The 283,527-nt window shown below is 45.5% G+C and overlaps 10 protein-coding genes, 1 long non-coding RNA gene, 2 other non-coding genes and 2 pseudogenes across 33 annotated transcripts; 7 read left to right on the plus strand and 8 right to left on the minus strand.

The window, feature by feature from the left end:
- Window positions 1-26,421: 26,421 nt before the first annotated feature.
- LOC141425169 (U6 spliceosomal RNA) lies at window positions 26,422-26,529 on the minus strand. Its single transcript, XR_012450261.1, has one exon. It is a non-coding gene; the product is annotated as a U6 spliceosomal RNA (small nuclear RNA).
- Window positions 26,530-38,672: 12,143 nt separating this feature from the next.
- On the minus strand, window positions 38,673-38,745 carry Trnav-aac (transfer RNA valine (anticodon AAC)). The gene has a single exon. It is a non-coding gene; the product is annotated as a tRNA-Val (tRNA).
- Window positions 38,746-46,521: 7,776 nt separating this feature from the next.
- Window positions 46,522-61,215, plus strand: Srsf10 (serine and arginine rich splicing factor 10). 8 transcript variants are annotated; one of them, XM_020155801.2, is made up of 7 exons: window positions 46,522-46,722; window positions 48,557-48,661; window positions 52,325-52,428; window positions 53,183-53,345; window positions 53,667-53,720; window positions 53,854-53,955; window positions 57,189-61,215. In XM_020155801.2, the coding sequence occupies exons 1-7, from the start codon at window positions 46,658-46,660 to the stop codon at window positions 57,247-57,249; spliced, it is 654 nt and encodes a 217-aa protein (XP_020011390.1). In that variant the 5' UTR covers window positions 46,522-46,657; the 3' UTR covers window positions 57,250-61,215. The 8 variants fall into 8 exon arrangements, with proteins under 8 accessions (XP_020011390.1, XP_020011372.1, XP_073937089.1 ...); XM_020155783.2 differs by lacking the exon at window positions 53,854-53,955 and having other exon boundaries at window positions 53,670-53,720; XM_074080988.1 differs by lacking the exons at window positions 53,854-53,955; window positions 57,189-61,215 and adding an exon at window positions 56,956-57,182.
- Window positions 60,825-63,853, minus strand: Pnrc2 (proline rich nuclear receptor coactivator 2). Its single transcript, XM_020155752.2, has 3 exons — window positions 63,679-63,853; window positions 62,993-63,198; window positions 60,825-62,761 (listed from the first exon to the last, which is right to left on the minus strand). The coding sequence occupies exon 3, from the start codon at window positions 62,741-62,743 to the stop codon at window positions 62,321-62,323; it is 423 nt and encodes a 140-aa protein (XP_020011341.1). The 5' UTR covers window positions 62,744-62,761; window positions 62,993-63,198; window positions 63,679-63,853; the 3' UTR covers window positions 60,825-62,320.
- Window positions 63,854-71,040: 7,187 nt separating this feature from the next.
- LOC109678531 (mediator of RNA polymerase II transcription subunit 28 pseudogene) lies at window positions 71,041-71,855 on the minus strand (annotated as a pseudogene).
- Window positions 71,856-80,764: 8,909 nt separating this feature from the next.
- Window positions 80,765-81,524, plus strand: LOC109678015 (mediator of RNA polymerase II transcription subunit 28 pseudogene; annotated as a pseudogene).
- Window positions 81,525-89,477: 7,953 nt separating this feature from the next.
- On the plus strand, window positions 89,478-112,593 carry Cnr2 (cannabinoid receptor 2). Of its 10 annotated transcripts, XM_074080993.1 has the most exons (5): window positions 89,506-89,764; window positions 89,848-89,874; window positions 92,023-92,137; window positions 97,294-97,397; window positions 107,494-112,593. In XM_074080993.1, the coding sequence occupies exon 5, from the start codon at window positions 107,539-107,541 to the stop codon at window positions 108,604-108,606; it is 1,068 nt and encodes a 355-aa protein (XP_073937094.1). In that variant the 5' UTR covers window positions 89,506-89,764; window positions 89,848-89,874; window positions 92,023-92,137; window positions 97,294-97,397; window positions 107,494-107,538; the 3' UTR covers window positions 108,607-112,593. The 10 variants fall into 10 exon arrangements, 9 of the variants coding, with proteins under 9 accessions (XP_073937094.1, XP_073937091.1, XP_020011245.1 ...); XM_074080990.1 differs by lacking the exon at window positions 97,294-97,397 and having other exon boundaries at window positions 90,318-92,137; XM_020155656.2 differs by lacking the exon at window positions 97,294-97,397 and having other exon boundaries at window positions 91,916-92,137.
- Window positions 112,594-114,846: 2,253 nt separating this feature from the next.
- On the plus strand, window positions 114,847-131,274 carry Fuca1 (alpha-L-fucosidase 1). Its single transcript, XM_020155551.2, has 8 exons — window positions 114,847-115,245; window positions 117,099-117,233; window positions 120,670-120,807; window positions 122,556-122,661; window positions 127,423-127,623; window positions 129,068-129,258; window positions 130,762-130,861; window positions 131,044-131,274. The coding sequence occupies exons 1-8, from the start codon at window positions 114,872-114,874 to the stop codon at window positions 131,182-131,184; spliced, it is 1,386 nt and encodes a 461-aa protein (XP_020011140.1). The 5' UTR covers window positions 114,847-114,871; the 3' UTR covers window positions 131,185-131,274.
- Window positions 131,275-141,772: 10,498 nt separating this feature from the next.
- On the plus strand, window positions 141,773-161,838 carry Hmgcl (3-hydroxy-3-methylglutaryl-CoA lyase). Its single transcript, XM_020155485.2, has 9 exons — window positions 141,773-141,922; window positions 145,500-145,583; window positions 147,000-147,107; window positions 147,753-147,848; window positions 150,304-150,452; window positions 153,154-153,217; window positions 154,649-154,837; window positions 160,054-160,179; window positions 161,266-161,838. The coding sequence occupies exons 1-9, from the start codon at window positions 141,863-141,865 to the stop codon at window positions 161,365-161,367; spliced, it is 978 nt and encodes a 325-aa protein (XP_020011074.2). The 5' UTR covers window positions 141,773-141,862; the 3' UTR covers window positions 161,368-161,838.
- Window positions 161,839-162,520: 682 nt separating this feature from the next.
- Window positions 162,521-167,025, plus strand: Gale (UDP-galactose-4-epimerase). Of its 4 annotated transcripts, none has more exons than XM_074080995.1 (11): window positions 162,521-162,633; window positions 164,402-164,532; window positions 164,621-164,736; window positions 164,817-164,930; window positions 165,194-165,370; window positions 165,646-165,759; window positions 165,851-165,917; window positions 166,005-166,090; window positions 166,198-166,275; window positions 166,423-166,537; window positions 166,637-167,025. In XM_074080995.1, exons 2-11 carry the CDS (start codon window positions 164,412-164,414, stop codon window positions 166,693-166,695), a joined length of 1,047 nt encoding a protein of 348 aa, XP_073937096.1. In that variant the 5' UTR covers window positions 162,521-162,633; window positions 164,402-164,411; the 3' UTR covers window positions 166,696-167,025. The 4 variants fall into 4 exon arrangements, with proteins under 4 accessions (XP_073937096.1, XP_020011009.1, XP_073937097.1 ...); XM_020155420.2 differs by having other exon boundaries at window positions 162,551-162,633; window positions 164,407-164,532; XM_074080996.1 differs by lacking the exon at window positions 162,521-162,633 and adding an exon at window positions 162,681-162,931.
- A 54-nt stretch (window positions 167,026-167,079) lies between these two features.
- On the minus strand, window positions 167,080-171,341 carry Lypla2 (lysophospholipase 2). Its single transcript, XM_020155379.2, has 10 exons — window positions 171,182-171,341; window positions 169,699-169,804; window positions 169,416-169,447; window positions 169,255-169,320; window positions 168,776-168,823; window positions 168,623-168,693; window positions 168,434-168,507; window positions 168,260-168,361; window positions 168,000-168,173; window positions 167,080-167,922 (listed from the first exon to the last, which is right to left on the minus strand). Exons 1-10 carry the CDS (start codon window positions 171,301-171,303, stop codon window positions 167,872-167,874), a joined length of 846 nt encoding a protein of 281 aa, XP_020010968.1. The 5' UTR covers window positions 171,304-171,341; the 3' UTR covers window positions 167,080-167,871.
- Window positions 171,342-173,884: 2,543 nt separating this feature from the next.
- Pithd1 (PITH domain containing 1) lies at window positions 173,885-183,091 on the minus strand. The gene is made up of 6 exons (XM_020155312.2): window positions 182,784-183,091; window positions 182,075-182,118; window positions 181,616-181,693; window positions 176,522-176,626; window positions 175,608-175,716; window positions 173,885-174,812 (listed from the first exon to the last, which is right to left on the minus strand). Exons 1-6 carry the CDS (start codon window positions 182,979-182,981, stop codon window positions 174,711-174,713), a joined length of 636 nt encoding a protein of 211 aa, XP_020010901.1. The 5' UTR covers window positions 182,982-183,091; the 3' UTR covers window positions 173,885-174,710.
- A 40-nt stretch (window positions 183,092-183,131) lies between these two features.
- Window positions 183,132-207,999, plus strand: LOC141425010 (uncharacterized). Its single transcript, XR_012450068.1, has 3 exons — window positions 183,132-183,721; window positions 184,304-184,418; window positions 206,379-207,999. It is a non-coding gene; the product is annotated as an uncharacterized lncRNA (long non-coding RNA).
- On the minus strand, window positions 192,210-208,374 carry Eloa (elongin A). 2 transcript variants are annotated; one of them, XM_020155250.2, is made up of 12 exons: window positions 208,217-208,250; window positions 203,006-203,062; window positions 202,082-202,128; window positions 201,870-201,976; window positions 200,357-201,551; window positions 199,858-199,972; window positions 198,634-198,789; window positions 198,439-198,536; window positions 197,404-197,584; window positions 196,785-196,896; window positions 196,091-196,266; window positions 192,210-194,686 (listed from the first exon to the last, which is right to left on the minus strand). In XM_020155250.2, the coding sequence occupies exons 5-12, from the start codon at window positions 201,467-201,469 to the stop codon at window positions 194,625-194,627; spliced, it is 2,013 nt and encodes a 670-aa protein (XP_020010839.1). In that variant the 5' UTR covers window positions 201,470-201,551; window positions 201,870-201,976; window positions 202,082-202,128; window positions 203,006-203,062; window positions 208,217-208,250; the 3' UTR covers window positions 192,210-194,624. The 2 variants fall into 2 exon arrangements, with proteins under 2 accessions (XP_020010839.1, XP_020010757.1); XM_020155168.2 differs by lacking the exon at window positions 202,082-202,128 and having other exon boundaries at window positions 208,217-208,374.
- A 29,233-nt stretch (window positions 208,375-237,607) lies between these two features.
- Window positions 237,608-241,937, minus strand: Rpl11 (ribosomal protein L11). Its single transcript, XM_020154002.2, has 6 exons — window positions 241,845-241,937; window positions 240,931-241,081; window positions 239,935-240,041; window positions 239,277-239,408; window positions 238,082-238,192; window positions 237,608-237,683 (listed from the first exon to the last, which is right to left on the minus strand). The coding sequence occupies exons 1-6, from the start codon at window positions 241,848-241,850 to the stop codon at window positions 237,654-237,656; spliced, it is 537 nt and encodes a 178-aa protein (XP_020009591.1). The 5' UTR covers window positions 241,851-241,937; the 3' UTR covers window positions 237,608-237,653.
- Between the last annotated feature and the right edge of the window lie 41,590 nt (window positions 241,938-283,527).

A 283,527-nucleotide genomic window follows, 5' to 3' on the forward strand; every position in this document is an offset into this window, starting at 1 on the left:
TAAATTTTTCACAATTTATTATTCTGTCCAACTTGGTATTCGAGCATTCAGTTCTGCCTGAGTCTTCATTTCCCTATAGGGTCTCCATTGTATGTGGGAAAAAAGAAATTGTCTCATGTCAATTTAATTTGCAAGTCCAGTCAGAGGCCTTACCCTAAAGGGGTAGAGATAAAGTTTTTGACTCCCTTAGAGAAGCAAATAACAGAATTATTTCCATAGCAGGAGTCTTAAGTTTGGAAAGATGGATATAGTTATATATACTTTGTAGATGCAGGGAAAAATCTGGAAGGTCACATAAGCTACTGAATAGCAGATGGAAAGGGAAGAACAATACTTTTCATATCTTTGAATGTTTACAAATGTGCATTGTATTTATAAAACAATTCAGTGAGCACTTGGCTCTATACCAAGTGCTGTACTGGGCATAGGATCCAACACAGAGACTGACATTGTCCCTGCCCTTGGAAAGCTCCCAATCTAACAGAGTGACAGGCATGAAAAGACCACACACATGATGCACCAGCTGAGACAGCCACCTGAACAGGGGAAAGGAAAGGAAAAGTAGAAAATTCTAGAAGCAGGGCAGGGAACAAGCAGGTCGGGGGCATACTGAGGAATTTCACAAAGGAAACTTGCAAAATATAAATGACATAATGTATCTGAGAGTGGGAGCAGAAGGAATAGCACTGCCCCTCTTTGGGCCTTAGCTGCTTGCCTTCTACGACGAAGGAATTGAGTAAAATTATCTCAAGGGTCACTTCCAGTTCTAAAATTGGAGGTCACTATATACCTTCTCTCATGTTTGTCACACAGTGAAAATTACAAAACTACCACCAGGTCCAAGGGAGCAGAACCTAGACACAGACTATAAATCAGGACTCGGGGGTGTGACTTCCTTAAGCAGATGTCTGCAATCTGAGAAAGTTGTTGATTCAAAATAGAGCTACCTGTGTCAACCCTGGGGAAATGGAGCCGGGGAAGGCCATGAAGGAGGGCTCTTGTGCAAGATTTGCCTGATGGCAGAAGCAACTGTTAAGAGTTTTTACCCCCAAACTGTGTTCTTTTTCCCTCTTAGAATTGTGGAACCAGCAACAAGACTCAGCAGCAATTGAACAATAAAGGAAATTTTTATTCTTGGCCAAGAATAGAAGTGGGAAATAAACTCCAAATCCACTTCTAACCCTTGGGGGTTGGGGGGCTATAGACACAGAGTGAAAGAAATGAGGGGAGGAGTGTATGTTTTCTAGAAAAGGGTCAAGATTTTCCTGGAATTTGGGTGTCATTTTTGGCTCCTTTTATGGTTATTTTGGGTCCATCACCATGGCAATTGTCAACTATCATGGCTCCAGCATGAAGATAAATTATAATGAAGTTAGAGGTTGTCTGGCAGCCATCTTAGCCAACCAGTTATAGTTAGACCAGGACTTGAAAAGGGACTTCTACCCTACAGGCATTCTGTCCTCCAAGATAAACAGGACTAGGGCAGGGTAGAAATTCAGGTTGGTCACCTAACTAGTTCCAGGGTGATAAATACCACCTTTCTTATTTTCACTCCTCATGCTTGCCCGGTGTTGAAGGGTGAAGGTCTAGCTTATGTAACTTCTTCAGGCTGAACTTATTCAAGGAGACTTAGTTATCATTAAGTGACCCCATGAGAGGAATGAAAATGTTTCCTAGCTAATCTTAAATAGGTTTGGTTATTACCTGGTCATAGGCCTAGCTGATAATACTCATGAGTAACTCTCATTTGTAACTATATGGCCTCTAGTTATTTACTTAAAAATGAGACTAGAGTGTTGAAGATGCGTGGCTTAAAGAGCACTTCTGAAGGACAGCCTTTACAGGCAAAAATCAAGTACTGTGTGGTAGGTCCTCTTTGACCATGTTCAAATATCACTGCCAAAGATGGCGGCCATTTAACCAGTGTGATGGAGTTGGGATGCCTTTTCTAAAAGCCTACAGGCTCCTTTTGCATTTATATGAAAACCATGAGTGTGTTGTAGACCCACTATTATTTCTGGACAATATAACCTTAAAAGAAACCAGATATCTAATCCTAGTAACAGAGGGCAGAGCATAGAAAGGAAGCCAGCCTACAGAAAGTCAAATGAAGATATCTATGCTTCCATGTGTCCACTGGGTCATTAAACATCACTGGCCTACATCCTGGGATGTGGTTTCTACTTTGTAGACCTAAGGACCTTAGCAGTGATTGGTTCAATAATCCAACTGTATGAAGCCAGAGGTAGACAATAGGAAGTCAGTTTATACAATGAAGGTGACAACATTCAGTAGTTAGAATGTTTATATTGGCTTTTTTACCCTGTAAGGAGACCTACACAAGAGGTCAAATCTTAATCAGAGGAATGTTTGAATGTATATCAAAATAACATAAAGGCAGTAAGGCTGAAGGATACATTCCTGGAGGAGCTAGTGGGACTGAGAATCTGGATTTTATCATGGCTAAAAAAGCTTTTGCTTTTTTACTGCTGACCAACACTGTACCCTGCCTCAAAGTCCATCTCACTTTGTACCCCTTTGCTCTGATCCTCTATGAATTCTTGAAGTCAAACAGCAATCACATTTCTTGAAATTCTAAGTGAAGGGTAAGAGAGTGGACCAGAGAACTCACTATACTGACAATCACGTTTCCAGTCAGTACATAGGTTTAATTTTTTTGTTTGTTTTTGTTTCTTTTTTCGTGGGACTGGGGTTTGAACTTAGGGCTTTGCACTGCAAAGCAGGTGTTCTACTGCTTGAGCCACACCTTCAGCCCATTTTGCTGTGATTATTTTGGAGGTAAGGGATCTCTCAACTATTTGCCTGGGCTGACTTCAAACCTTGATCCTCCTGATCTCAGCTTCCCAAATAGCTTGGATTACAAGCATGAACCACTGTAGCCCTGAATCAAATAGGTTTATTAACGTAAGTGAGAGTCTTACTACCTCCTATCACTTGCTTTCAGTGATAGTGATGGGAATCACATTAGACCCAGAGTGCTTGGTGGGCACTGAAGGCACAAGAAGTCCCAGCCCAATGGTGGCCAAGTCACCCTCTAGCAAGCTGGCTGCACTCTCTGCAGGTAAGGATGTTGTAGGTGTAGCTAGAGACTGCTGGAACTCGTCAGCTCTTATCCCTGAACACTGTGGCCACTGGTACCTTTCCTTGAGTACATCCCACAGCAGAGGCACAGTGCCCAGAGTCTCTGTTTCGATCCAGTTTAGCTCTCTCCCTGTTCCCTTTTCGTCAATGAAAGCCCTAGGAGTTCCACTATTCTTTTTACTCTGCTTTTTTTTGCTATCGATTACTCCATCCTTGAGGGAGAGGAAGATTCTTCTTTCCCCAAGATGACCTATGGAGTGGAAAGAGCAGAAAGAAACTAATTGTCTTAATTCAGATAACTAAACAAGAATAATAGGACGTGATGCTGAAGCTTTCTACACCTGCCAGATGCTCAAAATAGCAATAATTTACAACAAAAGTGACCCCGGTGTGAAGTAGAAAGTGACTAGACAGATGTCCTTATAGAAGTCATGGTATGTAAGGTTTTGGAGGCCGTGCAAGTTCATGGTCTGGCACAGTCTTATCTGATTGTTATTGCATGTATGGCTCTAGTTATCTGTGAGTGACACCATTTTGATTTGTGGAGTCTTGAGTTTGCATAATGCTGGTCCTATCTCAAGTTCCATTTAAAGAGACCACTGTATCCCGCTTTAAATTGTCCTTGTACGACTTTTCTTTTTCTTCCACCTCCATAGTAGCACATTTGTCGTTGGTTAACGTTCCCTGCTGGATGCTCAAGACCAAGTATGTGACCTCTAAATCAACCAAAAAAAAAATCAACCTTTTTCCTTCCTATAGTTAAGGTCAACCAAGACTCCACAGTTCTTTTAGATATTTAAGAGAGACATTTTTGCTCCTTTAATCTTTATCCTCTACTAGTTGTGCCATCTGGCAAGAGGGCTTATCCCTGAAGACTAAGTGTTCCTTGGTTTTTCTCTGGGCACTCTCTCTTCCAGTGCCCCTCCTTATTTGCATGTACACTGGTTAGAGCCCAAACACGAGGGTCTCCGCGGCCTCTCTAATCCAGAGGGTGGGTGACTTACCAGAGTTGTTCCACAGCACCCACTGACCCTGAATGCCCGGCTAACCTTGCAGAACAAGGCAAAATATTGCCTATCCTCTTATACCTTCCATCCCCCTTGGCTTTGGTCTCCAAGTCTTGGTTGTTGAACACCCATAAGGCCATTTCCACCAGTCTTGAAGTGGAGTACTGTGTTTTAATTCTAACTTTTGTAATTTTCTGTAGTTATGGAGGGTGCTTCAGGATACAAAATGAGACTAGGGAACAGTTGCCCTTCCACTGAGTTCCATTCCTTTCTAAAACCATTTTATTACTTTCTCAAACCTTTCAAAGTTTGTGCAAACCCTTAATTCCATAGTATATCTCTCTTTCTATTTTGGGATCACAGTAATTTTTAGGAAACCAAAGGATAGCTTTAGACCTCTTGTAAGTTTAGGGGACCATAGGAGTAACCACAGTGTTACCGGAAAACTGATCCCCTGGCCTTTTAAAAGGCAGTTCAGAGGTTCAGCTTGACCGTGTGACCAGATGCATACTCACAGTGGCCCCTGACCTTCATTCTTCAAGTGTCTGATGCCACTTCTCTGAAGTTGTATATCTTGGTTGACAGGTTTACTGCTCTGACGATCAAAGAGAGTTAAGGGGTAGAAGACTGCCTGGTTTAATTGCAAAGCAAAGGGGTTAACCTTGGACTCTCCAGCATGTAGACAAAGAGGGAAAAGCTGTCAGTTTAATTAACAAGCAGACTAAACTGGCCAGCACACAAACTGGCTACACCAAAAGATCTTCCCTTTTATGGTTCCAGTTACACAAGTAGACTGATTACCTGGTGGACAGGTGCATCTCATCTGCACAGTAACAAAATGCTACGGTCAAAGCAAACATACACCAGGCCTGCCCAAATGGTGGGGGAGTTTCCCCCTGAATGGCACTGAATATAAAAAGCCAAAACTCCAAACATTTCATCCACCACGTTCTATGAGGTCCAGATAATACATATGGTGTAAAGGTGAGCAATTGTTGGTTACCTGCATGTATTAAATCCACATACTCTTAACTCTTCAAACTTTTGAATAACAATTAGACAAAACTCAGACACAGCATAGTTACCCTTGGATGAATATACATCTCTAGCTACAGACAGACTGTTACATACAGTATAATAGCCTACAGTAATATTTGTCTGTTTAACAAGAGTTATGAAGTCACCATTTAAAGACTTTAAAAGAGATACTCACACAGCCAGGTGCCAGTGGTTCACACCTGTAATCCTAGCTACTTAGGAGGCTGAGATCAAAAGGATCATAGTTCAAAGCCAGCCTGGGCAAAACGTTTGCCAGATCCCACCTCAACAGAAAAACAAAGGTAAGCATGGTGTATGCACCTGTCATCCCAGCTACAGCAGGAAGTGTAAAACAGGAAGACTGAGGTCCAAAGGAGACCTTATCTCAAAAAAAGCCAGAGGAAAAATGGCTGGACATATGGCTCAAGCACTAGAAGCCTGCCTAGCAAACATGAAGTTCAAAGAAAACCTAGACTACATAATGAGTTCAAGGTCAGCCTGGGCTACATAGTGCCCTCCCCTCAAAAAAAGACTTAGTTTTCTAGGCTCAGTGGTGACTCCAAGGGCTCAAGTGATAGAGTACTCGTCTAGCACACAGGAGGCCCTGATTTCAATCCCAAGACTTGCTTCCCTAAGTAATGAAAACCATATAGCAAAAAGCACAAGAAATTATCTTGGTAAAATACAAAATCTTTCTTCTTTAAACTTCATCTTTATAAATGTTACGAAGTGTAGATAAATATTTTAGGACAACCTTGTTGCTTTAGATATAGGGAATTAGATTTTGGTTTTATTTCAGTACATTAAATTTTGATCTCAGGACTGGGGGGATAGCTGTAAGCAAGCTGTACTTGCCTAGAATGTGCAAGGCCGTGGGTTTGTTCACCAGAACCATAAGGAAAAAAATAGAAGCTTAGAAAACCTTTTAAATGCCAGGTGTGGTATAACTTTTTTAATTATAGCAACTGATGTATCAGTACTTATAAGTGACTCAGATATTTTATCTCTACATGTATTTATAAACATCTCTTTATATTTACCTAATTTAGTTCTAATTTAGCAATTATTTCTAAATTACCCAGGAAACCCAAGATATCAGGCAAGCATAGTCAATACATGAAATCATTTATTTGCCAAATAAAAACCCTAAAAATTTCTGTACTCAAAACCTAGAAATCAATGAACATTGTATCAGAAACATCTAACAGAGAAATATCATCCTAATCAACTAGCAGCCTAAGCAAAAACATGTTAACCATTTTAGACATCTTTACTCTTACCTTGCCAACAATTTTTTTTTATTTTAATTTTTTTATTATTCATATGTGCATACAAGGCTTGGGTCATTTCTCCCCCTGCCCCCACCCCCTCCCTTACCACCCACTCTGCCCCCTCCCTCTCCCCGCCACCACCTCAATACCTGGCAGAAACTATTTTGCCCTTATCTCTAATTTTGTTGTAGAGAGAGTATAAGCCATAATAGGAAGGAACAAGGGTTTTTGCTGGTTGAGATAAGGATAGCTATACAGGGCATTGACTCACATTGATTTCCTGTGCGTGTGTGTTACCTTCTAGGTTAATTCTTCTTGGTCTAACCTTTTCTCTAGTTCCTGGTCCCCTTCTCCTATTGGCCTCAGTTGCTTTTAAGGTATCTGCTTTAGTTTCTCTGCGTTGAGGGCAACAAATGCTAGCTAATTTTTTAGGTGTCTCACACCCTCACACCTCCCTTGTGTGCTCTCGCTTTTATCATGTGCTCAAAGTCCAATCGCCTTGTGTTTGCCCTTGATCTAATGTCCACATATGAGGGAGAACATATGATTTTTGGTCTTTTGGGCCAGGATAACCTCACTCAGAATGATGTTCTCCAATTGCATCCATTTACCAGCGAATGATAACATTTCGTTCTTCTTCATGGCTGCATAAAATTCCATTGTGTATAGATACCACATTTTCTTTTTTTTTTTCCTTTTTCTTTTATTATTCATATGTGCATACAAGGCTTGGTTCATTTCTCCCCCCTGCCCCCACCCCCTCCCTTACCACCCACTCTGCCTCCTCCCTCTCCCCCCACTCAATACCCAGCAGAAACTATTTTGCCCTTATTTCTAATTTTGTTGTAGAGAGAATATAAGCAATAACAGGAAGGAACAAGGGTTTTTGCTGGTTGAGATAAGGATAGCTATACAGGGCATTGACTCACATTGATTTCCTGTGCGTGGGTGTTACCTTCTAGGTTAATTCTTTTTGATCTCACCTTTTCTCTAGTACCTGTTCCCCTTTTCCTATTGGCCTCAGTTGCTTTTAAGGTATCTGCTTTAGTTTCTCTGCGTTAAGGGCAACAAATGCTAGCTAGTTTTTTAGGTGTCTTACCTATCCTCACCCATCCCTTGTGTGCTCTCGCTTTTATCATGAGCTCAAAGTCCAATCCCATTGTTGTGTTTGCCCTTGACCTAATGTCCACATATGAGGGAGAACATACGATTTTTGGTCTTTTGGGCCAGGCTAACCTCACTCAGAATGATGTTCTCCAATTCCATCCATTTACCAGCAAATGATAACATTTCGTTCTTCTTCATGGCTACATAAAATTCCATTATGTATAGATACCACATTTTCTTGATCCATTCGTCAGTGGTGGGACATCTTGGCTGTTTCCATAACTTGGCTATTGTGAATAGTGCCGCAATAAACATGGGTGTGCAGGTGCCTCTGGAGTAACCTGTGTCACAGTCTTTTGGGTATATCCCCAAGAGTGGTATTGCTGGATCAAATGGTAGATCTAGCTTTTTAAGTAGCCTCCAAATTTTTTTCCAGAGTGGTTGTACTAGTCTACATTCCCACCAACAGTGTAAGAGGGTTCCTTTTTCCCCACATCCTCGCCAACACCTGTTGTTGGTGGTGTTGCTGATGATGGCTATTCTAACAGGGGTGAGGTAGAATCTTAGTGTGGTTTTAATATGCATTTCCATTATTGCTAGAGATGGTGTTTTTTGGCCATTTGAATTTCTTCTTTTGAGAAAGTTCTGTTTAGTTTACTTGCCCATTTCTTTATTGGTTCATTAGTTTTGGGAGAATTTTGTTTTTTAAGTTCCCTATATATTCTGGTTATCAGTCCTTTGTCTGATGTGTAGCTGGCAAATATTTTCTCCCACTCTGTGGGTGTTCTCTTCAGTTTAGAGACCATTTCTTTTGATGAGCAGAAGCTTTTTAGTTTTATAAGGTCCCATTTATCTATGCTATCTCTTAGTTGCTGTGCTGCTGGGGTTTCGTTGAGAAAGTTCTTACCTATACCTACTAACTCCAGAGTATTTCCTATCCTGTATCAACTTTAGAGTTTGTGGTCTGATATTAAGATCCTTGATCCTTTTTGAGTTAATGTTGGTATAGGGTGATATACATGGATCTAGTTTCAGTTTTTGCAGACTGCTAACCAGTTTTCCCAGCAGTTTTTGTTGAAGAGGCTGCTATTTCTCCATCATATATTTTTAGCTCCTTTGTCAAAGACAAGTTGGTTATAGTTTTGTGGCTTCATATCTGGGTCCTCTATTCTGTTCCACTGGTCTTCATGTCTGTTTTTGTGCCAGTACCATGCTGTTTTTATTGTTACTGCTTTGTAATATAGTTTGAAGTCAGGTATCGTGATACCTCCTGCATTGTTCTTTTGACTGAGTATTGCCTTGGCTATTCGTGGCTACTTGTGTTTCCATATAAATTTAACAGTAGATTTTTCAATGTCTTTAATGAATGTCATTGGAATTTTGATGGGAATTGCATTAAACATGTAGATTACTTTTGGGAGTATGGACATTTTTACTATGCTGATTCTACCAATCCATGAGCATGGGAGATCTCTCCACTTTCTATAGTCTTCCTCAATCTCTTTCTTCAGAAGTTTATAGTTTTCCTTGTAGAGGTCGTTCACTTCTTTTGTTAGGTTTACACCTAGGTATTTGATTTTTTTTGAGGCTATTGTAAATGGAATTGTTTTCATATATTCTTTTTCAGTTTGTTCATTGTTAGTGTATAGAAATGCTCATGATTTTTCTATGTTGATTTTATATCCTGCTACCTTGCTGTAGCTATTGATGATGTCTAGAAGCTTCTGAGTAGAGTTTTTTGGGTCTTTAAGGTATAGGATCATGTCATCTGCAAATAGGGATATTTTGACAGTTTCTTTACCTATTTGTATTCCTTTTATTCCTTCTTCTTGCCTAATTGCTCTGGCTAGGAATTCCAGTACTATGTTGAACAGGAGTGGAGATAGTGAGCATCCTTGTCTAGTTCCTGATTTTAGAGGAACCTGGCTATAGGTTTGTCATATATAGCTTTTATATTATATTATATAATATATATAATTATATTATATTATATTTTTTCCTTCTATTCCTAGTTTTCTTAGAGCTTTTATCATGAAATGGTGTTGGATCTTATCAAAGGCTTTTTCTGCATCTATTGAGATGATCAAGTGGTTTTTGTCTTTTCTTCTGTTAATGTGGTTTATTACATTTATTGATTTTCATATGTTGAGCCACCCCTGCATCCCTGGGATGAAGCCTACTTGGTCATGGTGAATAATCTTTTTGATGTGTTATTGAATTCGGTTTGCCATTATTTTGTTGAGGATTTTTGCATCAATGTTCATTAAGGAGATTGGCCTATAGTTCTCCTTTTTGGAGGTGTCTTTGCCTGGTTTTGGGATAAGTGTAATACTGGCTTCATAAAATGTGTTGGGCAGTTTTCCTTCCCTTTCTATTTCGTGGAACAGTTTAAGGAGGGTTGGTATCAGCTCTTCTTTAAAGGTCTGATAGAATTCAGCAGAGAATCCATCAGGTCCTGGACTTTTCTTTTTGGGGAGACTCTTGATTGCTGCTTCAAGTTCATTTTGTGTTATAGATCTATTCAGGTGATTAATTTCCTCTTGGTTCAGTTTTGGATGATCATATGTATCTAGAAATCTGCCCATTTCTTTAAGATTTTCAAATTTATTTGAATATAGGTTCTCGAAGTAGTCTCTGATGATTTCCTGGACTTCCATGGTGTTTATTTTTATCTCCCCTTTTGCATTCCTGATTCTACTAATTTGGGTTTTTTCTCTCCTCATTTTAGTCAAGTTTTCCAGGGGTCTGTCGATCTTGTTTATTTTTTTGAAGAACCAACTTTTTGTTTCATTAATTCTTTGTATGGTTTTTTTGGTTTCTATTTCATGATTTCAGCTCTTATTTTTATGATTTCTCTCCTATTTGTTTTGGGATTTGCTTGTTCTTGTTTTTCTAGGAGTTTGAGATGTATCATTAGGTCATTGATTTGGGATCTTTCAGTCTTTTTTAATATATACACTCATTTGCCAACAAATTTAAATTACCTTTTTTGTCAGGCTGGCAGAGTAAGTGACTCAAATGGTAGAGAGCCTGCCTAGTAAGCATGAAGCCCTAAGTTCAAACCCCAGTACCATTAAAAAAAAAAAAACCCAAAGAAACATTTTTGTCAAAGATTTACTTAAATCATGTGAACTAAAAGGCATTTTAGGCTAATGTAACAGGGTTTTTTGTCTGTTTATTTTAGCAGCCCTAGGGTTTGAACTCAGGGTGTCATGCTTGCTAGGCAGGTACTCTTACCACTTGAGCCACTCTGCCAGCTCCTGTAATGAGTTTTAAATGGTCAATTAAAATGTCAGAAAGTGCCAGGTCACAGTGGCTCAAGTCTATAACCTCAGCTATTCCAGAGGTGGAGTTTGAGAGGTTCCTGGCCTGAGGTAGGCCTGGCAAAAATCCTAAGATCCTACCTGAAAAATAACCTAAAGCAAAAAGGGATAGGAGTGTGGCTCAAGTGATAGAGTACTGGCCTCGCAAGTGCAAGGCCCTGAGTTTAAACTCCAGTACCATCCAAAAAAATAATAAGTAAAAAGAAAATGTTAGAAAGTCATACTTGGGAAACTAGGCATATCCTTTACGCTAACTTGATTGCTAAACAGATGTAGCCCTTCAATGAGTAGGGCAAAGACTTCGTATACCCAGCTAACCTGAGAAAGCCTCCCTTGAGCTTGCTGAAGCTTTTCCTTCCTGTTTTATCAGATCAGAACCAGACCTCCCAACAAATGTGAGAACCTATAAGGTCAGGTGGCCTGGCAAATCAAGGGGCCTCCTGCCATAGGACACAAAAAAGAATATCTTCAGCACTAGTGAGTCAGGCTAGGAAAGTTCGGGACTCAGAGGAGATAGGTGATTTAATTTTGGATGTGTGTGTAGGTTGCCCATGCCTGGTCCAGGGACAGCTCGGACAGCCCTCACCAGCCCTCACCTGGCCTGGGGACCTCCCTGCCCCTCCCCACTTACTGATTATTGGATGGGAATCACCTGTTCCTCCCTTCCCATAGGTTAGCATAAGTTTTAAAAGCACCTGGAGAAGAGAAGCACACTGTCTCTCTCTGCTTCCCGACCTCCACCTGTATTCCCCTTTATTAACTTTTAATAAACTCCATTTATACCCACGTGTTCTGCCATGGATTCTTCCCTGTGGCACACAAAGAATTTGGAAGTCTCCTGATCTCAGACTGCACAGGTGACACTAACACTAGTGTCTACTGTGGGCTGTTACAGCACGGATGCCAGCTCAACAACACCCTCTGCCCCCTTTCTTATATCAGAAAGGGGTTAAGTGAAGAGCCCTAGAATCTGAGAACTGGGTGGACAGGGTTCTGGGAAGGAAATGACAGGAGAGAAAGTTCTTAGATGAAAAGTTGAAAGGGTATGTTGGTAAGCATGACAACAAGGCACATATATCACCAAGCCAGACCCCATGCTGGGAAAGTCTCAGGAACATCTTCACAAGGCCACCAGCTCCCAGGTCCCTGACAAGAGCCCCAGATTTGTAGCAAAACTCAAAACTCAGGTGGGTGGGAAAGGGAAAAGGTGAGAAGGATCTAAATGAGAACAGGTGAGACCATGGTCTGATCAGAAGTTTACGGGCACAGACAAGCAGAATGCTGCTTTTTGCACACCTAATTATCATAGGAAATAGACTACTCCCAGGAGCAAACAGGTGAAAAAAAAAAAACCCAGACCCAAAATTTGCTGGCACCCCACTTAGGACCCTTCCCCACCTCACGTGGGAGCTTTGTCCTTTCTCTTAATAAACTTCTTGTCTGTATCTCACCCTCCGTTGCCTGTGAATTGCATGCATCACACTCACAAGACAGAAAAATTCCTCAGCGTGAATCTGGAACTTTCTGCTGCTAAGCTAAGAGACCTGTGACCCTAGCCTGCATGGCAGGTTCTGATCTCACAAGAAGATTCTGATTTCATTTGTATCCACAAGAAATGGTTCTCTGATAGGGGAGCATGGTTATTTTGGAGCTGGAGTCTCAAGAACTATTTGCCTAGGCTGGCCTCACATTTCTATCCTCCTAATCTCAGCCCCCCAAGTAACTAAGATGACAGGCATGAGCCACTGGCTAGAAGCAACTTTTGCTAAAAGCACTGCCTCTTCACTTGAGCCTGCAAATGCTGTGAGTCCATTGTGCATCTGTCCCCTTTGTTCTGAGCCATTGTGTTTTGCTTTCACCTTGGATTCTGGAACACACAGCTTATGGATAACTTCTTGTGACAACAGTGAAAACAACCCCTTGGGCAATAATGACTGTCTTATCATGAGCAGGCCCCGCCTGGCCACCCTGAAATAAAGAGCAACAGCCACACCTTTGACCACACTTTGATGGGGACTATTTTGTAATTAAGCATATCTCTTACTCTCTGCCCCAATTCTTCATCTATTTAAACCTAAGGCTCACATGTGTACCCCAAAGATGGACTGAAATGCTCTCCTCCCATGCGTGGCTAGTGTGTTAGTAAATCTCCTTTCTCTGACCTTCACCATGACTCTTCTCCTTAATTGGTGTAATGGACCGAGTGGCCCACTCTACACGTTGGAGCCCCTGCAGTTGGACCTCTGGTCTAGCACTCTAATTGCAATGCCACATCCTATTTGAGTCACTCAATCGGTTGCCAGTTTTTGATCCCACACTGAGTCCTCTTTCCCTTTCGTAATCATGGGTCCAAGCACTAATTGAGCAGGGGAGAAATCCTTCAATGACTGGGACAGAATCCCAGCACTCTGGAGGCTGAAGCAGGAAGACTGTGAGCTCAAGGCCAGCCTAGGTTACATAACAAGACCCTGCCTCAAAAAAAAAAAAAAAAAGACAGAAATTAGGAGGATCATGGTTCGAAGCTAGCCCCAGGCAAATAGTTCACAAGACCCTATCTCAAAAATAATCATTGTGGCTCAAGTGGTAGAATGCCTGCCTAGCAATCATGAAGTCTGAGTTCAAACCCCAATACCGCCAAAAAAACCAACCAAACAAACTAGTAACAGAATCACAAGAATGGCTGCATACAGTGCATACAGTGTACTGTATACGGGCCACGTGTAGTCACCTGGCAGTGTCTCACAAGCACAACCCAATAAAAGAGCCTGCTGTGACTTTTAGGATTGAGAGTTTTTCATAGTGATTGCCCGAACTTGATGGCACTTTGGGGCTTTTCTTTTTCCAGCAAAGCTCTAACAGTTCCTTTATTCTGTGGACACACGCTAGGCCATCTCATCTATCCATGTGTCTCCCATGAAACCCATTTTCTTGTTTTATTCCCAAATAAAATTTCCTTTGTTATAGAGTCTTTTCTATATTTGTCTTGGTTGCTGACAAGGCAAATGTCAGTGTCTTACCCTAGCATCCAAAGAAAGGGCCTAAAAGCCCAGCAGTGAGATAGGAAAGGACACCAGAGTCAGGAGTCCAAATCCAGATCTGGCTGTGTGATCTTGAGCAAATCAATTATTCCGTGTATGTGCACCCACGTTTGTGCATGTGTGTGCATGTGCGTGCATTACCAGCACTGCCCTGGAGCTTACCCAATGGGTCCAGCTATCCCTCTCTCATGAGTAGCAGTGCTGTTGCCCAGCATCCTCCATAATAATTAAAATACTTTTTTTTTTGGTGATACTGGAGTTTGAACTCAAGACCTCACACTTGCTAGGCAGGCACTCTACCATTTGAGCCACTCCACCAGCCCATTTAAAATACTTTCCATCTCAAAACCTGAAGGAAGAACACTCGCCTCCCCAAACCTTTGTGAAGACTCAGTGAGATGTGTATCTCAACTGAAGAGTGGCCAAACAAGCCACTGCAGAAACATGCCACTTTAACATAGGGTCATTGTGAGCTGAGGGCCATTTAGAAGTGGCAGATGCCAAAAAGCTCTCCACCCTCCCACATTTGCCTGAATGCAGGACATAAACTTACGAAAACTGTCCCTCCTCCCCTCTCAATCCAAAAGGCCAAAGGTAATCACAACTCCAGAGTCTTATCAACCCAGATATGACGCCAGGGAAGAACTTTTGAACAAATCTTACTAAATAACCCCCACCTTCCATTAGTTTCCACATGTAGTTACCTTCCTATAGTTTGCCACCCTGGAAAGCATAAGAGTCCTTATGCTTTGTCTTGTCTCTTTGTCTTGTGTTTTTCTTTTGTTAAGATGCTTACCTAAGGGCTTGAGGGGAGGGGGATTGACAAAAGTGGTAGAGCATCTGCCTAGCAAGCCAAAGCCCTGAGTTCAAACCCAAGTAACACCAAAAAACAAAGAAACAAAAGATGCTACCTACACCCAAGTCCTAAGGTTTGAGTTACTCCTCTTCAAGGGCTCCTGTGGCTATGCCCAGTGCACAGACTAAGAAGCTTACTGGGTTTTCTCTTGTAACTTTTTTTTTTTGGTGGTACTGGGATTTGAACTCAGGACCTCACACTTGCTAGATGGGTGCTCTACCACTTGACCATGCCTCCAGCTCTTTGTGCTCTGATTATCTTGGAGATGGGGTCTTGCTTTTTGCCCAGGCCAGTCTGGACTGCAATCCTATTTTATGCTTCCCACTGTAGCTGGGATGACAGCACTTGCTACCACAGCCAGCTCTTCACATTCACATGGGGTCTTGTGACCTTTTTGGACGGGCTGGCCTGAAACCACGATCCCTATGATCTCAGCCTCCCAAATATTAGCCTACATTTTGTTAATTTACAGGATTTCTTCCTCCTTTGCAAAACCACCCTCAGAATAGATACTGCTAACGATGTATTCCTCTTCCATCTTTCTTCCTCCTTGCTAAAGTGGATATACGGCAGTGAAAAATGGGACAGATAAGGCAGCCGCCCTAAAAAGACCTCTTGATGACTTTGAGTTGATATTTTTGGCCCTGTGATCCTAAGCCCCTCCCATAGCTTCCTTAAGGTCCCATAATTCCCCTTAGCCTCAGCCATCTCTTTGCACTAAGCATGGCTCCTTGTGACTACCTCCCCACCCAACTCTTACCCCACCTGTTCCCTCTGCTACCAGTAGGAGTGCATGGACTTTCCCAAACAGGCAGGCAAGTTACTGGTCACTGGTGGAAGACTCCGCTCTCCCTGTTGCCTGGACATTGTAGCTCCACTGCCTCAAAACCCAACTGCACCAGTGCTGCCTCAGAACATGCTGTTGGCAGTTCGTAATGACGACCTGGCCATTCTATTCTCGGTATTACCCATGAGAAATGAAAGTATGTGTTCACACAAAGACATGTATCAATGCACAACTTTACGTGTATAAAGGACCAAATTACAACCTTTTATTTATTTATTTATTTTTGGTGACATTGGGATGTGAACTCAAGCCTCACGTTTACTAGGCAGGCACTCTTATCACTTGAGCCACTCCACCAGCCCTTTATTTGTGTTGGGTATTTTTCAAGATAGGGTCTTGCAACCTATATTCCGGGGGCTGGCTTCAAATCGCAATCCTCTTGATCTCTGCCTCCTGAGTAGCTAGGATTATAGGTATGAGCCACCGGTGTCTGGCTACAACCATTTATTTTAAAAATCATAATTGACTTTATTTTCAACTCTAGAACCAGGGAACATTTCATTTCACAAAGTAGAATGAGTATTTCAATGTCCCAAGCAGAAGGGATTGGTTTTATACACAGAAAGAGGTAGGTAAAGCAGAAACAAAGAACAAAAATCAAATTGATCATTTCAAAGCTACTTTCTGGGACTGATATAGTGGCTCAAGTGGTAGAGCACCTGTCTAGCAAGCTTGAGGCCCTGAGTTCAAACCTCAGTACCACCAAAAAAATTTTAAAGTTTCTTTGTAGGGAAGGAGAGGGAGACTTTTAACATTTATAATAACCAAAAACTGGAAATAACCCAAACGTCTGTCAATAAGAGAAGGCAAGGAGGGACACAAACATGATCACTCACTCCATACAGTGTATCCAGCAATAAAAAGGGACAAACTACTGATATAGGCAGCCACACAGATAAACCTCAAAATCATGATGTCAATCAAAAGAATCCCACCACAAAAGTGTACATACTGGGTGATTCATTTATATGAGCTTCTAGAAAAAGTAAAACTGATCTACGGTGACAGATGGTACATCAAGGACTGCCTAAGAATGAAGTAGGGGAAAGAACTGTAAATTGGCAAGGATAATTTAGGGGGCATGGAAAAGTTAGATATCTTGACAGCTATGGTCACTACCCATGTCATACATTGTCAAAATTGATCAAACCATGCACTTAAGATGGGTGTGGAGGGCTTGTGGAGTGGCTCAAGTGGTAGAGTGCCTGTCTAGCAAGCGTGACACCCTGAGTTCAAACCCTAGTATCCCCCCCAAAAAAAGATGGGTGTGTTTTATTGTATGCATACCTCAGGGAAGTTGAACTTTTAAAAATTGTTGTTTTTTTTTTTTTTTGCTGGGTATGGTAGTACACACCTGTAATCCCAGAACTAAGGAAGTGGAGGGAGGAGAATCCTGAGTTTGAGGCTACTTTGAACTACATAGCGAGACCCTGTCTCAAAAAAAAAAAAAAAGTCACACACAAACGTTCTGTTTTAGCAGGCTGTCTAATGCAAGCTCTAAATTTAATAACTAGAATGTAACCACTGCAAAAAAGCTCTGTAAAAACCATCTTCAGTCCTAACGGGGGGGAGCTCCTTGGAGCACCTCCCCAGAAGTCTTTCCCTACCCACTATGCTGTTAGTGCAAATTCAAAGATTGAGAGAAAGAGTAGGGTTCCGATCTCCTTCACCACGCCAGAGTTCATCTTCCTGCTGGCCGCCAGCAGGCGAGAACTATTTCAGGCCCAAGGACAACATCCTTGAAAAGTTCTCTGGAAAGAGTGGAGAGATCACCATGACAACCTGTCCCAGACCCAGCCTGGTAGGGTTGCAAGGCACATAAATAAAGCCACTGGAATGTGGTGTAGGGCTCAGAGTGAGGTGACTAGAAAAGTTGCCAAGTTTCCATGAAAACCAGTACCATGAGGTCTCAGTCCCTGGAAGGTGTCAGTAGGGAAAGTGGGTCCCCACAGGCCTGGTCCCCACTCCTAGACAAACACATGTGCACGCACAGAAGCACACACACACACTCCCTGCTTGCAGGACAAGTAGCACTGCTTCTTGAAAAGGAGGCTCCGGCTGGGGGTGTAGCTTGGTGGCAGAACTTGCCTAGCATGCACGAGACCCTGGATTCCATCCCCAATATCCCCCCGCCAAAAAAAAAAAAGATTGAGAGAGACTTGGGAGAACTGCTGCACTAGTTCCAAAGCCAGCCCTTATATGATTCCTGGTAAACCCCAGAAGTTTCTTAAGTTATCTACAAAGAGCCCTCTCTCCCCTGCTCCAGGTCTTTGCTCCAAGGTCATGTTCTGCAGGAGACCTTCCCCGATCACCTTAACCCAAATCGCAGCCTCCCCTTCATTCCACACCCCTGCCCTCTTCATTTTTCTCCTACACACTCTGTTCTGCTTCTTCATCTTGTTTACTGCCCAAGGCTGAGATTTTGTCTGTTTCGTTGTGTTCTACCTCCATCCAGTTCCTAGGACAGTGCCTGCACATAGCAGGTACACATGGAAGGCAGGGACTTCTCTGAACATCAGTTTTCTCACCAGGAAAATGGGATAAGTCTACCCCATGGGTTCACATGAGGATTAAAGGAGATGCTGTGGCTTAAGTGGCCAGCCCTTGGCAGGGATCCTAGTGTCTTCTCCCCTTAGAGGCTTCCCCTAGGGAGTTGGAATCAGGGACAGGCCCCTCGTCACCACCCTTCAGCACCCTGATCCACATTTTTTAACTGGTACGGGTGGCTCATGCCTGTAATCCTAGCTACTAGGGAAGCAGAGATCAGGAGGATGGAGGTTCAAGGTCAGCCCAGACAAATAGTTCATGAGACCCTATCTTGAAAACATCCAATGCTAAAAAGGGCTAGCAGAGTGGCTCAGGTGGGAGAGCACCTGCCTAGCAAGCATGAGGCCCAGTACTGAAAAAAAAGAAAAAGAAAAGAATAGCTTTCATGGTATCTTGTCTTCTACCTGGTAGAAGGTCTCACTGACCCCTGGCAAAACCACTGCATGTTAATAACAACAAAATCAGAAATTCAGTCCACGGAGAATTTTCCCATCTCTAAATATTTGTTAGGATGCTGAGTAAATGAACTTTTTCATAATAGAAAAGCAAGGTCTACAAAAATGTAAAGATTTGAACAAGGAGGAAATGTTTAACCTGTGAAGGGAGAACATGGGTGTTTCTTGCATCTTTAGTAGGTGGTGTGTTTGCACCTGGTATGTCTATGTCATTTCATTCTGAGACCCTAAGAAACTGAGGCTGAGGGGTGGGAAGACAGTGAGGAGGAATGGCCCAAACAATGTATGCACATATGAATGAATAAATAAATAAATAGAAAGAAAGAAAGTAAGGCTGAGGGATTTGGGGACCAGCCTGGGTCTCACAGCAGTGAGTCATGGGACAGAGGATGCTATAATTTGGATTTGACTGTCTCCCAAAGGTCCACTTGTTAAAGGCTTGGTCTCTAGGGTGGCACTCTTGGAAGGTGGCAGAATCTTTTTTTTTTTTTTGTGGTATTGGGGCTTGAACTCAGGGCTTTCACCTTGAGCCACTCCACCAGCCCTTTTTGGGTTGGGTACTTTTAAGATAGGGTCTCGGGAACTATTTGCCTGAGCTGGCTTTGAATCAAAATCTTCCTGATCTCTGCCTCCTAAGTAGCTAGGATTACAGGCATGAGCCACCAGTGCCAGCTGTGGTGGACCTTTAAAGACGTGGAGGCCTAATGGGAGATCCTTAGGGTATGAAAGGAGCTATGGGACCTTGGTCTCTTCTTCTTCCTGTTTTGCTTCCTGGCCATGAGGTGAACAGTTCAGCTCTGCCTCACACTCTGCTATGACATGCTGCCAAAGAACCAAAGCAATGGGGCCAACGGGTCAGGGACTGGAACCTCAAAAACCTCAAATCTCTCTTCTTCATAAGTTGATTATCTCAGGTACTTGTTATAGTGAGGGATAGCTAACTAACACAGAGGAGAAGACAATGGAAGGACCCAGCCCTCTGTTCCCCTCTATTAATGCATTGAGCACCTGAAATGGGATGGTCACTGCTGAGCACTATTGTCACTGTGTTGAAGAAGACACAGCCCCTGCCCTTGGGGAGTTGCAGACTAGGCAGACAGACAAGCACGCATCCTAGGAAAAGGGATCTCTGTGTTCTGATAGGGTAAGAGCCCGGCGTTCCCCTAGCTTTTGGAATTGAGGACGGCTTAGGAGAAAGGACATCTATGGGAATTAAAACCTGAGGTTGGATGGGAGGAGCACTGGGGAATTGAAATCTCTGAAAGTAACAGAAAAGTCTGGTAGAAACCAAGGCTGGGAAGGCACAGGAGGCTTTGGGCATTGGGTGAGGGAGTCAGAATTTGTCCTTAGAGTCCTGAGAAGCCACGGGAGGAAGAGGATCTTTAGAAAGCTCATTCTGGCTGCTATGTGGAGGATGAAAGGGAGGGAACAGCACGAGAAGCCAGGGTGGAGGCTCTTGCAGCAAAATGGGAGCCTAGCAGCCTTGAGTAGAGGACGGGTAGACTGGAGGGCTCAGTGGTGTCCTAGGGCTGCAGTACCAAGTGCCAAAGCTGGGCAGCTCACATCAACAGCAGTGCATTCTCTCACAGTTCCTCCAAAGTCAAGGTGCTAGCAGGGCCACACTCCCCAAGGCTCTTAGGACCCTTCCTTCTCTCTTCTTAGCCTCTGGTGTGGCACCATCCTCGCCATTCCTTGACTTGGAGCCACCTCACTCCAGGGTCTGCCTCTGCCGTCCCATGGCGTTCTCCCTGTGTCTTCACATCGTCTTCTGAAAGGACACCGGGCATGCTGGATTATTGGCCCGCCCTACTCCACCATTGCTGTCTTAGCCCGTTCAGGCTGCCATAACAAACAACGCAGATTTAATGGCTTCAGTCTTGATCCCGCGGACAGGAAGATCAAGATCAAGGAGCCAACAGACTTGGTGTCTGGCGAGGGCCCAACTTCTCACAGGCAGCACTCCCCGAACCTCAGATGATGAAAGGGGCCTCTTTCACAGGGGCACTAATCCAAGCCAGGAGTGGTGGCCCTTGCCTATAATCCCAGCTCTTGGGAGGCTGAGGAAGGGTCTTGAATTTGAGGCCAGCCTGGGCTACACAGAAAGACCCTGTCTGAAAAAAAAGCACTAATTCTGTTCATAAGAGCTCCACTCTTATTACCCAATCCAAAAGCACCCCCTTCTAAAATCATCACTGTGGTGATTAGAATTTTAACATATAAGTAGGAGGAAAATATAAATATTCAGACTATAGTAATGACCTCATCTTAATTAATTACATCTGCAAAGACCCTATTTCCAACTAATATCACATTGTGAAGTACTGGGAATTAGGACTTTAACATATAAGTCAGAGGCCACAATTCACCTCACACCAGAGAAAGATTTAAGAAATGGAACCAAAAAGACTGGAGATTGATTATGTATTGAGGAGAAGGACATAAAAAAGACAGAAGTCGCCCAGGTACTCAGGATGCAGAGATCAGCCCTGGGAAAATAGTTCTGGAGACCCTATCTCAAAAAAAACCCTTCACAGAAAAGGACTTGGAGGAGTAGCTCAAGGTGAAGGCCCTGAGTTCAAGCCCCAGGAACTCAAAAAAAAAAAAGACAGAAGTCAACATTCCCAGAAACTCTAGCCCGATATATCACCTGGCCACCAAGGCTGGCAAGGACGCTGGGAAAGGCATTACCTTACTCCTTTTAGTTGTGATCCAACTTCTGGGAAGATGCTGGTCAAACACACTGACCGGGGAACACAGGAAAGAGAGAGTGATGAGCTCCACTTTGGATGTGTACCAGTTTAGGAAGTGTTCAACTACAAAAACAAAAAGCCTAAGGCTAGCTTCAGCACAGGGGTTTGATTTTTGCCACATAACAGTAAGTTCAAGTTAGGCCATCCACAGCCTGTATTATTGGACTGTGAGGTTATCAAGAAGCCCTGCTGTTTCTGTCTTTGCAGGTGCCAGCTGTTAGGACTGACTTGTTGTCCCACCAAAATTCATGTGCATTCAGTACTTTAGGATGTGACTGAAGGGTGGCAGGACATGCCACCCCAAAATATGCCATTTTGGGCTAAAGATACTTGGTTGGACTGCAAGAGTGACTCAAGTGGTAGAGCGCTTGCCTAGCGAGCACAAGACCCTGAATTCAACCCAAGTACCGGCAAAAAAAGAAAGAAAAAAAAAAGCTGGCTGCAGGTGTCTCCCAGCTGTAATCCTGGGTACTTAGGAGGATAAGCTCAGGAGGGTCATGGTCTAGGGCCAGCCCAGACAAATAATTCATGAGACCCCATCTCTCAAATAACTAGACCCAAATAGACTGGAGGTGTAGCTCAAGCAGTAGGAGTACCTGCTTTGCAAGTGTAAAGCCCTGAGTACAAACCCATCCCACCAAAAAAACAAAAATTAGTCAACAGCAGGAGCTAAAGGGGTGCTCTGACCTCCCTTTTCTTTCTGAAAACAGGAGATGAAATTCCCACAAACGCCTCTTTGTTCAAGCCAGTGTATAAGTACTTAGACCATGCCACTTTTGGGGGTCTCCATTTTCCTGTGAGGTTCCCATGTTCCTGGAAAAATCTAAATGCTTTTTTCCCATGAATCTATTTTATATCGACTTAATATTGCAACAAACTCTTTTCAAGGTCCTGCCCTTGGTTGGACTCAATGTTCCAGTAGAACTTGGTGTTTAGTTGCGCAGGCCATGAGGTAACTTGAAATGGAAGTTGGGAACATTATAGTTAACTCGAGCACATTGGATTCCTCGGAGAGGAATGTGACAATCTAGTGCCCATAAATCTGAGTGAATGGCAGAACCAGGCTGGACTATGTAGTGCAAAATGGGCAACAAATCCCAAATAGCCAATAGCTGGTTGGTGGGTAGCACCTGCGACATCAAAAGTCCTATTTTTCTCTCCAGGAACTTCACGCATGGCACAGGGATACATTATTCAATTTCCAGCAGGGATCATATAGATGGTGTTTTAGGTTGGATTGTATCACCTTAAGATTCACGCCTTGAGCTGGGCACTGGTGCCTCACACCTGTAATCCTAGCTACTCAGGAGGCAGAGATCAGGAGGAGCAAAGTTTGAAGCCAGCCTTGGCAAATAGTTTGTGGGACCCTATCTCAAAAGACCCTATCACAAAAATAGGGCTGAAAGAGGCAGGGTGGCTCAAGTGGTAGAGTGCTGCCTAGAAGTATGAAGTCCTGATCAAACCCCAGTGCCGCCAAAAAAATAAAAATTTTAAAACTGAGGGGGTCCCAGGTGATGCAAGGTCCGAGGTATGGCCATGGTGGTGTGTATCTTCAGTGGAGCAGAGATGAAGGTCATGGAGTTGAGCAGGGCAAAGAACTGATGGGCTAGATGAAGGCCAGGTTGCCTGTACAGAGACTGAACTCACAGGACAGCTCAGTGCCAGGGGCTGAGTATAGCAACAATAACACTAATCACAATCACGAGTGTTTACTGAGGCTCACTCCTGGCCACTTCAGGGTTGAGTGGTCCTGTGTGATTTATCCTACTTAATCCTCTTCCTCTTCCTCCAGCTCGCAATTTAAATGGCACCTCCACCCTGACCTTCTCCTCACATCCTCAAATGCTTCACAGAGCATCTATCGATGTGGAATTATTTTATTCCATATACTTTTTAGTTGAATGAGTGTTGAATGCTAGTAACCCTCTCCAAGGCAGTCACTGTTCTTATCCATTTTTACATCTAGAAAATCTAAGTCCAGAGACTCATTTGCCCAAGAGCTCATAGGTAGTAAATGGCATACCCAAGACTGGAACCCAAGAATCCCTGACTCCAAAGCCCATGGTCTTAATGATAACATCTCCAAAAACTTTCAGAGAATGAGAAGAGGAAGCAGGCAGTGGGAAGAGGGCAGGACAGAGAGGGGCATATCTTGGTCCCTAACAGAGTTGTAGTAGAAATGGTTCAGATATGGCTCTGAAGAGAAGGGCTCCCGACCCCCGTTATTTGAGAGGCAGGAAATAGAGCATCCTCCCAAAGGAGCTGTAGAGAAAACTCTCAGAGGAGGTCTGGGTGTGTGTCAGGCAAGGAGGAAGAGGGATTCTTCCATGAAAAGCACACAATTACAGAGGAGCTGGCACCTGGTGAGGCTTCTGGAAGGATCTGGAGGATCAGGAAGAAGCATCACCAAGGAGAATTCATAGGAGGGCATAATGTGATAATATTGTCCAGGTAATGTGAAGGCATATATTTTGATCATCAGACCTGTTGGGGCGAACAAAAGGGAAGCCATGTTAGGACCGGACCCCTACCCTACTCTTGCAGGCAGCTTACTGGAACCACCCCACCACTTTCTGGAAGGACCACACCTAGCCTCAAGGGAATGACAAACTCTCGCCTCACCTCGTAGAGAGTCTAAGCTGGCTGAGCATCCATCTCCTGTAGCTTCCCCTAGCAATTGTCAATTCTGGAAAAATCTCCCCACCCAGCTAAACTGCCCCTCCAGACCCCTGCTCTATATCTACTCCCAAGGGTGTAAGTGGCAGTGGGGTTCCGGCTTTGGTTAGATACTCCTCTCTGCAGGGCTTCTTCCCAAATAAGCCCTGTGCTGGCATTTGAGCTGTCTTCCCACCTATCTATCCCGTGCCTCTTTCTGTCTAACGAAACCAAGGATAAAAAAGTTGTAAGGCAAAGCATGTTCAACTGGCCACAGACCTTCCCAAGAATCTGTCCTGGCAGAGTGCAGAAGAAATTCAGAACATTCTTAAGAAATCAGTCTTGTCCTAAGTCTCATCCAGGTAAAATGACCAGTGATAGTTTTACTTAGTCCCCAGGTCTCTGTTAGCAGTTGAACAACAGAGGGAGAGAGGAAGAGAGAATGGGCACAACTCAGGGCTTCAGGAACATGTCAGGAAAATGCCCTAAGGATTTGCTTCTAATGGAATCATATAGCACAACAGGGGTCAGCCTGCAAGTCCCTGACAAAAGGAACCATGCATCAGCTCTGAAACTCCAGGATCTAACAGATTCCCAACACACACCAGAATGTACTCATTAAATGCTTAGTGATAAATAAATGAATAAATGATATATACTGCTTTTTACTATTTGTGATAGCACTTAGCACAGTCATATAGCAACATGGAATATTCCAGAGCATTCAGTTTCAAGGTTGAGTTTGCCTTACTACTGGACTCCTCCTCCCCAAACATCCTGAAATACAGCTATTTCTTATTCACGGAAATTCTGAAGTTCTCTGATGAAGTTATATCTTATATTGAAGAGTCTGCAGACTGTTTGACCTTGGCTGAGTAGAACATCATGGTTGTAAAAAGATGAAACATAGGTAAACAGCCAAACTTATCTTGGGCTTCTGTTAGCCCCTTTTATAGTCACTTGCTATCAACCTCAGTATCTCATCTAACACCCCCGAACTGCTGTACTGTGTCACTAAGCTTGACACACCTGTTCTCCACCAATCTGAAAGCTAAAACTGTGATAAAGAAGACATTACATCCTATCAATTTCCCCACCTGTTGTAGCCCATCTACCTGATGGTCCCACCAATGTATCTTATAAACACATTGATTCATGTCTTTCTCTTCTGTGATTATGAAAGTTCATGGAATCTTTTCCATGGTGGATCATGCCATTCAAGGTGTCATGAATCCAAGTTCCTGGACCATGCTCACTCATATTTGGCTCAGAATAAACTATTTTTTTGTTTCCTCGAAGCAGAGTTTGGTTTTTTTCAAGTTGACACTTATCACAGTGAAAGTAACTAAGAGATCACAAGTGAATACACTTATTGTCAGGAGGAAAATGAAGACTGTTTCCATAATGGTAAAGTATTCAAGATAAACTGACATTTTCACTGAAAACCCTCATTATTTGGAGTGTTGGATTTGGAACTCAGCCTGCAACTACTCTAGACTGCATTCCCCAAGGGGCTCAGTGCAACACTAGCCCTTCTGTTTTACACAGTGAAGCAAATGCTATGAACAGTGCAGACCTTAAGGAAAGGTAATAAACAAAGCCAGTAACAGCAGTAGTGAAAAGTTGCCACCTAAATTATACAATCAGTACCAATAGTTTTATCATTGCTGTGACCAAATACCTGACAGAAGCAACTAAGGGAGGAAAGACTTAGTCTGCCCGTGGTTTCATTGCAGGGAGGGCATGGCCGAGGACAGGCAGCAGAGTAAAGCTGGCCCTGGGGGCCAGGGTAGAAAAAACCCCCAGGGACATTCCCCAAGTGACCTTCTCCGTCCAGCCAGCTCCACCTTGCACAGTTCCACTGACTCCCAATAGTCTATGCAAATTGTGACTCCGTCTTTGGATTCAACCATTGATTGATGATTCATGATCTAATTGTTTCTGGAAACGCCCTCACAGACACACCCAGAGTGTTCTTCACTGATCTGCTAGGTGCTTCTCAACCCAATCAAGCTGGCAGTTGGGGTTAATCATCACAATTACCAATGTCAACGAAATATTAAAGACATGGTAAAATGTTTTTGAAGGAATACATTCCTTCAAAAAACTCTCAATAGAAAATTATGTAAAGCCATGCACCAGTGGCTCACACCTGTATTCCTAGCTACTCAGGAGGCAGAGATCAGGAGGATCACCTTTCGAAGCCAGCCTGGGCAACTAATTCGAGAGACCCTATCTCAAAAAATCCTTCACAAAAAAAGGACTGGTGAAGGCCCTGAGTTCAAACACCAGTACCACGAAAAAATAAATAAATAAAATTATATAAAAAGCATATTCTTGGTTTGAGGGTGTGGCTCAAGTGGCAGAGTACCTGCCTAGCAAGCACAAAGCCCTGAGTTCAAACCCCAGTACTGCCCCCACCTCCAAAAAAGCATATTTTTTCACGAATTTTCATGTCATCCTTGCATGGGGGGCCATGCGAATCTTCTCTGTATTGTTTCAATTTTAGTATATGTGCTGCTGAATCGAGCACAAAAGCATATTTTTAAATGTTTATCATTTTTTTCAGCACTGGGGTTGAACCAGTGCCTCACATGTGCTAAGCAAGCACTCTACTGCCGAGCCACACACCCAGCCCAAAAAGTATATATTTTAAGTTAACAAAACATGTCCAAAACCTCAATCCTAAAAACTCCAACAGCACTTTGCTAGCAGAAAAAGGGAAAAAAAAAAAAAAAGAATGCTCAGTAAAGACAGAGATATACTAAACTCATAGACTGGGACACTCAGTATTGTTAGGGTGTTTCAGTTACCTCTAAAACCACAAATGCCCATGGTCAATAACTCATTGTTAGAATGCTGGCTTACATTTTCCAATATTAACATCTGAAAAGTGCAAGCATTTTACTAGACACTCTGTTGAACTTGGTTGATTTCAGGGTGGGCTTAACAAGAACGCTATTTCTGAATATGCAAAGGAGATCACAAGAGTATGGAGTGTGGGTGAAATGAGGGACCATCCCAGCAGTGAGCAAACTCTTGGACTCCTCTTAGCTATAACAGTCTGAGATAAAGCCTTGGTTCAAGAGATAAAAGCAATATATGAAACACCTCTCAAGACAATTAACGAAGTCATCTCTAGGGCAGGATATCATCAATTATCTCACATGTAAAATGAGATTAATTCTTGTCCTCCTGGATGATAGGGCTGGATAAGGTTAGATCTTTAGATCACTAGAAAATAAGTAATTCACAGAAAATCACTCAGGGTACTCATGCCTGGCCTGAGGAGTCAGGTTTAAGATGGGGACTCAGCAAGGGAGGCTGCAAAGAAATGTCCAGGAGGCTGGGAAAAAAAACCTGTGATGTCCTAGAAGCCAAGCAAAGAAAGCGTAGATGATACTCATTTAAAAAGGAGACAGAAAGAGAGAGACAGAGAGAGAGACAGACAGAGAGAGAGAGAGACAGAGAGAGAGAAGGAAGGAGAAGGAAGGAAGGAAAGAAGGAAGGAAGGGAGGAGATGGAAGGAAGGAAGGAAAGAAGGAAGGAAGGAAGGAAAGGAGGAAGGAAGGAAGGAAGGAAGGAAGGAAGGAAGGAAGGAAGGAAGGAAAGGGAAGGAGGAAGGAAGGGAGGAAGGAGGAAGGGAGGAAGGAAGGAAGGAAAGGGAAGGAGGAAGGAAGGGAGGAAGGAAGGAAGGAAAGGGAAGGAGGAAGGAAGGGAGGAAGGAAGGGAGGGAGGAAGGAAGGAAGGAAAGGGAAGGAGGAAGGAGGAAGGAGGAAGGAAGGAAGGAAAGGGAAGGAAGAAGGAAGGAAGGAAGGAAGGAGGGAAGGAAAGCCAGGATCCAATCCAGAAAGGAAAACTGCTGTAGGTATTTCAAACAGCAGAGATTAATAACGGACCCGGCTATGAGAGTGTTAGAAGGGATGGAGGAGCACAAGAGAGGAGTTAAGATTATTCAAACATCAGTAACTAATGGAAACCACTGTGACCTCAGGACAGAGGAGCAAAGCTATTCCCTCAGCTCAGAGGCACAGTGGTTGGAGTCCAGATGTCTGAGCAGGAACCTAGGAGTTTACACTTGTCCCTGCAGCCACCACTCAGCTCCATTGCTATCACTGTCCCCAGGGTCAATGCTGTCACTGTCATTCACCTCTTCTGCTAAAGATGCCACCAGAAAGCAGAGGCAGAAAGAACGCCAGTTCTCTCCTTCTGTTTCCTGGAAACATGCCAATGCCCTCCAGCAGCAGAGCCTAACCAGGGGCCAGCTAGCCAGCCAGGAAGCACAGTCGTCCTCTGTTGCACAGCGGAGTGAAAGGCAGGCGGGGCGAGCGAAGCACGGGAATGACTCACGCAGCATCACTTCAGGCACCAGCATCCCTCATTGTTCTTCTAACCTATACTTCACCTTCACATGGCAACTATAACAACTCCATGCTTTCCTACCTAAGAACAGGCAATAAACTCCCACAATGACCCATTTTCTCCTAAAAAAGTGGAATATAGACTCATTTCTGAGGTGGGGGTGGAGCTCAGTGGTAAAGCATGTGATTTAGCATGCATGAGGCCTTGGGTTCAGTCCCCAGCACTGCAAAAAAAATTAAAATTACAAAAAAGAAAGTAGAAGCTGGACACTGGTGGCTCATGCCTATAATCCTAGCTACTCTGGAGGCAGAGGTCAGGAGGCTCACAGTTCAAAGCCAGCCCCAGGCAAATAGTTTACAAGACCCTATCTCGAGCAAAACAAAAAAAAAGTCTGATGTAGTGACTCAAGAGGTGGAGCAACTCCCTAAAAAGCATGAGGCCCTGAGTTCAAACTCCAGTACTGCTGGTAAAAAAAAAGAAGAAGAAGAAGAAAGTAGACTCCTTCTCTTTATTTGTCACTGGGTAATATTAAGTCCTCTTTTAGCTCAATCACAATCCCATCTGGATATTCCGTAACACAAAGACTAAACCAGAGCCAAGCGCTGGTGGCTCACACCTGTAATCCTAGCTACTATGGAGGCAGAGATCACGAAGATCGAAGTTCAAAGACAGCCCAGACAAAATAGGTCACAAGACTGTATCTCGGAGTTCAAACCCCAGTACAGCAAAAAAAAAAAAAAAAAAAAAAAAAAAGAAGAAATGATTAAAGTAGAGGATTGGGTACAGTGGCTCACACTTGTAATCCCAGCTATTTGGAAGGCAGAGATCAGGAGGGTTTCACTTGGAAGCCAGCCTGAGCAAAAAGTTAACCTAACTCTTGTCTCAACAACAAGCTGGACATTGGTGACGCAGGAGGCAAGGTAGGATTAAAATCTAAGGATGCCTTAGGCAGAATCTAGAGACCCTATCTGAAATACAACCCAAAGCAAAAAGGGTTGGAGCCATGCTCAAATGGTGAAGTACTTTGTTGCAAGGCCCCAAGTTCAAATGACAGTACTGAAAAAGAAAAGATTAAATTAGACTTAGGTACCAGCACTGCCTTCATTTTGTAATATTCTCCCTCATCTCATGAACCTTTCATGACTCCCCATTAGTTTCAAAGTCAAAACTCCCACTATTGTTTGGATGAGGGTCCTTCAAGGGCCCATTAAAGTCTTGATCCCCAGTCTGTAGGGTTCTTGAAAAGTGGTGGAACCTTTAAGAAGTTGGGCCTAATTGGAAATTAGGCCGTTGGGGAGCATGCCCTTGAAGGGACTATTGGGACCAGTTTACTTCCTGACCACCATAAGGTGAGCAGCTTCCTCTGCCACATGCTCCTGCTGTGACATACTACGCACTACAGGCCCAAAGGCTACACGGCCACTTACCGTGCACTGAAACCTGTGAAATGGTCAGCTGAAATAAACCTTTCCTCTTTGTAAGTTGATTATCTCATGTATTTTGATACAGTGACAAAAAGTGACTAACACAACCCCATGACTTGGGACTTAAGGACCTACCAAGCCAGAGCAAACTTCCTTTCTTGACTTCTAAGGCCAAAATTACCTCAATGCATATTTCCTTTCCCAGACACACCTTGTATATTTCTCCCTCTTGGTCTTTGAGCTTGTCATTTTCTCTAACCCAAATGCACTCCCCATCCCTTCTTCTATTTCACTTGTTCTTTTTTTTTTTTTTTTTTTTTTGGTACTGGAGTTTGAACTCTGGGCCCCCCTTTTTGTGTTTTTGTTTTTTTTTTTTTTGAGATAGAGTCTCACAAACTATTTGCCTGGGCTGGCTTCAAACTTCCATCCTCCTGATCTCTGTCTCCTGAGTAGCTAGGATTATAAGCGTGAGCCACCAGCGTCCAGTCGCCTATTCCACTTCTTATGCTCCAAATATACCCACTGTCTAAGGCTTGGCTCAGGTTCAACTCCACAAAGCCTTCTAACAGCACCAGCCCTCGGGGACCAACGAGGCTGCCCGGGGTTTGCTTTTTCCTGGCTTCCCCACAGCACATTGGAACATAATGTCTCCCACGTATCCATTTACTGGTATCCGGCTATGGAAACAGTGAAAATGAATTGGCGATCTACAGCTGGCTATTAATTTGAAGTCCAACATCAGCTTTCTGTGGGCTCCCATAGTGCCTCCCAGGCTCGGTTTGATTCTGAATTATAACTTGAAGCAGTATTCACTTCACCAGCACAAACGTCAAAGGAGTTCAGCTGGCCTCCAGACACACTGCTCTCTGATTACTCTCAGGCCAGCAACCTGGCTGAGGTTTTTAGTAAACCATGCAGCATGTCAGCCAATAGCAAGACAGAAACAAACAAAATGCTTTCAAGGTGCTGTTCAGAGAAAAGGTTGTTCTCCCAGTGAACACTTGCAAAGACCCAGAACTAGACACATTTCTGCCTAGGCATCCCGGGATGGTTCCTGACAAAAGTTAGAAGAAGCAAATTAGGTGCAAATCGTCTTTCTGGATTTGGTTTACATAGCAGGCCTGGAGTTTGTGTCCCAGAAAGGCAGCAACAACAACAAAAACAACTAAAACCAAGTTCATAAATAAAAAGGGCAATTTGCAAAGATTCTACAGCATCTTTGGTCCCTGTCTTGTGCTGAGCATACTACATTAATGAGCCGGGTGCTGGTGGCTCATGCCTGTAACCCTAGCTACTCAGAAGATCAGGAGATCATGGTTCAAAGCCAGCCCAGGCAAACAGTTTGTGAGACCCTAATTCTCAAAAATACCTAACACAAAACAGGGCTGGTGGAGTGGCTCAAGTGGTAGAGCACCTGCCTAGCAAGCATGAGGTCCTGAGTTCAAACCCCAAACCCCAGTACCATCAAACAAAAAGAAAGTCAGTTCTGGATAATTTCTGTCCTGATGTTGTCACCAACTGTAACGTGCTTACCTTTCTGTGGACCTCACTGTTATGATTTGTCAAATACGGATGACATTTTGGGACCATGTTAGAATATTATAGTACCATCAAGTCCCATGGCCACAAGCATTTAATTATTTGCATTCTCTCTTTTCAGTTTATTAATTATTTGTTGCCTCAACTAAACACCTGGGCCACTCTTGGGGCCATTTCAGGTCCCTGCTCTGTGGCTCCAGTTCTGCTGTCTAGGTCTGAAAAAGGGACATGTTATTGATGATGGCTAGACCAGGCCCACACCCTACTTAGCTGCAAGGGATGCTGGGAATACAAGTGTTGGCTCTATGGTATCTATACACAAAGAGGGGAATTCCCCCAAATAGTCTTGAGGAGGAAAAAGAATGACAAATGTCTTTACACTGTAACCTGTGGCTATTCAAGAAACTTCTTACTCACTTGTAGCATCACCTTGCTTAACTGAAAATAAGGACACCAACATTCAGTTTGCACAGTGAGAGCTCAGGGGACAAGGGTGACCCTAGGCCACCCAGCCTCCCTGTCTCACAGGATGGGTAAAGTGGATACAGTTGGCTCACTGTATCTGTGGATTCCACATCAGTGGATTCAACCAGGTACAGATGGAAAATAGAAAAAGTTTGCATCTGTCCTGAGCGTGTATAGGCTTTTTGTGTAATTATTCCCTAAACAATACAGTGTAATGATTATTTACACAGCATTGTATTAGGTATTATAAGTAATCTACAATGATTCAAAGTATATGGAGGATATGTGTAGGTTATAAGCAAGAACTATGTCATTTTATCTGAGGGAATTGGACAGCTGCAGGTTTTGGTATCCACAGGTCCTCCATTCCCCCTGGAGACCAGGGGGACAACTGCACTGGTCTCCCAGGAAAGAGACAAGATGGTCATAGGGAGCATGAACAGAGATGATGACACTTGGATCATCCAAGGCCAATGATGAAGTGCCCAGCACAAGTGGGAAAGAGGGGGCAGGGACATAGCTCAGTGGGAAAGGGCTTGCATAGTATGCATGAGGCCCCAGGTTCCATCCCAGGACCACAAAAAAAAATTTAAAAAGAAAGAAAAGGTACAACACAGAAGCCACTCCTTTCCAACAGCTATCACCAGGCAAAGAAAAAAGAGTCAGACTTAAAGAGAAAAGAGAAGGAAAACCATGTCCGAAGCAAGACACTGTTCACAGAGCCAGGAGAGGGAGGAGAGTGAAAACCTAGGATGGTCCTAACACAGAGGTCATTTCATCTCAATCATAATTGAATGGCAGGACTGGGGGTGTGGCTCAGGTGGTAGAGCACTCGCCTAGCATGCACAAGGCCCTAAGTTCAAACCCCAGTACCATAATAAAGAAAAACCTAGGAAGCCAAGCAGGATGACACAAACCTGTAGTCCAAGTTACAGGAGGACTGTGTGAGCCCAGGAGTTTGAGGCCAGCCTGGGCAATATAGAAGAACCTGTGGGGATCGGAGTAGGAGAAGCCTTTCTACTCAATATTCTGCACAGCCCCAGCCACAGAAGAAGGTGAGAGTCAGCTGCAGAGCAGCTACTGTTCCTAAGATGTTTACGTTCAAAGAAGCAGGAATGCAGGTTTCTGCTGTTACAATGTCACGCCCTTCCCCGAGAACTGTTGCTCCACCTCGTTTACCACTGGATATAAAAGACTTGCTGAAGAAAGACGCAAGGCTTTTTGATGGGGTTTTTTTTGGCTGAAAGGAAAAGAATTGCTGAAGGAGAATTGCTAAAGGGGAATTGCTAAAAAGGGGTTGATAGAATTGGTTGGCAGCTTGCAAGGGAACTGCCACTGAATGACGTGGCCACTATTGTTTAAAAGAAGCAACAAGGCTGTGTGTGTCTCCACCCACGAGCCCAATGCACCTGGCCCCAACTTTCTGCATGTCTGTCTACCTATCCTTTGTCCTTTCTGCATCCCCCGTGGCCCTCAGTTATGCCCAGTTAGGTTCAGTATTATCAGGAGTGAGAAAAAGTTCACTTCAAGATCCCATCTCAAAAAAGGAAAACAACGAAGAAAAACAGCTTACACAAGATATGAATGCAAAGTACATGCCAAAAAATATATTTGCTATGAATATAACTAGTATAGAGTTATCTTTACCATATAAAGAAATCTTTACAATCCTAAAAGAAAACATTTACAGCCCAATGGAAAATGAGCAAAAGAAGAAATAGAAATGCTTAAAAACATATGAAAAAGCTTCATATTCATAAGCAATCAGACATTTTTTTTTTTACAGTACTGGGGTTTAAACTCAGGGCTTCACATTTGCAGGCACTCTACCACTTGAGCCACTCTGCCAGCCCTCTTTTATGCTGGCTATTTTCCAGATAGTTCTCACAATAGGGTCTCAGGAACCATTGGTCTTAGCTTTGAACCAAGATCCTCCTAATCTCTGCCTCCTGAGTAGCTAGGATTACAGGTATGAGACACTGGGCCAACTCAAATAAACATGTTTTTAAGAAATAAAAACTTTAACCTTTTTTTTTTTGGAAGTACTGAGGTTTGAACTCAGGGCCTAACACTTGCTAGGCAGGCACTCTACAACTTGAGTTATTCCAGCAGCTCTTTTTTGTATTGGGTTTTTTTTCTTTCTCTGTGTATGATATGCTTCATTTTATTTTTTTTAACAATTTGGTTTTGAGGAGGGTTTTGGGGGGTTGGGGCTTTCTGGTTTTTTTAAATTTTTAATCATATTATTGTACTGGGGTACATTGTGACATTTACAAAGCTGCTTACAACATATCTTAGTGAAATTCACCCCCTCCATCATTCTCTCTTATCTCCCTCCTCCCATTCTTAGAATAGTTTCAACACTGTTTTGAGACTATTTCAAAACATTTTTGAGACAGGTTCTTACAAACTATTTGCCCAGGTTGGACTTTGAACTGCAATCCTCCTGATCTCTACCTTCAGAGTACAGAGTACTAGGATTACAGGTGTGAGCCACCAGCACCCAGCTTAATCTATTTCTTCAAAGGCAACTTTTTTTCTTCTTTTCCTGCAGTACTAGTGCCCCTTACATGCTAAGCAAGCGTTCTACCAGTGAGCTGCATCCCAAGCCCGGCAACTGCTTTTTAAGGTAATATCCAGAGTTGGTGAGGATGGCTGCCATGACTTGGGAAAACTCCTAGGTCTTCTTAGATGTCACCTCCCTTCTTGAACAAGGCAGAATCAGGTGTTCCTCATTGTGTTTCCATGTCACTTAAATAAAGTAAATTTTATTGTCATTGGCTGTCTTCATTCCTGTGTCACTCAGGTTGGCTTTCCAACCCGAGAGCTGTGGCTTGTTCTTGGGAATATTCCCAGTGACTACATGGTACCGGCACAGAGCATAAATGCCACACGTTTACTGATGGAGAAATTGGTGAAACTTTTCCAAAAGTTTAAAATGCATCAAGCCCTTAAAACTGTTCATATTCTTCCAAGCACAGTAGTGCACACCTCTAGGCCCAGCTACTCAGAAGGCTGAGATAGGAGAATCACTTTTACCCAGGAGTTAGAGGCCTGGGCAACATAACAATACCTTGTCTCAAAAAATAACAACAAAAATATAAAACCCATTCTCAGTATGGAAGCCATAGAAATAGGCTGCCACCCAGATTTAGCCTGAGTCCCTGGGATAGACTCCCACTTAACAGTCTGAGCCAGCTACTGCTAAGTGTCAAGAACAAAAATCAGTGCTGACCTCCACTCCCACACTATTGTTCATCACCAGTCACAACTGGCCCTGATCAGCAGGCAGACGTGGAGTTAGTGTTCTGTAGTATGTGTGATCCTTGACGGCTCACACAGTGCTTCTTAATATCTTCAGCCCCTATAAGATGATGGACAAAGACGGCAACCCTGGCCTGAGAAGGGGAAGGGAGGCAAAACTTTTCTCTCATAGGTTCTCCAGCTGGGGCTCAGAGTTAAATTAACATGCGACAGATAAACAGGGTAAGGCACAGAGAGTTTTACATGTACATAGGAGCCCCCACAGGAAGTAGATAAGCCCAAGTACTTCCATACACGGTTGAATTAAGAGTAGCAATTGTAGAAATATAACTAAAATATATGGGGAGGCTAAAGAAAGGGAAAAGCTATTTTTAACAAGATCTGTTTGTATGGATTTCTCCTAGTGTAGGCAGGGTGGCTTCTCCTGCTTTGAGGGGAAATGGGGGGGGTCACAGTGTCCCTCCTGCACCTGCTGCTTTTCAAGTGCCTTTAGCTCAAAATAAGCCTCACACAAAAGTAGCAGATTTTAGGGTGCAATGTTGTGCTACTCTTTGACAGCACGGTGACCAGGAGCTCTGAGTGCTACCAGGCAAACCATCAAGATCTACAGAAGTGACAGGTGATGGAGAAAACAGAGGCTGAATACCAAATGTAACCAATTGCAAGTGCAGGAGCTTTGGCTCGTCCACAGTCCCCACCTCCACCCCAAGAGAGACTCCTGGCACCCATGGACGAGCTGTTCCCCAATCACATGGAGATATGAATCTGGACAGCACAAGGCGTACAGTCACCCTACCACGGCATGTGAGGTTGGCTGACAGCATTGGCTGCAGCACTTTCAGGATCTACTGCAGCATCTGACAAGGCCATGCTCTTGTCAGGCAGCCCCGGCCCAATAATGAGCATGGGAGCCTGGCCTCTCCTGCCCAGTCTAGGACTCCTCCCTTGGCGACATTTGTTGAGGGCTTCCTTTGAGCAGGCAAAACTTTCTCAGAGCTGTAGCAAAACATGAGGCTCTTTCCCCTCTCCTTTCACAGGGTCACATCGGTACTGAAGCTCTTCCCTGCCCTGGCCTGTCTCCTTTCCCATTTATATTCCACGGGCATTAACCTCAGTAAGTCTCTTGTGTTTCTGGCTCTATCTTGGCATTTACTTCTCAGAAGACTTACCATATGACCTAGCAATTTTATTTCTAGATATTTACCCCTGTGAAAGGAAAACATTTGTCCACAAAAAGACTGATGGTGTCCAGCTGGGCGCTGGTGGCTCATGCCTTTAATCCTAGATACTTGGGAGGCTGAGATCAGGAGGATCATGGTTTGAGGCCAGCCTGGGAAAATACTTTGAGAGGTACTCATCTCTAAAATAACCAAAGCAAAATGGACTGGAGGTGTGGCTCACGTGGTAGAGCATCTATTTTGCAAGTTCGAAGTCCTGACTTCAAACCCCAGTACCACCAAAAAACAAAACAAAACAAAAAAATTGATGTCCCAGCTCAAGCAGTCCAGATAGGCAAAGTTCTCCCTCACCAAGTCGTTTTATTCTATTCAAAGCTTCATCTGATTGGATGAGATTTCCCTTACCTTAGGGAGGAGAATCACCTGTACTCCAACAGGTTCAAGTGTTAATCTACTCCAAAAACACCCTCAAAGACGGCCAGACTATGGTTTCACCAAATGTCTGGGCACCCAAGGCCCAATCAAGTTCATACATGTTATTATCTATCACACCATACAAGGGGAAAACACTCGGTAACCGAAAGGAACAAATTGCTGGGCACCAGTGGCTCACGCTTGTAATCCTAGCTACTCAAGGAGGCAGAGATCAGGAGGATCACGGTTGGAAGCCAGCCTGGGCAAATAGTTCGAGACCCTATCTTGAAAAAACCGTTCACAAAAATAGGGCTGGTGGAGTGGCTCAAGGTGAAGGCCCTGAGTTCAAGCTCTAGTGCCACAAAAAAAAAGAGGAACAAATTACGAAGATATACAAATCCATAGATCAAATCTTACAAACGTGTCAAGCAAGAGAAGCCAGACTCAAGAGTAAACATACTATAAGATTCTATATATGTGAAATGCAAAGAAAGATAAACATACAATAAAAGACAGATTTGTGGTTGCCTGGGGCCAAGGGTAGATGGGAAATTGAGTGCGAAGGAGCACAAAGAGACATTCTAAGGTAATAAGGATGTTCTATATAATTTTTGTGATGGCTCTTAACCTAGGTGACTCAAAACTCATTGACAAGCATGCTTAAAATGTGCGCATATTATTATATACAATCTATAGTTCAGTAAACTTAAATCTTGAAATATTTAAAATTTTTTCACAGTACTGAAGATTGAACACAGGGCCTTGCATTTGCTAGGCAAGTACTCAGCCACTGGACCCTCCCCCAGTCCCTTTGCTTTCAGTTTGTTTTTCAGGTAGGGTCTCGTGTTTTTTCCCTGGCCAGCCTGGCTTAGAGATCCTACCCTTCACCTGAGTAGCTGGGATGACAGGTGTGCCCCACCATGCCTGGCCTGAAATATCTAATTTGAGCTAAACTCAGCTTCACAAAGTAAATAAGGGGCTTCACAATTTTCTTCAAAGAAGTTGTAGTTTGAAGACAATATTAATATGCAAGTCCAGAAACTGAGTGCCAATTTTCTCAGAACAAGCTGTCCCACTCAGTGGCTATGGGACTGAGCTGTATCTTTCCCCTTCCTGGAGCTCAATTTTCTTGCCTACAAAGGGTAGAGGGAAAAAACAAGATTGGTAGTATTTTGAGGCAGAGAAGGTTCAAAACAGAGGAATTAAACCCTCCAAGCATGGCCTTATACATTTGGTTTTTGATGAGAATTTATATAAACAATTTCTATGGCTTTAAAAAAAAATGTCTGAAGTCCACATGCTGTCTGTGATCAAAAGACTCCCAAATTCTTTGTATCCCGCAGGAAGAATCCATGGCAAGACATGTGGGTGTAAATGGAGTTTATTAAAAGTTAGGGAAGGGAATACAAAGGGACCATGGCAGGGACCAAATGGAATCTGGAAGCTGATGGCGGGGAGGGGAGAGGGAGAGAGAGGGAGGGAGAGAGAGAGGGAGAGGGAGAGAGAGGGAGAGGGAGAGAGTCCTTCCCTGGTGCTTTTAAAACCTATGCTAACCCATGGGAAAGGGGTAAGTGGGGGGCGGGGGAAGGGGGGCTCCCAGGCCAGGTGCGGGCGGTCCCTGAGCCAGACCATGGTTAATCCCAGATGTAACATTTTTCTATGAGTCCCAAACCTTGGCTAATTCCAGCCTGCCTCCAGGAGCCAGAAGACCTCTAAAGTTACCCCCTGCAGGCTCTTCACTTCCCATTCTCTTTTGTTACACAGTACCAATTGTCTACAATTTGACCTTGATCACCAGACCACTAAGAACAGCAGCCTTGGCAATTCTAGAAACTCTTTTTTCAGACACATCCTCCAAAGACTCCTTGGTAAACTATGGCTCGCCTGTCCACTTTTCTAGGGAGATGTTGTTTGTCTTGTACTTGATCAGACTAGGTGACTCAACTTTGGTTCTAACTCATAAGAGCAGCCATTATTAAAGATGGGAGATATCACTGCATGTTTTTTTGTTTGTTTGTTTCGTTTTGTTTTGGCAGTACTGAGGCTTGAACTCAGGGCCTCATGCTTGTTAGGCAGGCACTCTACCACTTGAGCCATTCCACCTGTACCAGCTCACTGCATGTTTTATTTTGGTGGTATTGGGGTTTGAACTCAGTACCTCACGCTTGCTAGGCAGGCACTCTACCCTTTGAAGCACTCCACCAGCCCTGTTTTGCGTGTGTTTTTTCGAGATAGGGTCTGTAAGGAAATATAGGCCCCAAAACGACCACGTGGAGAGGAGTGATCTGGCCAAGAGATTCTTTATTGCTGGGTGGGAGAGGGAGAGAGCAGAGAGAGCAGAGAGAGGGAGAGAGGGGCAGGGGCTTAAATACCCCTCAGTGGGACTCAGCATGATCTGATTGGTTAGGATCTTATGGTTCATGCTGATTGGAGGTTGGGGCAGAAGGAGGATTCAAGCTAGACTTGAGGCAGGACTGTGACCCTGGGAGGCAGGACCATGACCCTGGAAAACAGAAGCTTAAGGGTGCAATAAGAACTGAAACCTATCGGCACCATTATTGCTAACAGGGTCTCATGAACTATTTGCCCGGGGCTGACTTTGAACCTCCATCTTCCTGATCTCTGCCTCCTGAGTAGCTAGGATTACAGGTGTGAGCCACCAGGGCCTAGCTTTCATTGCACATTTTTAATGCTCATGGAAATGATTCAGAAGAGTAAAGTAAGGAACACAGCGCCCAGGGGAGGAGTTGGCCTGAGGTAAGAACCCTCCCCTTCCCTCCTTTCACAGTGCAGGAAAAGGAACTGCAGAGGAACTGCAGAGGAAATGGGCTCCCATCCTGATGATGATGAAGTGGGTAACAGGAAGGGGAGCAAGTCTATTCTTTTGTTTCTGTTTTCTTAAGGCAATTAGTTGAGAATGAGGACGGTACAGAGGGTGTTGGAAGTTTGAGGATAGAAAGAAATGAAAATCAAAACTTGAGCCAGAACCCAGTGGGTCACATCTGTAATCCTAGCTTCTCAGGAGGCAGAGATCAAGAGGATCGTGGTTCGAAGCCAGCCCTGAGCAAATAGACAAATAGTTCGAGACAATATTTCGTTAAAAAATCCATCACAAAAAAAGGGCTGGTGAAGGGTTCAAGTGGTAGGAGTGCCTGCCTAGCAAGCCTGAGGCCCTGAGTTCAAACCCCATACCACCAGAAAAAAAAAAAAAAAAAGAAAGAAAAAGAAAGATAGCAAGCCTGGGAAACAGGTAGAATTGCCAGGCTGCACAGAGCACTCTCTTGGTATTTGTGATCATGAATGTAAAGTAAGAGACCCCTTTGTAAGGTGTTCGATCTTCTCCAGCTCATTTGCAATTGCTGGGGTACTGGCAGACAGCAACCAAAGTGTGTAAAAGAGATTGAGGTCCTGCAGGTTAGTACAAATGCAGGGAGTGGAAGCTCTTGAGTGGAAGACATCAACTAAGAAGTGGTGATGGACCTTGCAGTCTAACCTGGATACACAGCAAGCATTTGAGTTTGACTTTCCACTTGTTACCTGCTCGTGCTGCAGATGAAAAGAGAAAGCCAAGAAGCTTTTTTTTTTTTTTTTTTTGTGGACTGGGGTTTGATCTCAGGGCTTTGCACTTGCAAAGAAGCACTTTATTGCTTGACCCACACCTCCAGGCCATTTTGCTCTGGTTATTTTGGATAGTCTCTAAAACTATTCACCCATACAGGCCTCAAACTGTGATCCTCCCAGCCTCAGCCTCCCAAGGAGTATGAGCCGAGCCACAGGCACCCAGCTGAAGTTTGGTTTTTTGTGTTTGTTTACTTGTGTGTTTTTTTTCGAACAGTCTCTGACTACGGGCCCAGTGACACACATAAAACTAGCAGATGTCTTTAAGCAAACTGACAGTAGTCCTTTGTACTTGACTTCTTGTTACCCTCTGGAATTAGTAATTGATGGGCAGCTTGGCTGTTACAAAACTAACCTGAATAAAATTGACAAGTGAGTTATGAACTCAGTACAACTACATTGAAGTTCTGCTTACAACTACACTTTGTAGGCATAAGAATGCCTTGAAAACACAGGAACTGTCTTTTCTTTGCTTGTTGGAGTTATACTACCTATCCTATAATAGTGAAGATTAAATAAGATAATGCAGATATCATTATCATTAATGGCATGTCATTAATTCTTTTGTTTTTGTTTTTGTTTTTCTGCAGTACTGGGGTTTGAACTCAAGGCCTACACTTCAAGTCATTTCACCAGCCCTTTTTCTGTGTGCTGGGTATTTTCAAAATAGGGTCTTACAAACTATTTGCCCAGGCTGGCTTAGAACCTCAATCCTCCTGATCTCTACCTCCTGAGTGCTAGGATTACATGTGTGTGTGTCACCAACACCCAGTATGTCATTAGTTTTTGTTCAAGGTTATCTTTTATCATTATCACCACCATTTCTGCACAAGTCAATTATGCTAATTCATGAAGTGTACAGTTTTAGTGTAACCACAAAATTCTTCTTGTCTCTGCTTTTTCTTTTTGGTTATTTTTGTTTGCTTGTTTTTAGGGTAATAGTGGTTCACCTCCATTGAGAATAAGTCATGAGGCTCTGTTCTGGCCAAGAAAATGTAAGCAGGAATTGTTGGATTGGGCTTAACAAAAGTTCCTTAGATATAACCAATGTACCTTTCATACTTCATCATTTCCTTTTCTTCTCTGGGTTGTAAATATGATGCTGGCAGCTCCAGCAGCTATCTTGTGACCACAGGGCAACCTGAGTATAGAAGCCAGTACTGGACATAATGAACAAGAAAAAGGAGCCTGGTTGGATCCTGGACAGTGATGCTATACCAGAGCTGCTATACCAATCCCGAACACTTATTTCTGACTTCTGATTATGTAGAAATAAATAAGTGAATGAAATTCTTAAATTTATTTAGACCACTCTGTAAATCTCAGTTTTCTCATTTATAAAATGATTTTTCTTTTTTTGGCAGTACTAGGGTTTGAACTCAGGGCCTCATGCTTACTAGGCAGGCCCTCTACCACTTGAGCCACTCCGCCAGCCCTCTTTTGTAAAATGGAAAGAGGAACAGTAAGTTGCTTAGAGGTTTGGTGTGAGGATTAAATGGGTTGATATAATAGCTTTTAAAAAATAACTGAAGGGCCAGGCACAGTGGTACGTACCTGTAGTTCCAGCTACTTGGGAAGACTAAGGCAGAGGGTCACTTCAGCCAGCCTAGACAACAAAGCGAGTGGCTGCTGGTGGGGGTGGGGATTATTAGCTGGAGCCTGTACATAGGTAAGCTGATATTTGCATAGACAGGTATGTCCCCAAAAGCACCATAAACAGTGTCTACAGGAGACCACTGAGCCCTCAGCGTGAGGAACTCGGCTCACTGCCAGCTCACTAGGGCGAGACACGTGTAGAAAACACCAGACATGTCTCAGTAAACAAAGTAAATAACATGCTTTTTGTTGGTTGGTTGCCCACAAAGACAGAATTAAACAATTGATCTAAATTAAACAACTGTACCAGTAAAATTCCTGCTGCATCAAGTCAAGGCTTTGGTTCTGCTTCCAGAGACCTCATAATCCCACCGATGTGACACATGGAATTCAACTCTGCAGTCTCCTTCCAGCAAACAGCAGTGCAGCTTGCTGAGTACGGTGTCTGAGCCTTCACCCACAAACCAAGACAGAGTTGTCTCAGGGTTCAGGAAATCTAGGTGCCCATGCTGTATTTGGGGCTTCTCCGTGCGGTTCTGAGAACAATACCCACACCTCATCTTCCTATAAGTTCTGGGATCCTAAAGCACAAAAGGCCAAAGGGGCACTTTGTGCGTGAGGCAGAGAGCAATTCCAGTGAGGAAACATTTGTATCTTACCTGGTCCTATTATTTCTCAAAGCATTACGAGTAACGATTACACTTGCTAGCATTTAGAGCTGGCTTCATGGGCATGCTACTGAAGCAGTGGTTCAGGCCCAAGTTCAGAGGGTCTTACACTTACTTAGTATTCTATTGACATCTTGAAATTCTTTTTTTTTTTTTAATGTTGGAATGAATGGACCCCACAGCCTCACACATGCTAAGCAGGAGCTCTACCACCACTGAGCTGCACCCCAGTCATGGAAATTCTTTTTTTTTAAACTCAGGGTTTTGAACTCAGGGCTTACACCTTGAGTCATTCCACCAGCCCTTTTGTGTGTATGTGTTGAGATTTTTCAAGGTAGGATCTCACAAACCTCGATCCTCTTGATCTCTGCCTCCTGAGTAGCTAGGATTACAGGCATGAGCCATGGGTGCCTGGCCATGAAAATTCTTAATAAATTTTGAGCAAGGCCCTTGCATTTTCATTTTGTTCCATCCCCACACACTATGTAACCAGTAAGTCCTCTTTGCGTTCATACGGTATCTATGCTGCATCAGACTGTTGTAAACCTTCACCCTGTTACCAGGTTTTAGGGTAAAAGCCTCCAGCTTTTGGAAGCCCCAATACCCTAGGCTTGGCCATTGTCCCAATATATCAATAAAAGAGATGAGTAGTGGTGATAGGCAGAGAAAGGAGATTTAACCAATGTGACCACATTGAGAAGAACAGATAAAGAGGTTCAGTGACCCAAGCCCGTCTTCAAGGAGCTAACAGGAACTTCAGTATTTTATAGAAAACAAACAAAGGAAGGGGTTAGGGTATGCTTAGCTGATGGAGCAGAGAATCTTGGTCAGGCCAGAAGTCTGAGTGATCATTATCTCAGTTCTGATTCTGCAAGGGGTTCTGGAGAAGTTGTTATTGTTGTTATCACTTGAGGGGAAGCAATCTGGTTCCCATGATATGATAACTTCTGCTCTTCATGCAGCCACATCATCACAGATAATGGCCCTCATTTTGGGAGTAATCGTCCTGCAAGGCTTGCTGTTACTTGGGAATAGTTCCAGTCCCTGTCTTAAAGATATTTATCCATCAGTCCTATCACTCCTGGAATCTAAAAGAAGGAAAAAGTTGAAGAGGTAAATATAGAGTCAAAGAGGGACAAAGTGCAGTTAGTCAAGCCAGTGACTTATCTCCTTCAACTGCATTAAATCTGAGTGCTTGGAGTACCACCAGACTGTATAAGAAATTACATTGCTTAAGGTACTTTGTGTGAGTGTTTTCTTGTCGCTAACAAATATGTAACTGAGAGTGGCAGAAAAGTCACTTGCTCAGCAAGGCCTTCCCAGACAACCCTCTGTTTTAGATTAAAAATAAAAATAGGCAGCATCAATAACAAACCTATGAAATTGCTGTTTCACTTCACAAATCAGCAACTACTTGTTTTCTGTTACTCCCTCTGGAGACATGAGCTCCATGTTTTGTTTTGTTTTGTTTTGCGGTACTAAGGCTTGAATTCAGGGCCTTCACCTTGGACCCACTCCACCAACCCTATTTTTGTGAAGAGTTTTTCGAGATAGGGTCTCTCGAACTATTTGCCCAGGCTGCCTTCAAACGCCAATCCTCCTGATCTCTGCCTCCTGAGTAGCTGGAAATACAGACTTGTGCCACCGGTGCCTGGTGCTCCACGTTGTTTATCACTGAATTTCCAGAATCTAGCACAAACTCTAATACATAATAGAAAATCAATAAATGGATTTTTATTTGTTTTATTTATTTATTTATTTTTGGTGGTACTGGGGTTTGAACTCAGGGCCTCATGCTGCTAGGCAGGTGCTCTTACCACTTGGGCCACTCCACCAGCCCTCAATAAATGTTTTAATAAACTAAACTTCTAGGTAAACATAAATGTAGAAACAAATCCTAGCTACTCAGGAGCATCAGGGTTCAAAGCCGAGATCCTATATTGGAAAAACCCATCTCTCTCTCTCTCTCTCTCTCTCTCTCTCACACACACACACACACACACACACACACACACACACACACACAAAGGCTGGTGGAGTAGCTCAAGGTGTAGGCCCTGAGTTCAAGCCCCCCCCAAAATGTAGAGAGTAGGTCAGCCACAGAGCACTCAACTCTCATTGTGTGGGGGGTGGGCATAGCATTTAGGGTTCTTCTAATTCCATGCTGGGTGTGAAAATGGTCTGTCCATAGAAGCCCTGATTTAGAAGAAAGACCATCTTCCCAGCACATATCCTGGAGCTTCTATTTCATCGTTCCTATAAATTGTGCCACTGCTGTGAGCAAGGTGGAGACAGATTGAGAATTTTTCTCTTCCCAGTTTTGGCCAAAGCTGTAAATAAATAAACTTTTTCATTTCTCTCTATATAGTTCATGTTATTTTGTTTAAATGCAGGCGAGCATTTGGATCTAGAGCCAGGCCTGTGGCCAGGAGCTCTTGTAACATCACCACCTGTATCAAGTTGCTTAATTGCTGTGGATGCTGACTGATGAACAAATAATGCTTTTATGGCCTTTGCATAAAATAAAAGCTCATTTAGTTAAACAGTACTTGAGTGCCTGCTATCTGCTTGGCCCTGTGGATATGAGGCAGGCATTCTAACAGGAGCTCATCATCTCTAACACAGCAGGCAATGAATGGATCTCAAGGGGTCCCCAAGGTGAAAACTATATCAAACATTATTTAACTGGCCTGGGAACTAGAATGCTTTCAAAAATTGTCCTTTGCACCTGCAGTTCCCTATAGTAAATACCCTATTGTGAAAATGGCCCACCTCCAAAGTCCTGGCTCCTGGCACTGTGAGAAAGCCTGATTGCCCAGTTCTGGTAACTGGGACCCACAGCTAAATCTCCATATGCATGTCTCCTGGCTTCTGCTTCATCTTTTCTGTAACTTGTAGCATTGCTATGCATAAGGCAGTGACAGATTAGGAATATCCCTCTCCCCGGTTTTGACCAAAATTGTAAATAAATTCATTTCTCCATATGTTATCTTATTTTATCTTAATGTGGGTCACGTTCAGACCCAGAGCCAGAACTCACGGTCCAGGGACTCTGGTAATAATTTCCTTTTTTCATGCACATCCTCTCCGCCGTAGAGTGGAGTTTTCCAAAGGCTTGACAGGATGCTTGATGAAGTATGGTGGAATATGTGTTTGTGCCTTGTCTTAAAAGTTTTCTCCATTTTAAAGTTCAAAGTCAGTACACAGTTAATAGATATAACCCATATTCAAAGGTGGTGTGTGTGTGTAGCTCTTTGGTAAAGCGCTTACTTAGCATGCATAAGGCCCTGGTTTCCATTCCCAGCATGGTAAAACACCAAACACCACCTCTTTTAGGGCTTCTATAACCTGTTAATCTGTAAGTGTAAAAGGGTTCTGAGACCAAAAATTTAAGAACCACTGCAATACAGGAACTGCATAGCTAGGAAGCCATTAGCAGCAAATACACTTTTAAACCTAGCAGACACTAAAATGTGACGTTTGGTCCCGGCCCTTCATCAGGAAGAAGACAGAGAAGTGGGCAGCGGAAAGAGGCGTAGGGAGTGTGCCCGCGCCCTGGGAACAGTATCGAGGGACAGGCCCAGCTTTCTGCACAACTCCTTCCCTTTCACACTCAGCTGAAACTCTCCAGTCTTCTCTTGCCTGGGCATCACTTAGACCAGACAGGGAATTGTAGAACAGTCCCTCTGGGTTTTAATGCTAAAAAACCAGGCTACTTAGTAACAACTGTAAAGGTCGGCGTAGGGGTTAAAACATCCGCTTGCTGATCTGGGCTAGAAGGAGGGTGGATCGCAAGGCAGAAGAGCGGGAAAATGAAGCGCGAAAGAAAGAAAGAGCAGACGGGGGGAGGGGAAGAGGGCCGTGCAGGAAACCAATGAACGGGACCTACGCTGCCGCGCGCGCTCCCCCTCTCAGGGTGCGCAGGCGCGCGACTGGTGATCTCGCGGGAAAAGCCGTTGCCGGTGTTGTACGGAGGAGGAGGGGGGCATTGGAGGCGGGAGTGAAGTCTCGCGAGAGGAGGCAGTTGCCGTAGCGGAGCCCTCTGGCTGTGTGCGTCTGAGAAGCCGCCGCCGGGAGTCGCGGACGGTTTGCTGAGCCCGTTAGTGCCCCTGGCCGAAACTCACGGTGCCGTCATGTCCCGCTACCTGCGTCCCCCCAACACGTCTCTGTTCGTCAGGAACGTAGCCGACGACACCAGGTAGGGACAGGGCATGTTCTCTGGGCCTGCACGGGGAGGCCGCGGGCGCACGGAGAGGAGTGAGCGGCGCCGGGCCGGGGGAGGGGCGGGGCGAAGATGGCGGGTCCCGCGCCGGAGCCAGGCCGCGCCGCGGGTCTCGGCTGCTGCGCGGGAGCCAGGGCGGCGCCCGAGTCGAGCTGGGCCGGGCCGAGTCGGGCCCGCCGCGGGCGGGTTTTCGCGGCCTTCTTCCCTGCGTCCTCGTGGCGCAGCTAGACGTCCGCTCCCCATTGATCTCAATCCACGTTCTGCATGCAGCGTGCACGCCCCCTCGCCCTGAAAATTTTTTTCCAGTTAAAAGAAAATAGATATTGCAGTGAAATAATGGGACTGAGGGAGAGGAAGGTGCAAAAGCGTTTGCTACCCGGTTTTCCTTTTTTGGCCGTTATATTAATGATGTGTAATCCGTTGGAGATAGGGGGTGGGGAGGATTGTTGAGATTTGAGAAATTAAAGATTTTTCCTGATAAATGGAGGTGTTCTTCCCATTTCCCTGAAATTCTGGCTATCCTTTGAGAAAGGCGGGTAGAGGAAGTCGCTTCCATTAGGACGTTGGTAGCTGAATTAGGTTAATTGAGACCATACCTTTAAATAGGCTTTGTTTTCAGCAGTTCCCTTACTTCGAATTGCTTTCACAATTTTTACAAGGTCTCACATGATGAGGCTTCACATTTCACATATCGGCAAACAAAAAAAATCAGGAGTGTTTTGTTTTTGGTTAGCTTTGTGTTTTACTTTCTTCGGTCCTAGCATTAAGTAAAAGAAAAGGCAATAGTAATCTGTTCAGCGTCTGGAAAAATTTCTTCTTTGTCATGTTGATACTTAAGGAGTTAGACATATTTGTGGTTTTAACTTTTCAGACCTTATCTACCTAGTATTTTCTGACCCTGTCGGCACAATATTGAGGTAAAAATACTGGTAAACTCAGAGTGGTAGAGTTTGTTTGATGCTATGGAAAAAATGCAATCTAATGCTGCTGTACCTTTAATGAAAAATGAAGGCTGGTTTTTTAAAATTATTCCCATATATAATTATACCTTACATATGTAAAATGGTATTAGAAACTGCATTTTTTGTTGTTTGTTGAGACAGGGTCTAGCTATATTTCCCAAGCTGGCCTTGAACTTGCAATTCTGCTTCAGCCTCCAAAGTGCTGGGTGCTGGGATTGCAAGCATTCAATCTTCCAGGTTCTAGGAGTCTACCTTTCCTTGGTCAGAAAGATGTATTACTATTTTATATTTCTCTGTATAGTTTACATATTTTTTGTTTTTACTTTATTTTGGTGGTGGTACTGGGGTTTAAACTCAGCTTCATGCTTGTTCGGCAGGCACTCTACCACTTGAGCCCCTCTGCCAGCCTATTTTTGTATTGAATATTTTTGAGATAGGGTCTGGAAAACTGTTTCCCTGGGCTGGCTTCGAACCCTTTGATCTCTGGCGGGGATTGCAGGAGTGATCAGCGCCCAGCTTTTTCTGTGTTCTTAGTTGGTTGTGATAATGTAGAGATTTAGATAGCTCCTCAGTTTCAGGTCAACCATGACAGGAATACAGCGGGAACCATGGGTCACACTGTTATTAATCACAGTTCCTTTCATTGTTTAAGATCTTACCAAGAAATAATTATTGCATATAAAGAAACTCTTTGGGGTTTAGGGGTGTGGCTCAAAGGTAGAGCACCTGCCTAGCAAGTGCAAGGCCCCAAATTCTCAAACCCCAGTACCGCAAATGAAAGAAAAGAAAAATCTCTTAATTTTAAGAGTCTGAACCTAGAAATTTGAATTCTTACTATGACGTTTTAGGTCTGAAGATTTACGGCGTGAATTTGGTCGTTATGGTCCTATAGTTGATGTGTATGTTCCACTTGATTTCTACACTCGACGTCCAAGAGGATTTGCTTATGTTCAATATCCTTTCTTCAGATGGCTGATTAGTGAGGGGTGTTGAAGTTTGAATTTCAAGTTTATGTAAGTGGTAACATCTAAGAAGTAGTTTGTTTTTGTCCTCTAACAAATGTCTATGTCTTCAAATTTTTGAAAATTAATTCTGACTCACATTGCTCTATTTCTTAAAGTTAATCCAAAAATGGTTAAATATTTAAATTTTCATCCATGCTGCTGAAACTCAAATCAATGATTATAATATGTGATTTAAATTTGAATGCACTCTGGTTGCTACTACCTTAAATGTAAGTCAAATTAAAAGTTAATATGTTCTTGTGCTTAGCAATTAAAGTTTAGTATTCTTGTTTGTTAATTTGAATCACTTAATCAAAAACAAATTGTATAACAATGAGGTAAACTTCTTTAATATTGTCCCCTAATTTGCTGTCCTCTGTTGTTACCTCAGAATGTAAAGCTGTACAGTTATGGAGACCCCAAAGAGAAAGCATGAAAGAACCTTTAGAGTAGAGTTCAACACTTAAGGCAAGTAGACAAGCCAAAGACCTCTTAAGGATCAGGCTTGAAGAGAAGGGAGAGTTTGGGAAAAGAAAAAATAAAGAAAAGCTGGAAGAAGGACAAGCCTAATGGGAGACAAAGCCTCGCTTTATCTACAGAGGGGGAAAAGGTTGTTTTTCAAAGTTAAAGATAAAGCCATCTGTCATATTTGGCCAAGCATCTCATGACAAGTCCTTCTGACAAGCACTAAAAGAGTTAAAGGTCAAGATGAAGTTGAATGATGGCCAAGATTAAAGGAGTCATACCTGATGTATCCTACAGAATAACTATTTTCCTTTTTTTTTTTTTCTTTTTCTTTTTTTCTTTTTTTTTTTTAATGTTTTGTTAAGCAGTTAATTTTCAAAATTATTCTGGTTTGGTCTAGTGACAAAACCTGTAACTTGATAATGTGTGGGCCTTTGATGTTGTGATTGTGGTCTTGTATAAATGCACTTTTAAAAGTATAACAGGATCTAACACTGTTAAGCTTAAATTCGGCATATTTAAGTTTTGGTGATCAGAGGCTCTTTGGAGTAGTATGAGGTTCTGGTGTCAAGTCACAGAACCCTATTTAAAAGGGAGACAGGTGCATGTACTGGGGACTACTTAGAAACAGTTCTAGTAGTCTTGTGGTGTCAGATCCATTAGAAATACTGTGAAAAGATAGATTTTTAAATGGCTGCTGGGAAGACACACAAACTCCTCTAATTTCTGGAGTTTAGCTCTGTGAAGTCTGCTGGCCCTGCATTGCTTTAGCACATGATCAGTTGGCCCTGGATGGACTGCAGAAGGCCTTCTCCTTGGTGTAGGTACCCAATTAAGATCTATGGAAAATTGATCCTTGACCCAGGGTTTCAGGTGACTTTCTAACTTCAGTGAGACCATCTCTCTGCAGAAAAACAAAGATTTGAGCTGTGATCTTGAGACCAGGAAAAATTCTTACTGCTTAAATTCAGTAAGTCTCTTGCAGCTTTGAAGTTGTGAAGTCCTAGTGAGACTTGGCAGGGAAAGGCCAAAAGCTACTCATGCAGAGCCAGTGATCATGGACAGCTTTGGGAATTAGTTGCAAAAGACATACAGAGAGGATAATAGCTGTATCTGTCTTGTAAATAAAGATAGTGATGCATTCTGGCTTACAAAGTTCATTTGATTTTTTTTTTTTTTAACCTCGTTTGGGGTGGCAGGTGCACAGGGTTAGCAGTAGTTTGACTCAAGAGTGTGTGATATTTGAGAGACAAAGTTATGCAAAGAAATGCAAAGAAGAAAGATAACTGCTGATACATGTTCAGTAAGTCTTTTATTATGGTCTTAGAAATAGTTAAAAAAAAAGAAGTAATAGGCTTTTCAGTTTCATTTTTGGAAAAGCTGAAGTACAAATTTCTCCATGACTGGTATCAGTGTTACTCTTGGCTGCTCTTATTCCTGCTAACTCTTCTACCTGACTCTACCCAGTTAGCCTTCGCTTCCTAGCCCCGGCTTAACAGGTGATGTGTAGGACCTCTCTATCAGCCCAGGATTCTATTTTTTGTGGATAGCATCAGAGGATGCTCTGTTCTTGTTAATAATCTTTATAGTTTCTGGCTGAAGGTGTGGCTCAAGTGGTAGAGCACCTGCCTCCTAACTAAGTGCCCGAGTTCAAATCCCAACAATGCCAAAATTAAAAGACCTCTTTATAGTTCGTGATGTAAATCCTTTTTTAAATTTTTGTATTGTCCCTTAGAATAACAACAAAAAAAAAAACTCTTCATTAGGTTATAGCCTAAGTGCAATTTACCTCAAGTTAACCTTCAATAATAGTATTTAAATATTTAAACACTCCATCCTTTCATGTTGAAAGCCCAGATTTAAGACTTGGAAAAACCTCTGCTTCCATTTAATCTACACATAATGGTCTCAGGAAGAGAGGTGGAAACCTGCTATAGTCCTTAATTCCTTTCAGGACAAAAGTATAGCCAGGCTGAGTTAGACTACTGGGTCTCTGCAGGGGGGGAGCCCTAATAATCAGTCTTAAAAGGAATGTATCCCTGCAGGGATGTTTTCTAAATCTGATCTCCAAATCTGTACTCTTAGTTCTCAAATTTACATATGAAAAAGATATGGACAGGCTAGAATAATGATATTTAGGATAGAATGAAAATTCATACCAAAACTTAACCTAGCTCTCTTTAAACCCTTTTATATCAAACACTGCTTTGTGTGTGGTGTACTTGGCTTCCCCTTAGAATGGGGCTTTAGAAAAGGACTGTGTTTGAACAGAATAACTGTAAACCTTGCAGTCCTTATAGTACTATTGCTGACATGAGCAGAGAGGACACAGCAGCTTAGCGTCTCAAAATCAAATACCAGCCATTTCTGCTTACCACTGGTAACTGTTATCTTGAAATTCTCAGGTTGGAAACCAGTCCAAGACCCACTTCTTTGCAGGAATCTGTATATTTAGTATTGAAGTTAGTTTAGGGCTTTATGTGTAGGAGTCGTGAAAATGGTTTATTTTGATAGCATGCTTGTATAGTCTGCATGGATATAATATGCATTTGGTATAATATTGAATATTGCTTTATCTGTCTTCATACCCACAAGTAGCTAGCATGCCTGTCTTCCCTGCATAGGGCAAGGAAGACAACTACATAAAACAATAGTTACTAGCTATATCTGAAAAAAAAATTTGAAATTAATACTTTCGTCTTTTGTAAGGTAAGGCATATTTTGCTTGCTTACACAAGAACTATTGGCGTTCTCTTTTTTCATTTAAAACATGACAACAGTATTTGGTTTTATTTTAAGAAATTACTGTTTTAGTGCCCGACATAGAATCAACCAATTTTTTTCTTTTCTGTCTTGTTTTATAAAGTTAATTCTCAAAACTTGGGGGAGATTTTTAGTAGGATAACTTGGTGGTTCAGCTATAACAAATCTTACCTACAACATGTTTTCACGTGTGTTTTCTAAAATGTATGCCTTAGGAAATCACAAATTAGGCTTTATTATTAATGGCTGAATCAACCAAGTAGTAAGTAGGGTCTGGTTGACTTTCTAGAACAATTCTTGGAGATTGTGAACTGTTCAGACTTACCAACTGAACTTTCATTATCAAAGTTTATAAAACTTCCCAAGCCCCTTAACATTTAGCACATTTGAGGATGTTCGTGATGCTGAAGATGCTTTACATAATTTGGACAGAAAATGGATTTGTGGACGTCAGATTGAGATACAGTTTGCACAGGGGGATCGAAAAAGTAAGTACTTTCATGCCTAATTTTTAGACAAATGTTTTGAGAGTTCTTCCTCAGAAGTACACAGTTTATACATCTCTACAAGACTAAAAAGGTTCCTGTTATGTAACCTGGGGTGAGGTACTGAAAGAGAGAAATTAAAACAGCTGCTGAAGAAAGAGCATGTAGGTAGACACAAACTTGGTAATTCTCTAGTTCTTGAAATGGGTATTGGGTTCCTGGGTGTTTTTATATTACTGCATTTTGGTGCTACACATTTGTTCATACACCAAATTTAGAATTTCATATACTTCAGTGGTATAAATTCCTATAGTCAAAAGTAGTGGCAGATGTTAGTCAAGAAGCTACATTGTGGGCTGAAGGGGTAGCTCAAGCAATAGAGTTCTTGCCTAGCAAGTACAAGGCCCTGAGTTCAAACCCAAGTACCGCAAAAAAAAAAAAAAAAAAAAAAAGGAATCAAAGAAGCTAAATTGTGAGGCGGCATTGAAAAAACAGTTGGGAATGTTAGTTTAGTCTCCCAATACGCATCCTAGGAAATAATCATTTCTAAGATTAATATTCCATGACCTTGACCTCATCCAAGGAAGGAAGATTAATCACATTCTAGGTCTGCATCTCACACCAAAACTGGACACCTCTCTAAAACAGATTCTAAAATACTTTATTTTCCTTTGTATAAGAGAAAGGGATATTAGAGTGTTTTCTTATAATTTGAAGTTTTTTGTTTCTAAGTATTTCTCTTCTATATATTTCTTAGCACCAAACCAAATGAAAGCCAAGGAAGGGAGGAATGTGTATAGCTCTTCACGCTATGATGATTATGACAGATACAGACGTTCTAGAAGCCGAAGTTACGAAAGGAGGCGATCAAGAAGTCGGTCTTTTGATTACAACTATAGAAGATCTTATAGTCCTAGAAAGTAAGTGTGATATACAATGACCTGTTTTTTGTTTTTAACTGGGCAGGTGTGGTGGTGTATGCCTGTAGTCCCAACCATTCAGACATCTGAGTTGGGAGGACTACATGAGTCCAGGAGTTTGAGGCTAGCCTGGGCAATACAGACCCAGTCTCAAAAAAGATGTGTTTGTTAGCATTTAATTTTTTTACCTTTTTGTTTACTTTTACTTATATATGTTCAGTGCTTCACTGAGATCAAAAATATTTTATTGTTTCATTTAAAGAGTTTTAAGACTCTTTATAGACATTTGTCACTGTTTGCTTTTTCTGATATGCTTTTTAGCAGTAGACCGACTGGAAGACCACGGCGTAGCAGAAGCCATTCCGACAATGATAGGTAAATAACTTTGCTTTGAAAAAGACTTGTATGTTTTTCAATTTCAGAGTGAACTTTTGCTCTAAAAATAACAAATTTGATTAATATAGAATCTAATTTTTACTCTAATTGTATCTCTCCTCTGTTTTGAAAGATTCAAACACCGAAATCGATCTTTTTCAAGATCTAAATCCAATTCAAGATCACGGTCCAAGTCCCAGCCCAAGAAAGAAATGAAGGCTAAATCACGGTCTAGGTCTGCATCTCACACCAAAACTAGAGGCACCTCTAAAACAGATTCCAAAACACATTATAAGTCTGGCTCAAGATATGAAAAGGAATCAAGGAAAAAAGAACCACCTAGATCCAAATCTCAGTCAAGATCACAGTCTAGGTCTAGGTCAAAATCTAGATCAAGGTCTTGGACTAGTCCTAAGTCCAGTGGCCACTGATAGTATAAACTATGATACTTTCTAGGCATGTATCATTCATTTACTCATAGTTTGGTATACTTAAATTATCAGGAATACAATGTTGCAATGATGCGTAAAAACACTTGTTAGTTTTCCCTGTACCAGGCAATGGTTATATTAAAATGATATGCTGTTGAGAAGCCACTCTTAAGAGTCCAGTTTGTTTAATGTTATGGGCAGCTACCAATTTGTGGTGTCTCTGTATATTTTTGTAAAGATTCTCATTTTTTATGCTTGAATTATCTGGTGAAAAGATGTTGGTTGACCATAATTTGCAACATTGTCTTATTAAAGATAAATTTTCATATTTGATAGAACTGTTAACCTAGAAATGTAGCTTGCTGATAAGATAGAATGATACAAAAGTGAGGTTGTAGCCACATTACCACACTTACTGCTCAGACACATGTAGGTTCAGGGTGGACCTCTATGTCTTGTCAAGATAACTAGGCCCATGATAACAGTTTATTTATGATGCAGTGTGGACTAGTTCTTTTCTTAACCCCACTGTCTTGGGGAATGATGCCAACTGGGTTAGGTAGCATTCTGAGGAAGAGTGAGTACTTTACTGAAACATGGAGCCTTCACTACTTTTTTTTTCTGTTCTAAGATTTGGAATATAAAAACATCAGAAAAACTCCCCTTAAAACTTGAACATGTCAGTGATGACGGAAATAATTTTAAGGGGAAAAGAATGTTCTTACATAAAGTTACTCTAAAATTTAAGGAGCATTGTTGACCATTGTTACTTAGTTTTCTTGCTGTTAGAAGCATTAGTAAATTGTTCCAAAATAGATTTTGTGTTTGTGCATAGTGTAAAAAAATGAATTTTGATGCTTACAGCACTTGGCATGTGCATTTGTATCAAAATTTGCCTACCTCTTTTTGAGGGGGGCTTGCTCTTTACACCTCAGTTTATTTAATGTGAGGCAAATTGAAAGATAACACTCCCATCCTTGATGATTCTGTGGTGCCATGAAATTTAAAGTAATTTTGGATAAAGGATTAGTTTTAAGCAAGAGCCACATCTCTTAGTTTTTGATTATCAACGTAGTACCGTAGTACTTGACTAAAAACGAGGAAGTAATACCCTTAATTATAATTTCTAGTATTTCTCAGAACGTTCGGGAGGTAATAAAAAGTGACTTGAAATGTCCAGTCTCATTTCAGAATAAAAAGGCAGCATCTTTAAAAATCTCAGACTGCTTGGAGATATAAGTAAGAAATACTATGGGAAAATGATTCCTTTTAGAGGATTACTTTTTTTTTTTTAATTTTGATTTTAGAAGTCTAGGCCTTGCCTGTAAAGAACAAAGATGGTTTTTAATACTGTTTGTGGAATGTGTTTAAAGGATCGATTCTAGAACCTTTGTATATTTGATAGTGTTTCTAACTTTCATTTCTTTACTGTTTGCAGTTAATGTTCATGTTCTGCTATGCAATCATTTATATGCACGTTTCTTTAATTTTTTTAGATTTTCCTGGATGTATAGTTTAAACAACAAAGTCTATTTAAAACTGTAGCAGTAGTTTGCAGTTCTAGCAAAGAGGAAAGTTGTGGGGTTAAACTTTGTATTTTCTTTCTTATAGAAGCTTCTAAAAAGGTATTTTTATATGTTCTTTTTAACAAATATTGTGTACGACCTTTAAGACATCAATGTTTGGATCAAAACAAGACCCAGCTTATTTTCTGCTTGCTGTAAATTAAGCAAACATGCTATAATAAAAACAAAATGAAGGAAATAATGATTAACTGGAATTATTATAGTATTGAATATGAGTCTAAAATAACAATGGAAATAATCCCTTATAGATTTAGGAATATTTTTAATCAATGTTGCATTAGGCACAACTAACTTTGGAAATGATACAACCTGCCAGAAATCTCCATCTTTTACATAGTACTTAGTTCCTTATGTCAAAGTTATTTCACAATTCCTCATTTAGCCTCTCTTCAGAGGTTTTTCAGTAGTGTTAAGATACATTAAATCGAAATTTGAGCCAGCTAATTACAAATTTATACTTTTCATTATTAGATGAGTCAGTAATTCTGCTCGCCCCCTTCCTAAACAACATACATTTGAAATTCTTTTTCATTGAATCCAGGTGAGCATTTATTAAGTGACGATGACCACTTTGGGGGAGTGGTTGAGGCCCTCTGTAAATTCTAGCTATTTCATAGTTAACAGTTATAGCTGATTAGTTTACAATGTGCCAGACACTGTTCAAGCGGCTGTGTTGTTGACTCATTTGTTCTTCACAAAACCCTGTAAGGATGATGCTTCATTTTTAGCCCCTTACCACAGATAAGAAAACTGAGGCACCAAAGGGGGGACTGTAAATCGTATAGCCAAGATTTGAACCTAGATATGGTCCTTAGATTTTTTTTAATGGATTATAATTTGAGAGTAGATTGAGGAGATAGCCCAGTGAAATTGTTCTCAGTCTCTGTAGAACTAGAAGGCCTAATGTTTTTGTTTTTACTTTGTCAGTTTATTTTTAGCTCTCAGACTTGAGAAGCTTATATATTGTTTCTAAAAATGATGTAGCTTCACAAGGACTAGTTGAACTCATGGTGGTAAGGATCCTACTGATACTTGGTGAGGATCTCTGTACTGTGTTTTAAGGTAATTTTAGATTTGAGTTTCACAATTTAGAATGTACTGTGTGTCTGGCACTGGGCTCTATTCTACAGAGTAGTCATGTCGACATTCAAGTGAAGGCTGACACTTTGCCTCTCTTTTTACTTAAGCTCACTCTGCATTTTTTTTTTTTTTTTAAAGCCAAGTAAGCAAGAAGAAAAGTAAGAGATAAATGCTTCAGTGAGAAAGGACAGGTGCTACATAGAGTTTGAGCTGTTAAGTTACAGCCTAGGGGAAAGACCTGGGAACTACTGTACTATTCTCTTGACAATTTGGCCCAGTAAGCTGCTACATCCAGTCAACTAACAAAATCCTGTATACCACAGAGAAGAATAAAGAAAACCAAACTGACAAACATCCTTCTTTTATTTAAGACCAAACTGCAGCTGGAATACCCAGTACAGTTCTGCTTACTACACTTCAAGAAAGATCTGAAAGCGGAAAAAGAACCAAAGAAGGGCAGTTCAAGCGACCAAAGGGTGGGTGGAAGGTGCTGCAGTATGAATACTGTACGAATATTTTGACTCTGGTCTGAAAAGATAAAAGAATTATCGAAAACTACATGGAATAATTGAAGTCCCTTCACGTTTGAAAGTAAGCATTTTAGGACAAATAAAAGGAAATTCAACTTTGTACTTGTGGAAACTAATCCCTAAATATGAACAGGTTTATACTGATTCATGGGTAATATCCATGATAAATTATTGGAAACTAATAGGATATGTGAGTATTAAGGAAGACAGCCATAGTTTCTTACGGTGCCTCTATTGGTCTGTCTGAAATTGGAGAAGGTATGGTCCAATATAAACTTTCTTGGTTATCTCTTAAAAGTCAGTTCCACTTATGCTATTATTGGCAAGTCTTGCCTTGTTATTCCGGTGCCAGTATTCTCTGCTTAATTGTTTGCTTTGTTGGCATCTGAGTTTATTTGCTCGTATACCACATGCAGTTTACATGAACCACTCTCTTTCCCAGGTAAATTCCAGTTATACTTGACACCCAGCTGAGAGGTCCATCTCTTTTCACCTCTTTCCTAGTCAGTATATTCAGAAAATATTTATTGAGCCCTTACTGTGGGCAAAACATTTCACTGGATAATTGGGGAGAAGAATAGATGAGTCCATTATTCAGTAAATGTGTATTGAGCACAATCTAGTGAATCATTATAATGTGGCCTCGTTCTGTTTAGGGTGTAATTTTACACTGCTCATATCCTAATGTAATTATAAAACCCAGTATACTATCAAAGATACTTTATGGTTATTTGCCATCTAAAAGTATTCAGTATTTGTTTGCATCCCATTAATACAAATAATGAAAAAGTTATTTAATCTGTAATAAACTGATTTATTGTGCAGTGACTGTATGATAGAGTTGTATTAAATTGTTAACTCTGCCTCAAACACGTTAGAAAAGAATCCCCCAAATAAATATTTAACTTTGCGTTAGATATAAAGGAGACACCCTGGGTGCTATACTTAGATTATTTTGAGGCAGACAGCTGTTACCCAACTGATTTAGTATATTCTGTAATTGAGAAAATGTTCACCAAATTATACTTCATAGTGATTTACATGTACGTCTTATAGGGGGCATATTCTGTATAGTGAATAAATAACTTTTATAGTGTCACAAAATGTTTTGGATTCCTTAGTTCCTTATTAGGATATGAAGTTTATCATATATTGATTCAATCACATTTTATTTTTGTTGTATTTTTGCCACATACTTAAAGCTTTATGTAAAGGAATTCATCTAAAAATCTGGAAATGATGTGTAAATCTTTGATTCATAATTTTGAAAATGTAGAATGCACATAACTGAAGGGAGTTGCAAAATGGAGGTACTTGTATCTGTTTAAAAAAGCTTTTGACCTGCCCAAGATCACACAAGTGGCAGATACCAGATTAGAAACTACATTTTGGCTTGATTTTTTTTTTTTTTTTTTTTTAACCAAGTTGGGAAACGCTTTTAGAAGCTTTATTTTCAAGGAGATAATAAAAATTGATATAATGGAATCTAGAGTTTAGAGCAAAGATTATAGATTTAATTACAAAATGTATCTTATACTTTTATATAATCATTAGCATTGAATTGATGGTTCTTGCAGGTAGAGGTGTGGTTTTGTGTATTTTTAAGAACAGTATCTGTGTGGTTCAGAGATGGTTCGTCCTCTATCTCCCTTCTGCATTTCTGTTTGAATTGAGGTTAACATGTTCCAGAGAGGAGAATTAAGTTGCATATTTGGATGAGATTTTTTTAATGGTGAATAGTGTTTTGATTTTATTTTTGCTGGAAAATACTTTGTTCATTTATAAGTACAGTAACAATACTTAACAGTTCTAAAAGTTTTAAATGTGGTAAATCAGAAAGGGCCCATGTGGTTTTGGCAGCTGTTCAGTTACAATGAATTGTTAGTCTAGCTGTGGTTGTTTCCATGTATATTGAAGGCTGTTAATATTACTAAGCACTTAATGTGCCAAGCCAAATGCTTTTCAGAAACTCCTACTTAAATCTTAAAAACACTTCTGGGAAATGGGTATTCTTCCATTTGACAGATGAGAAAGTTGTCCTTTATGGAATACTTGCCTTGAGAAAGGCTTTTTTCATGCACTATTTCATTCCTCACTACTTTGTAACATAATGGGTTGCTTTTCTGGATGAGAAAGAGATTGTGTAACCCAAGATCTTTCAGGCAGTTGTGGCTCACAAACTAATTCCAGCCTGGCTTTCCAAATTTCAACTAGAGATTTTTGTAATGCATTTTGACCATGTTCCTGTTTACAAAGTCCTAAGATATTTTGACATGGGAAAGCTGGGATTTGAGCAATAGTCAGGAATCTGGTGGATCATAAAGGTTTTAGGAGTCCCAGAACTGCTAAGTTCTCAATTTTTATAGTGATGGCTTGATAAATAGGTGGTAGTAAGGATCCTTTTTGTCTTCAGCTGTTGACATCTAGAAGACATTTTGCTAGTCATTATGGAAAATGACTCCTGTTGGGTCTTTTCCTTTGCCTCTTCCTCTAACAAACAGTGTTGGTTATTATAATGTTTGTGTATTTGTAAAGCCATTTCATCCTTGTTACAAGAATGGACTTTTTTGGAATAAAAAATGAGGCATGTAAATTCATTGATAATTGACAGTAGTTTGTAAAGAAGTAAAAGGCCTTTGTAATCTAGTTTTCTGCAGATCACATTTCTTTGAATGCTGAGAGTGAAATAATAAACTGGTCTAGGAGACAAAAAAAAAAAATCTTGGTTTTCTTCAGATTTTGCTCTTTCAGATGTAACTACCCCAGTGGACTTTTTGTACCTCATCTGTGTAAGAGGCCTTAGAGATGTATTCCATCTCTGTTTAAAACGGACAGCACAACTTTTACTGGGAAAAGCTTGCAGCTTACCCAAAATCTCTCTTGGGTCCATTCTGTTGGCCATTCCCGTCTGTCTTTCCCCCAAACCCCCACATTCTTGCTAAGGAAGGCTCACAGTATGGCTGCTGTTTGTGTATTTCTAAAGTAGCCCTACACAATAGGTTGTATCTACCATTTTTTGATCCCTTCATCACTTTCTGAAGGATTATCACAACTTTATTAATGTCTTTCTGAGGTATGAGATGCCCATATGATCACTGACCAAATACTCAGGTTGCCCTTACAAATCCCTTTTCTACTTTCAGCGTCCATTCTCTGAACATTTACCAGTTTGCTTGTCAGTACCAAACTAGAAATAGTACAGGTCAGTGGGAGTTCAAATACTAGTATGTAGGAGAATTAATTCTAGTCAAATTACAGTACAGAAAAGAATGTGGCTATATATATATATATAAACTGTTAACACTGAAGGGAAAGAAGAGTTCTACATCATCCTTAATTACAGCTGTCAAACTAATCAAATAGCAGATTAGTAGCCTCTTTTCCAGCCAACAGTCCTAGCACATTTAAGTTAATTATGTACATTCTAAGAATAAAGATGAGGCAGTCATAACAGTTATTTAAATAAAAACAATCCTCTTGGGAAAAAATTTTTTTAATTTTCATATTTCAAATTCAAATCATATACATTATTTGTCCTTTAGGATATTCATTATTTGACTTGGGTAATACTAATTCAGCTGAATTTATTTGGTGAAATAGAACTTAGCTGTCTTGCTTATAAATACCAAAAAAAAAAAATGTGCCAAATTAGAGAAGATACTAGCTATTAGGATTTTTAAATTGACGCACATTTTTCTGACTTGCTGGATTAACTGTTTGGTGTTTACCCCTCAAGTTGGTAAAAACATGCTTTGAGGTGTCAATGCAAGAAACTACATCTGATGCATAAATGGTCCCCCTGGGTTGCACTTAGTCCTGACCAAAAAAAAAAAAGTCACTGGCCTGGCACCAAACATAGTTACAAGAACTGGTGAAAGCCAAAATGAATCTTTGGGTTTAAAGATGGGGGTTGTGGGAATGATCTTGTACTGCATTTACATCTCTTTAAAATAGGAAATGTTTTAGCAGCTTAACCTTTTTAGTTATAATAGAAGCATATTACACTTTACTTTGAAATAGTTTACAACCAAATCATTTATAACATACATACACTGGCACTTTAGCACAAGGGCAAACTTTAAATACAATTAGGGACCTTTAAAATTAGGCCATAGTATAAAAAGTCCATGGTCATACATTCTGCAAATTCATTTACTAAAATAGTCTATTTCTGTAAGATAAAGGCCAAGAAAACTTTACATATGCTACAAGTTTACTATATGTATTTACATGGCTCTTTCTTCCTTAGGAACTTAAAACCTTCACATTGTACAACTCCATACTTGCAAACTTTGCAGGGACGAATGAGGCCAGATCACTGTCAGTGCGATAATACAGGAATGTTCTTTGAAAGCTATTGAGTGATCTTTTAATACTATTTCTGAGGGAAAAAGTTTTGGTACTTCTGTTGACAGATGCCTAGTCACTGCATTTAAGAAAACAGGACCACTGGGTATTCTGTGCCTCATTCTAGTAAGCCCCAAATGCCCATTACACATTCACAACCACACAGTTTTGTAAAATGCAGTTAAGAAAAATTCACATTTTCTTCTGGCAGTGCATTAGGTGTTGGCATGTTACTGGTTTGGGTGTCCTTAAATTTTAAAATGTTCAACCCCTAGTTTTCAATCCTTGTATGTTTTAGCTAGATGATTATAACCTGATTGACTGAAAGTAAATGTACTGACCAACGCCATGAATCTTAAATTATTCCCCCCAATAGACAAAAGAAAAAGCTGATTCCTTTACCATTCCCCAAATCTAAACTTCAGGTGTCTCAAGTTATTCAGTTAACTACCAAGTACAATTACTTAGTTAGGTTGCACTGATACTATCACAGTGCACACAGCACATAAAACAAATGATACAGTCTGATTATATTTTTACATTACCAATTTTACAGATTAATTCTCTAGTGAATGTTTCAGACTAAATGACCACCATTTGTAAACATAACTAAATTTAAACATTAGTTACTTGACTTGTACTTTAAGTAAGGTTTTAAGTTGAAATGTCATTATTTCCTTATCTGAAGGATTAAAGGAATCGGGAACCCAGTGGCTTGGTGGTTTGGGAAGAACACTTGGTGATGGTGGCTCACTAAATTTGGCTCCAGCATAATTCTGATTGGCTTGAGATTTAAAAAGCAAGCTAGGACTTGATAAGTTAGAGTTCCAATTTGGACTACTTGGAAAATTTTTGTTCTTCCCCCCATTTTGCATGGCCTGCCATGCAGCTGCTGCTGAGTTATAACCGTGTCCTCTTTCTTTTTTCTTATGAACAATCTTCATCTGGGAATTCTGATCCAAGGTCTTCTGTCTATTAAGCTGTTGTTGGTTCTTACTAACATTTCTAGATTGAGGGGTTGGAATGTTATACCTCTCTCCACCACCCATCTTCAGCTTCTTTGTCACCTGTAAGTAAATGCAAACAAATGTTGAGTAAAATTCCATTAAGAAACTCAAAAATTAAGCTTCTGCAGCTCCAACTTCTATCGTCAGAAATCTTGGGGAAGACTTAGGTCAATGTTCAGTCGCTTTAACTCAAAAAGCTAAAGCAAGCCTATATTTATTACCTAAGAAAAATGGAGCTCACCCAGAAATCTGAGTGTAAACGTTCCCCCGGTATGATGTGAGGTTCTGTACCTTTCAGTCTGCTTTTCAGATTGCAGGATTTCCACTTCCCGTCCTCTTCCTTGCTGCCAAGCCCAGGATAACAGGCGTTGCTTTCTGACGGATCCCTTCCTTTGTCTCAATTCAGAAGTTTTCATGGGCCAATCTGCAGGGTTCAGCCTAGGAGCTGAGGCCAACATCTGAGTGTCCTCAGCACGTACGTTTGAGAGAAGTCCTAGCTAGAAAAGTAAAAATGCCTTCTTAACTCTGCAACACCGCGGGAAGGAGCGACCCTGTAGACCTGCGACAGATGAGGGGTCCCGACATGGCTCGCTTTGACCTCACGACTGCCGTCCTAAGGAGTCCTCGCGGGACTCGAGGGTTTGGGAGGGGTATCTGCAAGTCCCACAAGTTTTGTTTTTTATCTGGAGGCGACAGCGTTTGTAGCCATCCCGGGAAGTCCCTGGGACTGACGCGAGTCTTCCCCCGGGGGCTTTCCCACGCCCGGCGCCCGCCGCCCAGCCTGAACTAGCACGCGACCGGATCCAGCCTCTCCCCCACGCGAGCCCCAAGTCTCGCCACCTCCGCCAGGGCCTGGCTGCGGGCGGGTCCTGCCCTGCCCACCCCCGCGAGCCCGGCTCCCCGGCTCGCCTCGCCGCCTTCCCCCACAATGGGGAACGCAGCGCCAACATGGCCGCGTCTGCCGTGCCGCCACTCACCGACTTCGAGCTCGGACTGCGGCAGCGGCTCCCTTTTCGACGTCGAAGCCTCCCTCCCTTTCCAGGGAGAGACGAGGCACGAAACAAACACAGCCCGCGAGCACCGACTAGCTAGCTGCTGACCACCTTGGCGTCTCCGAACCGACCTCCTCCTGCCTCTACCAACAAAATGGAGGTGGCGGCGAGCGCAGAAGCGGGGCCGGGGGCTCCGCGTCCAATCAGAACGCGGCGGCGCGGAGCGCGGCCAATGAGAGGCGGGCCGCCGCCTGTTGCTGGGGCAGCCCGGGGGCCAGGGCGGGGAGGTTGTTGTTGCCGAGGGTTTGAAATCCTGCGGGAGGAGCATGACGGGAAAAACTGCCCAGGCCGCAGTGACCTTCCTGTGAGGATCCGGGCCGCTGCCCACCCAGACCCTCGGCTGGCTCCGGACTCTCCCTGGAAACGCGGCCGGCAGCCCCCGGCGCCCGCGGAGGCGGAGGCGGAAGGCGAGGCCCGGGGCGACTCCGCCCGGGGCGTGGTTCCCGCTCGGCCCTGCAGCTCGCGCCCGTCGTCCCGGGGACTCCCACCGCGGGACTGCACGCGGGTTCCCAAGTTAGGTTCATGGATGGCGTTGCGGATTTTCACGGGTGGATCATTCTCAAAACTTTGGGGGTCGGCGTCGGCCCCTGCCCGCCTGCCCCGCCCCCCTCATTCCGTTCCCAGTGCGTTCACGTCCACGAAGCCGGTGGTGCCCCCTGTGCCACACCCCGAAGGAGGCCGCCGTCCCCACTCTGCGGCCTGTGCGCTGACCGGTCACCGCTGCCCCGGCCACAGCGCCGCCGCCATCCCGCCACGAAAAGGCAACTTTGTAGCCAGTGTAACCCGAAGTGAATGTTTAAAAGTGAGCGCTAGTTCCTGTGAAAGTGAGTAGCGAGTAATTCTGGAGCAAGCAGTCCAAGATGAATTTCATCGCTTTTTTTTCTTTCTCCCTCGCTTTCTGAAGACCGAGTGTCACTGTGGAACTCACTATGTAGCCCAGGTTCCCACCAATCCTCCTGCTTTGCCTTCCTGAATACTGGATTACAGGCATGTGCTATCACACCAGGCATGAATGTCACCACTTTTTACTCAATCCGTGAGTTTCTCTGTATGTGTATAACTGTAGTTAGACAGATGATACAAACTTTATAGCATTTATATATACTAACCTTTTATAAACCTCACCCTCACCAGATACGGTGGCATGAGTCTGTAATCGCAGCATTTGCGAGGCTGAGACAGGAGTTCTGAACTAGCCTGGGCTACACATGGAGACTCTGGCTCAACACAAAAACACTTCAGTAGCTCCAAATAGTAGCACAGAATAAAATCTAAACTCAAAACATTTAAAAAATTGCTTAAGGCCACTGGCAACCAGAATTAGTTTATTACTTCTGTCATCCTCTGAATCTTACCTGATAAACATAATGTAGACTTATTTTCTGCTCCCTGGCCTTTGCTAGATTGTTTTGCTTACATCATTTCATTAATCTCCACAGCAATTTTAAGGGCTACTTTGATCTCCATTGTTCAGATGGAGAATCTGGGGCTCAGACATTGTAAAGCAGAATGCCACGCCAAAATTCCAGACATTGCAGTGTCTGTGTCTGCATCATCTTTGTATGTCCTCTCTCTCCTCCCCACTCCCCAGCATCTTTTGCGCACAGCAGACACAGTGTGCATGAGCCTCCGTTCCCAGTGAACCAGGTTCTCTGCCACAAGGTCAGGGTCAGACTGTCCTCAGGAGTGCTGTTGGGGCTTTTGCCATCTCTCTCTCTCTCTCTCCCCCAGCACCCACTCTCTTTAGCTCCAGCCTCATTAATGTTTACCAAGTACCCACCACGGATCAGAACTGGAGAGCTAGTGTTAAAAACAGCACCATCTTCAGGACATGTCCCATGATGGTCTTTAAAATTAGTTCCACCAACACCTTCCAATTAGTGAGTGGTTCTCAGTTCAAATAGGAAACTGTGCAAACAGCTGTCAGGATGGAGATATCCTGAGGGCCAAAGGAATAATAAATACATGGATGTTTAGTACAAAACATTTATTTAGCAAAAATTTGTCTGGTGCCTACTTTGTGTGAGCCCTCTGCTAAGCCCTGAGGTTTAAAAAGTGGAAGAGGCTCTATCCAGGTTCTAAAGGAGGTCAAAAGCTGTTCCATTGCTATTTATCAGAGAAGGAAACTGATGTCTGGGAAGATATATTTCCTGTATTCTTTCCCAAGACTCAAAAACAACAACAACAACAAAGCCCAGTGCTGGTGGCTCACCTTGTAATCCTAGCTGTTCCCGGGCAAATAATTCAGCGAGACCCTATCTCAAAAAAACCCATCATAAAAAAGGGCTGGTGGAGTGGCTCAAGGTGTAGGCCCTGAGTTCAAACCCTAGTTCCGCAAAAAAAAAAAAAAGAATCCAACTTCTTAGGAATTAGAAGTTAATTTACTAATGCTAAGGAAGTACAGGCTATGGACATTGTGTTTGGACCCCCTGTGGAATAGAGGGAACTCAACCAGATGTGGTGGTACACACCTGTAATCTCAGTAGTCAGGAGGTAGAGGCAGGAGGATTATAAATTCAAGGCCAGCCTGGGCTACATAGTGAGACCCCCGTCTTTTAAAAAAAAGAAAGAACTCCTTCACTCACTGATATTTTGCCCAGAAGGATCTGCTTTGAATGATGTATCAAAATCATCAAAACTATGAACTAAACATTACTTAGTTAATCTGTAAATTTAAGTAGGACAGAAAGGTGTTTCTAAAAGCCCAGCTTTGGAGGGCAGACAAGTGACACACAGAGACTTACTGTTATTTTAGACACCTGAGGACCAAAGGGACAGTGCAATCACTCAGGTTTGCCATACCTTTGCAACAAGTCTAAGACTAATCAGATTCCTGGCAGGGCCATTTCCTCCTTGGTGTGTCTTTTTCAAAACAAAGACTGCTTTGTGGTTCTTTTTTTCCTCAAGTTCATCTGTGAGTCCTGAGTGCCAAGTTCAGATGCCTACAGGTCTGCCAGCTGATGACTTACTTCAGTTAGAAGCAGCAAATTCTTGGAAGCTGCTGAAAGAGTAAAGTGGAGCACCTGCCCTGTGTTTGCTTCAGGAGTTGAATCTTGTTGTCAAACAGGTATCAAAGCACACACTGCTCCCCACACAGTGAGTTTGTTTCCTGGAGAAGGATCTGGAGCTGTTCTCACATGTTCCCACATACCAGAGAAGTTACTAATCCAATCTCAGCATGACAGTCCTTTCCGTCCACTTACCACATTGGAGTGTAGGAAGTCAGTGAGAAACTCCCATACCCCCTGTGACTGACCCAGGGATCCAACCTTTAAGACTGTCAAAGGATTCACCCCAGAATCAGAATCCTCTGGATGGGCGCATCGAGGGGATTGCAATCCAGCTGATTCCCATGTCTCACTATAAGTTTTCCTCAGGACAGTCACCTGGTGTGGAGCAGTCTGTGAAGGTGTTCCCCTGTTTCTATATAATTCTAAAACCAAACAACAACACAGTGAGAAACTAGCACCTGCACACCAGAGTTAGATTAGCTTTAGACAGTCATCACATAGTGGATTCCCAGCCTCTGCCAGCTGTCTCCTTGTTAGTCTGTTGGTCCCAGCTGTTTTGTCTCCTGACCCCTCCTGAATCTAAGCATCCAGTCCTTTAGGGCAGAAGCTGGGAGATGGTGGGCGGCAACCCTGAGAAGAATGACCAAGGAGGCTGATGTGGGGCTGGGCGGATGGATACTCTGTGGCATAGAGAATGAAACATCATCAGTTTTCATCAATTTCTGCACACCAAAAAACAAAAGGCTGAGTCTGGTAACTGGCTTCATAGAAGAAATCTGAAACACCAGGAAAAAAAAAAAACTATAGGTGCCATCTACCCATGTGAAAGACTATGATAAAATCAGTCTCCCAAGTATTTATACCCATGGCATGAAAGAGACTATTTCCCCAGCACATAAATATTGGGACCGGGACTGAGGATGTGGCTCAGTGGTAGAACACTTGCCTCGCATGCATAAGGCCTGGGTTCCATCCCCAATACCACAAACATATATATGTTAGAAAGAAAAGAATGGGAGGCACTAAAGAGAATCTAGTAAAATATGAAACCACATTCCCACACAGGTTTGCTCTGCACACAAATGTTTGCTTTATTACTTTCCACTTTGTATTGTAATAGCTCCTACCTTTCCCCCCCTACAGTGCTGGGGTTAGAACCCAGGGCCTTGTATAGTCTAGGCAAGCACTCTGCCACTGAGTTATGCCCCCTAGCCCTGGTCCTAGCATTTTTGGCATATTCTAAGCCTATACCATCAAAGTGCTTTCCTGTTCATTATTTCATTCTGTCCTAGCAGCAGCTCCACAGACAGGCATGATTGCCATTCTGTAAGTGAGGAAACAGGCTGGGAGAGACTTGCTCAAGTCTACAGCTAAGTTTTTTGGTTTTGGGGTTTTTTTGGGGGGGGTAGAACTGGGGTTTGAACTCAGGATTTCATGGTTACAAAGTAGACACTCTACCACTTGAGCTACACCACCAGTCTATTTTGCTTTGGTTATTTTGGAGATGGGGGGTCTCACAAACTATTTGCCTGGGCTGGCCTCGAACCATGATCCTTTTCATGTGAGCCTCCCAAGTAGCTAGGATTACAAGCATGAGCCACTGGTACCTGACTCAAAGATTTTTTTTAATTAATTAATTTATTTAATTCGGCACTACTGGGGTTTAAATGGAGGGCTTCACATTTTATGTAGCTCTCACTATGTAGCTCAGGCTGGCCTCAAACTCAAGATCCTTCTGCCTCATTCTCCTGATTGCTGGTATTACAGGTATGTACCACCATGCCCAGCAAGATTTTGTATTTTAAAGTTTCACTGTTAGATAATTAAAATCTTTACTATGGAAAAAGGCAGATAAAAATATATACCATTTAGTCAACATCTAACTTCTCAGACATAACCATTGTTAACATTTTTTTCTGCATGTGCTGGAGGTGGAACCTGGGGCCTCACACCTGCTAGGCACACACTCTACCAGCAAGCTCCATGTCCAGCCCCTCTGCTACTGTTTTGAAGTTATGTTCTTCCAGTCTTTTCTCTGTACTGAGAAGTGGAATGAGGAGTACTGAGACCACGGTTCCAAAGCCGGCCCAAGTCAACGCTTAGCTCTGTTGTTTTCTAGCAAGTGACAGACTTTGGGCTGGTGTTCAAATCCTCTGTGCTTTACTTCCCCATCTGTGAAATGGGGACAATAACAATACCTAACATTCAGTAGCATCTAGTGTAGGACTAAGTGAGCAACATTTTTGATGTATGTGGAATGATGCCTGGCACGTAGACAACTCTAAATTACTCAGTGCTTTTTCTTTTTTCATCTCTTTACAAAAAATGGTAATAATGTGCTTTTTTTTTTTTTTTGTGACAGGGTCTCCCTGTGTAGTCCAGCCTGGCCTGGAATTCAATTCTCCTGCCTCAGCCTCTTGAGTGCTGGGGTTACAGGCATGCGCCACCATGCCTGGCCAGTGTAAGTATGCTTTTGTTTCCTTCTTTTACTTTTTAAACTCAGTATAAGGCAAGCATGGAGACACACACCTGTAATCCCAGCCCTTGGGAGGCTGAGGCAGGAGGATCACAAGTTCAAGGCCAGCCTGGGCTACAGATGGAGACCCTATCTCCAAAAAAAACCCACCAAACTCTCAACATACTACATGTTGTGACCTTGTTTCCATGTATATATGCATATATACATGGTTGTTAACAAAATTTTATTTTTTAAATTTTTTTCAACATTGAAAAATTGTTATTTGACAAATAACTTTTGAATTCAAATTGATGCCAATAACCTGCATATATGCTAATTTAAAACATCGTCACTAAGCACCATGGAGAACAGCTTCCAATCTTTTCACCAAGAGCACCTCTGTTTATTAAAGACTGCCCAAAACATAACCAGTTTGTTTAGTTTTTTAAATCAAGAACTCTAAAGCTGCCAATCACAGCTTCTAATTAGCATGAGACAATCAGGCTAAAACCCCATAATGTAAGTAAAAACAACTTTTAAAAGCTTTGTTTAACTTATACATTCTAATTGATGGAATTTGTTGGCCTCAGGCTTGTAATCATAGTTCCATGGAGCCAAATATATATATGCAAGCACACAAACAGAAATGAGCAATAAGTATCATGCGTAAAAGAGACACAATATGGTTTTGGATGCTCAAGGGGAACAAGGCCTAATTCTCACAGGTGTACAATGCGGCAAGGCTACAGAGACAGATATAAATCACTGACACACAAAGGGTGGCAGACAAGTCCTGTGCCCCTAGGACATGGTGGAAAGAGCATTCAGAGGCTTCATGGACCCAGTAGCATCCAGACCACACCAAGTGAATGTCACTGTGTGTGAGGATGAGCTTCAAGGCTGGAGGGAACACAGGCCAAGACACTGAGCCACAGACTACTGAACTGTGGAGCGTTTGTTTTGGGTAATCTAGGAAGAGACTAGTATAAAACAGGGCAAGGAAAACCTCATCCTACAAAGGGCAAAGACGTTCCCCATGCAGAAGCTCCACACATTCTCTGGAGGTTAAGTAGCTGAGGACCACTCTGCAGGTAGCTCCCCGCCGCCCCCCCCAAACCCTGAGGCTCTTGGAATCAAACCCATAGGCAAGAACCTTCCTTAAAGAAAACTGTCTCTACTCCAAAAAAGTGAGGCAAAACATCACAAGCAAACAAAACTGAGCGACAGTCGGAGTAAGCTTTAACCCCTGGTACTTCACCAGTGCTCCAAATGTCCTGTCACCGGGTTGGCTCATTCCTTACACTGACTCAGTATATCAAGCTCCTAATACATTCCCCTTCAAAATGAGGAAAGAAGACACAGAATACAAACATCCCAAACAAAAGCCAACACCAATTTAAAGGTCCTTCTATAGCATTAGTATGCTAATCTAGTATATTTTACCCCTTTTCTGACCCACTTACAAACTATCTGCTCTCTTGCTCTGCAAGCATTACATTGTTGCATTACACTCCTCTTCTTGGAGTAGTTCAAAGTCTGGAAACAGCAAATTTGCATATTTTTCTACTCTACCATTGATGGGCAATTATAAGTTTTATAATCAAATTCTTTTCCCCCTGATTACCCTTAGATTATAACAAAGTAACAAATTGAAACAAAAAGAAATGAAGTCCTGCAAAAATAAATTTAAAATCAAGTAAAAACAAAACATTTAAAACAGAACGTGTATCTTCACATTAACAGTCTAAACTTTACACAAGACAAAACACTTGGTTTATGAAACCCATAGGCCTCTTAAAAAGTATTGAAGATGTCAGCGGGTGGGAGTCTGAGGTAAGAGGATCTAGAGTTCAAGTTCAGCCTGGGCTACATAGCAAGACACTGTCTCACAAAAAAAGAAATTAATAGCGCATAAAAATAGGGAGAAAAATTCTAGGTGGGAACACAAAACTAAGCTCAACTCATTCACCAACAGAGTTCTTCCAAATACCGTGTCCATAAGGAGGGATGTTGGAAAAATGGTCTGCACGGGGCTGCCTTGCAGTCCAGACCAACAGCCCTTAGGTCTGCTTCAGAGGAGCAGGGATAATGGTGGACACCTGCTGGAGGTGGGCCAGGGAGCCCTGAGGGATGTCACTGGCCCTTTGTGCAGCACGGAGATGTCCTCCAGCACCTGTCAGAGTATCTTTCTCCAGCAACTCTTTCTGAGACATCCTCTTTGATAACCTTCTCTGATCTCTGAACAGAGAACTGCAATCTTTTTTTGTGGGAAAAAAATTCTGTTTTGCAATATCCAGAAACTTCCGGATACGCTGACTAACACTGGTTGGAATTTCTTCCTGATCAGTGCCATTGACACAGCCCCCACTCATCAGAGAAGCAGGGCAGGCCTCAAATGATGACTCCAGTTCATCTGCTAAGGTACTGCTAGAACTTCTCAGAGCATTAGGCGCTGCTTGAAGAAGCGAGGCCTGGCCAGGGAGTCCTGGCAGGGATGGTGGGGGCCCTGGTGGCTCCCCAGAGAACATGCCATTCAGTGCAGCCACCATGTCTGGAATGGACAAATAGAATTTTATGTTGCAACCATCTCATAATTTTACTATCCTCTACTGTTTCCAGTTTCTTGCTATTGTATGCTGAACTGAATATCCTTGTAGATAAATCTTCCTTAAATACAATTTCTTGAGATGAAAATACTAGGCCACATGGTAAAGCTTTTTTTTTTTTTTTTTTGCAATACTGAGGTTTGAACTCAGGGCCCACACCTTGAGCCACTCCACCAGTGTTTTTTTGTGATGGGTTTTTTTAAAGTTAGGGTCTCGAACTATTTCCCAGGCTGGCTTCAAACCATGATCCTCCTGATCTCTGCCTCCTGAGTAGCTAGGATTACAGGCATGAGCCACCAGTGCCCAGCCCATAGTAAGGCTTTTAATACATATTACCAAACATTCCGGAAATGATGTCTTCATAAAGGTGCCCACCATCAGGGCACAAGTGAAGTCCCAGCTTCCAGCTTTGAGAATGCTCTTCTCCCTCCTTGTTATTTATGGCTGCTTCTCTGACATTGGATCTGTAAGCAGAGATGGTGAATTTATTTGGAAAGGAAATAGTTGGAAGAATTTTATAAAGTTTTGAAGACCACATGTTATCTATGGCCCTCTCACAAACTATGTGTCTGGGGCAACTCTTCGTTAAGGAGAACATGGAGCTAATCAGGCTCCTTTCCATCACACTTGACAGCTTCCATGGCTGTCAGTTTGGTGGGGAATTTTCCATGGACTCAAGCAGTCCAATGTTTGTTCTCTGGCTCATTGCTTGGGTTGGGAAGAGACTATGAGTCAAGCTTCCCTGGCCCAAGAGCCTGTATTTTGCCATAGCAGGAATTTTAAAAAGCCAGAGTGACATACTTTTAACAGATGACTAAATGCTTGGCCTAGTTGGCACCATGCTATGACTTCTCTTGGGAATAGCAAGCAACAAGGGAGTCACCATTAGCCAACAACTCCTATGGCATGAGGAATTTAAATAACTTGCCCAAGGATGGTCTGATCTCTCTAGCATGCTCTCTCTCTCTCTTTCTCTCTGTTTTTGTTTGTTTTTGGCAGTACTGGAGTTTGAACTCAGGGCCTACACCTTGAGCCACTCCATCAGATCTTTTTTTGTGTGTAGGTTTTTGCAACATAGGGTCTCACAAACTATTTGCCCAGGCTGGCTTTGAACCTTGATCCTCCTGATCTCTGCCTCCTGAGTAGCTAGGATTAAAGGCATGAGCCACCAGCACCCGGCTCTGTCTGTGTTTGTTGTTGTTTTATTTTGTTTTGTTTCAGACAGGGTCTCATTATATAGCCTAAACTGCCTCAAACTCAAGATTCTCCTGCCCCAGCCTCCCCAGTGCTCCCCATACATGTACCTCCATCCCCACTTAAATTTTTGCAGTACTAGAATTTATACTAGGGGCTTTACCCTTGCTGGGCAGATGCTCTACCACTTGAGCCACACCTCCAGTGGCTCTGCTTATTTTGGAGATAGGGTCACATGTTTGCTCAGGTCCAGTCTGGACCGTGATCTTCCTAGTTTAAGCTTCCCACCATCACTGGGGTAACAGGTATGCATCACCATGCCCATCTTTTTTCCACTGAGATGGTGTCTTGCAAGCTTTTTTGCCCAGGTTGGCCTAGAACCTTGATCCTCCTAATCTCAGCTGCCTTCGTGGCTTGGGATGACAGACACCTAGCTCCTGTTTGATCTCTCAATTCCAGTTCACCATCTTCCTAATGGTACTTGTTTTGTTATAAATATTACTTATGTAATTCAGAACTGTGATCTTTTGTATGTAGCAAATGTACTATAATTAGATAATAACATAAGAATTGAGCACTTCACTATCACTACAAGCACCTGTACTAAGCAGTTTATATGTGTTATCTAATTTAATTCGCACCACAATCCTGCTAAAGTCAGTATTATCATCCCCATTAACAGATGACAAGAGTTGGGTCACGCCTGTAATCCTAGCTACTCAGGAGGCAGAGATCAGGAGGATCAAGGTTCAAAGTCAGTCCTGGCAAATAGTTCAAAAGACCCTATCTTGAAAAAACCCTTCACAAAAAGGACTGGTGGCAGGGGGGAGAAATGACCCAAGCATTGTATGTACATATGAATAATTAAAAATAAATAAATAAATAAATAAATAAATAAATAAGGACTGGTGGAGTGGCTCAAGGTGTAGGCCCTGAGTTCAAAACCTCAGTACTAAAAAAAAAAAAAAAATGACAAGGACTGAAGGTGTGGCTCAAGCAGGAGAGTGCCTGCCTAGCAAACTCATAGGCTTGAAGCCCTGAGTTCAAGTCCAAGTACCACCAAAAAAAATTATAGCTTATTCTAGAAGGAGGTCACACCCACCTGGTTCCAGGCTATCATCAGTCTAGGAAACTTGCCTATCAGAAAGTACATATAGATCCCCGTACATGGTATATTTTCAAAATGAAAAATTGCCCACAAGGGCAGCCCTGCGATGACCTATTTACTGCAAGTTATATACAGCTGCGAGGCAGAAGCTGACGGATATCCCTCCTGCAAAGAGGCTGCAGCCACAGAGGCTGGAGGAAGAAGAAGGAAGGCCGGCACATTCAGCTTAATGAGGTGCAGTTTTGATTCTTAGGGCTGGACCATCTTAATTATGGAATTGAAACTCGGCTTAAAATTTAAACTGATCACAGAATTCAGTTGCCCCAAAGAAAGAATGAGAATGGAAATAACAAGTATACCACAGATGTCAACCAACCAGCCACTGCACTAATCACAATTTGAAAATCAGTAGGGTCATCTGGAGGATAGTCCCCAAATGTCAGTATCCCTCTCCCTCCCCCAGGTTTTCATCCAGTGACCGGACATGAATTTTCCAGGTTACCTGGGTGTGGTGGTACACACCTGTAATTCCAGCACTCAGAAGGCTGACACAGGAGAATCAGGAGCTCAAAGCCAGAATAGGCAATTTAGTAAGACCCTGTCTGAAGATAAAAATAAAAAAGGGCTGGGGATGTAGCTCAGTAGTGGAGCTCTTGTCTGATGTGCACTGATGTAGAGCTGGACAGGAAGGTAGAAAACCTGATGGCTGAGAACCATGGTGTGGCCTTGATAAAGAGTTGCATACTGGATTGCTAACATTAAAAGAATGGTTTGCGGCATACAACAGGGTCTTGTTGACCTGCAGCCCCTGGAACCCACAGAAAATAACAGCCCCAATCTTACCATCAAAAGCCAACCCCCTGCCTGGCTTGTGGGAGGAGCTGATGACACAGAGCCACTTTTCCAGGACTGGCCACCCCCATGTCCACAGACCCCCAAAAATCACAAGTCTTGGAATCCCAGAGCAGCGCTCCCTGTTGTCTGCCCCCCTCCTGTTGAGATGCTTTTGCTCTGCTTCCAATTCACTTTTTAATAAACCTGCCCCAACCCTCATCAGCGCAGCCTCAGCCCTGCCTGAGCTCAGTGTCCTAAGAAACCTCTTGCTTCTCCTACTTGCTTGTCTTGGTAAAATATTTTACCAACCCATGACACCAAAAATCCATGACATGATGAGGCCCTGGGTTCAATCCCCAGTACCACACAAAAAAGGAAAAAAAAGAAACTGAGACTTGGGTAGCATAGCTGGTAAACAACAGAGCCAGGATTCAAGACCTTCTTCATTGGCTTCCTGAGTGCTGGAATTACAGGTGTACACCACCATGCTCACCTGAATAAATATTACCTGAGAAGAAAAGGAGGGGGAAAGGGAAACTGTGGACCAATATACCTTATGAGCATAGATGCAAAGAGGCTAAACAAAGTACTAACAACTGAATTCATCAGCATAATATCAAGAGGACTAAGCACATAATCAAATGGGATTTTTTTCCCGAAATGCAAAGATAGTCAATATATGAAAATCAATCACTGTAATGCACATTAACGGAAAGAAGGGAAAAAAAAAACATATAGCCGAGCACCTGAAGCTCACACTTGTAATCCTAGTTACTCTGGAGGTAGAGAGCAGAGGATCTCAGTTCAAAGACAGCCCCTGCAAATCGTTTGTGAGACCTTATCTTGAAAAAACCCATCACAAAAAAGGGCTGACTTTTTTTGAGAAGTGGCTCAAGGTGTAGGCTCTGAGTTCAAATCCCAGTATCGGGAAAAAAAAACAGAAAGAAAAATCACAGAGTTAATCGATGCAGAAAAGGCATTTGACAAAATTTGATATCTTTTCATGATTTAAAAAAAAAAAAACACTCAACAAACTAAGAGTAGAAACTACCTCTATGGACTGGAGGTGTGGCTCAAGTGGCAAAGTGCTTACTTTGGAAGTGTGAAGCCCTGGGTTTGATCCCCAGCACCACACTTAAAAAAAAAAGAAAGAAAGAATGAAACTACCTCAACATAATGAAAGCCATATGTGGCAATGCACACAGCAAGTATCGTAGTCAATGATGAAAGACTGAAAACTTTCCTCTTGATGCCTGGCCTGGAACAAAGTGAGATGCCACTTTTCCTGTAATGGGTCATTGCCCCCTGCTCCCCCCACCCTCCCTTTTGCCTTTGACCCTCCCTAATCTTTTTGTCCAAGAGAAGCTCTTCCCTAAATGCGGGGGTCCCAGTCCATTTCGCTCCTCCCACCAGAAGAGGACACTCTGTCCTTTTCCTGATGCTGTGGATCTGCTCACGTCTCATCACACCAGGACCTTCCATTCCCCAAAGCCTTTGCTCTGCCCCACTCAGCATGAAGCAGCCAGAGCGGAGACATTGCCCTGAATCCATGGACATAGAGAAGGATTGATGGATGAAGTGTGGCCATGCAGACAGGCGCCATATTTATACTGTAATGTGAAGGAATAGAAAAAAATACCTGGAACAACAAACTCACTAAGTAGGTTATTTTGAAGAAAGAGAATTGGGATGAACTGGGGACTTTAGTTTTTGCCTTCCCTTCCCAGCCTTCTCCCCCACACCAATCTATTATTTACTTTGCTTACCTCCTAACCTCCCCACTCTTTTTTTTTTTATTTTTTTGGCAGCACTGGGGTTTGAACTCAAGGCAGGCAGGCGCTCTAACACTTGAGACACTCCCCCAGCCTGTCCCCTACTCTTCTAACCATTCACCCTTATCACATGGTTGCCTTCCTCACACCTCCTCTCTTCAGTTCATGTGAGCTGGCTTACAGAAAAGTAATGCATTCATCTGAAAAGAAAAGGCAGGCCAGCCCAGGAGGTCAGGATCTGGGTGAGTTTCAAAGAAGAGGAGAAAGAATGGCAGTGGGAATTTCCCACCCGTTGTCTCGTTCTAACCGCTCTGTGTCCATAGAACCCCAGCACACCGCGTGAGACCCTGACACACAGATTTGAGTTTCCTTCAAACCCAGCCAGAGGTCTTCCTGAGAAAGAAGAGGGATGAGGACGTAGCTCAAGTGGTAGAGCACGTGCCTAATGTGCAGAGCCCTAGATTCAATCCCCAAGAAAGGCAAGAAAAAGGAGATGGAGGAGGGGAAAAAAAGGTAAATTTTAGCTGGAGGAATGGGTTCAAGCAATAAGAACTCCTGCCCAGCAAGTGTGAAGCTCTGAGTTCAAACCCCAGTTGTCACCAAAAAAAGGAAAAAAAGAGGAGGAGAGCATCAAAGTTAGAGGAGGAGGAGGAGGAGGAGAAGGAGTGCAAAATTAGAGGTCTCCCATGTCCAGATTTCAAAACTTAATACAAAGATAGAGTAATCAAAACACTATGGAGCCAGGCATGGTGGTGCACATCTATAATCCCAGCTACAAGGGAGGCACATGGAGGTAGATCCCACTCTGAGGCCAGTCTAGACAAAACAAGATCCTATCTGAAAAAATAAAGCAAAAAGGATTAGAGACATGTTTTGGCTCAAGTGGTAGAGCACCTGTCTAGTAAGTGCGACCCTGAGCTCAAACCCCAGTACCACCACCAAAAAAAAAGTCAATAACAACAAAAAGATCCTAAGACTCCTACAGGAGGGTCCTGTACTGCGTATAACTTGTCTCACACAGAATAATGTCCTCAAGGTTCATCCTCACTGTATGGCAGGATCTCTTCCTCTTTAAGACTGAATAATATTCCATCACATGTCTATGCTGCATTTTGTTCATCCACTCATCTGTTGGTAGGTACTTGGGTTGTTTCCACTTTGGGCTATTGTGAGTGGTGTTGCCATGAGCATCTGTGTGTGTGTATCTGTTTGATCCCTGCTGTCAGTTCTATTGAGGTAGCATTGATGGTAATTCTATGTGTAACTTTTTTCAGGAGCTGCTATGCTCTTTTTCACAATGGAGAAACTACTTTGCCTCCAGCAAAGCACAAGGGATCCAGTTTCCCCCGTCCTCACCAGCACTTGCTGATGTTCTGTAATAGCCATCCTCCGGAGTGTGCAGTGCTACCTCACTGTGGTTTTGACCAGCACCTCCCTAGTGAGCAGTGAGGTCCAACATTTTGTTAGAAAAATGGCTACTCAATCTTTTGTCTTCCCCGCCCAGAAGACACATCACAACGGGCAAGCCTCTTACCATCTTTGGGGCCACTTCCTCTTTCGTAAACTGGAGCTAATGATGCCCCCTACCTCTCTGGGTGGTCATGTGGATTTAGGTGGAGTGGTCCATGTTAAGGGTTCGCGTCCCCTCTGCCTGGGTCATACTACACATTCAGTGTTAGCAGCTTACCATCCAGGAAGCCCAGGTGTCACTGGTCAAACAGCTAGGAAGTGGCAAGGCAGGGCTTGATGCCACAACTCCTGACTCCAAGTCCAGTGCTCTGTGCTCAGCAGGCACTCACTACTCAGGAGGCAGAGATCAGGAGGACTGTGGTCCTAAACCAGCCCAGGCAAATAGTTTGCAAGACAAAAAAAAGGGCTGGTGGAATGGCTCAAGAAGTAGGCCCTGAGTTCAAACCCCAATACCATAAAAGAGGGAGAGAGAGAGAGGTGGACAGGCGCCAGTGGCTCATACCTGTCATAATCCTAGCTACTTGGGAGGCTTAGATTAGGAGGATCATGGTTCAAGGCTAGCCAGGGCAAAATAATTAGGGTGAAATGGGCCGGGGTGTGGCTCAAGCAGTAGAGTGCCTGCTTTGTAAGTACAAAGCCCTGAGTTCAAACCCTAGTCCCACCAGAGAGAGAGAAAAAGATCCCCCAGGGTTTGGATAGCATCTATGGACAAACTCTAATGGAGGGGAGGGTTATTCATGGTTGGTGGTGGGAGGAGAGAGTATTACAAGAATGGATCAGGATTTTCCTGGAATAGGGTTAACGCCTCTTTTCTGTCCTTGCATAGGATTTTTGGGTGTGTTGTAATGGCAGATGTGTGATGGAAGCAGCCAATTTCACAAGGCCAATGCTTTGGCAGTGTCATTGTAGTGAAGTAAAGGACAGTTAGTGGTCATCTTGACCAGCCATGTGGCCGCAGCTGTTTTTGGGAGGGTCTTTTTTTTGACTGAATGACCTATTTGACAGGCTGTCTTGCTGTAATACAGCTGCGGAATAGCTGGGAGCTGAAAGTGCTCCATCCTCCATCTACCACCAGCAACCATCTGAAAGATTGCACGTCAAACACTCCAGCCCACCTGAGCCTTCCAAAACTTGAGGGATGTTAAAATGATCATTGTTACTTTAAAACCACTGAGTTTGGGGGCGATGTATTACGCAGTTGATGTAAGCTAGGTAGGCACAGGAGAAAGGAGCAAACTGGATGGTGTCTGGAGCTGTGTTCCAACCCTGCTCGGCATTTGTGGAGTGACTATTATGTGGCAAACATTAAACTTGGCCCTTTTATAGACTATTTCTCCCAATCCTGAAGTTAACATATCACTCCCATGTGTAATAAGTAAGGAAACCAGGCTGGGCTGTAGCACAGTGGCAGAGCACTTGCCTAGCATGAGCAAGGCCTTGGGTTCCATTCCCACCACCAGGAAGAAAAAAGAAAAAAAAGTGGCTCACCCCTATAATCCCAGCTACTCAGGAAGTGGAAAACGGGGAAAAGTTCTCAAGACCCTACCTCAATAAAAGCTGGGTGTGTACTTGTCATCCCAGCTATGCATAATAAGGCTGGCAGAGTGGCTCAGGTGGTAAAGTGCCTGCCTAGCAAGCATGAGACCTTGAGTTCAAACCCTAGTACCACCAAAAACAAACAAACAAAAAAACCCACCTATGCGGAACAGGATTGAATTGCAGTCCAGGCCAGCAGCAGCAAAAACACAAGACTCTATTAAGGCAAAAAAAAAAAAAAAAAAAAAAACTGAACCAGAAAGGGCTGGAGGTGTGGCTCAAATGATAGAGGAGTGCTTGCTGACTAAGTGTGAGGCCCTGAGTTCAAACCCCAGTACTGCCAAAAAAAAAAAAAGTGAGGAAACAGAGGCTCAGAGGAAACAGAGCAGCGCTCAAAGTCACACAGAAGAATGGAGACGTCATGATTTGAACCCATGCCTGCCCATTCAAGATACTGTGCCCATTCCTTAAGCAATCGCCACTTCCAGAATCAATGAAATCTGGCAGCCTCTAGGGCCTTTGGGTCTGCACCTTGGTGAAACCTTCTGTCCTTCACTCTTCCCCATGATGGTCAGTGACTGGAGAAAGGAATGAGGAAGATGCTCTCTGGGACCAGTGGGGAAACACCACCAAGTCCAATGCCAGCTAGGGGACTTCTGCTTGTGGCCCCAGAGGTTCGGGCAACATCTCCTTACCGTGAGACTCCACCTATTCACACATGACAAACAGGATGTGTTTTGGTGCCAGCTCCAAGCAGTTGACAGTGTCAGCCTGGAGTACTGCCCAGAGGAGGACTGTAAGAAGCATCTGGACTGAGCAGGGCTAAGGGGCTTGAGGCTGCCATGAGCACACTAGGAGTGCCAGCCTCTACCCTGGTCCTGTGATCACATCTCTTTTCCTGTGAGAGGGCCCCAAGGTGCAGGAACCATGAGGGCAAGAGTTTGTCTGTCTTATTCACTGCTCTATTCCCAGCCCCCAACACAGTGCCCTGCAGCATTAGGATTTCAGTAAATACTTGTTGAATGAGAGTCCAGACATGGCAACTCAACTGGGTAACGTTCTCCAGGCAGCCACCCAGGCCCCCACTACCCCTGCCAGGACTCCTGTGCCAGGCCTCACTTCTGCAAGAAGCACCTAGAAGTTGGCACCAGTGGCTCACACCTGTAATCCTAGCTACTCAGGAGGCAGAAATCAGGAGGATCGTGGTTCGAAACCAGCCCAGGCAAATAGTTCTTGAGACCCTATCTTGAAAAACCCCAATACAAAATAGTGCTGGTGAACTGGCTCAAGTGATAGAGCGCCTGCCTAGCAAGTCTAGCAAGCATGAGGTCCTGAGTTCAATTCTCAGTACTTCCAAAAGAAACAAAAAAAGAGATGCACCCAGAAGTTCTAGCAGTACCTTGGTGGATGAATTGGAGTCATCGTACGAAGCTTGTCTTGTGAGTGGGGGCTATGTCAATGGCACTGATCAGGAAGAAATTTGAACTGGTGTTGGTCAGCGTATCCAGAAGTTTCTGGACGTTGCAAGACAATGTTTTTTCCTCCGAAAAAGATTGCAGTTGTCTGTGCAGAGACCAAAGCAAGTTATCAAAGAGGATGTCTCAAAAAGTTGCAACTGAAACACACTCTGATCCAGACACACCTGATGAAGCTGACGCGTTGGCAGCAGGTGCTGGAGGACATCTCCGTGCTGCACAAAGGGCCAGTGACATCCCTCAGGGCTCCCTGGCCCACCTCCAGCAGGTGTCTACCATTATCCCTGCTCCTCTGAAGCAGACCTAAGGGCTGTTGGTCTGGACTGCAAGGCAGCCCCGTGCAGACCATTTTTCCAACATCCCTGCTTATGAACATGGCATCTGGAAGAGCTCTGCTGGTGAATGAGTTAAGCTTAGTTTTGTGTTCCCACCTAGAATTTTCCCCCTATTTTATGACTTTCTTTTTTTCCTTTTTTGTTCCTTCCTTCCTTCCTTCCTTCCTTTCTTTCTTCTTTCCTTCCTTCCCTCCCTCCCTCCTTCGTACTCCCTCTTTCTTTCTTTCTTTCTTCTCCTCCTCCCCCTCCTCCCCCTCCTCCTCCTCCCTCCTCCTCCTCCCCCTCCCCTCCTCCTCCTTCTTCTCTTCTTCCCCCTCCTCCTCTCCCTCCTCCTTCTTCTCCTTTTCATTTTTTTTTTTTTTGTAAGACAGGGTCTCACTATGTATCCCAGGCTGGCCTCAAACTCTCATCTTCCTGCCTCAGTCTTCTGAGTGCTGACTTCTTGGGTACTTTATAAAATGCCTATACCTTTGAGAAACCAAGAAAGTTTTTTGTCTTTAACAAAGTTTACTGTTAGTGTGAAGACACAAATACTTTCTTTGGGTTTTTGTAATCATTTGTTTTGGTTTTGCTTGTTTTAAAATTTTTATTTTTGCATGACTTCATCTCTTTGTGTTTCCACTTGTTGGATTAGGTCGTTAGGATGTGAGGGGTTGTGATAGCCTGAGGATGAGGGGAAAGGAGCTTGGTTGTAGACCTTTAAACTACTCATTCATGGTGGTGTAAAGAAATCTGTGAATGTGCTCTTTCCAGACTTTGGACTACCTCAAGAAGATGAATTGAAGGTGACAGTGGACTTGCTTCCAGGGCAACACAGAGGAGGGTGTTTGGTAAGTGGGTCAGAAAAGAGGTGACATAAGCAAGGTTAGTGTAGTAATGCTACAAGAAGACCCTTAAGCTGATGCTTGCTTTTACTGGGGCAAGTTCCTATTTTCTGTGGTGTTTACTCACATTTGGGGCTGTGCTAGGAGCAGACTACACTGGTACACTCTGCACTCACGGGTCAGTGCAAGGAACCAGCCAACCCTGTACCAGTTGTGAGACAGCTGGGACACCGGCTAGGTACAGGGTTTAAAGCTTCCTCTGATTGTCTTTTGTAGTTCTGAATTTTGTTTGCTTGTGATGTTTTGCCTCACTTTTTTGGAGTAGAGACAGTTTTCTTTAAGGAAGGTTCTTGCCTATGGGTTTGATTCCAAGAGCCTCAGGGTTTGGGGGGGGCGGCGGGGAGCTACCTGCAGAGTGGTCCTCAGCTACTTAACCTCCAGAGAATGTGTGGAGCTTCTGCATGGGGAACGTCTTTGCCCTTTGTAGGATGAGGTTTTCCTTGCCCTGTTTTATACTAGTCTCTTCCTAGATTACCCAAAACAAACGCTCCACAGTTCAGTAGTCTGTGGCTCAGTGTCTTGGCCTGTGTTCCCTCCAGCCTTGAAGCTCATCCTCACACACAGTGACATTCACTTGGTGTGGTCTGGATGCTACTGGGTCCATGAAGCCTCTGAATGCTCTTTCCACCATGTCCTAGGGGCACAGGACTTGTCTGCCACCCTTTGTGTGTCAGTGATTTATATCTGTCTCTGTAGCCTTGCCGCATTGTACACCTGTGAGAATTAGGCCTTGTTCCCCTTGAGCATCCAAAACCATATTGTGTCTCTTTTACGCATGATACTTATTGCTCATTTCTGTTTGTGTGCTTGCGTATATATATTTGGCTCCATGGAACTATGATTACAAGCCTGAGGCCAACAAATTCCATCAATTAAAATGTATAAGTTAAACAAAGCTTTTAAAAGTTGTTTTTACTTACATTATGGGGTTTTAGCCTGATTGTCTCATGCTAATTAGAAGCTGTGATTGGCAACTTTAGAGTTCTTGGTTAAAAATCTTAAATAAAACTGATGACCTCTTGAGCAGTCTTTCAATACTAAAGATGTTCTTGGTGGAAAAAAAGTATTTGTTGACTGAATGGTTGGGGATGTAGCTCAGTGGTAGAGCACTTGCCTACCACACTCTGGCTTAAGTCCCCAGCACCACAAAAAGAAATTTATGGAGTGAATAGGAGAGTTTAGAGGTGAAATGGATTTACTCTGGGATTTCCTAGGCCTGGGTTTAGATAACAAACAACAAGCTCTGCCACTCGTTGGCTGGATAACATTGGCTAAGTTTCATTACTTAATCCTAAGGCTCATCTACTTCACTCATTCATCCATGCATTTATTTATTCATTGGACAAATTTTAGTTGAGTGCTTGGTCTGTGCCAAACACTGTTCAAGGCCCCTAGGTATGTAGAAGGGTCCAAGGCAAATGTAGATCCCCACTCTCATGGAGTTTGTATTTAGGAAGGAGAAATGAGCAAGTAAGTGAACTATGTAGTGGAAATTGGGTGGAGATAAGTGCTTTGGAGGAGCACAGAGTGTCTGTGGAACAGAAAATTCTGGGGTGCCGTGGGAGGAGACCTGCCTCCTGGCCTATAGGACCATGTGAACACTGGAGCCCAGGGCAGGGGATGGTGGGCCCATCTTACCAAAGCTCCTGGAGCTCCTCTTACAAACTTCATGTTGTATTTCCATATGTAAAATAATATGGATATATAATCCTTCTTATGAAGTGTCCTGAGGATTGAGTGAGAAAATATTTGTAAAAGGTTTAACTATATGTACACAGTGAGGGCTCAATATATGAAGGTTGTTATTATTTATTTTCCTTTTATTTATTTATTAGACATTTACCAACTATTGATATGCAACAAAGAGCCAGTTTCTGAGACAAGAGTTGAATGACGTCATGAGACAGTTCAGCCCATGCTTTACCTTTCCAACTGTATAGCAGGCATGTCAAGGGCAGGGTCACACCTGATGCAGCCCCACGCAGAAAGTCAGAGTGCTGATATCATGGGAGAAGAATCTAAGGCTCAGACTCTATAAAACAGTGGTGTGAGGGGGGGCATGGGAAAAGAATGGAAGGTGTGAGCTTGCTCAAAGTACACCTTATGGAGGGAATTATCACAAAAACACCCTTGTATTATTAATGTATGCTAATTCAAAAATATAATTTAAAAAATGGTAGCATGAGCTGGGCCCTCACTCCTGTAGTCCCAGCTACACCCAGGCAAAATCATAAGACCTGAAAAATAACTAAAGCAAAAAGGCACTGGTAGAGTCCCTGCCTAGCAGGTGCAAGGCTCTGTCACCAGCACCCAGCTGTACTGCAGTTTTTCTTTCTTTCTTTCTTTCTTTCTTTCTTTTTTTTTTTTTTGATGGTACATGCTTGATACAGGTGCTCTACCACTTGAGCCGCACCACCAGCCCTGTACTGTAGGTTTTTAAAGGCAAAATATAGCAATAGCCTCGTGAAACCCTGTCAGCCCCCAGTCTTAACAGACACATTTTGCTTTTATTTTCCCGTTAATCCAGGTGCTAACATCCACACTCAGACAGGCTTCTTTACAGGTCCATGGCCCAGACATGACCAGGACTGCTTTCCTGTGGCCTGATAGGGAAAACACATCTCCCTCCCAGGAATCCCCTCGCCAACCGGTTCCTAAACACGGCTGCACAGCGCCAAGTCCTCCAGCAGATGGCAGTGTCTCACAGTGCCAGCGCGCGAGGCTGACTGTGACCGAGGTACCAGCTCCCATAACCTCACCTGCAAATGGGCCACGGGGAGCAAGGGGACACACTTCCTGTGTGGGCCCCGTAAACTCTGCCAGTGGACCCTGGGGACTTGCAGGTCCTTGAACACTCTCATCAACCATCAGCCCCTCCCACCGAGGTGCACCCAAGGACCCGCGGCACCAGCCTCACCCGGGAGCTTGCGAGAGGTGCAGATGCTCGGACCTGAGGACGCTGAATCGGAATCTGGGCGTGGGGACAGCAATCATGTAATGCAAACCCTCTGGGTGATTGACGTGTGTGTGTGGGTGTGTGTTGGGGGGGCACGTTTTAGAAGCACCTCATATCTTCAACTTCCTCATTCTAGAAATGCAGAAATTGTCACCAGAAGACAAAAGAAGTGACTGTGGCACAAGATCAATTCAGATTTCTGGTATTCAGGCTATCTTGAATAGCCTCCTCACTCTCTTCCTCCATTCATTCCCTCACTCACGCATGCATCCAGCCACCGGCACACCCTGGGCTGCAGTGGGGAACAGGTCACCCTGCTTCACCATAGTGGTCCTTCCTGAAGGTCAGTGGTCTAGAATTCAAGATTTTGGAAGCATCTAGGTATAGATCTGGTCCAGTTCACCCCGATGCCTCCAGTTGCAAAGCTTCTGTGACTTCTACAGAAATTGGACAGAGGGGCTGCATGGAGCCCCTCCCCAACTCTGGTCTTCTTTGTTCTCTTTCTTGGCTCCACTGGCTCCCTGTCCCATTCCTCACTGTCAATTCCTTGCTCTTGGGAGAGGTGCAAGAGCTGAGGCTGTCACCTTGGCCTCTCCCAAAGGGTCTCATTATCAAATTAAATTGGGTTTGCACAGAAGGGCCAGTGGGGTTTAGACCAAGTTTTCTTAGTCTCGGCTTATTAATATTGTGAGCTGGACAATTCCCCGTTGCAGTGGCTCCTGCAAACTGTAGGATGTTTAACATCATTCTCACTCTCTGTCCTCCAGATGTCAGTAAAACCCCCTTTCCAGGCTGTGGCCACCAAAAATGTCTCCAGCCATCCATGGACCTCTGGATAGGGTTGCCAGATAAAATATAAAATACCTAGGCAACTTTCTATTTCAGACAAACAACAAATAACTTTTTCCCTTTTTGCAGTGCTGAGAATGGAACCCAGGGCCTTGCTCTGCTAGGCAAGCGCTCTACCACTGAGTCACACCTCCAACCCCAAATAACATTTTAGAATGTGTATGTCTTAAATACTTTTACTTGCAGAATTTGGCAGCTCTACCTTGGGGGCAAAATCTCCTTCCTAGAGAAGGCCTGGCCCAAAGCTATCCCTCCATAATGAGACGATCTGTGTGGTAATTGTAAGCCAGACCAGGAGGCAAGATCCTATCATACGGTAGGACCTGAGAGGTGCTCAGTAAGTGTGTTATGGGGTAGTGGTGTGAGGAGACTTTGAACTATAGCAGGACCACTATCTGAGTATTTGCCAGGACTGTATATTAGAAATACACTTCCTAACAAACGTAAACTGAAAATGATGTTGATTTCTTCCTCAAAGCATTTTTATTAGCATATGTTAGTTGTACAGGGAGGAGTCATTGTGACATTTCTGAATTTGCTTACATTGTGCATTGGGTAGGTTCACCCCCACCAGCTCTCCCTCATCCCCCTCCTCTTAACTTAAAATGATTCAAAAGGTTTCATTGTTCTAGTTCATATATGTATATAAAGTACCTTGACCAGATTCACCTTCCTTTTATCCCCTACATTCACCCCACTTCCCACAAATACCCCCACACGGTACCTATTTTACAGACACATCCTTCATTTTAAGTTCCAAAGTCAATATTCAAAGAGGTTTCTTGATGTAGCTGACAACTTTCAGTGCATATCACTATGTCCTCTACCTGCACAGAGAAAGGTACTTTGATGTTGCTGACTATCACTCCCTTTTCCTTTCCCTCTCCCCCGAGTTCCATGGAACAGTCCCACTGTTGCAAACTTGTTCTATATATAAATGCATATATAATAATGGTTTCTTTTTGTTTTGCAGTACTGGGGTTTGAACTCAGGGCCTACACCTTGAGCAACTCCATCAGCCCCTTTCTGTGATGAGTTTTTTTGAGCTAAGATCTCTCAAACTATGCCTGGGACTCCTTCAAATCATGACCCTCTTGATTTCAGCTTCCTGAATAGTTATGATTACAGGCATGAGTCACTGGCACCCAGCTAATTATGTTTTTGAGGATATGTTTATTATCTTTTAGATCTATTTTCCACATATGAGATAAAGCATGCAGCTTTTGTCTTTCTAAACCTGGCTTGGTTCACTTAACATGATGTCTTCCAATTCCATCCATTTATCTGCAAACAACATAATTTCATTCTTCTTTATGGCTGAGTAGTACTCCATTGTGTATCTATACCACAATTTCTTTTTTTTTTTTCCCCTTTCTCTCCTCCCTACCACATTTTCTTAATCCATTCATCAAGTGTAGGGCATCTGGGCTGTTTTCATAGCTTGGCTACTGTAAATAGTGCTGGAATAAACATGGGTATGCAAGCATCTCTGTTGTATCCTGACTTATATTCCTTCGGGTATGTGCCCAGGAGAGGTATGACTGGATTGTGTGGCAGTTTGATTTTTAGTTTTTTAAGAACTCTCCATACTGCTTTCCATAATGGTTGCACTAATTTGCATTCCCACCAACAGCACATAAGGGTTCCTGTTTTGCCACATCCTTGCTAGCATTTGTTGTTTGTGTTTCTTGAAGATGTTTTGATTTGCATTTTTTTTTTCAGTACTGGGGCTTGAAGGTTTGAACTCAGGGCCTACACTTTGAGCCACTTCACCAGCCCTTTTTTATGATGGATTTTTCAAGATGGGGTCTCCCAAAGTATTTGCCCAGGCTGGCTTAGAACCTCAATCCTCTGACCTCTGCCTCCTGAGTAGCTAGGATTACAGGCGTGAGCCTCCGGCATCCAGTTTTATTTGCATTTCTTTTACGGCCAAGGAAGCTGAACACTTCTTCATATATTTATTGGCTGTTTGCACCTCTTCCTTTGAAATTGCCTACTCAATTCATGTACCCATTTCTACATTAGGTTGTTGACCCTTCGGGAGTACACTGGGGTTTTTTTTATTTGTTTGTTTTTGTAGCACTGGGGTTTGAACTTGGGGCCTTACACTTGCTAGACGGCCACTCTACCACTTGAGCCACTCTGCCAGCCTGACAGTTTTTTTTAGCTCCCTGTAGATTCTGGGTATTAGTCCCTTGTTAGATGAATAGCTAGCAAAGATTTTCTCCCATTCAGTAATGGCCTGGTGGCTGTTTCCTTTCCTTTGCAGGTTTTTAGTTGCATGCAGTCCCATTTGTCAGTCCTTCCTCATAATCGGCTGAGCCATTGGAGCCAGTTAGGAAGTCATTGCCTTTGTCTATGTGTTCCAGTGTATCCCCTGTTCTTTCCTGAAGTAGTTTCAAAGTTTTAGGCCTTATATTAAGGTCTTTGATCCACTGTTATTGATTTTTGGTTTTGGTTTTGGTTTTTGGTGCTGAAAATAGAACCCAGGGCCTCATGCAAGCTAGCTCAACCACTGAGCTGCCTTTCCAGTCCTTTCTCCCATAGCATTTTTGTTGTTGTTATTTTTGTTTGTTGTTGAGACAGTCTCACTATGTAACCCAGACTGGCCTCAAACCCATCATCTCCTCCTGCCTCGATCTCTCAATTCCTCCTAGAATTGCAGGCAGGGCACCACCATGCCTGGCTCTCGCATAGCACTTTTGTAAGGTTTGACTTTGTGCCCTACATTCTAAAATTAGAAGGTATCACATAAAAGAGAGGAGTCAGTATCTCTTGGACAATGCAGCACATCTTCCAACAGGGACCGCTTGGCTGGAGCTGACAGGTGCCTGCCCACGCTCTTTGGCTGGTCCTGCAGCTGGGTCCCTATTCCCCACAGTCCCAACCATTCCCTATGGCCCCACACCAGGCCCCGGCACTCACTGTCATCTGCCTGGAACCTGTGGGCACTTGCCTAGGGAAGGAGGTGCTGGAGTGGAAAGAATGTCCTTTTAGATGATATATGAAAGGCTGGGGCATGGTCCTCATTTTGTAAGATGAAACTAAGCGTGGGCTGGGGGCCTGGCTGCAGTGGTAGAGCACCTGCCTAGCAAGTGCAAGGTCTTGGGTTCAAACCCCAGCACCACCAAAAAAAAAAAACGAAAGAAAGAAAAAAGAAACTAAGCTTTAGAGAGGTTATATGAATTGTTCAACATCATAACATCTAGCTGGATTAGAACCCAAGTCCCTTGAGTTCAGGAGCCTCAACCCATGCCCCACCCTGTTCAGAGTTCCTGGTGAGAAAGAACTCAACCAAAGGGTACAATCACTGTGGCACCAGGGACCCAGAGGGGAAGTGGTGACAGGGACGGAAGGCCAGACCTCACACTCACTCATCTGTGAGAAAGTATAAAAGCAAGAGAAAGCTGGCTGGGGCCGCGGTTCCGCAGGACTTCCGAGCAGGACCCAGGCCGGATCTTGGGAGTGGACACAAAACAGCTGGGACAAGACCCTGTCTGGGGCAGGCCACTGACAAACAACCGTGAGTAGCATTTTTCTTATGTTAGTTTAATCTTCTTCCTCATTTCAGAAAACCTGCATTCTTACTTTATTCCTGCCCTCCAGGTACCTAAGAAGCTGGGTGAGCCTGTGGTGAGCAGGGGATGGACATTACAGGAAGATGCTTCCTGTGGTGGTGGGGGTGGGAGTCCTGGGGATGCTCAGGGCTGGGGGGTGCTCCTCCTGAGACAGGACCAAACGTCTGGATGTGCCTTTCATTTCATCATAGCGATAAAAAACCACACACAGTGTGTGCCAGGCACAGCTCTAACACCTATCGTGGCTTAATTAATCCTTACAACTCATATTCCATGCCCACTTAATAGAGGCGGGACTGTGACTTACCTGAAGTTCCTGGGATGTCACTGAGAGCGTTGGCCTGAGCCTAGGCACTCTGGCTTCACAGTCCACCCTTTAGCCATCAGCCTGTCCTGCCTTCTGAAGTAGCAGATGGTAGGCCAAGAAAGGACCTCAAAAGGCCAGGGCTGGCAGAGGTCTTGGGGATCACCTCAGGAGTCTGTGCCCCCATTTTGCAGGAAAAAGTGAGGCACAACAAAATACAGCTTGCCTGGATGAGGCGGCCAGAGAGAGGTCAGATGCATACTGGACCCAGCAGCTCAGTCTCCACTTCCGCTTCCATAGAGGTTCCACTTTGGAAAAGTGATTTTTCATGTTATGCCATGTGTGTGCCCCAGGTCAGGGCCCAGGTCGAATCCTGCCTAACTCTGCCATCCCTGGTAACTGCAGCTTCTGGCAAATCACCCCACTTCTCTCCCTATGGCCTCCCTCTTCTGAGCAACACAGGGTGAGAACATCACTCTCAGGCTTGTGGGTCCCAGTTAGGTGATGCTGACAGGGGATGGGTACCTGTGCTGGACTCTGTGAATAACTGTGGTGGAACCCTTGACCTTCACCCCATCTGCCATTGCTGTGGATTAGAGATGAAAGTGAAGCACTGCTGGCTGTCCCTAAAATGGGTGGCTAGTAGAGAGACCTTGGGGCCCAGGTCAGGATGGAGGCAGAAGAGGACCAGGGAGGATTCAGAGAGTTCCAGGGAGGCAGCCCCAGCCCCAGCTCTGTAACCACTGTGCGGCTCCAGGAAGGAAGCTCCCTAAACCTCACCCTGCCCCCGGGCCCCAGCACCCCAATATGGATCTCCACCAGCAGTGCCATTCCTTACCCTTTAGCCAGTTAAGGCGGGCGAATGGCAGCCTGGCTCAGCCCAGCAGAGCTCTCCAGCGACAGTCTTTCCCCTTCCCTCTCATCTGCTTGTGTCCCTTGCTCTCACTGCAAGCCGTCTATGGGCATAACCCTAAGCCCTCATCCTACAGGGCCAGTGGGAAACTGAGTCTCAGCTTCCCTCCCTGCTATCCCTTCTCCCAACATACGGCATTGACCCTTGGAGTGACACCAGAGTTTAAGAGTGAGGGAGGGACACCTGGTCCGTCTTACAATGGGCACCCACTCACCTAAGTGCTTGATGCCAGATTGTCACTCTCTGGCTTGCCTGGGTTCCCAGATTCTTTGCCAAGACACAGCACAGAGCTTTGTGTGCAACCTTCAGCGTGTGCCACTCAGCAACTTCCCCTGGAAGTTCTTCCCCCTTCCCCAGGGAGCAGAGCCCAGGTCCCCAACACATGGCCGTAGACATGATCACTCTCCAGTCTTGGGCCAATCTCTCCTCTTTCATTGACTTTGATGGCAAAGGCTCTCCAGTCCCCCCCTGCTCTTTGCCCACCTGGCACCACCAGCTTGGCACAGATTCTCACCAAGGACAGGAAGAAGGGTTATTTTCAAGTAGCTTCTGCTTTCACCCCAACCCCTTCAAAAAGTCCCTAAGGTGGAGGTGGGAGACATGAGGGTTCCCTGAAGGGAAATAGGTGGCCCTATCTTGTAGATAGGAAGACCAGGCCTCAGCAGCGGGGACTGCACAGTGTCACATGAGCAAGGAAGAGTGGAGCCAGCATGAGTGGGGTGCAGCTCTTGGGGCCCCAGGACTTACCAACACTGACTCACACGGAAGACCCATGTCTCCCTCCCCAATTAGACAGGTTATCTTGAGCCAGTCATCCCACTTCCTGAACCTCAGTCCTACAAATGAGGCTATAATCCCATTCCCAACCTGCCTCAAAAGGGGCTTGCTTTTTCCTTTTACCAGTGACAGAGCATTTGCCACACGCAGTGCTGTGTGACCTCCCCTGTCAACATTCACAGCAACCTCTCACCACCCACGCTTGTCAGGTGAGAAACTGAAGCTCACACAAGCTTGAACCTCATCCAAGTTCAGGCAAGCAGCAAAGTCAAGCTCACATCCAGATGGGCTGGAAGCAGACCCTGCCGTGGGATGGAACAGCAGGTGAGCAGGTGCAGAAAGCACCTCATGGGTGCTGAGGTGCAATTTAGGCTCAAGGAATTGTCACCACTGGTGTCTTTACTGTGGCACTTGCAGAGTGCCTCATACCTGAGAGCCTTTGTGAGGGGCGTGGCTGGCTTTGGCTACCCTAACAAACAATCCAGTCATTTTCTGTGTCTGAGGTTCCAACCTCTGGCCTCCAGGGAATCCTTGTTTCCACAATTATCTGTCAACCTTCCCTCCCTGTGCTTGGGGCTGTCACCTATCTTTTTCCATTGTCACCCTGATCCTTCAAAGGCATTTCTTTCCATCTCAAGTTAGGAATGAGGAAGCTGAGGTCTAGGGAATGACCACCTTACCAAGGCCAAAGAGCTAGAAAACAGTGGGTCCCTGGCACAGCCAGGGCATGCAGCCCCCACCTCTGCTGGTGGATGACCCCGGGAGTGGCCCTTCCATGATGGAGTTCCAAGCCAGGCACCAATGGTTTACACCTGTAATCCCAGCTACTCAGGAGACAGAGGTCAGGAGGACCTCAGTTCAAAGCCAGTCAGGGCAAATAGTCCTCAAGACTCTATCTCAAAAAACCCACCACAAAAAAGGACTGATGGAGTGGCTCAAGGGGTAGACCCTGAATTCAGCTTCAATACCACAAAAAAGAAAGCAAGAGAGAGAGAAGAAGAAAGAAAGAAAGAAAGAGAGAAAGAAAGAAAGAAAGAAAGAAAGAAAGAAAGAAAGAAAGAAAGAAAGAAAGAAAAAAAGAAAAAAGATGGGGTCCCAGCAATCTTCCAAAAAGAGATAAAACTGCTCCCTTTTCCTTGTTTCCTGGGGAGAGAAAGGACCCACAAAGCATGCCCCCACCTCACACAGTAAAGATGCCAAATGCCAAAGAAAGAAAATGACAGACAGGACAGGTGGACGGATAGATCAGAGGGGAGAAGACTGTGGTGGCAGCAGAGCCAAGGGAAGAGAAGGCTGCTGGGACCCCAGGCAAACAGGAAGGTGTTGGTTAGATGTGCCTAGGACTGGCTTCATAGGATGGGCTTCTGTGAGCTTTTTGGCTTTTCCTCCTCTCCCCAACTTTCTTCCACTGCCCAGAGGGGAGGCCTCGGATCTTCTACTGCACGGTGAACCAGAGGTGACCCCTCCCATTAAAACTCCTGCTGCCCTTCTCTAGGTAGCTCCCCTGTCCCCCAAGGGGTTGTGGCCACCCCACAGTTCCTCTTTGAGAACCACAGCTGCTTTCATGGTGTTGCCACTCTCAAAATTCAGTGAGTGGCCAGGCATGGTGGTGCACGCCTGCATTCCCAGCTACTCAGGAGGCAGAGATCAGGAAAATGGAGGTTAGATGCTAGCCCAGGAAAAAAGTGAGCAAGACTCCATCTCAACCAATAAGGTGGGTGTGGTAGTACAAGTGCATAATCCCAGCATGTGAAGGATCTCGAGTTGCACTACATAGTAAGATCCTGTCTCAAACACACACACATTCAATGAGCTCGTGGGCATAGTGGCACATACTTGTAATCTCAGCATGAGGGAGGTGGAAGCAGGCAAAGCAAGCTGAAGGCCAGCCTGGGCTACATAGTGAGTTCCAGGCCAAAACCCAAAAAATAAAAAATGAGAAAAATCAATGAGTCTGACCTCAGTGTCTCCCTGTGGCTCTGTTTGGGTCCTGGGTGATAAGGTGACCATGAAAGCAGACAGATGGGAATCTGCTGAGAATAGGCAATGTTTCAGATCAAAAACCTGGCCAGGTGCCAGTGGCTCACATCTTAATTATAGCTCAGGAGGCAGAAATCAGGAAGATCAAGATTCGAAGCCAGCCCCGGGAAAGTAATTCAAGAGACCCTATCCCAAAAAAACAACCATCACAAAAAAGGGCTGGTGGAGTGGCTCAAGGTGTAGGTACCGCAAAAACAAAAAACAAAAAACAAAAAAACTGGTTTTAGATAAAGTTTGATGTAGGAAGAATGGCCTCCAAAGGGGGAGGATGCAGAAAGATGGAAGACAGACACAGGATTGCACATTTATTAGGAAATTTCAGAAAGAAACATGTCTTAAGTGGCAGCAAGACAGGAGGGTCCCCACACCCCAAGGTAGGAGGGGTTTGTGTGGTCAGCTGCACATATCAAAGTGCCTGACCTTTCTCAAAAAATAGTAATGTGCCCATCATCAATTAAGAAACTGGGTGCCAGTGACCAGCACAAAATGCTCCACTCACTGTCTTAGAGACTTTATCTGTGGGATGTGAGCTGGGTGCCAAGGTCACCTGACCGGCAAAACGGCTGTGGTCACATCAAGCTGGGTCCAACAAGGGCACAGCACAAAATGCTTTGCTAGCTTTTTCAAGTCTCCCTCCCCTGAGCAGTCTTTTATTTTTTATTTTATTTATTTATTTATTTACTTATTTATTTGCAGTACTGGTGCTTGACCTCAGGGTCTACACCTTGAGCCACTCCACCAACCCTTTTTTGTGATGGGTTTTTTGGAGAAAGGATCTCACGAACTATTTGCCTGGAGCTGGCTTCGAACCTTGAGCCTCCTGATCCTTGTCTCCTGAGTAGCTAAGATTACAGGTGTGAGCCACGGGTGCCCCAGCTCTCTGGCCAGTCTTAATATATATTTGGGCTAGGTGTGGTCGCCTGTAATTCCAGCAAATGGCAGACTGATGCAGGTGGATGGCAAGTTCCAGGCCAGCCTGGACCTTCATCCTCCTGTTTGTGCCTACCTGTAGCTGGGATGACAGGTGCACACCACCACATCTAGCTTATTGGTCGAGATGGGGTCTTGGTAACTTTTTGCCCAGGCTGGACTCAAACCTCAATCCTCCTGATCTTGGTTTCCAAGTAGCTGTGGTTATAGGCTTGAGCCACTGCATCCAGCCTCTTTAATTTATATTCTTGATGAGCCAATGACTGAAGACAGGAAGTATAAGAAGCTCTGATATTAAAAATTCAAGAAAATAAGAAAAAGGAAAATGTTAACTCCCTTGCAAATTTCCCTCAAGATTCATTGTTGTATTTATCTTATCAAAATTTTTATATAGTATATGAGGAAGATTCAAGTACTTCACAAAATTTCCAGGAGTGGAAAAAAAGAAAATAGCATGTCTTTTTTCTTTTCCTGTATTGAGCATAAAGGCAACAAGCCCTTGCCCAGCGTATGAAGAAAGGTGCAGGCAGTTAGGGACCTGTTTTATCTCACCATGTGACAAACATAAAATTCTTTTTTAAAAGATATAAACTGACAGTTTCAGCACCAAATGCAAAAAAAAAAAAAAATTAAGCCCTCAGGTTATGAAAGAGATTTCTGTCCTCTTGTTCCCTTCCAGTCCACTTTAATCTACAGTTGGTCCCTGATAAAAACATCACCTTAAAATTTTGGGCAACCATTAAAGGAGGCCAGGGGTGGTGGCTAATACCTGGGAGGCAGAGATGGGAAGGATAGCAAGTTGAGGCCAGGGCAGGCAAAAAGTTTGCAAGATCTGATCTTAAGCCAAAAAAAAAAAGCTGGTGACCAGCTACATGGAATGCAGAAACAGGAAGATCACAGTCCAGGCTGGCCAGGGCGTAAAGTCAATATCCTGTAAAAAAAATAAAGCAAAAAGAGCTGTGGCTCAAGTGGTAGAGTGCCTGGTAGCAAGCACAAGGCCTGAGTTCAAACCCCAGTACCACCAAAAATGAAAACAATGACACAAAAGAATTTACACTACCCCTGACACATATGGCACTTGTGAAGTGGAGAGAAGCCAAAATTTGCTTTTGTATATCATACATATTATTCAAAGGTTTGAAATGAATGTTAAGGAAAATTTCTAAATAGTGAGCTTATTAAGCCAGATGCTGGTGGCTCACTCCTGTAATCCTAGCTACTCGGGAGGCAGAGATCAGGAGGATTGAGGTTTGAAGACAGCCTGGGCAAATAGTTAATGAGACCCTATCTTTGAAATCCTATGTTGAAAAATCCATCACAAAAATAGGGCTGGTGGAATAGCTCAAGGGGTAGGCCCTGAGTTCAAACCCCAGCACTGAAAAAAAAAATGTGCTTTATTGAAAATACTACATCAGCCTCTGTCTAGCTGTGTCTGTGTCCCTGTCCAGATTTTGTGTCTTTAGCCTGATGACAGCCCCTTTGCTGGTGCCAGGTTCCCCAACTAGGAACAGGATGGGGCCATAGGATTCCCCTCGCCACTTGTGTGGAATATGAGTTACTGTGCAAAGAACACAGAATGGTGCCTGGCACGCAGTACCCAGTAAGCACTCATTTGATTTACTCCCTACTCTTATCACAATCCCCAGGGTGCTTCATGACTGGTTTCCCTGGTTCCATATGTCACTTCCCCACAACCCTCCTTTGTTGGGGGAACCAGCCTGAATTGTACCCATGCATCAATGCTACCACCCTAAAATAAACAGAACCATGACTAGGGCAGGCCCCACCCTGCGGGATCTGGCCACACCAGGAAGGGGCAGAGCAGCCTGGAGGGAAACCGGAGATGGTGAAAAAGTACACTCAGTGCTTAACCCTGCCCTGCTCCTGATGTAACAAGAGGCCATCATTAAAAGACCTAGTCCTAGTCAGGCTTCTCCTGTCCTCCTGTCCTCCTGTCCTCCTGGTTATGATGTCTTGTTGGTGTCCAAGTTTCCTTTCCTACTGAGAGCACTTCGTAGATAGAAGAGCAGCCACTCAGGATATGATTTTCACAATGACCCCCAAATATCACACACATTACACACACACACACACACACACACACACACACACACACACACACACAGAGACCCTAGCCCAGCACCGGTGGATCATTTCTGTGGTCCCAGCTACCTGGGAGGCTAAGATTGGGAGGATTAAGATTTGAGGCCAGCCTGGGCAAACAGTTCATGAGACCCCCCCATCTCCAAAATAACCAGAGCAAAATGGACTGGAGTCATGGCTCAAATGGTAGAGCACCTGGTTTATAAGCTTGAAGTCCTGAGTTCAAACTCCAGTTCCACCAAAAAAAAAAAAAAAAAAAAGCCCTGCCAAGAGGCTAGAGGTCCCCAGGACAAACTGGTGGGAGCCAGGGGAACAGCCAGAATGCAGAACAGTGAGACAACGCAGACCTGGCCTCTGCCCTTTGGTTTGACCTTGGACAAGTCACTTCATCTCTCTTTGTAAAACAGATGATGACTACAGTAACACCCTTTCTGACAGCTGTGAGGACTGACTGAGTTGACACGCCCTGCCCCGACCCCACTGTTCTCCCTCCTGCACTGGTGCAGGGCAGGTAAGGCCTCATCTTAGTCTCCTTCCACTGCCAAGTGGAATAAGCCAAGTGTGTAGTGTGCACCTGTAATCACAGCTATGTGGAGGCCATGGGTAGGAGGACCATGCTGTGAGCTCCAAGCAAAAACTCCCTACATGAAAAGTAACTAAAGCAAGAAATGGCTGGGGGGAGTGACTCAGGTGGTAGAGTAACTGCCTAGCAAGTGTGAAGTCCTGAGTTCAAATCCCAGTACCACCAAAAAAATGTTATTTCTATTAACATGTAATAGGCTTATTAAGCATGTGTATAAAACCCCCTGCTTTATTTCTGAATACAGCAAATATGAATAGTATAATCTACATCAAAAGTTCTACAAAGCCAGGCACCATGGCTCGTTATTCAGGAGGCAGAGATCAGGAGGATCAAGGTTCAAAGCCAGCCCCAGCAAATAGTTCGAGAGACCCTATTTTGAAAAACCAATCACAAAAAAGGGCTGGTGGAGTGGCTCAAGGTGAAGGCCCTGAATTCAAGCTTCAGGATTGCAAAAAAAAAAAAAAGTTCTGAAAAACTCTGTCATCAGAGTTTCAGGGCAAAAGCCCCTGCTCTAAGAGACCTAACAGCCTAGACTTGGCACCATCCTAATGCACAAACTAAACAGAGGGGAGTGGTGATGGGCAGTGGAAGGAGATTTGCTCAGGTGGCTATGTCAGGAGGCACAGGTAAAGGGGTTCAGTGACACTAAGTCCGTCCTCAAGAGGCTTATAGGAACTTTGAGACTTTACAGGAAATGGAGGTAGAGGAGGGAGTTGGAGTCTGTGTGGCTGACAGAGCAGGTGATCCTGGGCAGGCCGGGTTTGGATCACCTTATCTCAGCTCTGGTTTTATGAGGATTCCAGAGTTCTCACTGCTGCCCAGGGTAGTTCTGTCATTTATCATAAAGATGTTTATCAATGAGTGCCTCCAGGACTTCAGGAATCCAAGGTGACTGCAGGGGAGAGAGAGACTCAGGAGGAAAAAGCTAAAGGGATAAAATTAGAGCCAGAGAGGGAAAGACTGGAATTAGTTAGGTCAGAGACTGGTGTCCTCTGGGCCTGGGGAACTTTAATGTTTTTTGGTGGGACTGGGGTTTGAACTCAGGGTTTTGTGCTTACAAAGCAGGTGTTCTACCACTTAAGCCACACCCCTAATCACACCTCTAGTCCATTTTGCTCTGATTATTTTAGAGATGGGGTCTCTAGAGTTATTTGCCCAGGCTGGACTCAAACCTCAATCCTCTGAAATCAGTCTCCCAAGTAGCTAGGTTTATAGGTGCGAGCCACTAGTGCTCAGCCTGCTTTTTCATTATTTTTTCTTTTGTTGTTAGTTTGCTTTGTGTGTGTGTGTGCATGTGTGTGTGTGTTTGAGACAGTATCACTATGTAACCCAGGCTGACCTCAGACTCACAGTCCTCCTGCCTCACCCTCCCAAGTGCTGGGATTACGGATGTGCTGACTTTCTCACCCTGCTCTCGTGCAAGCTGACCCACACTGTCTCCAGCCCTGTGGTTAACTGCATCACTTCCATGTTGGGCAGGCCTTTGAGGTCCCACTGGAAAGCCTGAATGAGAAGGGGATTATTTGGCCTGAGGTCACCAGGCCATCAGTTCTATGCAGAACTGGAACAAGAAAGCGGGTGTCTGTCCCCTCGGTCCAGCGCTCTTGTCATGGTGGCAAAGCCTGCAGGTGCTGACTTCTTCACCCCGGGTGGTTCACAGCTCATCAGCCTTTGTGGCTTAGTCTTAGCTTCCTGCTGGTCCATCTCTCAAACTCCTGACTGGGAGGAGAGGCTCCTTCTGCCTTCCAGCCCACCCTGCTCTCCGGCCTCCCACCTCCCTCTTTCGCCCTCCCTGTACCAGCCCAAGGGCTCAGCAGAGATTACATCGTCACTCATTCCTCAGCCGCCAGCAAAGAATTTGAGAGATGTACAGGCTGTACCTTTTAGTTAAGACACAGTTACTCCTCACGCCTCGCCACCCGTGAGACAGGTACCATTTGTTATTCCAAGTCACAGATGAGGAAAAGAGCTGAGCAAGTGAGTGGCGTTGCCTGAGGGCGCAAAGCCCAGAGGGCTGACTGGTAAAGACTCAGGGCAGGAAAGTCAGGCCAGGGATGGTAGCAGTGGGGTCATGAGGAGCAAGACGGCAAGAAGGAGAGAAAGAGAGAGAAAGGGGATTTATTTTCCCCCCAGGAATAACAACCATGATTGTGCCCATGGTCAGGGCAGTACTATGCACTTGACCTGTCCCTTTTCCAGTGTGGCCTTGTCATAACATAAGGTCGGGCTGCTGTTTGCTGTGGGTTTTTGCATCTTTTTTTTTTTGGCAGCACTGGGGTTTAAACTCAGGGCCTCAAGCTTGCTCTTTACCACTTGAGCCACTCCACCAGCCATTTTTTTTTTTGGGATTTTGTTTGTTTAGTTTGTTTTTGTTTTTGTTTTTGAGATAGGGTCTCAAGAACTATTTGCACCAGCTGGCTTTGAACTATGATCCTTCTGATCTCTGCCTGCTGAGTAGCTAGGATTATAGGCGTGAACCACCAGTGCCTGGCTGCTCAATTACTTTTAATACTTTTTAAAATTAGCACATCCAGAATGCAGGTGGTTGATTTCTCCATTCACAGATGAAAGCACTGAAGCTCAGAGAGTCTGAGTTATTTGCCCCAGGTCACACAGCCTGTCCATGGCAGAGCTGAGCTTTGAGCCCAGTGATGTTCCATTCTGAAATCGAAGGTCCAAAGAGAAGGAAGGAGTTCAAATGGCAGTGGTGACCCCATCAAAGCCTGGGGGGAGGGGCAGTAATGGGGGGTGAGCAGACACCCGGCTTGGGATTGTGTCACCCCACAGGCAGGCTGCTAGGGACTAAGCTTCTTTGATAACCAATAGACACTTGTGAAAGGAATTACAGAGCAGACCTTACTAATGAAGCTCTGCTCCAATTCTATCAATTACAACTTCTCTCCTAAGAGGGCAAAAGGAGGTTACATTAAGAATTAGAGCAGTCAGCTGGGCATGGTGGTACACACTGTAATCTCAGCTTTTCAGGAGGTAGAGGCAGGAGGATCACAAGTTTGAGGCCAGCCTGGGCTACATAGTGAAACCCTATCTCAAAAAAAATAAAAATAAAAATGGAGATCTGAAGTCTGTTTGTGTTTTCCTACTAGGCATTTGTCCATTCATTCACTCAACAAAGCAATTTTGAAGTGTAAGTGATTGTTTCATGCCAGGCTTCCTGCCAGCTCAGGTGCCAGGGTCCCCAGGAGGACCCTGTCTCTCACCTGGGAGAGTTTCTGGGCCTTCCAGCAGGGGACAGCTTTTAAGTTCCCTCCCCACAGTGCCTTCCCACCTCCCTGCCAGATGCATTTGAGGAGTGAATGGCCTGGTGGTCATGCCTATGCCCACGCCGTAGCTCGCACCCTGGAATCCTAGCTACATGGGAGGTTGAAATCATGAGGATTGAGGTTTGAGGCCAGCCTGGTTCAAGAGACCCCCACCCCCATCTCCAAAATAACCAGAGCAAAATGGACAGGAGGTGTAGCTCAAGTGGTAGAGCGCCTGCTTTACAAGCACAAAGTCCTGAGTACAAATCCCAGTACAGAAAAAAAAAGGGGTGAGCCTAGACAGTTACCAACCTTCAAGTTCACATCCTTCTCTAGAGCTCTGCTGGGTGCCCACGTCTTTCAGCAAGTTTGACCTCCAGCCAGAAGCACTTTGGTGAGAGGGGCAGTAAGGCTTAGTGGGAACCAGGACAAGGACTCAGTCTGCCACGCAGAGTTCTATCATCATGGGGCTGCTTGGCTCAGCTCTGGTCCCATTCCAAAGGACTCACCGAGGGCCCAGCATTGTGCAAGGGGCCTTCACTTGCAGACAAAGATTCTTCTCTCAAAATTGGAAGCTCACAGCCAGGATGCAAGATGCCTAGAGGATGCAAATAATACATGTGGACAGTGGTCCATGCAGTCAGACCCAGAGTTTCATCCAACTGGAGGGGAGATCAGAGAAGCCTTCCTGAAGGAGAAGGCTTTTTTTTTTTTGGTGGTTCTGTGGATCAAACCCAAGGCCTCATGCAAACTAGGCAAGCACTCTACCATTAAGCTCAGCCTGAGGATGTGGCTTTTAATATAGAAAAAGATATCAAAATAGATGGGAATTTGGACAAAAGAACACAGCCTACAATCTAAACCTCCAGAAAAATTTGTTGCACCTATAATCAAGGAAGGGCCACCAAGAGGCCATCAGGAGAAGAAAAGTGTGGCCCACTGCCATGGTTTAGTAAATGTCTAACGTTAATATGCTTGACCACATGACACGGGTAGTATTTCTCCCAGTTTACAGATGAATGAAATGGAAGCTCAGAGAAGGCAATAACTTGCAAAAGGTCACACAGCCCATAAGTTGCAGAGCTGAATTTGAATCTAGGCTGCTCTGGTTTCAAAACCTATGACACTGAAATCCAACATGCTGAGTTTCCTGGAGGAATGACCCATCAACCCACCTGCTCTGAATATGAGAAAGGGCCAGAGGAGAGAAGTGACCTGCCCAAAGTCACTCAGTGGCAGGACAAGGACTAGCTCCCAGGCCTCCCCACCCCCAGTCAGGGATAAAAACAATTTGGCTACAGGGGGAGTGGCTTAGTATGCAAGAGGCCCCGGGTTCCATCCCTGGCAGACGCAAAAAACACAGAAGCTGGTGGCATCAAATTTCAGCTTCCCACTGCAAATGCAGTGACCTCAGGGAGAGGGTCCCTCTCCCCACTTCCAGCTCCTGGGGAACTCTACCCAGCAGGGGTTGGGGGTGGGCAACTACAGGGGCCTGGCCTCTTTCACTTCACACTTTCACTTTGGGCCAGAAAACCCCGACACACCTTTTCCTGAGAGTTATGAATCACAGCCTCAGGGTCCTGCCCAGCTGCACGGGCCACTGTCTAGAAAGGGGGCAGTGATTTCCAGGCCTTGGCACTTTGGGGAGGTGAGGAGAGCACTTGATTGGTTAGCATCAGATCACAGAACACTTTTGCATGTATCAGTAGTCCTCTTTTGTTCTTTTTTTTTAGGAGGGAGGGCTGGGGTTTGAACTTAGGGCTTTGAGCTTTCAAAGCAGGCACTCTACTGCTTGTACCACACTTCCAGTCCATTTTGATCTGGTTAGTTTGGAGATGGGATTCTCATTAACTATTTCCCCTGGCTGGCCTCAAACCTCAATCCTCCCAATTTCAGCCTCCCAAGTAGCTAAGATTACAGACATGAGCCACAGGTGCCCAGCTCATCAACGGGTCATAATAAGTAAAATGGCAATGAGGTGCTGATTAAAAGGATGAATCCTTTTCCCTGAAGAGATGTGCAGACAGGCAGTCTTACATACACCTTGAAAGATCAAAACTGGGTCAGAGCCCACCCACAGGCAGGATTCAAAACTATAGAGTCTGCAGCCCATTTGGCCTCCCCAAGGAGAACGAGCCAGTGGTGTCATTGCACTTCACAGATGAGAAAGCCAAAGGGACTTGCATGCAGTCACATGACAAGGGTGGCAGAGATGGGACCAGACCAACCACTCATGAGACAACCACTGAGTCTCACTAGGCTGGGCATCAGACCCAGGCCTCACCCAGGTGCTCTGACTCTAAACCCCATTGCTGTCTGCAGATGGACAGAAAGCCAGCTTCCCTGTCACTCTGTGCATCTGGTCAGATGTCATCTCGTTAGGATCCTGGTCCAAATGCCTGCATTTCTGGCCTTCCTCACTTTAGACAGTAACTGTGTTGGACCTGAGTGAGACACAAACGCCAGTCACTGTCACTCACAGTGTCCCTCGTCTAGGCTAACCTTGCAGAGGGTAAGCCATTCCCAAATGGAAGGGACAGTTTTCCAAGGGAAGGGAGCAGAAGGGGCTAGGGGGTGTCTTACCTCAGCTACCTGAGATGGAAGCTTCCAGAGGTGACAGCGTGGGGCTGTGGGAGCTGAGAAAGGCTTGCACTGTCTGTCACCTACTCGTGACCAGCTTTGAGAGCTGGCTGCTATCCTGTTGCCTCTGTCCAGGTATGATGTTGACCACTCAGAAGAGGGCATCTGTCTTAGGGAAATGCCCCTTTGCAGCCTCCCTGGGGTGGGTCCCTCTCTATGTCTAGAGCACAAGAGTTTTGTCCTGTATCTCAGGAGACGTGAATGCAGGTCTAGTTTTACCGTTAATTTGCTGATGATCTTGGCAGGGTTACACGCCTACTCTGGCTGCTCAGTGGTAAAATGATGAATTGGGTGAGGAGAGAGGCTTTCTGTCTGTTCCTCAGAGCCTGCCGGTTTCTTGGAGGAAAGTGGGGCCCTGTTTTATGAACAGCAGTGCTGTCAATTATGGAAAGGTCTACTCTCTTAAAAATCCAAAATCTGGAATGGGTGCCAGTGGCTCACACCTGTAATCCTAGCTACTCAGAAGGCAGCGATCAAGAGGATCTCAGTTCAAAGCTAGACTCAGGCAAATAGTTCACAAGACCCTATCTCAAAAAAAACCCATCACAAAAAAGAGCTGGTGGAATGACTCAAGGTGTAGGCCCTGTTCAAGCCCCAATATTGCAAAAAAAAAAAATCTAAAATCTGGAGGTGTGGCTCAAGTGATAGAGCACCTGCTTAGCAAAGGCAAAGTTCTGAGTTCAAATCCCAGTCCCGCAAAAAAGAAATCTAAGTTCTGCTGAATTATAAGAAGTCTCGCCATTTATTGAGTTCTTATGACATGCCAGGCATTGTTTTCCCTCAGAGGGGCTGGGGATCAAATCCAGTGTCTCGCGAATGCTAGGCAAGCATTCTACCACTGAGTTACATCCCCACTGTAATTCTTACATGGTAGAGTTGTGTGGGTAAAATTAGGTTAAGGCTGGGAGCAGTATTTTGTAGAACTTAACTTGCATAAAACATTACTTAGTATAATTACTGATGTGGTGGAGGACAGATGGGTGTAGAACCTGGACTAGTTGCTCTACGGGCAAAGCAAGGTTGGGAGGGTCGTGGGAGATGGCAGTTTTGCAGGCTGGGGAAAGGCTTCACTAGGCAGAAGAAGGTCAAGAAGGAAGGTGAGCTAGGCAAAGGACCATGTGACAAAGGCCCAGCAGCAGAAGGCAAAACTCAGAACTCCTGGGCAGCGGGAGCTGCCTGGGGCTCCAAGAACTGCAGGCAGCACAGCACCGGTCCAGGCCACCAACAGGACAAAATGTCAGATATTCTTTTGCCAATCCAATTGCAGTGAAACTTGCATTTCTGTGTCTACTGTGGAGGCAGATCACCCTTTCAAAGGATGGTCCATTTCTCTTTCTTATTTGTGGTTTCTCTCCTTTTTTCTTAAGTAACTTTGCCTGAGGATATCTGTTTTATTAATTTTCCAAAGGATTAGCTTTGGTCCTTGTCAGTTCTTCCTTCCCTCTATTGTTTTCCCAAGTCATTGATTTCTGCTCTTATTATTTCTTTATTTCATATATAAATAGTCTTGCTCTGTAGCCCAGGCTGGTCTTGAACTCTCAATCCTCCTACTTCCTTCTACTGAGTGCTGGGATTACAAACCTGCACCACCATGCCTGGTTTTCTCTTACTATTTGCTCTGATTATTTCTACTTTCTGCTGTCCTTGGATTTATGGTGGTGGTGTTTTTCTAATATCCTGAGTTGGGTAGTTGGTTCATTGGACTTTTTTCCTTTCTACTGTGAACATTTAGAGCTCTGAGTTTTCCTCCCCATCACTGAAGTCTATCCCCCAAATTTTATTGTGTTGTAACTTCATATCATTCAATTCTATGACTTTATGATTTTTAACTCAGGATTTATTTAGAAGTACATTTTTATGGCTTTGTACCTGCAAATTTGTTAGTCATATTTTTAAAGTTCTTGCTTTCTAAATAAGTTGCATCTGGTCAGAACATGATTTGTATATTACAAATATATTTTGCTTTTTTTTTTTTTGGCGGTACTGGAGTTTGAACTCAGGGCCATGCACAGGGACAGGCACTCTTCCAGCCCTTATTACTCTGGTTATTTGGAAATAGGGTCTCACTCTTTCAGTCTTTGTCCAGGCTGGTCTGGACTGGGATCTTCTTATTTTATACTTCCTGCCGTAGCTGGAATGGCAGGTGCACATCACCACACCCAGCTTTTTTCTATTGAGATGGGGTCTCACAAACTTTTTTGCCTGGGTTGGCCTAGAACCACTATCCTGATCTCAAACCTCCTGTGTAGCTTCGGATGAAAGGTATATGCCACCAGTGACCATTTACTGGTTGAGATGGGGGGGGGGGTCTCAAGAACTTTTTGCTCTGGCTGGCCTCAAACCATAATCCTCCAGATCTCAGTCTCTCAAGTAGCTAGAATTTCAGGTGTGAGCTACCAGTGCCAGGCTATTAGGGATTATTATTATTATTATTGATATTTATGTTTCACCTAGCACTTAGTCTGTTTTGGTAAGAGTCCACATTTGCTTCAAAAAATGTGTATTCGCCAATGATTTGGTGCTGAAAACCATATATGACTTTTATATCAAGCCCATTAGCTGCATATTCATATACTGTACATCCTTACTAATTAATTTGTGTATGAAGCTGGGCCTAGTGGTACACACCTGTAATTCCAGCACTCAAAAGCTGAAGCAGGATGATTCAGAATTTGAGGCCAGTTAGGCTATAATAGCAAGTTCAAGGCCAGTTAGGGCTACAAAGAGAGACCTTGCTTTATAAAAAAAAAAAAATGTTATCTACTGGAACAGGTGCCAGTGGCTCATGCCTGTAATCCTAACTATTCAGGAGGCAGAGATCAGGAGGATCACGGTTCAAGGCAAGCCCAGGCAAATAGTTCTCAAGACTCCCATCTCCAAAATAACCAGAGCAAAATGGACTGGAGGTGTGGCTCAGTGGTAGATGGTCTGCTTTGCAAGTGCAAAGCCCCGAGTTCAAACCCCAGTCCCACCAAAAAAAAAAAAAAAAAAAAACTCCAGCATTTGGACCAGCATGATGGTACATGTGTGTAATCCCACTTGCTGTCTCCTTGTGGAGATAAGAGGGACAAGATTCAAGGCCCTCCTGGGCAAAACTTTCAAAAACTTTGAGAAAAGTTTCTTTTCTGAAAAAGGAAAAAAGACTAGAGCATGGCCTAGCAAGTAGCTGGCCTTAAGTTCAATCCCCAGTCCCACCAATAAATAAATAAATGAATTAAAAATCACTCATTCTAGACCTCCCTTTTTGAGACAACCCACTTTCAGTCTACTGAAAGTGTATGCCTTTCCTTTACTATCATTTTCACTGGAAAAAATAAAAGACAAAACAAAAACAAAGCTAAAAACCCAGATTCCTTTTCTTCTCAGTTTTTTCTCTTGGTTTTTGTTCTTTAGGGGTTTCCCTTACTTACAAAAGACATCTTAGGATTTGTCTTTTGGGGGAAAAAACACCAAAAATCTTGCGAGTTAACCTGGTATTGTGGTGCACAGCTGTAATCTCAGCACTCAGGAGGCTGAGGCAGTAGGATCACAAGTTTGAAACCAGTGTAGGTAACATAGAGTGACCCTGTCTTGAAAAATGAAGAAGAAGAAAAACAGCTTATGGGTCACTTCCACTTGTTGCATTCTGATGACTGGTTCCCCCTTGGAGAGCAAACTAAAGGGCAACTCAATCTAATTTTTGTGTGTGTGTGTGTGGAACTGGAACTTGAACTCAGGGCGCAGGTGATTTACTGCTTGAGCCATACCTCCAGTTCATTTTGCTCTGTTTTTTGTTTGTTTGTTTGGGACAGTACTGGGATTTGAACTCAGGGCTTTGCACTTGCTAGGCAGGTGCTCTACCACTTGAGTCACTCTGCCAGCCTCAACTAGCCTCAAACCGTTATCCTCCTTGCTCTGATTATTTTGGAGATGGAGTCTCTTGAAGTATTTGCCTGGGCTGGGCTCAATCTACAATTCCCCCAGTCTCTGCCTCCCAAGAAGCTAGGATCACATGCATGAGCCACCCAGCCTGGCTTAAATTGATTTTTCAACATGGAATCCCTCTGCACAGGGGAAAATTGGAATTGAGTCAGTTCTCAGGTGAGGTCATTACTGCGTGCATTGAAACTGTCTTCTTATTGCAGCAAAGCCTTTTGAGCCAGGCAGGCAGAAGCCAAAGGGCTCACCCCATGGAGGGATGCCGAGGGATGGAGACAGCCAACGGCTCTGAGGTTGCTTTCAACCCCATGAAGCAGTACATGATCCTGAGTGGTCCTGAGAGGGTCGCTGTTGCAGTGCTGTGCACCCTGCTGGGCCTGCTGAGTGCCCTGGAGAACTTGGCCGTGCTCTTCCTGATCATGTCCTCCCGCCGGCTCCGCAGAAAGCCCTCATACCTCTTCATCGGCAGCTTGGCAACAGCTGACTTCCTGGCCAGTGTGGTCTTTGCCGGCAACTTCATCAATTTCCATGTCTTCCAGGGCGTGGATTCCAAGTATGTCTTCCTGCTGAAGATTGGCAGCGTGACCGTGGTCTTCACAGCCTCTGTGGGCAGCCTGCTGCTGACCGCTATTGACCGCTACCTCTGCCTGTGCTACCCACCTACATACAAAGTTCTCCTCACCCGAGGGAGGGCCCTGGTGGCCTTGGGTGTCATGTGGGTCCTCTCGGCAGTGGTCTCCTACCTACCACTCATGGGATGGACTTGCTGTCCCAGTCCCTGCTCTGAGCTTTTCCCACTGATCCCCACTAGCTACCTGCTGGGCTGGCTGCTGTTCATTGCCATCCTCTTCTCTGGCATCATCTACACCTATGGGCACGTCCTCTGGAAGGCCCATCAGCACGTAGCCAGCTTGGCTGAGCACCAGGATAGTCAGGTGCCAGGAGTGGCTCGGATGAGGCTAGATGTGAGGTTGGCCAAGACCCTGGGGCTGGTGCTGACTGTGCTGTTCATATGCTGGTTCCCTGCACTGGCTCTCATGGCCCACAGCCTGGTCACCACACTGAGTAACCAGATCAAAGAGGCCTTTGCCTTCTGCTCCATGCTGTGCCTTGTCAACTCCATGGTCAATCCTGTCATCTACGCCCTGAGGAGTGGGGAGATCCGCTCCTCCGCTCATCATTGCCTGGACCACTGGAGGAAGCACCTGCAAGGCCTTGGGTCTGAGGGAAAAGAAGAAGCCCCAAAGTCCTCTGTCACTGAAACGGAGGCTGATGCACAAGTTACCCCAGGGCCGGGTAACAAAGGCTTGGACTGCTGATAACACCTCTTTCCCAACTGTAAACAACCCAAGTCAGACATCAGTTTGCTCTCCAAAGGAGAGTGAGGAGGACCAGTCCCAGGGGACTGGACACTGACCCCTTTTTGCTGAGGAGGGCTGAGACTCATTCCTGGAGGGTATGTGGCCATGCCGGCCTGCAGATCCTGGCCCAAAGTCCAGGGTCTGGGCCCAGCTCAGGTGCAGCAGGGCAGGAAAACCTTCCTGACCAGTAGCTTAGTGCCTGTGTCCTCCAGAGACCACAGAAGCCGGAGGGGCCTTCAGGGCTGGCAGTGAGGGACTCAGGGGAGACCCAGGAAGAAGAGGGACTGCTCTCCTGGGAGTTCTGGGTACCCTGGCCAGTGCCTTCTTGGCCTGCGGCTTATCGGTTTCCATGGCTTCCAAGACATGGATTCCTGGGATATCTTCCTGCTGAGGATTAGCCATGTGACTGTGACTAGTCAGTTCTTGCTCCTGCTCAATTAGCAGGGCCTTCTTGGTTATGGAGCTATAAGAGGCCCCACTTGACTTCAGGGTCACCCTTGTCCCAGAACAGTGGTGTGATGGAGATGGAGGGCATTGACCCACCTCTTCCAGCGATAAATGACAAGTCTTCAGTTTGGGGCATGTGATTGTTTAAGTCAGAATCCTTCTGACCCTCACTTCTGTGAAGGAGTCAGTGACCCAGCCACGGTGACCTCTGAGGTCCCTGGGAAGCCCAGAGGAGCCTGGAGATGACTGCTTAGAAAATTGTGCTGACCCTGTGGTGTCCTGCTGAGTGGTGCTACCAGGACCAACCAGTGTCCCAGTCTGTAGAAAAAAAGAAGACATTTGCAAAGACTAGACATTCACTCTAAGTCCCCAGAGTGTTCCTAGTCCCCCTCCCTCCAGTTCAGCCCCTTTGCTTCCTCTGCACCTGTAACACATTGCTGAATAACCAGGAGGAGGGGAAAGTCCCTGCCATGTCCCAGGCGCAGGGTGGGCTGACATTCCTCAGTCCATCGTCCATTAGCCCAGCAGAGCACAGCCCCATAAGACCAAAGATCCCAGAATGCCTGAATTTTACATCTTGGGGGTGCTAGGTTCCCATCAGACCAGGAGGCAAGAGAAAGTGTTCGTGGCGTGCAGATTGCAGATAGCTGCTAGCACCAGCATTGGAAACCGCAGATGCAATAAAGGATACTGATTAAACATGTCTTCATTCTATATTATCAAGACAAAGCGCCCCCTGTCCATTTACCCTTCCATCGGCTCTGTGCGTGGTCCTGGATAGCCAGCCATAAAGGAGACTCCACCCGGTCTCATGGGCCTTGCAGTCTACACTCGGATAAGAAGAGAGAGTTAGTAAGTAAATAAAGAAGAGACTTCCAGGTGTATACTGAAGGAGACAGGCAAAGTCATGTACTACGGATCCACAGAGACAATTTTATTTTTTTATTTTTTATTTTTTTAAATTTTTTTGGCGGTACTAGGGTTTGAACTCAGGGCCTCACACTTGTTAGACAGGTGCTTTACCACTTGAGCCACTCCACCAGTCCAGCCATGAACACTTCTCTTTTTCTTCTGTTTTTGCAGAGCTGGAACTTAAATCCAGGGCCTCAAGCATACTAGGAAAGTATTCTACCACTGAGCTACATCCCAGGCCCCACAGAGACAACTTTAGGCAGAATAGACCTACTATGTGCTTTAGGCATACGTGCTGTGACTTTTTTTTTTTTTTTAGTGGTGGAGGGGATTAAACTCACAGCCTCATGCATACTAGGCAAGTGCTGTATCATTGAGCTACACGGCCAGCACAGCCGAGTGCTTTTCAATGCCTTGCTTCACTTAGTCTTCACAGTAAGCTGAAGAGAAGGTCTTGGTACCTGCATTTTATAGATGATGAAACTTCAAACAGGAAAAATCACTTGCCTGAGGTCATAGGGCTAATAATTATAGTTGTCCCTTTGTACCCAAGGGGGAATTAACTCCAGTACTCCTCCCCTTCCTATAGATATCAATCTTCTCAGAGTTGCATGCCGATGGCTCGCTCCTGTAATCCTAGCTACTCAGGAGACAGAAATCAGGAGGATCATGGTTTGAAGCCAGCCTGGACAAACAGTTTGAGAGACCCTATCTCAAAAAAAAACCCATCACAAAAAAATGATGGTAGAGTGTCTCAAGGTGTAGGCCCTGAGTTCAAACCCCAGTAATATATATATATATATACACACACATATATATGTATATGTATTTTTATATATATATAAGATTCAAGTCCCATATATCTAAAGGTGCAGTATTTGCATAGAGCCCACACAATCTTCCCTTAAACTTACATCATCTCTGGATTACTTACAGTACAATGCAAATGCTAAGTCAGTAGTCCTGCTGTATTGTGCAGGGAAAAAGGACAAGAGAAAAGTCTACATACAACCAGTACTGCTGCAATTTTTTGAGGAATCCTTTTGACCTGTGTTTGGCTGTATCCATGCATGTGGAACTGGAGGTCACATAGGCTGACTGCCAGAGTTGGGATTTCTGACCTGGTTCTATTTGTCTCCAAAGCCTGTCCACTAACCGCTCACCTCCCAGCCAAGTTCTGCTTGAATTTTGTATTCTGTAACATCAGATTGCTTCAACCTTAATTCCGTTTCTCAACATACTTATTTCATGCCAGTATAAATTTCCTGTAATAAGTGGCTTTAAAAAAAAAAAAAAAAAACGGAAACTGCCAAGTGCCGGAGGCTCGCACCTGTAATCCTAGCTACTTGGAAGGCTTCGGCTAGTGGTTCAAGGACAGCCCAGGCAAAATGGAGTACCTGCTTTGCAAACTCTCCATGCCCAGAGTTCAAACCCCAGTCCCACCAAAAAGAAAAACCTGGAAATTTATTCCTCTCAATTCTGGAGGCTAGAAGCCCACAGTCAAGGTGACAGCAGGGCTGTGCTTCCTACACAATTTCAAGGGCAGGAATTTTCTTTGCCTTCTCCAACTTCTCGTGGCCCCTGGTATCCTTGGCTTGTGGCAGCATAGCTCCCATCTCTGCCTGTACTTTCATATGGCCATTCCCCCTGTGCCTCTTGGTGTCTTTTTTTTTTTTTATAGACACCAATTGTTGGATTTAGGAGCACCCCAGTCCAGTATGACCTCATTTAATTAATTTCATTTACAAAGCCCATATTTGCAAGTAAGACCACACTCAGGTTGCAGGTCGACATGAGGCTTTGGGAGACATGATTCGTTCAATCAAGCACAGCCCCTAAGTGCAAAGTCCACCCATGGATTTGTAACATGACAGTCACTAGCTTGTCCCCTAAGATGAGCTCCATGTTCTCTTCTGTATCCCCAGTGCTCAGGAAGGACTCAGTCAGCATATATGAGACTAAACTGTTTCTGAAAGGCTCTGATGTGCATTTTGGAAGATAAAGTTTTGTTTTCACCCACATTTATCTCTCTGTAAGGCAAAGAAATGCCATAGTTTTTCCCAGGGTCTCGGATCGAATCCAGGGCATTCTGCATTCTAGGTAGATGCTCTACAACTGAGGTATACCCCAATCAAAATTAATTTGTTTGTTTATTTGTTTTGATACAGGGTCTCACTATGTAGCCCAGGCTGGCCTCAAACTCAAAATCCTCCTACCTCAACCTTGCAAGTGCAGGAATTACAAGCATACACTATCATTCCTGGCTAAAATGACATTTTTATTTTCTTTTGGCGGCACTGGGGTTTGAAGTCAGGGCTTCACGCTTGTTAGGCAGGTGCTCTTACCACTTGAACCACTCCTCCAACCCTGCCATACATTTTTAAAAGTGAATTTTCATGTTCACTATTGGGTTTCCTTAAAGTTGGAACAATGCCTGTCTTTATTCCTTGGTGACGTCTTTTCTCATTGTGGCAAAGGAAATTCCAAAGTGCCTGGCACAAATTGGCACTCAGTAAATATTTGTTGGATTAATAAACCTAGATTTTAAAACGCTGAGTATTGTGGTTCATGTCTGTAACCCCAGCTACTTGGGAGGTGGAAATCAGATTAAGGCTCAAAGGCCAGCAGGAGCAAAAAGTTGGTGAGACCCCATCCCAATCAATAAGCCAGGTGTGATGGCTCTCACCTGTCACCCCAGCTACAAGGGAGTATAAATAAGAGGATGAAAGTTTCACACCAATGCGTGGGGGCAGGAAACACAAGACCTTCTTTGAAAAATAACTAAAGCAAAAAGGGCTGGGGGCATGGCTCAAGTGGTAGAACACCTTCATGGCAAGTGTGAAGCCCTGAGTATTATTTTTTTTAAAAAAAATTGAATTAAGGGCACTTTCACACTTTCTACTTCTCATACTCTATTCTTACTTGAAGTCAAGATGCAGAATTTATGGGGGTGAGGGGAAAGCAAGGCAGGGAAGGAGGTCCTGGTATCACTGAGAAAAGTCCTTATTGTGTAGATGAGGAACCAGCCTGGACAATACTTGCCCAGGGAGGCCAAGGTGATGTGTCCAGTGCAAGACAGAACATCCAGTTCTGTCCACTCTCCCACCAGGCTTCTCACTTGCCTCTGCAGGGTGACATTTTGGTTATGCAGATAAGGACAAATGAAGGTCACAGAATCTCATTTTATATTCCCCAAGACGAGTTCTGTGTGTCCAACACCATACACTCTGGGGCTGATTATTATATGTATATGGGTGAGTTGTTGGTTTTGTAAGTTGTCTGTCTGTGCTTACTGTTGTAACAATATTTCAACATAATCTTTTAGAGGAAGAAACACAGAAGATAAAGAGAACAGTACAAAAAGATGAAACCAAAGCCACCATTTCCTTAGATTTCCAAAATGAGGAAGTACTTGGTTCTGTCAACATAGGCTCTGACTTCCCCAAGGGACCAGACAGAAGTGGGTGGAGAGACACAGATTCTGAAGCTGTGAAGTCTTGAATTCTGGGTCCCACCTTTGGTCCAAACTAGCTGCATGATCTTGGGCAACTGCCATCCCCTTTCTGGGTCTCAATTTCCTCCTCTGTAAACCCGGAAGGGTAGGGACAGGAGTTTTCCGAGGCCTTTCCAACTCTGCTGCTATTCTCTGTGAGGGCTGTCAGCACCTTGGTGTCACGTGACTTCTGATTTGCATATGCCCCACACCACTGTTCTCACCTGACTGAGCATGGAGGACATGTACCAACTGTAGAGAATCAGGTGACTTCCCTGCAATACAAGGCTCACACAGATACTTCTGGGGTCAGGGTCTCTGTGTTTATGTGTGTGTGTGATACTGGGTTTGAACTCTGGGCCCCATGCTAGGCACGTGCTTTTCCAGTTGAGCCACTCTGCCAGCCCTGCCAGGGTCTCTTGACTCTCAATTTTCTGGCTCTGATATTCTAAAATACCTTAGTGGCTAAATGATCCTGCATGGGTCATTTTTGTTGTTCATTTGGGGGTTTTGGTGGTGCTTGGGATCAATCCAGGCCTCCCACAGGCTAGGCAAGCTCTCTGTCCCCCATGCCCTAAGTCCTGCTTTTCCAGTTACATGCTAAGCTCTTTGAAATGCCTCAGAATTCCCAAAACAAGCGCCATAAACATTAGACAGGCAAAATGATCATATCCCTCTTTCAAAATTCATTTTTCTCCCTCTTCTCTCCTCACAATACTTCTTCCTATCACATCCTTCTACCTAGTGATTTCTGCCAGAGCTATTGCAACAGCCCTCCAGTCTGTATGCCCACTTCAGAGCTAAAAAGCTTCCTATTGCTCCCCGTTGCCCATTAAATAAAACTCATGATCTGGCTTTGGCCACCCCTGAGGGACTGATGCAACAAAATGGACCACACACTCAAAGTCCTCTCCCCAATTTTTATTTATTAATTTGGGTGGCACTAGGGTTAAACTCACATGCTTGCAACCTACCACTTAAGCCACTCTACTAGGCCTTTTTTGTGACAGGTTTTTCGACATATTTGCCTGGAGCCGGCTTGGAACCGCAATCCTCCTGATCTCTGCCTCCTGAGTAGGTAGGATTACAGGCGCGAGCCACTGGCGTCAGGCTACACTTCCTCGATTTTAACCCCGCAGTAAGAGTCCTTGGGAAAAAGTGCGATCGACGCTTCCTTGCGTCTTTCTCCCTTTGAACACCAGAGGGCGCTCCAGAGGACAGACAATCCAGAGAGGAAGCGGCTCTGGAAATCAAGTGCTCGGAGTTGACCCGCCCCTTTTTCCCTTCCTGAGCCAATCGTTAACCAGACGGGCGTGGCCGCGAGCCTGCGCCTGCGCGTTAAGAGGGGGCGGGGCAGGGGCAGCCGCAGAGATGCGGGAGCCTGAGGGTAGGTTGTGTGCGGCGGGCCTGGTGCTGCTGCTGGTGCTGGCAGTAGCCCAGTCGGCGTTCCGGTTCCCGCGCCGGTACACCCCGGATTGGCGGAGCCTGGACTCCCGGCCGCTGCCGACCTGGTTCGATGAGGCCAAATTCGGGGTGTTCGTGCACTGGGGCGTGTTCTCGGTGCCGGCTTGGGGCAGCGAGTGGTTCTGGTGGCACTGGCAGGGCCAGCCGCAGCCCCAGTACCAGCGCTTCATGCGCGAAAACTACCCGCCCGACTTCAGCTACGCCGACTTCGGGCCGCAGTTCACCGCGCGCTTCTTCCAGCCGGACGACTGGGCCGACCTCTTCCAGGCGTCGGGGGCCAAGTGAGTGTGGTCCCGGGCCGTGGCGGTGGAGGGGAAGGGTCCGGCCACCTGCCCAAAAAGGCCACCCAGCCGCCGTCTGGCCTCAGCACACCCCCCGGGTGCTGTGCCTTGCCTCCTAAAAGGTGCAGAATTGAACCTGGCGCACCTGATGTTAAGGAGAAGGTGCGTCTGGTTGAGGTTTTAACTAAGGTTTCAGGGTGGCGATGGACTGGGAAACCCTCATACACCTATTCAGAGGTGTACACGAGCTAGGCCATACTTAATGCCCCTTCCAGATGGGCGAGACAACCCGGATTCTAAATCAGTGCCCTGGAGTCGGGTTCAAGTTCAATTGTGGTGAACTGGGACAAGTCACTTTGACCTCTTGAATAGCTGTAGAGAGGAATTTCACTAGATGGAAAGGGAAGGGTGGGAGTTCTGAACCGCTGAAAGGTTTGAATTGGGTTGAGCTCTGTTGGAATTTGAGGTCACTGTTGGAGAACTAAAAGCCGGGAGAGCCTGGGTGGGGAAGGGAGGAGGACCCAGTGTGTTGTGGGCAGGGCCAGCCTGAAGGATAAGACTCAGGGCCCTGTGTGCCTGCAGAGAGCCAGGGAATGGCTCCTCAGCTTCTGGAAGGATGACCTTGGGCTGCTGGGAGAGAAGCGAGTGAAAATAATACAATGGAGGCAGGAAGGCTCCCTGATCCAGGTTTCTGGTTCTATTGTACCAGAAGGTGAAATTGCACAGGCAATGAGAGATCTAAAGTTCATGCTTTTCCTTGCCTCTCCTTCCTTTCTTCCCTCTGGGCCTCCTTGCTGGGACAAGGGTTTGTCATTAGATGTAGGGAATAAAAGGCTTGAGTAAACAGAGGAAGTGTTACCTGTCTTCTAGTAGTCTTACAGTCCATAATATATAAGTGAAAAGAAATTAAAACTGGGCGCCTGTAATCCTAGCTACTCAGGAGGCAGAGATCAGGAGGATCGTGGTTTGAAGCCAGCCCAGACAAACAATTCTATCTCAGAAAAACCCATCACAAAAAAGGGCTGGTGGAATGACTCAAGGTGTAGTCCCAGCACCGCAAAAGAAAGAAAAAAATTAAAACCTGGGAAACAGCCTCTTTACAGATCCCTTATTTTATGGAGGGCGTGATTTGGCCAGAGAAGGAAAGGGACTCCTGTTCTAGAATGCAAAAGAGAAGGAGCTCTGTGTGATCTTGTGCTACTTTGTAAGCTCATTATGGTGAGAATGGTTTTTATACTTATGAAGGATTTTGAGAGAGAGAGACAGAGAGAAATGTACCACTAGAGCTAAAATGTCATCTGGCCCTAAAGTCCAGGAGTTCTCCACACCAGTGGTTAAATCACGTGTAGGCATTATCTGTTTTTCTGCCATAAAAATGAAACCATGAATGATTTGGTTACTTCAACACTTGCCTTTTCATCCAGCTTTTTGCATCTTTTCTTGTCTCTGGAAATGAGAAGCCATTCATAGGTTTGGATTGCAGGCTCTGCTATTGCTAGTAGAGATCCCTCTCCTTCAGGGCACAGGATTAAAGAAAGTTAATTTTTTGTACCCAGAAAAGTTGGATTAGAGAGCTAAAGTGCCCTTCTTTTCCCTTGCCCAATCCTTCCTTCCTTCTGGGTCTCCTTGGCTAGAGACGAGGACAGCTGCTTGCTCAAATTTGCTTCCTTTCCTAGAATAATACCCATATGGTGTTTGTGACTTCAGCAGCAATGTCATTAATAGTATCATTAATAGTGACTCATTCTAGTCCACCTGTAGTCAGGTTCTCCTGACCAGGTTAAAAGCCACAGGCAAGTTCATGGTTGTGATCTGATGCCCACTTCCTTTACTCATTTTTTTGCTGTCCATAGGTATGTGGTCTTCACAACAAAACATCATGAAGGCTTCACAAACTGGCCAAGTTCTGTGTCCTGGAACTGGAACTCGAAGGACCTAGGCCCCCACCGTGACTTGGTTGGTGAGTTGGGAGCAGCTGTCCGAAAGAGGTGTGTGTCTCTAAGGACGGCCGCTCCACCGGCTCTTTAGATCCAGCTGTCCAGAGTTCCAAACCCTTTCTCCCCTTGTGTGTTTAAGTTTGCATTTAGCCAGTAACCTCAAGGACTTCTGGCCTTTGACTTAGCAGTGCTTGAGGCTTAGTAGTTTTCATGTGACCAAAGGTGACATCATCAGAGAAATTCCTGGCCATACCCAGTCGGGTGACCACGATGCTATGTGCCATCTGCAGCCTGCAAAGGTCTCATCTTTGTGCTCTCTTTAGCCATCAACACAGAACTTCCCAGGCCTTTGGGAGGGTTCAGATGATGATCAGTCAAGCTGGGGACTGAGAAGTGCAGTTAAAACAACAAAAAATAAAGAAAGGAGGCACACTGTTGACTGTCATTAATGCTTCCTGATATTTGTCATATAAGAGGAAGTAATTTCTCATGATCAAAAAGGTAGGGTAGAATGTTTTGAGTTTTGATGCTGGGAATTGAAACCAGGGCCTCATGCATGCTAAGTACAAGTTCTACCACTGAGCTAGACCCCCAATCCCATAGGTGGGATTTGAATTCGGGTTTTCAGGCTTTGAACCCTGCAGTATCAGTATGTTTGCTGTATTAAGGAAAAGGGGTATTTGTGCCATTCCCAACCTCACCTCTGCTGTGGCTTGGTAAACATGTCTGTCTGAAGGGTAGGCCTGCTGCCTGTTTGTATAACTCATAAATTCTGATTGGAATACAGCTATGCCTGTCATTTATGCATTGCCTAAGATTGCTTTCAAAGTACAGTTTGAGGGCTGAGACAAAGACCACAGGTTTTGTAAAGCCTAAAGCACTACACGGACTTTAAAAATGAGTTTGCCTTGGGCTGGAGGTGCTCACACAATAGAGCACCTGCCTTACAAGCAAAGTCCTAGTTCAAACCCCAGTACTGCCAAGACAAAAAAACAAAGAATAAGTTTATTGACTCCTGTACCAGCTCAATATTCATTTCCCAATGCTGTGCTCTGCCAGCAGTCCTGCTGTAAATGTCTGTTACAGCATGAGTGCCTCAGTTCTTATCTTTGTGTAAATATTTAGTCTGAGTCACATGAGGAAATTCCTAACTCTGGTTCTTTCTTCTATGTGCACTATAATGACTGCAATGTTATTCCTTTTTTTCTTCTTTCTTTGAGACAGAGTCCCTCTCTATATAGTCCAGGCTGGCCTCAAACTCACGATGTGTGCTGGGATTATAGGCATGAACCGCCACACTCAGCATTATCCTTACTTCTTACTTCCATTATAATGTTTTTGTAACACCATTTTTAATTGGTTCACAATTGTGCATATTTATAAGGCACACACTGTGATGATTTGATACATGTGCACAATATATAATCAAATCAGAAAAATGAACACTTCCATCTCCTTAAATATTTATCATTTCTTAAAAAAAATTCTTATTGCTTTATGTTGGGAATCTTCAAAGTCCTCTTTTCTAGTTTGTTATAAAATACATAATAGGAAGCCGGATGCCAGTGGCTCACGCCTGTAATACTAGATACTCAGGAGGCAGAGATCAGGAGGATCAGGGTTTGAAGCCAGCCAGGGTAAATAGTTCTCCAGACCCTATCTCAAAAATACCCAATAGACATACACACACACACACACACACACACACGAAAAGGGCTGGTGGGGTGGCTCAGGTGGTAGAGGTCTGCCTAACAAACATGAAGCCCTGAGTTCAAAGCACAGTACCGCAAAAAAAATATATAAAAATTTAAAATTAAAAAATATTGAGCTGGTGGAGTGGCTCAAGTGGTAGAGCTCCTGCCTAGCAATCATGAGGCCCTGAGTTCAAAGCACAGTACCACAAAAAAAAAAATAGTAATATATATATGTGTGTATATAGCTCCATACACACATATATATACACATATATGCATATGTGTGTATGCATACGTACATATTATAGGAATGGAATGGAGGTATAGCTCAATGGTAGAGCACTTGCCTAGCACAATGAGGCCTTGGGTTCAATCTTCAGTACCACAAAAAAATAAATAAAAATATAATATACTGTTGTAAACTACAGTCACTCTACAGTGCTATAGAACACTAGAACTTTCTTGGAACTAACTGTACTTTGGTACCTCTAACCCAGCTTCCCTCTGTCCTCACACTTCCAGCCTGTAGTGAGTGACCTCTTTTCTGCTCCCTTCTGTGACACCATTCTTAAACCAAAACAAGCAATATTGTATAGGAAAATAGGTCACTTTAATCACATTTCATTTGGGGTATTTTAAGAATGATTAGGAAACCTTAGATAAATAAAATAATAAATGTATACTCACTCATTTCTACTATGTAGAAAATGTTATGAGTGATTATTTCTGATTGATGGTGTTTGGGGTATTTTTATTACTTATGCTGTTCTCTGTTTTCCAGTTTCTCTGCAAAATAAATTCTTACAATTGACAACAAAACATTTTTTAAAAATAGGACTGTATGTTATTGAGATAATTGACTTAAAAGGAGATAGTTTAAATGATATTTTGATGTTAAGATGTTTATATACAAAAAGTAGTTAGGAGAACTGGTCATGACGGGGCACACCCATAATCCCAGCACTTGGAGGCTGAGGCAGGAGGATTGTGAGTTCAAGGCCAACCTGGACTACACAGAGAGACACTGTCTCAAAAAACCAAGGGCTGGGGATGTAGCTGAGTGTAGCGTACTTGCCTAGCATGTGCAAGGTCCTGGGTTCTATTCCCAGTACTGCAAAAATAAATGAGTAAGAGTAAAAGCTAAGTAGTTATGTATATCATCCAAAATACAGTAAACCCAATCTTTTTTTAAGTGAATGATAAGAAACCAGGCACTGCTGGCTCACACCTATTATCCTAGCTACCTGAGTGGGGGAGTTGAGATTGGGAGGATCGTGATTCAAGGCTAGCCCAGGAAAAAACTTACTGAGACCCCACCTCAATCAGTAGCTGAGTGCAGTGGTGTACACCTGTCATCCCAAGCTATGCTAGAGGTGGAGATCGGGAGGATCACAGTTCCAGCCAGCCTGGGCAAAACAGTTTGTGGGACCCCATCTCAATGGAAAAAACTGGGCATAGTGGCATATGCCTGTCATCCAGCAATGGCAGGAAACAAAATAGGAAGATCTTGATCCAAGTTGGTCTGGGTAAAAAGCAAGACCCCATCTCTAAAAATAACCAGAGCAAAAAGGACTGAAGGCATGGCTGAGGCAGGAAACTGCCTAGCAGGTGCAAAGCCCTGAGTTCAAACCCCAGTACCACAAAAAAATAAGTATGATAAGAAATAATTTAAGGAAATGGTTTATGCCCTTATGAATGAATTTCATGGAGACATAAAAATACTGGAACTGGTTGTTCTTAAAACTGTTTGTTCTTTGTTTAGTAACGGTTGCCGCACTGTTTTTCTGTTTAAGGAACATGCGCTATGGCCTCTACCACTCACTCTTAGAGTGGTTCCATCCACTGTACCTGCTTGATAAGAAGAATGGCTTCAAAACTCAGAATTTTGTCAGTGCAAAAACAATGCCAGAGCTGTATGACCTTGTGAACAGGTAAGACGTAAATGCTTTAGGCCTAATGATGTTAATCAATGAAGTCAGAGCTTCCTCTAGGATGCCATGGCAAGGGATGAGGAAGCACAGGCAGGCATGAAAAAAATCCAGAAGACATCAAAATAATAAAAGTAGTAATGCTAGGAGCCAGTTGCTCACGCCTATAATCCTAACTACTCAGGAGGGAGAGATCAGGAGGATCACAGTTCGAAGCCAGTCTGGGCAAGTAGTTCTCGAGACCCTAGCTCAAAAAACTCATCACAAAAAAAAAAAATGTTTTTTCCCTCTTCAAAACTTCTGTAATATGGTAATGTTGTCTTTATAAATTGAAAGAATCACACAAAAGCCAGGAGGGTAGTAAGTCAAAACCTCCTTTTCCTCCTGTGCCATTGTCCCTACGTTGGGACCTTGGAGAGGAACATGGGACTGGGTGCCACTGTCACTCACAAGCCTCATACAGATGATCCTGCTGAGCCTCAAGTTCTCACTCTGTGAAGCGGGATGAACACCTTCTGCATAGGGCTCAGAAGGACACATAGGAGATACCCGTCATTGCATGTGGTACAGAGCAAGGCTGCTGCTGTTAAGAGTCATCATTTATAAAATGACTGCTGTCACTTTGGGATTTGTCACTAATCTTTACCATGTTGTACCTGGAGGCTCATACAGAAAGAGGGACATGAAACTTAAGGGGAGCCACCTCTGCCTGGACACTCATTTTAGAACAAAGCAAAAATCTCCTCACTTCAGATTTTATCAATTCTATCCAGGTGACTTTGCTGAAGAAGCGATACAGTCACAGGAGACCAGCAGAGGCCCGCACAGACCCTGATGTTACTGGATCTGAAATCCTTGTCTTTTTCTTTTCTTTTTTGGTGGTGCTAGTATTTGAACTCAGGCCCTCATACTTGGTAGGCAGGAGCAGCACCATTTGAGCATTCCAGCCCTTTTTTCCTTTAGTTATTTTTCAGGTAGGATCTCACGTTTTGCCCACAGCCAACTTCAGACCATGATCCTGCTATCTTTAGGCCTCCTTTGTACCTGGGATCACAGGTGTGTGCCTCTATGCCGGCTTATGAATTGAGAAGGGGATTTTTTTGACTGCACTGTTCTCAAACTATGATCCTCCTGACCTCTGCCTCCCACATAGTTGGGATTATAAGAGTGCGCCACTGGTATCCTGCCCTGAGTATCAAACTCTTTACTCCGAAAGTGGGAATAATAATGCTTACCTCAAAGGGCTGTATCTTTGTATTTGCACACATGTACTCACCTTACAGGGATCACACTAATAATGTGTGAAAGGTACACTGGGCTCAGGTGGGTTCTCTACATCCTTTACAGTAGAGACAGTTGGGTGGTTGTCAAGAAAAATGAATTTGAGGAATAGTTCAAACTCAGCATATCTTAAAAGCAGAAACCTTAACTTGCAGTTCTCAAGTGCCACACTTCTTTTTGGTTTTTGTTTGTTTGAGATGAGGTCTGTCTGTGTAGCCCAAGCTTGCCCTGCTTCTGCCTCTGAGTGCTGGGATTATGCATGCCAGCACCATTCCAGCTTTTGGTTCATGTTTGTTTGTTTTTGTGGGGCTGTGGATTGAACCCAGGGCCTCATGCATGCTAGGTAAATACTCTTGTCACTGAGCCACACTCTCAGCCCTAATTTTGAAACATTTGTTGAAAAATCAGGTCATAATAGTATACTATGAATTTATTCAGATAGCAAACTGTTCTGATCCCCTGTCTTCCAGATACAAGCCTGATGTGATCTGGTCTGATGGGGACTGGGAATGTCCTGATACTTACTGGAACTCCACAAATTTTCTTTCTTGGCTCTACAATGACAGCCCTGTCAAGGTAGGTGATCACCTAACTTTTTTCTTTCTTTCTTTTTTTTGACAGTACTGGGGTTTGAACCCAGGGTCTCATGCTTGCTAGGCAGGCAGTCTACCACCAGAGTCACTCCACCAGCCATTTTGTGTGTGTGTGTGTGTATGTGTGTTGGGTATTTTTGAGATAGGGTCTTAAGAACTATTTGCCTGGGGCTGGCCTCACACTACCTCTTGATCTCTGCCTTCTGAGTAGCTAGAATTATAGGTGTGAGTCACCAGAGCCTGGCATTATTTCTTATTTATCTGTTATACTAAAATAAAGTATGGTCATGCGTGGTTGGTGCACACCTCCCAGCATCATTTGGGAGGCTGAGGCAGGAGGATCATGAATTTGAGGACACCTGGGCTACATAATGAGACCCTGTCTAAAAAAAAAAGCTGGCACAATGGCTCATGCCTGTAAATCCTAGCTACTTGAGAGGCAGAGATGGGGAGGATCACAATTTGAAGTCGGCTCAGGCAAAAAGTTGGCAAGACCCCCCATTTCAATCAATAAAACAACTCAGGGTAGTGGCTCACACCTATCATCCCAGCTAAGCAGGAAGCATAAATAGAAGGATGAAACCTAGGCATAGAAGTAAGACACTATTCAAGAAATACCTATAGAAAAAAGGGCCAGGGATGTAGCTCAAATAGTAGAGGGCCTGCCTGGCAAGTGCAAGGCCCTGAGTTCAAACCCCAGCACTGTCAAAAAAGAAAAGAAAAGAAATAGTAGTAGCCACAGTATGGAGTACAATGAAGATGGCAGCAGTCACACAATAAACAGTAATATCACTGTGGGATGAGAGGGACCTGAAGAAAGTTGAAAGTTCCTCTTTTTATTCTTTTCCGTTGGAGCACAAGCTTGCTTTCTGTCCTTTAATTCTTGATTTTGATAACATAGGTTTGTTTGAAGTTTTTTTTGGTGGGACTGGGGTTTGAACTCAGGGCTTCAAGCTTACAAAATAGGCACTCTACCACTTGAGCCACTCCTCCAGTTCATTTTGCTCTGTTTATTTTGGAGATCAGTCTTCCGAACTGTTTGCCGGGACTGGCCTCAAACCGAAGTCCTCTTGATCTCAGCCTCCTAGGTAGCTAGGATTACAAGTGTGAGCCACAGGCACCCAGCAACATAGGTTTAGTGTTAAATTCACATAGTAGAATAAAAATAGTGTGTAGGCAACAAGGGGATTAAACTTTGAGCACATGATAAAAGCGAGAGCACACAAGGGAGGGGTGAGGATAGGTAAGACACCTAAAAAATTAGCTAGCATTTGTTGCCCTCAACGCAGAGAAACTAAAGCAGATACCTTAAAAGCAACTGAGGCCAATAGGAAAAGGGAAACAGGTACTAGAGAAAAGGTTAGTTCAAGAAGAATTAACCTAGAAGGTAACACCCACGCACAGGAAATCAATGTGAGTCAACGCCTTGTATAGCTGTCTTTATCTCAACCAGCAAAAACCCTTGTTCCTTCCTATTATTGCTTATACTCTCTCTACAACAAAATTAGAAATAAGGGCAAAATAGTTTCTGCTGGGTATTGGGGGGGGAGGGGGAGGGGGCGGAGTGGGTGGTAAGGGAGGGGGTGGGGGCAGGGGGGAGAAATGAACCAAGCCTTGTATGCACATATGAATAATAAAAGAAAAAGGAAAAAAAAATAGTGTGTAGAATTTCTACACCACTGCAGAGAAAATAAACTCTACTATATAAGGAAATATTATAAATGAGGAAAAATTAATATGCATGCATAAAATTAAGTGGTAGGAATAAAATGTGAATATCTGTGACCTTAATAATATAGTTTAATTCTCAAGGGGCAAGGTCACTTCCCTTAGATCCAATCCCCTCCCTGTGACCCACACTGTTACCAAGTGTTTAATGGCTGTCCATTTCCAGTTTTTATTACGTACTTTTACAAAGCACCCAAAGTTTTCACCTTCATTATAGAAAATTCAAAGATTTTTACATGGTCAAAATTTGTTGTGTTTTTTGTTTTGCTTTGTTTTTTGTGATACTGGAGCTTGAATTCAGGGCTTTGTGCTTGGTGGGCAGACACTCTACCACTCCAGCCACTCTGCCAGCCCTTTTTTGTATTGGATATTTTCAAGATAGGGTTTCACAAACTATTTGCCTGGAGCTGGCATCGAACCTTGATCCTCCTGATCTCTGCCTCCTGCTGTGTTTTTTTAAGAAAAGTCTTCAAAGTATAAACCAGTTTTGGAGTTCAGATATAGGTCAGTGATAGACAGAACCCAGGTTCAGTCCCCAGTAGAAAAGATCCTCTAAGGATCTTCTTGGGTGGCTATTACTAAACTCAGAAAATGGAAAGAGAATAGAAAGAAAAAAGATTGCTAGATGACCAAAGCAGATTAAAAGTGGTTTTCACTGGGTGTAGCTCAGTGGTGGAGCACTTTCCCAGTGTACCTGAGGCCTGGGTTCAACCTTCAATCACCAAAAAAAAGGTGGTTTTGAGTGTCTTGCCAAGTATGTCGGGACTTCAAGGTAGTTACCTGATGTAATGTTCTTACAACTGTCCATTCAGAGGTCTCCTCTGCAAGTCGCTGCTTGATCTCTAAGGGTAAGAACAGGGTTTGCTCACCTTGGACGCCCCTGTACTTGCCATAGGATGAGTCCTGTAGTTTCTGAGTGAACAGCTACTGAGTGAGTGCGTGGCTTCTGAACCGAGAATTAGGATGATTAAGCCCCTTGTCTCTGAAGTGGCTTCTGCACACCCGATCCAGGTGCATACCCGTGAAGCTAGCTTGTATGCTCTGTGGGATCTCAGCCAAGTGTCTGTGGTTAAGAAGCATCAAGAAGCTGGGAGCCTATAGCTCATGTCTGTAATCTGTAATCGGGAGGCAGCGATCAGGAGGATCATGGTTTGAATCCAGTCTGAGCAAATAGTTCACGAGCCCCTATCTCGAAGAAACCCATTATAAAACAGGATGGAGGAGTGGCTCAAGGGGTAGAACACCTGCCTAGCAAGTGTGAGGCCCAGAGTTCAAGCCCCAGTACCATCAGAAAAAAAAAACCAAGAAAGGGCTGGCAGAGTGACTCAAGCAATAAGAGCGTGTGCCTCGCAAGCGTGAGGCACTGAGTTTAAACCTCATTGCCACCAAAAAAGCATCAAAAAAATGGGAGGAAAAGCTAGAGGTGTGGCTCAAGTTAGAGTACCAGCCTAGGGAGGACGGGACCCTGAGAGAGAGAGAAGATTAGGCAAAGAAGCAGAGTTGAGAAAGGAAGAAAATATCAACCTCAATGTTGTTTAAAAAACACAACTAGCCAGGGAGCCTGAGGCTTTTTGGTCTCTCTTGAGTTTGGGGGTTATTTATTTATTTACTTACTGGTGGCACTGGGGTTTGAAACCAGGGCTTTGCATGGTAGACAGGTGCTCTACTATTTAAACAATTCCTCTAGCCCTTTCCTTGCTGGTTATTTTTGAGATAGGGTCTCACTTTTTTTCTCAGGCCTGCCGGCACTGCAACCTCCTATTTAGGCTTTCTGCTGTAGCTGGGGTGATAGGTGCATGCCAGGCCACCATGCCCAGCTGTTGCTTAACATTGGGGTGTCTCAAACTTTTGCCCTGGTTGGTCTTGAACTGCAATCCTCTCAATCTCAGCCTCCCAGGTAACTGGGATTACAGGTGTGAGCCACTGGCACCCAACTTTAAAAAAATTCCACAGCAAGCAAGACCTTTGGTGTGTTTGCATCTGAGTGGTTGAATAGTTACCTAGCATGCCCAAGACCCCAAGTTTGTTCCTTAGCACTGCAAAAAAAAGAAAAGAAAATGAATATTTGTGGGCATTCTGGTTTAGTTTTTGTTTTTGTTTTGAGACAGAGTGTCTCTTTGTAGCCAAGGCTGGCCTTGAACTCTTGATTTATCTGCCTCAGCATCCCAAGTGCTGGGGCTGTAGTATGTGCTTCCACTTGCAGCTTGTGGTGTTTTTGTTTTGTTTGATACTGGAAATTGAACCCAGAAGTTTGTGTGTGCTAAGCACATACTCTATCACTGAGCTGTACCCCAAGCCCACAAAAGTTAATCTTTGCTGACTTCTGTTTATGTAAAGAAATTCAGATGGCATGACACAGCCATGCCTGTGATCCTACTTCCTCAGGAAGCAGAGGCAGGAGGGTTGCAAGTTTGAGGCCAGCCCAGGCAAGACCCTATCTCAAAAAAAAGTAAAATAAATAAAACCAAAAAGGACTGGGGGCATGGCTCAAGTAGCAGAGCACTTGACTAGCTTGTACATGGTCCTGGGTTCAATCCCCAGCACAGCAGGGGGCGGAGATAAAAAAGAAGTAAGAAAGTCAGGGTTGTGTCTGGAAGGCTTCTTCGTTTAGGGGTATAACCTCAGGCAAGTTCCTGCCTCTCCATCTCTCATCTCATAGAAGTGGTCTCCCAGGTGTCTTTAAAGTGGCCTTCTAAGCTCGGACATCATAACCCTAGACACAAGTATCTCAACCTGGGCAATATTGACATCTGAGACCCAGTGTTACCCTGTTGTGAAACTGTTCTGTGCATTGTAGGATGTTTAACAGCATCACTGACCTCTGCCCACTAGAGGGCAGTAGCACCACCCAGGTGTGACCACCAAACAGTTGTTTCTAGACTGCTGAATGCCCCGGTGGAGAACCACTGCCTTAGACTAACTGTCCCTTGCTTCCAAGTAGACTTGCCCTACCAAGCTGCATTACCTACAGAGCTAAGTGGCGTTACTCCAATGACCAGCCTCCTTCCTCCTTTAGGATGAGGTGGTAGTGAATGATCGATGGGGTGAGAACTGTTCCTGTCACCATGGAGGATATTACAACTGTCAAGATAAGTACTCACCGCAGAGCTTGCCAAAACACAAGTGGGAGATGTGTACCAGCATCGATGAGAGGTCCTGGGGCTACCGACGCGACATGGCCATATCTGACATCACGAGTGAATTCGAAATCATTTCGGTACGAGCACCCCTGCGTTAGTTTATTTTCCTCAAACCAGCCATCCAACCAGGAGTGGTGGAAGTGTGTGGATGGAGGTGCAGTCGAGAGAACCCTGCAGGACATACCAACAGAAACCTGTCCTAGGACAGAATTATAATGCAGAGAAAGCTTAACATACAGAACTGTCCCCCAGGGTTATTTTCAACTTGACATATGGGTATAACTAAGTATAATTCAGGGATAATTTAGTAGATTTGAAGATTATCCTTCACCATTAAAATGTTAACAAATGTAGCTAGGCACAGTGACTCACTTCTGTAATCCTAGCTACTTGAGAGATGGAGATCAGAAAGTTCAAGCCCCCATCCCAGTCAATAAAAAGGTGGGCAGGGGGCATGCATCTATCATCCCAGAAAGCATAAACGGGAGGATCTCACTGCCAGAGTGACTCAAGTATCGCACCCCTGCCTAACAAGGGCAAAGCCCAGTTCAAACTCCAGTACCCCCACCCCACACATACACACACAAATAGGATCACAATCCAGGCTGGCCTGGGCATGAAAGCAAGACCCTATTCAAAAAATTTGAAAGCAAAAGGGCTGAGGGAGTGGGTCAAGTAGTAGAGTTCCTGCTTAGCAAGTGCAACACACTGAATTCAAACCCCAGTACTGCCAAAAAAAAAAGTTGGTGAATGTAATATGGGTTAATGTTTAAGTTGTCCACTGAAAAAACGGTTACATTATTGCAGCTGTATAAAATTAACTGCACAGGAAAAAGAGGGGAAGGAGACATCAAAAGTTAATTGTGTGGCATCTTGGAGTACTGTGGCAGAATCTTCTTTTTACTTTTTCTATATTTAACCTGGTCTTTTGAAGTACACTTGGTTGAGATCACAGTGAACACACACACACAAGTCTGACTCCAGAAGCCTTACAGTTTTCCCAAAGGGGCAACATGAACTTTCACTTGGCCCATCACGTAACGAGTGTCTTGCAATCCTTCCCAGCTCTGCCAGCTCCCCACAGTCTACAGCAGCCTGCACAGTCTCTGCTCTCTGACTCCTATATTTCCTGTCCACCAGTCAGCCATCCCGTGCTCCATGTGTCCCCTTCATGGCCAAGAGCATTCTTCTCCACCTCCCGACTTGCTCCTGCTTCTCAGACACGACCCTTCCCACTGCACCCAGCACTGGGAAGTGCAGTCTTACAGGAAAGTGCTCTATGCCCGCTTCTTGCAATTTGAGCTAATATATTTCATCATTTTATTGCAGAAAATGAAAATCTTTCATTTTTTCATAAGAGCCTGTCCTGCTTTGAAAATAATCAAAAAAGAAACCCAAAGTAGGAAGAATGTGCCATGGGGTCCTCATCACCTTTTCTCTTCTTTTAATATCTGTGTGTTGCAAGCACTGTGCTGGGTGTGGCATTCACAGTCTGGCTTTCATTGTCCTGCCCTTTTTTAGGAACTGGTTCAGACAGTAAGTTTGGGAGGCAATTATCTTCTCAATATCGGACCAACTAAAGATGGACTGATTGCCCCCATCTTCCAAGAACGGCTTCTTGCTGTTGGCAAGTGGCTGAATGTGAACGGGGAGGCAATCTATGCTTCCAAACCATGGAAGGTCCAGTCGGAGAAGAACACGACATCTCTATGGTGAGCCTTGTCTTCTGATGGCTGTGGGAGGAGCACTGAGGCCTCTGCTGACCTGGCATATCCTCAGTGCCTTCCAGCCTGCCAGAACTGGGCTTGAGGGAACCCAAAAAATTTGTGTCATAGTTGGGTTATGTCTAAGGCCACCAGAATATCTTTGACTGGAGAGGGAGGCGGTGGGCTTGTACAAAGGGAGGGGCTACATTGCATCAGGGGGTTCAGTTCTGATAATTACCCTGCCCCTAAAAATAGTGTTGATGCTCAGGTGTCACCTCCACGTGCAGGCTCCCTTCTGAGTTTTTCCATTTGGACTTGGACTTCTGATCTTAGGCCTCAGTTTCTTTTCAACAGCAAAATGGACTGATGATACTTCATAGAGTTGTTTTGAAGATTGAATGAGGTAATTATGTAATGTACCAACAGAAGAAACTAAGTGTCAAAGGAAACAGCTAGTGTTACATCAAAGAGCTTCGTCCTTGGGTCAGGGGAAACGCAGGAATCCTTCTGTTTTTGATGAATGTCTATTTAGTGATTTTTCATCTCTTTCCTAAACATGGTGAAATCTTAGAACAACCAATTTGTCTTCATTGTGTATCTTCCCCTTGTCATATCCCCTACTATTTCTCATGGATTTAGAGTTGGAGAAATACTTGAATAATAAGGTAACTGACTTCATGAAAATAACTAGTGTAAAAGCTACTGTGTTGTTTTTGAATCACTGTGTTGCCCAGGCTGACTGCAAACTCCTGGGCTCAAGCGATTCTCCTGCCTCAGCCTCCTAAGTAGCTGAGTAACAAGCGTGTGCACCATGCACAGCAAGAATTCATTTAATTTTCTTATTTTAATTTTTTTATTCATATTTTTTTGCTGTATCGGGGTTTTTTTGTTTGTTTGGGACCGAGGTTTGAATATAGGACTTCATATTTGCAAAGCAAGCATTCTACCACTCCAGTCCATTTTGCTCTGGTTATTTTGGAGATGGAGTCTCTCAAACTATTTGCCCTGGATGGCCTCCCAATCTCAGTCTTCCAAATAGCTAGAACTACAGGCATGGTCCACCAGTGCATGGTTTGTGCTGACGTTTGAACTCGGGGCCTTGAGCTTGCTAGGTAGGCACTCTACTGCGTGAGCCATGCCCCCAGTCCAAGAGTTAATTTTCAAAGCAAACTTTCTCTGCATGTGATAGTACTCATGTAATACCAGAACTTGGGAGGCTTAGCAAGGAGGATCACAAGCTCAAGGCTTGCCTGGGCTACATCATGAAACCCTGTCCCAAAATAATTAATTAGTTAATTAATTGAAAAAAGAAAATTTAACCGAGTTGAGAGGGAAAATAGGAGCTATCAAAAAGTTTTATAGACTGCTTCCTTCCTACAGACCTTAATTGGTATTGAGATTTCATTGCTTCCAAGTGACAGTGATAGACTCAGGACGAGGGGAATGTGTGAGCTTATGTATCAGGTAACAAGTCAAGTGTCTTGGACAATAGCATTTCCTTTTTCCCAGGTATACTGCAAAAGAATCAAATGTTTATGCCACTTTTCTGCACTGGCCGGAAGGTAGAGTCTTAAGCCTTGAATCCCCCATAAGTACCTCGAAAACGAAGGTAAGGAGGTTCGGCCGGGCCTTCTCTCCCCCTCCTTCCTCCCCAGCTTCCCCCTGGTCTGTGTCCTATTAGACCATCCTCCCCGCCTGGCCCAGCACCAGCGTTTCCCGCCATGATCAGGCCATCAGTACTCACTAGTACCTTCAGTCCTTGGTTTTTCCACTGCCTTTTGCTTTCTGCAGGTTACCATGCTGGGAATCCAAGAAGAGCTGAAGTGGACCAAAAACCCCAGTGGCGGTCTCCTCATCTTCCTGCCACTGCTGTCACCCTCAGCTCTCCCGGTGGAGTTTGCTTGGACTGTGAAGCTGACAGGAGTGAAATAATCCAGGAGAGTGACACTACCTACTGTGTGCTGCTTTAATTTTCTCTTACAGCACTGCCCTTGTAATAAAGTAACTTCTCTTTCCCACTCAGAGGTGGCTTTTCTGACATATTTCCTTTTTTTTTCTTTTTTTTTGGTGGGACTGGGGTTTGAACTCAGGGTCCTGGTCTTGCTAGGCTTGTGCTCTGCCACTAGAGCCAAAAAAACCTTTTTGCTATAGGTTTTTGTTTTTATTTTATCTTGAATAGGGCCTCATTTTTTGCCCAGGTTAGCCTGGGACTTCAATCCTTGTCCTACCTATGCTTCCCATGTAGCTCAGATTACAGGCATGCTCTATCACTCTTAGTTTATCTGTTGAGATGGAGCATCAAGAACTTTTTGCCTAGGCTGGCCTCAAGCCACAATCCTCCCTATTTCTGCCTCCTGAGTAGCTGGGATTATAAGTATGTGCTATCACATTCAGCTAGTCACATACTCTTTATTAAGCATTACTTGTCATCAAGCTGTTCCCCAAAAGGTAGGAGAGTCTGGAAGGGAAGGAAAAGGCTTGCCAGGTTCCTAACGGTCAACTCCACAGACGTTTCCAAACTAAACCAAGAGCTCTGAAGTTGAGAATATTTATACTGATACTGATAACATAAAAAATGATTCTGGGGCTGGAGGGTGGCTCAAATGGTAGAGTTCCCATCTAGCAAACATGAGGCCCTGTGTTCAAACCCCAGGATCACTAGAAAAGGAAAAGAAGCCAGGCTCCACAGTGGCTTCTGCTTGTAATTCTCACTATCTAGGAGGCTGAGATGGGGAGGATTTGGGTTCAAGGCCAGCCAGACAAATAGTTGGAGAGACTCCATCTCCAAAATAATCAGAGCAAAATGGACTGGAGGAGTGACTCAAGTGGCAAAGAGCCTGCTTTGCAAGCATTAAGCCCTGAATTCAAAGCTCAGTCCCACCAAAAAAGAAAAGAAAAGCTAGGCATAGTGGTTCATATCTATAATCCCAGCTACTCCAAAAACAGAGACAGTGAGGATCAAAGTTCAAAACTAACCTAGAAAAGTCCCCATCTAAATCCATAAGCTGGACATAGTGGTGTGTGCTTATGATCTCACCTGTGCAGGAGGCCTTAGATAGGGAGAATCAAGGTAAAGGCTGGCCCAGGCAAAAATGTGATGCCCTACCTGAAAATAACAAAAGAAGCTGGGTGCAGTGGCTCAAGCCTGTAACCTAGCTACTCAGGAGGCAGCGATTGGGAGAATCACAGTTCCAGGGCAGTCTGGACAAAGTTCATGAGTCTCCATCTTCAACCAATGGCTGGACAGAGTAGCACACATCTGTCATCCTAGCTACATGAAGGATTGCCATCCAGCTGGCCCTGGGCATAAACATGAGACTATCTCAAATGGCTGACAGAGTGGCTCAAGCAGTAGAGTGCCTGCCTAGCAAGTGTGAAGCCCTGAGTTCAAACCCTAGTACCATAAAAAAAAAAAGTGTTTCTGCCCTGCCTTTTTAGATATTATCAAATAAATGTGTAAATTGAATTATTTGTACAAAAAGTGTGCAGTAACTTTCTTCCGTAGTGTCAGTTGGGATGGAGTTTGGACTGCTTACAGCTTTATGGTCAGTCCCTGGTTTCTTTGTTTTCAGAGACAGAGTTTCCCAGGTCTCTTTAATGCAGAACTGAGGGTGTAATTCCTGTGGTTTTTCTGCTCTTCGCCTCTGTTTCCTTTCTTCTGAGTAGACTACCAGGTCATCCTCGTGAACTGTTACAGATATATTTGGATTTTCTAGTTCTTTATTTAAAAGAGATGTTTAGAAATCTTCACCCAACATTTAAGTAATGTTTTTCTCAAGCATGTATTTAAAAATCTCAAACACCAAAGAAGCAGTATCAGTAAGCTGCATAGTGGTTCTACCACATAATTAAGGGGTAGAAACAAAATACATGAAGAGAAAATCTCTAAGGAAAAGACATAGCCTTCCACACTTATGTTGAAGGCTGAAATGTAAAGAGCTATTTAACCTCAGTATAAAGAAATTGGGGTCTGAGCACGGTGGTACATGCTTATAATCCTAGCTACTTTGGAGACGGAGACAGGAGCATCAGTCTGAGACCAACCCAGGCAAAAACAAGAGACCTTATCTGAAAAATGAACCAAAGCAAAAAGTACTGGGGGCACCAGGCACATTGGCTCATGCCTGTAATCCCAGCTACTCAGGAAATGGAAATTGGGCAATGGAGGTTCAAGACCATCTTGAGCAAAAAGGGAGGCCCCCATCTTAATAAACAGACCAAGCAAAGGGGCTGGGGACATGGCTGAAGTGGTAGAGTGTCTGCCTAGCAAGTGCAAAACTCTGAGTTCAAACCCTAATACTACCAGGAAACTAAAATAGGCATTGTGACACAAGCCTGTAATCCCAGCTATGCAGTAGGCTATAGATAAAAGGACTGCAATCTGAGGCCTGCCCCAAGAAAAAGCATGAGACCCTATCTGAAGAATAAGGAAAGCAAGAAAGGCTGGGGCATGGCTCAAGTGGAAGTTCACTTGCCTGGCAAGTGCAAAGCCTTGAGTTCAAACCCTAGTACTGCCAAAAAAAGAAACCAGGTGGGGAGAAAAGAAAGAAGAAAGGAAATTAAAAGCAGAAATTAAAGAAGAGGAGGACTGGTGGAATGGCTCAAGTGGTAAGAGCCCCTACCTAGCAAGTATGAGGCCCTGAGTTCAAACCCTAGTGCTGCTTTAAAAAAAAACAGTGAAAAGTTCCCATTTAAGATCCCTAAAAAAATAATTAGCAAGAGACTCCAACCATCCCAGCTTTGACAGCCCTAAATGTCCAACCGCCACTTCCCACCAGAAAGAGGCAAGATAGTGCCTCACTGAGTGTGTGGAGTGTCTCCAGCAAATCTTGTTGGGTGAGTCCACAGTTGATCTTCCTGACAAAATTGTGGTGCCACATGTGTCCCCAACTGTGGAATCTGACAGAAGATAACCAAAAGTCTGGGATACGATGTGTGTGTGTAGGCAGCGGGGAAGGGTTCAGAATGGATCACATGGACAAGATATGATCCAGCTCTGGAAACTGAATCTCAAAGTGTGGCCCCAATATAATGTTGTGTAAATCCGGGCTCTTGGGCCCTACTTGAGGACAACTATGAAAATAAATCCAACTCCTTTTAAAATCAAGGCCTCAACACTGTTCCCAACTCAAGACTTCCAGATCACGTCTAATGTCGGCAGCTGTCAGCTGTGATTCCAGAGACCCAAGGTGTGGGGACACTGGGGTGGGGGGTGGTGCACATACTCATTTGTCATGAAATCCTAGTATGACAAATTATTTTTGCACTATGTATATCTTAGGAAGCTATCAAAATTGACCTCTAAAGTCTCTCAATGGGCTGGAAATCTTCCAGGCATGGTTCCCGGAGGTAGGCAATCCTGCCATGTCTGGGGACAGGAGATGGAACTAAGGAGACTTTGTCCACAATCCAGACCCTGTGCTCGTGGGGACTCCCAGAACCACATGCCTAGATGGCCAGCTTCAAGATGGCAGAAAGAGCAGGGCACCAGTGGCTCACGCCTGTAATCCTAGCTACTCAGGAAGCAGAGAGCAGGAGGATCACGGTTGGAAGCCAGAGCTGGCAAGACAGTTCATGAGACCCTATCTCAAAAAACCCATCCCAAAAATAGGGCTGGTGGAGTAGCTCAGGGTGAAGGCCCTGAGTTCAAACCCCAGTACTGCAATAAATAAATAGATAAAATGGACAACTTAGTATATTCACAGGTTGCCCAACCATCACCATGATAATTCTAGAACAATTTCATCATCCCCAAAACAAACTACACTTTTTAGTAATCATTCACCATCTCTCCCCAACAACCTCCTAGCCAGAGGCAACCATTGATTTTTTCGAGATAGGGTCTCACTAACTATTTGCCCAAGCTGGCCCTGGGTTCGATCCCAGCACCAAAAAAGAAAAGACAAAAAAATGGTATTTACTATTAATAATATTATTATTGTAAACTTTGAACTGAGGGCAGGTCACAGTTCAAAAAAGAAAGCATCTCGGCTAAGGTAAGATTCCAGCTTAGGGTCATGGTGAGCAGAATCTCAAACAGCTGCTAGATGATCCTCCTCATCTCTGCCTCCTGAGTAGCTAGGATTACAGGCGTGAGCCACTGACGCCCAGCTGGTTTTGTTTTTTTGGTGGGACTGGAGTTTGAACTCTCTTCCCAGCACCTAGCTCTAACTTGTGCTTTAGCATAGCAGCCCTTTAGTAAAATGTCTATTTTCTCTGTAGAGCTGGGAGCAAAAGGAAGAGGAAAGAGAGAAATAGTCTTATCACACAGTGAAGAAAGCATGGCTTGGGTCTGAACTTACCTACGCGATGTAATCTTAGGAAAGTTAGTTAATGTCACTTAATTTTGCCTTCCTGGTTTCTTTCGTTCTTTCTTTTTGCAGTACTGAGGCTTGAACTCAGGGTCTTCACCTTGACCACTCCACCAGCCTTATTTTTGTGATGGGTTTTTTGAGATAAGGTCTCTTGAACTATTTGCCCAGGCTGGCTTTGAACCACGATCCTCCTGATCGCTGCCTCCTGAGTAGTTAGGATTACAGAAGTAAGCCACCGGCTCCCAGCTGGCTTCCTCATTTCTAAAATGGAAAGCATAGTATCCATCTTGCAGAGTTTGTGATAAATAGCTTGTTTAAGCTACTATCTATCACAACTGACATGCAAAATGTGCTTCATAAATGGTATTTACTGGGGCTGGGATGTAGCTCGGTGGTATGGCGCTTGCCTAGCATGCGTGAGGCCCTGGGTTCGATCCCAGCACCAAAAAAGAAAAGACAAAAAAAAATGGTATTTACTATTAATAATATTATTATTGTAAACTTTGAACTGAGGGCAGGTCACAGTTCAAAAAAGAAAGCATCTCGGCTAAGGTAAGATTCCAGCTTAGGGTCATGGTGAGCAGAATCTCAAACAGCTGCTAGTGTTCCCCTTTCAGAAACTATTCACTTAGTGCGAGCATGTGTTTGGTATCATTACTCCCCAGGCCCATTTCGCCCACTGTATGGTATGCTGATCACAGAGCCAGCGAGTATCCAAAAGAAAAGCAGATCATTCACAAGGCAGCCCCATGTAGGGGACAGGCCCAACTCCCAAATCCACCTCCCCAGGGATAGGGCTTGGAGACATTTATGGGATGAAGAAGCAGGGCTGTCAGGTCTGGAGGTGTGGCCTAAGTAGTAGAGCACCTGCCTCATTAAGCGCAAGACCTTTGTTCAAACCCCAGTACCAAGAAGTAAGGCTGTAACTAAAGGAAAATCTGAATAAAACCTTTAGATCCCCTTGCTCTAGGTTGACATTTAAATGAGTAATTTTGTAGGTAGTCAGCTGAGCAATATGTTATTAGTCTCCCTCTAATGTTGAAAATGACGTCTTTGGCATATGGGTCAAAATGGTAACGGTTGCCTAGGTTACTTTATGAGACTTGAAGGCCACTTCTGCTGAAAACACTTACTTTTCACTGGAGCCTGAGAAAGTGTCCAGTGGATGACTAAAACAGAGTGACAAAGCTGGCCATATTATGCTGATATCCTTTGCTGCTTTAACATTTGGGCAGATTGCTGCTCAATTCTGCACAGACATGTTAGCCATTCTTTTAAGGAATGTTTTTTCGAGGACTGGGAGTACAAGATTGCTTTGCCCTAAACTAACCCAATTTTTCTCCTCTCCCTTCAAAAGTAACCTAAGCAACTGTTCTCCTCATGACCCACTCTGCAGAAGTGTTTTCCATGTAAGAGCTACCAGGAGACTAATAATACACTAATAATCGATTGCTCAGCTGCAGGACCTCCAAAATTAGTGATTTTGAAAGTCAACCAAAAGCAAGTAACTAAAGGCAAGTGAAGCTAGGTTTATTTAGGTTTTCCCTCAGTTTCAGTATTGGGGACACTACAATGAACAACCAGATAAAGTCTCTGCCCTTCACATGAGACATTCACCTCAGAGCTGGGTGTGTAAGTTATTACCTTGTGTAGAACTGAGCAAGAAGTAAATTTTAGGGGGCAGACGGGACGGAGTGGGAAGTACTGAGAAACTAGCACAGATATATGTTGCCGAAGTCAATTATTTTTTGGCATTGGTATACTCATTTGTTGTTTTTTTTATTGAACTAAAATAAACATAACATAAAATTCACCATTTGAACCTCTTTGAGTATAAAATTCAGTAACACTGTGTTCATTCACACTGTTGCGTAACCATCACCACTCTGTCTCTGGAACATTTTCATCATCCCAAACTAAAGCACTGTACCAATTAAAAAATAACTCCCCGTGTTTCCTCCCCTAGCCCTTGGTAACCACTATTCTCCTTTTTTTCCTCTATGATTTGATTGTCCTAGGTACCTAATTGTATTGGTTAGAATTTTCCAGAGAATCAGAACCAATAGAAGATCCACTAATAGGTAGAACTGGCCCACCAATAATGAAAGCTGAGAAGTTGCATGACCTGCCATCAGCAAGCTGGAGGCCTATGAAGGCCAGTGGCATTTTCCAGTCCAAGCTGAAAGACCTGGAAATTGAGACAAACTGACAGAATTCTTCCTTCTTCCACCTTTTTGTTCTTTTATTCACGCACTCACTGGATTCCATGATGCCAACTCACACTGGGGAGGGTATCTGCTTTACTCAGTCCACTGGCTCAAATACTAATCTCATCCAGAAACAATCTCACAGACACCCAGAAATATTTTTTAACCAAATGTTTGGGCATCCTGTGGCATGGTCAAGTTGACACATAACATTAATCATCATGACTCAGCTGGGAACCAACCAAGAGGAGGTTAAAATGATCAGAAACTGAAAGAAAAGCACCACTAGAATCAGGTCTGTTCTACATGTTTGCAGCAGATTTAGAGACCCAGGGCTTACACACAGCCCAGAGTTAAAGCAGGGCAGCTACAGTTCATACTACTGCACAGATGCAGGCCATCCTCAGCCTCCTGAGAACCTAGCTGCCTTACCCTGATGGTCAAAGCTAACCAATGAGCTACCTACAAGTGAGCACAGACACTGACCAGTGAGGGCTGGGCACTCCCTACTCCCTTATTTACATGAGATAACCTAGTTGGGAACTGCTGGCAAGGAATTTTTCCTACATAAAGTACCCCTCTCCTTTGCTTGGGGAGCCACTACCTAATTTGCTCTTGGTCAGAGCTGTGACTCCCATCTAGCTTAAACAGATGTCCTAATAAAGAAGGCTTGGGGTGGCTCAAATGGTAGAGAGCACCTGGATAGCAAGTGTGAAGCCTTGAGTGCCACAAAAAGAAAAAGGAAGGAAGGAAGAAAATTTTGCTTGATTGCCTGTATTTCTCTGGGTCCATGTCATGAGTGAGCTATGTTAGAAACACAGACAGACACACTGTGTTTTTCCACAAAGTCAGACTTTTTTGAATAACAATAAATCCGCAAGCTACATCAATTTCACTGGCTTTAATTTGCCAAGTACAACTGAGTTCACTCGGTAGCTATGAGCCATTAGCAACACAGGTTCTTTTATTCCAATTTCTTTCTTTTTTTTTTGGTGGTACTGGGATTTGAACTCAGGGCCTCATGCTTTCTAGACAGGCACTCTACAGCTTGCTCCACTCCTCTGGCATGTTTTTGTGTTGGGTACTTTTTGAGATTGGGTCTCTTGAACTATTTGCTCAGGCTTGCTTCGTTCTGTGATCCTTCTGATCTCTGCCTCCCTAATAGTTAGGATTACAGGCATGAGCCAATCTTAAATTACTAATTTTAAATCAGATTACACATTATACTTCACACAATAACAATATATAGGTTATAGAATGACTAAGAAAGCAATAAAGAGGCTGCAGGGTTCAGGGGGCTGTACTGAAGGCCCAGGCAGACAGCTGATATAGATGCAAGGGAAAGTGTCTGTAGGGGACCAGATAAGATTAACCAAATGCAAGCACAAAGCTGTCAAGGCAGAGTTGCCAAATGTAGAGCTGGGTGATCGGCCATTTTCAGTGTCAGTTTGATGTGAGAAATATGTCATGGGCAGAAGAAACTGGCTAAAGCTGGAGGCCAAGGACAGAGGCTGAGGTCCTTTGCTTTGGCAATTTTCCTGGACAAGGGTCATCATGAGTGTCTGGGTGGTAGGTCAGTGTGCCTGCCATGTCTGTCTTGGGGTATTCTTTCTTTTATACTCTCAGGTGAAAGGGTTATATTGTGGTGTGATTGATACGTTTATGTGTCTGGCGTTTCTAATATGGTCTGATATGTTTGCAGGTGTAATTGCTTATTGGCATGAGTAGATTACCAGCTCATGCCTCATGGCATGCTGGCAGATGGTAGTTGTTTACTTGTATAGACAGATGCAGAGCCATTCTGGGTTGGCACTTATCTAATTGACTTTGACTTGTATTTCCGTAATGATTATGATATTGGATATCTTTTTCTGTGTTTATTAGTCATTTTAATATCTTCTTTGGAAAAATGTCTATTCAAGCCTTTGGGATTGTTTGGGTTTTGGCTGTTGAGTTTTAAAAGTGCTTTATAAATTTTGGGTGTGAATCCCTTATCAACTATATGATTTGCAAAAGTTTTCTCCCATTATGGGCTGCCTTGTCACTCAGTTGATAGTGCCATTTGATGCACAAAAGTTTTAATTTTGACCTGGCACCAGTGGCTCATGCCTGTAATCCTAGCTACTCAGGAGGCAGAGATCAGGAGGATTACAGTTGGAGGCCAGCCCAGGCAAATAGTTCACAAGACCCTATGTCAAAAAAAACCCTTCACAAAAACAGGGCTGGTATAGTGGCTCAAGGTGAAGGCTCTTGAGTTCAAACCCCAGCACTGCAAAAAAAAAAAAAAAAAAGGCATAATAACAGCGGGCATGTCAGTTACAACTGTGCCACCCGCCCAACGCCACTGAGATTATTCACAGATACACAGTCTTAGATTCCCCTTCAAGAGCACCAAGAGCACTCCTAGTAGGGAAGCTGTAACTAAACTGCGATATGACTCCTCCTCCAGCCTTTCTAACCTTAGTAGACAAGCCTTCCTATTCTCTCTCCAGTTCTCCACTCATCTGTCTCTCTCTCTCTCAACTCCATATTCTTCTCCTACCTCAGCCTCTCAAGTGCTGAAATTACAGGCATGCCCAGACTTTTCATCTTTCTAATACAGCGTTTTTCAAGCTTTTCTATTTGCAACCCACAGTGATGGGGTCTTGTCACGTTGCCCGGGCTGGTCTGGAACTGGTGGACCCAAGTCATCCTCCTACCTTCTAAGTAGCTGTAACTATGAGCACCACCACACCCAGAAAATTTATTTTACATTGCAATCTGGTTGACATATATAATAAACAAAAGTCTTGCAAAAAGTTTAGTACTTAGCTCTGCTGCTTTATACCATGTTTTCTGATCTTTTCTAATTCTTCATTTTAAGAAGTTGGTATCCAATTGGGCATGGTGGTGAGTGCCTGTGATTCTAGCTCTTGGGAGGCTGAGGCAAGAAGATTGCCTTTAATTTAAAAAAAGAAGAAGGAGGAGGAGGAGAAAGGAGGGAAGGAGTGAAGGAGGGAGGGAGGGAGGAAAGAGATAAGAAAGAAAGAACAGAAAAGAAAAAAGAAAAGAAACATTGGTACCCACTAAACTGATATTATGAACTATTACTGGGACACACATGCAGATTGGAAAACGCTGCTCTAATCATTGAATTTCTTTGCCTCAGGGCCATTGCACATCCTGTTCCCTCTGTATGGAAGGACATTTTTTGGGTTTTTGTTGTTGTTGTTGTTCTTTTTCCTCTTCATCTGGATGGATTTTTCTTTTCTTTCTTTTTCTTTTTTTTTTGTGGGACTGGGTTTTGAACTCAGGGCTTCTCGCTTACAAAGCAGGCACTCGACCACTCGAGCCACATCTCCAGCCCATTTTGTGTGGTTATTTTGGAGATGGGGTCTCAGGAACTCCGCACACACACCTCCAGCCGCGATCCTCCCCAGTAGCTAGGATTACAAGCGTGCAGCACGGCAGCTTGATGACTCATTCTGCAAGCGTGCGTCAAGGGACGCTTCTCTCCCTGGAGCTGACTGCGTGAAGGGCATGTCAAACCACGTAAAGTATGCAAAGATCTCAAAACAGTGAGTGGCAAATAGGATCACTACTGCTTCTTATCTCGAAGTTAGAAATCATACAACTATTTGTGAGACTTTGATTTTTGTCCATCTTTATGTTCTTTGCGTCTCACTTTGTCCGGCATGTAACAGGCGTTCAGAAAACTACCGAATGGGTAAAAATTGGAAGGAAGCCGGTGGCTCACGGGTGTAATCCTAGCGACTCAGGAGGCAGATATCAGGACGATCGCGGTTCGAAGTCAGCCCAGGCAAATGGTTCGCGAGCCCCTATCTCGAAAAAACCCTTCACAAAAAAAAAGGGCTGGTGGAGTGGCTCAAGGTGTAGGCCCTGAGTTCAGCCCCAGTACGGCAAAAAAAAAAAAAAAAAAAAAAAAAAAAAAGAAAAGAAAAAAAAAGGGAAGGAATAAAAACCATCAGAGACTGAGAAAGGAGCCCGCTCAGGACGTGATGACGTCATTCTCCGGCCTGGGATAGCCACGCCCACCTGACAGCCGCCGGCGGGGCCCAGCTGGGCGGCCGCGGAGAATACTGGGCCAAGATGGCGGCTGCGAGGAGAGCGCTGCCGCGGCGACTGGTGGGCTTGGCGTCCCTCCGGGCTGTAAGTGCCGCGGGGCGCGGCCGCCCTACAGGCCCCGTGACGGTCGGGGTCGGGGTCGGGGTCTTGCCCCGTGGAGGTTGCTGCCTGACAGGCCAAGCCGGACAGTTCTTCTGGGGGTTCCGCAGTCTCGGTCTCCGTCTCACTCAAATCCCTTGAGGGCTGTGGGGAAACTGAGGCTGGGAGCGGTGAAGCGACCCGTTGTCGTAATGGAAACCTGGGACGCCACGTTGGGCGTCCTGCTGTCCTGTGTTCCAAGGCCCTTCCCGCTGGCCCTGGCGCCTTCCTTCCCCTAACAGCTTCAGGAGTGTTGGCCCGTGAACGGCACGGACCCCTCCAGTCCCGCGAGGGAGGGGAAGGTCACGCCCTGCCTCGCCTCGCCTCGCCTTCCAGCCCTTGTGGCTTCTGGGGACGTTAGGGAGAGCTCGCATTTACTTTGGGTCTGTTCCGTCCTGGTCCTTGGCCCTCTCTCCGGGCTCAGTGAGTGGAGAAAAGTGAGGGAGAGGTCACGGCAGAGAGGGTGGAGGCCCTTGTGTTTGGTTAAAGCTTAAAACTATGGTTTCCCATTGGCTCTGCCGCTTTCCAGGCTGAAGGACACGGTTACTCTCATCTGTCAAATGGACCACATTACTCAGGGTGGTTTTGGAGATTGGGAAAACGTGGTAGCATTTGGAATTCTCCAGGCTCTTAGTACATGATGAATAAGTGGTGAGGTTTTTGGGGTTTGGGTTTTGTTTTTTTTTTCTGGCGGTGCAAGGGATCAACCAGGGCCTCAAGGCTCTCTACCACCCACCCAGAGGTGGTATTTTTGCCTTAGGAGTTGGAAAAATTATACTCCCCTGGCAGTAGGTCCCTTTCAGAAAACCAAGTCAATATGTTTAGGTCATCCACCTCCACCAGTTGTTCATGTGTAAAATGAAGATGGTAACTTCAGCTTGGGAAGTTAAGGAAATTACATGAGATGGTGGGCTTTGAGGGCAAAAAAAACTCCAAAATGCTGGTGTAATGAAATGATCCTCCCTGGAGTGACTAGCATAGGTTTCCTGTTAGAACCTGACCTAGGTTCAAGTCCAAGCTCCGCCGCTCTCTAGCTGTGTGATTTGGGGTAATCTTTCTGAGCCCAGGTTTTCCTGCTGGAGTTGGAATTATGCCTGCCATGAGATGCTGGTGGCTGTAGTTTGAACTGGGCGTGAGGGTTAGCTCTTGATGCTCATGCAGATAGGCCGTAAGTCAGAATGCTACGGCATGGAGCTTGTATGGTTAAGGGACCACCTGCGCACAGACTTTACAAAGGGAAGGAACTTGGTGTTTAACCAGAAGAGAAGACTGTGGGCCAAGGGTGGTAGAGAGGTAGCCATGGCCTTGGGGTTAGGGAATGTGCTCTAGAGCCACACTCTTAGCTTCTGATGTTGCTCCGTGACTAGTGAGCTGTAGGACCTTTGGAAAATTATTTAGTTTCTTTTAGGCCTCAGACTTCCCCTGGCATAGTGGAGATTATGCTAGCCCTTACCTAATGACGTGACTACAGAGGATGACGGTGGTTAGTAGTGGCAAATGTTTAACTTTAAAAAATGTGACTTGTTACCTAAAGAGCTGCCATGGGGAAGGAAGCAGACTTGCGTTAAACCTGTGCTCTAAAAGAAACTTGGAAGCAGGTTTTACATCCTTTAAATAACGTTGAAGTTATTTATTGTCTCTCGGCCACTGGAATAACGTTAGGATAATACACAGGCAGAATGGGAACATCTCTGTTGGAGGAAGCTTCAAGTTTCAGGGACCTTTCAGCTTAGCTGTTGACTTCATGCAATCCAGTGCCTTGGCACCTCAGTCTGTGAGGTGGCTAAAACCAAGGCCACAGCAGGTGAATGGTCAAGTCCCAAACGCTTCATAGCAGTGACTGTTTCCTTCTGTATGGGTGTCAGGGGTTTGGGATCCTAGGCAGATTATACGGTGTGTCTCTTCCCTTGCCCCACTGCAGGATGTTTATGTAGATTCAATCTGGTGAAATGAAGTAATCTGAAGAGTTGTATTAAGAAGGATAGAGGAAAGAGGAAAAGAAGCCCATGTTACTTGGTGTGGAGGAGGGGCAGATTTAGGGCAGACTTTATGTAGAGGAGAATCAGGTTTTAAAGATTTAATGCTGCTTGGTAAGCAGGTGCTCTACCACTTGAGCCAAATACCTCAGCGTTAATGCTGCTTGGGATATCATCTCAGACCCACTCTCCTCTGTTACCAGTTTAGGAGTGTAACAGAAGAAAGCCTTCCTCCATATCCTCTACCACTGCTGCGAAGTCTAGGGGTAACTGCTCCCCACACTCAGTAATTGCCTTTCCCTGGGAAGGCTATGCCCTTCATGCATTTGTTGTTCTGCTAACTTTAATGAGTGCCTACTCTGTACCAGGCACAGTGCCAAACAGTTGGGATGAAGTGGGTGTGGAAACAGCTCCCCCATGGAGCTTTACTGGAGGAAAACCAAGTAGGCATATTTGTAGTGCTCTGAAAGGAATAATTATAGTCATGAAATAGGAAATATTGGAGGTGAGGGAATTGGCTGATTTGTAGAGACTGGTCAGAGTCTGTGACTAAAGTATGAGAGGGAAATGTGAGAAGAACCTTCCTGGCAAAGGGCAGCCCATCTGGGGAAAGAAGGCCGGTGGGACTGGAGCTTAGTGTACTGTTGGGCAGAGGGTGGGGAGAGTAGGGCAGTAGGACTGAGTGATGAGTTCTGCCATGTCACAGGTCCAAATCATACAGAGCCTATAGGCTATGGAGAATAGGGGAAGGGGATGTTGACTTAAGAAACAGGGTGCATGCAGTGCCTCTTACAGAATGAGTAAAACGTAAAATATTTATGCAATCCGAAGAAAAAACAGAGTATGTTTTTTGTTTGTTTGGTTTGTTTTTTTGTTTTTTTGTTTTTTGTTTTTTTTTTTGGTAGCACTAGGGATTGAATTTGGGGGTCTACTTAAGCCACACTCCCAGTTCTTTTTTAATTTTTTTTTTTAATTTTTGGTACTGGGATTTTTTCTCAGGGTCTGCACCTTGAGCCACTCCACCAGCCCCCCTTTTTGTGATGGGTTTTTTTCAAGATAGGATCTTGCATACTATTTGCCCGGCTGGCTTCAAACTGCAATCCTCCTGATCTCCGTCTCCTGAGTAGCTAGGTTTACAGGCATGAGCCATGGATGCCTGGGTTTTTAGCACTAACTTTGCTGGCATAAAACTCATGAACCTCCTGCCAAGGCCTCTTTCACGAGATAGAAAGGATGCAATCAGAATCAGACAGGCTTTAGAAGGAATTACAGAGTCTGGGTACTGTGGACTTGGAGAGAACCATTGGCTGGGCAGTTGGAGATGGGTCTGGACTTCAGGAGAGGCCCATCCTGGACGTTCGTGTCCCAAAGTCAATATGTTCTTTGATCTTAATGCTAAAAGAGAGCACATGTGAATCAAAGAGTGAAAAACACTGCTTCTTGTCTCAGTATTAGTGAAGAAGGACCAGTTGTTTCAGAGCAGTGCCAGTGGTCAGTCATGACAGTCTCCTTTCACTTTTGTTCAAATCCTCCCTTTTAAATCACAGGTCAGCACCTCATCTATGGGCACCTTCCCAAAGCGGGTGAAGATTGTGGAAGTTGGTCCCCGAGATGGTCTACAAAATGAGAAGGTAAAGATGGAAACCAACCAGAAAAAAGATGTTTTAAGCATCTGCTTTGAGTATTCCATGTGGTAGGAAAATTGGGTCAGATACTTTAAGGGCTTTTGATAAAATGGAATATTATGAAGCTGTTAATATAAGAGTATGGCAAGTGACTCAAGGTAGTAAAATAGTACATACATTCAATTTTACACTTTTGTATAAGCAACAAAAAAGGTTTTACATGTGTGGGAGCATTTACCTAGAAAAGAATGGAAACCAGTGCTATCCCATAGAGCTTCCTGTGTCTGAACCTAAATACTCTAGCCCATCAGTACGATAGTGACACATGTAACTTTTGAGCACTTGGAATGCAGTTAATGAGGCAGAGAAACTGAATTTTTATTTGTCTATAATTTTAGTCAATTTAAATTTAAATACCACACATGGCTAGGGGCTAACATTGGACTGCCCAGATGTAGAAAGTTACTGAGTGTTAATTGTATTATGTCTGAGAGGCTGCAGTGGTAGTTTTCTTGCATTTTGGCATGTTTTTCTAAAATAATCACATGCTTATTATTTTTTCAATAGGAAAAGCTTTTTTTTTTTTTTCAAGCATAGCCAACCTAGCCTGGGTTGGAAACAATAGTCTGGAAGTCCCACAAGGCAGAATCCTGTCAGTTTTGATTCTGCTGTATGCTAGCACCTAGTTTAATGCCTGGGACATGGAGGACTTTAAAAGTTATTGGCAAGGTGAATTGAGTTAAAGCAGTAGGAAGGGTGGATGGGAGGGCCTGAGGGGAAGGACCTGGAATTCTTAGGATTTTTTAATGTAATCCCACAGGTACTAAAGTGCCATGGGAGGCTTTTGAGCAGGAGATTGAAACATTAGAGGCTGCAATTTAAGAGGACCTCATGTGTAGGATGAATTGGAGCAAGACCATGCCATATATACATGGGATAGTGATGGTAGATTTGGAATCTAGAATCCATAGAATCTGATGAGTGACTAGATATGGGGGAAAAAAAGAAAGAAGCTTTAGGCAGAACATGTGACTGAATAGGAGGATGTGCAACTTTGGGGACCCCATCCTGAATAAGTGTAACCTCTGCTCATTTAGACCGCTGCATGTTGCTCTCAATTTGTTTATGATAGTGTCATAAATTAACACACATTCAGTTAAGGAAGAGTCTACATGGCAGGAAAATACTGTTTCCATGTAGATGTGAACTTCTCAGGTAAGAAGCTATCTCTACCACAAGACCCTCTCTGTAGATCTTGAAGACAAGCAGGGATTGCATGTAAATTCCTGCTTGTGTTTTGGAGTTGAGACAGTGAAGTGCTGGCTGTAGCAAAAGCTTTGAACTAACAGGCAGTGTCGGCTGGGGCTGTTTTCAGTACCAGCATTGCTGACCTGTCTTCTGGTGTTTTTCTCTCCTCTGTAGAGTGTTGTACCTACTCCAGTGAAAATCAGGTTGATAGACATGCTTTCTGAAGCAGGACTCCCCGTTATAGAAGCCACCAGCTTTGTGTCTCCCAAATGGGTTCCACAGGTAAGCTGCAGCCTCAGGAGAGGATGGGAGTTTTGCATTTGCTCTTAAAGCTAGAATTCTGAAGCTCTGGTTTCCAGGTCCCTGGCTTTGAGAGGTCTCAGGCCATCCCCTGCACTGTGGTGCTCCAAAGGGCATGACTTGGTAACCAGGGGCTGCGATTCAGTCTTGGCTTTGCCCTGACCTGCCCGTGGCCTTGCTAAGGCCTAGAAATAGCCTCTCAGGTTTCCTCTGGCCCTAAATGTCTAGAATCTCCATGCCTGTCTACAGTTTCTGCATTTGTAGAAGGGAGTAACCCATGACTCCTATGTCACAGAGACAGGCAGATGGGGAAGAAAGACTGTTACAAAGTGAATGCTAGGTAGTCAGAGAGAGTGGAGCCAGGGCCTGGCCCAGAGACAGGTAGCACTTAACATAAAGCTGGCCTTGTTGGTCATGTGGAGAAATGGGGGTGTCACCCAAACCCAGAGGCCTCCCAGCCCCTCATCAGTCAAGCAGATAGTGAAAAATGCTAGGAAACTCAGGCCTGCCGAAGACTTTCTCCCCAAGATCTGCAGAACAGGGCCTTAGTGGTGGAAAGTTTTCTGTCACCATTGAACTCTCTACCTGTTTTGGGGATGATTTGGCAATGTCACCCTTGGCTCCTAGATGGCTGACCACACCGAAGTCTTGAAGGGCATTCAGAAGTTTCCTGGCATCAACTACCCAGTCCTGACCCCAAATGTGAAAGGTTTTGACGCAGCGGTAAGAGGATAGCTTGTTGGTGGGGGCTCCTGGAATGAGATTGATGGCATCAGTCCATGTCTTTTGTACAGGTCTCAGTCCTGTATCCTGAGGTATCCCTCTCCAGTGGTAATAATCAATATCAGACCCTGGGACAGGCCTGGCCCTGTCACTTACTGCTCTGTGATCTTGTCTAGTTGCCTAACCTCTCTGAGGTTCTGCCTATAAAGTAGAACTAGTCACAGTAGTACCTGCTGTAGAGAGTATTTCATATCCTGGAATGCATACAGATGGCTCGCCAGTGGCTCCTGTTATTACCCACTTCCTTAGGGAAAACTAACCAAGCCCTCACAAGAGTCAAAAACAATTGGCTAACATTTGACAACTCTTAAAATTTTAAGGTGGAGATGTTGTTTCTGCACTTTGGCAAAAAGCTTCTTTCAGGGCTGGCAGAGTGGCTCAAGCAGTAAGAGCACCTGCCTTGCAAGTGTGAGGCCCTGAGTTCAAACCTCTGTGCTGCCAAAAAAAAAAAAAGCTTCTTTCAAGAGTGACTTCTAGCCAGGTACCAGTGGCTCACGTCTGTAATCCTTGTTACTCAGGAGGATCGTGGTTCAAAGCCAGCCTGGGCAAATAGTTCTTGAGACCCTGTCTCCAAAATACTTAACACAAAAAGGGCTTGTGGACTGGCTCAAGGTGTAGGCCCTGAGTTCAAGCCCAGATATCACAAAAAAAAAAAAAAGTGACTTCTAGGGGGATGTGGCTCAAGTGATAGAGAACCTGCCTACCAAATATAAGGCCCTGAATTTAAACCCCAGTACTGCCCCCAAAAAAAGAGTGACTTCCAGCAATGTGTGGTGACTTATGCTTGTAATCCCATCACTTGGCAGACTGAGGCAAGAGGATCAAGAATTTGAGGCCAGCCTGCAGTACATAGTGAGACCCTTCCTCAGAAAAAACAAAAATAGTGACCTATGATCCATCAAAAATGAAAAATGATAAATAAAAATCATTACATAATGTTATAGAGTTATGTAATTTTCTCTTGATTCTGTTAATTTTGTTTCATGTATTTTAAACTACTGAAATTAGGTGCTGGTATATTTATGATTTTTAATACTTCCTGATGAATTGACACTGGTTAATAATGAAGTACTCCTCTTTTTGTTTTAGTATCTTCTTTCTCTGATAATTATACAGCCATTCTCACCTCCTGTGCTCAATATTTGCATGCTGTCTCATTTCATTCATCTGTTCCTAGGCCATCTGTATCTCTAAACAGCCTGTAAATGTTTGCATTTTTTCTTTTAAATCATTTTGATGACCTCTGCCTTTTAATTGGAGTGTTTAGTTAATAAACTTTTTTTTCTTTTTTTTTTTTTTTTTTTTACATTATGTAAGTAGTTCTTTTTTTTATTATTATTATTATTTATATGTGCATACAAGGCTTGGGTCATTTCTCCCCCCTGCTCCCACCCCCTCCCTAGTTAATAAACTTTTAATGTAAAAATTGAAAAAACCAAAACAGGTTCTTGGGGGGTTGAGATGACTATGGCAGTGATGATTTCCTTGGGGAATGGATGTCAGGGGTTTTTTAGGGTTTTGGTGTTTTCCCTACTTTTGTGCTAGGGATGGAACCTAGGGAACTGCCCTACCACTGAGCTGTACCATCAGCATTCTTAGGATTTTTGTTGTTTCTTTCTTTCTTTTTCAGTACTGGGGTTTGAACTCAGGGCCTACACCTTGAACCACTCCACCAGCCCTTTTTCATGATGGGTTTTTTTGAGATAGGGTCTCACGAACTATCTGCTTAGGCTGACTTCAAACCTTGATCCTCCCAATCTCTGCCTCCTGAGTAACTAGGATTACAGGTGTGAGCCACAGGCACCTGGCTTTTTTTTTTTTTTTAAATTGAGATATAATTCACTGTATATGTGTCCTAGGGCTGCTTCGAAAAAGTGGTACAAAATGAATGACTTAAAACAACCAAACTTGATTTATTCTCTCACATTCTAGAGGCTAAAAGTCCAAAATCAACATATCAGCAGGACTGGTTCCTTCTGAGGCCTCAGAGAGTCTGCTCCATGCCCCTCTCCTAGTCTCTGTCTCTGGGAATAATGGCTATCCTTGGCACTGCATGGCTTGTAGCTGCATCACTCCAGTGTCTGTCTCCACCTTCACATGGCCTTCTCTTCTGGGTCTCCTTTTTTCACGCAGCCATCTTCTTGTAAGGACAGCAGTCGTATTGGACTAGGGACCCACCCTGCTCCAATACAGCCTCATCTAATTACATCTTCAATGACCCCATTTCCAAATAAGATCACATTTCTGAAGGACTGGGAGTTAGGGCAACATCATATTTTTTTCAGGGACTCAATTCAACCCATAACATTCACATATCATAAAATTTGCAGTAAACAAGATTTTGCCATTCTCCAAATTTCCTGAAAAGTGCTGAAGGAACTCTGAATATTGGCAGGTGGCTGCTGGAGCCAAGGAAGTGAGCATCTTTGGTGCTGCCTCAGAGCTCTTCACCAGGAAGAACATCAACTGCTCCATAGATGAGAGCTTCCAGCGCTTTGACGGAATCATGAAGAAAGCACAGGCTGCCGGCATTCTTGTGCGGGGGTGAGTCAGGCTACTCAGTACCTGAAGTCAGTGTCTTCTCAGTACCACTGTAGAGTGGGGCCAAGCTCTGGCTCTAGCATTCCTCCCATCTTCAAACTCCTACTCCCAGGTGGCACAGCCCAAGCCACACTCCTCAACACCTTTTCCCAGGTGTGGTCAGAAGCAGTGTAGCAAGGCTTTCCCCTGAAACCTAAATTTGGGTCAGTTCACCAAAGGTATCTAGCAGGATGGGACATTCATTGGGGTCTGTGGAGTCAGGTTAGTCCTGGCTTCTCACCAGCTCTTCACACATTCATGAAGAATCCCCAAGGCCTCTGAGTTCCAAGTAGTATTTCTAATAGCAGGAGTTTCTGGCCTTGTATGTGTATCATCTAAATGAAACCTCAAAATCGTCCCCAACCATGACAAAAACAAGGTTCAAGAAGTATGAGCTTCCTCCTAGTGTACTGTAAGGTACACACCAGTCCAGAGTGATCTTTCGGAAATGCATATCTGACTGCTTGCTCCTAATTGAAAACCTTGCAGTGACTGCCTAAGTTCAGACTTTGTTTTTTTTTTTTTGGTGGGGAGGGGTTGGGTTTTTTGGTTTGTTTTTTTTTTTGAGGTGCTTGGGATGGAACCCAGAGCCTCTTCCACCGAGCTACGTCCCAGCTGACTTGAGAGGTTTTCACTTGGTGTACAGGACCCTCTGCAGTTCAGCGCAGCCACTCTGCAGACTTACTGTTCACTGCTCCTTTCTGGCCCAACTAGAACTTCTTTTCATCACAGAGATGCACACAGCATGCATGCAACCACGCCCAGTCACACACACGTACCTCTTGTCCCTGGGCCTTTGCATTCACTTGTAGACCCAGAATAGTCTTCCCTACCTCCTGCTTCTCAGGGCTGACTTCTGTTCAGGTCCTCTGTGGATGTCAGTTCCTCTAAGAATCTTTTTCTATTCCTCAGTTGGAGTCAGTGCCCCTCCCCTGAGGTCAGTCCCCTGGATGTCCTCAAACAAAGCACCTAGCTGCTCCTTGAATCCTCTCCTACCACTGGACTGTGCTCTCCACAAAGACAAGCCCAGGTCTCTTACAGTCCTCACTGTGCTCTGCTTCCCTGACGCAGGGCCTAGCACATTGAAGACGCTCAGTAACCCATGTGGCAGATGGATGAATGGGGAGCAGGGGCTCAAGTCACATCCCCCAACTTCCAGGCCTATGCTCTTGGTAACTCTTACCTTTTCCTTACTCAGCAGTGTTTGGAGAAAAAGTAGGAGAATTAAATGGAGATCTTTGAATCTGAAATTGATCAGCAATTGTATATTATGCCTCTTTTTGGCTTTTTGAGATACAGTTCTCACTCTATATCCCAGACTGGCCTCAAACTCAATATCCTGCCCCAGCCTTTGGAGTGCTGGAATTACAGGTGTGTACCACCAACTCAGCTTTTTTTTTTGCCAAACCAGAGATTGAATTCAGGGCCTCACCATTTGTGCCACGTCCACAGTCCATATTGTGCCTTTTAATACACAGAATATTTTGCTTGACTTTCAAGGTCTTAAAGGTACCCTGGCTCCAGCAGGGTGGGTGGGAATGGAAGACATCTACATCCAACACCCACATTCCTTAGCACAGTCAGCAAGAACTGTGATCAGAGCCAGGCACCAGTGGCTCATGCCTATAATCCTAGCTACTCAGGAGGCATAGATCAGGTGGATCTCGGTTTGAGGCCAGCCCCGGGCCAATAATTCACAAGACCCTATCTTGATCCATCACAAAAAAGGGATGGTGGAGTGGCTGAAGGTGTAGGCCCTGAGTTCAAACGCCAGTACCGCACAAAAAAGACCTGTGATCAGGCCTACACCTTTCTCCGACCTCATCCCAAACTTCTTTGGGATGTGCCTCAGCTGTTTTGTCTTGAGCACACTACTCTTGTCTCTGCCTGGAATGCTCTTCCCGCAGACCCTCCCCTTCTCATATCTCCAGCAGCATGGCCTCAGGGAAGGCCTCCTGGACCACAGTTTGTCTCCTCTAGTTGATCTTTTGGCATTTCCCTTTGTTCCTTTGTGGCACATCACTTCCTGAGATTATCCCAGCTACTTATTTGATTATCTTTTCATTAGCTATCTCCCTCACTTAAAAAACTAGAGGGCAGGGACCTTATTGGTCTTGCTCTCTGCTCTGTGCTCAGTGTCTGGCACATGGTGGTCATCTCAGTAAGCAGCAGTTGAATAGACGAATGAATACTTAACCAGAGCAGCTGATCCCTTGGTCCTCACACCAACGCGGCCTGGTACTGACCCATACCCCACTTCCTCTTCTGGCCTTTGGTCTCATCCAGTCCTTGGTTTCCTGAGTACCAGCCCGGCTCCCTGGCACACGTTCTGCGTTTCCACCTCCATACATCTTAGATGCCTCTCTAGTTCTCCTTTTCCCATTGTAACTCTTTGGCTGCCTCCAAAGGCCCCACAACTCCTGCAGTCTCTGCCTCCCAAACTGTGGGCCTCTTACCCTCACCTTCCCTGCTATGGCTCTACTGCCTCCTACTGGCAGTAGGCGGCACTGCCTTCCTTCCCACTCTACCTCACTAAGCCAGCCTTTCACCCAGGCAGTGGGTCTCCTGCCCAGCTTCAGGTTTTGACTAGTCTCACCAGGGATGTATGTCAAGCAGCCCCCTGCCTTCTAGGGACATTGACGTTGTCCCTCCCGTCTTCCCACAGGTATGTCTCCTGTGCCCTCGGATGCCCCTATGAAGGGAAGATCTCCCCAGCTAAAGTAGCTGAGGTGTGTGTATGGTGGGGCGGGATTTCTTGAGGGTCTGCTACCTCACCTCGCCTATGCCTGCCTGCATAGGTGCCCCTTGCCACCCTTTCCCATCAGGTCCCTGATTTTATCCAACACCCAAACTCCTTAGCACAGCCAATAGGACCTATTCTTTCCTTAAGCCCCTTGCAAGCCCAGCCTCATTGCTCCCTGCAGGCTCCCCTTCTAGCCAGGCCTCTGCCCAACCTGGAAGCCTTCGTTCAGCTTCCAGTCCCATCTGCCAGCAGGTGATCCTTGAATCAGTAGCCTCAGACAGACCTTGCCTAGGAGTCCTGGGGTCCTTGCAGGCAGGAGGCCACAACCTCGGCATCCTCTGAATAGGAGCCAAGTCAACACCAGCTAACCCAGGATGGGAACTGAGTTTTAGCAACCCACGAGCTTATAGCATTTATCCTCAAAACCTTCTACAAATTTGCTGTTCTTCCATTTTACAGTCAACGAAACAAATAACTTGCTGCCCGGGTTGCAGACGGCAAAATCCAATCTCACCCAGTTTGTCTCCCTACAGAGCCCACTTATTCTTCCCAAATACCATGGGACATCCATCTAGAAAAAATAGTTACAGTGGCGACTGCTTATTGAGAGCTGCTGCCAGGCCCCAGTCTTAATCTGCCGATGCTGCCAGACCTCACTATCCTGCAAGCAGCCATCGCCCCTTCAAGAAGCAGAAATTGAAGCTCAGAGAAGTTAAGCTACCTGCCAAGGCACACAGCTCATGAGCAGTGGCACAAGGACTTCAATCAGCATCCACATGACTCCAGAAGCCTGCCCCTCCTGCCACCGTTCCTTTCACTCTTCATACATGGGCAGGGGACAGGGAAGTCACCATGTCATTTATCTAGCATAGTGAGCATTCTAATCATTTGTGAACATCACTCTTGTCCCTTGCCTGCCAAGGCCTTCCTCACCTGTCCAGCAACTTGGTATGGGCAGCCTCTCCTTAGGGGAAGCATCTGCTGCTCCAGCTTTGCAGTGTTCTAGGGATTTGTGAACGGGCTTCAAAAAGCCCATTATCTCCAGCATTTCCCTAAAATTACATACTGACATTTCAGAGACACAGTTTCACAGATCTTATTGCAGAGGAAAAAGCTATGTGAAAGAAATCAGTTTTCAGATTCCAGCAGCTGGCACTGATAGTATGTGAGGTGTAAGTGAAGCACTGGTGTGGGGGAGCTCAGGGCTGCTCCAGTGGCGAACTCTGTTCCCTAAGGCTCTGTCTCCTGATAGGTGGACAAAGCTCATCATCCCACTCAGGACAAGGACCTGCTAGGAATTTAACCCCTCAGACACTGAGGATCTGCCTGGGCCAAGGATCCCTGCTTCTGAGCTCTCAGACCATCCTGGCTGGTGGATCTGGAACCCTGTCCTCTAAGTGCCTGCTTACTTTCCCAGGTCACCAAGAAGCTGTACTCCATGGGTTGCTATGAGATCTCTCTGGGGGACACCATCGGTGTGGGCACACCAGGGCTCATGAAAGACATGCTGTCTGCTGTCATGCGCGAGGTCCCAACAGCTGCCCTGGCTGTCCACTGTCATGACACCTATGGCCAAGCCCTGGCCAATACCCTGATGGCCCTGCAGGTAACCAGAGACACATTCTCACTGCTCAGCGGGCACGGGGAGAGCAACTTGGCTTCATTCTTTTTTTTTTTTTTTTTAAGTTTATTAATAATTTATTAAGAGAATTTATCAAGCCAGGGGTGGTAGCACACGCCTAAATTCCAGGACTTGGGAGACTGAGGCAGGAGGATCTTGAGTGTAAGTTTAACCTGGACTATATAGTGAGAACGTGTTTCAAAAAAAAATTTTAAAACAGTTCTGTTTATTTTTTATTTTGGTGGTACTAGGATTTGAACTGAGGGCCTTGAGCTTGCTTGACAGGTGCTCTACCACTTGGGCCATGCCATCAGCCCATTTTTCTGCAGTCATTTTCATCAGGGTCTCGTTTTTCTGATTGGGCTTGCCTGGACCTCAATCTTCGTATTTACCCTAGCTGGGATGACAGGCATGCACCATGGCACCTAGCTCTTTATTGGTTGAGATGGGGACTTGCTCTTTTTTGCCTGGACTGGCCTTGAACCACAATCCTCCCAAACTCTGTCTCCCAAGTAACTAGGATTATAAGTGTGAGCCACTGCACCTGGCTAACTCTTTTTTTTTGCAGTACTGGAGTTTGAACTCAGGGCCTCCACCTTGAGCCACTCCACCAGCCCTTTTTTGTGAAGGGTTTTTATTTGAGATAGGGTGTTGCAGAACTGTTTGCCCAGGCTGGCTTCAAACCACAATCCTCCTGATTTCTGCCTCCTGAGTAGCTAGGATTACAGGTGTGAGCCACTGGCACCGGCATACCTGGCTAATTCTATTTATCATATATGTATGATATATATGATATCACGATATATATATATGACATATACAATATAGGTAACAGAGTGGAACAGAAGATGTCACAAAATACTCCTGTATTAGCACAACCTTTATAGCAACATTACTAAACCAGAGGGTGCTGCTCAGGGAAGTGAAGTTGACCTTCCTGTTTGCCTATAGCTTGGGAGAGTGGCAGGCAGCCAGCTCTCCTGTTTCAGTCCCTAGTTCAGGCTGTGCCATCAGGTGAACAGAACAGCAGTGTGGATTCCTCCGGTTGAGAGCTATCCGCCCCCTCCAGAATCTCTGACCCATTCTCAGAGGTAAGTCTCCGCACAGCCGGGCTTCCAGCAGACTCAACATTTCCATAGTCCTCTGGGGCCCAGTGACAGGCCAGCAATGAAATGCCTATGTGAACCTGGGGAACATCTGAAGGTTTTAAGGAACCTGGAATTCCCTTTGTAGCTGAGGGGCTTGGGGCTGATAACTCCCCAAAGTGGAACATTGATGTCCGAAGCAGTGGTCTCACATGCCATCCCAGGACATGGACATCAGTAGTTAGGAATATGTAGTGAATGGGGCAAGGAATAGGATGCTGGTGTCCTCACAGCAGGGTTCCCAGTGTAACACTCTCAGGAAAACTGGATTATCTTTCTGCCCCTACATTTTAACTATTCTGGTTAGGGGTGAGCAGCAGAGTCTAGGGCCCATGAGGTTGCAGAGGCCAAAGCCAAAAGGCTCCCAGACCCTCCTCAAGGCAGTGACACAGAGGGTAGAAGCACTCTCTAGTCAGACAGGGCAAGTCCCTCTGTTTTAAGGTTCGCCATCTGAGCAGTTGCCTCTCAAGAAACCTGTTCCTAGCCAATGTTATTTGACACTGGGCTTCGACGTGCCTGAAGTGGACTGGCTGTAATAGTCCAAGCGTATACTAAATACCAAGTGATAATGCATTAATAAAGGGTTACGGGTAAGTTAATATAGCAGTTTAAATCTGTAAAGAGCCCAGAAATATATCATCGTTAGTGCTTATCTTCTGCAAGTGACCACATGGTTATAGCTGTTTGTCAAGAAAGGGTCTCACCATGTTATCCATGATGGCCTAACTCCTGCATTCAAGGGATCCTGCCATTTCAGCACTTAACCCAGTAGCTGGGCATTTAGGCACATACCAGCACACTGGCTCATAGTCTGACTCTCAACCTGCCCTCCCACTACCTGTCCCAAATTCCCCACAGCTTGACTGCTCTTAGGTCTTGCCAGTAGGCTGACCTCCAGGAGGGTCTACTTGCCAGTAGACCCATCTACCTCAGTTCCCACAAGCTATCAAGGCATTGCATTTCCTGGTGGAAACCCAGCCTCCATGGTTCAGGGCACACTGCAATTGAAGGTACCCCAGGAGACTGGCCCTCCCAGGACCAGGGCTCCTTGGATGGTGCCTACTGGCATCATTTATTCTTTCAGCAAACATTCACTGATGCCAGCATGCCAGGCCGGGGCTGCCAATGGCAGACAAAGACATGGTGACCCTCCCTAAAAGTGTCCATCTGTCTGTTGGATAGATGGGAGTACATGACAATCCTATTGCATTATGACATATGCCGGGAAGGGACAAAGTGCTAGTGTGGAAGTCTAGAGCATGTCAGGGATGATATGGCAAAAGATGCCCCAGTGAGGCTCAAAGGATGTGAAGTTAAACAGCCTGCAGAGCTGGCTGTAAAACTTAGCTAGGCTCAGCCCTGTGGGCTGAGGATGCATGTGTGGGGCCGGGAGGAAGCCAGGGGACAATGGGAGGAGCAGCAGATGCTGCTCAGAGGGAGGGGGCCTTCAGTGCTGTTTGGTTTCCCTTGAGGTTTGTTTCTCACGGGCTGGCCGAGGGGTTTGGTTGGTGGGCAGCCCCCCAACAGAAGGGACATTCATGGTTCCTGATCACAGACTGCTTTGCTGCAGCATTAGTCTGGCCCGCCATGGTTAAGAAAGTGAAGACTATCCCCAGCCTCTCATTGCCTCTTATATTTTATTTAGGCATTGCTCCCGTGTTTCCTAAAGGTCCAAATCTCCAGGCCAGATGACTCTTACTTTCTAGGTTTGTTTTCTCCAGAGTTGTAGTTGTCAAGGTTAAGGCTAGATCCTCCATTTTTCAGCTTGCTGTGACTCCCTGCCCTGGGCCCTCCTGCAGCCTGTGAGTTGCCTGGTCAGGCAGGCTGAGGAGAATGCCTTCCTTTCCATGCCTCGCCAGACCACATAGGCATGGTAGGTCTGAGGCAAAACTTCATCCTGACCATGCCAGGGCACTCCCTCTCTCTTCCCTTCTCTATTTCTGTCCTCAGGGTCCCTGTGTGCTGACAGGCAGTAGTTTCCTCTGCCTGCCTCTTTGGTCAGTTACTGCAGAAATATTTAACATGTGACTTCTGTGTGCTGGGTACTCTCTAAGTGCTGATGAGATAATAGGAATAAGACAGGGCCAGTTCCTGTCCTCTTGGAGCCCATGTTGTAGTGGGGAAGATAGGTGAAAGGTGAGAACGTGCAAGCAGATTGTAAGGGAGTTTATTCAGCCATTAAAACTGAACACCTGTGTGCCTGGCATCGAGCATTCAGCTGTAAAGTCCATGACCACATGACACTAGCACTTCAGTGATGAGACAGATAATACACAAGTAAGCACATAGTGAGCCAAGTGCCCGTAAGTGCTGTGGGGAAAAATAAAGCAGGGTAAAGGAGTACTGGGGCTTTCTAGAGAGTGGCCTCCCTCAGCAGGTTATAGGAGAAGGAGCTGGGCAGGGACTCAGAAGGAAGGAGGAAGGAAAAGTCCAGCTCAGCAACAGTAGGTACAAGGCCCTAGAGAGTGTGCTTGCTGTGTGCAGGGAACATGGAGGAGCTACATATTGCAGCAGTGTGACCAAGAGGAGGGTGGTAGACATCAGAGGTGGAGGAAAGAGATCCAGTATGACCCTGTAGAACTTTGGCTCTTTCCAATGAAGCTAGAAAACTAGCAGAATTGAGCAAAGAAAGGGGGAGATTATGATCCAAGATTGTCCCTTTAAAAGTCCCTTTGACTTCAATTTGTAGAATAGATTAGAGAGACAGTAGTAGAGACAGAAGGACCACCTGGCCTGCCATAATCCAGGTGGAAGATGGTGGCAGGGAAGCCAGAAAGGAGCAGTGTGTGGGTGGATCACAGCAACAATTCTCAGGCTTTTCAGTGGAGCTGTTGAGGAAGCCACTGACCTGTGACTCTCCCAGTTCAGGGAGCATCTCGGTTGGGTGTAAACAGTTTGAAGTCTTCGGCCCAGAAGTGGGATTTAAAGATTGTGAAACTTCCTGGGAGTATGTGTAGCTCCAGTCATCTAAGGAGTGAGGGCTGCACCCTTCAGAGTGGAGGAGGAGTTGATGAGTGGAACAGGCTGATGAGGAAGAGCCAGAAAGAGTGGACAAAAATCTTTGGAAGAAAATCAGGGGGACATGGAGCCCTAGGAGCCTTGTGAAGAAACTGTTCATAATGATGGTGCTGATAACCAAATACAGAGAAGATAAGACTTGACCTTCGGAGGTCACCATGACCTTGACTAGAATTGTTTCAGTGGAAGAGCTATGGGGACAAAACCTCATTTACAATGAGTTCAAATGAGAGTGGCTGAGATAAGAAGTAGATTTTGCTCTTTTGAAGCTTTGAATGGGGCCAAAGAATGGGAGGCTGGAGGGTTCCCAAAAGGGTTCAGAAAGGATGAGTAGGATGGTATCCTAGCCTGCTGGTGCTGGAATGGTCCAGCAGGAGGAACAGGTTGTAAGAACCAGAGGGAGACTTACTGGACTGCAGCCTTGAATAGGTAGGAGTGACCTTGAGCAGTTGCTCAGAGCTATCCTAGGCAGCAAGCAGGAGAAGTAGAACATCTGTGGCCCAGATGCAGGCAGTGGGGAGCTAGTGGAGGCGTCTCTTCTGATTGTATCTGTTTCCCTTTGACTAAGGAAGCAGCTGAGTGAGAATGGGGAGCAGGAGTAGAGGTGAATGGAGAGAGATGAGAGTGAAACAGCTGTGCAGGAGAGTGGAAGCAGCTGACCTGGGACAGTACGGGAGCTCTTGTGGGGTTAGAGGCCCTGACTGAGAGCAACCTGGTTTTGTGTGTGTGTGTGTGTGTGTGTGTGTAAAAATGTAAAGGGATCAGAAAATAATGGGGGTCAGAAATCTCAACCGTGGGAGATGTTGGTGATCTGGAGGGGTCTCTCTGAGGAGGTAGAGTCAGTTGGGGAGGAATGGCAGGAAGATACTCTGGCAGAAGAGATTTGCTGTGTCAGGAACCTTGTGAGAGAAGTGCTGTGTCGCAGTGGGATTTTCACTTATAACTCATAAGCCAAAGGACAGATGGAGATTGCAAGTACCAACTCTACAGGCTCTGGTTCTCGGTGGCAGCCACATTTCACCGTTCTTATACTTCCAGATGGGAGTGAGTGTCGTGGATGCTTCTGTGGCGGGACTTGGAGGCTGCCCCTATGCACAGGGGGCATCAGGGAACTTGGCTACCGAGGACCTAGTCTACATGCTATCCGGCTTGGGCATTCACACGGTAAGCCTGCCTGTCCCGTGGTGGTGACGGTTCTGAATTGACAGGGCTCTGCCTGGAGCCAGATAACAGAAGCAAATAGCAAGTTTGGAGTTGCTTGGGTGGTGGGAGGGGATTATGGGTGTTTTATCTCATGATTCTGGGGCAGCCGATATGCTTGAAACTGGCCATGAGCATGAGCCCAGGAAAGCCAGGGCCTCAGAATGACGTTCATGATTCAGTCCTAGGAGGCCCCAGGTATATGGAAGGAGCCTGAAAGGGGCCAAGTGCAGGCCTGAAATTAATCACTTCCTCCTGAGCCTTTGTTTTGTTCTCTGTGAAGTGCAGACAGTGGAGTTAGCACCCCCAGAGCTGTGCCAGAGCCTGTTTGGACCCCAGCGACAGCAGGGAAGTCAGACTGCATCTGTGCTATCTGTGTGCATCTGTGTGAGATCCAGTGAACTGGACTTAAAACCCAGGCCTGTCCTTTACAAGCTGTTGACCTCACATTATTTCATCTCTCTAAACTCGAGAAATAGAAATAATACTAGCACCTATTTCATCAGGCTGTCATGAGGATTAAGTAAGAAAATGTATGGCTGGGAGTATAGCCCAGTGGTAGAGTTATGCTTGGTACATTTGAGACCCTGGGTTCCATCTCCACCAAAAGAAAACCACGTAGAAAGTTTATGTAGGGTGCTTAGCACACTGCAGAGCACACTGTACACACCAGCAAACTGGAGCTGCTACAAACAAGTTATCTGGGACTCGGGACAAAGCTTAATGGTAGAGTGGCTGCCTAGCATATGCAAGGCCAAGAGTTTGATCTACTGCACAGGGGAGAAATATAAACGGATTATCTGTGGGCCAAGCCCTGTGCTAGGTCCTGAAAATGTAAATTGAAGACTCATGAGGTCACCTTCCTCTGGTGGCACCAAATGCCAGCCAGAATTCACTTCACAGGCAGCTGGTATCCCACTGTCAGGAACCAGAGTCTGTTTGTCATCACCTTTACTTTTCCAGTGTCACAGTTGTCTTTCCAGTCTCATGCTTTGCCGAGTGTTGAGGGCAGATCATGACTTACTATTTCCTCTAACTTGTTTCTCCAAGGGTGTGAACCTGCAGAAGCTCCTGGAAGCAGGGGACTTCATCTGTCAAGCCCTGAACAGAAAGACCAGCTCCAAAGTGGCACAGGCTACCTGCAAACTCTGAGCCCCTTGCCCACCTGCAGCTCTGGGTACTGCGTGGGATTAGGGCACACATGGATAATTCCTGGATGGGGAAACAGAAATGAGAAGTAATTAAAAGGAGTGGACACCTCCCAGGCAGCTCTGCAGAACGAGGCTCTCTAGGCCAGACATGGAACAGTGAGCAGCCTCCATAGAAGTCTCCCTTCATTATGGGCCCAGGGTTTGGTGCCTGAGGACAGTAAGGAACCTGCTTGGGGTGGTCCTTGAGTCTCATTGTGCATGAATCCGCCAGCTAGCTAAGCAGACCCACACAGCTCCACCCTGTCATGGCGATGGTCACTGCTCTATTCTGAAGGCAAAGGGCATGGAGATTTCCCCCAAGCTGGCAGAGGGCATTTGCTGAAAAGGCAGGGCTGAACTGTAATGGCCATCTGCCAACTCCAGCATCTGTGGTTGTTGAAAACAAGTCATGTAATTAAAGCCTTAATTTTAATCCGTGGTGCAGATGTGGATTTATGAGGGGAGGAATAAAGTCTCCTTACAGTGTTGCACTGAGGGGAAAATGCAGACTTCTCATATATTTGGGTTTTTTTTTTTTTTTTCTGTCACTATGGAGACTACGCGGGCAGCCAAAGGGGTTGTTACTGAGCCGCGACTCTGCCCAGGGTGGTGGCAGTGCTGACCTCTGCCCCCAGGCCGTTCCCGGGTGGGTTTGTCGCTGCTGGGCTCCGTGGCGGGCAGGGCGCAGCCTCCGTTCCGGGTGGGCGGGGGCCGCTTGCGGGCTCAAAGCGATGGGCACAGCGGCTCCTGCCGCAGCAGCAGAGATCCGTCCCGAGCTGCTCGATCTGCTCCCAAATCGGGCCCCCTGGGAGGCCCGGGCCATGGCCTCTACCCAGTGCAGCCCGCCGTCGCCTTTGCGCGGCGTTTCTTTTCATTTCGTGCGAGACTTGGGCAGATCCGGGGGAGCTTGGAGACCTGCGGGCCTGCGCGGAACCCGGGGTGCAGCTGCGGGGCTGGGCACGGCGAACGGAGGACAGCGCTGCAGCCGGGTCGCGGGAGGATGCCGCACTTCCGGCTCCCGTGGAAATGCGCCGCGCAGTAGCCGGACAGCTGCGCTGGCCTTTTGTCCTCCTGGCGCTTCCGTAGTGGCGTAACCCAAGCGACACGTTTCCTTGGGGACGTAGAGGGGGCGGGACCAGGGTAGGCTGTCAGCTCTTAAAGGAACCGCCGCGCAGCGCGCGGGAGGCGGTGCCGCTGGAACCAGCGCGGGGCGCGCGATCCCCAGCAGGTTCGCGGGCGGAATGAAGGGCCGGGAGGGCTCGGGAAGGGCCGGGAGGTCGTCGGGTAGCGAGGGAGGAGGGTCGGGCCGCGTTCAGAGCAGAGGCCCGCCCCTTCGGCTCGGGTTTCCCGCTACCGTGGCGGTGGCCGCGGGGGTTCATTCATTCCGGACCCGGCTCCTAGCTCGTCTTGCGAGCCACGGCACAGATCCAGCCTGAGGCTCAGCCGCGCTCGAGCGCTTATGGCCCAGCATCTTCTCCCCTCCATTGTACAGACTGGGAAAACTGAGGAAGCGACAGCTGACCAAGGTCACGCCGTGTCCGGGTCGGCGCCGACCTCAGACCAGCCTTCCTGCCTCCCGTGGCACCTCCGCCACTGCCCAGGGCGCGGGGCTCGGCGGGGACCTGGCGGGAGGCAGCGGGTAGGGGACGGGCTGCGAACCTGGAGATCTGATCCAGCCCGGCTCTCACTAGCTGTGTGACCAAGGCAAATTACTGCACTGCTCTGGCCCCCAGCACCTTTTCTCTGTAAAGTGCCAGTAATAAGACCTGCCTGGTCAAGATGTGGGGAGAACTTAGGAAATGGCGCGGGCGTGCGGGGTACCGAGCCTGGCATGCAGCGGGCGCTCAGTGCAGTGGATTGGAGCTGGGTGAGCCCAGAAAGGGCTGGAGGAAGGCAGCAGCGGGCCAGGCCGCGGGAATGAAAGGTCTCAGTGTCCTGGGTTTCTCTGCCCGCCCCGCCCCACTCCGCTGCGAGGTTTGTTCAGGGCGGAGATGCACACCTGGCAGTGGAGCCTGGGCCAAGTCCACGTCGACGCTGGTCCACTCAGTGCCGCCTGAACTTGGGCGGGATCCTTAGCTCCAAACCAGGAGAGACGGGGCTGGGCTGGCCCTGGCACGGGCTGAGGCTGAGCCAGCCACTGCCCTGGGGTGGGGTGGGACCCAGTCCAGGACTGTGGTGCTGCAGTCCCGAAGCTGGGCTTGGCCCGCCAGGTCAAGGACCCCACCCTGGAGGCCGTCTAGTGTATTTCCTGCTTCCTCCCAGCTGACCCCTGAGGGAGGGGGAGGGAAGAGGCTGCCCAGAGCAGGAGGTGTTAGTTCCGAAGCCCAGGAGCCAGTTGCCATCTAGTGATGGTGGAGGCAGTAGGATGGCCTGACTCAAACGGACCAAGCCCCTCCCCCAGGATCCTGGAGTCCCAGTCCTGGCATTGGGGACAGAAGTATGGGTTCTCAGAGTCCATCTTCCCAACCCTGGGTCAATTTACTATCTGGCGGCTGGCGGGGTGGCTCAAGTGGTAGAGTGCCTGCCTGCCCTAGCAAGCTTGAGGCCCTGAGTTCAAATTCCAGTGCGCCCTCTCTCTCTCTCTCTCTCTCTCTCTCTCTCTCTCTCTCTCTCTCTCTCTCTCTCTCACACACACACACACACACACACACACACACACACACACACACAGAACGGAGGGAAGGAAGGAAATACAGTATTCATGTGTCTGTCTCCCTCCTGTACCAGGTGGCAGGCCTTTAAAATCCTCACTGAACCCTCCCTACTAGGTGGTATGTGTGCAGTCATTAGCTCTGTCTTACAGCGGTGTAAACCATGGCCAAAAGAAGGTAGTGGAGCTCAAAGCCTAAGGCCAGAAAGTGACAGCACCCAGACTTGAGCCAGGGCTGACTGCAGAGCCACCCCTTTAACTTGGGCCCACTGCTGCTTCCCTCCAATGTGAGGTCAGGGGACTCTGAGTGGGCAGCGTCAGCCACATCTAACACTCTGTGTCCTAGACCAGGTGCAATGGCAGAGAAGGTGCTGGTAACTGGAGGAGCTGGCTACATCGGCAGCCACACGGTGCTGGAGCTGCTGGAGGCGGGCTACTCACCTGTGGTCATTGACAATTTCCATAATGCCATCCGGGGTGAGTGTGGGAGCCAGAGCCAGGTTTCTGGAGGGCGTGGAGAAGGAAAACCTAGATCCAGGACCCCATCTCCTGATCCTGCCACCAGGAGGAGGCTCCATGCCTGAGAGTCTGCGGCGGGTACAGGAGCTGACAGGCCGCTCTGTGGAGTTTGAAGAGATGGACATCTTGGACCAGGCAGCCCTACAGCGCCTCTTCAAGAAGGTGGGTGCTGGCAGGCAGGCTGGGCCAGTGCCAAGGACTAGGCCCTTGAAGTTACCTCTGACCTTGGCTTTGCCCCACAGCACAGCTTTAAAGCCGTCATCCACTTTGCCGGGCTCAAGGCTGTAGGCGAGTCAGTGCAGAAGCCTCTGGATTATTACAGAGTGAATCTTACAGGGACCATCCAGCTTTTGGAGGTGAGAGGACTGGGCAGGGACACAGACCCCAGGAGGGCCTCCAGCAGGACCCCATTGGCCAGCAGAGGCAGCCACAGTGGGGAAGGGCCTGCGGGAGAGAGTCAGACAGGGCCCATGCTGCATCATCTTGGACACGTCTTTCCCTCCCAGTCTCAGTTTCCCCATCTGTAAATGGGAATGCCCATCACCTCAGCCCCACCCTCCCAGGGGCACAGTGGGACTAGTGTGTGAAGCACAGGCCCGACTCTGCTCTCCATATCCAGACCATGAGAGCCCATGGGGTGAAGAACCTGGTGTTTAGCAGCTCAGCCACGGTGTACGGAAACCCCCAGTATCTGCCTCTGGATGAGGCCCACCCAACAGGGGGCTGTACCAATCCCTATGGCAAGTCCAAGTTCTTCATCGAGGAAATGATCAGGGACCTGTGCCAGGCTGATAAGGTAAGGGTCCCTTGACCCAGCCTTGGCTCTGTTCATTGACTGATTCCCCGTGTTCCCCTTGAACCTGAGGTGGAATCCTGAGCACCTCCAACCCCAGGGAGGAAGCTGAGGCTCAGAAATGGCAGTGACTGGCCCAAAGTTGCAGCACTGGCAGGGAGGGCCCCATAACCTTGCTCATTTCTAGAGAACAGGCATGCGGGTGACGCACAGGTCTGTGGACTCAGCTGGGATGTGCTGCCTGTGCCCCTGCCCCACTGTCTCCCCCACACCCACAGGCCTGGAATGCTGTGCTGCTGCGGTACTTCAACCCCACAGGCGCCCACGCCTCCGGCCGCATCGGCGAGGATCCCCAGGGTGTCCCCAACAACCTCATGCCCTATGTCTCTCAGGTAGGGGGAAGTATAAGGGATGGAGGCAGTGACCTAGGAGTTCAGCTGGTGCTGAAAACCTGGAAGGAGCTGATCTGACCTTTGCCCCTAGGTGGCAATTGGGCGACGGGAGACCCTGAATGTCTTTGGTGATGACTATGCCACAGAGGATGGCACAGGTGAGCCTAGGACTGGGAGGACCAAAGAGGGGCCAGGAGGAAGACTGAGGTGGGATAGACTCCTCATTCAACCATCGTCATCTGCAGGCGTCCGGGATTATATCCATGTCGTGGATTTGGCCAAGGGCCACATCGCAGCCTTGAGGAAGCTGACAGAGCAGTGTGGCTGCCGGGTATGAAGTGAAGAGGGAGTCAGGGAGGGAAGGGGTCAAATGCTTGGCCAGCAGGGCTCAGGAGGGTAGCCGGTCCGGCCCCTCCACAAATGCGGTTCTTCTGGCAGATCTACAACCTGGGCACAGGCACAGGCTACTCCGTGCTGCAGATGGTGCAAGCCATGGAAAAGGCCTCAGGGAAGAAGGTAGGTCCTCACCACACCAGCAGTCAGGAGCCGAGGCCCTTCGCTGCCTTCGCTCACCCATCGACTATCCCAGCACATCCAGGCCCCTCCTGCTCCCCAGCACCCCAGGGCCAGGTGTTCATCTACTCTTCTGCCACCTCCTCATAGATCCCATACAAGGTGGTGGCGCGGCGGGAAGGTGATGTGGCGGCCTGTTATTCCAACCCCAGCTTGGCCCACGAGGAGCTGGGCTGGACAGCAGCCTTGGGGCTGGACAGGATGTGTGAGTGCTGGCCTAACCCAGGAGAGCGAGGCGACAGGGGTGGGTCTGGGCCAGGCTGCCGTCAGTGCGGGTCCTAATCACCCAGCACGCCTATCACAGGTGAAGATCTATGGCGCTGGCAGCAGCAGAACCCTTCAGGCTTTGGTGCACAGGCCTGAGGAACCCCCTCTACCACGGACCAGAAAAGACAAGGAGAAGCAGCTCTCTCCAGCCTCCATCAGGATCCCACTCTGGAGTTTTGGGGCCAAGCTGAGGCCACCCTACCTCAAATCCCAGCCAGGCCACTTGGCCTGGGGCCACAGGCTCCACTCTCCAGGAGCTGGGGCCTCTACAAATTATCTCCCACGGGATCCAGGAACTAACAGGACCACCAGAGTGGCTGAGAAGGCAGGGCTCTAGGACCACACACCGCCTCCCAGGCACTGACTAGACTGCTACGAGGGGGCTTGCCAAAGTATTTAAAATAAACATGCTTTCTTACACTGGGACAGACGCTCGCAGATGGCCACTGTGCACACCTTGAATAGAAGTCAGGCCTGAGGTGAGGAAGCAGTTTCTTTAATTTTATCAGAATCCAGGACACACAAGAAAAACACCCAAAACCACATGGAGACAGAAGACGAGACACAACTCCTCCCCCACTATCTCCCTGGTCCAGAGTGGGGACACAGAAGGAGTGAGACAGCCAGGGGGGCCTTGAGCCTCAATCCAGCCCTGCAGGCTCCAGGCCTGCGAGGGAGGAGGGCAACAGGGAGGCAGGGCCGAGCCCCCAAATGGGGAACCAGCCAAGGGAAGGCCCAGACGGACTCCACCTCCTCACCTGCCTACCAAGGGGCAAGCAGCCCACAGCAGCAAGGGGCCCGGGCCATGGACACATTCATGATTGAGAAGCAGCTGCAGTGAGGCAGGAGACACACACGATTATCTGGGCAGAATCACTGGGGTAGGGCCTGAAGGGCCCACGGGCCGAACCCTGAGGTCGCAGGAGGGGCCCAAAGCGGGGCTAGTGAGTGAGGTCCTGAGTGAGTGGGTCGGGGGCTGGGCCCCTTTCTCCCGCTGCCTGCAGCCCCTCCAGTACTGCTGCCAGGGACCCGCCTCGAGGGAAGTGAGGTGAAGAAGCAGTCCACCCCTGCTGTAAACTACCAGGTGGCCGAGGACAGCAGGGAGGGCCTGACCAGACCTCGGTGGCCTGCCCCAAAGGCCTGTGGGAAGAGGATGTGGTATGGGGGGAGGGAACAGGGGCTTGCTCGACCGGCTCAGATCCAAGACGGTGCCGCACTTGCTTGCTGGGTCCCTTGTGAGCTGGAAACTGCACTGGGTTCCAGCAGTGCTGGTTAGACTGGAGGCAGCAGCTTCTCAAGAAATTCCTTCACAGCTGCCATCTCCTGGGGTTGGGGGAGATTGTGATGCTCCCTGCTGGAGGCAGGAGGGAAAGGGATAGAAGCAGGCAATCCCCACTGACCTGAGGACAGGAGCTGTGCATGACACCTGGGTAGGTCTTGAACTGGACCCTGGCTGGTGTGACAACAGACCGGAGCTTCTCAGCCGTCAGGGCCCCAAACCGTACTGGTACCATGGGATCCAGCTCCCCATGGCACTGAAGGATGGCCAGGTCCTTGGCACTGCCGTTGGCTGCCTGTGGACCAGACAGGGCTCAGAGGACAAAGCCAGTGCTGCAGCACAATGGACACTCAGGGCAGGAGGGGCTGTGGGGACACTCACCTGAGGAAAGTTCCGGTGCAGAGGCAGCCAACAGCTCAATGCCACGATGCCAGCCAGAGGGTGGGGGCAGGTAAGGGCTGTGTAGAGGGACAGGGCCCCGCCCTGGAAGGAGGCATGACAGGTCATGAAGGTACAGCTCACCCACCCAGCCCCTCCCCCTTTCTCCCCCCTCACCTGCGAAAAGCCGCCCAGGACAATCCGATTGGCTGGAATCCCGTTCTTCATCTCATGCTCAATCAAGGCCTTGACTGGGGGGAGGGGCATGACTGGGCGGAGGAGCCACTGGGGGCCCTGAAGGGAGCCAGGCATGCCCACTGCTTTCTGGGGGTAAGGAGGGGAGGTGCTGGGGGATCAGGGCCTTACTGTTCTCTGCTGCCTTCTTGATGCCAGCTTCGTCTTCTGGGGCATCTGGGCTCAGTCCCATCAGGTCAAACCTGGATTTGCAGAGGCATTGCAGCTGCTGGAAGACTTGGCCAACCCCTGCAGCTCCACCAGCTCCCCCAACGCCAAACTCACCAGGAGGGCATCACCATCTTCATGTTGAGCGTCACAGGGATCCTGGGCCTGGGAGAGACAGCCAGGAGTAGTCATGCTCAGAAGAGAAGAGGAAGACACAGCAGAGAGCCCTGGGGCCCCTCCCAGCAGGCAGGGCCTGTGTTTAAGGTGTTGCCAGGCAACCTGCCACGTGGGGCCCCTGAGGCTGTGGTTAGGGCAGCAGCGGTAGTGAAGGAGTGCAGAGCCCAACAACAGTGATGGGGTTCCAGCTCGGTGGGTGAGTACTTGGGGAAGGGGCATGGGAGGCCCTGCTTCCAGGAAGTCTGGAGTCTAGCAATTCCGGGGGCTGGGGGCTGGAGCCCATTCCTGGGGCTCCACAGGAGCTAAGGTTAAACATGGCACTCCGGCTGCTCTGAGCACAAAGCTAGGATGCAGAGAGCACAGGCCTGGGGCCGCAGCATCACCTCCGTCAACCCCTCCCTAGCTGGGGTGACACTCACGCATGGGGACAGATGTACTTGACGTGAGGGAGCCGGATGGTGGAGAGGGCGTCAGCCCAGCTATGCCTGTAGGAGGGAAGGGAGAAGACTGGTGTAGGAAGGGGCAGCCCTGCCTGCTGGCCCTACCCACTCCCCAAGGAACACCCGTCCAGATCACTCACCCTGTGTCTCCAAGTCCATGTAAAAAAATAACCTGGAAAAAGTGACAAGTGGGGAGGTAGGAAGATGCCCCTTTGAGAGCTCATCCCCCTCCTGCCCCCCCCACTTCAGCCCACCTCTCCCCCAGTCCAAAGGACCTGGGGGAACAGAGGTGGGAGCCAACAGGTTACCAACCCTGAGCCTCCTGGCTTCTGGGAATTCCCTTCTCATCACCGCCACCTCCCCGTTTCCCACACCCCCTCCAGGATCTGGCCCAGAAGCTGCCAAGAGTGGACAGGCCCTTACCGCGGCCGTTTCCCGCTCAGCTCCAGACACGGTGGCAGCGTCAGTGAGCAGGGGCACAGACATGGTGTTACCACACATACACTGCAGGGCTCCCTGCAGGCCGGGCCTGCACACAAGGGAGCAGCGGTCAAGAGCAAGGCCAGGCAAGAAGAGATTCCTGGCTCAAGGGGCCCACGCAGGCCATCACCCCCTCATAGTGCCCAGGTTCAGTACTGGGCACAGAGAAAAGGCAGGCAAGAAGTCTGGGGCAAAGGGTGGGAAGGTGGCCTCCAGTCCAGGGCTGAAAGCCACCCTAGTGTCCAGAAGCCATGGGTTGATTCTGGCCCAACCCCAGAGTGTGAGCTTGCTGGAGATGGATCAGGCAGGGATTAAGGGCTGGGGGAGAAGGGGAGGTAGGGAGCTGTCTGATGCCTTCCCCTCCATGCTCCTCTCTCCCTGGTCTCGGAGTACCCCTTCTCTGGAGCTGCTAGGTCCCCTCCTCCCCACCTCCCCTCCCTATGGGGAAACGAAAAGGAGAAAAACGCCAGGAAAATATGTTTCCACCCCCCCACACACACCATCTTCTCCATCCTCTCTCCCTTCCCTTCCATCCAGCCCCCATCCGGTCTTCACAGCAGTTTCTGGTTCAGCAATTCCCACGGCCTCTGGGGGCTCCCCATGTTCCCTGAGATCCTTAGGACTCTGGTTCTGCCACCTACCCCCCAACTGGTGTTCCACGGCCCTCCCCAATAGGACTACCTGCTGCTACTGCTAGGACCAGTGGCTACAAATGGGCCCCCAGCTGAACAGGTTCAGGGACTCCCAACACACAAAAGAATGTCAGACTGGCTGGCCCCTCCCGTCCTGAGCATCCTCTAAACTCTGGAAGCTTCCCGCTACCTGCCTTTAAGTGCCTACCGTTCCAGGGCGCCCAGCCCTCCGCACTGGCTCCCACCTTCCAGCTCTGACCCAACTGCTGCTTTCCATGGCACCACGGTCACAGAGCAGCTTGTGCCTCTGACCCTGGGTCCCTGTGTCCACCGGGGAATGCACCTGCTGTCCTAAGCCGGGATCCCTTCCCTTCTCCGCCCTGGGACACTCACCCTGGCTCCCCCTCTCCCTGACCCGGTGTGTCTCCCTCCCCACTGTAAGACCCAGGGTTCCACTCGCCATAGTGGGAACTTCGGTTCTGACCCAGGGTCACCACTCCCCACACTGACATTTTCTACCCTCGCTCGTACCCTTTCACAAAGGGACTGTCTGCCTTTGACCCTGGGGAAGCCCCCGCCCCACAATGGGATCCCCCACTTCCGAGCGCGCTGTCGCTCGCACCCCACGCGGACAGCCCCGGCCCGCCGCGCTCCGCTCCCAAGTCCCCAGGACTGGACAGCGCCTTCGCACCTCCTCCCCACCCCCATCCTCCGCCGCGCCGCCGCCCGCTCCCGGGACGCGCCCGCCGCGCCCGCCCCCCGGCCCGCAGCCCGCCCGCCCGGCCGGCCGGTACCTCGCTCCCTGGGGCTTCCGAGACCGCTGGGCGATTCTCCCCTTTCTCCCGCACAGACACACACTCTTCCCCCTCGGCCGCCCCCGCCGGAACTTCCGTTCGAGTCCCGGGAACCCAGCCATCGCGCTGCCGGAAGTAGCCCGGCCAGCGGTACGGAACCCGGAAGCGGGCCCGGTTTCCCGGCTAGGAGCTGCCATGTTGCGGTCGGCGGGGCCACTCCCTGTGATCCTGCGCTACCTCCTGCAGCTTCTGGACAGGGCATCGCGACCCCACTTCCACCACCCCCGGCCCTCCTGGAGGAGACCGTCCGGAAGGAGAGGCATTGCTCATTGCCACTAGCATAAAGTTTGCACCTTCCATCCCCGTGGTGGCCTTGGGTATCAGCCACTGCCTTAATACACTTCAGTGCTTATATATGCGGTACAAGATATCTTTATCTACCAATCATCTATCTATCGAAAATAGTCACATAGTATAGCATATTAATATCCATCATCTCAGTTACCTGTTTTTCCCCAGCGGCAAGAGCAGCTGTAACTTAGCAAAACTGCATACAACTATTAACTACACTCCTCACGTTGCACTTTCGGTCTTTCCACTTGCTCATCCCAGACACTGGTTTTCATGCCCTCCCCCAGGATCATGGATGGAATTATACACTCTGACCTGAAAAGACCTGTGTGCTCCAGTCTTATCTTAAAGATGAGGAAACTGAGGCACAGGGAAGTAAATAAACAGCAACTTCAGGATTACACTGTAACTCTGCCTTTCTTGACCTGCTTCCTGAGCTATAAAATGATAATAACCATCCTACTTCATAACTTTGCTGTTAGGCTCAAATGAGGACGTGTGAACATGCTTTATACATTGTAAAATGAGTGTGAGGCCTTAATCACTCTAAAAAGGATCTTGGGAAAATATACAGGCCACATCAGGATAACCGACAGGCATCAGCAGTGTTTAGCATGGTTCTTGACAAGCAGTGCCGTGCAGGGTGCGCAAAATGCCATTCAGTGAGCCAAGAACAAAGAGCTTCATTTGGTCACCTCTGAGTCACCCTTTGCACTGGTGAAGTGGAAATGGGCTCAGGGTCCACAGAAAGCCTGGGAGGCAATGTCCCTGACAGAACTGTGGCGCTCTGCAAACAGGAAATGAGTCACACTTGTTCTCCCAGCTTAACCTACACTGGTCTTTCTGTGAACTGAAGGAAATAATGCAAACTTGGAAGCTCAACAAAGCACTTTTCTCCATGACAAGCGGCAGTTTGGTCTTGAGTAATCAACAGGTCACAGAGATGGAGCTTGAAATACCAGGATTCTGGGTAGGAAAGCCGTGGGCACAGGGGTCAACAAGCCAAGTACCCATGACTGGATGTCACAAGAGAAAACGGATAAAAGTGAAAGAAAGTAACACAGCTGCCCCTACTACTGACAGCACCCCTGCCATACCACCTTTGCTCATGGAGGTAAAGTTCCTTCTGCACTGCAGGCACCTGAGGTACCAGGCACTTGCAGGCCTTCTGTGGAAGGTGGGGAGTAGTACTGGGGCTTTTGAGGGGGTAGGAGGTGGTATGGGGTTGTGAACTCAGGGCCTCATGCCTGTAGGCATTCCATCCCACGAGCCACGCCCTCACTCTACTTCAGCCATCTTCAGCTCGAAGCTCCAAATCAAGAGGCCCAGTTCCGGGGCTATCTGTGATTCCTGCTTCAGCTGGGGGAGAGAATGAAGGACCAGTCTGCTCTGAGATTTCTGTTTCTCCCCTAATCCAAATTTTAAAATAGCCTTTTTTTTTTTTTTGGCAGTACTGAGATTTGAACTCAGGGCCCCATGCTTGCATAGGTGGTCTACCACTTGAACCACTTCGCCAGCCTTTTTTTATGTTGGGTTTTTTGAGATAGGGTATCCCAAGCTGGCTTTGAACCACGATCCTCCTGATCTCTGCCTTCTGAGTAGCTAGGATTATAGGCGTGAGACACCAGCATGAGGCAAATAGCCTTTTAATCCTCAAAATCACCCAACTAAAGCAGCAGTAGAAGCTACAGATGAAGAATGGCTGGGACCCTTCGTGCACCAGGAACTGCATTTTCATTCTAGTTGACTTCAGACTGAATTTTAGAATTTTGAGGCCTGACAAAGATAAGGACAGGCTGAAGAAAATGACAACCTCCTGAAGAGTGTGGGCCTGTCCCTCAGAGGAACTCTGTCAATAGGATCAGATGTGGAACTTATTCCCCTCATCAACTTTTCGTACTTTCTGCAAGGGAGAGAATACAGACTGTCTCAAATCCGCTTTTCAGATACTTAAATTCTCTTCAATTATGTACTTTCAAATTAAAGGCCAAAGTCTTTGGTGTACCTTTAGGCAGAATGTGCTGCTCACCCTCACCTCTGCTATGCTCCGGCATCTGTCCTCCTTTGTTTTTGGAAATGTCATTCAACAGACTATTTCCCTTCATAAGAAATGGAATACAGATTTTGAATCCCAGCATCCTCTTCATGAAATGTGGAACTAGGAATATTTTTGCTACATGGTACAGAATTACGCTTCACCTTTTCTGAAGAAACTGATCTAGTCTTTATTTAATTGCGGCACTTATGAGCTACCTAGATCAAAACAACAAAAAAATTTCAAGGTTTAATATAGTTCCCAGTAAAATTAAAGTTTCATCAGTACTACCAAAAATTCAAACAAAAATACAAACATTAAGCCTGGCAAGGATTTATTAGGAAGCTTATTAGTCACAGTGAATAAAAGCCATGAACAGAACTCTAGAGACCTCCAAATTCTGGCACTGGGCTTACAACACAAGTTAGAAGCTAATAAACATTAAGGAGGCTCCGGGAGGAAATCTTAACTAAGTCTCAGTCTTACCCAACCAGGTTTCCCACAGACATAGAAACAATTCCCATGCTCTCCCCAGATTGCTTAGCTAGGCAGTAGGAAAGACGACCTTCCCCACAAGGGATCACACACCATCAGGAGACTTCTGCCTTTCCAGCTATTGCCATGGGACGCTTGTGTGTGATGACAACTCCAAGCTGGGCAACTTGACAAGAATGCTAAGCAGTAATAGGGAAAAGGAGCAAGCAGGAACATGTGCTTCTAGCTGGAGACCCTCATGATGGTTAATACAAACACAAACCCAAACTTGCGGAAGGACTCCTGCAGCCCAAGATGTTTCCATTTTTAAAAAACATGTCACACAAAAATCCTGCCACAAAGCAACAAGACACTTGGGATCCCATGGCCAATACTGACTGGAAAAGCAAGCATTATCCACAACTGCCAGATACCACACAGCCTAAGACCCAACTTCTTCAGTGCCCTAGAGAACCATCATGTCCCTTGACACCCATACTACTCCTAGTGGTGTGCTGTCTTCTGCAGGCCAGGTTTTTGCACAACCCCAAAGACAAAGCCTGGCCGAAGTGTGGCAGGCAACTCTTGCTGGAGCCTCATTGTCATCCTTCCCAGCAGATGGTCACATATCATCACCGGCAGCACTTCTGAGGGAGCCCGGGCCAGCCCTTAGGAAATGAAGTGTGTCTGTGGGGTAACCTGATGGACCCGGTGGTCTGCTGGGTTGGCCGATGCTTCATAATTGCAGATGGTCACCTCGTGTCGGCGAAGCTGCAAGAAAATAGAGACTGTGCCAGTGCCATTAAGAAATAATCCTGTCTCAGAGCACACACAATGTAGTAGTCCTTATCAGATGCCTTGCTAGAAGTCATCTCTACAACTCCCCTTTTTATCTTGAGAAGTCAGCAAAAACCATTATCAAGGATTCACAGCAACTGAGAAAATCCATTCCCCCCACTACAATAGGGGCCACCTCAAGAAAAGGAGCTTGTCTTACTTATCATCTATCTCTGGTGCCTACAACAAGAAAGATTATCAAGAATGCGTTTTTTGGTGCTCAGTGTGGAACAGGGCCTTCAGCATGCTAAGCAAGCACTCCACCACTGAGCTACACCCCCAACCCACTATCAAAAATGTGAATGAATGGAAGAATTTCCAAGTTTTTCAAAAAACTATTAATTGACATAAATTGCATAATTTCTAAGCTCTGATAATAATACAGATGGTCTGTCAAACATGGGCAGTTTAAAATGATGAAGGCAAAGACTGGGATATAGCTCAGGGCAGAGCATTTACCTGGCATGCATGAGGCCCTGGGTTTGATCCCTAGCATCAAAAAAAGGTAAGACAAAAAAAAAAAAAGATGAGGGAGAAAAATGGAGGGGGTTAATCTAATTCCTTATATTGTAAGCACATATGTAAATGTCACAATGCATCTCCCCTATACAACCATTATATGCTAATAAAAAAATTATAAACAGATAAGCAACTAACATCTGGCTTGCCCTTTCCCTTCCAGCTCCCACCTCCGTGGTGTGCACATAAATATTTATCAACCCCTCTCACCTCAGTCCATTCTCCTCTCAGGCCAATATAAAAGACCTTTGTGGTATCTGCTCCAAAGTTTTTTGAAATATGAATCGAGAGATGATAGACATTTGAAAAACGGGAAATTCTAGAGGATGGAAAGGAAGAGGGAGAGAAGACACAGTTTACTATTCGGTGAACATCGCACCACCAGCGCAAACAAGAGTTCAGCTCCAGCGTGTAAAACAACCCAGGCAAATGCCAGAACACTCTTCCTTCTCAGTCTACTCCTTTGGACAAGCAATTAATTCAGTGGACATTTACTGAGCATCTGCCAGATCTAATCCTGTCCAAGGCAGGAGGGAAAGAAAAATGAAGAAACACTACTCCTGCCTGCAACGAGAAATGTATTCTAAAACATGTTCAGTGTTGACCTCGCCCTTAGGAAAAAGAAAAAACTAATGAGGAGATAATGTGGTCACCTGGAACTCAGCCTGTTACAAAATCATGATGCAAACAGAAATCCTAAAAACATGTTGCCTAAGACCAAGGAGCACATCCAGACCTGCCAACAAGTTCTGAAGTCTGGGGCTTGTACTGAATCTGTACCAAAAGTTGACAAGCCAAGGAGCAAGCATCCTCTGCTGTTTTAACTCACTTCCATGCTAGTAAGACAGGAAGAGACAGGCCAAAACTAAGAGGCAAGCTCTAGCGCTGATGCACATACTGCATGCTCACTGTGCATGCTCACCACACATGCTCATGAGGGAGCCGCATTCCTCAAGAAGCCATACACGCAAGCAGGCTAGTGCACGCCTGAAACCCAGCACTTGGGAGGTAGAAGCAGGAGGACCACAAGTTCAGGGCCAACCTCATCTACATAGCAAGACCATGTCTCAAAAAAAAAACAACAAAAAAGAAGCCACAGAGTGGAGAAGAGGTCCCCTGCTTACTTTGTAGCATACTCTAATTCTCCTGTAAGATCCCGATTCAGACTAAAGGTCTGATCTGGCTCCCTTTCTGTATCATCAAATGACATCTGTGGAATGTTCTTATACCTGGGAAAGGAAAGAAAAGGAACGTCAAGAAAGGTACATTATTAAACTTTTCAGTTTTCAAAACTTCCTACAGACTGTTCAACTGACTCAGTTCCATCCAAAGAATGGGGTCAAGTTTTAGAAAGGGCATTTTACCGGCATTTATATATAAATATCTTTATGCCAACAAGAAAAGAGCTGGGAACAGTGATGAGGCTTTTCGTTCCAGCTACTTGGGAGGCTGGTGCTTGAGCCCAGGAGTCAGGGCCTGTCTGGCAAGATAGCAAGACCCCATTTTCTAACATACATACATTCATACATACTTATATACATAAAATAAATAAATTAAGTAAGTAAATAAGAGGAAGAAAGAAAAAAAGAGCAAAGACCTGCAGCATAACCCAGCAGCATTTTTGAGTAGGTGAAGATCACGAGAGGCAAGATACAAAGAGTTGGCTCAAAGTAGGTCACGTGTAGTGAATGAATGCATGGAGGAAATAAACAACTCAGCACATTCAGACCAAGCTAGGATGTGAAATAAAACAGCTTACTCATGGGAAAAAATACATGCTTTGGCAGAAATATATTAAAACAGATAAGAGATAACATCAGGTAACCCAACACTCAAGCATTTTCTGTTGTCTGAGTCCATGCACTCAGTCATCTTACAGTTCTTAAAATACCATCTGGGATCCATTTTGAAAAGAGCACAAAAGCTACAAACTCACAAAAGGCTTTGGAAAGTCAAGGTAAAACTGCTAGTGAAGAAAGTATTTTCCAAAGAAAAATCTCAGAAACACCAGTCTCTACAACCCACAAATCCTGAAGGGCGAAGGCATGTATCACCATCATCTCCAGTGTGTTTAATTAACATACCCTCAAAGGAGGGGGCTATCTTTTAGCTGCAGCAAAATGCATGCAATTTAAGAAAGCAAACATTTGCTTCAAAGTGTTTCTAAGAATAAGGCACAGCAGAATATAATAATAGTGAATTTATAAGCAGCATTACGAAGCAGGGTAGCACTGTAGTTAAAAGCAGTGTCTGTACCTACAGAATGGCAGAAAATCTTTGCAAGCTGTTCATCCAACAAGGGATTAATATCCAGAATATATATATGGAACTCACAGCCAGACGTGGTGCCATACACCTGTAATCCCAGCACTCATGAGGGTGAGGGAGGAGGATCATGAGTTTGAAGTCAATACATAGTGAGCCCCTGTCTCCAGAAAAAGAGAAGCCAGCCAGAATATATATGGAACTCAAACAATTCAATAACAAAAAAATAAAAAGAAAGAAAAGATATACAAGCTGGGAGTGGGGGCACAAGCCTGTAATTCCAGCACGAAGGAGGCAGAGGTGAAAGGATGTCAAATTCAAGGCCAGCCTAGGCTACACAGAGAATTCCTATCTCAAAAACACAAAAAGGAGATTTTAAAAAGGCCAAGTACATGAAAAAAATTTCAGCATCATTAATCACGAGGGAAATCAAAATCAAAATCACAATAAAGCTGAGTGCCAGTGGGTCATGCCCAGCTACTTGGGTAGCTGAGCTCAGGAGGATAACAGTTCCAGGCCAATCCAGGAGAAACCCCATTTCAACCAATAGCTGGGCGCAGTGGTGTGGACCTGTCATCCCAGTTATGCAGGAGGCTGGCAGTGGATCCCAGGACAAAAAGGTTCATGAGAGTCCAACTCAACAGAAAAAAATGGTGGACACGGTAGTGCATGCCTGTTACTCCAGCTGTGGCAGGGAGCTCAAGACAGAAGGATGGTCATTTAGGCTGGCCTGAGCAAAAACTGAGGCCCTATCCCCAAAATAATGTTTCAAATATAAGAATACAGGGTTGGGTACTGGTGGTGCACACCTGTAATCCTAGCTACTCAGGAAGCAGAGATCAGAAGGTTTGAGATCCGAAGCCAACCCAGGCAAAGAGTTTGAGAGACCCTATGTGGAAAATACCCAAAACAAAAAAGGGCTGGCAGAATTGCTCAAGTGGTAGAGCACCTGTCTAGCAAGCATGAGGTTTTGAGTTCAAGCCCCAGTACCACCAAAAAAAAAAGACAAGAAATACTGGTGAGGTCGGGTGACAGTGCCTCATGCCTATAATTCTATCTACTTGGGAGGCTGAGATCAGAAGATTTCGGGTTGAGACCAGTCCAGGCAAATACTTCCTGAGACCCTATCTCCAAAATAACCAGAGCAAAATGGGCTGGAAGTGTGGCTCAAACAGCAGAGCACCTGTTTTGCAAGAGCAAAGCCCTAAGTTCAAACCCCAGTCACATACAAAAAAAAAAAACCAACATACTGGTAAGGATGCAAAGAAAGGGACCTCCCACACAGTTAGTGGGAATGTAAATTGGAATAGTCATTATGGAAAATCCTCAAAAAATGAGAAAGACAACTACCACATGATCCAGAAATCCCATTACTGGATATATACCTAAAGGAAAAGAAATCAGTATGTCAAAGAAATATCTGGTCAGGGCTGGGATGTAGCTCAGAGACAGAGTGCTTGCCTAACATGTGTGAGGCCCTGGGTTCAATACCAGTACCATAAAAGAAATGACAAAAAAAAAAAAAAAAAAAGACCAGAAACATCTAGTCAGGCACCAGTAGCTCATGCCTGTAATCCTAGTTACTCAGGAGGCAGAGATCAGAAGAACTGAAGTTTGAGGCCAACCCGGGCAAATACCCAACACAAAAAACAAACAAAAAAGGGCTGGCAGAGTGGCTCCAGTGGAGTGGTAGAGCTTAGCAAGCATGAGTACCACAAAAAAAGAAAAAAGACATCTGTACCTGTACTCCTACTTCTATATCTGCTTATTATGGCACTACTCACAATAGCTGAGATACAGACTCAACCTAGGTATCCATGAACGGATGAATGGATCAAGAAAATGTGGTATGGCTGGGCACCGATGGCTCATGCCTATAATCCTTGCTACTAAGGAGACAAGTATCAGGGATTGTGGTTCGAGGCCATCCCAGGGAAATAATTCATGAAACTCTATTTCAAAAATACCCAACACAGATGCTGGTGGAGTAGCTCAAGTGGTACGAGAGCATGACTAGCAAGTGTGATACCCTGAATTCAAACCCCTGTGCCACTAAGGAAAGAAACAAAAATACCCAACACAAAACAGGGCCAGCAGAGTGGCTCAAGCAGTAGAGCACCTGCCTAGCAAGCATGAGACCCTGAGTTCAAATCCCAGAACCACCAAAATTTATATACTATATGTATGTATGCTTGCAAATAAAAAAAAGTATTTCTGGAACTAGATTTCCTGGGTCTAAAGCCTGGCTTTGTCGCTTACCAGCTGTGCGATTTTGGAAAAGTGATTTAATCTGTCTTAGTTTCCTCATCTATAAAATGGGGATTCCACTCAACTGATATTTTAAAAGCGCTTTGAAAAATTGCAAGCATACACAAAAGCAGAGCAAATATACTTATCGGTCACCTTAGAGGACTAACAGCTTTATGCCAGTTTTGCCCTTACCTCTACTTTGTTTATGGCCCAGATTTACCATTTTATCCATAAATGTTTCAGTATTACTTCTAAAAAACCAGCAAGGACTTCTTTGAAAAATATACTTACATTATTTTTACAGTAATCAGCAATGCTAACAATTAACCAAATTAACAGTAATTCTTTTTTTGGGGGTGTTTTTTCTGTGCACACCTGTCATTCCAGCTATGCCGAAGGCTTAAATAGGAGGATTGCAGTCTAGGCTGGCCCAGGCATAAATCAAAACCCTGTCTCAAAAATAACTATAGAAGCTGGGCCCCAGAAGCTCACACCTATACTTAGCTACTCAGGAGACAGCTATCAGGAAGATCACGGGTTCGAAGCCAGCCTGGACAAACAGAGACCCTATCTCAAAAAACCCTTCACCAAAAATAGGACCGGTGGAGTGGCTCAAGGTGAGTTCAAATACAGAAAAAGGGCTGGGGGCATGGCACAAGTATTAAAGTGCCTGCCTAGTAAGTGCAGGCCCTAAATTCAACCCATAGTACTGCCAAAAACAGATCCACTTTTCAAATGAAAAAAATTTTTGCAGTACTAGGGATTAAGAATTTCTCTCTCCCTAGTTTTGGCCAAAACTATAAACAAACTCATTTCTTCTTCATTTCTCTATATTTCAGGTCACTTTTTTTAACTGATGTTTTTGGCAGTATGGGGTTTGAACTCAGGGCCTCATGCTTATTTAGGCTGGCATTTTCTCTCAATGGAGGAAAGCCTTGGAACCCAAAGTCAGGCCTTATGGCCAAGGGCTCTGGTAACACTAGGTCTGATGGCAACAACAGATTTGGTGTTGCAAGAGGTACAAACAACTTTGCTAACTAAAGTCCACACAAACTCCAATAGAGCAATTCTGTGTCAATACAACACATGCAAAGATGATTACTGTATGAAATAGCAAGAAGAAATTTAGAAGCTCCTAAGAATAGAGTCCATAAAGATCATTTGAGAATTGTAGCTGGGTTATTAAGAAAACTGCAAAGTCATCAACAGTTAGCATTTATAGAATGCTCTCTGAATAAATGGTGCCATAGCAAGCACTTTGAAAAAAAGAGACTTCATCTATAAAGTCATTGGGGTCCTGGCAATGTGGCTCAGTGGTAGAGCACCTACCTCGCACATGCAAGGTCCTGTGTTCCATTCCCAGCATCAGAAAAATAATTAAAAATTCAAGAAGAGTTCATTGCTGGGCACCAGTGGCTCACGCCTGTAATCCTAACCACTCAGGACGCAGAGATCAGGAGGATCAAATAGTTTGAGAGACCCTATCTCGAAAAAAAACATCAAAAAAATGGCTGGCACAGTGGCCCTGAGTTCGAAAAAAAAAAAAAGAAGAGTTGTGTATTCCAATGTAAATGAGAACCAGACCAACCTATTTTAAACGGAGACAACTGAACCAGATCAAAGGAAATAATATTATTCTGGAATGATGTTACCAGAGATGGAGAACCAGGTGCTTGGGGAGAGCTTGAGCCCTTGCCACTTACAGTCTCATCTCAGAGGGATGTGAGTCATCGTCCTCTCCCATTATAATGATGCCTTTTAGCTTGACATTGCCAGTAAATCTGCCAGAATGCAAAAGAGAAGGTTGTCAACCTGGGGCTGAATCCCTGCTTCACTGTGTAACCCTGCGCAAGACCCTGCCCCTTTCTGAGCTTGGTTTACTCATCCATCACACTTGTACTAATCATTCCTAAACTGGTCTACTCTGGTAGTCTGCAATTCTAAGAAATTTACTTCAACCCCTCAGTTATTGTTAAACAAATCATCTATTTCCAGTCTGCACCCGCAAAAGCTGTAACGCTTTCCTCCTCCAACCCACCAAAATAATTTACCCCATGTCTAGAAACAGATGTGGGCTCTAGAGACAACCCAATGAATGAAGCCATCTTAAGAGGAGACTGTGTACAGCCTTAACCTCAGGCGGGGACCAAGGAGATACTTACGGAATATTAAACAGAAGCTCTTCATCTGCATCACTTTCAACAAACTGGAAGGGACAGGGAGGAGGGAGGAGAAAGCAACAAATATTTGCTGAGAGCCTACAGTTTCAGACATCTCCCATCCTGTTCTACAAACTGGCGTGCAATGCAAACGGTCAAACTTCCTCGTTTTCCAGGTCTTACTAACTTGGAGCTAATGAGTCTCATCCAGTGTCCTAAGAGCCACAAACCATCCATGACTACAGGGTTCCTACTGGGGAGCCTCCTGGATTGCGAATAGGAAGGTCGGTCGTCGGTGCATTCTCCTAGGGAGAGGATCCATAGCTTTCAAATGGCTCTCAAGGGGCCTGTGCTACAGATGGGAAACACCCATCACCTCACTAGGCTAGACTCCTCCAGGTGATATGATCAGGCAGCCATTAGGACCAATGATCAAATGGACGGGAAAACGCCTTCATGACCTTCTTCCTCACTTACTCTCGCAGCCCTAGCTGTGTAGAGCCAGAGCGCCGGTCTGGGCCTCAGTTTCCTTATCTGTTAAACGGGAGACTCAACCCTTTTCGCCTTCCAAAGGTCTGGAAGGAGACCGGCACAGGACAGCGCTTGGCGACCTCACTGTCGTTATTTTTAACCTCAGGACTAAGGCTGGCGAGGCCGACTGGCACTGGAGGCCCGCGGGTCCCGCCCAGCCCGCCTGGCCCGGGCGGCCCACCTTGGAGCGGTCGGTCCGCTCCTCCCACGGCTTGAAGACGCCGCGGCCGCTGCCCTCGCGGCTCTCGTTGAGGCACTGCAGGCGCTCCAGGTCGATGCGCAGGTACAGGCCATAGGCCAGGCCGCGCTGCTCGGGAGGCTCCTCTCGCTCGGCGGCACAGCGACAGCCGCCTCCGCCGTGGCTGTGGCCGTGCGACATGGCGACACCGTCTCCCGCGCGTCCCTCTGTCCCGCTACGGCCGTCTGCGCGGGGCTCGCTTTGCTCCGGCCGCCAAGCGCCGCGTCCGCCGCGTCGTAAAAGGCGCCCCTCCGCGGCGCATGCGCAGGAGAGGAGTGGGGGCGGGGCCTGGAGGGGGATTGACGTTTGATAGGACCCGATCGAGTTTGACTCTTTCTGTCCCGGAGATGAACTCAGGAACTCTTTGAGACTCTCGGACGTGGAAACAGAAGTCTGAGAGACTCAGCAGACGCAGGGCGGGGGATCCTCCTCCGTCGAGGCCAGAGTCCCGCGCTACCTTCTTCCGAGCCGGTGGAGGGAAGCTGCTGGTGGAGTGATTAAGCCCTGCAGAGCCAAGAGCGCGCTGTCACTGCTCGCACTTGCGCGCGCGGGCGCCGCTTCTCTAACCACTGTGCTGGGCACTGCCAGACCTGGAGATAAGTGTTGCTTCTGCTACTGACACCCTGAAGAAGTCATTCGCCCCGTGCTGAGTCTGTTTCCTTCTCTAAAGTGGAAGAAGAGTATCTGTTTCAGATGATCGCAAAGAGTAATAAATGAAATATGCGATCCAGGAACTGAGCGCGGAGCCTGGTGGTGCACGACAGCTGAGGCTGAGGCAGGAGGATCGCGAATTTAGAGGACAGCCTGGGCTACACAGCAAGACTCTAAGTCAAAAAACAAACAAACAAAAAAGACCCACTCAGCTCAATGGCTGACACAAGGTAGGCATTCAGTAAGCTTTTGGTTATTGCTCTCAAACCAAGCACTGCCACTTACTAGCTGGGTGTCTTGGGAAAATTTATCCCCTGTAAAATCACAGAGTAATATTTCAGAACAGTTCTTTCAAACGGCTGGTTGTGGCCCAGTAAGAGGGCTTAAAATCCGTTTAGAGGATTGTGACCAACATTTAAAAGAATAAAATACAATTAAGAAATCAGAGGGTGCTGGGCACCGGTGGCTCAAGCCTGTAATCCTAGCTACTCAGGAGGCAGAGATCACGAGAATCGAGGTTCAACGCCAGCCCGGGCAAATAATTCACAAGACCCTATCTCAAAAAACCCATGACAAAAAAGGCCTGGTGGAGTGGCTCAAGGTGAAGGTCCTGAGTCTAAACCCCAGCACCGCAAAAATAAAAAAAGAAAATAAATCAGAATGTATCGCACATTTAAGCCTCAATCAATGGAACTTTATTTCCGTTTTGGGTTTGTGTACATACATGCAATGTAGAGTGTTTTTCATATTGTGGATTGAGGTCAAAAGAATTGAAAGTCACTCTTTAGAATTGAAATCATTTTTTTTTCAAGGTAGCAAACAAGATCTTACTCCCTGATGAGGAGGGGAAAAGACAGAGGGTGCAGAGCAAGTTATGGAATTCTCTGGAGACTCCCTGTCCTTTACAGCTGGCTCAAGAGTGCCCAGGTAATGGGGTGACTCAAGTGTTAGAGCAAGCACTTGCTTAGAAAGTGTGAGGCTCTAAGTCCAAACCCCAGCACTGCCAAAAAAAGAGTGCCCAGGCAAGACTGGTGAAGTCCAACCCAATATCCATCTGTCCCAGTTCCACTCAGAAATAGCTTTCTGTCCTCCAATGATTTGGGAATTAGGCAAATCGAGTTCTGCTTTAGCTTTCCCATCACAATCTCAGGCAAGGGTCTGGCCTTTGGTAAACAGTTAATGTTTGCTTAACTGATGGATGCTGTGTGTAGCCTTTCTTTGGAAAGTCTTAAGTCCCATTGGAGGACCGACACAGGCCTCAGGTAGGACATGTACACACTTAGACTTCTTTCCTGCCATCTCCATCATTGTCATCCTTTTTCTTCCCTGTTTTTTTTTAAATTTATTTATCATACATTAATAATATGGGGGAGGGGTTCACTGTGATAATTCCATACAATGGGTACAGTGTACCTTGAACAAGTTCACCCCCTCTTTTGTAGTCCCAATTGTCATCCTTTAATGACTCATGGAACTCTATGTGCCAGGCATTGTGCTTAGGACTATTATTATTTCAATTATGCGTCACATTGTTACCACAGAACAGGTGACACACAGGAGGAGCTCTCAAAAAGGGAGGAGGCCACCACCTGGCGCCCTTGGGTACCAAGTTCATGATGTTGTTACAAAAAAGAAAGCAAAGGATAGAAATATAGTGCACAGCCCAGACCTGGGTGTGGCACATCTGATAACAGGTGCAATGAATGCTCTAACAGCATTCATATTTATGGTGAAAAAATGGATTGGTGTTTGGCTTAAGTTTACCTTAGGAAAAGTACTCCTTTTTGTATGACACCTGATACATTTATTCATTTTTACTGCTACACTGTCTTATCAATTGAATTCCAGACACTTCAAAGGATGCTTTTTTTTTTTTGGCAGTATTAGGATTTGAATTTAGGACCTCATACTTGCTAGACAGGCACTCTACAACTTGAGCCATTCCACCAGCCCTGTTTTGTGTTGGGTATTTTTTTGTGGGGAGAGGTGCTAGGGTTTGAACTCAGGGTCCACATCTTGAGTCACTCCACTAGTCCTTTTTTGTCATGGTTTTTTTCAAGGTAGGGTCTCACAAACTATTTGCCTGGTTGGCTTCGAACCTCGAATCTCCTGATCTCTGCCTCCTAAGTAGTCAGGATCACAGTCATGAGCCACCGGTGCTCAGCTCAAGCATGCTCCCTTTAAGATAGGTATCACCTTGGGTTGGTGGAGGGGCTCAAGTGATAGAGAATGTCTGCCTAGCAAGTGTGGACCCTGAGTTCAAACTCCAGTACCAAAAAAAAAAAAAAAAGGTAGGTGCCATCTTTGTACCCAGAGAAGCCATTTCCCAGGTTTTCTTTCCCAGGATGGTCAACTGCCTGCTTAGCAACCATGAGGCCGTAAGTTAAACCCCAGTACACCAAAAAAAAAAAAAAAAAAGCTGACAAGTCAGGTTCCCAGAAGCATAACACTTTTTTGTTTTGTTTTGAGACAAGAGTCTTGCTCAAAGACCCTTGAATTCTTGGCCTTACGTGGCTTTGAACTCCTGCTCCTACTACCTTAGCCCCCTGAGTGCTGGGATTACAGGTTTGGGCCACCATACGCTGCCTAGCACACTTTTTTTTTTCCTCAGTACCAGGATTTGAACTCAGGGCCTACACCTTGAGCCACAGCACCAGCCCTTTTATTGTGATGTTTTTTCGAGATAGGATCTCACAAACTATTTGCACTGGCTGGCTTCGAACCTCAATCCTCCTGATCTCTGCCTCCTGAGTAGCTAGGATTACAGGCATGAACCACTGGCCTGAATGCACTTTTTAACCCTCTGCTTCTGTATTTTTTCTGTAATGTTCCATCAGTCAAAACAAGTTTCATACTAAATCCAAATTCAAAAGTGGTAAAATAATTATAAAAAATTTAAAATAAAAGGAATCAAATTTAAAGGTGGAGAGACAGACTTCACCTCTCAGAGGAAGTACAAAATACTGACTTTTTCACCTCCTTTCCATTATATCGGTGTCCCTTTTTTTATGTTGTGTAATAGATTACTCCCAAACTTAATGACTCCAAACAATTAACGTTTATTATCACACAGTTCCTGTGAGTCAGGAATTTGGAGCAGCTTAGTTGGGTGGTTCTGGCTTGGGGTGTCTCTCATGGCCTAAAATCATCTGAAGGCTTGACTAAGACTGGAGGATCTATCCAAAATGGTGCACTCACAGGGCTGCAAGTTTGTGTAGACTGTTGGCAGGAGGCTTGGGTTCCTTGCCATGTGGACCTCACCTTAGGACTCTTTGAGTAATCCAACGCAAGGCAAGGTAGAAACCACAATTTTTTTTTTTTGGTGGGACTGGGATTTGAACTCAGGGCTTCACACTTGCAAAGCAGGCATTCTACTGTTTGAGCCACTCTTCCATACCTCCAGTCCACTTTTGCTGTGCTTATTTTGGAGATGGGGTCTTGAGAACTATTTGTCTGGAGTGGCCTTGAACCATCATCCTCCCAATCTCAGCCTCCCAAGTAGCTCAGATTACAGACATGAACCATTGGCACCCAACTACAATGTTGTTTGTGACCTGTCCTTAAAAGTCATGTACTGTCAGTTCTGCAGTATCCCATGGTTCTACAAGTCAGCCATATTCATTCAGTGTGTGACAGAACTGCCTAAGGATGCAAATACCAGGAGGTAAAAACCATTAGAGGACCTCTTGGAGGCTCACTGCACACAACCGTACAGGTTAACTGGCACTGAAAATGTCTTTATGCCACTCTTACATCAAATTGGTAATTTGGTTGTGAGTGAGTTCATGCATAATTTTGAAGCTACTACTCTGTTTTCTTCTATTGTTAGGAAATACAATGATGTTCTGATTCCTGATTCTTTTTTTTTTTTTCTTTCAGTGAGACTGGGGTTTGAACTTAGGGCTTTGCACTTGCAAAGCAGGCATTCTACTGCTTCTTGTGAACCATTTGAATCGAGATTCTGCTGTTCTCAGCCTCCGCAGTAGCTAGGATTACAGGCATGAGCCACCAGGGCCCAGCTGTGATTCTTTATACAGGTTCCTCCCTCCCTTTTCTGGAAGATTTTAAGATCTTCTCCTTGGTTCCTGGTATTCTAATGTGTGATGATGGGGGCTCTTTGGTCATCCATTGGGCCAGATACTTGATGGAACCTTTCAACGTGGGAGCCTGAGGATGACAGCGTGCAGGTTAGCACTGCTGTGTTCATGTGCACAGGCACCTTGCCAAACAAACAGGTCTAGGGATATGAAGAGGAGGGTTGGGCTGGGCTCCTGCTGTCCCCCTTCTATCACCTTGCAGTGCAGAGCTCTGAGACTCCAGAAACTGAAATGTCACCTTCCCAGTCAACATGAAGGTTTATTTATCAAGGTAGAGGAATAGACTGTTACATTAACAGTTCATTTGCTTCACTTTCAACTTGCCAAGAATCTCCTTCCACCTGTCCGCTCGTCCCAGTCCACACGTTAGGTATGTCCTGCTAGGCACATGGCTGAGCTGCTCTAGGCCTCAGACTTGTCTTCTATAGAACAGGAATAATCAGAGTACCAGCTTTGTAGAGTTTCATTTTGGCAATAATAGGAGATAACACACAAAAAAGCAGGGGCTCCACTGCTTGAGCAATACCTCCAATTCATTTTGCACTGGTTATTTTGGAGACAAAGGTCTTGTGAATTATTTGCCCAGGCTGGCCTAGAACCTCAATCCTCTCAATATCAGCCTCCTAAGTAGGTAGGATTACAGGCATGAGCCACAGGCACCCAGCTACACACAAGAAGTGTTTGGTACACCATTGGGCCCATAAGAAAAGGTTGGTGCTTTTACAGTGACTGTCATGACCAGTGCTCCCTTTGGTTGGGAAGGATGACTGCAGTTGCTAAGGGCTTGATTTGGGGTGCAGGGTGGCTTAGCGTGATTTGGCAATAGAAGCTTGTGTCTCTCATTGTCCCATCTTGCAGGAATGTCTGAGGACAAATGGGATTCTTCTGGCATACAGTGAGGCAGATAGGAAAGGCTTCCAAGTTTTGCTTTCTCCATTCCTAGCTCCATCTGTAAACATTCTCATAGCTCGAGGACTGCTGAATTTCTGTTCATCTTCCCCTTTCTTGTTTCATTTATGCTGGGAAAAAGGAACTGTTAACAGGTTTTGGCAGTACTGGGGCTTGGTAGACAGGCTTTCTACCACTTGAGCCACACCTCTTTTTGCTTTTGTTATTTTTCAGATAGGGTCTTGCATTTTTGCTGGGGTCAGCCTCAGACCTTGATCCTCCTACCTATGCCTCCATGTAGCTGGGATTGTAAGTGTGAACCACCACTACCTGGCTGGCTTATTGAGATGGGTTCTCACTAACTTTTTGCCTGGGCTGGCCTCAAATGGCAATCTTCCAGATCTCCAAATAGCTGGGATTACAGACACCATACCTGATGGGGCTTTTGCTGTTTTTGAATGCTTCATTGTGGCAAAATGTGGGCTTAATAATATGTAGGTTCACATACGGCACTTCTAATGTGCCAAGCACTTTCCTACTTTACTTATGTTTTAATCTTCGTAATTGCAGGCATTCTTCTATTTCCTCATTTTGTAGATGAGAAAACTGGGGCTTTGAGAGGCTACATAACTTGCCCAGGGACACGCAGGTGGTTAGTAATAGAACTAAGATCTGAATTCAGGCCATCAGTCTCCAGAGCCATGTATTTAACCACACTGAATCCCCTCCAAGTATCAGTGCTGTCTTGAATACTAGCTTACCAGGTGCCAGGCAGAGACCTCTTTTTGTTGTTTTTGGTGGTACTGGGGTTTGAACTCAGGGCTTCATGCTTGCTAGGCGGGTGCTCTACCACTTGAACCACTCTGACAGCCCTGTTTCGTGATTAGTTTTTTCGAGATAGGATCTCTTGAACTGTTTTCCTGGGACTGGCTTCAAACTATGATCCTCCTGATCTCTGCCTCCTGAGTAGCTAGGATTTTTACAGGTGTGAGCCATGGGTACCTGGCTTGCTTGTGCTGTTAGATTCTGCTAAGATTTACACTATTCACATGAATATTTTTAAGACTGGCCTGTAATTTTATTTTTTGGTGCAATTTTTATCCAGTTTCGTATCAATGCTATTCTGGCTTTTGTAGCATTTTTCTTGTTTTTCGTTGCTTGGGATGGTAGGTGGCATTGGGATTACCTGATCTGTGAAGGCTGAAAGATTTCCCCTGAGATCATCTGGGCCTGAAGCTTTCTTATGAGGGAGGCTCTAATTAGTCCATTTAGACTTGCCAACTCTATAGGGGTCAATTTCAGTAAGTTATATTTTTCTAGAAAATTGTTTGCTTCATATATGTTTTCTGGTTTATTACATTTAGTTTTTGTATAAAGTTTAAAAACTGGGGAAATTGTCACTGAAGTTTAGAAAAAGTCTTTTGAGACAGGATCTCACAGTGTAGCCCAGACTGGCCTCCAACTCTCCATCCTCCTGCTTCAGCCTCCTGAGGGCTTCAAACTTCTAAGAAAAATGTGGGATTTTTGTTGTTTGTTTTTGAGACAGGGACTCACTGTTGCCTTATCTGGCCTTGAACTCCTGGACTCAAGTGATCCACCACCCAGCTATATTTCTCTTCTTAGAAGGTCAAATCCCATTCACAAAATCTCCACCTTCATGACCTAATTACCTCCTAACACCATCACACCAGAGCTTAGGATTTCCACATAAGAACTGGGTGGGTGGGCACATTCAATCCACACTTCGGTTTTTTTGTTGTTGTTGTTTTTATTTTTTGTGGTATTGGTGCTTGAACTCAATCAGGGCCTACCCCTTGAGCCACTCCACCAGCCCTTTTTGTGATGGGATTTTTCAAGATAGGGTCTTGAGAACTATTTGGCTTGATTTGAACCACAAACCTCCTGATCTCTGCCTCCTGAGTACCTAGGATAACAGGCCTGAGCCACCAACACCTGGCTGGGTTTTTTTTTTAAATGCACACTCTGGGGTCCCAACCCCAGAGAGTCTATGCTTGAGAAACAGCTGTAGCTATATAAAATGTGGAGGTCTAAAACTTTGGTCTTTGAAAAGCGTCGAGGCAGTAAGCATCACAGAAATAGAAGTTCAGAAGCCTCTGAAGACAAGCTATTTCTCCATTTAGTCAAATAACTAGGGAGATTCAGAGGGACGAAGGACCCTGTGATGAGGCATCTATAAGGTGCTAAGCTACACAGAGGACCTGCCAGGCAGCAGACCAGTTATGTGCAGCACTCAGAAGGATCATTAAAGATGCCTTGGCCAAAACCAGTCACTTCTATTTTTTTGCAGTACTGGGGAACTCAGGGTCTTATGCTTGCTAGGCAGGTGCTCTACCATTTGAGCCCCTCCACCAGCCTGTGTGTTGGTTATTTTCAAGATACGGTCTCATGATCTCAGCTCAGCCTGTCTTTGAACCACGATCCTCCTGATCTCTGACCCCTGGGTAGCTAGGCATGAGCACCCAGCCCAAGACATCTTTGTTGACATTGCTGCAGAAGCCTAACTGGACATGTACATTTTTGAGATGGCAGATGTGACAGAACATGTGCTTTGGAGTCAGACCAATATATAGCTCTATTGCCCCCAAGATCATGTGACCTTGGGCCAGTTCTCAATCTTTCTGGGCCTCCATTTTCTTATTTTTAAAATGGGGCCATGCTGAGGCATGCCTCAAAGTGGCAGTGCTTTCCTGGCAAGTGCAAGGCTGAGTTAAAATCACAGTGCTATTAAAAAAAAAGGGCGGGGTAGGGTGGGCATGACCAACTACTTACCTATCAGGATTATTGTGAGACCACGTATGCAAGATGGAATTAGCAGGTATATAATAAGGTCTCATTTGTCCTCCCTGACTGTGAGCACCAGGCTTGTGTGTTACTCTGTATCTCAGAGTTTAACACAGGTCCCAGCTCAGCCAAGTGTTGAATTCATAGACAAAGGACTAACTTACAAACTCCAGGTATAATCTCCTACCAAGGTACAATCATCTATCAGATTATCATGTTCTAGTAACAAAGAAAAAAAACCAAAAGAACAGATTACCATGTTTCATAATTAACTTCAGTGCGATTTCTGTAGATCCAGTACAGAATTAGGAAAAACAAGTCCAGAACACACGCTGAGAATACCCTCTTTAGCAGAGGGCTAGTAAAACCATGTCACTGTGAGATAAAGATTTGGTGTACAGTCCAGCCCACTCAATGGATGCAGGGGTTGAAGCTAAGTTCTTCGCTCCATTAGCAAATGCTGAGACTCCCAGCCTGCTGACAGGCCTTCCTGTGATAAATGTTCTTTATGATCTCATTAGGGTGCCAATGAAAGACTGAGGTGACACCTGTGCCCTTCACATCCCCAGGGACAGACTGAATGCTGGGGGAGGGGGAGGAGGAGGCACAAATCTTGCAGTCAGAGAACCTGAGTTTCAAACCCCCCCACCTTTTGGCCACAGTTTCTGATTGTGCAGTGGGTTTACTAGCTCAGCCCCCAGCCTTTTACATATAACAAGTCCCCAACAAGTGCTCCTTACATCTGAGTCCCCAACTTTTGCTCTCTGGGTTCTCTGTCCCTGAAACTCCCCTCCCTAGTCCTACTATACCATCCAATAAAAACCCAACATCCTTTGAGGATGGGCCCCAAGACTAAGATCTCTGCCTCAGCCCAGGAAGATATTTTGTGACTGACTTCTATTCTCTGACAAAATAAGGAAGACTCAATTGGTAGAATTTTTTGCTTTTTATTTAGACATGGAATTTTCCTTTTTGTATAACTTATCTAATTAAAATATTCATCTTCATAGTTACCACAAAAAAGTAACATAGAAAATTGTATTTACATTTTGGGACCAAAATACAAATGAAGAGCAGGACAATGCCTTGCTCCTGTCCCTCCCACCTTCAAGAAAGAAAGAGAAAGCCCCAGAGAACCTGCTCATTACACCAGGGATCACAAAGGGCTAATCTGTAATTTGGTGATTTCTATGTAGTGTAGCACAGGAAAAATTGCACAAGTTTTCACATATGCAACCAAAAGTTCAACATCATTGTGTGTGTGTGTATCTGCTCTGCAGCCATTTCAGTAAGCTAGGTGAGCAGGGTGTATGGGAATTTAATATTTCCTCTGCCCCCCCTTAGCCTTCTCACCAAGTCACATCCCTGATGCAGCACTCTTGGAGGGGGCAGAAGAAGCTCGGGCTCTATGCAAACAGGATGTTAATGTTGGGATGTGTGTCCTTTCTTCTCTTCCCACCTAAAGACGCCTACTAAGGGGAATTAAATCGCACACAACTGAATCTGAAATAGAAAAAAATGGTTCTATGACAGAGACTTGGAAATATAGCTAAGAGATGACTCCAAAGTGGCAACACCTAGAGGAAACTGTTTTAGGCAATAGGTGTTATACCCTGATCAGTTCATTTGGATTCAGGGCATCAGGCTGGGAGAGAGAGAGGAGTAATGTAGAATAAGCAATCAAGAGAAATAATGCTTTATCCAATTCAAAAATGCAGTCAATTAAACACTGCAGTATTTGCGTCCCAGTGTAACAGGCCCCCTTGCACAGCAACACACACTGAGGAATGCAGAGCTTTTAGCTGTGTGGCTTTCCTGTGTGGCCCTGGAGTCTTCAAGGTTAGCCTAAGTGAGGTCTCCAGGATGGCTGACACAGTGGGCTCTGCGCTCCGGGTTCTGAGAACTTGTGGAGGGGCTGACAGCCAGGCTTAGCAGGCTGTCTGTTTCCTACTCTAGCCACTGCTCCCTTCCATCTGCTTTGCACACCAGAGGTTCATAGCATCTACTTCTACCTGGGTGTCAACCAAGCGGTTCCTACTAGCTGCATGATTGACAGCCAGGAAGTTGCTGGCACTGCCCTGCTAGTTTTGATCTTACTTCTGTGTCAACTAGAAAGTGAAGCCTCCTTTCACAAACTGGATGGAAGCCCACCCCCACACCTGGTCCCCCTCCTGACGCACAGCTCAGACACCTTCCCAAGGTGGCTCTTTCCTCCAATTGCTTCTTACACACTCAGAAGGTTGACCTCAGCTGCAAAGTTCTCTATAGACACAGCAAACTGTTGTGCTTTTCCAGTTACATGATCTTTCAAAGAAAAGGCAAAAACAAAAGCAGTTTCCAACAACAGCATCACAACTTTTAAAACCATTCATTTCTAGTAGCAATTGATAGGGAATGAGAGATTAAAGTGCTGGCTTTTTAAAACTCCAAAGTTGTATTCAGAGCTACAAAAGGCCCTGCCGTGTCTGTTTTTCCCCATGCTGGTAGGTGGAAGGAAAAGACAGGGAAGGGAGAACATCTAAAATCTGAACCAGAAACTAGAAATTATATAATTGCTGAAATTAAGTGCAAATTGATCTCTCAAGGTTCTGTGTCCTCTAGTAAGCCTTTAAAAAAGGGAGAAGAGGTAACTTGTAAAGAAGATTGTGAAGGATGCTGGATTTTACAAATAGCCTCCCTTAATAAATACTATTGAATGGGTGGGAAAGAGATGCGCCTGTATAGGAACTCGGAGCATGGAAGAGAGTCTCAAAGCAAGGAGCCCTGAACACTGACGTCTCTGTGCCAGGCTCCCATTGAGGACAGGCAGGCTGGCACTCACTCCTGCCCTATGTGCACACAGGCTCTGGGGATGCCCTGTCCTCCCCTCTGGACCAGAGTCCACTTAGGAGAGCTGACCTGGAACAGAGAATGGCTTCACTAGGCTTTCATCTAACTTTAATAAAGGACCTGAAAAATAAAAGGCTAGTGTGTGGTAGAGGACAAAAAAAACCCAAAACAAACAAAAAAACCTGGGGGGTAATATAAATACAATCTGGGGGCAATATTTATTAATTAAAACTATGCCTTATCGTTTACAAAGATGCTAATTAGCAACAAAAGAATAATTGACCTTAAAATCCTCAGTAAGACTGAGGCTTCACATCGTCTTCAGAAATCTGAAGTGTGCTCCAAGCAGGGCGCGGGGCTGTGGCACACAGGGAAGACCCCTGCAGATGCAGGTTGCAGAGACCAAAAGGTTCCACAAAGTAAAAGATCCCGGTCTCCTTTGGAAGGCCCCTTCCCTAGCCCCCATTGTCCCTGTATTCCTGCTCCCCAAATTTCATCTCCAAGGCAAGTGCTCAGTTTATCGTCGGGAGAATCTATTCTTGAAAGCTTTAATTGTCTTGGCCATCATCGGGGCAATTTCTGTGAAGAGAAACAAGGCACTTGTTTTATACCAGTGGCAACTCAGACACCCACCATGGTGGTCTCGAGTCAAAGCCAAACCAAGTCTTACTGCTCTTGGCTATGCACCACCAGACAGAAATACAAGCCAGAAGTATCTTCTAACACTGCAATAAAAGCAACAGACTCTTGCTGAGACCCTGGTCCAGTGCATAAACTAGCACCATTCCCAATTCTAACCACCAGCACCACAGCTCAGGAAGCCTGGCCAATGTACCAGTGGGTATGTAGTAAGTAGCAGATCCAGAATTCAATCTTTGCTAACTCTAAGGGCCATACTCACCACATCTAATTCTGCATCACAAACCTCTGATTCAGCAAATAGCATCCCTCCCCAAATCTGCCCTAGAAGGGCCACCTTGGATTAACGGGGTCACATCTGATTCTATGTCGGGACTCCCACCCCTCCATGGGTCCTGCAACAGCAACACAATAATACTTCTCTCAAGCTAGAAACCCCTGAGGATAGTATATAGTAATAAAACTAGTAACACATCAAATAGACCCAAACAAATATGAAAAACATTTGGAGGCTAGCACTATCTTATATATATATATGTACATATATTTTGTAAACATATAACATATATATATATATATATTTTTTTTTTTTGGTGGGACTGGGTTTTGAACTCAGGGCTTTGTGTTTGCAAAGCAGATGCCCTACTGCTTGAATCACACCTTTAGTCCATTTTTCTCTGGTTATTTTGGAGATGGGGTCTTACAAACTATTTGCTCAGGCTGGTCACCAACTGTGTTCCTCCCAATCTCAGCCTCCCTAGTAGCTAGGATTACAGCTATGAGCTACCAGCACCCAGATTACTGTAAGGTTATAAAACCTCAGAAAGATGGACTATCATTTAGCTGTTAATGATCATGAAGCCTGTGTCACTGCCTAGAAAAACAAGTTTACATTTAGGTGAAAAAGCAGTGTCAAAAAACATTCACACCAGGCACCAGTGGCTTACACCTATAATCCTAGCTACTCAGGAGGCAGAGATCAGGAAGATTACTGTTCGAAGCTAGCCTGGGCAAAAAGTTCACAAGACCCTATCTTGAAAAAAGCCATCACAAAAAAAAGGGCTGGTGGAGTGGCTCAAGGTGAGGCCCCTGAGTTCAAGCCCCTGTGCCACAAAAAAAAAAAAAAAAAAAAAAAGAAAAAAAGAACATTCACACATTCACTATGATCATAACTGCAAAGATACATGTCACCATGGACACAGCAGGGGAAAGGAGGGGCTGACTTTTTGACCAGCAGATGCCAGGTATCCTACAGATGCTACGTCCAACTCACAAAATGCAATAACATTCAAGGGGAATTTTTAAAAAATTTTGAATATCTGAGCAGACATCCAAGTTACTTACTTTTCACAGCTGGTTTCCTAGGATCATAGAAAACAGTGCTGCTGACCACCGGTGCCAAGTGGGCACTGCTGGTGCTGGGGCCATCATAGGTGGGCTCCTCAGGACTGGCGTTAAAGTTGTTGCTGCTGCTGGCGGGAACATGGCTGCTTCCTGTCGTGTATGGAGCTGGCTTAATCCTGTAACACAGAGCAAAGCTGGTTAACTGCAAATCGGAGAAATCTGCCTCCATATGGACAGGCTAGAGCTGGCCTCTTGCAGGATGACTTGTGGTGTGACTTTAAGCAGTGGACCTGGCACCTGGGTTCTGGTGGTGGCTCAGGGGCAACAGTGTCAGCCTGAATTCAAAGAAATAATCTAGTCATCCCAGACATCTGTTTTCTGTTTAAATAGGAAAAGGGAAAGTATAAGGGAACATGTCCTATAAGCCAGGCCCTGTTCTCCACTTAATGGACCTTGGTCCCCAACCAGGAGACAGGAATCATCATCCACCCTTCACTGCAGCCCATGAAGCTATGGCCCAGGGAGGTGAAGTACAGCACTGGCATTTCTGTCCCCAGAAGCCACATTACACACTGCCTCCCTTCACCCCCAAAATGAGTTACTTACTGCTGTACAAATCCCTTAGGGTGATGATGACAAGCTCCTGGTTCTCTTCCCTGGGCAGGCAAAGACTAAACAGGAGCAGAGATCTTACCTGACTTTCTCAGGGACTGCTGCCCCTCCTGTTCCAAACTTCTCCTGCCTCCGTCGGACATCACGAGGTGGCTTGGCCACAGAGTTGACGAAGGCCATCTTTGCTTGCCGGCCTATGGAGGAACATGAATGTTACTATCTGCTTTCTTAAGCAGAGACACTGCTGCTACTTAAATAATCTGTAAGCTCTTGCCAGGAGCCAGTGGCTCACACCTGTAATCCTACCTAATTGGGAGGGAGGCAGAGATCAGGAGGATCGAGGTTCAATGTCAGCCTGGGCAAAAAGCGAAACCTTATCTCAAACACATACAACCCAAAAAAAGGGCTGGTGGAGTGGCTCAAGTGGTAGCGTGCCTGTCTAGCAAGCATGAGGCCCTGAGTTCAAACTCCAGCACAATAATAATAATAATAATAGTAATCATCTATAGGCTTTCAAGTACTAGGAGATTATCAGTCCCAACAACCCCCCTGTAGGGCAACATATACTGTGGCAGAAGAAATGCCCATCCCTGTCCACCTGCAGAGGCAAGAGACACTTAGGGGCCAGTAGTCCTACATCCTCTGGGCACACCAAAACCCTGTTACAGACCACAGCATCACTTGGCAATCTTTTCCTTTACCTTTGGGTTTATTAGCATGTGCAGATCGGATATTCTTTGTTAGTACTCGTAACCGCTGCTCTCGGGCATCCTGAAGCCGCAGGTACATCTCCCGCCATGACTCATACTCTTCTGGCCTTTCTTCTTTAAAGTCTCGGTGACAATGAACTTTCCATAATTGATCTGTTTCTTCAATTAATACCTGAAATCAGGACCAGCACATCACATCTATAAAGCACTCTTATGTATCTCCTTACCACCTAGAAGTAGCTAGTTTCCTAATAACTTTTTGGTCTATATTATATTAAAATACCACAATTCTAGGAAATAACCACAAAATTTTTTAAAAATGTTCAGTGTGAGGCATATACTAACAGCTTTTGGATAGTTGTGAAAGAAGTCTTTTCCTTCAGGAAATTAGAAAGTCAAATCTGGTGCTTCCCCAGCACTACACTGAACTATCAGACAAGTGGGCCACCTAAGGATGTCATGTTATAGATGACTCAGAACCAGAGACACCTAATACAGTCAGATGAATATGACTGCATTACAGGAAGGATTTCTGGAAGGTCTGCATGTCTCCAGGAGATACTCAATCTGTGCTCTTTTATATTCACCAGACAAAGCACATCCTCCCCCTGGATCTCAGGTGCTCTGCTGTCAGAATTCTCTCCTGACTTTTATGACTAGGCAAGCTCAAGGGAGGCACTGGAAGTGTTTTTCACTCCCCGTGAATCCCACCCTGATTTTAGCCCAAGAGGCCTGCTTAAGAAGCCAGGAGCAGGTGCTGTAACTATGCTTATCTGAAGGCCCCAAGGCAAGCCAAATGTGCCCGCAACAGTGATGTGACCTCTGATCTGTGCTTTAGCCATGGCAGATCCAGAGACAAAGCTACTCCTTATGTTTTTGGTGGTACTGGGGTTTGAACTCAGGGACTAGAGCTTGCTAGGTAGGCGTGTTCTAGCACTTGAGCACCACCCCCAACCCTAGAAACAAGCTACTTCTGAAGAACACAGCCAGAAAACTGCCCTCTTCCCACCCAGACAGGACACTCACGTGATTGCATTCCTCTATGCGATATAGCTGATCAGGTGTACACCTCTCCAAGACGGGTTCAAGAACAGAGTAAGGGACTCCTCCCACTTCATAAATTGCTGCAGAGAAACCAGAGATGAGAGCACTGAATAGCAGCCAAACCTGTCAGTGGCGAGGTCTCCGTGTGACACAGTGCTGAGAGAGGCGGTGACTTACAGTCGATGTTGTTCTTAAGTACACGGATGCACTGCTGGTGCAAGGTCATCATCTTAGGGAGGTAGGCGCACTTGGAACCGGAGTACACCTGCATCTTGGAATTCATTCTTCGTCCAGTGAATCCAGCCTCTTCTTCTTCCTGGGGTGAAGAGAATGCTACAGGACAAGAAAAAACAGAAAGAAGGTCACACAACCGCTAAGCCATAATGTTGAAGCCATCCTGGCCACATCCCCTCCTTCCCTTTCTCAAAGACAACCAATGCTACCAGTTCCTTGTGGATTCTTCCAGAGACTGCAAAAATAAGAAAATGTGTGTCTTATTTCTCCTCAAACCAATTAGTAACATATTCACTATCCATATCACTTTTTTCATTTACATTTTAGAGATCACCCCCTGCCAGCATAAAAATTTTCCACATTTACAGTGGCAAAGGAAGTCACCATGTGGTTAATCCATGATTTATCTGTTAGTTTCCTGATAATGGATCTGTACATGGCTTTATTCTTTTGCTATGAAAACTAGTAAACATTTTTCTTTTAAGATAAAAACACATATAATACACAGAATGGTAATCTGCTGGTAATCACAGCAGCAGCTAAGGTTATTAAATACTTACTGTATGAAAAACCTGGAGCTAAAAGCTTTCCTAGCATTACTACTTTTAAATTCACTTAACCCTATGAAGCAAATACTATCATTCCCATTTACAGAATATGAAACTGATGTTCAAAGAAACTAAGAAATTACACTGTGCTACATAACTTGTAGAAACCATTGTTGGAATTCAATCCAAGCCATCAAACTCCAGCCTGTACTCACAGGAAACGCACCCAAAATCTGACATCATGATAACCATGTTATGATGACAAACTGTGAATGAAATTTTAATTTTTTTCCCTATTTAAAAAAAAAAAAAGAAAGATGTAGGGCTGGCAGAGTGGCTCAAGTGTTAGAGTGCCTGAGTTTAAACCCTAGTACTGTTAAAAATTAAAAAAGGATACAGAAAGGCTGGGGGTTGGTGGCTCATGCCTATAATCCTAGCTACTCAGGAGGCAGAGATCAGGAGGATCACAATTCCAAGCCTGTCTGGGCAAATACTTCTTGAGACCCTATCTTGAAAATACCCAACACAAAAAAGTGCTGGTGGAGTGGCTCAAGGCGTAGGCCCTGAGGTCAAATCCTAGTACCAAAAAAAAAAAAAAAAATTTTTTTTAGAAAATCACCTTTTCGCTTTGGCTGGAAAGAGGACATCAATTCGAGGGAAGGAAGTGGACGGTAATTGGCTTGTATTGTGGGTAATGAGAGGTCTGGCAACACTGGCAACGCGTCCATGAGGACCTGTAAGACAGACAACGAATGCTGAGCCCCTTTCTACAAGTATAGCTTTCTTTCCTATAGATTCCTAATGACAGATCCAGGTAAGAGTGGGGCTGTAGTCATGAATGACACCATTTTCTAAGTAAGGAAGTAAATACAGATGGAGCCATGACAGTGGGACACCTCAAGGGAAATACATTTTTTTGAGGTGCTGGGGATTGAACCCAGAGCCTCACACACACTAGACAAGCACTTTGCAGGTAGTGACACTTGGAGAAAATGATTACAAACTCAAAATACACAGGACACGCACAAGCAAGCCAAGGAGCAGAGTGGCAGGCAGACCTGTGTGCTCTGCGGCCAGATGCCCTGAGTGGGCAGCCACTGCCAAGCTGAAGAGGTTACCTTTCTTGGCCTGGCTGAATCAGGTCCAGCCAGCTGCATCTTCTCTGACTTGTTTTCATTCACCTTGGGTAATTTCTGAGCTGGGTTCAAGTTCTTAGTAGTGCTTTTAGATTCACTTTTTCTAAGTCCTTTTTCTCCGAGTACTGTGGCTGAGCTCTTCACAGCCTTCTTCTTTCTCTTCCGGGGCTGGTCGTAGCTGAGGTAGGATTCAAATGACATGGTGGGCTGCTCAAATTCATCATCCATGCCAGCCTCCTCTTCTTTAGGCGCCCAGCCCAGTGACTTTCTGCCTGAATTACAAGCTTTCACTTTCCCTTCTTCAGCCTTTAAACTGTTAGAAACCTTTTCTTTTGCTTTGGGCAACAGGTCTCCCACCCCTTTTCTGGAGTCTACACCATCTACACGCTGCTTGTTTCTGTCAGATTTGGTTTTCTCTGAGTCCTTGAGTTTTGGTTTTTTAAGGTGGTTGTCTGAAGCAACCTCCATGCCAGATGAAAACTTCTTCTTGAGACTGCTGCCTTCTCTTTCCTTTTCTTTCTTCACAGTACTGGAGGGCAGTTTCTCCTTGGTGTTGTCCCCTGACAGTGGCCTTCGGTTTTCCTCTTTGGAGAGGGTCTTGTGTGACTTCTCTCTGCCCAGAGTTGAGGCTTTCTCATTACCCTTGGCATCCACAGGGCGTTTTTCCTTATGGGGAGATTTGTGCTCCTTGTTTTGGTTCACAACCCCTTTCCCCTGGGGTTCACCCAGGTGCCGTTCCTGACTGACCCCTAGTCTGTCCTGAAAGGCATTACTGTGACTTCTTCCAGGCTTCTGGTGTGGAACAATGGGCTCATGGTCCTCTTCTGGGGACCTGTAATGGTCCATGTACATCTGATGAGGACTGGCAGAAGATGGGGGGGACTGAACATGGCCATAGTCAGAAGATTCAGGGTCTGAAGAATATGTTGGTGACACTCTGTGACACCTCTTTCTCTCATCTCTCCTCTCATGACTGTGAGATACTTTGTGAGACCTTTCAAGCTCTGAGAGTTTTTTGTGTCTTTTCTGTCTATGATCAGGGCTGTAGGACTGGCTGCCAGAGGCTTTCCAATTTTCTTGGTAATCCTCCTCCATTTCTTCCTCTCTCTGAAGAGCATCCCGAGGGCGCTTTTGCGAATTGCTCTTCTCAAAGTCCTGTTCTTCAGTCTCATTGTTTCTAAAATAAAAGCAGATATAAATATCAGTGTAATCCTTGTTCAGAAAACAAAGTCAGCTGGGTACTGGTGGCTCATGCCTGTAATCCTAGCTACTCAAGAGGCTGACATCAGGAGGATCATGGCTTCTGGTCAGCCAAGGCAAATTTTCTAGAGACATCCATCTCCAAAATAACCAGAGCAAAACAGACTGAAGGTGTGGCTCAAATGGTAGTGTGTCTGATTTGCAAGGGTAAAGCCCTGAGTTCAAACCTGAGCCATAAATAAATAAATAGATAGATAGATAGATAAATAAATAAATAAATAAAAAATGTTCTTACCGTTCCACAGGAACCAACTTCTTCCACTGGGCCACTAGGTCCCTGGCAAAGGTTCCCACTTGCTCGTGCTTTCGAAAACTATTTACTGTTTTCCCGACCCCAGTCTCCTGCAAAATTAACAAAGGAACGGATTGAGGGTTATGGAACTAAACTCACATTTTTCTAAAGAAGTACAGCCTCTTGGAAATAAGCAATACTTTCTTTCTACATACCTTGCAAGCTTCAATACTAAATTACTTTGTTGCCTAGGTCCAAATCTCTAATGACAGAGTAAAAACACATACAAATTCAGAGAAGCATGTCATTAAAACACTTGCAGAACTTTAACAATATAACAAGAGTGATGATTTTAGGCACAGAGCTAAGGGCTCTACAGACAGCATCTGAATCCGTCTTTACAATAATCCTCAAGGCAGGAATCAGCCTCATCGAACAGAAGCATATCCTAAAGTCAAAGAACATGGATTTGAATACAAAACCAGTAGATGCCAAGCCAGTGTTGTCTCTTTGTAGCACTGGAGTTTGAACTCAGGGCTCACACCTTGAGTCACTCCACCAGCCCTTTTTTTGTGATTTGTATTTTCCAGATAAGAGTCTCGTGAACTATTTGCCCAGGCTGGCTTCAAACCGTGATCTTCCTGATCTCTGCCTCCTGAGTAGACAGCTAAGATTACTGGCGTGACCCACTGGTGCCCAGCTCTTTTTTTTGTTTTGTTTTTTTAATTTTGAAATAAAAGTCACATAATAGGGATAGGGATATAGCTCAGTTGCATAGCATGTGCAACATCCTAGGTTTGCACATCAAAAAGTCTAAATAACAAAAAGTCTAATAACATAAAATTCACAACTGAACCATTATAAAGTATATGATCCAGTGATTTTCAAAGCACTCCTAATATTGTGCAGCCCTTACCATTAATTCCAGAACATTTGCCCCTAGCAACCACTCATTCACTTTCTGCCTACTGATATGCCTATTCGGGACATTTCAAACAAACAGAATCATATCGTTTGTAGCTTTTTGTGTCTGGTTTCTTTCACTTCCAAAGTCCATCCTGTAAATCTTCCTCTACACTCTCCCTAGTGCAAAGGGTAGGGATATAGTCAAATAATATTTAAAGTTACACAATTCTTACCGCAAGAATGTCTACTGTAATAGGCAAAGTGGAGAGTTTCTTCAAATATTTCAATAACTGCAGAGAGAATAAAGCAAAGCAAACATTAATTTCTATAAAGTCATAATCATCCATTCAATATCTGATGGTTAAATGCTCACTCAAGTCAGGTGCTGGTGGCTCACACCTGTAATCCTAGCTACTCAGGAGGCAGAGATGTAGAGGATCTGATTCAAACCCAGACCAGGCAAACAGTTTGAGAGACCCTATCTCAAAACATAACCAACACAAAACGGGGCTGGTGGAGTGACTCAAGTGGAAGAGTGCTGGCCTATCAACGGTGAGGCCCTGAGTTCAAACCCCAGTACTGCAAAAATAAATAAACACATAAAAATGCTCACTCAGTGCTATGCATTTTACAGTAAGGAGTATGGTTACTAGTGCTATTTCATAAGTGGAAGAACAGGCTGGGAAAAGCTTTGTTATTAGACCCAGGATACACACGGGCAAGATTCACTAAAATCTATGGCTTTAGACTCCATACTTTCAATTGCTCTGCCACATCAAGAAAAAGGAAGACACAGAGAGGACAATCAAAACCCTCTTAACTTTGCTAAAAGTCATTAGTAACTGTCAGTCTGCTCCAGTTGTGACCGAGATTCATGGGAAAAGTAACCAACTTTAGGGAAATTTCCCATGGACCCAGCAGAGGAAAGGAGAAGAGGCCTTTATAGGAAGAGAGAACTGGGTTTCCAGAAGGACTACAGTGCTTAGCAGAAGCTTTTCAATGAGTGGACAGTCAAGAGCAATTCTGAGTTGCCAGAATCAGAGTTTTGCTGTTAATGATGAACACAACATGCCTGGGTAGATTAGAAAGGAGACTGGGTTTGGCCACATTTCCTTTCTGTAGTACATAAAACTAGGTCAAAATTGATATGGCAGAGTTGCTAAAATGGAGTTCCAGAGTCAGAGAGATTGTCACCTTCTTGCCAGGTGATCTTGTGCAAGTCAGTAACCTCTCTGAACCTCAGTTACTTCATCCGCAGAATAAGAAACTGGATCCTGTCTCCACATCACAAGCTGTAAGGATTTGCCAAGACAAACAATGTGTGGCACTTAGTCACAGTGTCTGCAGCATTATAAAAGCTCAACATGCTTGTCACAATCATTTCATTCATGAGCTGACAGCTCTTCAAATGTTCTCCCCTTAATCCTCAACCAGAAGTTGCTCAGCCAATTCCCACTTACTCTATTTCTGCCAAAAGTCAAGACTGGCTAAGCCTTTCTCTAGGAAATGTTTACATGCATACTTACCATACAAGGAGTGCTGCAAAGTACAAGTAGTTCAATAGATAACTGTGGCTACCTTTAACTATTAGGTGATAAGAACTGTCCTCTGGCCATTGTAGCCCAGGCTATAATTGATATGCTATGTTGCTAACAGGCAGAGTAACATGTATGTTTTTCAGGTCATTCTACCTCCATAATTACTTAACGTGGTCACTAAGCAAAGCAAGTGGAACAAAGGTGATAATCTTGTTTGGGAATAAGTAAGAGGCCAAGTAGTGTACCTGGGGAGTAGTTGAGAGAAAATTTTCCTCTACTTCAAACTCCACTATAATCCAACTCTGGAAAAATTGCGTATTTCTTTTCTTTTTTTTTTTTTAGTACTGGGTTTGAACTTAGGACCTACATTATAAGCCACTCTACCAGCCCTTTTTTTGTGATGAATTTTTTTCAAGATAGGGTCTCGAAAACTATTTGCCTGGGCTCGCTTTGAACTGTGATCCTTTTGATCTCTGCCTCCTGAGTATCGAGGATCACAGGATTGAGCCACCAGCACCTGGCTTGTTTCTTTCTGTCTTTGAGATAGGGTCTCACTATGTAGCCCAGACTGGCCTTAATCTTCTGATCCTCCTGCCTCAACTTCCCAAGTGCTGGGATTATAGGCATATGCCACCACACCTGGCTGTATGTGTATTTTTTGTCACTCAAGGTACAGGTACAAAGATTAATACCAATTTCTTTTCTTACAGGGAAATTTATAAACACTGAAAAGGTTTTAAACAGGTCATTCTCCCCTAATGTGATTCTCTAAAGCGGTGTACTTACATATCGTCCATTGTGTGTACTATGCTAAATTCTTCCATGTGCTACCTCATTTGACCCTCACTGTAAAGTGTTTATTATTTGCCTCCTTTTACAGATATTGAAATTGAGCTCAGTGAGGTTTGGTAAGTTGCCTAACAAGCTGAGAAGCACTGTCCATAGGAAAAGAAAATATAACAAATGCCTGCAATACAACTGATTGCATGCTTGAAACAAAGCAGAGCAGCCTCCTCAGTGTTATGCTATTTGACAGATTAGAGTCCACATGGTAAAGGAGGTCACCAAGGGAACAAAGAGTCCCAGGACCTCTACAAAGCCAACTTAGAAGGATGGGGCCAGAAGTCACAGACAGCGTGTTTATCTCAAAGTCTAGCACTAACTGGAAAAGTAAATGCTGCCTTTCTGCTTCACTTTGGGTTATGAATGAGTGACTTAACCAGACAAAACTAAAACTCAAAATCTTCAGACTGATTTGGCCTAAAATAAGGGTGGGGGGAGGGGAATAAAAAACTTCACAAGCCCCATGATTTTCAGTAAATTCCAAGAAAGTATGAAGTAATAACAAGACACTCTGGGTATCCTCAGGTAGGGAGAAAGTTGCTGTTATCAAACCAAGGTCTCACGTGTACAGCTTGTGAGCACTGATAACAGACGACTGAGGAACATCAAACGTGCACAGTAACAGGCTTAAGAATCTCGGTTGTTTTCTATACTTCAACCCAAAAAGCAAAAATATACTCATGGGTGACGCCCTAGTTCTCCACCTGCCATCAATCAGTGTTCTTGGTAATTTTCACATTCAGAATGTAACACAGGACAGGTAACTTTATCAACCATGAAAATAATTTCCAATTCAGTAGTAGGAACATAAGCCAAATGGCTCTGCTCTTCCTGATACCTGTTCTCCCAAGTAAGTGAGATCATAAATGAAAACAGTTGGTAACACTTGAACACCAATCTTTAATACCAGAAGGTTCATGAACACAGGTGTGGAATCAACCCTTTGGCTAATAATGGTTTGAAAGCAAGATTTGGTTGCAAATTCAATACTGCTCTATAATCATCTTGCAATTTTAAGAATAACCTGTGGGAGCTTGTTGGGTTAACAGAAGGTTGAGAGGAAGAAGGCCAGTGTGCCAGCTTGCAATTTTCCCTCTCATTTCTGAATGCCAGCTATTATGTCCTTTGAAAAAACCATCTCCCAACATTTTCTCATCTGCATAGTGCTCACTTCACAGTGCAAGGTCAGAAGTTTAGGGTGACTTTTTTTCCTTTTCTTTTTCAGTGCTGGGCATGGAAACCAAGGGCCTCATGCCTGCTAGGTAAGCACTCTGCTACTAAGCCACACCCCGAGCCGTTGAGTGATTTTCTATCTGGGAAGAGAAATCCCAAATGCTTAAAACATTTTTTTAGCCAGGCTCCAATGGCTCATGCCTGTAATCCTAGCTATTCAGGAGGCAGAGAGCAGGAGGATCAAGGTTCAAAGCCAGCCCAGGCAAATAGTTTGTGAGACCCTATCTAGAAAAAACTCATCACACAAAAAAAGGGGGCTGGTGGAGTGGCTCAAGGTGTAGGCCCTAAGTTCAAACTCCAGTACCACAAAAAATTTAAAAAATCACTGGTCATTCTGGTTCTGGATGGACTTCCCCTTCTGAGACAACTCGCTTTCAGTCTGTTGAAAGAGTATTCCTTTTCTAATACACCTTGCTATCATTTTCACTAAAAAAAGAAAAAAGAAATCACTAATAGTTCAACTAAATCTACTTGAGCTTTATTTCTAACAACTACTAGAAAAGCTACTTCAAAATTTAAGTTCTGGTGGAAAAAATTACTTGAGATGCTGCATAAAACTGACAGATTTACATAAAATTACTTTATGTGATTTTAAAAATCAGTCACAAATCTTACAACGCTCAGAAAGACAAACTGATACTCAGAAATAATGACCATTTATTAGATGTCCACAAAGGGTTACTGTAGAAAGAAATTTATAAATATGCCTGGACACTAGGTACTGAAGCCTCAATAGAAAACGTTAACACAACTGGAAGCATTTAAGTTGTCACAGATTTATAACTAACACAGCTTTCTGAAAAGTGGACCTTTGAGCTGGGTATGAATGAGGGGAGTTAAAAAGCAGTCTGATGGGGAAAGGCTGTGTGTTTCCTCTGCAAAGGTGAAAGCTGCCTGTAACAGGCTAAGAACGAGGTAAAGTGAAAGGGGTCCTCCAAGAAAAATTCTGGAAAATGCCCATTAGCAGGTACTGGGCACTTGGGTCCTGCTGACCCTTCAGGAAGAAGCAGGAGGAGACAGGCTCAGCAAAGATCTCCAAGTCTACAGCTGGTGAATGGAATGGGACCCACATTTTGTCACCACTTTGTCGCCACTGCCTCCCTCCATTACTTCCTCTTCAGAGTCCTGAGATTCACCTTTTAGGAACCGCATACTCTGGCTAAAATGCTGACAGAGTGTGTCACACCCTTCGGTGTTGTCACCAAAATACTTCAAGGAAGACAATTCTAACACGCACAAGACACACTCCTAGAGACAGACAGCGGAGAAGCCGGGTAGCAGAAAGACGGGGAGGGAGAAGAACACGCTGAGCTGAAGGAAACAGTATCTAAAAGAAGCAACAAGAACTAGTTAACAACTAAAATGTTGCCCATCACTTGGGGCCGAGACGCGGCAGCTCCGGCCTTCCAGAGGTCACAGGTATCTGACCACAACTTCTCCCCCCGTTACACCCCCAGTTTCTGGGCGCAGAGCTCGGGGCCGAGGCTTTATTCCGCGACGCTGTGAAAGGGACCGGGAGAGAGGGCGACGCGTCCACCTTCGCACCAGGCCGGGAAGCCACGCGCGAGCAGCGGCGGCGGCTCCGCTCCCACCCCGCAGCAGCGCCACGCAGACACCGGGCCGGTTTGCGGGCGGCGGGCAGCCAACAGCTGCTCGGGGCCGCAGGGCGCCGCGGCCCGGCCCGCGAGGTCCAAGGCCGCCAACTCCACGCCGCAGCCCGCGAGCCCGGCGGGGCCTGCCTCGGGTCCGAGCCGCACCGGCCCGCGACCGTTACGGGGCCCGCGCCGCGCCCAACGCCCGCCCGCCCGCTCCCCGCAGCCCGCCGCTCACCTTCTTGGGGTCCGGGTTCGCGGCCAGGCGCGCCTGCAGCTTCTCCACAACTTGGAGCGCCGACTCCGCCGCCATCGCTGTCACTGGCGCGGCCTCCTCGCCGGAACTGGGCTCGCGTCGCGTCCTCGGGCCGCAGCTCCGCCCTCTGTGCGGCCCCGGCGGAGACGGAAGCGCGACTGGCCCCTTCCGGGCCTCGGTTGGGGGGGCACGGGGGGCGCGGGCGCGGGGGGCCGGGCGGCCGCAGGCTCCGCCCCCACCCGGCCGTCCCCAGCCCCGCCCGGCCGCTCGCGACCCGGGATCCGGGCTCGGACGCGGCCACCGGCAGCCTCGGGTCCGCGGGGAGCCCAGCCGAAGCCCGGAGGACCTCGCCCGTGAAGAGTCCAGGACGGAATGAGGCCTCAGCGCCAGACCCACGGCTAATAAACCCTTCTCCTCTCCTCCGGGCCAGGAGCCGTGGCCCACATCCTAATTAACACCTGAGGGTCTGCTTGGCTCCAGAATCAGCAGCACCTATGGCGGCACTACCCTAAAGTGAACGCACTTTGTGCCAGTAGCTGGTCTATCTTAATTCCAGCCTCAATATGAAGCAAATTACAGTAGACCCACTTTACAGATGAGGAACCTGAGCTCAGGGAGACCAAATAAACTTGCAGGTGATGACAGAAGGGAAAGAAGTGAAAACGAAATTTACAGCTAAGAAGTGTGGGGCATGGGCTCCGCGCTTGTGATCTCAGCATTAGGAGGCTGTGTCAAGAGGATCTCGAGTTGGAGGCCAGCCTGGGCCACACATCAGACCCCGTCTCAAAAAAGAGAGAAGCCCGGCGCCAGTGGTTCATGCCTGTTATCCTAGCTACTCAGGAGGCAGAGATGAGGAGAATTGCGGTTAGAAGCCAGCAAATAGTTCACAAGACCCTATCTCGAAAATACCTATCACAAAAAAAGGCTGGTGGAGTGGCTCAAAGTGTTAGCCTTGAGTTGAGGCCCCAGCACTGAAAAAAAAAAAAAGAGCAAGAGAGAGAGAAAGAGAAAAAAAAGTGTAGGTCCACTGTGAATAGGTTAAGATATGAAGATCCTGAGAGAGAAGAGGATTTATCAGAAATCAAACAAATACCTTAGCTTCTGAGGCAATAATGCCTTGCCCCCCTCTGCAACAGTGTCTGGCCAAAGGCATCAAGTACTGAATGAATGAATGAATGAATGAATGAATGAATAGCTGTTTCTTCTGATGACCTACCCATAAGCAGTCTGTCCTAAATCAGAACAGCTCAAGGCCACTTACCTTCATCCTAGAAACACTAAAATTTACTATTTAGTAAAAGAAATTTTACTATTCCTATTGTTAGTACTAAAAGTCACAACTAAGCAGTTGAACACTAAGTCGTTGAACACATATTGGTATTGATTATCTTGTTTGATTAGGTTAGATCCTAATTTGGGCTCCAGCAGCAAATTAATAATGCAACTGGTCTAAACTCTTCCCCCATAGAAAGGAAACCCAGAGACTCTCCCACCACCAGGCTCTGGAAGAAAACAAACAAACAAATAACCCATGAGTTGTTTCTTCAAATGAACATCCATTCATTCTATGTGGGGAGCCCTCCCTACCACATCCCCTCCCTCAGCAAGTGACCCTTGTCAGAGTATAAATAAATCATCAGTGTGTTTATCTGTCTTGTCACTGGGCTATTGATTTAGCAAGTGCAGTGCCTATCCAATTTTGAATGTCTGCTGCGTAGCATAATCCAGACTATGTAATCAGCACTGGGTTGAAAAGCCCAAGCAAGGCCAGAGGCTATAGCTCAGCGGTAGAGCACTTGCTTGGCATGTAGGAGGCCTGGTCTCCATCTCCAGCTGAAGGGGAAAACAAAACAAAACAAAAAGCCCATGCAAGATTAATGACCACCCACTTGGTGCCTTAAGACTTAATCACGTGGTGTAACGGAAAAGGCACTGGATTCTAGCCCCAGCCCTAGAGTCTCCTCCTCTGCACAGCTTTCACCCTTTAAATTTCTTGTTTTGAAAATGAAGCACTGGTGTAACATGGGCCGATTCTTGAAGCAGAATTGCTGACTAATTGGCCTGGTGCATACACTGGACACTTGGAACATTGTGCAAATGTTACCCAGGGAGATCTCAACAACCAAAATGAAAAGAAACAATGCAGGGGGCTGGTAGATTCTGGAATAGGTGCACTGCTTCCTGTCCCATTTATGTTAGCCTGAGTCAGGGCTACCTACAAAGTACCCTTACATTTGAATATATAACTTCTTCAATCAGACGTTAATTATATATATGTCATTGACTGGTTTTTTTAAAAAGTCAGATGATACTCAATGAAAGTTTGCTAACCAAACTTTCTGAACTGATTATTAAACTTAAGGCTAGCCAGATTTTCATCTGACAACCTGAGAGGGGCTCTCCAGCCAGAAAAATAATTGTCTTATTCTGCCCTGAGAGCATGTTTAAGGCTACACTGGGGAGACTGATAGGCAGGGGGAGACACTCATTTCTGCTTTGTACACTTTTGAGTTTTTGCAACAAGTATGGTCCACTTTCATAATGAAAGTAACTTAAGACCATTTTAATTTTGGAAAACAGCAATCCTAGACAGGCTGGTTTTAGGATGATTTGAAGCACTGGAAGACAAATAAAAACAAAAAATAATAAGGAATCAACCACCTTGTTCTCAAACAACAGAAAGAAGCCCTTTTCTAGGATGTTAAAATGACTTTGGGTTGGACAGACTTCGTGTTGAGAGACACACTAGTTTGAGGAGGTCTCCCTTCTCCTTAGGCCTCTCCTAACCTGGGCTCTGCCACTGTATCTTAGCAAGTAGTCAGCATCTGAGGTTGCCTGGATAGTAGAAGTAAAGAGCACAGGGCTGGGTATCAGAACCTGGGTTCCCAGTGCCCACACTAACCTGGGCTCCTAATCAAGGTGCCTAAACTCACTGAAACTGTTTCACCCTACTTTCTAGACTTCTTATAAGACCCATCAATCTGTTAAATAACTGGCATAAAGTAGTCTTGAAAAAGCAATTGTTATGAAAACACATCATCTTGGTAAAGGAAATACTGTATTCTTCTGTAATGCAAGATAAAAATTCTTCATCTGGCTGTTTTGTTTTATACAGTTGTGGTCACTGTTCTCCAACTGACTCAGGTCTCTGAATTGACTACATTCATCTTTGTCTCACATCCTTCAAACATGTCCAGTTAGTTATTTACTTAGGAATAGCACCTTCCTAAGGGATGGGTTTCACACACTAGATTTGCCCTCCTAGAGTGGAGTCATGAAAGTGGAGACTGCCAGCTCCAGAGAGTGGTGTCCAAGATTCAAAATCCACACCTCTCAGAATGTCTTGAAACTGGATTAAACTTCCCACCAGCAATGAAAGGATAACAGACCTAAATGCACTCTGAGACTCTAATTTTTTTGGTAGGACTGAGGTTTGAACTCAGGGTTTCATACTTGTAAAGCAGGTACTCTACTGCTTGAGCCTCCAGTCCAGTTTACTCTGGTTATTTTGGAGGTGGGATCTTGCAAACTATCTGCCCGGGCTGGCCTCAAACCACGATCTTCCAGATCGCAGCCTCCCAAATTGCTAGGATTACAGGTGTGAGCTACTGGCACCTGGTACTCTAAAGCTCTTTGACTAAAGAGGATGAACTGCAGTGTTCTCCAGCGCCCTAGGAGAGCAGTTCACTGACAATCTCTATTTTCCAGGAAAAAAATAAAAAGCTATTATAAAAGTAAAAAAGCAGGGAGGGTGCAGCTCAGTGATAGAGTGCATGCTTAAGTGTGCAGGAGGCAAAAAAAGAAAAGAAAAAAAATAACAATGTAACAAGTAGGGCTGGCAGAGTAGCTCAAGTAGGCCTAGCAAAGCAGAGGCCCAGAACCTCAAAAAAAAAAAAAGTATAATTTGATACTTTTAAACTTCCTAAATTTACCAAAAGTGTATCCAGGTGCCTTCCCTTAGCTTTTCATCTTGTTTTATTTTGGTTAGAGCACTTAGCACAATTGAAAGGACCTTATTAGGTGGTTCATAGTTTTGGAGTCTCTTCCGCTATTGTGAGCTATCCATAAATTCACTGCCAGGAACCTGGTAGGCACTACCTCCCAGCATGGCACAGATTAAATGAGATGATGTGAAAACAACTGGCAAAATGCTCTCTCCCAATGTCATTGTAGTCAACCCCCACTGCCTATTTTACAAATGAAGGAATCTGATGTGGAGGAAACTTAAGTGACACCAGACCCTGGAAACTAAGAATATGGGTGTGGTTTTTGCTGAGAATGCCCTTGGGCTGAAGTGTGAGCCAAAGGCAGCTAGCCTGGAACTGAAGGAACTGAAAGGAAAAGAAAACAGGGAAGGGGAGGGAAAGGGAAGGAAGGAACCATTGACTGAGTTGCTGGATTGTTTTCATCCCAGATGTCAGCAGAGGCCTATGAACATTCTGAATTTGTGTATACAGTTTAAGAATTCTTTTTTTTCCTCATACTTTTTAGGTTAAGAATTCTTAAAGGGGGTCTGTCACTCATTTTTGTTTGTTTTGTTTTTGTTGTGCTGGGGCTTGAACCCAGGGCCTTGTACATAGGCACTGTCACTGAGCTACATTGCCAGCCCTTGGTTTTTTGAGACAAGGTCTCAATATGTACCTCATACTGGCTTATGTAGCCTGAGCTAGCCTCAAACTTGCCATCCTCCTGCCTCTGCCTCAGGAGTGCTGGAATTACAGATATGTACCACCACAACCAGTACCCACCGCTCAGGGGTGAATAGGGAAGAGTACCAGAGGCTGGGTGTGGTTGTGCTACTCAGGAGGCAGAGGCAGGAGGATCTCAAGTTCCAGCCCAGCCCAGGAAGTTAGTAAGACCAGCTCAAAAACAAATGGGCTGAGGGTGTTGCTCAAGTGGTAAGAGAAATTGCTTAGCATGTTCATGGCCCTACATTCAACCACCAGTATGGCAAAAAACAAACCAAAAAAACTTGTAAGCACCACAGAGAGTGGGAACTGCTGTTTATTGAGTTCTCCAGCCCTTTTTCTCTGGTTATCTTGGAGATAGGGTCTTGCTTTTTGCTCAGGCCAGCCTGTAATCTTCCCGCAATTGCTGGGATGACAGCATGCACCACTGTGCCCAGCTTTTTTCCATTGAGATGGGGGTCTTAAGAACTTTTTTTTTTTTTTTTTGGCCTGGGATCATAATCCTCTGGATCTCAGCCTCCCAAGTAGCTTAGGATGACAGGTGTGAGCCACCAGCATGTGTTACCTTTCTATGTGACATCTTTCTACCTTCCAACATCTCCTGAAAGGCTAAAGAATTAGCTCCAATCTGGCAAAGGACAGACCCAAAATGTGAATGAGGTTACCTAGTTCCAAAGATCATGCTGGCCTGCATTTAAGGTCTGAACACCTGAATATGGGTCATCCTCTCCATCCTTAACTCTCTGACCCTGGCCTGGCCTGGCTCCTCCCTGTTAAGGAAAATTAATGACTCAAAATAATGGCATTAGCTGAGTGCTGGTGGTTCATGCCTATAATCCTAGATATTTAGGAGACAGAGATCAGGAGGATTGCAGTTCAAGGCCAGCCCAAGCAAATAGTTCATGAGACCCTATCTGAAAAATACCTAACACAGGGTTGGCAGAGTGGCTCAAGTGGTAGAGTGCCTGCCTAACAAATTCGAGGCCCTGAGTTCAAAACCCAGTGCCGCCAAAAAAAAATAATAATAATAATAACTGCAATAACAGTGAGAAGGACCTTACAGCCAAATCTCCAGTACTTACAATGTGCCAGGCACTGAGCTAAGCAACCTGAATTAACCCTCACCTTTATTCTTAAAACAGTCCTGCAATATAGATATATGATCTTCATTTCACAAATGAGGAAACAGAGGCTCACTAAGGATCTGGGACCTACCCAAGGTCACAAGAGCTTGTAGCAGCACAGCCAGGACTCAAAATCATTTGCCTAGCACCCAAACTCAAGCTCTTTGAATTTAAGCTGCTTTGCTTCCTGGTTCCTGAGAAGCCACCTGGAAAGACACCATCCAACACCTCATTCATTCATTGTCTCCTGGTGCACCCCCAAGATGGTTCGAGATGGACGTTCTCATCTCCTTAAAACCTCCTCTTCTCTGGTGATCTAGGAGTCCTTTAAGGGCTGGGGTGTGGCTCAATGGTAGCATGTGCAAGGATCTAGGTTCACTCCCTAGGACTGAAAAAAAAAAAAAAGCTTAAGAGTATCTACAAAGAAGGCAGGCCTAAGTCTGCCTGGAGGACAAGAAGAAGTTCCAGGGACAGACCATTTGACATAGATTTTTTTTTTTTTTTTTGCAGTGATAGAATTTGAACTAAGGGCCTCACACTTGCTAGGCAGGTGCTTTACCAATTGAGCCACTCCACCAGCCCTTGACCTAGATCTTGAAGAAAGGAATTTGGGAGCTGAAAAGCAAGCGGAAAACTACTCCAGGTGAGGCAGCAGCAGGTGCAGACACTGAAGGTCTAAGAGTCAGTAGGGTTGGAGAACTTGGATGCCCTGCTAGAGTGGAGGGTTTATGGAGAGCTGAGAGAAAAAGGAATGCTCATAGTGTACCTCCCCAATCTTAGTCAAAATGCCCCATAATTGACAAACATCCACAAATGCTCATGGGGGTTACTAATTAAAAGGGTTGTGGGGCTAAGGATTCTACTTTGAAGGCAAAAAGCAGGTCATCTGAGCACAGATGCAAAGGCAGCCACATGGAACAACTCTGCTCAAACCAGCATGACTTTCTGAAGCCCTCAAGGAACTTTAACTCTCTAGAGAAGTCATCCTATAACCAAGAGGCAGGGCCTTCTATTGCAGACAGAGACAGACCTGACAGGCATACACATAGAAAGACCATTCCAACATAGAGTTGCCTAAGATAGGCAGACTGACTCAGGGACAATCTGGCGTTTAGATCCTTTCCCACCACAGAAGAGCCCTTCTGACCTAGGATGATGAAGGCCAGCTGTGGTAACAACACAATACCAAAAGGGAGGCTCTGTTATCAGAGACTGGTGCTTTAAAGGCTGACTCACTACAGGGACAGTCTTAGGTGCGTATTACTACCCTTATTTTAAAGAAAAAGAAACTGGTCAGGTAATGGGAACCACTGAGGTTGGGAACCCAGGCTTCTGGCTGTGAACACAATGTCTTCCCACTTCACCCCAAAAGAGCTTCACATCGTGACTGACTCATGCAGGAAGGCCCCTTGTGTCTTGGGGCACTCACATCTCAGCTTCATGTTAGGATAATTTCTATGCAGTTGGGTTATCAGAGTTCCAGTGCTGCTCTCTCTCAAGTTCCAATGCCCCCGTCAGTAGACACTTCCTACAAGATTCGTCTTTCTGGTAAGACCCAACTGTTCCCCTTTCTACTTCCTGCTTTTAATGGGGTAGGACAGTTTGTTTTCTCATCAAAGTGCAGTTGTGATTGTTGAATAAGTTGATAGCTAAATCAATAAAATTTGTGCCAAGAACTGAAGAATTAAGAATTACTATTACAAATAGTAATTCAAACTTTTTTTTTAACAGTCATAGGTTTTTGGTTTTTTTTTTTTTCCTTTTCTTTTTCTGGAGGTATTAGAACTTGAACTCAGGATTTCACACTTGCTAAGCAGGCACTGTACCACTTGAGCTACTTCACCAGACCTATTTGTTTTTGTTTTGAGAGAAGGGCTCACTATTAGGCCTATGCTTGGCCTTGAACTTGGGATCATCCTACCTCAGCTTCCTGAGTACTTGGATTACAGGTATTTTTGTTTTGTTGTTGTTTTGCAGTGCTAGGGATTGAACACAGGGGCTCTCAAATGCTAGGTTAAGTGCTCTACAACTGATTTCATCCCCAGCCCCACTCAAACATTTATTGCAGCCCTACTCAGTGGCAGTACTGGGTTTGATTCTGGGTCTCCTGAGAGTTGAGTTATCAAACTAAAAAAGTTGTGTGGCCGGGCACCGGTAGCTCACGCCTGTAATCCTAGCTACTCAGGAGGATCTGATTCGAAGCCAGGCTGGGCAAATAGTTTGTGAGACCCTATCTCGAAAATACATAACCAAAAAGGGCTGGTGGAGTGGCTCAAGGTGTAGGCCCTGAGTTCAAGCCCCAGTACTGCAAAAAAAAAAAAAAAACTGACTAACACTTTTCAGAATTTTCTACATCTTCATTTCATTTCTTTTTTTAATTGGTATATATTACTTGTACAGATGGGCTTCATGTTGCTTTCACAACAGTAAGGGGAAATGTTCTCCCTGCTGTTCCTTATCCCCACCTGGCTACTTATTTATTTTAAAAACAGTCCTAAAGCCAGGCATGGTGGACTGCACCTGCAGTCTCAACTGCATGACAGACAGAGGCAGAAGGATTCCTTGAGCCCACAGATTTGAGACCAGCCTGGGCAACATGGCAAGACAACATTTCAGAAGGTAGAGGGAAGGAAAGGAAGAGAGGGAGAGGGAGAGGGAGAGGAGGAAGGGGAGGGCAAGAAAGAGTGAGAGCTGTCCTAGCATCTAGAGTGTTGTCTTGTCATCAAGATAACATGGAGGGGGCACTGTCCCACCTCACACAAGTGAATAGAGGAGCTAGGAAAGTAGTAAACAGGAAATGAAAGTAGCTGGAAATTACTCAGGGCCTGAGACAAAAAGATGAGGGAAACCCTGGGGCTTAACAGACAGAGGCCAACAGAGCTCTGACAACTGGACTGAGCCCAGTAAACATTTCTCTCTGCCCATATTTCCCATTCCAGGAAAGACACCATTATTTACCAGGCTGCTCAAGTCAGAATTCAGAGGCCATCCTGGATTCCTATCCCAAAGCACCTCCAGTCATGGGATTGTACCTTCCTAAACCCTCTCAAAAGTTATTTGTTTCTTCCCCCATCTTCTTAGTTGGGACTCAGGAGTCATCAAAGCCACCTCTATCCGCATCTCACTTATCTCCAGAAAAACTGTCAAAGTGATTCTAACATGCAAATCTGAGCGAACTCCCTCAAGGGTCCCTTGCTGCCTTGCAACCCTGGTCCTCAGCCTTGACTACACATTAGAGTCACCCAGGAGCTTTTAAACTGACCTCAATACCAGGTCCACACATCCTGAAATGCAGAATTAATACCCTTTTTAGTTTTCAAAGGTCCCTAGGTGATTTTACTGTGCAGCCGGGACTGAGAACTACTGGCTTCCTGGCTTCCAGGATACAAGAGAGCAGGTTCCTTGGTGGGTATTCAGAGATTCCATGTCATTCATCCTTTCAACAAATACTGACTAAGCACCTGCTGGGTACCAGACTTTTCACTGGCCCTGAGGCTATAGCCAAGAACATGATTTGGCCCCTTGTGGAGCCTATGGTCTATCACAATCAGGCTCTTAAGTGTTTTAAGTCTCATTTCTTACTCTATTCTAGTCACCATAACAGATGTGGGATTCCCCAACTTTGCCCTGCTGTAGCCTCAGGTCTATGTCAACCCAGAATTCCATCCCTTGGCTTCCTGGCTTAGTTAAAACCCAACTTGAGAATCACTTCCTCTGAAAAGCCTTCATCTAACCTCCTCTTCCCTACCCTCATCTGCCCCCGATGATTTCTGTATCCATCACTGGCAACAGTCTCTAATATTGTCACTATGCATTTCATTGTCTGGTACCCTCACTAGATTGGGGGTTCCTTGAAAGCAGGGACTATGACTAAACATTGTCTGTAGCCCATGTGCTAAAGTGTTTAGTGAGTCCATAAATGAGCAAACTTGAAAAGACCCAAGGAGGGGCCAGGTGGAGTGTCTGACTAGCATGCAGCCAAGACCCTGGGTTTCATCCCCTGCATAACAAACAAATAAAATCCTGAAAACAAACCATTCATCCCTATAACAAGCAAGAGGCAAATAGAGATACATATTATCAAAACTGAGTTAGTGCTAGCAACCTGTTGCCTACATACCCTTGAAGAGTGGGCTTGTGTCCTGGAAATAACAGATCTTTGTCCTAATTTGAATACTCACTTGTATATGGCTTTGGGTTAGGCCTACCTTAACGTTTTCAGGCCAAAGCAAAAGTGCAGATGGAGGCCCACATATCATATTAGATATTATATATCTAACTATTCAGATGTTATAAATTAAACTAACAAAGCATTAAGTATGGGTTCTATTCTATTCTTTTATCTTGACAAATACACCTTCACAATGACCTGGAAGCTAGGGTTGAATTTAGAATTCTCAGATTCCTAAGAGTTCTTGGGAATGTGGTAGCACAAGAATCAGCTTCTCCACTTGTAGTAGTCAGAATAATGCCCTTCCCAATGCCCATACCCTAATCCTGGAAACCTATGAATATGTTTTCTGACATGGCAAGGGAGATGCTAATCACCTGACCTCCAGATAGGAAGATTATCCAGGTTACTGGGGTAAGTACAAAGTGATCACTAAGGTCCTTAGAAATGTTAAGAGGGAGGCAACGGTCAGTCACAGAAGATGCCAATGCTCTGATTATAGCCCACTGAGACATATTTTGAGCCCTTGTGACCTCCAGAAATGTAAGGTCATAAGTTTATGGTAATTTTTATACAGCAGCAATAGGAAACAAATACACTGCCCTGTAGCTCATAAGTGCAAGGTTGCAATCTTATGAATGGCTGCCTCTTGGGCCTAAGGGTACATACACCAGTGCTCTTGGAGGAGGGACCCAGACAAGAGGCTCTAGAAGAGAGCAGGGAAATCTGGGGTTTGGGGACTTTGGGTACTTGCAGCCTGCAATAGAAGGGGGCTGGGTGTAGGATTGACACAACTCCTAGACCACTTGGTCACATGGCTTCACCATCCTGAGCTTCATGCTTCATCTTTAACATCAACCATCAAATAAACTTCATCTGCACCACATGCTATGCTTAGTGACAGAGATTTGAGAGTACTCGATCCTTCTCCCCAAGGGAAAAACCTTTTTATTTATTTATTTTTTTTTTTAGACAGGGTCTCACTATGTAGCCCAGGCTGGACTTAAACTCTCTATCCTCCTGCCTCCCAAGTGCTGAAATTACAGATGTGTGCTATCATACCCAGCTCCAACTCACCTCCTTCTAATTCTGATCTCATACTTCTACCCAAGATGGGAATGGCAAATAATGCAGCTGGTACACTATAAGCCCTCAGTAAACTTTTTTTTTTTTTTTTTTTTGCTGTGCTGGGGCTTGAACTCAGGGCATTCACCTTGAGCCACTCCACCAGCCCTTTTTCTTGTGATGTGTTTTTTCAAGATAGGGCCTCGCAAACTATTTGCCCTGGCTGGCTTCAAACCACAATCCTCCTGATCTCTGCCTCCTGAGTAGCCTCAGTAAACTTTAATTCCTTCTCTTTCTACTTAAGCTCAACGAGGTCAATGGACTTGCAAGTTAAAAATTCCAGGACTGTTGGTAACTCAGGGTACAGTGCTTGCCTAGCATGCACAAGGCCCTGGGTTCCATCACCAGCACTGGTGAAATAAAATAAAACTTAAAAAAAAAATCCCTGGGGATGGAGGTGGCCCAAACAATGTATATACATATGAGTAAATGTAAAAACAATAAAATAAAATGAAATAAATTTCCCTTGTTCAAAATAATCAGTGAATTCTGTTTGCTTCTTGGGGAGCCTATAGCCCTTTGCAAGCCTTTGTAATTCCTTGCTCTCCACACATACTCACCCCCCTTTCACCAAACCTTCTCTTTCAGGGCTTCCTTGAAGTGCCATTCTCTGAGGAAGCCCCTTCTTAGTTTCTAGCCCCACTAACCACAGCAGGTTCACCTGCTATCTGCCCTCCCAACCCCAGGCAGGATTCTACATAGTGCTTACCACCATGGCTGTTATATAACTATCTGTGTCACTTATTCCTGGTGAAATATAAAGTGAATTTATTTTCACAATTTTTTATTTTCTTCAAGACAAAGTCCCAAATGCATTACTTTTTTATACTGTGATAAAATGTACATAACATGAAATCTCCCATTTGAGTGTCAGTGAATGCATTCCCACTGTTGTGCTACGGTCACCATATCCAGAACGTCATCATCCCATGCTCCAACTCTATGAGCCTAACAGTAACGCCCTCTTCCTTCCTCCCTGACCCAACCCCTGGCAACAAGGCTGTACTTTCTATCTGTACAACCTTGACTACTCAAGGTACCTTGTAGAATCATACAGTATTTGTCCTGTCTTGACTAGCTTATTGCACTTAGGAAAATATATTCAGGGTTCATCCATGAGGTAGTATCTGTCAGGAGTTCATTCCTTTTAAAGTATGTATGTATATACAAATTTTATCCACTCATCTTTTTTTAAGGCCTCTTATTATCAATTATTTTTTTGGTGGAACAGGGGTTTGAACTCAGGGCTTTGCACTTTGCAAAGTGGGCTCTCTATGGTTTGAGCCATACCTCCAGTCCCTCATTTATAAAAACTATTTGCCTGGGCTGGCTTTGAACTGCAATCCTCCTGATCTCAGTCTCCTGAGTAGCTAGGATTATGGGTGTGTGCCACCAGCCACCTGGCTTATTATGCTTAACATTTTTTGTCCACTCTTTTTTTCTTTTTGGTGGTACTGAGGTTTGAACTCAGTGCTCTGTGCTATGGAGGCACTCTACCACTGGAGCCACACCCCAACCTGTCCACTCTTTCTTGTTTGGTTTACCCCCTTCCTCTCCTCTCCCTCCATTGCAGGCCTTAGTACCATGAATATAGGCACCATGTCTGTCTTATTCACTGCTAGGTTCATAACAAGACTGGTGCGCCAATATTTGTTAACAGAATGTCCAGATGGCAAGTTAGCTGGCTTGGTGAGGGCAGAAGTCTGAAGATGTAAAGTGAAAAGTGACAATGGTTCCTGATGGGAATTTCCACCCCTAGAGGTCCCAGAGAAGCTGCCCATAGGTTTGTCTGGTTTCCCCCAGCTTTTTCTTTTCTTTTCTTTTCTTTTTTTTAAGTCTTCTGATTTCTTACCCATTTGGTTCACCCTAAGCTATGAGACAGAATCAGATAAAACTGAACCCAAATACCTATTTTTCATGGTTCCTTTTGAGGCCACACACCAACTAGTCAGAAAGAACAGGCTCCACCACTTCCTAGCAGCAACTCTGACCTGTCTTCCTCATCTACACAATGGCAATATTATATAATTCATAGGGTGACTGTAAAGATTAATCCCAATATATAAAGGGCCAGAAATAAAAGAAGTCTGTCAATAAATGCTCTGTCTCCCTTATCTCTCCCTCCTATCTTTCTCCACTCCCCCAAACCCATTTGTATGCTCAGTTGACAGGCATGATAATCTGTTATATGATCACATGAGAACAATTTCTACAACAAAATCCAAAGGAACATATTCTAGAGTACAGAGGAATTAATCACACACACATTCTCTCCACAGAGGTTCCATCCACAGTTAGAGTTGAGAGATTTCTTTAGTATTCCCAGATCAGAAATGTTAAGCACAATGACAAGGACTGACTACATCAGTAATGATAATGGGAACAACTCACAAGTACGGTGTTAAGAGTTTGCATGGCACCTTCACACACAGTAGTCTCCCCATCTACAGCACTGAACCCTATATATACTATGTTTTTCCCTAAACATACATACCTGTGATGGGGTTTAATTTATAAATTAGGTAAGTCAGAGATCAATAACATTAACAGAGTAGAACATGTGTACTGTAATAAAAGTTAAGTGAGCAGGGTGCCAGTGGCTCACGCCTATAATTCTAGCTACTCAGGAGGCAGAGATCAGGAGGATCGAAGTTCGAAGTCAGCACGGGCAAACAGTTCACAAGACCCCATCTCAAAAATACCTATCACAAAAAAAGGCTGGTGGAGTGGCTCAAGGTGTTAGCCCTGAGTTCAAAACCCAGTACAGAAAAAAAAAACAAAACAAAAAACAAGAAAAGTTCCCTAAGAGATCTGTTATCCTGCTAGAGTTTTAGAAGCACTTTGCTACACACAATTCATAAACCGATGCATCCTATGTACCCCAAGTTTACATCTAGTTTCCTCACTTATCCAACTGCTTATCTGACATCTTCATTTAGATGACTAAATGGCATCTCAAACATAACATCTAAAACCAACTCTTGATTTTCTCTCTTGAATCTTGCTCCTTTTTCAGTCTTTCTCTACTAGGAGCTAGCATTCATTCAGCTGTGCGGGCCAACCTGGGTGGCAATCTTACTGCCATTCTAGTCTCTTATCCAATCCAATCTATCAACAAATCCTGTTAATCCTGTCTTCAAATAGATGCAGAATCAAATATCCATAATCCCACCCTACTCACCAAATAGTCACCACTAACAACCTAGTCTAAACCACTTACCCTCATTGCCATGGTCTCTACACCCATTCATGTCCCTACAGTTGTCTCTGATCACAACAACTTATCCATCAAAAACATACATAATGACATTGGTGTGATTCACTACTGCTTATGTTAATTTTGAGTGGTTGGTTAAGGCGGTATTACTGGGGTGTTTCTAGGCCTTCTCAGTAGAAAGAGCTAGGAAATACATCTATTTACACTAACGTGCATACACACACACATTTATCACTGTATTGAGTTCCAACCAATACCTCCAACTTCCATTCACCACCACCAAGTTCATTTGTAGCATTTCCTCTTTATATACAGTAACTTTTTGTTAATTCTTTTCCAATACTGAGTCTCATTATCAGTATTTTACTGATTGTTCAATCCTTGAATAGATATATTTTCAGAACTGCTAACTCAGATACTTCCCCTCTTTCCTTCCCTCCCTCCCTGCTATGATAAACAAATTTACTAACTAGAGTACAATGTTTGTTTTCAGTCCTATCTTTAGTCTTACAGTATTTAATCAAACACTATTTTCCAATGTTACTTAGATCAGATCCTTTCTTCTACACTATCAGAAAAGTACTGACTTCATATGCCCCTGATAATGATGCACTTAAGGGCACATCACCTCTGTGGAATTCTGCTCTAAAATGTACAACCTCCAGCTGGGTGCTGGTGGCTCATGCTTGTAATTCTAGCTACTCAGGAGACAGAAATCAGGAGGATCACTGTTCAAAGCCAACCCCAGTCAAATAGTTCATGAAACCCTATCTCGAAAAAACCCATCACAGAAAAGGGCTGGCTTAGTGGCTCAAGTGGTAGAGCCCCTGCTTAGCAAGTATGAGGCCTAGTTTAAACCACAAAGCTGCCAAAAAAAAAAAAAGTAAAATGTACAACCTCAATCTAATAATGAAAAAACATCATACAAACTCAAATTGAGAAGAATCCTACAAAATAATTCATCAGGATACTTCAAAAGTGTCAATGTCAGGGCTGGCAAAGGAGCTCAAGTGGTAGAATGCCTTCCTAGCAAGCACAAACCCCAAGTTCAACCCCCAGTACTATAAAAAACAAACAAGCAAAAAAAGTGTCATCAATGTCATGAAAGATAAGACTGAACAACTGCCACAGACTGAATGAGACTAAGAAGAAGTAACAATAAAACCCAAGGTGGGATCTGGGTTGGGCCCTGGAATAGAAAATGGGCACTAGTAGAGGAAACTGGTGAAATCCAAATAATACCTATAGTACTGTAACAACTTTTTTTTTTTTTTTTTTTTTTTTGTGGTCCTGGGGCTTAAACTCAGGGCCTATACTTTGAGCCACTCCACCAGCCCTAGTTGTGTGAAGGGTTCTTCAAGATAGGGTCTCTCGGAACTATTTGCCCAGGCTGGCTTCAAATCAAGATCCTCCTGATCTCTGTATCCTGAGTAGCTAGGATTACTGGATGAGCTCCAACATTAACTTCTTAGTACTGATTATTGTACTATGATTATATGAAACGTTAATATTAGGGAAAGATGGATGGTATAGGAGCTTTCTACACTATTTTTTCATTGAAAATTCTGTTGAGATAATTGTAGATTCACATACAGTTGTGATAAATAAGAGATCACTTGTATGGTTTGCCCAGTTTTCCCCAATGGTAACATTTTGCAAAACTGTATAATACCACACCCAGATACTAACATTGATACAACCTACCCATCTTCCCCATTTTTCTTGCTTTCATTTGTGTTTGACTTCTATTTTTTACAACTCTTCTGTAAGTTTAAAATTATCCCAAAAAGAAAACCAAAAGGAAAGGAAAGGAAGGAAGAACAAAAGTGGGAAAAGAGGTATAGTTCGTGAAATATTACAGTGTGTGCATGGGAGAATCCATCAGACTATCTTAGTCCCCTCTGTGAACCCCTCCAACACCTTCTCATCACACCAGTAATCCCAAATCTTTATTACGATGGGTAGCTTTTGAGGCCCTAAATGGTGTGTCTGCATCTTTTCTTCCTTTGCTGTACTCCAGTCAGCAATGGCCTCCTTGTTAATTCTCAATGGGGAAAAATCCCTTTCTCATGTCAAGATCTCTGCAAGTTCCCTGCCTAGAATGCTCTCTCCCTCACTCCCTTCAGGTCTACTCAAATGTGACCTCCCCAGAGTCTTCCTGAACCACCCTTTCTAACAGCCCACATCACTTTGTCCATATTATACCCCCAACTCTTATCCCCTTTTTCCTTTGGTGCTAGCAATTAAACTCAGCCACATGCATGCTAGGCAACTGAACTCAGCCACACACATGCTAAGCACATGCTCTACCACTGAGCTGTACCCCTAGTCCTTCTGCATATTTACCCTTCATCCCATGCAATCTATGCTTGCTATTGTATTCTTGCTTGTTTACTAAATGTAAACTAAACTCTGTAAAACTAAGTATACTTTGAGCTTAAGCAATGTCTGAAATATAGAGGGCTTTAATAAATATTTGTTAGATGACTAACTAGATAGAAGGATACAAAGGCTGTTTAGAGAATGCTTATTGTGGACCTACTATAGTAGCCTCCTTATCTGTGATTTGTTACCCACGGTCAACCAAACTCCAAAAATATTAAATGAAAAAATTCCATAAACAATTCTCAAGATTTAAATTGCATGCTATTCTAAGAAGTGTGATGAAATCTCACACCATCCCATCCAGGATGTGAATCATCCCTTTGTCTAACACCATCCAACATACTACCTGCCTGTTAATCAGTTAGTAGTTATTTTGATTATCAGACTGACTGCTGCAGTATCACAGTGCCCGTGTTCAAGTAACATAATGGCTCCAAAGCATAAAAGCATCAGTGCTGGCAGTTCAGATCTGCCAAAGAGAAGCCATAAAGTTCACTCTTTAGGTGAAAACATAAAAGTTACTGACTTAATAAGGAAAGAAAAAAATTATGCTAAGATCTATGGTTACTGTTGTTAATCTTTAATGTGCTTAATATACAAATTAAACTTTATCACAGGTATATATGTATGTATGTATAAAAACTACAGAAAATATAGGATTCAGTACTAACTGTAGTTTGAGGCATCTTCTAGGGTCTTAGAACATACCTCACTCAGAGAAGAGGGGACTACTGTATATGGCAAATAGTATACAAATATGATCTCAGTTCTCAAAAATCCCATGCTGGGCTGGGATAGCTCAGTGGTACAGTGCTTGCCTAGTATGCAAAAGGCCCTGAATTTGACCCTCAATAACACACACACACAATTACTCTGCAATAGTGTATCTGTTTTGCAAATAAGACAACTGATACTCAGAGGTTAATGCACAGTATAGTACAAAGCATGTCTGAATTTAGTACCCTTTCTATTTCAGTTCCAACAGGCTATTATGGCTCAGTGGGAAGGAGTCTAGGCTGAACTCACCAGTCTGAACAATTATATGATTCTATCCTGGATAAATGAGATGTGTTTGTACAAAGGACTGAAGACAATATAGACACCTAGTATACTTTATGTCCAGTGATGCTCCTTGGATCTCACTTTACTGCATCAACTTCCCTCTTACAATATAAATCTCCAAATTGACCCACACACTACTCTCCAGATATGCTCTGACCATTGGCAGATACTTTGCAAGATTGGACTGGGATAACATCGCAAGCCAAGTGCCTTGTACAATTACTTTTCAGAATCTACACTAGAAAACTCCATTTGTTGTTATCATCTTTGAAAACTTGAGAAAAATATAGCCTTGAAAATTATATACCAAAGCTTGTCAATTCTGAGAACACTTGCCATCCTGAAGGGATAGGAGACTTTTAACTTCCCCAAAGTATGCCTCCCATATAGTTGCCTCTGTAATATGAAATTAAATACAGCTGGGGAAAAAAAGGCCCTCAGATACACACTGATCATATAACTCTTGGAATACTTGTTTTATAGAGATGTTAAATCCTTTTTGGACTTTTGCCTGACCTTTTCTTCTTTAGTAAGTAATTTTTACATTGGATAAAAATGAGTGAAAATGTAAACAGCATTCTGCCTATACAGAGGCCACCTCCCACTCTATCTCCAGCTGGTTTTCTGTCTCAGAAACCATCTTCCTTAAATTGCATCATTTTCTCTTCACCTCCATCTCTCTCACTAGCAGCTGACTTTCATGAATACAACCTCTTATAGTATCTCAGCAAAACTGTAAATTAAAATTTGCTGTGGATTTTTGGGGTTGCTTGCAAACCCAGCAATTAGCTCCAATGTTACTTCACTAGCTCTACTTACTCAGCTCAGGCTATTTCATGTATCAGAAGCATGGAAAAATGTCTCTGCTTCTTCTGCCTCCACCAGTCTTATAGTCCCCTCTACACTGCTGCTAAACACAGTTAATAATTATGGCCATTCGTTTCCTAGTTGGATGCTAGATACTTAACTTACATGATTTCTACCTTTCAAAATAACCAAGCTAGATAGGAATATTTATTCCTGTTTACCAAAGAAAGTGAATTTTTTTGTTGTTGTTTTTTAATTTTTTTTCTAAGTAAATTTATAAAAACAAAAATCACTAACATCCCAGGCAATAAAATACAAATAACAAGAGTAGTACTAGAAAAGTTGGGGAAGCGTACTGGTGATTCCTTCATTTGTATCTCCCACTAAATTGAAAGTTTTGCAATAGTAGGGATGTCTTCGATTGCACAATCCCTCAGATCCCACACATAGTCAGGCATATAATACAAATCTGCTGAATGAATGAGTTTGGCAAACATTTTTAGAACACTCAATGGGAGGTACTCTGAGGCATTGTAGAAGACAGATGCCTTAAATAAACTTGAATCCAATACACAGAGTTTAGTTCAATGGTTCTCAAAGCATAGTTTCCTTATCAGGAGCCTCAACATCACCTGGGAGCTTGATAGAAATTCAAAGCATGGGCCCAGCAATCTAGTTTTTATGCCCTATAGGAGATCTTAATGCATTCTTCAGTTTGAACATCACTGACTTAGTAAGACAAAGATACAGAGCAGGGCTGGAAGGCAGCTAAGACAGAATCCAAATTACAAAGCCAGAAAGAGAAAGTTGTTACAGGACAGCTGTCAGTACCTCAACAGACCTGCAGGGGGAGACACTACCAGAAGAACCAAGAGGATTCCATCTTGACCAGATGGTGAAATCATCCGTTTTTTAGGCCTGGAAAACAGACTAAGTTAGGTGTTGCTCTGTCATAAGAACTGTGTGACCTTGAGCATGGTCCTTTCCTTCTTTGCCTATTCTTCACCCAGGGATGCTCCACTGAGAAGGTTTTGCCCTATGGTAGTGCAGGGCTTCCCCAGATGTCCCTTTCTCCCATCCCTGTTCTTTTACTTTGTTGAGAAAATAGAAGCGATCCAAAGAGAACTTTCCACAGATCTTCATCCCATCTCCACCACTACCAACATATGCACTACTCATTCAGGTTACCAACTTACTACCAGTATCCCAGCCATGTTTCTGCCTAAATCCAATCCTTCTATATGTGCACTAAAAGCCAATCCTCTCACCTATTCAAGGTCATTGCTACAAGTCTCTAATGATTTTTCTCTACTGGAGTTTCCCAATTGCTATAGTTATTTCTCCCACCTTTGCCTCCTTGGTAGCAAAACTCCATTTAAGAGGTATCTATACTGGGTGTCTCCTGATCTCTCCAGCCCACTCTGCTCAGGCTTCCCACCCATCACCCAGGAGCACTGCTTCAATGACCTCCATGAAGTGAAATCCAGCACTTAGTTCACTGCAGTCCCCATTTCATTTGATCCTTAGGCAGCATTCACCTCCACACCTCCTGTCCTTCTCCTTCACACATTCACTCACTTTACTTCCAGGATACCACATACTTGGTTTTCCTCCAAAAAAAGAGTTCTCATTGGCTCCTTAGTCTCCTCTGCTAATTCCTCTTCTTTTTCCTAAACTCTGCAGTTTAATCCTGGGTCCTTTCCTCTTTTCCTTACTTTCTCCCTTACAGTTTCATCCAATCTCCAGATTTATTTGCGGTGCTAAAGATCAAACCCAAACCTAGGGTCTTTGTTGAGTGTGTGTGTGTGTGTGTGTGTGTGTGTGTGTGTGTGTGTGTGTTAGTGTTACTGGGAACTGAACTCAGGGCTTGAGCCAAGGCCCCCAATCCCAAATCCACGGTCTTACACATGCCAGGCAAGTACTCTACCACTGAGCTACACTCCTAGCTCCAGTCTCTAAACTTTAAATACATCTTTATACTGAAGACCTCCCAAATATATATCTGCAGTCCAGATTCCATCTACTCAACATCTTCCCTGGAATAATTAACCAATATCGTAAACTGAATACATGCAAAACGGAATTACTAGCTAGTTGTCAAATCTGTCCATGTGGTGCTGATTACTGGTGACTTATGCCTCTAATCTTAGCTACTTCTGAGGCAGAGATTAAAAGCATAGACAAAAGAAAATCTGAAAAGAAAAAAAAAGGAGGATTACCGTTCGAGGCCAAACCAGGCAAATAGTTCGAGAGACCCTACCTGGAAAATACCAAACACAAAACAGGGCTGATGGAATGGCTCAAGTGGTACAGTGTTTGCCTAGCAAGTATAAGGTCTTGAATTCAAACCCCAGTACTGCCCCACCACCACCAAAAAAAAAATCTGTCCATGAGATCTTCCCCATTTAAATTAATGGCAACTCCATTCTTGTTTTATAGGCCAGAAATTTTGGTCATTCTCTCTTTCTCTCTTAATCCCTTATGCAGTTGTCCAAGAAAACCCTTCTGGTTTACCTTCACACTGAATTTAATCTGATATTTTTTATGGCCTCCAATGCTGCACCATGTCAGAATCAGCACCATTGCCTGGATTGCTACAGTACTTTACAGCAGGTCTTCCTGCTTTTATTTTGCCTCTCATTTTCTTTTTTTTTTTTTTTCTTTTTCATTGGTACTGGGGTTTGAACTCAGGGCCTCATGCTTACTAGGCAGGTGCTCTACCACTTGACTCATTCCACCAGCCCTCATTTTCTATTCTTATCACAGCAGCTATAATAGTTTTTAAATGGAAATCAGATCACATGATGTCTCTGCTTATACTCTGCTAAATGGTTCATTTGCTCACAGTACAGACCAAAATCAATAAGGGCTTACAAAGCCCCACCCAAGCAGCTCCCTACTCACCTCCTGACTTCATCTTCTCTTCCCTGCTCACTGTGCACTATACTGGACACTGTGCTACATGCTGCTCTAATGACTCCCTTTCTCTGGAAAGATTTTCCTCACTGATCCATTTGGCCAACTCTTACCTCCTTCAAATCTCAACTTCTCAGTGAGGTCTACCCATCCCCTTTACCCCACCCTGCTTTTTCTTTTCTCCACAGCACACACTACCTTATAATATTCTCTATAATTTACTTTTGTGCTGCATTCCATTAGAATGGAAGCTCCATGAGGGCAGGAGTCTTTGTCTTTGTTCATTGATATATCCTAAGTTCCTTAAAAAGTGCTAAGTGTATCACAGGCAAACAAAAACACAAACAAAAAAAACCCTACTGAACACAACTTTAGCAGGACATGTTTTATAGGCTGTTTTTTTGTTTTGTTTTTTTGGTGGTACTGGGGTTTGAACTCAGGGTCTCATGCTTGCTACAAAAGTGTTCTACCACATAAGCCACTCCACCTGCCCTGTTTTGTGTTGGGTATTTTCAAGATAGAGTCTCAAGAACTATTTGCCTGGGTTGGCTTTTAACCACGATCCTCATCTCTGCCTCTGGAATAGCTAGGATTACAGGTGTGAGCCACCAGCACCTGGCTATTTTCTTAGGTTGCTGCATATTTAATTTTATATTTTTTGAGATAGGGTCTCCTGTGTCACCCAGGCTGGCCTGGAACTTCTGGCCTCAAACAATTCTTTCATCTCAGCCTCCTAAGTAGTTGGGGAAAACAGATGTGCACCACAGTGCCTGGCTTCACATTTATTTTGATTTACTAGAAGATAATATAATAAACATATTGAAGCTATAAATTCAAAGGCTAGGGATATAGCTCAGCAGTAGTGTTTGATTAGCATGTGCAAGGCCCTGGATTCAAACCCAAGTACTACAAACAAAACAAAACAACCTGTAAATTTGGTAGTGACAGGGCTGTTTTATGATTCCTAAAGAAAATGTCAGGTAAAGATTTCGTAAGTAATCTTTTTTTTGGGGGGAGGGGAGTACTGGGGTTTGAACTCAGGGCCCCACACTTGCTAGGCAGGTGCTGTACCATGTAAGCCACTCTACCAGCCTTCTTTTGAGATAGGGTCTCTCGTCAAACTATTTGCTTGGGCTGGCCTCAAACCTCAATTCTTTTGATCGCTGTCTCCCAAGTAGCTAGAATTATAGGCGGGAGGCACCCATGCCCAGCTCGTAAGTAATCTGAAGGTGATAGGCAGACTGAGCAACCCTGCTTCCTATACAACAGAGGCAGAGGCAGAGAAACTTTCTGCCATTCTAGAGGGCCTGCACAAGTTGAGGGTTGCACCCTCATCTTCCCAAATTCAGCTGTGCATATAGGAAGCTTGGAAAACAAAGATTCTTGTGTTCCACTCTTAAATTCTCTGGGGTTGGGACCTGGAATCTATGTTTGTTTTAAACTAAGTTTGAATTCAGTACCATATACTTGGTAGGCAAGCACTCTACTACTTGAGTCACACCCCTGGTCCTAAGGAATCTACTGTTGTTGGGGTGTGTGTGTGTGTGTGTTCCTGGGGTTTGAACTCAAGGCCTATATCTTGAGCCATTCTCCAGCCCTTTTACCTGTGATGGGTTTTTCAAGATAGGGTCTTCTAAACTATTTGCGAGGGCTGGCTTCCAACCATGATCCTCCTGATCTCTGCCTCCTGAGTAGTTAGGATTACAGGCATGAGCCTCCAGCGGAATCTACATTTTAAACGAATGTCTCCAGTGACTTTCTGTAACCAGCCCAGGGCTGGAAACAAACATTAGTGACCGCTGGGTTAGATACCTCAGGACTCTTCTTGCTCAGAAGTTCTGCCTGTGATTGAAATTTTATCTACTACTCTGCAGAGCAGAGGTTTTCAAAATGGTGGATTAAAATCCACCTAATGGGCCAGAATAAACATCAGAGGGGGGAAACAGACTACAAAAAGAGAACATGTTGTCTGTAGTAAGGGTATTGCTTCACAGAACATTTTCAGAAGTGATTGTAATAAGTGGTTATACAATAAAATATTCTTTGGGGAAGGTAAAGTGTGGCTCAGTCGTGTTGAAAGTGCTTAGCATGCGTGAGACCCTGGGTCCAAGCCTAGAACCAAAAACAAATACTCGAAAGAAATCAAAAGCAAAAACAAAACCTGTGGGCTGTGGTCAAAAGACCTTGAAAGTCACTGCTGTTGAGAGAACAATGTGTCTCAAGCTTTGGTGTTGCAAGGATGTGAATTCCTGAGCTCTGTAATATCATGTCTCTGGGAGAAGAGTTTGGGAATATGTGTGGCTAACAGGTGACAGATGCAGGTGGAATTCAGACCTCATTATCAGGAGTGCTATGCTCTGTAAATCCCAGGATCTAACTCATTCAGTGCTTTTCCATACTGGTGGGAGGGAGATGAAGTGGCCTCAGGGGAGTAAATCTTTTTTTTTTTAGTGGTGGTTTTGGTAAAGAGATGATTTAGAAATGCATAGTTAATATGGCTATCCTGATATATTGAGGAAGCACCTTTATTTTAAATAATATTAAAAAAGCACTGGAGGTCAGGTGTGGTGGCACACACACACTGTAATCCTAGCACTCGAGACTGAGACAGGAGGATAGGATTGAGTTTGAGGCCAGACTGGAATATGTAGAAAGACCCTATCTCAAAAAAGAAAAAAAAAAAAAAAAAAAAAGGAAAAAGGGATCTGGATTGTTTTTTCCATTAAGAGAAGATAGAGAAGAAACATACTTTTGCCCACTTAGCAGCAGGAACTCTGGCTCAAAGCCGTGCTTTTTGTAGGTAGGAATCACATACTTGAAGTACAAAGCTGAAATGGGAAGAAGCAGCTGTATCTGGCCCCTCTCTGAAATGTCACTCCCAAAGCCCTGCCCTTCAGATATTTTAGGGATCCCCAGAACAAGGAGAAGCCAGCAAATAACTCCTTGAATCTGAGTCTATTCAATACATGTACGGTACCCTTTCTTCTAGGAAAGGATAGCACTCCAAACACAGAATAAAAGCTCTTACCTTTAAGACTACGCAAAGAAAAAACTCAAGTAGTATGTAGTATTTCAAATACTTTAAAGAGTTCAAGTGATTTACGTATATAGACAGTCCTAGATGCTTTTAGGACTTTTGACTTTACAATGGTGTGAAAGTGATCTGCATTTGGTAGAAACCATTCTTTGAATTTTGTCTTTTCCCTGGGCTAGTGGAACACAGTATGGTGCTGGGCAGCGAGCTGTAGTTCCCAGTCAGCCCGGGTCATGAGGGTAAAAGATGGATACTCTGCAGTGTACTGTTGCTAAGCTATATTCAGTAGGTACAGCAAAGCACCTTCAATTTAGGATATTTTCAATTTACAATGGGTTTGGAAGGATACAACACAGTTAAATCGAGGAGCAAAAAACCCTGCAAGGTAGGGATTAAGACTGCTTTACACAAGACCTGTGACTCAGAGAGGTTGACTCAAAGGCCTGACAGGTACCTAGTGACACACTGCTGTCTGTACCCCATCTGAGTAAGCTGGTCTTGAGAGCTAAATACTAGAAACCTACAGTGAGACTGGCCCTGTGTCAGAGGTTACAGAATGTCTATGCTATAAAATGTGCTTACCTCCTACTTTAAGAAACTTCTTTTTTTGAAACAGGGTCACACTATATATCCCAGGCTAAATTCAAATTTCATAAAAAACAAGTCTGCACTGTCAGAAATCATTCTGGGTACTTTACCTCACATTCATGCAAGGAATTTGAGATGCTTAAGTTTCAAGTCTGTGTTCTTATGATAAACCATGTAATCTGAGATCTAAAGCAAAAACTAGAAAAACACTATTCCAAAAGCAGTCACCACTGTATTCAAAGGGCCAAAAGTCATGTTATCAAGCAACACACTCAGGAAAACTAGAGGGTCTAGAACTTCATTTGTGCTTAAGTTGTTCAATGCCTTCACATTTCATGTTCCTTTCAGGCCCTAGGTAACTACAAAATCATCACATGAAATAATTACCTAACAACCTAAAATCAGGTGACATAAAGGTCCTCTACTGGTGTAATCACAGCTCATTTTTGGTCACTGAATCTATACAAACACAAACCATCTGCACCTTGAAGAGTCAAGTTCAGTCTTCCTGGTGCCACTGGGTGCCTTAGGCTGGATTCCCACACTGGTTTCCGTAACAACCTACTGTGAAAGTGGTTCTGTACCCCCAGGCACCAGCTCAGTCCCCAGTGGCTGGCAGCTTGAACTATTTGTGGGTGACTTCTGGGCCCTGACCTAGCAGCTCACCTACAACTGGGCCTTAACCCTTTAGGACTTGATCCCCTTTGGTAGGCAGCTCATTATCTTCATCCACCAGTTGCCTGGAGCACCTCAGCACTCATTAAGTTTCAGGTTACACCTTAGTTAAGCTACAGGGAAAAGGAAAAGCAGGTTCTGCTTTAGAGGGTGAGTGGCAGCAACTTGTTGCAGTAGTTGCCCATGGTCATAACGCTAGCAAGTAAAAATCACAAGTAACATTTTTCCTACTTGGTGCTCTTGCCACTGTATCACACCACCTACTGGCTCTGAGATACCTTGCAAGGACCTAACAGATTATCAATGGACAGAAGACCAAGGTAACAGGAGAGTCTTTACTGGGATAGGAGTTCTATGAACCAATTTTCTTGACATTTGGTGCCAGCAGCACAGATAAGGGCATGTGTCCTATACATTCCGAAAGTGGAATATTCTGTTAAAGGGAAAAGATTAAATTATGACTGTAGGCCCTGAGTTCAAGCCCCAGTACCGCAAGAAAAGAAAAAGCCTAGAAGGTGACATCTTTGCTACCTAGAAGTTCCAAAGGGGAAAGAGAATTTCATTTTTATCTTTTAAGTGTAAAGTGGAACAGTTTATTGAGCTAGGAAAGTGTGAAGTGGGACAGTACACCCCCAGAGTTGCGGGGGTAGAGGTCCCCAAGAGAACCTCAGTTCTTTAGTACTGTGATTATCATGTATTATTTCTCATTACTGTGCACAGACAACCTTGGTAGCTTAATTTCAAACATACACACAAATGCTTCTCATCTTTTCAAACATTCCCAGACTGCTCCTATCTGAATTTTGATCTCCCCTTTACTTAGTCATCCTTTTATATAAAAATACCAGAGTAATATGGGCTGAAAGCACGGTTCAAGCAGTAGAGCACCTGCCCAATAAAGGCAAGGCCCTGAGTTCAAACCCCAGTACCAGCAAAAAATAAAAATCCACTGGTACAAAATAGTGTTTCTCCAGCATCTGCAGCAGCTAGAGCCTCTAACGGTAGGCTCACTACACTCCCTGCAACCTGACCACACTAGCCTGATTGACTGCTTCATTTCTCAACCGACTGGGACTTCCTAGTGTACAGATGGCTGGCCCCATGATAGATTTGCTTATGTATATTACCACCCTTTATCCATTCCCCATAGCACTTTGCAAATTCATTGGATGCTGTGGGATTATTCTTAGTAGCAGACTGTTTGGTGACATCTCTGACCTAGAGGCACATACCAAATTGCTGATTAAAACAAAACAGGCCTTCTTGGCTCCATGGTACATCATTTGCCTAGCATGCTAGAGGTCCTGGATTCCATCCCCAGTACCACCAAATAAAACAACCTTCAGTCCTACAAGTTTTTGAATACCCCAAGATGTAAGTTGGACAATATTGTCTCAGCTTAAGAACTCTGCCCTAGATGGCCCACAAGTCTAGAACTCTGAACAAAGTAGCACAGAACTTCTGGGCCTGCTACAGATGCCCAGCGAGCTGCCTTATTCCAGACAAGCACAATTTGACACTGGGTGGTCACCTAATAACGATCACCGAAATAACCACACGGCAAGAACTTCATGAAACTAAACTTATTAAAGAAATCTGGAACATAATGTCCTCCCTTTTTGCTTTGCCACTAGCATGTGGGCAGTGCTTATATACTTACTGTGTGTACAAATCACTTGCAGATCTTGTTAAAAGGAAGATTCTCATTCAGTGAGTGGGAGGTGAAGCTCAAGTGTTTCAACAAACTCCGAGGTGATCCTATTTACCCACTTCCTACAAGCTCAAACCCTAACATGGTTTTAGACCCCAATGGGGCATTTATTTGCAAGTCAAGCCTCTAACTAGAAAATGGCTAAACTGTCCTGCCACTGGCTGCTGGTTAGGTTGTGTCCCCACTCGCTCCAGTCCCCTGGACATTTCATGACCCACCCCAAACCTTAGAGGTAGACAGGACTCAAATCCAGCTGCATATCTGAGCTCCCACCAGTTTTTTTCCACTGGGCTGGAACTCCAGGTACTCTTATGTTTACAAACATGAAAAATGAAACCAACAAGATACAGAACAAAAGACAAACAGCAGTTTGGATATGTCAGCGACTTTAATAAGAGTCCCTCTATAAAAATGAAATGGAATCACAAGAATCCTTTACTCCATTTTCACTGTTGGCAAGGTGATAGCCCTGTGAGAAGTGGATGCATATTTGTATTTTAAGTGAAATAAAAATCATGTATTAGCTGGTTGTGGTAGCACATAACTATAATCCTAACTTGGGAGGCTAAGGCAGGAGGACTGTAAATTCAAGACTACCTGGAATACAGTGACCCTGACTCAAAAAAAAAAAAAAAAAAAAGCTAACATATTCCATAAATTCTTTTTAATTTTTTTTTTTGGCAGCACTGGGGTATGAAATCAGGGGCTACATCTTGAGCTACATGGCCAGCCCTTTCTTGTGATGGGTTTTGTTGAAACAGGGTCTCAAACTGTTTGCCTGGGCTGGCTTCTAACCAAAATCCTGATCTCTGCCTCCACCCAAGTAGCTAGGATTATAGCCATGAGCCACTGGTACCCAGCACAGGCTCACACCTGTAATCCCAGCTACTCCTGAGTCCCTCTGTCAAAAATACCCACCACCAAAAAGAGCTGGCAAAGTGGCTCAAATGATAGGCCCGTTCAAAACCAGTACCACCAAAAGAAAAAAAGCACTGGGCCAATAAAGTTGAATTCAGTCACAAATGTGTAAATTATTCAAGAGAAAAACTGAAGACTATGACTCAATAACCAAATATTGCTGAATGATCAGAGAAATGGTGTTTGGTTTTTATTTTTTTCTTTTTGATACTGCTTTGATGATCTAGAAAAAACTTTTAAGTTAAAAAAATTTCACACCAAAGCAAAGCAAACGTTTGTTTTTGGGGGCAGCACAACTCAAGGACTTGCACTTGCTAGGCAAGTGCTCATCATTCACACCAAGCCCCAGCAAGCCAACCTTTTTAAGAGCAACATTTCCCATACACCAGTACGTAAATATTAACCCTTTTTGAGTACTAGGTATATGGTTTAAGCACTCTTCAAATACTAGAGTATTTACTCCTCTGAGGAATATTATTATTGCCTTCATTACAGAGATAAGGAAACTGAGGCTGATTCCTATTTTGTTCAAGGTAACACAACTAATAAATCCAGACAAACCGACTTATCTCTTATCCAATTTCACTGCCTCTTGACAACCTGACATTGTCACTTTAAGGACAACAGTCTGAACAGTTAAGCCAAAATCTAATCAAAACATCACACCAAAGTTCATGATCCCTTCATTACAAACCACAAGTCTCAACTCAAAGCCTAGCCCCAACCATGCCTCCCCCTCTCAAATCAGGTTACAAAGGACCGCACCACAGCAAGGTGACAAGGGCATGTTGAGCACAAGCAATGCTTGGACTTGGGTCTGCCATGAAACACTAGCATCCAATCAAGGAGAGGGTTGTTACCAGTTACTCCCATTGAAGCTTTAAGTGGCTTGAGGTCCAAGGACTTGAATATGGCCAAGCTTCTTTCACAAAACACACAACAGTAATGCACATTTCACTGAAAAGATTTTATTGGTCTTTTTGGATAGAAACGGGAATTTATTTGCCAGGAAGGATGATCCCATCATACTGAAAGAGAAGAGATTTTATTTTTTCACAACAGTAGGCAATAGCAATGATTGCAGCAAAGGCTTAAGTTTGAGAATTCAAATCTGACACACGAACCCCACACTGTCTCTAGACTAAATGGGAAATTGGCCCCAACAATCGCTGCACTGTGCTCAACTGTACTACGACCTGAAAAAAGGGGCTCCTTTTACAGCCATATCCCTTCTCCCCTCCAGTTACCCACACTCATAGATCTGGATGTTCTTTTAACCCTGAAAGTCCCCGTTTGTCATACTGCTCAAATATTCTACCTTTAGAGAAGCTACTTGACATATTTGTACTTATTTTGTACCCCCAAATCCCAACACCATTTACGAACACCACATACCACCTCTTCACTCGAGATAAATCAGCTTTACCTTCTGCTGGAACCAGCGCATGGCCTCCTCTTTGCTGATCCTGTGTTTGGCCCCAATGCAGCCTGTCCTGCGCTTCTTGTCTGCGATGCTGAAACCTGGCCTACCCAGCACCTGTCCCAGGAATAACCAATAGTCACCTCGCCAGCTCAGAGTCAAGAGCAGACGAACAAGACACGCACTGGAGACTGATCTTCAAGAGTCACCTGGGAACCTAATGGATTCTGAAGCAAGAGCCAGGATCTCAAGTGTCTGAAAGAACTGTCATTAGCATCCCAGACAACACACCACCTTACTACAGGTTTGCTTTGCTGGCTGGAATTTCTAGCACCTTTCTTTCCTCCACCTAATTTCAAATGGTGCAGCAGATCTTCCAATACTACTGTCCAATCTCCAAAGCCCTTTTCTTTTTAAAAATACCATTTAATCCAGTGCTACTACAAAAAAAGCAATTTAGTAAAACTTAAAAAACCTATTGCAGCCAGGTATGGTAGCTCACACCTGTAATCCCATGAGGCAGGAGGACTGAGCTTAAAGTCAGCCTGGGCTATAGTAAAACCCTACCCTCCCCCAACAACAACAAAAAAAGTGCTTCCCAAACTCCCTACAAGCACTCAATTCTCGTTGCTGTTTGGATATCTGAATGTACTGAGGGTGCCATCATCACCTGTGTTTCCATGTTAGGCAAGACTTCTGCTTTTGGCTATTTAGTTTTACGGCTGAACAAGAACACTGCATTAATACAAATGGCCGTTTTTACGTTAAAATCCCCACCTTGAGCATACATTTGTATCAAAATTGTTTTTATGTCTTCTAGATAGAAGCCACATGTCCCCGGCGCCTTAAGGAAAGGGGCTGGGCGAGAACAGATTCAAAGCGGTCACCAACCCAGCCAAATGCAGCACCAGTACTACACCTCAGAAATTTCTAACTGGCTGGGTGGAAGTTTCCTTCATCCACCTATAAACCATGATGCTACTTGATGGAGCCCACACTGACAGCTTCACAACAGGATCTTGCTCAGTGCTATTCCTCTACACATCCCACAAATAAGGCACCTCTTCCCAAGGAGAACACACAGGCAGACAATACTTAAAGCTTCAACTCAACACCTGAACATCAAGAAAGCATGTAGGAAATAAAGGAGTAGCATATTCCCCTCTTCACAGAACAAAGTAGAAACACTGACTATTCATACCACATAGAAGTCCAGGCCATAGATACCAATGCTTGGGTCGTATTTGATGCCCAGATCGATGTGCTCCTGGATCCCAAAACCAAAGTTCCCAGTATCTGAGAAGTTGTTTTTTCTTAATTCATATTCCCGCACCTGAGGGAAAAAAAGCAGCAATCACATCACTCATCATCTATCACCCCCCCCTCACCACTCATAATGAGCTCTAGCTACAACACTCAGCACCCCAGAGCAAAAACACAATTTAATCTAACAGGCTGCAACACAATCTTTTTCCTGACTACACCAAATTAACTTCCAACTGTGGATTTCATGGAACTCTCTCAGCTTCCAAAGGGCTGAGGAAAACCCAAAGAAAGCAAAGGCATCAAAATGAGGCACAAGCACCTATTAAACCACCAAAACCATATTTTATCCCTGCTGAGTATTTTAAAAAGCCTTTAAAGGCCAGCAGTGTGGCTCAAGTGTTAAGAGTATCAGCCTAGCAAGCATCAGCCCTGAGTTCAAACCCCAGTACCAAGTAGAAAAAAAAGGCCTTTCACAAATTAAAACACATACGTACAGGTTACCAAAGAACGCACGTTAAAATCACGGCCATTGTAGTTACGTACATGTTAAGGAGATGTTGGTCAATATTGCCCTGTGTGGGGATCAGCCTTACCTTTAGACCTTTCTCCAGGATTTCTTCTGCCTTGGCCCCACGGACCGTGCAGTGGACAGCAATCTTTTCATTTCTTCTGATGCCAAAGGATCTGACGGTGTACCTGGCTGCAGGCAGGGGTTAACAAGGAGTCAGGTGCTGTCATACTCCCACTGCGGTCACTCCTTCCCCAGCACTAAGCACCCATGAGCATTCTAAGTAGTGTTCTAATCTATTAATAGTTTCCAGCCATATTTCAGCAATTAAGAACTGAAAATCATGATGTCAGTCTTCAGAAGGGCACTTTCATAATCAAAATAGGCCAAAGAGGCACTAGTAAGAAAATCATTTATTCTAAAAAAAAAAAAAAAAAAAAAAAAAAAACCCAAAACACTATTGGTAACAGCTAATAATTGCTGAAAGTTCTTGTTCACCTATCTTCATTTTACAGACGAGGTTCCATCCAATAGGTTAACTTACCCAAGATCACAGATGGTGGCAAGAAACAGGATCTGAACCCATAGACCTGCCATATTTCACTAGCCCAAAGCAATGGAACTTGCCCTTCATATACTTAATCCCTTTTATCCTCCACAATGTTATATAAAAGCCAAGTATTACAATCCCTTTTATGTAAATACAGAAGCTGAGATCATGAGAGCTCAGTAAAATGTGGGGGAGACATGATTTGAACCCAGGTAGCAAAGGCATAAGGCCCTGTTCTTAAACCTGCTAATCAGACCTTTACTATTACTACATTTCTACTCCACCTCACATTCTAATTACTTGAAAAAAATCTTTCATTTTCAATTAGTGCTAGGTTATGATCTGCTCATAGGAAAGAATTCCAATGCCGAAACTAAACTCACAGGGAGGGTACTTCCTTGGGTAGTTGATGAATTCAATGCTTTTAAGGGATGACACTGTAACCTTTTCAGCAGGCCTGACAACAGGTTGAGTTAAGAAACCACCAGGTGAAGCAAGCTCCCAGCTCTCTTCATGCCTGCCACTCCTCACCTTTGGAAAACACAGGGGTCTGGCCTGTGAGCTGCTCCAACACCTTGGCTGCCCGGGTGAGTCTGTCTCCACTCTCCCCAACACAGATGTTGAGGCAGAGCTTGCGGATGCGAAGTTCCCGCATGGGGTTCTCTTTTTCACCTTGATCCTGCTGTTAACAGGGCAGCCCAAGTCAACACGCGACCCGACACAGCTGAGAACCCAATGTCTTCTCCACTTATACACCGTTATTGATCTCTGGCCATCCCAAATCCTAAGGGTTTCAAAGCTACCACTGTGTCTGCCAGGAGGCATGAAGAGAGAGGTCAGCTCGGGACCATGTCTCTTCCTCTGCGCACGGGATCGGTGAACAGAAACTAAGCAAACGCACTGACTCTGAGGATGAACCCCAAGGGGCTCAATGTGAAGAGTAACTAAGACCGTCACCCTTATCAACCCGACTTAGACGAAAATTAACTTTAACTTCTAAAGAAACAGGAAGCACGTGGTTATGCGACGTCTCCCATCCCATTCCGAAGCTGTCTGCGGGCTGGGGCAGAAGGCCAGCGCCTTCTCTAATCGGAGGAACTGGGTGAAGTTTTCTAGCACCGAGCAAGTCAAGTTCCCGGGGCCAAGAAAAAGCCTATGCCTCATTTCCCGGGACCCTCCACTCGCTCCAGGCGTCCTAACTGCAGCCCACGGGCTGTGCCTCGGGGCCCTCCGAGCTGCTTCCCCGAGCCCGCTCCTAGGAGGACGGAAAGAGGAGACCGAGTCGAGCCCTGCGCCTTCGGCCCGCACAGCTCTGCCAGTTTCAGCCCGACCAGCATTGTGAGCTTCGTCCTTCTCGGCCCGCGGGCGAGACAGGTCTCGAAGCCCTGGCCAGCCGTGGATGCAGACGGATGAAAGAGAAGCATACTCAAATCTTAGCTACTCACCGCCATGATGGAGACAGGAAGAGGGAGCAAAGCTTCCGGCCCAGGGCCTTATGGGTCAGGAGGCGGGCTCTTTTCTCAGGGTAACCAGAGAGATAAGGACGAGGAAAAGCGGCGGGTCTGGCGCTGCACGGCGTAGCGCCGGTTTTCCCCTAGTGGACAAAACCAGTAACTGCAGGTGTCGCGGATGGAAGACCTGGACGCGGGTTTTCCAAAAGCACTTTTGAAAGCTCGATGGACTGTCAAGTCCTTGAGTTTCCGGACCCCATTGCCGTCTTCCCTTCCCACACCTTCTCAGGATCTGACGGTTCTTGAGTTTTTACACTGCCAAAAACCACTAAAGCAACTGTACAAATTATGAAGCGAATTTATTCTGTAACAATGTAAACGGATACAAATTTAACAGAGTGCTGATTTAAGAGGCCTGAGTTGTGAACACACACAAATGTGGTCCTGTCTCTGGCAGCTAGGAGCTTACCTGACCTTGGAGAAGTTACTAATTAGAACTTTTTCAGCCTCAATTTTCCTCGTGTGTAAAATGGGTACCTCTATCTGTAGGTAGTTGTGAAAAACTCATTGATATAATTATGTAAGGCACAGGATAAGCCCAAAATAAGTTGTTACTTTTGTGATTGATACAAATCTTCTGTATCCCAGAAACCCCAAATCTTTTATTTATTTATTTATTTTTAATTTGCGGTGCTGGGGCTTGAACTCAGTGTCTTCACCTTGAGCCACTCCACCAGCCCTATTTTTTTTTATTTTTTATTTTTTTTATTATTCATATGTGCATACAATGCTTGGGTCATTTCTCCCCCCTGACCCCACCCCCTCCTTTACCATCCACTCCGCCCCCTCCGTCTCCTCCCCACCCCCTCCGTCTCCTCCCCACCCCCTCCATGCCCGGCAGAAACTATTTTGCCCTTATCTCTAATTTTGTTGAAGAGAGAGTATAAGCAATAATAGGAAGGAGCAAGGGTTTTTGCTAGTTGAGATAAGGATAGCTATACAGGGAGTTGACTCACATTGATTTCCTGTGCATGTGTGTTACCTTCTAGGTTAATTCTTTTTGAGCTAACCTTTTCTCTAGTTCCTGGTCCCCTTATCCTATTGGCCTCAGTTGCTTTTAAGGTATCTGCTTTAGTTTCTCTGCATTGAGGGCAACAAATGCTAGCTAATTTTTTAAGTGTCTTACCTATCCTCATATCTCCCTTGTGTACACTCGCTTTTTTCTTCTGATCAAAGTTCAATCCCTTCTTGTGTTTGCCCTTGATTTAATGTCCACATATGAGGGAGAACATATGATTTTTGGTCTTTTGGGCCAGGCTAACCTCACTCAGAAAGATGTTCTCCAATTCCATCCATTTACCAGCGAATGATAGCATTTCGTTCTTCTTCATGGCTGCATAAAATTCCATTGTGTATAGATACCACATTTTCTTGATCCATTCGTCAGTGGTGGGGCATCTTGGCTGTTTCCATAACTTGGCTATTGTGAATAGTGCCGCAATAAACATGGGTGTGCAGGTGCCTCTGGGGTAACCTGTGTCACAGTCTTTTGGGTATATCCCCAGGAGTGGTATTGCTGGATCAAATGGTAGATCAATGTTTAGCTTTTTAAGTAGCCTCCAAATTTTTTTCCAGAGTGGTTGTACTAGTTTACATTCCCACCAACAGTGTAAGAGGGTTCCTTTTTCCCCGCATCCTCGCCAACACCTGTTGTTCGTGGTGTTGCTGATGATGGCTATTCTAACAGGGGTGAGGTGGAATCTTAGTGTGGTTTTAATTTGCATTTCCTTTATTGCTAGAGATGGTGAGCATTTTTTCATGTGTTTTTTGGCCATTTGAATTTTTTCTTTTGAAAAAGTTCTGTTTAGTTCACTTGCCCATTACTTTATTGGTTCATTAGTTTTGGGAGAATTTAGTTTTTTAAGTTCCCTATATATTCTGGTTATCAGTCCTTTGTCTGATGTGTAGCTGGCAAATATTTTCTCCCATTCTGTGGGTGTTCTCTTCAGTTTAGAGACCATTTCTTTTGATGAGCAGAAGCTTTTTAGTTTTATGAAGTCCCATTTATCTATGCTATCTCCTAGTTGCTGTGCTGCTGAAGTTCCGTCGAGAAAGTTCTTACCTATACCTACTAACTCCAGAGTATTTCCTACTCTTTCCTGTATCAACTTAAGAGTTTGGGGTCTGATATTAAGACCCTTGATCCATTTTGAGTTAATCTTGGTATAGGGTGATATATATGGATCTACTTTCAGTTTTTTGCAGACTGCTAACCAGTTTTCCCACCAGTTTTTGTTGAAGAGGCTGCTTTTTCTCCATCATATATTTTTAGCGCCTTTGTCAAAGACAAGTTGGTTATAGTTGTGTGACTTCATAGCTGGGTCCTCTATTCTGTTCCACTGGTCTTCATGTCTGTTTTTGTGCCAGTACCATGCTGTTTTTATTGTTATTGCTTTGTAATATAGTTTGAAGTCAGGTATTGTGATACCTCCAGCGTTGTTCTTTTGACTGAGTATTGCCTTGGCTATTCGTGGCCTCTTGTGTTTCCATATAAATTTAACAGTAGATTTTTCAATCTCTTTAATGAATGTCATTGGAATTTTGATGGGAATTGCATTAAACATGTAGATTACTTTTGGGAGTATAAACATTTTTACTATGTTGATTCTACCAATCCATGAGCATGGGAGATCTCTCCACTTTCTATAGTCTTCCTCAATCTCTTTCTTCAGAAGTGTATAGTTTTCCTTGTAGAGGTCGTTCACATCTTTTGTTAGGTTTACACCTAGGTATTTGATTTTGTTTGAGGCTATTGTAAATGGAATTGTTTTCATATATTCTTTTTCCGTTTGCTCATTGTTAGTGTATAGAAATGCTAATGATTTTTCTATGTTGATTTTATATCCTGCTACCTTGCTGTAGCTATTGATGATGTCTAGGAGCTTCTGAGTAGAGTTTTTTGGGTCTTTAAGGTATAGGATCATGTCGTCTCACCAGCCCTATTTTTGTGGAGGGTTTTTCCAGATAGGGTCTTGCGGAACTCTTTGTCCTGGCTGGCTTCAAACCGAGATCCTCCTAATCTCTGCCTCCTGAGTAGCTAGGATTACAGGTGTGAGCCACGGGCGTCTGGCTTTTTGTTTTGGAGGTACTGTGGCTTGAACTCAGGACCTCATGCTTGCTAAGCAGGTGCTCTACTACTTAAGCCACTCCATCAGCCCTCAAGCTACCTATATCTTAAAGGGGAAGATCATCCTGTAGGCAGCGAGACGGCCTGTAAATTCGGCTCACACAGAGCATCAGTCACAAACAGGGCCCCCAGGTTTACACTGGATCCTCAACCGCAGAACCCCAGGTTTGGGACTGTTAGGGTGAACAAAAGGAAGCCATGTGACAGCTCTCACTTGGCGCCAGTGCTCACACCAGGTAAAAGAGGGTACTGCTTTGGACTGGAGATGTAGCACAAGTAGTAGCATGCCTGCCTAGCATGCACAAGTACAAAGCCCTGAGTTCATACCACACACCACCAAAAAAAAAAAGTACCTCCTCAAATTGAGCTGATATATTCAGGAAGCCGAGATTCCTAGATTCTGAATAGCCCTTAAGCCCCAATCTATCTGCTTATTACACACATAGGGAAACTGAGCTCCAGAGAAGGGAGGGAACAGCTTCCTGATGCTTATAGCTAAGTAAGCATCAGGAATAGACTGGAAACTAGATCCAAATACACTAATACTCATGCTAAAGACTGCAATTTCTAAGACGAAGATGTTTCCCAGTGGAGCTGCCCAAAGAATATACTTCAGGGCCTTAGGCTGTTTCCAAGGGAGCTAGCTGTAAGCAAGTGTGGCACTGTAGAGTGTGAGGCCTGCAGAGGGATCATTCTATGTCCAGCATAACAGTCACGTCCTGCAACTTTTTAAGCAGACATGAAATTTACCCTGGACAAAGCTCATCGTTGCCTTCAAAGGCATGTCAGTTAACTGGAATACAAGACAGAACAAGAACAGAAAGAACCAAGGTGGCAGATGTCAAGGGCTAAGTGGCCAGCCAGACCATCAAAGCAACATAGCTGGTTAGCATGTGAGCTTAGACCCAACACACTTTCAGAGTCCTGATAAAGTTTCTCAAGCAAATCTCTAGACCTCAAAAGCTCAGCCTCCCATTAGCATCCAGGGACATGCCAGACCCCATCTCAGCACTATAGATTAGTCAGGATCTAGGAGATGTGGCCAGGCTCTGGGGCACACATAGCAAGCCCTCAGCCCTTGGAAGGGTGCTCAGATGTGACAGGATGTGGTAACTGCCATGAGTAGAAGGTTGGGAAGAGGGATCAAGGATGGCTCTGGTGGGTGGAGGAAGAGGGATTCAGGTACAGGAAGCCTCCCACTGTAAAACAGAACCAGAGCCATGCAAGACAGAAGCTACACAGGCACATCTTACATCATGGACTCAAAATTTGATGGCCCAAGGAAGAAAGCTACTGTTCTCTATTAATAGTCAATTCATGTTAAGATGAGGGTTATGATGGAAGGCTTTGAAATATATAGTAAGCATTTTTAAACAAATGACTCAAATTTGTAAGAAAAAGGATAGTTAGGGTGAACAAAAGGAAGCCATGTTGGAACTGGACCCCCTCCCTGTTGAAGGAGACTTACTGAAAACTCTCTACCTGGCACTAAAGAAAAATAGATATCTACCTTAAGCCATTTACTAAAAACTCCCACTTGGCCCAGAAAGTTATCTCAGGAAGGTCAGAGGGTCATTGAGAATTTTCCCAGTAACCTGGGGCTTCTCCACCCACCTCATAAATCCCCCCAGTCTGTAAGTGGTGGTGGGCTCCAGCTCTCTGGCTGGAATCCCCTCCACAGGGCTACTTCTTCATAATAAACCCTGTGCTGGCATTTGAGCTGTCTCCCTGTCTACCCATCTAACGATAGACATCTAACAAGAATCCCTCCTTTTTCAGAGGGAATAAATGAGGATCAGAAGTAGGTCACCCAGTGCCCGACAACAACGGGCAAATGACCAAATCAGCTGTGGATCATGAGATCCACAGTTCCCACTGTGCCCTCTGTGAGTATTCAGGAGGGAGGGGGAATGTGAGCTCTTCCATTAGCACGATGAACTTGGTGACTCATCTGTGCTATGCCAACTCACAGACTCACACAAGCCTATGAAGTCAGCATCATCCCTAGCATAGAGATGGAGAAAATAGGGTGGGTGGTGGTGACTCACACCTGAAATCCTAGCTACTCAGGAGACAGTGATCAGGAGAATCGTAGTTCAAAGCCAGCCTGGGCAAATAGTTTGCAAGACCCTATCTCGAAAAAAAAACCATCACCAAAAAAGGGCTGGTGGAGTGTCTCAAGTTGTAGGTCCTGAGTTCAAACCCCAGCACCGCAAAAAAAAGAAGATGGAGAAAACAAAGAGCTCCAATGTCACAATTTCTTTTTTGGTGAGACTGGGATTTAAACTTAGGGCTTTGTACTTGCTAAGCATGTGCTCTACCCCTTGAGCCACACCTTCAGTCCATTTTGCAATGCTTATTTTGGAGATGGGGTCACATGAACCATTGGCCAAGGCTGGTCTCCAGCCATGATTCTCCCAGTCATGGTGATGCCAGCTTCCTGCACTGCCCTCAGTTTCTCCAGCACCTAGGTATACTGGAAGGAACTTTTGCCCATCTGGATCAGGAGTAGGAAGGAAAAATCTCAGAGTCACCTTTATTTTCAAAGCAGCACACTAGTCAAGAAGAAAGTTGAGTTGGAGAGAACAATAACGTATGAAGTCTTTGAATTTTTTTAAATGATAAAATCTGTGTGTATATGTTTGTATGCGTGTGTGTGTGTGTGTGTGTGTGTGTGTGTGTGTTGGGGATCAAACCTAGGATCTCTGCATGGTAAGCACACACTCTATCACTGAGCTACACTTCCCAACCCTGAGCCTTTCTTTAAGGGCAAGTTTTAGAGTCAAAGTGACTGAAAGCCATTCCTAAAGTGCCTGTCCTGGTACATGGGCCTGGCACATGGTCAGCAAGCCCTCAAGTTAGTAATTGCAAACACTTAGGTAAAACTGTGGACCTGGTGCTGTTTTAACACTCCATTTAATCCTCATAATGACTCAATGACGTTTATTGTCTCCATTTCACAGATGAAATAACACTAACGAACTAACTCAAGAGAGCATGGTCAAGAGGTAGCAGAAGCAGTGCTTGAACCCAGGGTGTTAGGCTTAAAGTTCTTGAATTTGGTAAATGGTAGCTCTGACTGATAATTACGCTTGGGATCCTGGAAAAGTGGAACTTCGTCCAGAACTGTAGAAATGAGGCTATTTAAAAGGTCAGCAGCATATACGGATTACCATATTGGTTTTTGGTATGCTCTACCCCTCACCTGCAGAGAGGTCCTAGACATTTGTTCATTTTGACTATACCTTAGAGTGCTGTGCTAGGCTCCCAGGCATAGTGGAGGACAGGAAAGACCAGACACAAGGTGGCTTCCCCAGGAAAACTTACTAGGTCATGAAAAGACAGGACTGGAACCCTGGCATCCTGACTTTGGCTACTATAGGACCTTTTATAAATCCATCATAGCTTAGAGTACACATTAGAGAAGCAATTCTCAAAGAGTAGTAAGGAACAAGCCTCAAGGAGTGGCTCAAGTGGTAGAGCGCCTGCCTTGCAAGCATAAAGGCCTGAGTTCAAACCTCTGCAGGTCTTAGAGTTTTCAAGATCAAAACTATTCTCATACCCTAAGCATAATTTTCTCTCTCATTCTCTCTTTGGGCACACTGGTGTCTTCTAAGTGCTACATGACATGTGAAATTACAATTGCCACAGATTGACTGAAGAAGCAGATAAGAGAATCCAGTGTCTTTGTTAGGCCAGACATTAGAGAGATAGCTCTGCAAAAATGTCAAACAATGGGTGCACTGGAGGAGTGGCAAGCATGAAGCCCTGAGTTCAAACCCCAGTACCACCAAAAGAAAAAAAAATGTGCACTAAGAATGTAGCCCAGTAGGAGGGTGATTGCCTAGCATTACATGGTCCTGAGTTCAATCCCCAGCACCACTTGTGCAAAAAATAAAAAAATGAGGTTTGTACTTTTTTTTGGTGGTACTAGGGTTTGAGCTCAGAGCCTCATACTTGCTAGGCAGGCACTTTACCACTTGAGCCATTCTGCCAGTCCCCCCAAAATTTTGATTTTGAATATGGTAAATACAGGTAGCTTTAATTCACACAAACAAAAACCCTTTGGGGACCCTTTATGACTGTAAAGTATTGGTTCCTGAGACCAGAAAGTTTGAGAATCACATCAGATCACTCATTTTTCCATAACCTTTTTGACTATTGTTATATCGGCTTTTCTCAGTGTCTAAACCTTTCTATAACAGCCATTGCACACAATGCATACTCCATCTGAGGAAGACAAGAAGATTAGGAAAACCAACCAGGATCTGACATATGCTTGTGCACGTGCGCACTAGCCTGTGTGTATATGTGTGTGGTTTTTTTTTTTGGCAGTACGTGGGCTTGAACTCAGGCACTTTACTAGGCAGGCACTCTATCGCTTGAGCCACATCGCCAGTCCTTTGTGTTCTGGTTATTTTGGTGGTAAGATCTCACTTTTTGCCCAGGCCGTCCTGGACTACAATTCTCCCATTTGTGCTTTGCACTGTGATAGGGATGACAGGCACTCACCACCACATCCAGCTTTTTTCTGTTGATATGGAGTCTTGAAAACTTTTTGCCAGAGCTGGCCTAAACTGTGATCCTTCTGATCTTAATCTTCCAAGTAGCTAGGATTACAGGCATGAACTACTGGCACCTGGCTTTTTTTTTTTTTTTTTGGCAGTACTGAGGTTTGAACTCAAGGCCTACATCTTGACCTACTCCCCCAGCCCTTTTTTGTGATGGATTTTCCCGAGATAGGGTCTCGAGAACTATTTGCCCAGGCTGGTTTCAAACTGTGAGCCTCCTCATCTCTACCTCCTTAGTAGCTAGAATCACAGGCACCTGGTTTCTTTTTTTTTTTGGAAGTACTGGGGTTTGAACTCAAGGACTCATGCTTACTAGGCAGGCCCTCTACCACTTGAGCCACTCCACCAACCCTACCTGGTTTCTTTTTGGTCTTTTGAGACAAGGTCTTACTAAGTAGCCCAGGCTGGACTTGAACTCTCCATTTTCCTGCCTGGGCCTCCTGAGTACAGGAATTATAGGAGTGTATCACGGTGCCTGACCTGCTGTCTGTTTTTGATCTTCCCTGTTCCACCTCCCCAGCTTGTTTTGAGACAACTCAATTCTCTCCACACTTTCCATCCACTTCCCTGGCTCTTCTCCTCATGCTTCTGCAGAGTCTCATTTTTCTCCATCCATCCCAGAGCTCTGTCCCTCACCCTTTCCCACACTATGTGCCTCACTCCCTCCTGTGGCAGTCTCCAACCTGGGCTTCTGTCCTGAGCTCCAACTTCAATATTCAGCTATAGCCTGGGCATCAGCACAGAAGGACCCATGGATGCCTGGCATGTCGCATATCTGCAATGGACTCACTCAGACCCCAGTCCAGCTTTGCCTGTGCTATTCACAAGCCATCCAATATCCCAAGCCAGAAACTTAAGGGGTCACCCCAAAATTCCTCCCTTCCCCCCCTTCCCTATAGCTAGCTTCTAAGGCCTATGGATTCCCTCTCCTTGGCCCTGAACTCCTTCTTCTCCATCCCCACTGCTGCTGCCTGAGTCCAGGCCATCATCCTCACTCATGGTCAGCTGCCCCAGCTCCTGTATTGGGCCTCTTCTCCCTCTGCTAAAGCCACATTGCTCTTCCTAAAACACATGTCCATCCCATCACTCCACACTTGAAATCCTGGAATGATGACAAGAAAAGGACCAGGCTCCTTAGCTGGGCATTTGACACCTCCCTCCCCTGTCCCAGCAGACACCTGCTCTCCATCTCAGGTGCTCTGTGCCTGCTGTCCTGACCTCGTGGCTCATGACACCCTCCTCAGTTCAAGGCTCAGAGGAGCTCCCTTCCACTGGGAAGCCTTCAGGGATTCCCAGGCCTTCCCCGCTGCCCCTCCCCTGGGCCTCTAAAGCACCTGACTAGTTCCACGCTATCCTGTGTTATGAGACATGTGATCGCCAGTCCCTGGGAGGGGCACAGCAAGCCCTGTGTGCTCATTATTGAATCCTCAGCAGCTACTCCAAGATCCATGGTAGATATAAAGAAATCCTTTCCCCCCACCTTTTGTTTTTGGCAGTAAAGGAGTTTGAACTCAGGGCCTCACACTTGCTATGCAGGTGTTCTACCACTTGAGCCATGACCTCAGTCCTCTTACCCTGGGAATGTTGCAGCTTTCCTGCCTGAAACAGTGTGGCATCTGTGTCACACTAGAATTTTTTTTTTTTTTTTTTTTTGCTATTGGCGTTTGAACTCAGAGTCTCTCACTTGCTGTGTAATGAGATCTACCACTTGAGCCACTCTGCCAGTCCCACACTAGAATTTAAATCTTGTTGCCACCCTCTTTCTGCACCCTCAGACAAGCTACTTAATCCTTCGGAGCCTCATTTGCATCACCTGGAAGACAATGGCACATCACCTGCCTGTCATACTTGAGATGGAGGCCAACTTCCAGCCCAGCATATGTTTGGCAGGAGTTTGCTGTCCTCTCCCTACCAAGAAGTATCCCTCCCTGGGCATCCAAGGCTGGAAGTAGCCCTGGGGCGGGTTGGGGGGGAGACACACAGGCACAGCAGCCTCACCTCTGCTGCCTCCTTCTCAGACCTATCCATGGTCCTCTTGGCCACGTCCCCACATTTGTAGAGGAGGTGCCCAGTTGTGGTGAACTTACCAGAGTCCATATGGCCAATGACCACGATACTGATGTGGATCTCTTTGCCCATGACAGAGCCGCACAGAGGAGGACAGACGGGCTTAGGATGTGAACCGACCACTCTCTTCCCCCAAAACATCTTCCTTGGACTGGGCCAATAAAGCAGGCAGAGGGCACCTGGCCACACCTGGCCCCTGGGGTGGCTTCTCTAATCTCTCCCTCAACTCCAAGGAAGACGTGCCTATCTCCAGAGCTAGGAATTGCAAGCATCTAGACACAGACATCGGGTTCCCAGGCCCCATCCCCCTTTCACAGCTGACATCCTGGCCTGCCTCTTGTACCCCATTGGCTCCCGCAGTCCCTAAGCCCAGTGTGGGAAAAACTCAGCACAGCAGGGACTCAGAGCATGGACATGTCCTCAGGTTTCAGGGGCACAACAGGGGGTGAGCCAACTGCCAGCCCAGGAGGAGGTGATTCTGAACCTTAAGATGCTGACTGATCCTCCTCCCATTGTCCCTGCCTGGACACTTGGAAGTGGCCCATGAGTGAAAGGCAGACCTACAGGTGAGAGGTGAAAGCAGGACCAGGAGATCACTGAACTTACTGTCCAAGTGCAATTGTGTTTGAGGAGTATTTATGCAAAAGAGTGGGTGGGAAAAGAGGAGAGGAGAAGTAGGGAAGCTATAGCTTTTTACCTCTTGGGTCTCAACCATGTGGTCAGCACAGAGCCTGACACATGGCAAACCTTGTTGAATTGATTGAGTGAATGGTAAGGAACAAGAGAACGACTGCTTCCCCCCTTTGCAGCCCTGACTGGATGCCTCTCTGTGCCCCAGGTCCTCACAAGTAAGACCACCATTAGAAAGTGTCAGGACTGGGGCTTGGCTCAAGTGGCAGAGCCATCTGCCTAGCAAGTGCGATGCTCTGAGTTCAGACCCTTGTACTGCAAGAAAAAATAAGTTAAGGAAAAAAAAGCAGAACTAGGAGCAGGCCTGCAATCCCAGCACTTTGGAGGCTGGAGCAGGGGGACTTTGAGTTTCAGGTCAGTCAGGACTACATAAAGAAACCCTCTCAAAAAAAAAAAAGCTTAGACTGGAGGTGTGGCTCAAGCCATAGAGAGCCTGCTTTGCAAGCTCAAAGCCCTGAGTTCAAACCCCAGTCCCACCAAAAAAACAAACAAAAAAAAGCTTAGCTGGATCAGGGCGTGGCTGGATCAAAAGCAAGCTTGAGGTCCTGAGTTCAATCCCCAGTACCACCAAATAAACAAATAACAACAAAAATGAAGCAGAACTAGGATTGATGAGAACCCAAATTGATCTCAGAATCTCAGTCACAAGCTCTGCCTCTCAGTTAATTAATATCTGAAGAAATATAGAAAGGAAGGGATGTAACTCCAGCCTCAGCCCCAGCCCCTGCATCTCTGAGGTGCTAGCATCCAGCACTGGGCTGTGGAAGTGGTTTAGAGTAGGGCATGGGGGGGAAGGGTAGGAGTGAGATGAGCTGGATCAGGTCTGTCTTTCCTCGGGTTGCAGGGAAGGTTGTCCCCAGGGCTAAGGGTTAGATCCACTGCATTGGGACCTGAGGGTGTCCTCTGGAAATTCTGAAACAATCCACACATCAGTCCTGAGGACCAAACTATGTGCTTGGAAACCAGCCAGGCGCAGGGAAAGATGGTCGAAAGTAGAGGCTTCTGAGAGAAGCAGACCTGATTGGATTAGAATCCTGGCTCTGCCCTTTCCTTCCGTGGGTCCTCTAGCACTTGTGACCCTGAGGTCCTACTTATCTGGCAGTATCGCTGCGGTTAAAGAAGACAAGGCACCCATCTCCTCCCCCAAGCTCTCTTTGGTTCTAAATCTTGTTGATAATAGGCCATTTAAAAAACTGGAGGTTTGGCTTAAGTGGTAGGGCCTCTGCTTTGTGAACATGAAGCACTGAGTTCAAACCCCAGTCTCACACAGAAAAAAAAAAAAAAAAGACCTAAGGCAAAGTAGAAACACGAGGGGGCGCTCTCACCATGGAAGAGAAAAATGTGCTTGCACCCCGGGCGATTGGGGCGGGAGGGATGCTGGAGGCACGCGGTTATTACGATGCTCTCTGATCACGCTGAATGCTGGTCCTTCTCTCTAGGAGATGGGTGGTGGTAAAGAAATGACTCCTTAACGGGTGCATGACTCCTGGCTCTGTCCCTTAAAGGCTGGGCCTTCATAACTGCCCTCTCTGAGCCTGTACAACAAAGAGTCCTAACCCACATAAACTGAACCCTTACCATGTTGCCAGACGCAGTGCTAAGCCCTCTGCTTGCATTATTTCACTTGTCCCCCAGAAACACCGAGAAACTCCCCAAGCACACACAGACCATAAGGCATGGGGCCAGGTTTAAACCCAGGCAGTCTGAGAACATGCCCCGTGATGCATTTCATACAGTTGTTGGAAGATTAAATAGTGTAATTTCCACCTCAGTTATTTTCACCAATAGGAGAAAAAAGAGAGAGCTGGAAGTAATTTTGTCTCCTAGGTCCATAATTCCCATCAAAAATGAATGTTTTTACAAAGAATAATTTTCTATAAATGTGCTCTTGCATGCACTGCTTGTTCTTGTCTTTTTTTTTTTTTTTTTTTTGGTGGTACTGTTTGAGCAAACAGGGCCTCATGCTGTCATGGCAGGCGCTTGACCACTTGAGCAACAACCCTAGCCTGTTCTTTGGCGATACTGGGGTTTGAACTCAGAATCTTATGCTTGCTAGGTAGCCACTCTACTACTTGAGTCATATCCCCAGCTCTTTTTGGTTTTGCTTCAGTTAATTTTCTAATAGGATCTTGTGTTTTTGCTTGAGCCAGCCTGGATGGCAATCCTCCTGTTTATGCTTCCAGGGTAGTTGGGATCACAGGCACACCCCACCACACCCAGCTTTTTGCTAACTTTCCCCCACAGCTGGCTTCAAACTTCAATCCTCTGCTTCCTGAGTAGTTGGGATTACAGGCATGAATTTCTACGCTCAGCATCTCTTGATTGTTTTGTCTAGTAGGAATTTGGCATCTACTTTTTTTTGGTAGCACTGGGGTTTGAATTCAGGGCTTCGTGCTTACAAAGCAGTGTTCTACCACTTAAGACATACCTCCAGTCCATATTGCTCTGATTATTTTGGAGATGGAGGTTTTGAGAACTATTTACCTGGGCTGGCCTGGAACCACAATCCTCCAGCTCTCAGCCACCCAAGTAGCTAGGATTACAGGCTTCAGCTACCAGTGCCAGGCTCAGGCATCTACTTTTTAAAGAGATTTGAAGGATTTAAGAGCTAGGGTTTTCCTATTCAATATGGTAGCCACTAAGCGCAGGTGGCTAATTGGCTTAAAGTGGAATGAAATAAAAGTCCAGTTCTGGCCCCAATAGCTACATTTCAAGTGCTTATCTGTGGCTAACCACCACATTGTGGGGCTCAGACATAGGACATTCCTGTCATCACAGAAGGTTCTGCTGGATCGTGATGCCTTTACAGAAATCTCACCTGAAAGCTTGAACCTGCCAGGGGCAAGACACCTGAGCTGTGTCCCAAGGCTGGGTGGCCTCGGATGAACCTCAAATGTCCAGACCTCATTCATCCCCAGGAAACAAGGGCAGAGGTTGGATGAGGTAATACATGCGTTTATTAAAATTCTAGCCTTCTGGGGTGAATGAAGTGAGCACCAGACTCAGTTTTTAGCTACCTCCACAAGAGTTCCTCTGAGAACTCCAGCTTCTGAGCTGTCTCGTCTGCCCTTCACTGCAATGAGGGTACTCGTTTGTCTTTGGCAGTGGCTTCCTGTGCATAAGGGACAACATCTGATTGGACCTGCCCAGTCTGACTAATCAAAATCTCTCTCACCAGAGCCTGGTTTGGAATTTAGGGTCAGTCAGTGAGTCTCCATGGGCAGCTGAGACAGAAGTAGGAGAAGCAGAAGCTTTTGGTGGCACATCCAGTCATGCAATCTGCAGGAGAGGGAAACAGAGAGAAAGCAAGAGAGCCAGAGAGAGAGAGAGAGAAACAGATAGACATCTATAGGGAGAAGGAGAAGGAAGGGTCTCCATTTCAGGCTCTTTGAACCCATGAGAGATACCCTAAGTCTGTAACCTGTTCTCTCCATTCCCTCCCTCCCTCCCTCCTTTCCTTCCCTCCTTCCCTTTATCTCTCTCCCTGACTCTCCCTCTCTTTCCTTCCCTTCCCTCTATTTCTCTCTCTCTCTCACACACACACACACACACAGAAACCAAGTGCTCTAACACTGAACTACACCCCCAACCCTACTTTCCTTTTTTTTTTTTTCCCTATTAAGCCCCAGTTTATTTCTGTTTCTTGCCACCAAAAGTTCCTAACTCACAGAGGTCATTTATTTACTTATGTTGAGGCACTGGGGATTGAACCCAGGGCCTTGCACATGCTAGGCAAGTGCTTACCACTGAGCTACACCTCCAGCCACGCACAATGGTTGGTTTAATGTTTTCCTGGAAAATTGAGAATGTTTTTAGGTGGAAAAAAGTAAAAGCTAAACAGACACCCACACACACCCATCAAGAACAAACTGAACAGGAAGCATCCCTCAGTTATTAACCTGACAAATGCTGGCCCTGGACCCCATGCCCCCTATACATCACCTTGTCTCATCTTCACGGTGACCCTTGGGAGATGAGGGAATCCAGCACAGAGAGGCTGGAGGACTTGTGTAAGGATGCACAGCTGGTGGGTCTGACATGAGTCTGAGCGTGGGGGAGATGACAGAAAGCTGGGGCTGGCCGGCATCAGCTTAGCACAATGAGGGAGGAGATTTCTTGGGTGGGGGCCCACTTGGCTCAGAGAGTGCAGCAAACCAGAAGGATCGCACCCTGTCACAAGGATGTGACTTGGTTATTCTGGCTACAAAAGAACAGTTTGAAATGGGAAGGGGAGATTAGAAAAGACAATCCTCCAAAATGAAAAGCTCTTGGAATCCCTCTCTACCACTTTTTAACTTTTTTGGTGATACTGGACTTTGAACTCTGGGCCTCATGCTTCCTAGGCAGGCAGTCTTACTGCTTGAGCCACTCCATCAGCTCTCACTGGCTCTTGTTTTCCATCTTCTCAAGATCCTGCTACAAAAAGTCCTTCTGGAATAAATAAAAATCAGACCAGCACCAGTGGCTTGCAGCTACAATCCTAGCTACTCAGGAGGCAGAGTTCAGGAGGATCATGGTTGAAGCCAGCTCAGACAAATAGTTTGTGAGACCCACACTCAAAAAAATCCATCACAAAAAAGGGCTAGTGCAATGGCTCAAGTGGTAGAGCACCTGCCTAGTAAGCATGAGGCCCTGGGTTCAAGCCCTGGTACCACCACTAAATATCAATAAATAAATCACCCCTCTTCTAGCTGCATGGAGAAGGGGCAATACCCAGAGTGGTTCTAGAATTGAGTTTACTTTGCAGTTGTTCACCTCCACATACAAAGATCTCTTTCAAACCAATAAGAAGAGGTCTAAAAAATAGCCAACATATCAAAAGAGCCTACTTAACACTTTTAGGAATCAGATAAATGCAAATTCAAACAACATACTTTTTATTTTTTTTATTCCTGGAGTTTTAACTCAGGGCCTACACCTTGAGTCACTCCACCAGCCTTTTAGTGTGATGGATTTTTCAAGATAGGGTCTCATGAACTATTTGCCTGGACTGGCTTCAAACTGCAATCTTCTTGATCTCTGCCTCCTGAGTAGCTAGGATTATAGACGTGAGCCACCGGCGCCCAGCAAACAACATACCAATTTTTAAAAATCTTTCAGGTTTTCTAACACCAGAAAACTTATAAAAGCCATTGCTGATGAAGATGTAGGAAATCGGGCACTCTGGCACTTTGTGGGTTGGAGTTTCATAAACTCTCTGCAGGGTGTTCTGGAAATATGAGTCTCAGTCCTCACAATGTTTGTCCTTTTGACTCAGTAATTCAATTCTAGGTATTTATCAAAATGAAATAGAATTATAGGACTGTTCTTTCTAGAACTATTTACAACCATGAGAGTGCTTCTGGGGTGGGCTGAGTCTACCAGGGTATTGGGGACTCACAGGGTTTGGAGCCCCCATTATTAATCGATCACAGCAGAAGTGTTTCCACCACTTACCATTGGGTATGGGCACACCGAACAGCTTAATACCAGTCTTCAAAACTATTGCTAAGTATTGCTTCTACCTCTTCATTACAGCTAGGAGCTGGGGTGTTGGTTCTCGCCCTTCTGGTTGATCACAGGTCCCAGGACTATGCTTTGTGAGGTGGGTTCCTATCTGTGTGAACCTCGAAGGATCTGCAGGAGGATAAGGTCACCAGGACTCAGGCCAGTGACCACAGGCACCAGGAGGGAGAGCAGGGAGGAGACCAGCAGCCCTCTGTTCAGTCTGTCGTTCAGCTGTGGAAGACGTGAGATGGCTGCCAGGAACACAGTGACAGAATGCTATAGCGGTGCCATGGAGAAGGTAACACGAATCTGAACTCCAGTTGTGTACGGTCACCTGGCATGTGGGGGGTAGGAGCCTCAGGACCCCAAACCCACTGGGCCCTGTGACTGGGGAGGTTCCCTGTTCTTCAGATGAGGGAACTGAGGCTCAGAGACGAGATGAGACTTATGTGATCCACATTGCTGCAAGGGGGGACTGGGATTTGAATGCAAGGCTCACATCGCCTGTGCCACTGGGCCACCCTGGCCACGCACGTCCTGTGTTTGTGGATGGTTGAGTCGGGCCTCTCCAACATCTCCGCTGGCCTTGGAATGGTCTGGTCGTCTAGGGGCTGGTGGCCTGGAGGTGAGGTTTGGGTCAGGGTGGACCTCACAGAGGTCTCCACAGGCACAGCACCCCAAGCTTTTGTTCTGCTGCTCCCTCTGCTCCTCCACGGTCGGAATCCCTCCTCACACGGCAGTGGACAGACAACCTGCAGAGCCATGGCTACCTGTCCTCATTCCAACAAGGAAGGCACTCACTGGGAAAGGGGACATGATCTGACTACAGTCACATCCTCACTGGCAGGGACTCGACCACAAGTCTGTGACCTTAGAGAACATCTCACCTATCACCAAACCCAATTTTGCAACTTCATAATCAACAGAGTGTGAAGTAGATTGGAGACAGTGTTTCCTCCTTTTACAGAAGAGGAAACTGAGGCTCAGAGAAGGCAATTAGAATAGTAGTTATGTAGTTGTTGGGCTTTGGGTTTATATTTCTGCTGCGACAGTTATGAGCTATGTGACCTTTGGCAAATGGCTTCACCTCTCTGAGCGGAGTCTCCCTTTTGTAAACTGGAGTGAATAATAGAACTCAATGCAGGGATTTTGCAATAATTAAAAAGATGAAGGTTCCTAATGTATCCTAGACATCTTCAGCACATGGAAAAACTCCTCAGGATGCGAACTGGTGTTTTTTGCCTGAGTGATGCCTGCTTGGATGGGAGTTTCCTGCTCTCTGATGGCAGGTGTCATCACCAGGGCTTTCTCTCTGGCTCAGGTGGCTCTAAGACTTCAATTTAGAAGAAAACCCAAGCCCAAGGGAAAGCCTGGGTGACCTCCTTGGAACGTGGTACCCTGGAGTTGGGGGAATGTGTGCCTTAAGGTGTTTGCCTGAGGCTCTGCACATGCATCTCTGAAGGTGCCTGCCATTCATATGGTGACCACCAAGGTCAAGTTCATGTTCACATGTTGGGGGTAGGTGACCATGGGGAGATGGATATGATGAGCACTGGATGAATGGGATGGACTACAGCCCTGAAATGGGGGTCATGTCCCAAGACCACACCTGCCCCAGCCATGGGGCTGGGACTCGACTGCGGCGCCCCCTCAACCTCCATGCTCACCCCACTAACCTCTGCTCTTGGAGCTCACACATCCCAGAGCAGAGGCAGCACGGAGTGAGGGTGCATTTAACCACCGCTAAACATCTTCCGAGATTGCCTGTCTTGTGGAACCTCTGAATTTGATGTCAGTAGTTATAGAGTGGCCAGCAGCACTGGGCCTGGCATAAGCTGACAAGGTTCAGATTCCAAATCTGCCCTAGAAGCTGTGGGACCTGGCCCAGGCCATGTCCCCTGAGCCTGTAAGATGGGTTCTGCCTCGCTGTGTTGGAAAAGGAGTTGCAGGAGATGTTGCAGGTAGATGAGCCCTGTGCCTGGCACACGTCACAGGCAGGGGCAGGAGCTCAACCAACAGTAGCAGCTGCCATTGAGATCCATTCCAGAGTCAAAACAGTCACAGGAAACACATGATCACAGGTCATGGACGTTTGTATGCCTCAGTCACTAGAGAATTTTCTAGCAAAACCTGAGAAGCTATGCATGGAGTGTGTTATGGTTTGGATATGAAAGGCCTCCAAAACGGCTCATGTGCTAAGGGCTTGGTCCCCAGGGCAAGGCTCAGAGGTGGGACTTGGTCATCGAGGGCATGTTCCTGGCGATAGCTCTTGTGTCAGGCTCCTTCCTCATTTACTCTGCTTTCTGGCAGCTGTGAGGTGAGCAGCTCTGTTCCATCATGCCCTTCCACCATGATGGATTTTTTTTTTTTTTGAGTTACTAGGGTTTGAACTCAATGCCTCGAGGCACTCCACCACTTCAGCCACTCCACCAACCCTGTTTTGTGTTGAGTTTTTTTGAGATAGGGTCTCGAGAACTATTTGCCTAGGGCTGGCTTCAAACTGTGATCCTCCTGATCTCTGCCTCCTGAGTAGCTAGGATTACAGGAGTGAGCCCCCAGTGCTAAGTAACACAGATGGAATGAAGTTCAAATTCACTGTGGTTTCAAGTACTTTCATGTCCTCCACCAGTTCACCTCCATGGCTTCATCATTTGACACTATTCACCTTTTCCTACCCCACATTTTCCCCAAACACACACCTTCCATTCAATCAAACCTCACTCCTTCATGAAACAGCCCCATACTTTCTGCCTAGAAAAAGTCCCTCTCTCTGCTCCTTTCCCACCAGCCCAATACCCAGTGCTCCGTATCCTGTGGAGATGGTGCCTTCCCTTGTCACCAAAGACCATTGCATGGTACCAGAGTGCACGGTGCTCCACACTGAATCACCTATGAAATTCCTGCCGAGAACCAGAACTACCCAGGGGTCCACAAAGTTAAAACTACTTTCAAAATTACTTGTCTTTTTTATACTCATTCACTCACAAGGGTACAGTGGAACTTTTAGAGCTATACAATAATTGGTTGTGGTATCTCCCAGATGGTTAATGGGATGTATTGCATATGCTTGTGGGATTTAACCATTGCTTAGGTTTTTTTTTGTTTCAGTACCAGGAGTCTACACCTTGAGCCATTCCACCAGCCCTTTTTTGTGATAGGTTTTATTCAAGATAGGGTCTCTCAAACTATTTGTCCAGGCTGGCTTACAACCGCGATCCTTATCTCTGCCTCCTGAGTAGCTAGGATTAAGGTGTGAGCCAACAGCGCCTGGCTGAGTTTAAATTTTTATTGTGGTAAATTTTGTAAGAAAGAACCCACATAATGAGAGGTCTAAGGGGCCCGCAATAATGCTTAAAAGTGGTAAGGGTTCCTGAGACCAGAAACTGTTGTGGCCTCTGAGCAGACCAGCACAGCTCCCCACTGCCTAAGCTCAGTCTGCAACCTCACGGTGCATTGTGATTGGGACTCACCTGTCCACCTGTCCCCATACCATCTTCTCTTCTGTCTTGGGGTATTCCCCAAGCTCTCTCTCTTCTGGGTCTTCCACCTGAAGCAGCCTTCTCCCACAGGCTTGGGGACTTAAGCAACTGACATTTATTTGCTCATATTTCTAAAGGCTGGAAGTCCAAGTTCAAGGTGCTGGCAGATTCAGTCTTTGGTCAGGGCTTTCTTGTTGGCTTGTAGACAGCCACCTTGCTGGAGGAGAGGAAGACAGGGAACTCTCCAGTGTCTCTCCTTAAAAGGACACCAATCCTGTGGGATCAGGACCCCCTTCTGATCTCACTCACCCTTCACTGTCTCCTAAAGGTACTGTGTATATCCAAATACAGTCAGTCACACTGGGGTTTAAGGCTTCAAACTGAGACTCTGGGGACACAAATCTGTGCACTGCAGGAGGCACTGAAGGTTTGAAGCAAGCAGGGAGGAGTCCAGCGAGACTGGGCCTTAGTACAAGGGAAGGGCTGAGGGTGCTGTCTGCTCACGAATGTCAGGCAGCAGTGACAGAGGGGCAGATAGGAAGGCACGTGTCTGTTCACAGGTAGCAGTGGTAACACACCAGGGAGGTGGGGTGGGGGGATCATCTCTTACATCCTGAGCACCTATGTTTTGGAAGCTTCACGTCACCTTTACAGCAGCCCAATAATTACTACCACGTTCCAGATAGAGAGCCGAGGTTCCGTCTGCCTGCTCCTGGGAAGCTGTGATTTGTCCCATACTCCCCTTGTCACTGTCACTAACATAGCTCATATAGGCTGGGGGGTGTGGCTCAAGTGGTAGAGCACCTGCCTGGGCAAGCACTAGGCCCTGAGTTCAAGCCCCAGTACCACCAAAAAAGAAAGAAACAGAAGCCTTAGCCAGCCATATCTCCACATCAGGCCTAAGGGACCAGAGTGGAGGGAGCTTTCTATTTCTGCTATGGCTCCCCAGGAATGTGGGGGATGACAGTCTTAGGGGGTGTCTGGTGGCAGCACCTGTGAGGTTCCTCATGGGAACCTCAGCTGTCCTAAACTGGACTGCCTCAGCTACTCCTTGTCCCATGAACCCAGGGCAGGAGAGTGTCTGGAAGGGGGCAGAGGGCAGAGAGAGACCCTGTCACCTGGTGTAGGGGTTGGGGAGGAAGAGGGCACACTGCCTTCCTTCTCCAGCCCTGGCGTCCTTCCCCATTCCCTGGGCTGGCTCCTCAGTGCCCACCTCCAGGACAGGAAGTCAGAGCACCAGACCTCTGACTGGCTGTGGGACCAACAGGAGATCCTACCTCCCGCCCCTCCAGAGTCAGGGGAGGCCTGCCATGGGCACTGCCCCATTGCAGCTGGAAGACTGCAGAGGGCGCAGAAGTTGCAGGGAATGGAGTGAGGGGGAAAGCTCAGGACTCCTCCTGGTACCCCCACATCATGGCCAGGCCCTGCTTCCCCAAGGAGCCAGAGGCATGACGCAGGCCACGATGAGGGCCACACGAATGACTCAAGGTGCCCCCTCCCATAGGAGGCCAGACATAGTTCCTGCCCATAAGGGCCTCTCAGGGCTGCTGGAGGAAACACTGGAGCAGAGGAGAGGTGCAGGAGAGCCCAGCCAAGTTCAGGAGCGAGCACTTCCAGCGCGCGCCAGCAGGTGGCGCCCGTGCCTGGGCTCTGGCTCCCTGCTCTGCTGCTGAAGGCGCCAATCACTTGAAGGACCCAGACTGGAGCGGACAGAGCTGCCCTCTGCTTCTACCCCTTCATGGCAATGTGACAGCTCCCCCAACAGCCCCCAGAGTCTTCCCTTCCCTTCTCCTCCCAGGTTGGCCAGGCCCCTTCTTGATTCCTAGGCCAGCAGTCCCATCTTGTGCTTTTATGAGTTCTCAGCACTTCTCTCAGGACCTGATCATAGTAGGTGCTCCGTGAAGGTTTGCAGAGTGAATGAATGAAATTCACACCATGCTCTTCTTACCCATGCTTGGCTCACATCTCACCCACCGGCCACCTGCATGCTGAATCCACCCGGAGGAGTCCTGCCCAGAGCCCTGTGGCTCCATCCTCGTCCTCCTACCCTAAACTGTAACAGTGGCCTCACCCCAATGCTTCCGTCTCTCCCCCTGTCCTGGTCTCTTCTCAGAAACACACGTGTGTCACATCCCTGCAGCTGCCACGAGCAGCCTTGAGGATTTGTTCCCAGCTCATTCATCTCAGCGCTGTCCTGGTCCCTCTCTGTCCCCTCTCCAACTCTCCCAGGCTCTGGTCACCCCCAAGTCACAAGATACTGTGGTTAAAAAGGCCTGGGGTCAGCCTGACTGGGGCTCACATCCTCAGTTTCCTGGTCTATAAAATGGGGTGATACGAACATTGTCCTTGTAGGAGTGCTGTGAGCAGTAGACCAGACAATGAAGGCACTGCATTTAGGAAGGGCTGGGTACCGTCCCCCACCCCCCAGCTTCATTCCAGGTGTAGCTCCCCCAGACGGCTCAATTTTTGCTCATTTGCTGGGTAGACCGTCTTTCCCCTTTCTCTCCACAGGGGGACTGTGAGCCACTCCACAAAGCCCAGGGAGACCTGCTCCCTGCACCAGGCCTTCCCAGGTTTCTCAAGCCAGCTTTGATCAGACCTTGTTCAGGACAGAGTTTGACCTCTAGGTCCCCTCTTGCACCTTGCACCTCCTCCCTTTGCCTCCCCTCTCACCTTCCTTGTCCTAGGGCCACACCTTCCACCAGCTGCCATGTGCCCACCCTGCCTCCACCCTGCCTCTCAGTGCTCCATCCAGAGCAAAAGCTGTTCTCATGGCTGCTCCCCTGAAACCCTTCACTGGCTCACAAACATGGTCCCCAGACTTATGGCCTCCGCCTGCTCCTCATCTACATAATGTATACCATCCCTTCTGTTTATTGGGTTCCAGCCACGCAAGAACCCTGCCCCTCCCACCACCGGGCCTTTGCATATGGTATTTCTGCCACCTGGACTCTCTTTCCCCTCCCTGCACTCATTAAACTCCTTTGGCAGTCATTCTCATTCTGGACCTCCCTTCTGTGATGACCTGCTTTCAGTCCACTGAAAGTATATTCCTTTCCTAATAAACTTTGCTATCATTTTCACTATTAAAAAAATTCCTTTAGCTCCTGACCTCCTCAGGAGGTCTTTGACCCCCTGCCAGCACTAAACCAAGATCTCCTATGATCTGTCTCATCCCACTTTGTACTTCCTCTTCTTAACCCCATCTCACTTTCTACTTACATGTGTGAGTGGCTCTGGTGAGTATTGGCTTCCCACTTCCTTTGAAAGCTGCCTAAGAGCAGAGGCTGTGGACGCCTTGTTCCTGAGTGGCCTGGCTGGCTGAATGGAGTTTGGCTACTTCCTTATAGAGCTTTCTCGTCCCTCTGCCTCCTTTCGAGGTCCCCAAGGGAAAGACCCCCCCCATCCAGGTCTGTATTCCCAGACTGACCCCTGCCTCAGTTTGACTGCTACTTCATAGGGAATCCATAAATTTGCACAGATAAATGATTACATCTTTTTCCTGGTCTTCCTAAGGTTGATATGTCAAGTATTTTTAAAGAAACGGTGACATGTTGCTATATAACAATAATAAAAATAGCTAGGTGCCTGCGGCTCACACCTGTAATCCTAGTTACTCAGGCGGAAGAGATCAGGAGGATCATAGTTCAAAGCCAGCCCAGGCAAACAATTCACGAGACCCTATCTCAAAAAAATCTATTACAAAAAAAAAAGGGTTGGTGGAGTAGTTCAAGGTGTAGGCCCTGAGTTCAAGCCCCAGTATTGAAAAAAAGAAAAAAGAAAAAAGCAAAAAGCCACATGTGGCTTGTGGCCAGCATGGTAGACAGAGCACATACGGGTTATCTCCATCACTGGTACATCCTATTGGGCAAAACTGCTTCATGGCATACAAATAAGCAAAAGGAAGAGGGGAAAACTGCCTGAAATTCCATTTCCCAAAGGAAACTTCCGCCAACATTTTGGCATGGGTATTTCCAGCTTTTTCTATGGGTGGGCATTTTACATTGTTTTGTTTTCTTTTTAAGGTCTGGGTGATTTCTGTACAAACTGCTCCATGGCCCATTTTCTCACTCATCAAAGTACTAAAAATGTATTTTCTAATACCTTCCCAAATGGTATTGTGTGGCTACCATAATTTATTTACCCACTTCTTTACTTACAGGTATTTGTTTTGTCTTCTAGTTTTGTTTGTTTGTTTGTGGTACTGGGGCTTGAACTCAGGACCTCATGCTTGCTAGGCTAGTACTCTACCACTTGACACACTTCTACAGCCTTTTTTGGTGTTAGGTTTTTTTCAAGATTAGGGTTGCATTTTCATTTTCTTTTCTTTTTTTTTTCTTTTTTGTGGCATTGGGGTTTGAACTCAGAGCCTACACCTTGAGCCACTCTACCAGCCCTTTTTTTTTTTTTGGATGGTTTTTGTCAAGGTTGAGTGAACTGTTTGCCTGGGCTGGCTTCAAACCATGATCCTCCGGATCTCTGCCTCCTGAGTAGCTAGGATTGTAGGCGTGAGCCACTGGGGCCCAGCTTATTGTAAGATTTTTCAAACATACAGCAAAAAAAGCAGAAAGAACAGAGCAATGAAGAGTGACATCTCACCTCCTCCATTCCATGCAGGAAGCCACCACATTTTCCACGCATTGGAACCCTTTTTCTAGACATGTAAACACGTGGATACAGGAATGATGTCACACTCTACACTTTGCTCTGCAATCTGCTGACTTCTAAAACTTGCACTTTATATTACAAGTGTCTTCTGCAGTGTCACTAAGTATTCTTCCACAACGCCATGTCTGGTAGTCCTTGGTATCAGTTGTTCAGATCTATCATAATTTTCACAGCTAACTGCAATTGGGCACTGGGGTTCGATGCAGCTTTTCCTTTATGAAAACACCCAGCATCCTTGTGTCTGTTAGCCTTTGGGTGTTGATCTTCTGGGGGGAATTCCTAGAGTGGGGATTCAGGAATGAAAGGACAGACAACTCATGGCCACAGATAAGGTGGGAGACCTCCCTTTCGACCTTTTGTGTGGTCCTGGGGATTGAAGAGGAATGTAGCTCCATGATAGAGTGCTTACTTCCTGTGAGCAAGGCCCTGAGTTCAATCCCCAGCATGGCAAAAGTAAATAAATAAATAAATATTGGGGATTGAACCCTGGGTCTTTGAGGTTATTTATTCTCACCTCCTCCTTTTTTTTCTTTTTTTTTTGGCAGTATGGGGTTTTGAACTCAGAGCCTCAAGATTTCTAGACAGATGCTCTACCACTTGAGCCACTCCACCAGGCCAATGAGTGCTCCTTTTTTTAATTTCATGGTTTGGGGTGTCACTCAGTGGTAGATTGTGTGCTTTGCATGTGGAAGGGCCTGGGTTTGATTCCCCAGTATAGAAAGAGAGAGAGAGAGAGAGAGAGAGAGAGAGAGCACTGTAAGGAGGGAGGGAGGAAAGGAGGGAAGGAAGGAAGGAAGGAAGGAAGGAAGGAAGGAAGGAAGGAAGGAAGGAAGGAAGGAAGGAAGAAAGGAGGGAAAGAAGGAAGGAGGGAAGGAGGGAAGGAGGGAAGAAAGGAAGGAGGGAAGGAAGGAAGGAAGGAGGGAAGGAAGGAAGGAGGGAAAGAGGGAGGGAAAGAAGGAAGGAGGGAAGGAGGGAAGGAGGGAAGGAAGAAAGAATCGGGCTGGTAGAGTGGTTCAAGTGGAAGAGCACCTGCCTAGCAAACACGAGGCCCTGATTTCAAACTGCAGTACTGCCAAAAAGCTAAAAGTAAGTAAAGTGTGCTTTATAAATAAGTAAATAAACGAACAAGTAAATAGAGTGAAAAAGAACCTGAGACCCTGGCCCAGTAGTGGGCGAGCCGGAGATACTCTGTGAAGGTATGTGGGACATTCTGTGACTCCATCTCGCAGATGGAGCCCACGGAGAGGCTTGACACAGAGAGCGCTGAGAAAGTCATCTCCCTACGGGGTTAATTTTTAGGTTGGCACCCAGTAAAACAGCCCATAAAATCTCTGTTGGATGAGCAAATCCTCGCCGATCCTTTGGGAGGCTGCCACAGTGGGCACCAGCAAATAGCCTGGCACAGACTTGGTACTTCCTCCATTTAACAGCTACGAGCGGAGCTGGACTATTCTGGATAACAGGGCAGAGGGCGCAAACAGGCCCTACCAGGGGAGCTGATGTTGTCATGGGGGGACATAGGCTGAGCAAATGGGCAAGAAAGTGCAGCGCATGTGCACCCCCGGGGGATGGCGGCCAGAAGGTGACAGAGAGGATGGGGGATGGGTGACCTGGGAAAGCTGCTCTTGAGCAGAAGTGAGCCCTGGGAGGGCTGGACTGTTGTTCCTTGGTAGAGCGCTTGCCTAACCTGCGCCAGGCCATGGGTTTGATCTTCAGCACTGCAAAAAAAAAAAAAAAAGAAAAAGAGAAAAAAAATTAAGCCCTGTGGATGGATAAATGAGCAAGAGTAGCCTACCCCAGGCAGAGGGAGTGGCAAGTGCAAAGGCCCTGAGGTGCCATTATGCTTGGCCCTTCAAAGAACAGCTGGGAGGAGAGCAGGGGAAAGCAAGAGGAGATAGGGTGGCGGTGGTGTTTGCAGCTCACACAGGACTTCTGGGCCGAGGAGGATGTTAAGAGTCTCTCCACGTGAGAGGGGAGCCGCTGGAGGGTCTGAACAGAGGAAGGAGTGACTTGACTTGTTGTTAAACATGACCCTGGTTGCTATATGGAGAATAAACATGGGGTGGGGGTAAATGTGGCATCAGGGAGCCCCACTGGGAGGTTCTCACATGAATCCAAGCAAGAAACGATGGTGCGTTGGTCACAGGGAGAGGAGTGGACAGGGGCTGCAGGTTAGAGTGGGGCTGTGTCTGGGAGGCAGAGCTCATGGCATCTGTGATGGGTCAGATGGGGGTTACAGATGAGGAGCCCAGGACAACCAATGGGAAAGGTGGAGGCGCCCCAGGCTGGGCTGGGAAGACACAGGGAGGAGTCCACTCATGGCCATATCGTCTGGGCTCACAGTGGACACCTGAGTGGAGATGCCTGAGTTGAGCTGTAAGGGAGGTCTGGCTGAGCACTGGGCCTGCAAGTCCTCAGGAAGTAGGGGACCTGGGGACACCTGGGGTCAGCTGGAGAATAGGAGAGGCCAGCACCAGAAAGGGGGTAGGGAGGAGAGCCAGTCCAGGTGGCAGGAGAGGGACCTGTGAGGTGAAAGTGGACCTCGGGACAGTGGGCCCCAAGCAACAGGGAGGCCATGAAGCAGGGAGGGGGGGGGGAAGCCACCTGGTCACACGCTGATGAGGAAGACTATGCAAGGGTGTCGCTGCCCTTGCAGCCAGCATTGAGGTGAAAGTTGGAGAGAGGAAGTAAGGAGAAAGAGGGAAAGAGGAATGGAGATGGTGGATCCAGAAAAGTCTTGGTACCCGGGATTGAACCCAGGGCCTGCAGCCCGTCCCCATCCAGACCCTGACAACTCTGGAGAAGTGTCACTGGGAAGGAAGCAAAGAAAAGTGGCTTTGTGTGTGTGGTATTTGCTTGTAGTGTGTGTGTTGTGTGGATGGTGTGCATATGTGGTGTGTGTGTAGCTTGGTGTGGTATGTGTGTAGTGTGTATGTGGTAAGGTATGTGGTGTGGTGTATGTATAATGTATGTGTGTGGTGTGTGTGTGGTATGTGTGTGGTGTGTGTTTGTGGCATATGTGTGGTAGTGTGTGTGTGGTGTGCGTGTTGTGTGTGGTGTGTGGTGTGTGTGGTGTGTGGAGTGTGTGGTGTGTGGTGTGTGTGGTGTGTGTGGAGTGTGTGGTGTGTGGTGTGTGGTGTGTGCAGTGTGTGGTGTGTGTGGTGTGTGCGGTGTCTGGTGTGTGTGGTGTGTGGTGTGTGGTGTGTTTTGTGTGTGGTGTGTGGTGTGTGTGGAGTGTGAGGTGTGTGGTGTGTGTGGTGTGATGTGTGTGGTGTGTGTGGTGGTGTGTGGTGTGTGTGGTGTGTGGTGTGTGTGGTGTGTGTGGTGTGTGGTGTGTGTGGTGTGTGTGGAGTGTGTGGTGTGTGTGGTGTTGTGTTGTGTGGTGTGTGCGGTGTGTGTGGTGTGTGGTGTGTGTGGTGTGTGGTGTGTGGTGTGTGTGGTGTGTGTGGAGTGTGTGGTGTATGTGGTGTTGTGTGGTGTGTGGTGTGTGTGGAGTGTGTGGTGTGTGTGGTGTGTGTGGTGTGTGTGGAGTGTGTGGTGTGTGTGGTATGTGGTGTGTGTGGAGTGTGTGGTGTGTGTGGTGTTGTGTGGTGTGTGTTGTGTGTGGTGTGTGTTGTGTGTGGAGTGTGTGGTGTGTGGTGTGTGTGGAGTGTGTGGTGTGTGTGGTGTGTGGTGTTGTGTGGTGTGTGGTGTGTGTGGTGTGTGTGGTGTGTGTGGTGTGTGGTGTGTGGTGTTGTGTGGTGTGTGGTGTGTGTGGAGTGTGTGGTGTGTGTGGAGTGTGTGGTGTGTGTGGTGTGTGTGGAGTGTGTGGTGTGTGTGGTGTGTGGTGTGTGTGGTGTGTGTGGAGTGTGTGGTGTGTGTGGTGTGTGTGGAGTGTGTGGTGTGTGTGGTGTGTGGTGTGTGTGGAGTGTCTGGTGTGTGTGGTGTTGTGTGGTGTGTGTTGTGTGTGGTGTGTGGTGTGTGTGGAGTGTGTGGTGTGTGGTGTGTGTGGAGTGTGTGGTGTGTGTGGTGTGTGGTGTTGTGTGGTGTGTGGTGCGTGTGGTGTGTGTTGTGTGTGTTGTGTGGTGTGTGTGTTGTGTGTGGTGTGTGGTGTGTGTGGTGTTGTGTGGTGTGTGTGGTGTGTGGGTTGTGGTGTGTGTGGTGTGTGGTGTGTCTGGTGTGTGTGGTGTTGTGTGGTGTGTGTTGTGTGGTGTGTGGTGTGTGTGGAGTGTGTGGTGTGTCTGGTGTGTGTGGTGTGTGTGGAGTGTGTGGTGTGTGTGGTGTGTGTGGAGTGTGGAGTGTGTGTGTTGTGTGTGGTGTGTGGTGTGTGTGGTGTGTGTGGAATATGTAGAGTGTGTGTGTGTGTGGTGTGTGGTGTGTGGTGTGTCTGGTGTGTGTGGTGTTGTGTGGTGTGTGTTGTGTGTGTTGTGTGGTGTGTGGTGTGTGTGGAGTGTGTGGTGTGTGCGGTGTGTGGTGTGTGTGGAGTGTGTGGTGTGTCTGGTGTGTGTGGTGTGTGGTGTGTGTGGTGTGTGTGGAGTGTGTGGTGTGTGTGGTGTGTGTGGAGTGTGTGTGTGTGTGTTGTGTGTGGTGTGTGGTGTGTGTGGTGTGTGTGGAATATGTAGAGTGTGTGGTGTGTGTGGTGTGTGGTGTGTGTGGTGTTGTGTGGTGTGTGTGGTGTGTGTGGTGTGTGTGGAGTGTGTGGTGTGTGTGGAGTGTGTGTGTGTGTGTTGTGTGTGGTGTGTGGTGTGTGTGGTGTGTGTGGAATATGTAGAGTGTGTGGTGTGTGTGGTGTGTGGTGTGTGTGGTGTTGTGTGGTGTGTGTGGTGTGTGTGGTGTGTGCAGTGTGTGGTGTGTGTGGTCTGGTGTGTGTGCATGCCTGCTTATGACTGGGAGATTCACAGCAGGACTGGGGACTGATGGGAATGAGCCAGGGGGCTTGTGGCTGCAGGCGAGTGGAGGACTTGCTGGGTGACTCTGGGGAAAACAGGAGGTGACACAGGGCAGGGTCCACTCAGCAGCTGAAATTAGAAGTGCACAGAAGGCACCCAGGTATCCAGGCGCAGTGTGGTTGGTGAGTGGATGGGGAGGCACTTGGGAAGTGTTCCTTTGATCAATTCTCCAAGGACCCAGGAAGCAAGGTCACCCCAGCTGACAGCGAGTAATGGTACAGGGTAGCATGGCTCCCACTGGCCACCAGATGAAAAGGTTGGCTAGCATCTAGGACCATGCCATATAAAACCTTCAACACCCAGCAAGTGCCACCTCTGCTGGGAGTGCAGGAATGAGGACCATTTTGAGGGACTTAGGTCATTCCCCCATCAATATGGGGCAGACAGGCATGAAACTCCACAACAGTAATTTGACCATATCTTGTCCCTCCCCACCCTCTCCTGCACATTCAAATGTATGACAAGGGCTCCACACCCAGAGGGTCCGACTGTCCCCTCAGATCTCCCCACTCCATGACAGTTTTTGCAAGGAGCAAGAAAATGACAGGAAAGGTGTGATCCAAGCTGAAAGGAGGAAGCACAGGCCACACAGAGGGTTCTAGACCCACGCATGTGGATCATCTGGGCATCTGGGCAACACCATCTTCTATTACACAGGCATGGGTGACATGGGTCAGTGTCCCACCCTGAGTTACCCAGCAGAATCACCACCAACCCTATCGGCTCAGCATCACCATTGTTGTGGTCACCATCTGTCATCACTGTCACCACCCTCTGCGCACAACCTGCTGTGTGGGTCACCTCCTAGTCCCATTTCGTCCTCTCAGCTGCTCTCAGGCAGCCACTCTCACTATTTTCAGTTTACAAGTGGGGAACCTCACAGAGCAGGTGAGACACACCCCAGGACACCTCCTCTCACCCCTTCTGTTAATATCTTGACTAGAGCCAGGCACTGGAGGCTCACGTCTGTAATCCTGGCTACTCAGGAGGCAGAGATCAGGAGGATCGAGGTTCAAAGCCAGCCCAAGCAAGTAGTTCAAGAGACCCTATCTCAAAAAAGCCCTTCACAAAAAAGGGCTGGTGGGGTGGCTCAAGGTGTGGGCCCTGAGTTCAAACCCTAGTACCGCAAAACAACAACAACAAAAAAACAAACTTGACTGGAGGCCTCATGCTGGGTCTCTAACCTCAGCTCCAAGGCAGAAGGGGGCTCCCCTCAAAACCCAAAAGCAGTACACTTAAGACCAATAAAGGGAAGTTTTGCTTCACAGAGAGGGGACACTGGCTAAAAATACTAGTGGCTTCAAGAAGTTTTGTAGATGAATTCGTAGACAGTTGATCTTCACACGGCAGCTGGAGTGATCTTTTAGAGATATAAATCACACCACAACACTGAGTCCAAAACCATCCACTGCACTCAGAATAGAATCCAGACCTTAGCCCTAGTGCATCCCTGGCCCCTTGTCCTCTCCTCCTTACACACTTGGCCCTGCCATGCTGATCTTCCTCCCTGGAAACTAGTCAATTCCTGCCTCAGGGCCTTTGCACACATCTTTCCCTTTGCTGAAGATCTACTTTCTGCCTGGGTGGCTTTTTCTCATCCTCCACACTTCTGCCTAAATGTCACCTCCTCCAGGGGGCCTTCCCTATATGACCACCCAACAGAGTCAGTGCCTGGTCACTCCCTGTCTTGTCCCATTGTGCTTTTCTTTCTGCTCTTATTACAAGCCATGTTCTTTTATTATTTACTTGTTTTGTATTTGTCTCCTTCCACTGGACAGCGAGTTCTTTGAGGTCAGTGTGCTTGTCTGTCTTCCTCTCGGGGCCCAGCACTTGGCCTGACTGTGTTCCGGGTGCTGTGTGATGCTTAGCAAGACTGCAAGGCAGGTCCTGTTGTTGTTGTCCTTAGTTTATAGATAAGGAAACAAAGGCACAGATGGGCTGGAACTTACCTCAGTCAGAGCTGGTGAGTGGCAGAGAAGAGATTGAAGTCTAGGGAGAGGGCTCCAAGGTCTTCCTTAGTCACAGCTCTCCACTCTGTCCCAGATCCACTGAGAAAATCCTGGGTGGACACTGGAGGGATGAATGAGTGAGAGGCAGAGGGTTGGTGCAAAGGGCCCTGGAATCAGACAGATGTGTGCTTGGGGCCGCTTCTGTCCTCTGTGAGCTTGGGTCTCAGGTCCTAAGTCTATTAAGGAGTAAAAACAAGCTGAGTACTGGTGGCTCATGCCTGTAATCCTAGCTACTTGGGAGGCTGAGATGGAGAGGTTCTCAGAGCCCAGCTCGGGTAAATAATTTGAGAGACCCTCCCGCCCCATCTCTAAATAACCAGAGCAAAATAGAGTGGAGCTGTGACTCAAGTGGTACAGCGCCTGCTTTGCTAGCATGAAGCCCTGAGTTCAAACCGCAGTGCCCACCAAAAAAAAAAAAAAAAAAAAAAAGAGTGGGCAAAGGCTAGAATAGGCAATTCACCAAAAGCTGAAACCACACTGAAAAATAAACACATAAAAAAGATACTTTCTTTTATTAGGGAGGTACCTATGAAGATCAGCAGTGAAAATACTAAGGGTGACACCATCTTTGGGCAGCAGTATAACAGCATCTTGTAATATGTGTATACCCAATGGCCCACAATTGCAGCCTCAGGGACCTCTATGAGTGAAACTCACCATGGGGAAGAATGGTCATGGCAGCCTGTGGGTGATAGCAAAACACAGGAACAATCTACGTGCTTCTTGACTGCATAATGTATAACCTAACTATTTAGGAATGGAGTACTAGACAGCAGAGACAAGAATGACAGCTAAAACAGAGTCAGTGATGTATGAAAAAGTCAAAGCATATGCAGACAAAACAACGTTTTATTAGATCCATCCTCATATGGTGAAACTTCTTTTCCCCCCAAAGCAAGGGAATGAAAACCACACAATCCAGGAGAATGTGTATTTCTGGAAGAGGGGAGGAACATGACTAGGAGGCATAGATAGCTGGTATTGCTCTGATTACTTGTTAGGAATTCCTACTTAAGTTTTTTTGGGGGGAGCAGTACTGGGATTTGAACTCTGGTCTTCACACTTACTAGGCAGGCACTTGAGCCACACCCCCAGTTACCTTCCCCCTCTTTTTTTTGTTTTCAGTCATTTTTCAGATAGAGACTCAAGTTTTTGGCTGGGAACAGCCTTGGACCATAATCCTCCTATCCATGACTACACACCGCTGGGATCACAGACATATACTACGTTGCCTCACTTGTTAACTAAGATGGGGTCTTTTTTTTTTCTAGTACCAGAGTTTGAACTCAGGGCCTATACCTTGAGCTACTCCATGAGCCCTTTTTTGTGATGGTTTTTTTCCAGACAGGGTCTTGCAAACTATTTGTCCAGGCTGGCTTCGAACGGAGACCCTCCGATCTTGGCCTCCTGGGTAGTTAGGATTACAGGTGTGAGCCACCATAGCCCAGCTGATGGGGCTGAGATGGGTCTTGTGAACTTTTTTTCCAGGCTGGCCTGGAACCTTGATCCTCCCCAATCTCCAACTCCTGAGTAGCTGGAGTTACAAGCGTTCAACGCCACATTGAGCCCTAAGTTTATCTTCATAAACCAGATGCCACCTTTTTCATATTCATCAAATAGCACATAATTAAAAATTTTGTAACTGGTCATTCCCAGATTTATTGTAAGAATGGAATGGGAGTGCAGATAGATTTGTTCATTCATTCAACAAATATGTACCATATGCCAGGCATCCTCTAAAACACCAGGAAAGACACACACGCAAAAAGGAGATCTTGACCCCGTTGGAAGGAGATGGCTCCAGATCAGAACTGTTCAGAGAACCAGCTTTGGGGCCAGAGAGACCCGGGTGCGAATTCGACCCCTGCTACTTCCTAGCCGTGTGACTGTGGGCAGTTGACCTAACTTCCCTCTCCCCCAGTTCCCTCGTCTGTAGATGAAAACTCATAATCATGGGAACGCTCCCAGGCTGAGCTAAACTACAAAGAGAACTGGCTGCCCTGGCAGAGGTGGAGACGAGGGTGTCCCCTGCCCTGGGGACCTAGGAATGGGAGGAGTTTCCATTGTATGCTGAAGGCTCTGAGGACCCATCCTGTGAAGCAAGACACAGACTCAGAAAGACTGAAGACTACAGCCATGGATTGCAGTGGGTATGCCTGTCTGTAATCCTAGTTACTTGGGAGGTGGAGATAGGGAGGGTCAAGGTTCAAGGCCAGCTCAGAGAAATAGTTCACAATACTCCCACCTCCTAAATAACCAGAGCAAAATGGACTGGAGGTGTGGCTGAAGTGACAGAGCATCTGCTTTGCAAGTGTGAAGCCCTGAGTTTGAACCCTACTGCCACCAAAAAAAAAAAAAAAAAAATTAAAGTCTACACCTGACTGAAATCAGGGGTGACACTGGAGCCAGGAAGGCCATTATTAAGAGGCTGTTAAAAAAAAAAAACAAACAAAAAACCAGATGAAATAACTAAAATAATCAAAGTGAGAAATTAGCCCTGAACTAAGGCTGGCAAAGTGTCTCAAGTGGTAGAGTGTCTGCCTAGCAAGTACAAAGCCCTGAGTTCCAATCCCAGTACCACCAAAAAAAAAGAGAGAGAGAAAGTGAGCCCTGGAGCAAATGGGGATGAGGACTGGGAAGAAGACAGATTCGAAGCTACTGGAGAGAGAGTGAATTGCACTAGAAGACTTCCAGGGTGGACCTAAGAGAAGTCACCAGGGACAATGTCCAGGTGCAATTGTCCCCAGAGGAGAGGCAGCTTCAACTGGCCAGCCGAGTAGGGGTGCTACCTGAGTAGGGGTGCTTGGAGTCACCTCATGGAGTCTAGGAGGTGCTGCTTAACATAAGGACACAGGGAAGGTCAGGGCAGAGCTCAGCTTGAGAAGATAACTGGGAGGTCGAGGTTGTCAGGGAGGGCGTGGAGGGCAATTTTCCCAGGGTGGACAGGGGCAGGAGGAGGAGTTGCTGGAGAGCCACAGTGGGATTGCCAGGGTTGGGAAGGACGCAGGATGGGACCCTCCTGTGGGGAGGCAAGAGTTAGAAGGAAGGTGGCTGCTCAGAATCAGATGTCATAGAGGGATTAGAAGAGGTCACTAGATCCTGCAGTCAGGGGCAATGCCCTGGGGGGACCTCTTCCTGGAGCAGCTGGTGGGGAAGGGTCTTTCTCAATGTGCACAGAATAAATCATGGGGCTTCCAGAGCTCCAGTCCCCTCTGCCACCCCCTTGGCCCGTGCATCATAGTCCTTCCAGGCCTGTCTCCTTTGGTCTGCAAACTATAGGTGACTGTCATCATAGCCTGGCTTACTCCCCAGCCCCACTGTACAAAGGAGGAAACTGAGGCTCTGGGGTCAGAGACGGGGGATGGGTTAGGGGGAACTTAACTTCCCAGTCACAGTCAGGAAAGCCACACCCACATCATGGGAAGCTACCACCTTTGAACTTGGTGACCTGCCTACAGGCCACCTGAGACTCATATGGACACTCAGACTCTGGGCCCCAAACTGCAGAAATTCCAATTCACCCTTTGGGGTTGTGTACTGTTAACCAGCGTCCAGGTGACTCCATGCAGGTGATCCAAGGCCACCCTGGAGGCTACCTAGTCTCGCCCAGTCTGTCTAGCACATGTGGAAGGAATTTCAGGCTCTGAGTGGTCTGGACCCCAGGGTTCTGGTTCCTGGCGCTCAGTTAGGGCTCTGGCTGCAGCTGAGAGCTGCCTGGGGCTGGGGGAGGCTCGGGGCGGTAATCAAAACAACAGGAAGCTCGCTTTTATTAGCCCTGGGTCCTCACAGCTGCAGGTGAGTAATCTGATTTCTGCGGCGTCCTGTTTTCTCCGCTGCCTGGCGGTTCCTCGACACCCACTCACCTGCCGCCAGCCAGGGGAGAGAAGGCGGGCAGGAGGGAGGATGGGCGTGGGGACCCGCCTGCCCGGGTCCCTCGCCCACGCCCATGCTGGCACGCCCGCCTCGACAACACGCACCTGCCTCGCTGGCAGCCTGCGGGGAGCCTGGTTTTCCCTGCTGCTGCTGCTGGGGGGAGGGGGCTGTAGGGAGATAATGTGAACACCCACTCATGGCCCTGCTCCCTCACTCCCTCCGATATCCCAAGCTGTGTCCCAGACTCTGGGCACTTCCTCAGATCATAAAGGCCTGGTGTCATCTCCCACCTGTAACATTGACTCCTGAGCCTCAGTTGCTGCCTCTGTAAAATGGGGCACCATGTACCTCCCAGTGTCAGGCTGGGGAAGGGGTGCTAAACTTACAAATTGTAAAGTGTTGTGTCAATCAATAAATAAACCAAGGTGTCAGGAGGACCCTGGCCTAGAGAGGCACATTTCCTCACTTTTTTTTTTTGGTGGGACTGAGGTTTGAACTCAGGGCTTTGCACTTGCAAAACAAGTACGCTACCACTTGAGCCACACCTCCAGCCCATTTTGCCCTGGTTATTTTGGAGATGGGGGGGAATCTCATAAATTATTTGCCTAGGCTGGCCTTGACTAGCAGTCTTCTCGATCTCAGCCTCCCAAGTAGCTAGGATTATAGGAGTGACCACCAGCACCCAGCTTGGAGGAGCTCTTTGAAGAAAGGTCATGGTTACAGTGAGGAGAGGGGCAAGGCATGTGTCTGCTGAGCAGGGACAGATCCCAGCAGGAAACCCAGGGACAAGAAAGTTTGTAGTACTTTCAGGGAAAGGGTGTGAATCGTCACCAAAACACAAAGGCGAGAAGAAGTAGTTCAAGGCGAAGTTCAGTTGGGAAAGGGCCCCTGTGCCACCTTTGGGGGCTTAGAACATTCTGTGGTTGGTGGGGAGCCATACAGAGTTGGAAGCAGGAGAGCAACATGACCAGGAGGGGGTTCTAGAAAAATCAATGCAATAACTGTGGTGGATAAAGGGAGGATAGAGAGGGGCTGGCAGAGTGACTCAAGTGGTAGAGCTCCTGCCTTGCAAACTTGAAACCCTGAGTTCAAACCCCAGTACCTCCCAGAAAAGGTGGGGGGAGAAAGGAGAAAAAGGAGAAAGGGAGTACAGAGAAAGTTGTTGCAAAGTGAATTGAAGGTGAACTGAATCAAAGGAGTGGTAAAGGAGCTGGAGAAGGGGATGGAACCTTCTGGAACAAAAGAATTTACAGAACAACTTCAGAGGGAGAAGGTAAAGGTGACAGATTTTGTGTCTCTGGTGCCTGAGGTAGATGGTGACAGCATCAACTGTGATGGGGAACCCAAGAAGGAAGCAGGTCATCCAGGGAGAGGCTAGAGAGAGGGAATAGAATATTGTATCAATCAGGAATATTTTGGTAATAAATGTCAGAAGTTCAATTCAGACTAGGTTAAGGAAAACAAGAAGGGAAACGAGATTAAAATTTTAGTAGCTCTTTTATCTTGGTTTTAAGGATGAATCAAACTTTAGGCATGGCTGGAACCAGGGTGTCTAATAATCTCACTGGGTCATCTCCCTCACCCCCATCAGTCAGTTCTGTTTGTTTCTAGCTTTCTTTAAGAATGGGTCTTGTTAGCCCAGGCAATGGCAATGGTGGCTCACCCCTGTAATCCTAGCTACTCAGGAGGCAGACATCAGGAGAACTGAGGTTCAAAGCCAGTTCAGGCAAATAGTTCCTGAGACCCTATCTCAAAAACCCAAGGCCAACAGGGCTGACAGAGTGGCTCAAAGAGGGCCTACCTAACAAGCATTAGGCCCTGAATTCAAATCCCAGTACAACTAAAAAAGAAAAAAAGAATGGGGCCTTATATCCCAAGGCAGACAGGTACTCTAGATTCCCAAGACTCCCAGTCCACATTCCACCAGCTCCCACTTCAGCAGAAAGCCAACCTGCCCCATTAGCTCCAGCTAAAGTCCCAGGAAGGGTTCTGATTGGCTCAGCTTGTATCACATGCTCAAGCCCAAACCAATCATTACATGAAGGAAAAAACGGTGCTGTGATTGGCCAGCTTGCTCTACTCAGTGGGTGGGGCCTGCCAATGGCTATCCCACCAGCCCACATGAACAAAAAATGAGAGGTGCTGGGAAAACCTGTTAGGCAAAAAAAACAGAATACATCCCTGCCTTGGATTTGTACCACTTGAGGGCAATCAATCAGTAAGCCAGGCATGGATGGTGTGCTCCTGTGATCCCAGCTACATGCCTCTGAGCAGCTGTGAGCCATTAGGCACTATCTCCATTCCAAAAATTCTGACAGACCAGTGTTATTTGTTGGAGTCTCAGAGAGGCCAAATAATTTCTCCAGGGCCACACAGCTCCAGAAAGTTTCCTGGGTATAGGGAAGTGGAATTGGAGAGTGACATTAATTGGAGCAGGTGACTGACACATTGCCTGGTGGCAGCCTCAGGGATTTTTTTAGCCCCAACGGGTGGAGCCACCTCTCACCAGGTGCCTCCCAAATCGGTCCCCAGCTGCAACCACAGGATTTAGCTGCTCAGAACTGGGCAGGGCCCTCAGCATCCTCTCCGCTGGCTCTCACATGGGATTTTAGAACTCATAATTATGACAGAACCACCACTCATAGCTTTCTGAGCCCCTGTGAGAATCACTGTCTTTCTGTGCATTGTCACTAATTTGATCAGTGTTCTCCTTAAGAGCACAGGGTATTTGTAGGCAGGTACTATGAGCTGCTCACTTTGCAGCTGAAAACAGACTCAGAAGGCAATGACCTTGATCATGAAGCAAATCAAACCTTCATGCTGACAGTGGGGTGTTGTCTGTGATCAGAAGACTTCCAAATTCTTTATGTTCCATCAGGAAGAATCCATGGCAGGACACGTGGGTGTTAATGGAGTTTATTAAAAGTTAGGGAAGGGAAATACAAAGGGGAGCATGGTGGGCACAGGGAGAATCTGGAGGCAAAGCGAGCAAGCTTCTCTTTCTCAGGTATTTTAAAACTTACACTAATCTAGGGGAAGGGAGGAACCAGGTGAATTCCATCCAATAATCAATGAGTGGGGCGGGGCATAGGGTTTCTAGGCCAGGTGAGGGTGGTCCGAGTCAGAGCATGGTTAATCTGAGATGTAATATATTTCTATGAGTCCCAAACTTTCCCTAATTTTAGCCTGCCTCATTCAGAGCTAGACACTGGGGCAGGGCAGCTCAGAGCACTGACCCTGTGCCTAGACTGGCTGGGAGCACAGCCCAGACTGTACCTACTAGCTGTGCTGATTGAACTAGTCACTTTTCTGTGTCTTAGTGTCCTCATCTGTAGAATTGGACAACAGCAACCTATACTTCCTTTGGTTGTAGTACAGATGAGATGAATTATCAGATATAATGTGTTTAACACAGGGGTCAGAAACACGAAGGGTAATGGTGGTTCACCCCTGTAATTCTAGCTACTCAGGAGGCAGAGATCTGGAGGACCACAGTTTGAAGACAGTCCAGACAGAAAGTTTGTAAGACCCTATCTCAAAAAACCCATCACAAAAAAAAAAAAAAGAGCTGAGGGCTGGCAGAGTAGCTCAAGTGGCAGAGCTCCTGTCTAGCAGCCTAGCAAGCTTAAGGCCCATACTGCCAAAAAAGAAAAGAAAAGAAACACAAAAGGCTATGATTACTCTATGTTGAGTCCACCTTTCCACTATATCTAAGGAGGGTCTTAAGACTGTCTCTGTGACCTTGGCTTGCATTTTAATTTAATTTAATTTTATTTATAGCAGTACTGGGGTTCAAACTCAGGACCTCAAGCTTGTTAGGCAGATACTCTTCTACTTGAGCCATGTCCCCCACCCCTTTTTCTTTAGTAACTTTTTAGGTAGGCTCTTGTGCTTTTTTGCCGGGGGTCCTCAGACCGTGATCCTTCTACCTCTGCCTCCCCCAGAGCTGGGATTACAGACATATACCATGCCTGGCCACAACCTGGCTTTCATAGCCATCTTAACTGTGGAGCTGCCACTGGGGCTGTGCACTGTACTTTCTATGTTAGGCTTGCCTTATCCAGGCCTTATTGTCACCCATCCCCATTTCTCAGACAAGAAAACTGAGGCCTAGAGAGAAGGAGTTACCCACTCAGGCCTCAGACATTGCAGAGCCAGGAAGGCAGCTCCCAGGTGGAGCTGGTAACCTCTGTCCTTATTGCAGGAAGCCCAGAGTGAGATGATTATTGGTATTGTTGCACAAACAATGCTCATGACAATGACAATACAACAATCACAGAGGGTGCTGATTTCCATTGGCTGGATAATCATGGAGCGCCCATGGGAGGAGCGGGCTCTGCACAGAGGCTCCTCACAGGCAGCAGGATGCGCAAACAAGCAGACAAGACCTGCAGCTGCGCCCCAGGTGCCGCAGAGAGCGGGGCAGGAAGCGGGCAGGCTGCTGCTTTCTTTCCTCTTCTTTCTTATTTGTTTGAAAAGCAACTTTACTTTCTAAATCTGTCATTGTCACCCGTTGGCCCCCATCCCACCTGGGCCAGGGCCTCTGGTGACAGGGGCTCAAGAGGAAGCTCAAAAGGACAGGAGGAATGAGGTACTCAATGTGACAGGGCTCAAGTCTAGCTGACTTGGGGCACTTCTCTCCTGGCATGGGACCTCACGGCCACCTCCACATGACCAGGGCTTCGTAGATGATACTGGCCTGAGATGTGACTTGAGTCCTCCAGGTCCCACTGCCAGGGGGCAGGGAGGGACCCTTATAAACAGGGAGAAAGTTGGGGCAGTGGCTAGAGGCATGGCTCCCAAGATCTGTCACCCTGAATAAGTCATTTCACCTCTCTGAGCCTTTGTTTTCTCCTCTGTAAGATGGAAGTTGTGGAAATTCAACATAAATAACATGACGTGTACAGCATTCAGCCACTCACTGGCACTCTTAGCTGGAGATTTATCCCAGAAGCCAACAGTTGTGGCATTTACTATGTGCTAGGCACTTGGAAAGTATTTTGCACAGACTCATTCATTCAGTCAATCAACCAGCACAGTGAACACTCTCCCACTCAACAGATGAGAAAAACAGAGGCACGTGGAGAGGCAGAGCAAGTGGCTCAGGCAGTGAGCCGCAGAGCAGGCTCTGCGGGATGGCAGTAGAGCTTGAGTTCATAGTTTCTGAGTACAAAATGAGGTCCCAAGCCCAATCTCCCTTGCTGGACAGTGGCAGATGCCAGGGGGCTGCTCCAGGACCCACAAGTGTTCACAGCAGAACCGATGGTGGTGTGTGGTCACTCCAAAATGCCACACAAATAAGAGGCCACTCCTCCATTGTACTTACGCATTGAGTGAGTGAGTGAATGAAGGGTGCCTCAGTGGTGCTAAATTCATGGGTGGTCCCTTGCACCATGTGCCACACATTCCTTTAACCCTCCCAGCCACCCAGTGAGATTCGAGTTATTGTCCTCCCCATTTTACAGATGAGGAAGTTGAGGCTCAGGTCACGGGGCCAGTCACTTGCCTGAGGATACAGAGATAAGGAGAAGCAGAGCAGGACTCGAACCCTGGTAGCCTGACTTCAGGGGACATGTTCACCCACTATAATAATTGCCGCTTCCTTATGACTGAGGTTCAGCACCTTCTGTTGTCACCCCTCACCTCCTTTTAGACAGCAAGTGGTGGGGACAAGACACCCCTGCTTTGGAGTCACAATTCCTATAACCTGATCTTCACCCTGCTGCTTCCTAGCCTAGAGTCCCTGAGATACAGTCTTTTCATGTCTCTGAACCTCAGTTTTCTCATCTGTAAAATAGGGAGTGTGTAATTTATAGGGTGGTCATACAGTCTAGAGAAATCCATCATCATTCTAGATGCTTCTGAACATGCTTACCCATAAACCATGCATGTATGTATATTGGCCTTTTTCTACGCCTTGTGGCAGCAGGATACAACACTTCCTGGGGTGGTTTGGAGGACCAGAAATAAAGGAAGGTAAAGTGTGGCCCATATTAAATGCTCAGAACCGGACCAGCAGAGTTACTACCCTGGGAGATGGCGGGATGGCGGGGGGCGGGGTGGGGTAAGGGGGAGAACTCACTCGTGGGGATTGGATGTGTGGGATGGAGAAAGGAAAGAGTACCAGGTGCCAGGTGTCCTGTATTCTAGATGGTGTCCACTGGAAGCTCATTTGTGACCTTGACAGTCACTCCCCCTTCCTGGACTGACTTTCTCCATTAACAAGTTGCATGCCTCTCCCTCCAGTGAATGACCTGCCTCTCAGGACCTTAAGAGACCAAATTTCTGGGCAGATGCGCACATGGGTGTTCAGGACTCTCTGAGGATGGGTCCCAGCGAGCTCCCTTTGCTTGGGGTGTTCTTCATGCATCCAGCTCTTGAGACAGACAGGAGGTGTGCAACCAGCTTTCACAGTTCATCTGCCCCTGCAGAGCCAGTCTGGGGCTCCGGTCGCAGATTCTGCACCCAGTTGGCCCTGATCTAACCTGTTTTCTCACCTGTACAATGGGATGAAGGTGACAGACATCCTTATTCCCACTTTCCAGAAGAGGAGACTGAGGTTCCAGGAGGCCTTGCCTTGTCCTACTGCCCCTGCCTCACTTTCCCTAGATGTGGGCTTTCCTGTGGGAACCCTTGCTACCTTCCATCTCAGAGGAAGGACTTACACAATCCTCTGCCTCACCTGCAAACTTACCCAGTGGGGCTGGGCCCCTGGGCC

This window comes from Castor canadensis, chromosome 7 (genome assembly GCF_047511655.1).
Source record: "Castor canadensis chromosome 7, mCasCan1.hap1v2, whole genome shotgun sequence".
Lineage (NCBI taxonomy): Eukaryota > Metazoa > Chordata > Mammalia > Rodentia > Castoridae > Castor > Castor canadensis.

Bases quoted from the DNA above. Each gene is read 5' to 3' on its own strand.
- Eloa (XM_020155168.2), bottom strand. From the start codon at position 208,291: ATGGCGGCGGAGTCGGCGCTCCAAGTTGTGGAGAAGCTGCAGGCGCGC. The intron at 203,063-208,216 runs GTGAGCGGCGGG...TTCTCTCTGCAG, and splicing joins CGAACCCGGACCCCAAGAAG to TTATTGAAATATTTGAAGAA. The intron at 196,897-197,403 runs GTAAAGGAAAAG...GTTCCTCCATAG, and splicing joins ACATGCTAATAAACCCAAAG to GCCGGCAAGCAAAGATGGCC.
- Gale (XM_074080994.1), top strand. From the start codon at position 162,865: ATGGCCCAGCATCTTCTCCCCTCCATTGTACAGACTGGGAAAACTGAG. The intron at 162,932-164,406 runs GTCACGCCGTGT...GTCCTAGACCAG, and splicing joins GGAAGCGACAGCTGACCAAG to GTGCAATGGCAGAGAAGGTG. The intron at 166,538-166,636 runs GTGAGTGCTGGC...CGCCTATCACAG, and splicing joins CTTGGGGCTGGACAGGATGT to GTGAAGATCTATGGCGCTGG.
- Fuca1 (XM_020155551.2), top strand. From the start codon at position 114,872: ATGCGGGAGCCTGAGGGTAGGTTGTGTGCGGCGGGCCTGGTGCTGCTG. The intron at 115,246-117,098 runs GTGAGTGTGGTC...TGCTGTCCATAG, and splicing joins TTCCAGGCGTCGGGGGCCAA to GTATGTGGTCTTCACAACAA. The intron at 127,624-129,067 runs GTACGAGCACCC...GCCCTTTTTTAG, and splicing joins GTGAATTCGAAATCATTTCG to GAACTGGTTCAGACAGTAAG.
- Hmgcl (XM_020155485.2), top strand. From the start codon at position 141,863: ATGGCGGCTGCGAGGAGAGCGCTGCCGCGGCGACTGGTGGGCTTGGCG. The intron at 141,923-145,499 runs GTAAGTGCCGCG...TTTAAATCACAG, and splicing joins GCTTGGCGTCCCTCCGGGCT to GTCAGCACCTCATCTATGGG. The intron at 147,108-147,752 runs GTAAGCTGCAGC...CTTGGCTCCTAG, and splicing joins CTCCCAAATGGGTTCCACAG to ATGGCTGACCACACCGAAGT.
- Srsf10 (XM_020155759.2), top strand. From the start codon at position 46,658: ATGTCCCGCTACCTGCGTCCCCCCAACACGTCTCTGTTCGTCAGGAAC. The intron at 52,429-53,182 runs GTAAGTACTTTC...TATATTTCTTAG, and splicing joins TGCACAGGGGGATCGAAAAA to CACCAAACCAAATGAAAGCC. The intron at 53,721-53,853 runs GTAAATAACTTT...CTGTTTTGAAAG, and splicing joins AGCCATTCCGACAATGATAG to ATTCAAACACCGAAATCGAT.
- Lypla2 (XM_020155379.2), bottom strand. From the start codon at position 171,303: ATGGCTGGGTTCCCGGGACTCGAACGGAAGTTCCGGCGGGGGCGGCCG. The intron at 169,448-169,698 runs GTAAGGGCCTGT...CACTTTTTCCAG, and splicing joins CTGAGCGGGAAACGGCCGCG to GTTATTTTTTTACATGGACT. The intron at 168,694-168,775 runs GTGAGTTTGGCG...CTGCAAATCCAG, and splicing joins AAGATGGTGATGCCCTCCTG to GTTTGACCTGATGGGACTGA.
- Pnrc2 (XM_020155752.2), bottom strand. From the start codon at position 62,743: ATGGGTGGTGGAGAGAGGTATAACATTCCAACCCCTCAATCTAGAAAT.
- Rpl11 (XM_020154002.2), bottom strand. The intron at 240,042-240,930 runs GTGAGGAGTGGC...CCCTGCCTGCAG, and splicing joins GACCCCTGTGTTTTCCAAAG to CCAGGTACACCGTCAGATCC. The intron at 237,684-238,081 runs GTAAAGCTGATT...CTTCTCTTTCAG, and splicing joins TGCGCTGGTTCCAGCAGAAG to TATGATGGGATCATCCTTCC.
- Pithd1 (XM_020155312.2), bottom strand. From the start codon at position 182,981: ATGTCGCACGGCCACAGCCACGGCGGAGGCGGCTGTCGCTGTGCCGCC. The intron at 182,119-182,783 runs GTGGGCCGCCCG...TGTCCCTTCCAG, and splicing joins AGCGGACCGACCGCTCCAAG to TTTGTTGAAAGTGATGCAGA. The intron at 175,717-176,521 runs GTAAGCAGGGGA...TCCATCCTCTAG, and splicing joins GAATTAGAGTATGCTACAAA to AATTTCCCGTTTTTCAAATG.